Here is a 287,414-nt window from a genome sequence, read left to right on the forward strand (position 1 = left end):
TTTTTGCAAATAGCTTATATTTCCTTTTCAGTTATTTTCATGGTATATACTCCCAGAAGAGAGATTATTGGGTCAAAGGCTAGAAACACTTTTATGGCTTTTGTCGCAAGGTGCCAGACTGGTCTCCAGGAAGACTACTGGTTCGTAATTCTCCGGTCTTTTTATTCCTATTTTTGTAGCCTCCTAATGAATTCCTGCAGGTTGTTCCAAATCTTCTGGGCCTGCCTGCGGCATCCAGCCACCCTCACCCTCCAGAGGTGATTTTACAGGCGTGTGTCCCTGAGTTTCCTCAACTTCCTGCTATTTTCACCCTGCCTCCCCTCTGAGGCCAATCTCTGAGGAAGAGGTGCCAAATTTCCTCTCCAAACAAACCTCACTGCCTGCATGGTTGACCTTGTTCCTTCCCGTCTCTTCAAAACCATGCTGCACCTGCCTTTCCACTCTTCCATCATCTGTCCCTCCTGCTTTTTCTCCAAAGCCTGCAAATATCCCCATCTCCCTTTTCCTAAAAGCCACAAGCAATTTTTCCTTCTCTCCCGAACTATTCTCTTCTTCTGTCACAATCCATCATTCTGAGGGAATGATCTCCACATCACCTTCTCACCTGCCACTTCCTTCTCAGCCTTTTGTTCTTTCACTGATGACCAACGCTCAGCTGAAGCGGCCATCTCAAGGTTACCAATAATTTTCTTAGTCACCCGAGCAAATGATTTTTTGTCAGTCATCATCCCCACCACCTTGTTGACTGTTGTGAAATTATCTCCTGTCTGGGGTTCCGTGGCAGTGCAATTTCCTTAGAGTTCCTTCTCTCCTACCAACGTTATACCTCAAGAAGAATCTGTTGATTCTTGGACCTTTTAGTGAACTTTAAATTATCTCTACATCCCACTCTATGGCAGCCAGAAGAATTGGGTGGAATTGATCCCACATCCAGCTGTAGTGGTAAGCGATGACTGCTCTAAGGCCATGAGTATAAGCCAATTCCTCCTACCACAGTGATAGTTCAAGGGAAAGAAGACCAGAGCAATCAACATGTGACATTTACATGTGACCTATGGTGATTGGGTGAGAGCAAAGCTCAAGACTTGTTTCGTAGCTGAGGGAAGCCAGTTCTTTCTCTCCTCTTGGGTATAAATGATAAAGCATATAAATCTGATTGCTAATTGCTGTTGGCCACCATCTTACAACCTTGAGGCAATCTAGTACGAAGATGAAGTCAAAACACAGACTAGATCAGAGTTGAGAGAACTGAAGCCCGGTGGATCCAGATCCCTGATTGTGTGCGGTGGTCAGAAGCTAGGATTTTTCAGTTACGTGAGTCAATAAATTCCTTGGATTGTTTAAATCATAATGCTTAGGGCTTTCTGTTACTTGCAGTTGAAACTTGTAACCATTATAGCCCTCTTCGCTATTCTCCCTTTGTACTTTTTTATCTCATTGCTTTCACCCATCCTAGCAGCTTCCATGATCACATCTTTGTGGATGATTCCTCTACACCCCTAGCTAACCCCTGTCTCCTCATCTCCAACTCCAGCATGGCCAGCTTTTTGATAAGTAGTTGTATGTGTCTAGGAAGCTGTCATCTTAGCATTTAACACCAACATTTTCACCATTACCCAAGCCAAACCAACTTTACTTCTCTGCTTCCCCATGTCTGATTATTCAGTTGTCCAACTTTGAAACTTCAGGGTCATCCATATGCTCCTGTCCTTTTCCTACCACAATCAACTGTTATGGTCACTTTTGCCTTTGGTCGCGTCCTCGCCTTCATTACTTCTCTCTCAAGTTGACTATCTTCCCGGGTGATGTTCCTGCCTCCTGGCTCTCCCACCTTCTGACCCCCCTACACAACACCTTTATCAGAAACATCTCCCTAAAACATCAAAGCAATCAAACATTTTCAATGATTTCTTAATGCTTCAGATTTAGTCCAAACTTTCCATCCTAAATCTGTAAGTCTTCCACTGCAGGGTCTTTCCTGATCTTTCTGATCTTATAATCCCATTACTTTCTCATTGGTTCCCAAGCTACTGCCAAAGTGAGCTATTTATTATTTCTTTCACATCCTGCTGGTCCCACCTGGATCACCTTTCCTTCATATTTCACCCAATGAAATACTGCTTATTCTTTAAGACTCGTCTCAAAACACATCTCACTAGGGTATAGTCTGATTTCCCTGAATAGGTAAGTATTTCTTTTTTTGAACCCCTACAATGTGTCACTTTTGTGGCACTCATCCAATTAGACAAGTAGATTTTTACTCTTGTATCTCTTAAGCACAAGGCATAGGGTCTTGAAAATAGAAGTTGCTTAAATAAATACTCATTACATTAGCTTGAATCAAGGGTAACCTTATGGAGAGGAGATGCTGTAAGAAGGTGACTGAGAAGAGGTCTTATTCTTTTACCTGTAGATTCATTGAAACGTCCTGTTTTCTTTTTGTTTATTGTATTCCAGCTAGCGAGTTATCAAGTAAACCAATATTTATTTAGTGCTAACTATTTGTGAGTTAACACTTGAATCTGGGTAGCAAGCTTAGAAATCTTGCACCCTGGGGTGCTTCAGAACCCTGATTCTCAGAGCATGGTCCATATGGATGTTCCTGGAAGCTGAGGGCTGATCTACCTTCCTACATTATCAATATGTAGGGCAAACCCTGAGGTGTATAGCTAGTAATGCTAGCGGGGGAAACAACAACAACAACAACAACAACAACAATGGACTAGGAGTCCATAGACCTGAGTTCTGGGCCTAGATCTTTCACTAATCTAGCTGTGTGACCTTGAACAAGTCTTTTGACCTCTCTGGGACTCCTTTGCCTGTGAAACAATAGAGTTAGGCTTCAGTGTTTCTCGAAATGCGGGCCTCAGAGCACTTGCATCAGATTCACCTAAGTGACTATTTTAAGAATGAAACTGGACCACTTTCTTACACCATACACAAAAATATATTCAACATGAATGAAAGACCTAAATGTGAGACAGGAAACCATCAAAATACTAGAGGAGAAAACAGGCAAAATCTCTTTGACCTTGGCCAGAGCAACTTCTTACTAGACATGTCTCCAGAGGCAAGGGAAACAAAAACAAAATGAAGTATTGGGACCTCATCAAGATAAAAAGCTTCTACACAGCAAAGGAAACAACCAACAAGACTAAAATGCAATGGATAAAATGGGAGAAGATGTTTGCAAATGACATATTGGATAAAGCATTAGTATTCGCAATCTATAAAGAATTTCTCAAACTCAACACCCAAACACCAAATAATCCAGGGAAGAAATGGACAAAAGACATGAACAGACACCTGTTCATCCAGATGGCACAGACACATGAAAAGATCAACATCACTCGTCATCAAGCAAATACGAATCAAAACCACAATGAGATACTACCTCATACCTGTCAGAATAAACAACTCAGGAAACAGCAGATGTTGACAAGGATGTGAAGAAAGGGGAACACTTTTGCACTGCTGGTAGGAATGCAAACTGGTGCAGCCACTCTGGAAAACAGTATGGAGATTCCTCAAAAATTAAAAATAGAACTACCCTACGACCCAGCAATTGCACTTCTAGCATTTATCCAAAGGACACAAAAATGCTGACTTGAAGGGGCACAATGCATCCCAATGTTTATAGCAGCACTATCAACAATAGCCAAATTATGGAAAGAGCCCAAATGTCCATCAACTGACGAATGGATAAAGAAGATGTGGTATATTATACAATGGAATATTACTGGGCAATCAAAAAATGAAATCTTGCCATTTGCAACAATGTGGGTAGAACTAGAATGTATTGTGCTAAGCGAAATAAGTCAGAGAAAGACAAATATCATATGATTTCCCTCATACGTGGAATTTAAGAAACAAAACAGATAACATAGGGAAGAGGAAGGAAAAATAAGATAAAAACAGAGAGGGAGACAAACCATAAGAGACTCTTAAATACAGAGAACAAACTGAGGATTGCTGGAGGGGTGTTGGGTGGGGTGATGGGCTAAATGGGTGATGGGCATTAAGGAGGGCACTTGTTGGGATGAGCACTGGGTGTTATATATAAGTAATGAATCACTAAATTCTTCTCCTGAAACCATTATTATACTATATGTTAACTGACTTGGATTTAGATTAAAAAAAAAAATTCCCGAGACTCAAACTAGTACTATTGAAAATGAATCTTTGGAGAGAAGGCCTAGGGGTCTGCATTTGAGCAAGCTCCCCCGGTGGTTCTTGTTCCTACTCAAGTTAAAAACCTCTAGAGTTTTGCAATCACAAGGTTTCTTCTGATCTAAGATGTGGGGGTTACCGGATTAAGTAATAATTTAAATTATTTTGCAGTGATAAGTAAAATGGATGAGTGAGTAATCCAGAGGCCTGCTTGCGCTAACAAAGTGTCTGTGGAACAAAAGGTTAGAACACCCATTCCGCGGCCTGCTACCTAGGCCACAGCCCCGCGGCCATGCTGCGCCTGCATGCCCGTCTGCTTGCTCACCTCCTTTCTCCTCCCTCCTTGCGTCTCTCCCTTTCTTTTCTCCTTTTCCTTTCTTCCCTTCTCTTCCCTTCCCCTCCCCCATCTTCCCTCCCTCCACTCTCCCTCCCACCCTCCCTCCTTTCTCTCTCTCTCCCTTCCTTCCTTCTTCCTTTTCTTTTTCATTTTTATTTCCCATTCTTTCCAAAATCCCATTGGCATCTGGGTAAACACATCATTAGCACTACATTCATTTGCACTTACCTAATACACTTTTTTTTTGATGAAGTCTTTCCGGCTCCCTCAATCAGATGTGAACATTTCCTGCTCAGAACTCTCAAAGCACTTTGAACCTGTCTTATGCCATTAATCATACTTTGCCATGTGGTGTTTCTAGGTCTACTTTATCGTATGCCCCTGAGCAAAAGGCTGCTTTATTCATTTGTATTCCCCCCTTCTATCGTGCCTAGTGTGGGGACTCGCACATGTTGATAATATTTTGCATGTATGTAGTATATCCTGGTTTAATAAGGATTTTCACAGACATTAGTGAATAACAGACACTGAATAAGAATTTTTTGAATGGATCAATGAATGAATTCCTCTATTTTCCTTATCCTGGCACTGAGCTGGTCTTATCTCCTGTCTAAGAGGCAGGCTTGTGCCGTGGCAAGGCCACTGAGCTTGGAATTAGAGGCCTGAGTTTGAAAGCTTTCTCTATCTCTTAATAGCTGGGTAGTTCGGGCAAGTTGTTTAACCTCTCTGAACTATGATTTTATCTGTAAAGTACATATATGACTACCTTATTTTCAGGGTTGGGGATGATGAACTACAATTACTTGTGAAAACATCTGGTACATAGCAGATAATTTAAAAATACTGGTTAAATGAAATTCTTTCCTTCTCCTAACCCTTCACTTGTATTAGAATGTCCCTTAGGACAAACACAAGCTTTTCTAAATCTTTCCCTCCTGATTTGTATGCTGGGTCTTGGTGCCCTGCGTACAAAGATGTGCAGAATACATTTTGTGGGCTCTTAAAAATAGTCAATGTGATAAGGTGAAATACATATGGGAAACACACAAACTGAAATGAACAGACTGTATTTGTCAGGATTCTTTGCTGCAAGGTCTATAAGCCCAACTCAAACAAGCTTAAAGGAAAAAAAAAAAAAGAATTTATCGACTCCCATAAATGAAATGTTCTAGAGTGGGTCTGGGTTTAAGCACTGCTGCATCCAGGGGTTAAAATACCGAAGTTGGCATGCTATCTCCTTTTCTCCAGCTTCGGGCCCTGCTTCTGTGGCTTCCTTCTGAGGCCGGATCTGTCTAGTTGGTGGGAAGGATGACTCCTTCTTATGAGCCAAAAGGACTCACAACCTATCTTTGCATCTGCATGCAGATCCCATGGAAGGATTCTTATTGACCCTACTTGGGTCCTGTACCCACATATGGACCAGACAGTGGGTCCAAAGGATATAGTGCTATAGTTGACTCGACCAGAGTCATATGCCCACCCCTGTGGCCCATGGTGAAGGATGCAGTGGTTGACCAACCGCAGGAATGAGGGAGACACAGTCCGTCTAAAGGAAGGGATGTCGGCAGACAAAACTTGTTTCGTGAACAAGTAGAAAATACATCCTTTCCCATAAGGTGCTTGATGCTTAAAACTGCCTGCTTTGTGTTATTCAAGAGGCCCAGCTTCATTCACTGTTATTGGGAAAAATAAAACCATTTTGAGTGTCTCTAAGCCCCAGGCTCAGGGCCAAGGTCTGGGGTAAAGCAGTGTTAAAATAAAAAACAAATGGGGGTGCCTGGGTGGCTCAGTCGGTTGAGCGCCGACTTCGGCTCAGGTCACGATCTCGAGGTCCGTGAGTTCGAGCCCCGCATCGGGCCCCTGTGCTGACAGCTCAGAGCCCGGAGCCTGTTTCAATTCTGTGTCTCCCTCTCTCTGACCCTCCCCCATTCATGCTCTGTCTCTCTCTGTCTCAAAAAAATAAATAAACGTTAAAAAAAAAAATTAAAAAAAAAAAAAGTGCAAAAAATTTGTAAACAAGAAAGGGGCTCCTGGGTGGCTCAGTCGGTTGAACTTTGGACTTTGGCTCAGGTTGTGAACTTGCAGTTCCTGAGTTTGAGCCCCACATCAGGCTCCCTGCTGTCAGTGCAGAGGCCGCTTCAGATCCCCTGTCCCCTGCCTCTCTCTGCCCCTCCCTCTTTGGTGCTCTCTCTGTCTCAAAAATAAATAAACACTAAAAAAATTCAATAAGAAAAATAACTTAAGGTGATGGTTAGCTGTTTAATATGTAATTAAAGAATAATTGTTGAAAACAAGTAATTTAAATGGCTGTAAATAAAATGAATGTTCATACTAAGTTAAACTAAATAATGAATATTCATTAAATATCTAAATTATTTCCAAAGATGATAAACATTAAATGCTAAATATAAGTTTATCTACTTTTAGCTTGAAAATTTCTTTTACATAGAGACAAAAGCTATTGGGGCCCATTAATAAACATGTTTTGTGCCACATTGAAAAATTTACTCTGAAGAAAATATACTCCCACAGATTATGAAATGTATTTATAAATTTGCCAGTCCACAATTGCTTACTTCTTAGTGTTCACTAGGAACTAAGGGTTCTCATAATTAAGAGTTCTAATAATATAAGTAATTAAAACCACTAGAGATAAGGGTGAAAGAAAATGACTATATAGGCAAATAGGTAAGGTAAATAGAATATGTTTTGTTTATTTGTTTGTTTTGTTTTGGGTAAGGAAAGATATGGAGGACATAGGAATTTTTTTTTTTTAAACAGAGTACTTTTGTCCTAAAGTAAAATGTTTGTTCTAGAATAAGAAGGGAAAAGACAGGGGAAAAGCTGAATGAATATAGAAAGTTATAGATGGTTTATGGAAAAAGAACATTGAGAAAGGAATTTTAGGTGTAGTCAAATAGGATTGGAAAAGATTTGAGTTAAAAAGAAAAGGAGAATTTTAATATCTAAAGTACACTGGTAGGGGCACCAGGGTGGCTCCGTCTCTTGATTTCGGCTCAGGTCATGATCTCCCGGTTGGTGAGTTTGAGCCCCGCAGCAGGCTCCACCGTGCTGACAGTGTGGAGCCTGCTGGGAAATCCTCTTTCTCTCCCCCTCTCTCTCTGCCCCTCCATCCCTCCAAAATAAATAAATAAATAAACTGTAAAAAAAAAAAAAAAAAGTACGCTGGTGAAAAATCAGCATTGATTTTCTCTTTGTTAAAATCACAAACTTTTCGATTGTCTGCTCTTAATAAAAAAAAATTGTAAGCGAAGTTTGTTCACCTTTAATGTCATCTGCCTAGAAAACAAAGACTATGTTTTGTCTTTATCAGGTTTTCGATTACTTAAGAAAAATTAGTCTTCTCTATCAAAAGAACTGTTTTTTACAACCATGTAACTTTTTGTGTATGTTAAATTGCATGGGAAGCATTGTCAAATAGGAAGTGATGCCAAACTTTCTTTAGATATATATTTGTATGAAAAAAAATTTTAACCTTTTTTAAAAATTTTATTTATGGGGGGAGGGGCAGAGAGAAAGGGAGAGAGAAAGCCCCAAGCAGGGTCTATGCCATCAGCATGGAACACAACTTGGGGCTCAATCCCATGACCCACGAGATCATGACCTACCTGAGCCAAAATCAAGAGTTGGATGCTTAACCAACTGAGCCACCCAGGCACCCCTATATTAGTATGAAATTCTTAAAAATCTGACATATCCTAGTATAATGTTTTTAATGATAACTCCAGCTACTATCTTAAAATATTGTACATCACAAAAACAACCAAATTTAGTTGCCAATTACATCCTTTTGGTGTGTGTGTGTATATGTGAACTCTCATCAGATCTTTCACCACGGCCATTTTTAAGTCTTTTGCCATATACAGACAGCTTTTCTCTGAGGCTTTTGCAAAGTGTTCCTGCAAAAACGCTTCATGTTCAAAAAGATCCATGGAAAAGCCCCTGATGAGTATTCTAAAAGGTAGGTTTTTGATAACTTTAAGATCATAACACTAAACTTGGTAAGAATTTCTAAAACTTTTATGGAAAACAGATTGATTCATAAAGCTGCTGACCCAAGATGAGGCAAAAATGAGAATTAATTGTATAACATTGAATGAACTGATGAACATGATTATAATTTTTATGACTTCGTTCAAAACATTCTAGTTCTTTTTTTTTAAATATAATTTATTGTCAAATTGGCTCACATACAGTGTGTAAAGTGTGCTCTTGGTTTTTGGAGTAGAGTCCTGTGGTGCATCGCTTATATACAACACCTAGTGCTCATCCCGACAAGTGCCCTCCTCAGGTATTATGCTAGTTCTTTAATATAGTGTTTTCCGAGTTAAAGGACATTTTTCCTCCTCTCTTTAAGCTGTCTATACCTTACAGCAATTTGATAAAGTGTATTTTTGCAATGAAGGTTGAAACATTTCTGTTTTTCTCCTTCTCTGATCCCTCCAGAATTCTGAAACTCTTTTTAAATATTCTTTTTTTAATGACAGTATATGTATTTGCATAACTTCAGTAAGAATCTATTCTCCTTGTTACAAGACACAATTGGACAAGTCCTTGGCTTGGCTTCCAAGCCTTGCGAAGCTTTTGAAAGTCCAATCTGAGATTCCTTATGAAAAGTTCCAGCAAAGCAGATTTAAAAGAGCCTCTATGTTCAATCACTATTCTTGCTGCACTTAAGTAAATAATCAGGCCAAATTTATTGAAACTAGAGTTCATTTGCAAACAAATTAGCCTTACTATGGCTATCATTGGTAGAAATGGGGATGATTATAGAGAGAAAAATTATGTTTCAGTAATGTGCCTTTGTGGATATCAGATTTGATTGCTGCTAATTGTCTTTGAGGTTTTGTTTTCTAGCTATAAGCTGGACAGGATTATGAATTCTTCCAGTTTCCTCTAATATTTGGCTAGAACTCTCCAAACAAACATTTCCAATCTTCTCCCATTCTTTGGACTTGGAATCACTATGAAACTAACATCGCCCTTTTCCAAAGCCATGCAAGCTGAAGCTGGACAATTTGATGTAAACTTCAGGGAAACCACTGCAACAGCTCACGTGTGGACAATCTTCATGCCTGTGGCTGTGTGGCCACTCAGAAAGATCACCAGAGACATTCACACTGCAAACCAGAAAAATTTGTCGGATTGCCGCTGCCTGCCCTCGCTCCACCGGAAGATGCTTAGAACCCGACATCTAGACATCTTCTCAACTGGCTGTGATCCAAACTCAGAAGCTGAATTTATAATTTTCCCAAACTATTAACCTTTGTTTTTCTTATGTTTCTGTAGAAATGCCTCTCATTAAGTCACCTGATTGCTCACATCATGTAGAGGTCTAACTTAATTGGAAGGTCACCAACAATAGCACCTCCTGAAAGGAAACACCCTCATGTTCATGCTGTCCTGAGTAGTCATGAGGATGCGTGTTTACTAGCATATCGTTTTGTGCTTATGTAAATAACTTAAAAAAAATTATAACCTGTTTGCGTTATATAACTGGTTAAACCTTGGCTCTTTTGGGGAATCTCTACTCTGGGGAATTTCTCAATCCTTGGCTGTTATTCTTACAGTCATCATCTTAACCTCTCTGGCGCGTGATATACTCGTGAGGGTTTTAGATGCCTGCCGGCAGCCACTCAAATGCCAAACGGTATCCATCAGATTCAGAGAACGGGACGAAATCAAAAATAACCACAAATAATGAAGACAGTGACTACATGGCCCTCTGTCCTGACAACTCAGTGGGAACACTGAAGGTGTAACTCTTCGATCTGGCTATATCAGCAGTGGTAAGCAAGAACAGCATTCCATGGGTTGGTCAGCTGCCTGAGAGCGTGACCAAAAGGGAAGAAATGTTAAAATAAAAATTGAATGCAGACCAGCTTTGAAAATTCCCTAAGCAGACAACACCAGTCATACAAACTGGGCTTAATTTAGTTTATTTTGCAAGACGAGCTTGACCTGGGTCATTTCTTGCTTATGCCTCTGAAAATTATAAGCAAAATTTAAATTGTTTCCCAAGGTTGATGTGAGGTAATAACCACTGACCAACTCCCTATCATGTAAGAAAATTCTAATATTATAATTAATCGCTGTGAAGAATAAGCAGTCACTGCTTTCTCACCATATATGCTGCTTTATAATGATATTCCCCTGAGCCCCATTCCATGTTTTGGTTTGAGCGCTCCCAGTTTGCAAAGTGACTTTTTGGTATGTGCACAACCAACTTTTACTAATCACTACTTTGGTGATTCGTTGGTTTTAATTCTATTTTTTTTTTCCTCCTGAATTTTGACAACAGTGATGAAAAGCACCAGCTTTCTCTCACAGAGCTTCCAGTCCAGTGAGGTCCCCCAAACCTCTCTCTGCAAGGACTACTGCAGCTCCTAAGTGTTCTCTGCTCCATACGACCCTTGGCTTCCAGGAATGATTTCCAGAAGATTCCAGTTACGGTGCACTATCTGGGAGAAGTATCACATTGTCCTGTTATCGTCCATTTCGAACGATCAGTTTGTTGGCTGAAATAGCATCTCTCTTGGCAGAGATCACAGGATCAGAGACAGTGAGATGTGAGGCCAGCTCCCTCCAGAAGCTTGTGCTCAGTTCTGGAGGATCCCACCACGGGAAGATTGGGGGAGTTTTGCAATTTTTTTGGTTTCATTTTGTATTTATAATTTAAAAAATGTTGAATTGTGGTAAAATACACAAAGCATAAAGTTTAGCATATTAGCCATTTTAAGCATGTAGTTCAGTAGCAATATGGTACATTCCCACAGTGGTGTAACCAATCTCCAGAACTTTTTTGTCTTGCAAAACTGAACCTCTGTAAACATTAAACAACAACTTTCTATTCTCCCTCCCCACCCCACCCCCGCCCCACCTCAGCCCTGGCAACCACCATTCTACTTTGTTTCTATGAATCTGACTACTCATGTAAGGGAAATCGTACAGTATTTGTCCTTTCGGGATTGACTTATTTCACTTAGCATATGTCCTCAAGGGTCTCTCATGTAGCGTGTGTCAGATTTTCCTTCCTTTTTAAGGTTTGTTAACATTCCACTATAACATTATATATGTTTATATGAATATATAATATTCCATGTGTTTATACCACATTTGGTGTGCACTTGGTTGCTTCTACTTTTTGGTTATTGCGAATAATGCTGCCAGAAACATGGTGGGGAAGATCAGCTCTGATGGGAGCCTGAGTGTTCTGGAGTTTGGCAACATTCCCTTGAGGTGGGGCCCAAGCACAGCCCTAGTGGGCAAGCCCTATGTTTGAAGGGGACCTTCAACATCACGTGAGGCCTCAGAGCGCCCTCTTCTGGTGTAGGCTGAGGTAGAGGAAGGGATGGTTTCCTGGGCCTGAAGAAGTGTGTCCAGGTTGGAGGCAGAGAGGATCCAGGAGGAAGGGAAATGCCAAACTTTATCTTCCTCACAACACGTCCAGCCCTGGCCCTGATTTAACACTTTGTTGACCAATCTTTGGAACTCTTGTCGGGTCGTTCGAGATGACTTCCAAACTGTAACATTGAACTAGTTACTTTAGGAGAGCTCTTTACTCATTCTCCTAGACCCACCTCCCTCCTCTTCGGAGCCTCCATCAAGGCACTCCCAGCAGCGGCTGGCCACCCCAGCCCTCTCCTCTGGCAGAGCATGGCCTCCCTCCTCTGCCATCGCCCAGCCACAGTTTCACTTTTGTTTGCCAGAGTTGCCTACGTCAGACTTGATGATTTATCTGTTTATCTGTTATCTACATGAGACTGAGGTTTGGAGCCAACCATACGCCACGTGCTCGGTGCCCTTCCAGGTGTTCGATGTGGCTTTATTGGAAGGTGGAAAAATAGTAGTTTTACGTACTGACGAAACTGGGGGCGGCTTGGTGGTGCCCAGCACGAGGAGACTGTTAGCTGGAGGCTGAGCCAAATAGAAGTAGAGTGTCTAGGGGACTTTGAAATGGCTGCCAAAGACAAGGGAATTGCTTGTTGGAACCAGGCGACCCAGGAGCAGGTTTCACGGTGCGGTAGATCAATACTGTTCTTTCTAAGGAAACAAACAGAATCAATGCCACCTGCCCCAGGTCTCTGAGCAGATCTGAAAGCCATGGAGCTCATGGATGGGGGCTTCATGCTGACTTTGCAGAGTACAACCATGTGTACCCATTTGGGAGACTGGAAGATGCTTTATTGAATTTCATACTTGCATTTGTACTCGGGCCACCGAGGACCCAATACACGAGCATATAGCGACAGAGGAACATACAATTGAAGGGTCGAAAGAGCCCTTTGTTCTTATGGCTGGCATTCTTGCCGCCATTCCCTACTCCTCTACAGCAGACATTGCCCATTGACATCCACATGCTTGCTGAGCAGAGATGTAGAGTCAGAATGTTCTCACTAGTGTTTCAGGCAGCCACAGCCAAACATTCATGGCTGGACTTAATGCAAAAGCTTTCCACCTCCCCTGATTTAATTCAGTCTAACATCATTCCAGTAGGTGTCCCTTCTACAGCTCTCTGGAAGCTGCTCTAGAGGCTTTGTGAGACTATTTGGGTGTTGAATAGCTTGAACTGTTAAACCTCCCATTCAATTAAAACACACTGTTCCTACTGCAGGAAAGGCCTTGGTTAGGTGTTGAGAAGGGGCTTCTTTAAGCAGGACAAAAATCTGCCTTCTTTTAATTCTTCCCATTGACCTTACGCCTGCCTTATGAAGAGCACGCAGTATGGTTCTGCCCTGTTACATGAGAGCCCTTTCACTACCTGCAGATGTCTGTGCCTTCTGTACCTCCTCCCTCTCTCCTTAGTGTTGTTTTTTTGTTTTGTTTTGTTTTGTTGTTGTTGTTGTTGTTGTTAGTTTGTTTTCCCTAGAGGAAATCTAAGTGCTTCTAGCTGTTTCTTACAGAATTTGGTTTTCAGACCCTTCACTCTCTGGTTAACCTCCTGTGGTCATGCCCTAATTTGTCTACTTTCCTCTCAAATTGTGGTGCCCAGAATACACACAGAATACAAGCCAACACAGAGGGACATTTAGGTAAAGGCTTGATCGATGAAAAGGAGTTCGCCAAGTTGACAAGGCACATCAAGGTGTCTCCAAGCACAACTTGTTTGGGGGTGAATCATGTAGACTCTTACATGGACCAACTCCTGTTAATTTTCAGGATTTAACAATTATTCTTACAATTATAAAAGCTCAGATTTCTGAAGATGCTTAAAAAGCATGATCACTCATCTGATGATTCAATTGCCAGGCTACACCATGCCCTACACACAGCGGAGGTCTTGAGTATCTTCTCTAAGAGAAAACTGTGATCTTTGAAGGCAGGCCATTCCATTTTTTTGACTCCTCTGTTCAAGAGTTCCTCCTTTTCAGTTGGAACCTGCCTCCTTGTCCTGTTAGTCATTTTTCAGAGTTATTGAGGGTTTCATTTGCTCAGCAATATTCTAGTCATTGTGTGCACATGGGTGTACGTGTGCCAGTGGACCTGAGTGCTCCAGGGGTGGGGGGGGCAGTCAAGGCCAAAGGACAAGGACAAGTAAACTTAGATTTTTCTCTCCAAGGAAACGCCACTCTTGTGGGGGTAGCGGAAGACACACACCCAGAAATCACAAAAACCAAGGCTAACAAGCATGGGCTAAATATTGTGGATGTACAAAGGAAATGTTACTTCCAACGAAGAGAGCAGAGATGCCTTGTTCTTGTGTCTACACAACAGCCAGAGTTATCTCTTCAAAAACCGAATCAGATGGCATTACTGTCCTGCTCAAAACCATCCATGGCTTCCTGTCATGCTCAGAAGTCAGGCTGAGGTCCTCACAGTGACCTGTAGGACCCGGCATGGCTGGGCACCAGGCCACCTTTCACTGCCCATGTGACCTCTTCCACTTTTCTGCTCTGGTCACACTGACCTCCTTGCTGTCCCTTAAACCCCCGGGTTCCTGTCTTAGGGGGCTCTCAGCTGTGTGCATTCCCTCAGGCCTCCCTGTGGCTTGTCTCCTCACTTCATTCAGTCTCTGTTCCATTGCCAGTTGTGCTGAGAGACTTAAAACACACCTCCCGCCATCCTTCCACCCTGCCTTATTTCCTGAATAACATTTATTACTACCCAAAATTATGTTTGTTTATTTATTTGTTAATGTTTATTTATTTATTTTGAGAGAGACAGAGACAGCATGAGTGGGGATGGGCAGAGAGAGAATCCCAAGCAGGCTCTGCGTTGTCAGCACAGAGCCTGACGCAGGGCTCAAACTCATGAACTGTGAGATCAGGACCTGAGCTGCAACCAAGAGTTGGTCCCTTACCTGACTGAGCCACCCAGGTGCCCCATGTTTATTTATTAATTAACAATCTCCTAGTGGAATAGAAGCTATAGGAAGACATGGGTCTGTTTTGTTCCTGTCTTTTCCCTAGTGCAACAAATAGGGCCTGACATGTAACAGGTAGCAAATAAATATTGGTGGAGTGAGCGAATGAGTTAACCTTCTTGATAACTTACTCTAAAAAACTAGCAGCAGTTGATATTAACATCCTGTGTACTTGATTACAGTTTCTAGAAACAAGTACAATCTCTTTGAAAATGAGCCCAAATAGTTTCTCATTTGAAATAGTGTGGTATGTCCTACTTTTCAGGATTTCTCAAAGATTATAACTGTGGCTCTGAGATCTGCAAATTCTTTCAGCTGTCTGGGAGATTTTCCACCTAGGCCTAGGCACCTAGGCAAATTGCATGCACAGAGAATTCACTTCCAGCATGAGGGTTACATTCTCAAGTCAGCATAGAAAGCTAAAAGTGACATATCATTGGAAGTTTCCTTGAATATCCTTGGCATTGCAACAAATCACTGATTCTTTAGTTGTGCACCCAAGGAATTGGTTTGTCTGCATTAGGAGCCCTGCAGTATGAAAAAACATGGATCTCTGAATATCCAAATCACTCTCATCTGGTTTCATGCTTTTCCTATAGGAGGCGTTTGTGAGTGCTTGAGCCAGACTGTCTCTTTTTGAATCACGGTTCCATCACTTACTTATTGCTATATGACTATAGGCAAGTTACTCAACCTGCATTAGTTTCTTCATCTGTAAAATGGCATAATAGGATATCCCATTTCATATAATATGAAATTATAATGCTTATAACTTCATATAACCTCATAGGGTTGTACTGGGGACAAAGTTCATTAATGTATATAAGGTCTTTAGACCGGCAACTTGGCACATAGTAAGTATTCCGGTTAATATCAACAATTATTTTATTGTCTCCCATCTCATGTTCAAACTGGGACATAATCTCAGTGAGTGGAAAGGCAGGCAGAATGTGCTAGACTTTTTGAATTGTAATTGCTTGCTCATTTTCTCTCTGTTTCTCTCTTTCCCCAAATGCCAATATTTGAATTTGTGTGATGTGACCCTGCTGTAAATTGTTTAGGGGCTTTCCTTCTGTTTGGATTCTATACATTCTTGTATTGATTATCATGTGATTTCTAGTTTGTTTGAATACCTTCATAAATACTGGAAAGGTGGGGAAAAAACTAACAAGGAATAGCTCAACTTCCTCGTCTCTGTTACCTGTACATTCCATATTTTCCACTACCAGTGAGTTCAGCCTTTTCTTACTGTTCTCCTCCAAACAGAGCTATTGTGTCCTTTTGGCTCCTTTTAGCTCTTCCTGGACAACTGGCTCCTTCTCTAGCTTCAGCTTTTTGAACACTATTCTTACAGATTCATGTTCTTTCCTTTCTTTTAGCACTGAGAAAGTAAAAAAAAAGTGAGGAAGAAAGGCAACACTGCAGAAAATTCATGAAAAATAGCCAGCCAGTTTTTTTTTTTTTTTTTAATGTGAAGAACAGAAAAAAGAGAGGAGGCCTGAGGAATTGGCATGAGGAGGAAGAAGCATTTGCTGTTACATACAGCGGAAGCTGCTGTCATACCCCATGTGATAAATTCCCAGAGGCCAGAGCTGTGGGAGCCATGCAGGGCTCCCGGAGCAGCCTGCCTGGGATGTAAGCTAACCATGAGGGTGTGTAAGCAAGATTTGGCCACATCTGGTCAGTTCAGTTATTACAGGTATTTGTTTTCCTTCTAAGCCCTGGGACAGAATTCCTTGTTTCTGACCTCATATTGAGAATAGTGAGGGAAGAGCTTAGTAAGCACCAGGTAATATTATTAATATTATCCTTTGACCCAATACTTGACCCATTCATTCATTCATTCATTCAACAAATATTTACTGAGCACTTATGTTCCAGGCAGAGTGCAAAACATTGAGGATAGAAAGAGGAAGCAGACCAGTCTCTTCCCTTAAGTCACTTATGTCTAGTGAGCAAGAGAGGTACAAACAGGTAACGCTCACAGAGTGGTGTAAGTGCAGTGTACCCAGTTGGGTGCCCCAGAAGCAGTCCCCGGCGGGGATCCCTGGAAGTACCAGGAGAGGAGTGAGCAGCTGAGACAGGGAAGGAAAGGAAGCCAGGACAGGGTGTGTTGATGAGCAGGTTATGGCTGCGAATGATTGGGGCTCAGTCACTTTGGGATTTCTCAGAGCTGGTGCAGAAGCTGTTTCAGTGTCATCCCATCTGAGGGTGAGAATCTGGAGTATTTGTCCATTAACTCCCCCCTTCTGGCTCGCTTTGCCCTCTGGCAGAGCACATATGTGGCCATAGGCAGCAGGAAGCCATGGGCGTATAAGAGATGATCGTGGCAAGAGGTGGTAGGCAGGGTTCTGACAGCGTCAGGGCACTGCACCGTAAGCTGCACTTGTAGGAGGAAGTTCAGGTCATACCCAAGCCCCAGCAAGGAACTCTCAGCTCAACCTCGTTGGGTCCAAGAAGTCTTCCTGGAAGAGGAGACAGTTGAGCAGTGTCCTAAGGCCAGAGCTGTTTGGCGATGGCACGGGCAGAGAGAGCCTGATGTCTGATTCCACTAAAAATTTCAGATTGAGAGTTCTGGCTAAGGTAAAAAAAAAAATTCCTATTTATCACCCTACCCATGGGGTTTGGAGGTTGAGAGCACAATAAGAACTCAGATGGCTGACATCCTCACAGTGCCGTCCTCTCCCAAACTGGACAGTGAGAGAGAGAAGAGCAAGCAGTGAGCTTGTGTTTGCTTTTTGTAAGGAAAGCCCGAAGGCTTTTCTGGGTTTGCCCCAAACGTACCCTAGGTTTCCGTCTATTTGTAATTGGTTGCTTCCTCAGAACATCCTTCCAGAGTTGCCATTCCACAGCCCTGCCCAGCCCCCAGACGCTCGCTGCACTCACTCCTTCCTCAGCACCACCTCCCAGTTAGACCAAGGATGTGGCCATCAGCTGCCCAGAATTGCTCTCCCCACCTTCAGCTTGCCCTGAGCAGAGTTCAGATTGCACATTTCCCGACATTCAGAGAGACCCATTAATATTTAGCATGTTACATTTCCAAAGCACTTTGCTAACATGAATTGATCTTTTCAGCACCCCCTTGTGAGACAGCTCAGTACTGCTGGCCCTACTGGGGACCTCAGGCTTTGGGAAGCGAAGCTACTCAGGCTAGGGCCATGGTTGATGAGTGATGGATCCAGATTAGAATCAAAGGTCGATGACACCAGTTGTCTCAGCCTCCAGACAGAACTCCAGAGTGGCCCCAACACCCCCTCCCTGCCCAGGATGTCCTGGAACAAACCCAGCCTTCTGAAGGTTTAAATAGAATGGGGTTGTCGTCTTTAAGAGTAGATTGCTTACAAACCAGCTACTGCTTATGGAGCCCTTTTTATGTGCCCAAAGCTGGGTGCATATCATTTAGTTCCCACACCCCCTGTCCACCTCCTGTGATGTCACTACTATTATTATCACTGTGTGCATCTCCAAACTGGGGCACAGAAAGATTAAGTAACTTGCTTAAAGTTGCACAGCTAGTAATTGCTAAAGTTAGGATTTAAACCCAGGATATTCCACTTCAGAAATCTTTAACTACGACGAACCAGCCTGAGGGTGGGTAATAGGGACCTAGTTAAGGAGAATTACTCTTTGAGAAGTTCTGCTTACTCCCAGGCAATTCATCATATGCTTTGCAAGATTATTTCTGGAGGTAAAGGAATTGGGGGCAGGAGGTTGTCAGCTAAAGTGTTCTCGAGGAACGGGAGTGTGAGCTGAATTTGTTGGTCACTTGATTTTGTCTGGTTTTACCCTTGGCTTTCTACTCCCAGCCTTAAAGGACAGAGAAAATCAGTTCATCCAATGAAGTAGTGTGGGACCCGTGTGCCATCCACCGTGCTTGATTAAGGTACTCACTCTCGTGGGATAGAGACAAACTTTAATTATGATTTGGTGGGGAGCATTATGACCAAGGACTATGAGAGCTCACTGGGGGAGGATGCAGAAGTGACTTGGTCCAGAGAAGTTTTGTGGAGGTGATGTGAGTTGGATCCTGATGGAGGTGGAGGAAGGAGAGAATGGGCATTTCCGGCAGAGTGGCCAGCATGCGCAAAGGGAGGGAGGTGTGAAATAATGTGGATGTTTGGAGAGTAACAAGAAGTTCTCTCTGCCCAGAGTTGGGCTTCTTAAGTGGGCCAGTTTCGAGCCCTGCTGCCCTAGATAAAGGATTGGATTTTGAATTCTAGGATATCCCTGAGAATGCAATTCTTTGTGACATGCCTAGCCAAATCCTTGATGTTCTGTTGTTGAATAGAAAAGATTATTTGTGTAACAAATACTATCAAGTTTTTACTATATATGTAAGGCACTGTCCTGGGTGCTATCAATAAGGAATTACAGTTTTTTTGAGTGATATGGGGCAATGGGAAAATAGTCTGGGACTGGGAAGGAAATAGAAGAAGGGATGCTTTGCCTCTACCACTGTCTTAAGGGAAAAAAGAATTAGCTTTGAAATTAAAAAAATCTATTTGTTCCCTACTCATCTCTGTCTCTTATGAGCACAACTTTGTGTAACGCATATGCCCCTCTCCTTGTTTAGCCCAAACCATTTCCCATCCCTTTTATGACTTAATCCTCACTACCCAATGAGGTAGTAGCTTTGTTGGGTCTCCATTTTGCAGATGAGGAAACTGAGGTACAGTGAATCATCTAAGGTTTATATTGTATAACGTTAGAAATTCTAAGGGCCAGAATTTACTAGACTATTCCTCAGTTATAGCTCTAAGTAGTCAACTTGTTCTCAAATCAGAATGAGCATGCTGTCACCAAGCCCTTCTCTCCAAGTGGGCACTATGGCATTGGATAGTTTAGCCATACAAACCTTGAGATCAGGGGGCAGATAGAATAGCCCTGGTGCTGGAAAGCTAATTGTGAGGTTGTGTGTGCGTGTGTGTGTGTGCGTGTGCGTGTGTGCACGCGCTGGCACAGCCACAGTTGGATAATAGCATCAGATGCTGTGACATCACAGCCTAGAGAGGCAACCAAAACAACAACTGCTGCCATCCGTACCTTTTGTAAGGTGGCTTTGATCAGAGCTGAAGAGTTGAGGGAGAGTTTTCTGGGCTCCTAACTTAGGCTTTGGGGGTTTGGAGTCCCTGCTGCACATCAGTGTTTGCTATTCTGCTCTTCTTCATGAATGAAGTGGGAGCTGTCTGTTGACACCATGTCCTCCTATTTACCTAAAAAGTCTCATCCTTGCTCCACTTGATGCTTAATATCCATACAATTCTAGATAGTAGTAGCATTTACTGATACTAGTCATGAGGGCAAGATCCAAGTACCCAAAACCCCAGTAACATTCGGGTCCTTCTGTACTTATTGGCTGAAAGTCACCAAAGGAAAGAATTCAGACGTTAGGAGGTACCAATCAGGCCCACGTTTCCAAGGGATAGACTAATTTACTCCCTCTCTCCTGAGAACATTTTCTCTTCTATCTTTCATATCATATGAGTAATTATGGTATTCTCTTGGGAGGATATTGAAACTCCAGGGAGACTGTGAAATGTCCCCCCAGCAGAATTTTTCTCACATATGCGTTGTTCAAACTGTCCAAATGGACTGCTCGGCTGGAGATGACCATGCCCTAAATGTTGAGCAGACAGGCAACAGGGGATCGCTGGGTCTGAGAACCAGATATCCGAGGACTTCAAAGGGTCATGCTACTGACACGAGGGACCTGGCATCAGGAACATCTGTATGAGAGGCAGTGTAATTTAGTGGTGGAGAGCTCAGACTCAAGAGCCAGACTGTCTTGGTTTAAACCTCAGATTTGTCACATATTAGCTGCATAGCTTTGGGCCTCAGCTTCCTCCAGTGTAAGATGATGGTGCTGTTCCCCAGAGTTAGATGGAAAAGGAAAGAAGCCTTGGTTCTTTTTGCTGCCACTGGAAAGAATTACAGGACAGTGAAATGAAGGTAAAGCAGAGCCAAGTTTTATTCAAGTACACTTCAAGGGAGGAGTGGGCCAGTCAGGAGAGACAGAGGCCCCTAGGAACTCCGAGGTGTGGGCTTATATCAATATTTTGGGGGGGGGGGGGTCCTAGGGTGGCAACATCTGAGTGACAGGCCTGGATTATGTAATAATTAGCCAACCATGCATGTCCTTTCCCAAGATGCACTCAAAATACCCGCAGGGTGTAGGAAACCACAACATTATTTCTATTCTAGAGACAGAGGTCAAATAAGAACAAGGCTGCTGTTTCTGCACAAGTGCAAGGAGCCCAACAAACTTAACTCTTCCTCTGCCGAGGTGCTGTAACCCCAACCAACTGCTAGAGGGGTGGAATGGGGTGGTCCCTGGGCTGCCCCTAGGTTGGGGCCCGCCATCAGGACATCTAAGGTCCATTGTCCTGTCACTCATGCCTAGCTTCCTGCCTAACAGTAATAATAGAAGGTACCTTGTAGGGTTGTGTGAAGATTGACTCACACCGGACGCGTAAAGGGCTTAGCACATCTGGCACACGTTAAGCACTTGTTATATATTAAGTGCTGTTATTTACTGAAGGGACAATCCTTTTCTCCTCTCCGGGTGTTTCCTTCTCTTCCTTAGGTCCTTGACCTTTTCCCTAGTTTGCATTTCTGAAGCCAGCTGCTCTGGTATCCTCCCACTCCTGGTCCTGGACGCAAAGGAGAAACAGCTTGCACACAGGCATTTTTTTTTCTGTATTGTTTACGGTATCACCTTAAACCAATACACCACAGTGCATTTTAATCCAAGAGCTAAGGGCCCTTTAAACCAGCCATTCCTTATTTATTCTGTTCGTAAAAAAATCAAGACCCTTTGGTTTCATGTTCCTTTATTGTATTTTGTGAGGCACTGAGCACATATTGGATACTATGTAAATGTGTAACAGTCTAACAATAGTAACAGACACATGAGAAACTGAAGGAAGCAAAGTCACCATTTTGAATTTAGCCTTTTATTGATGGGCTGAGTGATTTGGGAGAGACAATGTGGCTCCAAGGCTAAAGAGCCCACAGGGATTCAGAGGGCAAAGGTTTGAATCTCAGTCACAGCAGCAGCTCCAGTGACCCCAGGCAGGCAGCTTTCTTTCTCTCCACCCCAAGTTCTCTCCAAGAGTACTGGGCTTAATGCCACAAAACCAGCTCCCAGGATTGTTAGGCCAGAGATGCTGTATGTGGTTGTGCAGACTACACATACCACAAGGGTGCCAGCTGAGAAAGCAAGTGGGGGCTGAAATGTAGACTACAGGTTCATCAATCTGTACACCCTGGTGATGGGCTATGTGCACCTGTAGGAAGGGGCACCTTTTTTTTTTTTTTTTTTCTAATTTTCACAAAGTTACTATATGGGGTAGAGAGGCCCTGTACGAAGCAATGTGACATTGATAGGGCACAGAGCTTAGCATGTAGAATGGATAAAATTGTTCAACACGCGGTTATTGAACACCTACTACGAACCAGGCCCATTCTAGAGGTTGAGGATATGGAGATGAATGTGAGCAATCTCTGTCCCTGGGTCCTCGCTTCTCTTCACCAGCCCATTGTCCCCTACATTCAATCCATCGGCAAATCCTGTTGACTCAGTCTGCAAAATAGCTGTCCAATCCACCCATTTCGTTTGACTGCCAGCATTTCATTTCATGATTTCTCACCTAGACTATAGCAACAAGTGGGCTCCCACTGCCTCCAAACAAAACCAAGAGTGATTGTATCAACACATGAATCCGCTAACATCATCCCCTTGTTTGAACCTTTTTGTGTTTATAATTTAACCCAGGGTCCTCACTGTGGCCTCAAGGCTATGCATACCTGGTTCCAATGACCTCATCTTGTAGTCTGGATCACTCAACCCACAATTAGTCAGGGTTCTCCAGAGAGTTAGGAACCAATAGGATATCCATCTATCTAACTATATATCATCTGTATTTGTATTTCCTATTTATGGAAATATGTGTACATAAACAGGAGATCTAGATCTCCTACTAATGTTTTTTATGTATATGTACACTTATACGTATATATAGAAGAGATTTATATATTTTTTATATTGTGAGGACTTGGTTCCTATGATTGTAGAGACTGAGAAGTCTCACAATCTGCCCTCAGCAAGCTGGAGACCCAGGAAAGCTACTGGTGTAATTCTAGTCTGAGTCCAAAGGCCTGAGAACCAGGGGAGCTAATGGTGTGAATCCCAGTCCAAGGGCAGGTGAAGACCAACTGACCAAGGCCTCAGTTCAACAGACAGGCAAGGAGGGAATGAATCCTCCCTTCCCCAGATTTTTGTTTTATTCAGGGATTTAGTAGATGGGATGATGCCTGACCACACTAAAGAAGGGAATAATCTACTGAGTCCAACAAATGCTAATTTCACCAGAAACATCCTTGAAGACACAACTGGAAATAATGTTTAATCTAGGCACCCTGTGGCCCAGTCAAGTTGACAAATACAATTAATCATTACACCATCCCAGTAAAACTGACCATTCTGTCCTTCAAACAGCCTACCTCTCTTGTATATAGCCTGATTCCTTTGGTTGGAACACTTTTCCCCTTGACCATCTCTTTCTAACCCTTTGGGGCCCAGTAGAAAGATCGTCTCCTCAGAGAGGTGTCCCTGGAGCACCTTGTTAAAGTAGTGTAGTATTCTCTGTCCACTACCATTCATTGCCAGGATGTTTTGTCACAAAGCAGCCCAGCTCAATTTGTAGAGGTCTTTGTTTATTTTCTGTCTAATCTGCTAGATTGCAAGCTCCTTCACAGTAGGGACCAGGCTTTTTTGTTCTCCACTGTATACCCATCCCTTCAGCATCTTGCTAGTTTCTGGTGCATAGTAATAAATAACAATAAAAATTTGCTAAGTGAAGCTGTTACAAGGGATTCATGTAATAGGGGAGTAATCACCACGATACAATGTAGAGATGCATGAGATGATAAAGGCAGTGATGTGCTGGCAAACTGGCTCTCCAAAAAGGAAAACAAAACAAAACAAAACCCAAAGGCCCTCATTTGTCATTTGCTTATTTCCATGGTGGTGTAAATACTCCCATCACTGCTGATTTCAAGCTTCCAATGCTTTAGAAACTGACTTGGAAAATTCCCGAATATTTAACAGTTGGCTCTTCAAACCTGGTGTGATCTGGGTCTAGTGTTTCACTGGAAGAGAGGTTGGCATGGATGCAATGAATACCCAGGAAAGAGGCAGTATTTCATCTTGGCGGAACTCGGCAAACACTTCCTGGAAGAGGTGACACGTGATCTGTGTTTTGAAGGATGGGTGTTGGCTCAGGCCCTGTGCTTCTAAATTGGCTAACGTAGCCCTGCGCCCAGTAGCCCACATTCAACTGTTCCTGGCTCCCCTGTTTGCCTAAGAGTTATCAGCTGACTCCGTTCAATCCTCAGAAAATCCTTCCATGTGGCTGGTGTTCTGTTGGGTTTGCTGTTAGTCCAACAGAGGAGAATTAGGGTAGAAGTTAGCACAGGGAGAAGGGAAAGGGTTTTCCAAACAGAGGGACAGCTTTTGCAAAGGTGAGTGAGCAAGTGTGATCAGGCAGTCTGGTAAATCTAGATGTATGTGGGAGGGAATGGAAGGAGATTAGCTCCTGACAGGTTTTGTTTGATAGGCTGAGGATTCCCACCCTGGGCTGGAGCAGGTGTCAGAAAGAAAGGGAAAGGGACTGATTGTTTTTCCTGTACAATTCTTATCGCAGCTGGTAATTGTGTTTTTTGTTGTTATTGTTGGTTTTGTTTTTGGCATGTAATCATTTGATTAAAATCTGTCTCTTCCAAGAGAATGTAAACTCCACAAGGGCAGGGACTGTCTTGTTTACTAGTATTTTCTCAGTACCCAGAATAATGCCTGGTGTAGTCAATAAAAAACACCCTTGTTAAGTGATTCAATCACCTGGGGAATCTTTGAAGTTTGCCTATACGCATCTACCCTAAAATAAGATCTGTTGTAAGTCTCCTTTCTTTGAACCTCCCAACCACAATACAGGATAGGGAGGGCGGGGAGTAGTGCGGCTGGCATTCTCATTTTATAAAAGCTACGGAAGGGATTCACCTCCATACCTCTTCCCAAATTCAATCAAGTGGATCCTCTAGGGGATATTACCAAAAGTGTGACATGATTAAATTTTCCATTTGCATAACTGGGCCAGACAGCAGTAGGGAGGACTAGAGGTGCTGAGGTGCTGAGACCAGTAAGGAAGCCAATGCAAGAAATAATGCAGGTCTGAGTTAAATCCCTGGCAGTGGTCGTGAGGAGAGAGCAGAGTCAAGAGATACTTGGGAGATAGACTCTACAAAATTTGGTGACCGTGTGGGCATGGGTGGAAGAGGAAGCAAGAGAAGGAGAAATGTAGGTTGGAAGTTGGAGTGAATATTAGTCAATAGGGGATGGGTGGTTTGCTTCACAAATTGCTACATTTGAGATGCCTGTGGGACATGGATGAAATGCGGTTGTTTATGATGTTGGGAAGCTCAGGTTTCTCGGCCTGCACCTTTCACTTCATTGCCAGGAACTCTGGAGAACACTACTAATAGTTAAGAGATGGTTTAGAAAAAGAATTCTTGAAGGAGACTGAGAAGGATGGCATGAGAGGAAGAAAGAAAATCCAGAGAGTGACATAGAAAATAAATGATGAAGAATGTCCAACAGCCTCAAATGGCGTCTAAAGGTTAAGTTAGAAGACCTGGAAATTCCTCACGTGAGTTTGGCAATTAAGATAATGATGGCCACATTGCCATTTTCTTCGGGAGCAGAACCTACACGGCAGAGCACGAAGGAGGAAGTGGAGACGACGGATTATATTGCCTTTTTCAAAAAAACTTGGCCGTTAACGGAAAAGGCGGGATGGTGTAAGAGCGGGACGGGAGGACGTCTGAGCACGTTTATAGCTAAAGCGAAGCCCAGAGGGTTGAGCAGACGGAAGCGCAAACCCCTTCTCGCCCTTGCAGTTCTGCCAGCCCTCCCCCCACGTGACCGGGAGGCAGCCTGCGCAGCCCCGGCCTGGAGGGACTACAGCCCCCAGAAGGCCCCGCGGCGCGGGTGGGGGGAGGAGTCGAGGCCTGGCGCGCGCCCCAGCGGCGCGAGCGGAAGAGCAAGAGCTTCGAGGAGGTGGCGGAAGCGGAGAGCGACGGCGCGCCCGGTAACGAGCAGCCCCACGTCCCTGTCCTTTCCTGCCTCTACACCCTTAGCTGGGGCCGGTCGCTCCCACTTCTCCCCACACACTTTGGACAAGACTTCCTTTCTCTTTTTGTTAGTTACCGGTATTTTTTTTCCCCTCACGTGACTCACGGGGCGGGTCTCCGTCTGGGGCGGAGGTTACTGGGAAGCTGCCGCCCTTCGACCCCTGCGGGCCCTGGGTTGCAGGGATCCTCCCGAGGCCCTTTTGCTGTCCTAGAGGCTGAGCGCCCGCTTTGGGGCCTCTTCCCAAATACTCTCTGCGGAGAGGACATTCCTTTCCCGGGTTTCAACAGGTACTGAGCGGGTCCGTGGCGATCCCCCCAGGGGTCAACGGGGCTGTGGGCCTCAGAGGCCGCCCCGAGAAGACCCCGGGGCTGCTGGCGATTTCCGGGCTGCGAGCATTTTGAGGGAGTCCGCTCGGCTGTCCAGGAGCCCCGGGCTATGGGCATGCGCTGGGAGTGAGCTGTCTGAACGGGAGGATGTACTTCCTGGTTTGTTGGGCGGCCCTCGGAAACCCCCAAGACCGATTATTAAAAGTTTTCTTTACTCAATAAAGCCGCCTCTCAGAGTTGAGAAAGGAAAGAAGCACAGGGTTTGGAGACTAATGTCCTGAGACGAGTCTCAGGTCTGTCACTTTCTGGACTTGTGATCTTTTGTAACCCGTTTTCCGCAGCCTCGGTTTCTAGATCTGAAAAATGGGGCTACTAGTCTTTGGCCTGCCTGCCTTCCAGTGTTGTGGGCGTCAGCGGATAATATGTGATACGTGGGAGAAAGCATGTATCAGATATAACTTTATCCTCCTGTCTCCAGTCTAGGTCAGTTGAATTTTAAAACCACGTTCATGTCTTTGAAACTCGATTATAAACATGACCATGCTCTTTGTGAAAAGCAAATGATTTAATAAATAAGGGGAAGTGACTTTGGAAACGAATACAAGCCATGCAAACGTTAAGCCATGTACCTCTTGAAGAGGTGACTTGAAGGCCCTGTCACCTGTGGAGTCCGTTTTAAACTTCATCTGCAAATTAAGGTCTCCCAGAGTTAGGACACTTCCCTACCCCCAACACACTCGCCTGTCAACCCATTTTGCTCAGTTACAACCTTCCTTCACCACAAAAGTACAAGGATCTCAGCACTTTCTGTTCATCAGTTGTGCTAAACTGATGCCTGTCTCCAGCAGGTCTTGTATTTTTTTACCCCCTTTAAGATACTTCTGGTGCTAAGTCTAGCTCTAATTCTAACACAGTTCCACTAACCTTGTGTGCATAGTAGCTGAAATACTGGGGTCATCTTCATCTGTCCTAGGTATGTATGCTAGAAGTCTGTTTCCTCATAGTTAGAATTCAGAATATAAATAGCCCATATTCCAGTCTTCTGGCAGTTAAGATCTGAGACTCTAAGCAGGTAGCTTTTTTGTCTTATTTTTCCCCTTGTAGAGAATGGGATTTTACAATCAATATAAGGGTTTGGAGGTGCAGTAATAAGGTAATCCTAACTTGTATTTATACTGATATCGTCGGTTGGAAAATGCTTAAATGTGGTTCAAAAAAACAGGATGGCGGTACAGAGAATTAGTCCAATGTACAAAGTTGAACAAATTGCGTTCAAATCCTGGTGTTGTGACTTACTTTATGACTTTTGGCAAATTAGTTGACCCCCCTGAGCCTGATGACTAGTTTCTAGGATAGATACAATAACATTTATCTTGCAAGGTGTTCATAAGGATTAAATGAGATGTTAATATAAGAAACTTAGTAGTGCATAGAGTAAGTGCTCATTGCTTTGTTGCTATTGTAATTGTTGACTATGATGATCAAAAAATGATAATTTAGATAATGTATTTTCTTGAGATTCTTTTTTTTCCCCAAAATACTGTAAATAGAAGTTCTCATTCTGCAGTGTGTTTCTTAGCAATTGTATTTTATATAAAGATTATATTAGGCTATTTTTCACTTTTAGAGGTTTCTAAAATGCTATTGTGAAAAGATTGTTGTTTGGGATGTGCTTTGGTGCTTCATTTGTAACCTGTCGTAAGGATGCTGTTTTCTGTCTGCACATTGTAGCTTGTAGTAGAACAATTATCTGTGTTTATGACTTAGTTATTGACTATTGACTAGGACATAGTTTTATAGAGCCATTTTTTGGTCCTTCCCCTCATTCCTGCCTTTTTTTTTTCTTTTTTCTTTTTTTTTTTTTTTAAGTCAGACTGTTTGACTCTAAAAGTTAGTTAGCTTAGTGGGTAGGTTCCAGAGAGCTTGGTGACCTCATTTTTTATTAAGGTAAAACTCTTAGTGACATTGGTGTACACATTTGCAAGGAGTGAGAGTTGAGAGAAACCAAGAAGGATAGTCTAATAGAGAAAATTGATCTGTTGGTCAAAGCAAAATCTTAGGGTTAAGAATTGAAATATTTATTTTTAATTCCTACAAATGAGTTTTGACTACAAGATACCTGCAGACTCAGATTTTTAGGAAATGTTTCCTTTACTCTGTTTTAATGTGGTATCCTCTGGCTCTGCCCTGGTAATTTCATTCTTCCAGTTATGAATCTGCAAGATAACTATTTTTTCACTATAGACTTTTATACAAAGCTATGACAATAGTCATTTCCATTAAAAATTACTTTGTATGCTATAATGTATTATTTTTTCCTTTGTTTTAAATGCTTGTGTTCTTAAAGAACAAGAATCTTTGCTGTTTTGCTTAAAGAAGTTTTGGAAGGTAAACTCATTCTCAGCTTTAGCATCTAAGTGTACGTAGTGGATATGCTCAGTAATGACTGTGCTGAATAGTTCTGAGTAAGAACATTTTGTTGATTGTCGTATGTCCCTAAGGCATGCTGTTGAGAAACTATATGGTATTGTGGAAATAACCTAAGCTTTGGAGTCAAATCAAAGTTTGAATTCAGGCTCCACCACTTAATAGGTTATGACTTTGGTTCATATTATCATTCTGAGTTCATTTTCTTATCTGTAAAACAGGGATAATAATAACCAATCTCGCATGACTGAAAAGATTAGAGATTTTTTGAACTAGGCACATACTAACTAGGCTTAGCAAAAGGTAGATTATGTTAGCATTACTTTAAAAAATTTTATTATTATATTTTTATGATAATCATTGATTTTGGTCAAACATTTATAATTCATTCCTCTAATACTTCACATGATCAGTGTATTTTGTTTTGTTTTGTTTCTGTTAGCCAAGGTTAAGGTTGTTGACTGTAACCATCAACCCATGAAACACAGCAAAGCTAATTGGCCAAGATTTTCCAATCTGTGACCCTGTCCTCATTAGCTCCATAGATTAACCATTCACAAAATAGCTCGCCAGAATGAATGATAAAACTGGTATATTGTCGATTCAGTACTTATGTACTCATTAGACATAATAGAGTTAAGTGAGCTAGTGCCAGAATAAAAGTATAGATTTTTAATGATAAACCTGTTTAAATATAAGACTAGCCCTCACACTCTGTATAAAATTGGGGACCTACAGGGTGATCTTTGACAATCATTAACCTGAATTATAATTTAGACATTTCTTCCTTGTTGAACTGTATTTGTTGCAGACTTCCCACTTATAGAAGTGGAAAGAAATGGAACTAGGCTATTGGTAGCTTGAAAGAGAACCCTACTTCTATGCCACCCATCAGAAAATGTGGTCTTAGCTAGTGGAGAAAACATTTAGAGTTCCTTGTTGATGAGCCCAGCAGGATGGATGAAGTCTGGGTAAGTCATAAGAGTTTATTGAATTACGGAAAAATTCCAGTTGACAGAGCTTTAGATAGAAGAGAAGTTATAGGGTGTTGCTCAGCAAGCTGTAAGCCTGCATTTGAAGAGGGTTTTCTACTCTCTCAATAAAACATAGACCAGTTGCTTCCAGTCTGTGGTGTGCATTTTTCACTTGTCTCGTGCTAGCTTTCTATATAGCTTTCCATTCTTCAGAATCACTCTTCAGTTTTATTAACATTTGTTGTCCCTCTTCTATCTTTTTTTTTTTTTTTTTTTTTTTTATGTCAAACATGGTTGTTTCCAGACTAGGGATAAAAATAGAGAAGCACTGTTGGAAACAGCAGGTCTGGTGTCTAGTATTGTGAGATTCCCAAATAACACTGTTAACCTGTTAATATAATGGTATAGATTTCTGACAGCTCCTGACCATTTACTTGGTACAGAGGCAAAAACAGAGGCAAAAACAGAGGCAAAAGGTATGTGGCACTCCTTAATAGATTTCCTTCTTAGGAAAGAATACATGTAGTGTTAATACTGGCTTGCAGTTGGGCTGTTTCAAGTTTTTTTTTTTTTTTGCCATGGAATACCAGAAGAGTATTAAAGAAGAGAAGCACTTGGATATAAATCCTAAACTCTCAAATTTATATCAGTAGTCCAGTATATGTTTTCTTATCATCTATAAAATAGGGATAATAATACCATTCCTGCTAGTTTGTCAAGATTAGAGGGAAAAGGTAACAGAAATGTCTTGGAAATGGGGTAGGTAGCTGTGGGGAAGAAACTGACCAAAAGGCAGAGTCCATGAGAGTAACACAAACACCTATCCACGCACACACACACAGACATATGCACTGGAGGGAAACAGAAGAACACACATGATAGGCAGAGAATGAGGGTCTTCTAGAGACGGGAAGTCAGAAACACTGAGAGAGACAGTCTGAGGCAGAGTTAGAAAGAAGAATAATCAGAGATGTAGAGAGAAGGGCCACCTTAGAAACGATAGATGCAGAGAGGGAGACAGAATGCTGGAGGGATCTGGGAGGGCATGACCAGGAGATGGAGAGCTTATTGAGGTAGTTGTTTTCTGTTACCTGAGGAGACCTTCTAAATATTTGTAATTAGCAAGGAAAGGGAAGAAAAGTAGATATTAATAGCAAACAAGTAACATGTTTATGCAGTTTTTATTCTACTGAAAATTCTCCTTAAATTCTAAATTTATTTTGTATATTTGGCATGCTGACACCAGAATAGCTTCTGTTACAGATCTATTAACCTCTTGCTTGACTCTCTTCATAGTGTATTTTAAACACATTTTTAAAAAATTAAATAAAACTATTGTTTTCTTTTGGAGTGCTTGGGTGGCTCAGTCAGTTAAGCATCCAACTCTTGGGGCACCTGGGTGGCTCAGTCGGTTAAGCGGCCGACTTCGGCTCAGGTCATGATCTCGCGGTCCGTGAGTTCGAGCCCCGCGTCGGGCTCTGGGCTGATGGCTCAGAGCCTGGAGCCTGTTTCAGATTCTGTGTCTCCCTCTCTCTCTGCCCCTCCTCAGTTCATGCTCTGTCTCTCCCTGTCTCAAAAATAAATAAATGTTAAAAAAATTAAAAAAAAAAAAGCATCCAACTCTTGATTTTGGCCCAGGTCATAATCTCATGGTTTGTGATATCAAGCCCCACATTGGGCTCCATGTGCTGTCAGCACAGAGCCTGCTTGGGATTCTCTCTCTCCATCCCTCCCCTGCTCCTGCTGCTCTTTCTCTCTCTCTCTCAAAATAAATAAAAAACATTTTTTTCTGAGGCACCTGGGTGGCTCAGTCTGTTAAGCGTCTGACTTGGGCTGAGGTTATGATCTCAGAGTTCCTGAGTTCAAACCCCACGTCGGGCTCTGTGCTGACAGCTCAGAGCCTGGAGCCTGCTTCAGATTCTGTGTCACCCTCTCTCCCTGCTCCTCCCCTGCTCAGGCTGTGTCTCTCCCAGAAAAATAAACGTTAAAAAAAATTAAAAATTTTTTAAAATGTTGTTTTTAATTAAAAAAATTTTTTTTAATGTTTATTTTTGAGAGAGAGAGAGAGAAAGAGACCGAGTGCAAAGCAGGTGAGGGGCAGAGAGAGAGAGGGAGACATTGAATCCAAAGCAGCCTCTAGGCTCTGAGCTGTCAGCACAGAGCTGGTCTGGGGACTGGAACTCGCAAACCTGGAGATCATGACCAGAGCCCAAGTCGGATGCTTAACTGACTGAGCCACCCAGGTGCCCCTCCCCCCCAAAATTTTTTTTCTTAATAAATCTGGTACATGGTTGCTGTAGAAAACTTGGGAAATAAAGAATTAAAACAACAAAAAACAGCCTTATAAGCACATAACGAAGGCCACATTTTTCATATGTTTTTTTAGTCTTTTTTTCTAGGCATCTGCAAAGCTCTTCTACTTTCCTAAAGAAATCAAAAAGCTTTTTATGAGTCCAAATGATTTTATAAATTAACTGTGGTGGAATTAACTTTATGTACCAGTTTTGGCACTTAAATACTTCTGTAAACTATTTGTATACTTGTTTTTATTTCCTCCCATTCTAGATTAGATTAATAACTATATGTTATTTACCTTTGTGTTTTAAACATTTAGCAAAGTGTTCTACATATGTCAGGTACTCAGAATATATTTGACATGAATTGTTGAGTTCCCAAGTGGAAACTGTCTTATTTAAACAGGTCTGTCCAATTTCTCATTGGCAGATTAGACCTTCTTCAGTGTTGAGAAAAGCTTGATATTAGAGTGTATGTGTGCACGTACGTGTATAGGTTTCATATGAATGGAGCTACTGAACTAGGGAAGGGCGCTTTTTCTGGTTAGCTTTTTGTGTAGCAAGCCACTCCAAAACTTAGCGGTGTAAAATACCCATTTTATTATGCTGTGGATTTTGTCTGAATTCAGACAAGGTAGTGAGGAGATGGCTTACCTGACCTTTAGGTGGAAAGACTTATAATTAAAAGCTGGTGGTGACCTGCCGGCTCCTGGAGGTGTCAGCATTCATGTCTGGGGGCTAATGTGGCTGTCCCACAGAACACCTGCCTACAGTTTCTCCACATAGACCAGTGGAGCTCCTTGAGAGCAAGGTGGTGACTGTTTCCTAAGAATGAGCATCCTAAAAGAACCACGCAGAAACTGTATTGCCTTTTGGGACCTACTCGTGGAAGTTACATAGTGACATAAACTTGTCAGAGTCAAAAATAGCAGTTACACTGAACCCACTTCTCACGGGAGAAGTGTCAAAGTCACATTGTAAGAAAGACTGGGGACAGGAGATAGGTGCCATCTTTGGGAAAGACAGTCTGTCACAAGCACTTAATTGAACTGAAAAATAGTAAGTTACAAATGAGTTAATACAATTATCACATTTTGAATTTCAGTTCATAAATTTCCTGTTGAGTCTTAGTAAGGATTTCCCCCGCTGTTGATAGCATTTTTATTCATTTATTTTAAATACTTATACTAAACTTGTAAAAACTTTTAAACTCAGAGCTATTTTAAGTTACTTTTTTGGCTTTTGAAATCTGAACAAGATCTTACTTCTTTTTTTAACCCAGTCTTCAAGTTGGTCAGTATCTGTATTTGGGCTTTTTCACATCCCTTTTTAAATTTCAAGTATTGTTTTGTAAATAATATGGTACATGTTCACTGTTGAATATGTGGAATATCAGGAAAGAAACAAAATCCATGCATAATTCCACCTCTTAGATGTAACCAGTTTCAGGTCCATAATTTCTTATCCATGTTTCCTAAATTCAAACTGTTACGAGAATGGGAAGTCTTTAAGAAGTTTGTGGCAAACTGTTGGCAGCAAAATTCAGTCTGCACTGATGTCAGGCTACTTGTAGTCTTTATTTTACATAGTATAGTGATTTATACTTTTCCCATACAAATATTAATGTGTTTAATTAGAGTTTTGCCCGAAGCCCTAGTTGGAATATTTTGTAACATATGGAATATATACCATATTAACCTTTGTAAAATATAAAAAAAGTTCGTGAATTGTGAAGCCTCTCTGGCCCCAGGTGTTTTGGGTAAGGGATGTTGGACTGGAATTAAAAAAACTAGTCCCAGGGAAAGATGAATTTATAGCCTATTTAGTGGTCCTAAATTTTTTTATCCTATGAATCTTTTCAGAACTTTTGTGCTTTCATTTCACATTTTCATTTTAGGAGACTACCCAGAAGGAAAATTAGTAGTCTTGATTTGTTTATGTGGTGTGTAATTCTCTACAACTATCCCAAATAACAGTTTCAATCTCAGTGTGACCATCTTTCAATACATTCAGAATTTCCATTGACCTTTTAGGCCTCTTGACTCTTCTAGTGTAAGAACCAATGATTTATTAAGTACTGGAGTCAACAAGCCCCAGGAGCCATGTAGCTCTTGGTTTCTGCGACCATTGTTGTTAATGTGACGTTGCTTTTCTTTCACTTATTGCTGTAGTGTTTCTTTTTTGTACTGTGCTTCTTGTTTATTTCCTTGGGTAGCCTGAAACTTTTCTTTGCTTCTGACACTTGAGTTCAATGTCAAGGAATTTATCTTTGACTTCATAATGTCATATAGTTTTAATTTTTAAGTATTTCTTATTATAAATTCAATATGTGCTCATTATAGAGGATTTGGAAAATATATCCATATTTTCACCATCTGGAAGTAACTATTAACATTTAAGATTATTTCCTTCCTATGTATGCCTATTAATGTAATACAGATGCACTTAAATTGGGATCTCTTGCTATTGTATATAAATTTTGTATCCTGATTTTTTTAAAGAAAGGTAACATGTTTATGAGTAGTGTCTGGCAGTTTCTGGAACTAGCATGAATTATATTCTGGGCAGTGATCTTTAAATTTGTATTCACTTTGAGTGGGAACCTAGGAAATGGGTTCAAATTCTGGCTTTCCCATTGCCAATCTGAATACCAGGGCAAGTATTTCCCTGAATACCAGGGAAAGTCGTATGATGAAAACAGTGAGAATGGTTGTCCTGGCAGCTTTGTGGGCTAACCTCTAGTTGAGAGTGGCTGGCGAGTATTTCAATACAGCAGTAGTGGGGTAATGTGGAAACAGAAAACATGATAGCTCGTGGAGGAAGAACAGTAAATATGGGGTTGGAAAATTTGAAAGAATCAGAATATCTCAAAGTTTTGAGCCGGACCTAGCAGGCAGGTATATTGTAGTGTCATTGATAGTGACATTGGGAAAAGAGCTCAGATAGGCCTAGGGAGAAAGATAATGAGTTCAAGTGCTAATATAAATTTTAGGTTTTAGATCATTTGAGTGCTAGTTAAAAAAAATCTGGTGCTTTAAAACTAAAGAACATAGGGGCGCCTGGGTGGCTCGGTCGGTTAAGCGTCCGACTTCGGCTCAGGTCATGATCTCATGGTCCGTGAGTTCGAGCCCCGCGTCGGGCTCTGTGCTGACAGCTCAGAGCCTGGAGCCTGTTTCAGATTCTGTGTCTCCTTCTCTCTCTGCCCCTCCCCCGTTCGTGCTCTGTCTCTCTCTGTCTCAAAAATAAATAAAACGTTAAAAAAACCAAAAACAAACAAAAAAACCCAAAAAACTAAAGAACATAAAAATGAAAGGTCTCACTTTTAAAGTATTTGTTTTTGAGGCCATACATTTATTTTAGCAAATAAGTATTCTTTGGAATTTGTCTTTTGAAACTGCTTTCAGAAACAGTAGAGTCAATACAAGAAAACCAGTCTCGTTGCTTGATGATCATATCCTTTGTTTTCAAGAGAGTATTTTCTAGCTTGATCACTCATCTTAATTACTTATTTCTAAGTGATATTTGACAGTTTCTAAAAATGATTCTGCAGAGGCATAATACTTATTACCATGGTGGATATTTAAATGACTGTCATGTGGTTGCTGAAGACAACTTAAAAAGTCTTAAGCTGTGATAGCATCCTTAGAATAAAGTACTAGTGTATATTGGGTTAGGAGGGTGGGTTCTGGACAGCCTAGGTTTGATCTCTTTGATACACTAGTTATATGTTTTGAGCAAGTTACTTAACATGTCTGGGTCTCGGTTTCCTCATTTTTAAAATGGATATGGCACAGTACTTCCTGCTTCATAGGATTGTTGTGAGGATTAGCTCTTAGACTTAGAACTGTGCCTAATAAATATTAAGAGCTCAGTAAATATTAGCTATTTATTACCCTCACAATAACTACTGCCATTGCTACCACCACTACTTTATTTAATATGTGCGTTTTAAAAATCACTTGTATTCCTGTTTAATTATGTCACATACAAGTGGAATGATAGGCAGCTGGAGATAAAACTAGAGCTCAAAGATCTGACACATAGAGATGTTATTTTAGAATGTTGGCCTAGAACCCAGTGGGAGAAGAGTGGAAAAGACCAACAATAGAGTATTGAGGAATACTCACAATAAAGGAGAGGCAGGAGAATGTTTAGAGAAACAGAACGAGGAGTGTGCCTTAGCCTAGCGGTTATACTAATTAGGATTAGATTTGGTTGCAACCAAATAGCAGAGATTTCAACATCATAGAAGTGTATTTCGCCCAACGTCAGGAATTCCCAAAGTAGTCTAGGACTGGTATGGTCTGTCTGTCATGGTGTCATGTTGCACTTCTCTGCATGGATTCTGTTCTTTCTGAAGTCACTTTATAGTCTAAGATAGTTACTGGAGCTCCAGCTGTTTCATTCACATTCCATCCATCAGAAAGGAGGAAGAAAAGAACACATTTCCTTCCCCTTAAGGATACTTACTGAAAGTTACACGTACCACTTTTGCTCATATTCTATTGGTGAAAATTAGTCACATAGCGACACCTTTCTGCTGGAGAGATGGGTAAATGTAGACTATTCTGAGTGGTCAGTGCCTGGGAATAAAGAACAGGAACAATCAGGATAATCCAAGTGTGGCTAGATGAAGAATACAAGGTAGACAACAGAATTAATTGTCTTTAGGACAGTTTGTCATTATTGGTAATCCTTGATAGAGTTTCTGTACTTATAAAAATTATGAATATAAAACCACTCTTGTCAGATTGCGTTAACAGTACTTTGTTTTTAGGGTATAATCCTTTACAAATCCTTGTTTGTTTGTTTGTTTTTTAAGTTTATTTATTTTGAGAGAGAGCATGCACTCATGCCAGAGTGGGGGACGGGGGCAGGGGGAGAGAGAGAGAGAGAGAGAGAGAAAGAGAAAGAGAGACAGAATCAAAAGCAGGCTCCAGGTTCACTGCAGAGCTTGATCTCACCACTGTGAGAACACAGCCTGAGCCGAAATCAAGGGTTGGACACTTAACTGACTGAGCCACCCGGGTGCCCCACAGATCCTTGTTTAATTAGGATTATCAGTCTCTCATAAGGAAAAAATTATGTGTATGTACGTATATGTATGCTTGTGTGTGTACAAACATACATATACATAATGTGTGTGTTTTATGTATCTCCTCTTAACATTGGCATTGGCCAAAATTACTCCACGTTGCCACAGTGTGCCTTAAAATGGTGGTAAATAAGCCTCTGATACCTCTCTTTTGTTGTCTTTAGCCCCTAATTTTACTTAGCTTTCCATCCACTCTCCAATTTGGTTGTTTTGGGCAATGTTTTAATTCGTCTCTGTCCTTTTATGTTACTACTCTCTCTCACTGCTGTTAATCGTACTTCCCCAAATAGATAAATGAGCAAATTTAATTAAATGTGTTATTTGCACTCTCCTGATCATTAATGAATTTGTAAGTAAGATCAGACCTACAATCTTCCTGGTATTACAATTACTGAATTTTGTCCACTCAAGTGGTAATTATTTGCCTTAAAATTTTTTTATTTTTAAAGCTTCTATATTTTGTATGTTTGTGTTCTTTCAGTACTAGGAAAAAATGTGAAGGTCTCCCAACAAAAAGGGAGACCTTTTTCCTTAGGATTTTTTTTTTTTTTTTTTTTTACTCCTTTCAATTGAAAATATTTTATTTATATATTTTTTTAAATGATGAACAATACATTTAAGAAATTCGTCAGTTGCTGTTTTTTGTATTTTATCAACAGACATATAGTTTAAAATAGACAAGCTTTAAAAGTCAAATAGTAAAAACTGAATTTATAACAAAACATAGTGAATCCCCATGCTTTCTAGTTTCTTCCCTAAAGGTAACCACTTTCAGCTCTTCTTCTGGCATTTATGTATCCATATTTCCAAATAATATATGTGTAGTGCTGTCTTTTGAGTCACCAATTTTTTCATTATATGTTAAGTTTCTATTAAGATAGAGAAAGTTTTACTGTTCTTTTTAAAAAAAAAATTTTAATGTTTATTTTTGAGAGAGAGAGAGAGAGAGAGAGAGGGAGAGAGAGAGGCAGAGTGTGAGTGGGGAGGGGCAGAGAAAGAGGGAGACACAGAATCCGAAGCAGGCTCCAGGCTCTGAGCTGTCAGTACAGAGCCTGATGCAGGACTCGAACCCATGAACTGCAAGATCATGACCTAAACTAAAGTCGCTGTTTAAGTGACTGAGACACCCACATGCCTCTGTACTGTTTTTCAACCACCATCACCACTGCTATTCCTTCTCTACCTTCCCAATTTAGTTATATTACAATGTCTGGTTAAATGAAATAGTTAATCTTACGTTTACGTTACTGTGCCTGTGCAAATTTTATTTGCTGATAGTGTCTTGAAATAGTAGCCTCTCAGTGCAGTTTTCCATAAGGTCAGTCACAGTAATGTGTTCTAATTTTCTTCCTTTTTTGGCAACTTCTCTGCTAGAGACCTTCGTTGTCCTCCTATCTACACCTAATATCTGGGCCTGCTTCACAGCTCATTTCTGGGGAAGATTTCCCTTTGTTATTCTTAGACTTTTCTTTCCTTTTCAATTAGATTCCCAGTATTGTAAGTCTTAACCTTCCTTATTCCTCATTTACCCTCTTGCTTAGGTAGAGCACATCCTCTGGTAGTTGTGTTGGATTTGAAAGATGCTACTGTGGCAGAGAACATGGGGACGACAGCCTTCAACATGCCTGGCTCTGTCTTAGAGCTTCAGTCTGGATTGGTTGCCTTCTACTTCTGGTGCAGTTAGCATCCTGGAATCCCATTCACCAATATTCCTTCACTTCTTTTTTGTATTGAATATCCTGTTTTCCATATCCATGCCTTTCTTTGTTGGGATTTATTTCTTCATTTGGTGTCAGGGTGATGATACCACTATCTAGAATATCTGATCAGGCAAATCTTGAACAAAGCAGAGTGTTAATCATACATAGTGGTTTTTGGGAGTGTGGAGTTCAGGGATTGGAAGATTTTAAGAGGTGGAAGTAGGTTAACATCATCTGTAGATGCATGGTTACTTGGGTGACATTGTAGTTCATTTGTTGGCCCTCAGGTGGGGGTGTTTATTGGAGTGAATCTGTCCCTGATTGTTTGGCTTAAAAGAGTGCCTTTTGGGTTAAGTTGTCCTTATCAATTGAATGGATTTGAAACTGATTCTCTTGGCAGTTTACCCTGGCTAGGAACAATCCGTCTTTTCCTAAATTTGTTAGAACTTTAAATTCTTAGTCCTCTGGTGATTTTCTAAGAAAGTGTATTTATTATATGGGAGGTAATTTTTAAGCCTTTCCATGTCAGAGTGTCTTTTCTTTCTGTCCTTACATTTGGTAAATCTAGTTTGTGTGAGTGTAAAATTCTAGATTGAGAATATTTTTCTGTGGAATTTTGAAGGCATAATTATTTCTCCTTGTCCTCTGTTGCTATTGAGAAGTCCTCAGCAAATTTGAGTCCTCTTCTTTTGTTTGGACCTACTCATTGGAAACTTGTTCAATCTCTGCTTTGTCCCCAGTATTCCGAAATTTAATAGTGATGTGCCTTGGTGTAGGTCTTTGCCTGTTTGTATGTAGTACTGGGTATTTGTAGGTATTTGTAGGTCCTTCTAATTTACAACAATTTACCTTTTCTTTTCTTTTTTTTTTTTGCAGCTAGTGTGTGGGAATGGGAGTGGGGAAGGGTAGATCTTAGCTTTCAACCATGTGCACTTCATCACAGGTTTTAAAGACCTCTGCACTTCCAGTTAGCCCCTAAACCAGAGATCATCCCTTTTTACATTCTGCAGAGATAACCTCAAGTCTTTTTTCAGGGAGCAGAAGAGATCTAAGGATCTAACTGCTCCTCAGACAGCTTTCACTCAGTGCCCTTTCTCCATTTCACTTCCAATTCCAGAGGCGGTGCTGTCCGTTCCTGATCCTTGTGTAGGTTTCTGGCTATAAATTGGTTTGGGTCTCAGCATTCTCTACTGTTGGATTGGGATTGGACTCCCCAGGATCTGCTGTAAATATTTGCATATGTTCCAGCTTCCAAAGTTTTGTTACTTTTTTCTCCTTTTTCCACCCTTGTTGTTTTATATCTTTAAAAAAAACAACAAAAAACACTTTACTATCTAGGCTGTATTAGAGGGCATCATCTTCATTTATTATGGGGTGGTCCTTTCCCTTAATTCCCTGACTTTGGTTGTGACTATTCCTGACTGGTTTATAAAGTAACAGCATTCTTCTCCGAGGAAGATGCAGGTGCCCCCTTTCTTGGCAATGAGGAGGTCAAGTGCCCATCTGTTCTGGAGGGCAACTCCTGCCAGGGAACTTATTTGGCCCTGCAAGGACACTAGGGAGTCAGCCACTCGTTCCATGTCTTCATTGAGTTCTCGGGACAGTTTATGATATAGTTCCACAGAAGAGCCTGTGCCTCCTACCCCCGTGGCCAGTCCCTATCCCTGTGGCTATTCTTGTCCCTAGGAGGACGGGTAGTAACACCGCTCATTTATACTGGGCCTTAAGACTGAAGGTTTATGAATGGGGTCCAGATTAGAGGCAGTCAGTAAGAGGAAGGTGAGTGCGAACAGGAACCTCTCGATGTTTTCCCAGCTTTCTGGGGCAACCTCTGCCAATCTGATGGCAAGGAGTAAGGACGGTCTATTTATTTTATTGGACTGGCGATTCCTCAAGCTTCTGCCGTTTGTAGACCAGCCAGCTTCCTGGGTGTGGTTTGAGTAGGGCTGAAGATCCTAAAAATGTAGGACTCTCCAGAAGGTCACTTTGAGCGGTTTTGTCAGACTTGGGTCAGTCTTCCAAGTCTGGGGCTCCTCAGGTTTGGCCTTCTTGACTCTGGAGTGGTGGTCCCATGGAGTGATGTCCGTGACCTTGAGGCAGTAGGGAGGTCACAGTAACGGTATGAGGCTCAGTCCACTGTGGTTTGAGAGGGTCTTTTTTCCAATCTTTGACCCAGACCAAGTCCCCTGGTGAGAAGGGGTGTACAGGGGATCCTAGAGAGATTGGGGCCCTATCTGTGGTATATCGTTGTAACTCATTTAGGGTAGCCTCTAAAGCTTGAAGTTCTCTTATTCCCTTATCCCCTATTTGGTGTAGGTCCTCTGGGAGGCTCTCTAGACATGGAAGGGCCTTCCATATATTAGTTCAAAAGGGGAGAAACCTTGAGTTTCTGGTGTGCAATGGACACGCAGGAGGTCCAGGGGCAATAGGTTGGGCCATGAGAGGTCTGTTTCCTGACAGAACTTGGCTAAGGTTCCATTGAGGGTGCGATTCATCCGCTCTACTTTCCCTGAGCTTTGAGGCCAGTAAGCAGTCCAGGTGATGTTGAGGGAGTTGGTTAAAGTTTGTATAATGTCCACCATGAACGCAGGGCTGTTATCACTGTGGATTGTGGCTGGTAAGCCAAACCGGGGGACAGTTTCTTTCAGGAGGACTCTAGCTACTTCCTGGCTCCGTTCCGTCCTGGTTGGGAAGGCTTTGACCCATCCAGAGTGTGTACAGACTATCACTAGGAGGTATCTAAGTCCTTGGCTTGGCTGGACATCTGTGAAGTCTATTTCAAGGTCCTCAAAGTGGGTAGCTCCTATTTGGACTCCTGGTGGGAGTCGCGGCATAGATCAGGCATTATTCTTGGCACAAGTCACACATTGTTTGCTTATTGTCTGACACAACACGGGCAGCAGACTGATGTAATATTGTTTTTTGAGGAGGGCCTCTAATGCAGTTTTTCCTAGATGGGTGAGTTGATGGTATTTGCTGACTAGATGCCCTCCCATTGTTGCTGGGACGAAGATGCGTCCATCTGGCAGTTTCCACCATCCTTTCTTGGCCTGGGTGGCCCCTTTGACCTCAACCCATTTATTTTCTTTTTTAGTGTATCTGGGTGGAGGGCTGGAGTTGTCAGACACCATAGGGCCATAGTAAGGGCCATATGTCATGGCCATAGTAAGGGAGGGAGCTGTGTCTACCTCCTTATTTTCCAATGTCCTTTCTCCTTGCAGTAGACACGTTGATCCCTTGCTGAGGAGGCTCTGGGCTTCCCCCCTTTTGGCAGCTGGACCTTCCTTGTCCTTTTGTTGTCCTTTTCCTTCAGAGCAGCAGCAAGGAGGCTGACCTTTTTTCTCATCTTTTTTTCGGCTTCTCTCTCAGCAGTGACCTTCCTGTTCATGTAGACCTTGTTAGCAACCTCGATCAACTGGGTGATGTTCATTCCAGTGAAGCCCTCGAGTTTTTGGAGCTTCCTTCTGATATCTGGGGCAGCTTGGGCCACAAAAAGAGGTGTTTACCATCTGTTGGCTTTCTTGTGCCTCGGGATCAAACGGGGTATAAATGCGGTAAGCCTTGCATAGCCTCTCATAATAATCCCTGGGGATTCCCCTTGCTGCTGGATGATTGATGGTATCTTGGTCATATTCATGGTCTTCTTAGCCCCTGCTCAGATACCCCAGAGGGGAGCCTCTTCGTACCTGCGGTTGTGGACTTGTCCTTCTTCTGTAGTGAAGTCCCATGTAGGACGTTCTTCAGATGTGGCTGTCCTAGCTCAGGTGCCAGGATCGACAACCCTGCCTGGTGTACGTTCTTCAAGGTATTGCTGAGCTCCTCTCATAATTCTCCGTCTTTCTTCAGTGTTAAAGTGTGGAGCAGCTGTTGGCAGTCTTACCAAGTTGATCAGTGGGTCTGAAAGAGGGACTCCATTAGGTTTGTGGTTTTTTGGAATATGATGGTGTGTTAAGTTTCCAGTTGAGATCAGTAGTGGGAAAGGCTGGTAATGCATCATGGAGCTGCCAGGCTGGAGGGTTTTGTTTTCGTTGTGTCTCTCAGGTTCCCGCGTCTCTCGTACTGGTATCTGGAGAGCGCCTATGCCTGGCCAAGGGCACAATCTGGCCGCTGGTTCTGGGGGAGAGAGGATGTGCCGAGTCTGGAGGTGGTGGGAGACCGAAGGTGGCAGAGTATCGGGAACCAGGGGGTTAGGTGCTGATGGTCTCAGGGGAGCATATGGCAGGGGCAAGACTGGTTCTTTTGCCGGATCACTGGTGAGAATTTGTGGAAGTGGGGACTTCTGTACCCTAGCCTGTCCCTGTTCATTGCACGTAAATCACGCCCAAGGGGGAAGGGTTTGGGCAGTCTCTAACTAGGAGTCGATATATGGGAACTGATCTGGGTGACCTGGGTCTCTGGTGACAACACGCCAGACACAGCAGACTGTTGGGACATCTAAGGTTCCCTGTGAGGGCCATCCTACACCAAAAGTGGGCTGTTCCAAATCACATAGGGGCCTTAACTTGCCGGGTCGTCTTAATTCCATTGTCTCCCAAAAACTCCTTCTTGAAGTTCTTGATCATAGTCTCAAGAACTGTGGGTGTGCTCTGTCCCGACTTCATAATGTTCCCATGAGACGGAGTCACAAAGACAGACAGAGGGATAGGGGTGCCCCCTGAAATGAGGAGACCAGTCAGATGCCCGTCTGTCCATGTCCCAAAGGAACTTAGGTGAAGTGGTCTCAGCTTTGTGACTTACAATCGGAAACTATTCTGATGCCGCCATAGACTGTATGGTGTTCACTACGGAATCTGACGGACCCACTCAGACTCCGTGGGCTTTTGGGGATCTTAAGGGTGCCTGCCCGTGGAGCCACACATTAAGTCCTAACTGAAGGACCAGATTGGGCTGCACATTCACTCACACACTCAGACCAGAGGTTAATACATTCCCTCCCTGGGAATCCCTACCTGTGAAACCTCTGAACGGTCTCTGGGAGGTGATCAGGCTCCCCTTCCAACCTGATGGGTGGGTCTGACTGGGTCAGGAGCGCCAGGCCTTACAGATGTCTGACATTGGGTCCAGATCCTCACCTACCAAGTCTCCTCGAGTCTGGTGGGAACAGCGGAGCGGGGCTGGCCTGAGGTGACCAAGCAGGAGAGTGCCGAATATCAGGCAGGGCGCGCCTTCTCCGTTGAGATTACTCACCGCCTCGTCATTTTCCCCAACCGGTGGCAACAATGGGCCAGTGCAGTTGGGTTTCCCGGTCAGGGAACCAAATGTTAGAGAACCTGGTCTGGATCACCCAATGGAAGAACCAAGCGGCGCTCAGAGATCTTGGAAGGCAGGAGGTTTATTTCACACAGGCAGGCTCAGAGGAGATCATTCCCCAGAGGTCTGAGACCCGAGCGCAAGAATGGGGGACAATTTATAGTCTGTTACTTCCACATTAGTAATAATTTGGTGCACGCTGCAAGTGGGGTAGGAGGAAGAACCCGGAAGGGGAGTCTTCGGGCGGGGACTGGAATTCCCCTATCAGTCCTGTCTGGCCATCTTATAACATAATTTTTCCCTATCAGAATGATACTACATGATCATTATAATTTTAATAAATGAAAGGCAAGTAACAATATGGTGCTCAAAAACAATAATTAAATATGGGTCTGCAAAGAGGGTATTGTTATAGAAAATGAAGAATGCCATGCCTTCCTTGATTGCAGGCTATCCTTTTAATTTCTATAAGTAATTTTTAGAAAAAACATAAAAATGATTCATCTTCATTATAAGAAAGCTAGCAAATACTGGTAAGTATGAGGAAGAAAATAAAAATCACTTTGATTCCTCAACCCAGTGCTAACCACTATTAACCATTTAGTGTATATTTTCTAGTCTTTCCTGTGCATTTACGTGTATTTGTGTGAGGATGTTTAAATGGAACATATTACATGTATTATTTTGCTTCTCTCCCCATTTTTTCCCACCATAAATGTGTATATCTGTTACGTCAAGAGAATTTTTTGTGTAGAATCTAGAGTCCATATTAACATCTAACAGCTGCTATTCATTTGACTGCAGATTATGTGCCAGGTACTGTGCTAACATCTTTTTCTTTTTTGAGGGGTGTTTAATTTATGTTGACATTATTTCAGACTGCAGAAAACTTACAAGAATCTACAAAAAATTTACTCAGATACCTCAAACATTAACACTTTACTACTTTTCCTTTTTCTCTCCCTCTCCCTTCCTCCCTTTCTCCTCTTTTTTTCCTACTTTTCCTCCCCTCCTCTTATTTATCCTCCTTCTCCCTCCCTCCCTCCCTCCCTCTCTCTCTCTCTCTCTCTCTCTTTCCATATACATACTATCTATTTCTTGAACTGTTTGACAATAAGGTGCTGACCTATTTCCCTGTATACCTAAATACTTGAGAGTGCATTTTCTAAAAATAAGGTTATTCTTTTATGTAACCAAAGTATAGTTGTGAAAATCAGGAAATTAACATTGATTTAATATTATTGTGTAATCTGCAGACTTGTTCAAATTTCAGCCCTTGTCCCAATAATGTGCTTTCATGGCAAAAGAAAATTCTAGATCATGGAGTGCATTCAGTTGTCGTATCTCTTTAGTTTCCTTTAATCTGGAGCATTTCCTTAGTTTGTATTTTTTTTCATGATATTGACATTTTTGAAGCGTGCAGGCCAGTTATTTTGTAGAATGCCCCTAATTTGGGTTTATCTGATGTTTTCTCATGATTGGATTCAGACTATCAATTTTTGGCAGGAGTACTGTAGAAATAATGTTATGCTTCTCAGGACATCATGTCAGGTGGTGTAGGATGTTGAATTACTGGTAATGTGATCTTAGATCACTTCATTAAAAATCCATCCTTGCTGATTTATACCTTTAAAAAAAAAAGATTTTTTTTTAAAGTGTTTTAAATGGTACTGTCTGCCAGGTTTTCCCGTGTAGTTACTATTTTTCCTTTTGTAGTTTTGTTGGTAAAATACACATAATATAAAATTTACCAGATTAGCCATTTTTAGGTATATAGTTCAGTGGGGTTAAGTATTCACATTTTGTTTCTAATTTTGAAATACCTTTGAGAAAACACTTTGAGACTTTATAGATGTTACTTCTTGAACTTTTTTAAAAATTTTTTTTTAACATTTATTTATTTTTGAGAGTGAGAGAGCATGAGCGGGGGAGGGGCAGAGAGAGAGGGAGACACAGAATCAGAAGCAGGCTCCAGGTTCTGAGCTGTCGGCCCAGAGCCTGATGCGGGGCTCGAACTCACGGACTGCGAGATCATGACCTGAGCCGAAGTCGGACGCTCAACCGACTGAGCCACCCAGGCACCCCACTTCTTGAACTTTTACTCACCAATTTTAGTATTGATTGGTGATTTCTGCCTGAATCATTTTCATGATGGTTCCAAAATAGTAGATTTAGAAATTCAACATACAGAATATGTAAATCTACCATATCTTCTACACTTATTTGTAATAATACTTTATTTCATAATTATTTATTTTGATGCTGTTCCTCTTTTGGCCTTGCTGTCCCTTCAAGCCGATTCCTGTCTCCCTTTGGCTTACGCTACTCATTCTTTGAGCACTGCCTCACTTTTTACTGCAACAAAATGTAGGCTCATCTTGCACTTTCCCAGCCTGAGCCCTGGAATGAGTTATTTCTTTAAGGAGCTCTGGTTGCTTTTGGTAGAGAATAGTTTTAAAAGCCGGGATCTGGACCCTAGATGCCCTCGTTGCTCTAGGCCCTCTCAGCAGGCACATGGAAACAGTTGTATTGTGGTGTAAGTGTGTGTCCGTCCACACACACTCAGTACATCTTCATCTGTCTACTGAAAGCAGTGAGTTTATACTGATAACCTCTGATTCCAACCCAGTACTACAGGGTTTATCCTGTCCTTCCTTTATTCTGTATTTAGAACTCCCTCTTCCAACAGGGAAAAATCTAGCCCTGTTAATCATATTTTTACTTATTGGCTCAATCTTAGAATAAACTTAAGAATTGCTAACTCATACCACTATTTAAAAGACACCTAAGCAGAGTTCAGTATTTGTTGATAGGTTTTTCTTTAGCCTAAAGGTATATACTCTAAATCTCCAGTGTCCCAATAGGGTAGCCACTACACATGAATTGTTTTGTAAGTGTAAAGTATACACTGGATTTTGTAAATTTAGTATAAAATAAGGAAGGTCAAAGATCTTATTAGTATTTTAGTAATATTTTTATGTTGATTATATACTGAAATATTTTAGATATATTGGATAAGATATATTAATAAAGTTAATTCCACCTATTTTATTGAAATGTGGCTATCAGAAATACTAAATTACATATGTGATTCTCATGTTTCTGTTGGACAGTGCTGATCTAAAAACCATGCTTAAAAGTTACTTGGATTTGTTTTCTCTCCCTAGCATTCTTCCCATCCTCACCTGGTTATGTTAGTCATTTGAAATACAATTCAGTTTTTTTTTAATTTTTTAATCTTTATTTATTTTTGAGAGACAGAGACAGAGCATGAGTGGGGGAGGGGCAGAGAGAGAGAGGGAGACACAGAATCTGAAGCAGGCTCCAGGCTCTGAGCTGTTAGCACAGAGCCGAATGTGGGGCTTGAACTCACGAAACGTGAGATCATGACCTGAGCCGAAGTCAGACGCTTAACCGACTGAGCCACCCAGGCGCCCCTGAGATACAGTTCTGAGTTTATTTTTATTCTGAGTTTTTCTCCCCATCCTAATTGATCTTCCTTATTTTGGAATATGTGAAACGTTAACATGGTTCCAAAAGTAAGAATTGTACAAAAAAAATGTATACTCAGAGCAGTGTTCCCCCCCTTTTTTTTTCCCCCTTTCCACCGTTTTCTACCCCACTCTGTAGATAACCAGTTTCATCATTTTCTGAATTATCCTTACTGTGTGTTTTCCCTTCGGGAATGATGAGATACATGTATATTTTCTGATTTCTTCTTTTTTACACAGAAGATATATACTATAGAAAACTTTTGTGCTTGGTTTTTTCATTTAACACAACATATTTTGGAACCCATTCCATATCAATTTATAGACTCACCCTCTCTCCGTCTGTCTTTTCCTCCCTCTGACAGTTGTGTATCACTACTGTGTTGTGAGGATGTTAACCATTCTTTTATGATGTTTCCAATATTTTGCATTTACAAACAGTGCTGCAGTGGCTAACCTGGTCATATATATTTTTGTATGTTGGAAATATATCTTTGGGTGAATTCCTAAAATGGTATGTTTGGGTCAAAAGTTTAGAAGCACGTGTAAATTTCTTAAATACTGCTGTATCCCCTTTTGTGGAGGTTGTATAAATTTGAATTCTTACCAGCAGTATGTGAGAGTGTTTGTTTTCCCATAACCATCAGAGTGTTGTTATACTTCTTAATTTTTGCTAACCTTAAAGGTAAGAAGTGGTATCTCCATATAGTTTTAATGTTTATTTCTTTTGTTAGTAGTGAGGTTGAGCATCTGTTCATATGTATAAAGGTCATTTAAATATCTTTTTTTGTGTTTGTTAATTGTTTTGTATCTTTTTATTTATTTCTCTATTAGATTTTTTTTCTCCCTCAATTTTTCTGAGTTCTTTTTTTTTAGGGATACTAGCTATTTTAAGTTCTATATGTTACAGGTATTTTCTCCCAGTTTGTCAGTTGTTTTTTGGTTATGTGTGTGTGTGTGTGCGCGTGTGCATGTGTGTGTCTGTTTCTAGGCTTTTATCTAGTTTAATTTTTCAGTCTTTTGTTGCATCTGAATTTTGGGTTGTAATTGGAATACCTTTCTCTTTCCCCAAGGTAGAGAAGAATTTACACGTTTTAGTTGTTACATTTGGATCCCTGCTTCGTTTAGAGTTTTTTTTTTTTTTTAGTGAATATTATACAAATTTAAAAATCTTCCAAATTTTTTCTTTAAAAAGTACAGTTTTGCCCCAGTGTTTTGAGATGTCATGTTTAGCATACATTAAGTTTCCATTGAGTTTATTTCTGGACTTTCTACTCTTGCACTGATCTGTCTATTCCTGTACCATTATCACGCTGTTTTAATTATAGAGGCTTTGTAGTATATCAAGGGATAGCTTTTAACATTTTTAATGTGTCATGTTACATCTTTATTTTTCTGTTGAACTTTAGTGTCAGCTGTCTATCTCTAGAAGAAAGTTTGTTCAAAATGGGATTTTTATTGGGATTACGTTAAATTCATAAATTACTTGAGGGAGAACTGACGTCTTTATGATGTTGAGTTATGTTGAGTTTTTTTTTATCTGAGAACAAGGAAACAAGCTTTCCATTTGTTCACATCTACTCAGGAATGTTTCAAAGTTTTTATATTGGTTTTGTACACTTGTTAAATTTTTCCATTTTTAAAAAACTCAATATATTTGTAGATCTTTATATCAGTTTTTATAGAGCTACATTATTCTTTCTAATGACTATTTTTGTATAGCTTAGATATACCATAATTTAACCTTACCCATATAGGTGGACGTTAAAGTTGTTTATAATTTTTCACTATTATTTTTTTAAATTTTTTTTTTTTAACGTTTATTTATTTTTGAGACAGAGAGAGACACAGCATGAACGGGGGAGGGGCAGAGAGAGAGGGAGACACAGAATCGGAAGCAAGCTCCAGGCTCTGAGCCATCAGCCCAGAGCCCAACGCGGGGCTCGAACTCGCAGACCGCGAGATCGTGACCTGAGCTGAAGTTGGACGCTTAACCGACTGAGCCACCCAGGCGCCCTAATTTTTCACTATTATAAATAGTTTTGGGAGAAGTATTATGGTAGAGGTCAGTTATTACCTTATGATAAAGTATTTGAAGGATTGCCTGGTCCTAAGCCCCTTTGATATGTAAAAGATTCTGAAATATTGTTAAAATGCTTTATACGTTATTAAAAGGTATACCTCCATCAACAATGTGTGAATTCTGTCTACATTTACCAAAATAGGACCTTATTGCTCTTTCTTTAAGTCTGTCAGTTTGATGGGCAAACAAAAGTACTGTGTATTTATATATTTATTTTGCATTTCTTTGGTAACTGATATGATTTATTTTTTCTTTGCTAGCTGATGAGGTTTATTTTTTATCCATCCATCCAACCATCTGGCATATTCTTATTGAGCATCCACCATATGCCATCCTGTAAGTTAGAACTGTAGTTATGACTAGAAGTTGAGCATCTTTTTGTGGTTTTCATCATTTGTATTATTCTGGTTTTTTTCTTAAAAAAAAATTTTTTTTTTTAACATTTATTCATTTTTGAGAGAGAGACATAGCCTGAGCAGGAGAGGGGCAGAGAGAGAGGGAGACACAGAATCTGAAGCAGGCTCCAGGCTCTGAGCTGTCAGCACAGAGCCCGATGTGGGGCTTGAGCTCATGGACCGTGAGGTCATGACCTGAGCTGCAGTTGGACACTTAACCGACTAAGCCACCCAGGTGCCCCACTTTCTCTCTTTTTTTTTAAAGGCAATTGATATGCATTTCTGCCCCCTCAGACTAGTTCTCACAGGACTGAGAATGAGAAAAGATGACATTTTCTTATTCTGTTTGGTTGATGAACTACTAAAAAGTATTTTCATCTGTTTGTTTTTATTTTCATTGCACATTCAAATGTGTTAAACTCTTAGCATTCACGAAATGAGATAATGAAAGTTAAGTGCATAGACTAGTGTCAAAGAAGTAATTATATATTTTTATAAAAATAACTTTTATTATTTTCCAGGTGAGACTGCTGTTTATCAGAAGGAAACTTTTGTACCATTTGCCTTCAGATAAAATCTGTCTGCATGTTCTAGAGTTTTATTATTCAAAAAATAAATGTCATTTATTTGGTAAGTCAGTTGACTATACTTGTGCGTATTTTATAGAACTATTGTTTATTTACTCTAAATATTTATTTGCTTATATTTTGTTTCTTTTAGTGTCATTTTAATTGTAACTCATTTAAAACAAGTTTGAGGGTGGCAATTTCCTGAAGGACTGAGGGTCTCTTAAAGATTTTCTTCTATTCACTGTTGTTCTTAATTTTGGTGTTTGCTGTAGAGAGAACAGGGGCTGGTTAAATATTAGAATTAGTTCTCAAAGCTGGGATACTGGTTTTGCTTTGTTTAGTCTCTTCCACTGTAGGAACAGAGAATTGACATCCTTTCAAGCTCTAGAACTTCCCTCTCGTTCATATATGGAGCAGTGAAGAAGCTATGTTATTATAGAGGTATGAAGAACTGACTCAGGAAGATTATATCTTCAGTAAAGCATAAAGAAGCAGAGTGAATAATGCTATGAAAGAAATTAGAAATGAAAAATAATGAGATAGCTAGTGAAACTGATTTTAATTATTTCATATTACTCTATAGGTGTTCTTTTTCAATTAAATTTTTTTCCAAGAAGACTTAGTAAGTTGATATAACCACCGTTCTGTAAGACTTTCTTAGTCACATCCTCTTACGGTCTTTTCAGTCTGTTCCAGCTTCTGTTTCTAATGTTTTGCCAGTGTTAATTGGGTGGCTGATATGTAGGGTGAAGGCTTTAGTGGCAATAAGAGGGTCAGTCATAGCAAATGTTAGAAGATAATTGTACTTGGGTGCTGCTGAAGCATGTGGCAAAAAATTGGAAACCAATGAAATGATACTGGTGACTTGAAGAATTTTCTTTTAAATGGTTTTACACAAAAATAATAAGTAAATATTGACGTTCAGAGCTTAAAGTATTCTCAAATGGAATCTAAGGATGAGGACTATAGCTACAGAAAAAAGGGGAAAGAAGATTCTCCTTTGATATCTTTTTTGGTGGTGTCTTTGCTTTTGTTAGCATCAGAAAGCGTACTTCTGATATTCCTACAGGGGGTATATGGCTGTTATGAGCAGAGGCATGAGATTTCATTGTGCATGAGTCTGAAATGGCCCCAGTCTTAGAGCAGACCAAAATGAGTTTTAATCTTGGTTATTTAAAATCTCCTTGTACCTGTCTTATTAGGAGTATTATTTTTTTTAAGAAGAAACTAATTTGCAACTGGCTATAAAGAGTGACATTGTGTCCGGGAAAATGTTGTACTAACACACTGCGCTGTCCCACAAGAGTACTTCTCAAGTCCCTGAACGCAGTGCTGACAATCTGTGAGGGCCTGTGAATCGTTGGGCAGCAGTTGGGGAAGACGGCCAGCAGAGTGAGGTGGTTGTGTGTAAGTTACAGAGGAGGTGGGAGGGGAAGAAATGAGAGAAGAGCAGGGCAACTCTGGTTCTGTGGGCAGTTGGAATGGAAGCTATTCTTGTTGGTGCTACTGAAACGATTGTGAAGTGAACAGCCAGAGGTTGTGTGTGAGGCGGAGGGGTTTGGTGGAGTAGAAAATTGTGTATTTCACTTTTCCTTTCAAGGTGTCAGTGTTGCATTCTGTCATCAAAACTGTAAGGCTGTGGGGTGTCTGGGTGGCTCAGTTGGGTGACTGACTTTGGCTCAGGTCATGATCTCACAGCCTGTGAGTTCGAGCCCAGCGTCGGGCTCTGTGCTGGCAGCTCAGAGCCTGGAACCTGCTTCGGATTGTGTGTCTCCCTCTCTCTCTACCCCTCCCCTGCTCACGCTCTGTGTCTCTCTGTCTCTCAATAATAAATAAACGTTAAAAAAAATAAAAAAAAAAAACTGTAAGGCTGCATGTTCTGTTGATGAGAGTGTGGATTGGATAGATTTAAAAATTTTGAAGAGACTAGAAATATCACTTCCTACCAGGAAATGAGACTATAAAAGTCAGGGTGATAGGGATGGGGCTTATCTTTTCCAGGAATTATTGTAATGGTAGGAAGGCCAGTTACCATATCGAGATCCCCAAATGACTGGGCCTTTATCTCAGACGAATATATATCCTGTTATTTATTTATATATTAGACCTTACATACACGTACCATCAACTAGTGCTGTTTAGAACCACTTGGCCAGCCATGGCAGTCTTCATCAGACATCAGTACATGGGTTTCTGAATATTTCTGGGTTGTGGAATAGACTTTAATGTGGGGCGAGTTATGGTTCACTATGGTTCAGCCTTTGGCTCTAGCTAGACTAGTTTCTGTAAGTGTCTCCAAAATATCACTTTCTGACTTACTGCGTCTTCATATTGTTCAGTCTTCTTGCAATGTCTCCCTTCAATTCTCTTTCTCTATACCAGCTTATAAAGGCCTAACTCCAGTTCCACCTATTTTATTACATCTTCAACCATTCTAGGCCCTTACTGATATCTCTCTGGGTTTTTATCACTTACTGCTTTTCTCTTTACTTAGCTATCATATATTATTCTAAAACATTTTTTTTTTTTTCTTGAGAGTGTGTGCTCGTGTGTGAGCAGGGAAGGGGAAAAGGAAGAGGGAGAGAGAGAATCTTAGGCAGGCTCCATGCCCAGCACAGAGTCTGATGGGGGCTCAGTCTCACCACTGTGAGATCATGCATGGCCCGAGCTGAAACAAAGAGTCAGATGCTTAACTGACTGAGTCTCCCAGGTGCCCCTAAAATGATAATTTGAAAAAAATATTTTATCTTCCCAATTAGATGGAGACAACTTAAAGGGGAGGCTACATTATTCATGTGGTTCAAACCATGTTATATTATTGTAGTCTTTATAATCTGTACTGTCCCAACATAGTATCTGTATCAGTACAGTATCTGCACTTAAAAAATATTTGACTCCAAGAAAATGCCATTACCTATTGTTAGCTTTTACCAGTCTTTAACATTTATCTCTCTTTTTGTATCATAAGAAAAATAGATTAGAATTGCAGTTTTAGTACCTGAGTCATGTTTGTTCAGTACATCGTACTTCTTGGAAAAGCCTTCTGTAGTGCTCTCTACAGGCTTCCTGATTTTTAAAGGAACATTGCTCTGAAGAGATTATATTCTAAGTTAATTACAGTATTTATTCTTGAATCTCTAATTAGTAAGCTTTCAATCTGCATATAAGAGAAGCTCTTATTTGTTAATTATCTAATGTTTTCTTTGCCTACTTTGAAGTGTAACTTGGTTTAGTTTCTCAGTTTCTCACCAGCCACATTTGGCCTTCACGCTTGCTAGCATAGCTTCAAGGAGGGGGAGAGAGACACAGATTTGTAACTATATCTCTAACATAGGGATTCCACCTCCTTTACAATTGTTCTATTGCTATTGCACTTTTTTTGTCTTTTTAAGCTTTTCTCTGCTGTTTTACCCCATTTTTTAGGAGGCCTATATTCTAGTCTAGTACACTAGTTCAGGGACTTTGGAATCCTAACCAACGCTTGGAAGCTTTGCGATTTTAAGCAATTTAAGTTTCAGATTTCTCATCTGCAAAATTAAGATACCTAGCTACCTCTTAGTTTGTAGTTGGGATCAAATGAGATAATATAGAGGCACCTGGGTGGCTCAGTTGGTTAAGCGTCTGACTCTTGATTTCGGCTCAGATCGAGCCCCACATCGGGCTTTGCATTGATAGTGTGGAGCCTGCTTGGGATTCTTTGTCTTTCCCTCTCTCTCTGCCCTTCCCCTGCTCTTCTCTCTTGCTCTCTTAAAATAAATAAATAATTAAAAAAATGAGATAACATATATAACACTCAGCACAGATTAAGTCTGGTTGCTTCTACTTTGAAAATTTACTGTGTGGTTTATTAGCTTTAGTCTGTGAATCCTAAAGGGAAAGAAAGATCAAGTTTAATGCATGTCATGTTTGAGGTACAGCCCTCAAAGCGTTGTCAATTTCAACTCTGTTGTCAACTGTAGGATATTAGGGATGAAATCCAGATAGATCAGTAGAGGAACTAATTTCTAATAAGTCTAGAAATAACAGACCAACTTCCAGATGTCTGGTAAGGGACATACGTTTTAGGAGGGAGTTTTTCCTTCTCTCTCCCCCCTGCCACCAGGTATATGTGTGGAATAAGAAGCAGAGCTTTCTCTCCACCTTTCTATTACATGTTATATTGCTGTTGTGTTGTTATATTACAACTTTGGTCTATATTACTGCCTTTTGAGTTGGTCAGTAATAGGTGCACTAACATTAAACTGGGAATAGTTAAGTAGGTGAACTACCGGGATACCATGTTAGTGGAGTGTGAAAGAGGCTAAGCTACGGACTGTTTCCCAGCCTATAAAGCGTGAAATCAGTTGGTGCCGATGCATGGTGACTGTAGTCACTGGAGTGTAAAATAACTTGAGGACATGAATTGTGTTTAGTTGTGAGAAAAACCTTTTCATGCCATAATTTGTTTATGTATTTTGGCACCCCCAGGATCCTGCTGGAATCATGCATCCTATATCTTTCATTGTCTTAATACTCAGATTTCTCATGGAATGTTTCTTCATTTATGCAAACCATATTCTTGTCCAATTGCATGCAGAGATGCAGAGGCTGTAAATCTCCAGATTTATACTAAAGACTAATACTAAAATACTGTAACTATTATATTCTGTTAAAGATGACATCTGAAAATACCATCTTCTATAGGGATTTGGTGTACCAGTTTCTTCTGTTTGGAAACTCAGATTTGAAGTGCACTCTACATTCTGCTTTGAAGCTTCCTCCAGTCTAAGAATTGTGTTACCAGTTTCACTGGTTGCTATTCCCATGTTCACATGTGTCTCTGGAGAAAGGGAAGTATGTAGAGAAGGATAATGTTTTCAAATGGTTGGGGGAGTTGGTAGGAAGAAGTATAGCGATTATTCTTATGGGGAATAGAAGAGAGGGAGTTTCTCTCCTGACACCTGGTGAGGTTCTTCACCATATGGTTTTGAGGGTGAGGCAAGGTGAATGAGGAAGTTTCAGAGACTATAGTGAATTATTATTGTCAGCACTTTTAAGTCTGGAAGGTTATTGGAAATAGGCATGCCATGAAAGCATTAAAGTTCTTTCATTCTTACCCTTGTTGGTTTTACTGTTTTACTTCAGCGGTCTTTGAACTCTGGTTGCTTTGTATTTATACATTCTAAGCAAATTGTGAATATTTATGAAATTAATACATTATTGTGAGACACCATCCTGCTGAATGTCAAGCAGTGAATTGTAGCAGTTAAATGCAGGGACTTTGAAGTCTTAACTGACACTCAAAACTGTGTGATCTTAAGTTACTTAAGCTTCAGATTTCTCATCTGTAAAATTGGGATAATAATAACTACTTCATAGTATTATAGTTGGAATCAAGTGAGATCTTTCATACACACACACATATATATAAATGAAACACTTAGCATAGTCCTTGTCACATGGCAAACACTCATTAAGTGGTAGCTGGGTTTTTCTTCCTCTGCTACTACTTTTGGTACTACTCTACCACTTCTTTGGTTTTGCTTGTAGGGCCTAAACTTTCATGCAACAGAAAACATAATTAGATACGGTTCATAGCAGCAGATTGTGAAGAATATGTCATTGTTCTCTTAGACATGGCTTAATAGATCTTAACCAAATAGAAGCTCTATAAAAAGACTTTTTTCATGAAAGGAAAGGATCGTTATTATGTTGACTTAAGATAGCTTTGCAAATGAATGTAAAAAATTATTTTAAAATATATTTGGTTAATGCAAATAAAACAACCTATGAACTTAGGGAGTTTATAGGAATAAAATAAGAGTTCAAAGTATTGTCATTTCTTATTATTCACTTAAAACAAGCCATCTTTTCTGAGGAAGTGCCTTTTTCAAAATTAGTAAGAGAAATGTGTGTCTGGTGTTAAGAATAGTTGTAATAGAGATCTTGCCCAGTGTATGAGGCACATTTTTGTGGGAATGGGATGGAAAGTCTTTCTCATCATCTTATACTAATAGAATCTATCTATTATCTATCATCTATACTAATATCCATTGGTATGGATAATGTATTTGGTTTTGGTCTGCATTATGTGATTATTTTTGCAGCACAATTAACTTCCTGATTAAAGTTTGTCCAGCTGGTATATCCAGAACTTATACTGACTGAAAAACTGGGTAAGGCAACTATGATGGTGATAAAACTACTAGTTTTAGTTGATAGGAGACCTGGGTTCTTGTCTCAGTTCCTACTCAAATAACTGTAAGTCTCAGATAAATTCCTCAACCAATTCCTTATCTCTCTGTCTTCCTTCCTTCCTTCTTCCTTCCTTCTTCCTTTCTTCCTTTTCCTTCAAAAAATTTCTTTTCATGTTTATTTATTTTGAGAGAGACAGAGAGCAAATAGGGGAGTGACAGAGAGAGACAGGGAGAGAGAGAATCCCAAGCAAGCTCTGAACTGTTGGCACAGAGCCTGACACTGGGCTGGGTCACATGAACCGTGAGATCATGAACTGAGCAGATGAAGAGTTGGATGCTTAACCGACTGAGCCACTCAGGCACACCAGTTTTCTCATCTTTGAAATGAGGTGATACCACATGATTTTCAAACGTCTTTTTCAGCTCTAAGCTTTTGGCTATGTATGGAGGTGGCTTGGCAATCAGGAAATAGAGCAATGACACATTTTGGCCACCAGACAGACGGTAAAGTCCAGTCAGTCAACTTGTGCTATGTATTTGACAAGAATGTAGCATCCTTGCAAACGAGGTCACATTACTCTTCTATCCATTTAGTTTAAATAAGTTATGGAGCTTCTTGCTTTTCTGATTCTAGTTGGGTTGAATATCTTTCTGCTTTTGTTATTTTCAACCTTCTAGATAGGACTGGGACAAGTACATAAAGAAGGGAGAAGAGTAGAGGTTTATAGTTGTCAGGGATTCATTTAATTTTGTTCTCCAAGATAGCGAGTGGCTCTCGGATGACCTGTGGGCAGTTTTCATGGGAGGCGCAAGAGTGTGGGTGACCAAATTTTAATTTGTGGTCACCTTCCCCCAAAATACACCTGGCACACACACAAATGACACTCAACCCTATTTATCCCCACTCTCTCTGAAATCATAAAAATGAAAATGAAATGTCTGAAAAATAGAATGAGCACAGCACTTTTAATTAAAACCTAGATTCCAGCCGTTCTTTGTCACTTAATATCTATTTAGCCATGGCCATCACAACCTCGGATCCTTAGTTTCCTTATTTGGAAAATTAAGATCTTGAATTCTGACTTACGCAATCCTTTTCGGTAATGTAATTCTGAGATTCTGTAAAGAAGATTCTTTAATGTTTATGTGAAGGGCAGTGATATTTTTGATACAGCATTATAATTAAGTAGTATCTTGTAAAAATAGTCTATAATTTTTTTTTTTTTTTTTTTGGCAAGGAACAGAAGTATAGGTGCTGTTAAGGCATAAATATTAAAGTATTAAAGTTAGCTACCATAAGAGCAAGAAGAACAACACTCTACTGAGACATTTTTATAACCCCACAAACAAATAAAAACAAATTCTCTAGAGTGCAGACTCAGGGTGCAACAAGTCAATCGAAAGGGGCCATACTAGGCGCCAGGCCAACCTGATTTGGGGTATAGTTGCTTGAAAAAAGAGGACATCTATATCACAGAGGGAAACTATATCAAAAAGCTGGAGTCAGAGTCCATTTCTTCCAGTCACACAAGTGGAAATAACTTTGATACTTATATGTCCAGTTATATGAGTCTGAGTTGCTGTCTGAGAGCACTGGATAATGTGGAAGGAACAAAGGGGGCATGGGGCCCAAATAGACTAGTTCAGATGAGTGTCTAGAAGGCGACAGAGCAAATGGATACAGGAGTGTGCTTGAAAACAGGCAAGGATTAGTACTTACACAAGAGAGTGAAGCCAGCAAGGCAGACCGGATAGAAAGAGAATTTTAGGATTATGAGCAAAAGCCAAAATTTTAACTTGTCCAGGGTTTAAGCACCATCCTTGGTGTTGGTAGACAGGGTCTGCTTGGTCTATCCACAGCTCCACACATTTGAGGCTAGTGATTATGTCACTGACAAACTCTACATGGTTTGTATGGTTCTGATGGCTTTACATTCAGCTGGATACACATATTCACAGATCTGCTCACTAATACTGCGGAATTCATTACACAGAACTGGCTAGTAAAAAATTTGGCAGGCAAACTAGCTTTCAGAGTGCTCTTAGGAATGGAGCCCAGCTGTTCCCTTTGGGCTTTGAGCTGTTGGAATTCATTGGGTTAGCAGCTAGAAAGAATGAAACTGTAACATTTTTAGCCTAGTTCATGACAGCAAAGCAGAGGTGTTAGAATTTCTGTTCTAGAGGTTTACACTGCAAGTAACTTAACCTGATTGTGTGTCTTAATGTTACTGGGCTTCTGACCGCTGAAATATGGCTTGGATCGATGGTGGTTTGGAGAAAGTAGAAAGAGGGCTATCCATCATTCGGAGGCTCCATAGAAGCTGCCTGATAATGCTGCTTTCACCAAGCAGCCATCTGTCCATCCATCCATCAGTAGGATGAAATGAGATTTAGCGGAACAGGCAGCCGTAACTCTGAGACACTTTCTGACCAACAATTGCAGCCCTGGCCTGAGTCTGACCACAAAGCACAGCACTGGGGTTTGGCGGGATGTGGCAGCAAGTGCAGTCTCATTCCCGTCAGTGCAAAGCCTAGAATGTGTTCAGTATGAGGCCAGAGCCCAGCCATACTTCACATACAAAATTTGATAAACTTGGGATGACCAGCAAATAGTAATTTTCATCTCCGTACTGTTTTATAAGTTGAACAGTCCTTTTGATGGAGAGTTTTTTGTTTGACTTGGAGAGGAAACAGAGTTAAGACCTGATTTCATTTTGCTGGAATCCCACCACAGTGTAACCTTTAACCTGTATCTTATCTTGGTGGAATGCTCTGTAACTGCTAATGAATCAGGACGACCACCTTTCGAGAACACTGGGTGCTTCTGGCAATTCCCAGTTTGTCATGGTAATGAGGGAGAAGTCTAAATTAAATTGAAGGATAATTCAATGATTTTATTTCATACAAATTCTTTTTCCTATTAAGCTGAAATTTGTACCTAGGTTATTAGGTAGCAGAAATTGAATTTTCTTACTCTTACTTCTCTCTGCATTAGTGGTGTTGATATGAAGAAAAGAAAAGAAAATATGGACAGGAAAATGGGTAAAAGACTAGAAGCAAGAAGCTGGATTGCCCATAAAATGGATAGTCAGGTTCTGAGTAATTGAATATTAACTGTTGTCTTCTTGATTCCCCTGCTTTTCCAGGGCACTGAGCCTTCTAAGAGCCTCTTGGTCGGTACAGATCTTCCTTGACTTATGATGGGGTTATGTCCCAATAAACCCATCCTGAGTTGAAAATATCGAAAGTTGAAAATATGTTTAATATACGTTACTTACTGAACATCATAGCTTAGTATGGCCTGATTTAAATGTCCCTATTTGTATTAGCCTGTAGTTGGGCAAATCGTTTAACACAAAGCCTATTTTATAATGAAGTGTTGAACATAATAAGGTGTTGAATATCTCATGTAATTTATTGAATACTGTACCGAAAGGGAAAACAGAGTGGTTGTTTGGGTGCAGGGTGGTTGCAAGTATACCAGTTGTTTATCCGTGTGATGGCGTGGTTGGTTGGGAGCTGTGGCTCACTACTCCTGCCCGGCATCACTAGAAAGTATTGTACCGCGTTGTGCTAGCCCAGAAAAGATCAAAATGCAAAGTATGGTTTCTACTCGGTGCATATGTGTTTGCACTGTTGTAAAGTTGAAAAATTGTTAAGTCCATCAAACCATTGTAAGGCAGGGACTGTGGGTATAGCTGTGTGCTCATGTTGCCTGTCCTGGTACCTTTCCTACCATGGCCAGCTTCCTTGCCTGTTTTCTTGCAGTGGTCACTTCAGACCTCAGTTCCTGCTCTTTGTTCTGAAGCCTTGCTTTTCATTTCAGATTGGGGGAGGGGTCAGGGGAGTCTAATGTACCGGAGATGCCTCGGAAATGAGAGCCTTGGATGAATTCCTGGGCCTATTGATCCACCGGCAGTTTATGCATCCTGACATTCATAATCTCAGTAGGCTGCTGATGTTCCTGATTAATGGGCCCAGGGGCTGTCCATCCGTCACTTCACATTAATTACTGAAGAGGTGTTTTTCCAGTGATTTACCTGACAGCGGGCTGTGATAAATACCTCTAAGCAGAGTGGGCAGTGATTAATCATGGGGCCACACCCCTCCCCCCACTTTCCCTTCCCCCTAACCACAGGCCAGCACTGGGACCTGACCAAAGAGTGCCCCCTCCCCATAAGCTATCTATCTCCATAATTGCTTGTGGATGCATATTTATTGGGGCAATGGACCTGGCAGATAGCATTCTAGAATTTTTGCCAAAGATGATGAAAAATAAATCTTCCCAGTAGGAAGAGTAACTAATATGTTTTTACATGGGGCAGAAAAGTATATATGAGCTGCCTTTATGTTGCAGCTCATATATGTTTAAAGAAATCTAATAGAAATATTGCCCACCTACTCTGCATGTGCTCAACACTGTGGTAGTTGCTCTGTGAGCTTTAAAGGGAGGAGAAAGTACAGTTTTGATTTTCGTGATTTTCATAGTCTATTTAGGGAGAATCTGTGAACACATGAGAAATTAGAGAACATTTCAAGGCACTAATATAATCTTTGGAGAATTGGGATAGAACTCCAGGGTTTCAGTTCTTACTTTGGCCTTAGAAAATGAAATTTAATAAAATACTTGAATATTGAGTATTTTCCATGTGTTGGGCACTTCATTCAACCCTGGAACTACGGAGGTGAGTGTGATGCAGCACAGAGCTTGGGGAGCAAAGTCTAGTGCCCTGGGCTTCAGTTTCTCAAGCTTTAAAATAAGCTTTTCTGGGAAGTTAAGTATTTTAAATTAATTTACAATTAATTAATTTAAATTTAAAATGATTTAAAATTACTTTAACTTCCACATTAATTTTTTTCTTGGAATATTTATTGAGTACTTGTGTTCCTGGAGATAGAAGAAGCAGGTGAAAAATAGCATTTGCTCTCAGGAACCTCTGTTACAGAGGTGACAGTCATAAGTGAAACATGTAAAGAAGAATATAAGGTAGTATATAATGTCATGAATACCATAGGTATGAATGCACATGAATTCACAGATAGGTGAAGTCAATGTGTCTTCAAATAGTTCAACGGAAACACTGGACTTGAGATAAGCCTTTTGAAGGAATAGTAACTAGGAGGTACTTTTAAACTGAGGCAGTTCAAAGAGAGCATTTGAGAAATTGGTGTGAACAGATCATGAGGCTATCCAGTGTAGAATGGAGGATGTGTGTCTGAGGTAATAGAAATATGATTAGAACGGTAGAGTGACACCATATTGTGTAGAACCTTGAATGCCAGTTAAGATGAATTTATATCTTGTAAACTCTAGTGAGTCACTAAGGTTTTGAGCAAGGGATTTTGAAAAAAAAAAAAAAAAAAAAAAAGGTGTGTTTTAGTAAAAAAAGTATTATATATTGATGTGCATAACATTGTTTGGAATTATCAGAGTATCTTAGAATATTCTCTGTGTCCTCTTTTCTAAAGTTGTTCGGAACAAAACTGTCCAGATGAAAAATATAGTTCAGTGGGGCACCTGGGTGTCTCAGTCAGTTAAGCATCTGACTTCGGCTCAGGTCATGATCTCACAGCTCCCATGAGTTTGAGCCCCACATCAAGCTCTCTGCTGACAGCTCAGATCCTGGAGCCTGATTCCTGTTCTGTGTTTCCCTCTCTCTCTGCCCCTCCCCCGCTCACGTTCTGTCTCTCCTTCAAAAAATACATAAACATTAAAAAAAATTTAAAAATATATATAGTTCAGTATATCTCCCTGAGTGCAATGCATAGATTGTCTGGTTTGGTTATACATAGAGAGTCGATAATAGAGTTGACAAAGGAGACTAAGTTTTACAGTCTTTAGTCATGCTAAGTTGAGTAAGTCAGTGGTAGTTTTAAGAAATGACTGTAGAATTAAATTAGGAAAGACTGTAGCCTCAAGTTTTAAGAAACAAATTGATCTTTAGTCTTACTAATATAACTTCATTAAGGTTGTGCTAATTACTCACTGACTTCTTAAAGCCAAGAATAGAAATTAAAGAGCCAGTGCTGTCATCTATATTTTGGTATGAATTTCTAGGGGATGTGATTTTTTTTTTCTTTAATAAAATTAAGATATAATTTTACATGCCATAAGAAAATTTACTTTTCTTAGAGTATATTGTATGAATTTTGACAAAAGCATGTAGTCCTGTAACTCCCACACAATTAAGATACAGAAGAGTTCCATCATTCTAAATATATGATGGAAGAATTCCATCGTGCCCTTTTGTAATCAACCCCTCATCTGAACTCGAGCTTTTGGCACCTATTGGTATATTTTCTGTCCCTCAAGTTTTGCTTTTTTCAGAATGTCTTATAAACGGAATTGTATTTCCCTAGTAATAAATGATGTTGAGCATTTTGTGGTGTGCCTATTTGCCGTTTTTATATCTTCTTTGGTGAAGTATTGTTCAAATTGTTATAGGATATTGAGTTTTGTGTGTCTGTTGTGTATTCTGGATAAAGGTCTTTATCAGATAGTCATTTTGCAAATATTTTCTCCCAGTCAGTGATTTGTCTTTTCATTCTCTTCACAGTGTCTTTGAAGAACAGAAGTTAAATTTGCTGAAGTCCAGTTTATTGATTTAAACATTTTTTTCTTATTTATGGATCGTATTTTTGGTGTTGTATCTAATAAATCTTTGCTTAACCCAAAGTCAAAAAGATTATCTCCTATGTTTTCTTCTAGTAGTGTTACAATTTTAGGTTTTATATTTAGGTCTGTGATTCATTTTGAGTTAGTTTTGTATGTGGTGTGAGGTATGGATAGAAATTATCTTCTTGTTATCAGTAGGAAAATTTTAATTGTTTTAGCACCATTTATTGGACAGACTCTCCTTTTACCATTGAATTTCCTTTGTACCTTTGTTGAAAATCAATTGATCATATACGTGTGGGTCTGTTTCTGGATTCCCCCCTCCCCCCCATTCTGTTGGTCTGTATATTTACCCTTTCTCCAATACCACACTGGTTTAATTACTGTACTTTATCGTAAGTTTGACATAGGTGGTGTAAGTTGCCTTAACTTTGTTCTTTTTCAAAATTATTTGGGCTATTCTAGTGTCTTTGCCTCTCTGTATTTGTTTTAGAATGAGCTTGTTAATTTCTATAAAATTCCTTCTGAGATTCTGATTGAAATGTAAAGATAGTTTGGAGAGAATTGACATCTTAATATTGAGTTTTCCTATTCATGAACTTTATTTAGATATTCTTTGCTTTCTTTTATCAATGTCTTACAGTTTTCAGCATAGATTCTACATATATTTTGTTAGATTTATACTTAAGTATTTCATGTTTTTGAGTGCTGTTGTAAATGGTACTCTTTACATTTTTAATTTTTATTTGTTCATTGATAGCATATAGAATTACTACTTGTATCCTGTTACTTTGCTAAACTCACTTATTAGTTCTAGTAACATTGTTGTAAATTCTGTAGGATTTTAATTGTAGAAGGTTATGTCTGCAAAGACAGTTTTCTTTCTTTCCAGTCTGGAAAGACTTCTTCTTCTTCTTTTTTTTCCTTGCCTTATTGCATTGGCTAGAACCTTCAATTTCGCTGTTGAGTAGAAGTGGTGAGAATGATCATCCTTACCTATTTTAAAAAAAAATTTTTTTTTTAACGTTTATTTACTTTTGAGACAGAGAGAGACAGAGCATGAATGGGGGAGGGTGAGAGAGAGAGAGGGAGACACAGAATCTGAAACAGGCTCCAGGCTCTGAGCTGTCAGCACAGAGCCCGACGCGGGGCTCGAACTCACGAACCGCGAGATCATGACCTGAGCCGAAGTCAGACGCTTAGCCGACTGAACCACCCAGGTGCCCCCTTTACCTAGTTTTTGATTTTAAGAGGAAAGCAGTTGATTTTTCACCATCAAGTGTGATGCAAGGTAGATGTTTTAATCAGCTATTCATTTTTGGTTTTTTTGTGGATATCCTTTATCAAGGTGAGGAAATTCACTTTTTTGTTCCTAGCTTGCTGACGGTTTTATTAGTCTGTTGTTATGGGAAGAGGAGTTTTATTAGCCTGTTGTTATGTCTTGTTATAACAAAAACGTTACGGCATTTTTGGTGGTTTGGTTCAGTCTCAGTTTTGAGTAGATACTTTCCCCTGATCTCAGGAGTGGGGCTTTTTCAGTAACCTTGCCTCGATTTGAGGGGTAGAGGTGTTTTTGTTTTGTTCACTTCTTGTTTTGTTTATTTTACCTACCTGCAGTGGGCCTTCACCTGCTGCCTCAGGGCAACAGGATTTGCTTCCTTTCCCCAGCCTTACTTAATTTCTTTCATGTAGGGGAGATAGGCAAGAAGGATCTAGGTACTTTTCCCCCATGAACTCTTATTTCTTTCTCCCAAGTCTGCACCACAAGGCTGGATTTAGACTTCTCTGTCTCTTGCTTAGTCCTTAGTCTTTCTTTTGAGCCTCTGAAGTCTGTGGGAAAGATTCTGTGAGGGGGTGAGAGTTCACCTCGTTTCTGTGTTTGCTAAGGGTTCTGTCTTCTCGCAGTCCACATTTGGCCTTTAGCAATTTTTAAAACATTTTAACTGAGTTCTTCATACTGGCTTTTATGGTGTCCATTGTTTACTACAGCTAAGGAAGGATTCATGTTCCATCTCTTCTTGAGGACCCTGTCTTCTCTCCTTAGATTTTGGGTTAGTTGCTTGTCCCAACTTGCTTCTCTGATCTTGCTTCTCTGATGAGCTCAAGAAAATTTGTGATTGTGCACATTTTCCACCTTTGTTTGTTTGTGTTAAGATGGAAATGACATTCTCCATCTTTCTACATCATAATCAGTGTCCAGAAGTTCTGTTTATTTAAGGATGTGATTTTGACATGGGATTCTTTTGTTGATCAGAATACCATTTAAATCTGTCCTTTTCAATTTCTACCCCCCAAATTGTTATTTTTGTTTCTTCTTTCATTCATTCATTTTACCCAAACAAAAAAATTGTTTTTGATTCTGTGCTATATGTCCAGGCACTGTACTAAGTGTGGGGGGATACAGTGATGGACAAGGAGACGTAATTCCTTCTATAATGAACATACAGTGCAGTGGTAAAGACCAGACAACTAAAGAAGTAATTGTAATCAAATATAAGAGCTGTAACAGGAGTGGTGTATGGCAAAGGTCTAATCTAAAATGATTAAGTAAAGCTCTCAAGGAAACAATGAATAGAGGCCTAAAGATTACGTAGAAATTAGGCAAAGTTGGTTAGGCTGCAGGGAAGTAGACTAGGTAGAGGGAAGAGATTGTGTAGAGACTAAGATGAACCCTGCCCCCACCCCCCAAGCGAATAGTGTGGAGAGTTCAAGAATCTCGAAAGAAGTTTGATGTGGCTGTATGGCATATAAGGACAGAAGTGACAAAAGTTAAGAGAAACTCATTGGGAGCCAGGTTAAAGTGTCTTGTAAAGGGGCATTTGGGTGGCTTAGCCTGTTAAGCGTCCAACTCTTGTTTCAGTGCAGCTCACGATCTCTTGGTTCTTGGGATCAAGCCCCACTTAGTGCTCTGTGCTACAGTGTGGAGCCTGCTTGGGATTCTCTCTCTGCCCCTCTCCCATGTTCATACGCATATGTGCGCGCTCTCTCCCTCTCAGATATTAAAAGTCTTATAAGCCATGTTTAAAAATTGATTTTATCATAAGAATGATGGGGGGGGGCATCTGAGTGGCTCAGTTGGTTAAGCATCTGACTTCAGCTCAGATCATCATCTCACAGCTTGTGGGTTCAAGTCCTGCATCGGGCTCTGTGCTCACAGCTCAGAGCCTGGAACCTGCTTCGGATTCTGCGTCTCCATCGCTCTCTGGACCCCTTCCCTGCTCACGTTCTGTGTCTCTCTCAAAAATAAACATTAAAGTTTTTTTTTTTTTTATTAAAAAAAAATGATGGGAAGTCATTGAAAGGTTTTAGGGAGGGGGATGCCTGAGCAGCTAATTGTAAGGGTCATTCTTGATGCAAGGTGAAGAATGAATGGAAAGGAAGCAACACAGAGAGACTGGTTAAATGGGTTTTTATAATAGTCTAGGCATTTGTGTGAGTGAGTTTAACCTAGAGTATCTTCAGGGATGGGGAAAACCAGACAGATGAAAGAGATACTCAGGTGTAAAGATCAGTGGAACTTGTCAAGTGATTGAATATAGATAGAGAAGACTTTTGAGGTATATCCAGTAAAAGTCTTGGTATGTTTCTGCAGGACCTTCAGATTTTCTTTTTCCCTAAGAGAGAAAGCAGGAAGAAAAGATACTTGGTTTACTTTAATAAATACCACCATTCATGGCCCATGATTCAAAATTCATTGAGGTTGTGGGTGGAAGTCAGTCAGAAAAGAAGAAAAGGAGAAAAGGAAACAATGTGTAAGCTGTGGTGAATAAAGTTAGTTCTTTTCCCCCCGATTGTTTTTGAGAATTGAGAAAACCAGAAGACAGTTTGATTTCTTCACTGTTAATGTTTAGCCTGTTGGCACATAAACAAATAAAATCTGCAAACTGGCTTCCTTGCTCTTTTGGAACAAAAATAGTGTATAATCGATCTTCTGAAAGAGCTGTTCCATGCAGAGAGAAATTTACTATATTTAATCACGTAATTTCCTTGTTTTTCCCAGATGTTTTTACTCAACATTTAGTGTGGTAAATACTACAAAAACCTTTAGAACTAGCATTAGAGAGGTCAAGTCTTCCAAGACTCCAGTGTCACCAAGGTAGTGACCTTTACTACCAACAGTTGTGGCAAATTTTATACAGAACACGGTGGATGCCAACAGTGTTTTCATGGTATTGGAGCAGCAAAGTCTTAAGTTTTAGAAAAGGGAAAGTTAGTGATAAACAGCCCCTGTATGATTCAAGATTTCACTGGTTAGGATAGGAAGGTATGTGTAGAGCTCATGAAGGTAAACAATTTTCCTTATTTTACTTCTCAGAATGATGAAGTTAAAAATAATATGGTGTGTTATCACAATGTTAATAGGCAGTGGGATTCAGAAAATTCAGAGCTGTTTTGATGAGGATATGCTATGGGGTGCAGAGTTTTGAGCAGTTATTTCAGTGCTTGAATATCAGTCAAAGCAAGGTTTCAATTCTAGCTCCAATACTTACTAGCTAGATGTGCAACCTTAAGTCTTAGTGGCTTTATTTGTGAAATGGTAATAGTTGTACATACCTCAAGAACTTGTTTATGATTGTTAAATGAGATAATGTATATCAACACTTAGCATAGTACTTCATTCATTGACTTCTTTTGTGCAGCACAAATTTAAATTATGTTGCCATGTATAGTTCTTTAAACCCAACATATTAGAAGGTTTTTGTAATCTCAGAAACATTCATAGTCTTAGTGCTTTTTAGTGTTTCTCATAATTGGAATAATCCGTATGTTAACTGTAAAAATGAGTAATACTTACAAAATAGAGGGCATCATTTCTTTGATGGTGGCAGTAGTACATTGTGGTATGCAGGAATGAACTGGGTTTGGAGGATAGGCCTTTAACCTGGCTCTGGTTTAATTTTGCTCTCACTGTTAGTTTGCATATAAGATCTCTTTCTGTAAATAGAAATGTGCATGTGTCATATACAAGTTAAGAAAGGTGAAAGGTCTGTTTAGTAGGAAATTAGCTAATGAATTGAATTTAAAAATAGCACAATGATAAAGAATTCTTAACTTTCATTGAGAGTACACATACTTTCACGTATTCAGAGTCTCAAATTAAGGAGAAACATCCAGATTAGTACTACTTTGTGTTAGGAACATTTATTGTTCTATGCATTTATTTACCTATCATTTATTGAATGCCATCCATTGCCAGGAATGGTGCTGGGCACTGAGGATCTAACATTGATAAGGCTTTTCTTGCTTTCAAGGAGCTCAAAGTATCATTGAGAGTCAGGTGCGCTAATAATAGTTTGGTATGGCAGCAGGGAGCAGAAAATACCTACCCCACATTTACTCAGGGAATGTTTATTGAAATTTGCAACGTGCAGCAGGCATTCAGAGAGATCATTTAGGGCTGCATCTTAAAAAGAACAGTCATCCTTGGCAAGTAGATCTTCAAAGGGTAATGGAGAGTCTTGGATTTGGACTCCCTGTAGAATAGGCACAGTGTAATTTCAGACAAGGCTAGACCCCTGACAACTTCCTGGTCAGCTTTGTCGACCCACTGGTGCTCCTCTGACTTTTCACTTCCATGACTCAATTTTGTTTTTTGGAGCAGCTTTTGAAATAGTGAAAGGAGGTAGTTAAGGCTTCTGATCTCCTAGACATCAGCTAATCGATGCAGTTATCCCTAATGATTTTTTTTTTCCCCAGGGACTTGTCAAAGATATTAAAGTGGAGGGTACTAAACACACTGGGTTTTTTATATTGTCATAAGGCAGCAAAGCATATTGCCAAGAGAGTTAGGAGCACACACACTGGAGTCAGATAATCTACATTAGAATCAGCCACATTCTAGTTCTTTGGCCTTCGATATATTAATTAACATCCCCTTGGCTAGGTTTTCTCATCTGTAAATTTGGATTTGTAATAATACTGCTTTGTAAGGTTTTTGGGAGGGTTGAGTGAGGATGTTACTATTATGCATATCGTCAAATAAGCAAATAATATCTGATCAGGGGCCAAAATAGGCATCATAAAGTTCACATATTAAAGTTCGTACACTTTGCTCAAATAAGAGGCATCTCCGATCCTTACTTACAGCTTTTATTCTTATTTTGTATATACTTTGAACAATGGAATTTACAGCACTCATTATATTGAAAGAAAGAAAAATGCTTAGAGTGGCAAGAAGTGACAGGTGGAGAAGAGACAGAAACAATAAAAACAGGTGTACTGTACTAAAAAACAGTTATCTGGAGGTCACAATATAGTTGTGTTGTGTGTGGGCTGAGAACAGCCTTTCACAATGAATAAGGCCTTTCTGTGTTACTTTATGTATACACGGCCAGTTTAGCAGTTTAGATAATGCTTTCCATTAATGAATCTGTTTCCTGTATACCTTTGAGTAAGGTCTATGTAAGGTGCCCTGAATGAGTGTCTACTTGGTTGGAAACTTACTTTTTCAGTCCAGGTGTGTTAAAAGAAGGTGTAGAGTAATCGCTTCAACTATAGGTACTAATGTCACAAATTACTGTCTTTATTCTGTTAATTTGAAATGTAACCTATATTTTGTAAGCCCGGTATTCAAACCAGAAGTGAGAATAAACCTTCAAGTGGATGTAGGAATTATTTTGTGTTTTCAAGTATAAAATATGTCATTGTATTAACTAGTGCAAGTGCATTTACGGAAGGATGCGTTAAGAAAACTACAGCAGCAGCAGTTGTGGTTCATTAGCAGATTTTATAGTTTTTAAATATGAAATCATTTCTCTGCTGTCCAAGTATAATTTTTTATGTTATTATATCACACACAAGTGCCTCTGTGTTGTGTTTAGGTCAAGCATATTTTAAAGTGAATCTCTTTTGCAGAAGGACATTTCTTGGTTTTTCATTTGTGGAAATGTGCTCAACCATGGAAATAGAGGACCTTAAAGGTGTGGAAAGATTAGGTATAGTCCCAATTTTATTATTTTGCTAAACACCTGTAAGGTGGTATAACCTTCTGATGTTTTACTCATGTTTTACTTTCCGTTTTAGCTTGCTCTACAACAAAAAATCCCCATCATTTGACATAGAGAATGTTTTCTGTGTCTGCTGTGAAAATTTCTGACATGATTATGCTGTTTAGAATAGTATTCTACAAATTCAGTCAGTAAAACAACTTAGTGAATAAATTGATTTTAAGTTATAAGAATCTAAATTTTTTTCATTAAGGTAAAATAAAATAGATTAAAAAAAATAAGATCAGTGCAAATAGTAAAGATATTAATATGGGACTTTTTGTCAGTCTCATCTATGTATGTGAATCTGTACTGTGTCATGATGTGAAAGGTCTTGAACTGGAGTACAGGAAAAAATTTGAAGAAAACTGGCTTAGCAAGTCTAACAGGAATCTGTGCTCATAGCAGATAAGTCTCATTCACAACGCTTTTTAAAAACTTTTAGGTCTAGAAAAATATGCAGCAGTATGTTAATAGTGACTATTTAAGGTGAGGATACAGCTTTTTTATTTGTAGGTTTATTTTATAATGCTTTTGCATTAAGGAAAATACAAAAAAACACCTTACTTTTTTAGTTAGCTTTATACTTTATTAAATATTTTCTTAAAATGAGATTTTCTTCTATCACAGACCTTTGAGCCATCTATTATCTTCAAAAAAGTAACCTGTTTAAAGAAATCCCCCTTTTTTTTTCTTTTACTTAGAGACTTCATTCTGCAGATAGTAGCCCAGAGTGACCTAGATAAAGAACTTTGTAATCTAGTTTTGTTATCAGAACACTGAACACTCTATAAAAGTTTATAAATGAATACTAACTGCTACATTCCCAAAATCATCATCCAGTACTGCAAAGTTATATATGCTCATTGCTGAAAAAGTAGAATTTATATGTTTGTGACTGAATTCAAATGACTGAAGAACTGATTTTGTACAGACTTGAATGAATCCTGAACTTTGCTAAGGTACAGGTAACTTTTTTTGTTTTTACTTCATTGCTGAACTTTTATTTATTTTTAAATTTTATTTAAATCCAAGTTAGTTAACATACAGTGTAATAATGATTTCAGGAGTAGAATTAAGTGATTCATCACTTACCTATAACACCCAGTGTTCATCCCAACAAGTGTTCTTCTTAATGCCCATCGCCTTTCTGGTCCATCCCCCACCCAGCACCCTTCCAGCATCCCTCAGTTTGTTCCCTGTATTTAAGAGTCTCTTATGGTTTGTGTCCCTCTCTCTTTTTATCTTATTTTTCCTTCCCTTCCCCTATGTTCATCTGTTTTGTTCTTAAATGCCACAAGAGTGAAGTATTTTATCTTTCTCTGGCTTATTTCGCTTAGCATAATACACTCTGGTTCCATCCATGTTGTTGCAAATAATAAGATTTCATTCTTTTTCATCATCAATTCATATTCCATTGTGTGTGTGTGTTTGTGTGTGTGTGTGTATAATGTATATATATAGTACATATATATACATAATATGTGTATATAAGTATAATATATATGTATTATATTTTTATACCACTTCTTTATCCATTTGTCAGTTGATGGACATTTGGGCTCTTTCCATAATTTGGCTATTGTTGATAGTGCTGCTGTAAACATTGGGGTGCATGTGCCCCTTTGAATCAGCATTTTTGTATCCCTTGGATAAATTCTAGTAGTGCAGTTGCTGGGTTGTGGGGTAGTTCTATTTTCAATTTTTTGAGGAACCTCCATACTGTTTTCCAGAGTGGCTGCACCAGTTTGCATTACCATCAATGGTGCAAAAGTGTTCCCCTTTCTCCACATCCTCACCAACATCTGTTGTTTCCTGAGTTGTTAATTTTAGCCATTCTGACAGGTGTGAGGTGGTATCTCACTGTGGTTTTGATTTGTATTTCCCTGATGATGAGTGATGTTGAGCATTTTTTCATGTGTCGGCTGGCCATCTGGATGTCTTCTTTCAAAAACTGTTTATGTCTTTTGCCTATTTCTTCCCTGAATTATTTGTTTTTTGGGTGTTGAATTTGATTAGTTCTTTATAGATTTGGTACAAGTAACTTTTAGGAAAGATGTTGAATATGTGAACTTGATCTTTGTAGAAATACCGAGGCTCAAGGTATCTTAACTATCCTGAGGTGAATAATTGAGCACTTCAGAATATCACATTCTACTTAACACTACCCTTGTGTTTCTAACAATGACAGAAGAAGTATTGATAGATTTTCTAATCTTATAGTTGCTAATTTTTTGCTCCAGAATTTGAAAATTATTGTAAATGTGGCTTTACTACAATTGACTACCCATCCTGCTCACCATAATTGGTTTCTCCTTTCCTGTTGTTGGATCATTGTTTCTTACCTTGTATTTGTGTTCCCTAACCCATTCCAGAAGGTATTTATCTCTTCAACTCAACTGAAACCTTTGCAGTGTCACCAACAACCTCTTTCCTGCCAAGTCCAGTTGAAGATTCTCAGTTCTTCCTACTTGACCTTTCAGCATTTAATACAGATGACTGTTCTTGCCTTTTAAAATATTTTCTTCGCTTGGTTTCTGGGATACTACATGCTTCTGTTCTTCCTGTTTTCTTCTTCATTCTCCTTTGCTGGCCACATCTCCTCTTCCTGACATCTAAAGGTTGTAGATGGTTCAATCCCTCTGGCCTCTTTCTCTGTTACCGCCTAGGTAGTCTTACTCTGTTCCTTGGCTTGAATCTTTATGATGATGACTCCTAAAATTTTATCTCCCAATTCTTGCACCTCCCTGAGCTTTAGACTTGTATTTCTGATTGCTTCCTTAGCAACTGCACAAGATGTCCAACAAGTGTTCAAATTTAAAATGCCCAAATCACAACTCTTGATTCCTCTTTTCCTGTTTCCTTCCCCCAGTCTTCCCTATCTTAGTAAATGTAACTGTCTTCATCCAGGTTGATGAGACCAAAACTCTCCCAAGTGACTCCTCTTCCCTTCACGTCCCATATAGTTATCCCACCAAGTTTTTGTTAGCTTTGCCTTCAGTGTATATCATTAATCTGGCTACTCTTGTGACCTCCTCTTGAAGTAGACATGCTGCATACCTCATAGTTCTTAGACTTCTTTTAAAAAAATTTTTTTTCAATGTTTATTTTTGAGAGCGAGCGAGAGAGAACGAGAACGAGCAGGGGAGGAGCAGAGAGAGAGGGAGACACAGAATCTGAAACAGGCTCCAGGCTCTGAGCTGTTAGTACACAGCCCAACGCGGGGCTCGAACTCACAAACCGTGAGATCATGACCTGAGCCAAAGCCAGACGCTCAACCGACTGACCCACCCAGTTGCCCAGGTTCTTAGACTTCTTTACAGATTTTCCTTCTTCTGCTCTTACCGTTTGTAGGCAGTTGGCTCACATTTTTGCCAGAATGATCTTTAGCAAAGTTAAGTCAGGTCATGTCCTCTTGCTGAAACCTTCTAGTGATTTCTCAAAATATTCAAAATAAATTCCACATTCCCTTGGCCTGCAGGCCCATACTTGTTCTGGCCCTTAGCTGTCTCATAGTGCCCCTTCTTAACCCTGTTGTTACCAAACCTGTTTTCCTGTTATTCCTTGAATGTTTCAGGCTTGTCTTGCCGTAGAGCTTTTTGCACTTGCTCTTCTTTTTCCTAACATTCTCTTTTCCCCGGGTAATTTGTGTGACTCAGTTCACCTCAGGTATTGACTCCTCAGAGTGGTACCCCCTGCTTTACCGTATAGTTTTCTCTTCTAAAATAGCAACATACCCCATCACTCTGTGTCTCTGTCCCTGCTTCATATTACTTCATCACATTTATCGCTATCAGACATTATGTGTTGAAATGTTTATTTTTTGTCTCCATCATTACAGTGTAAGGTCCATGAGGCCAAAGACTTTGCTTTGTTTCATTGTTGTGTTCTCAGTGCCTACGATGGGACTCGGTACATAATAGTGTTCAGTAAATGTTTGTGGAATGAATAAATGAATGGAGCCCCAATTCATTTGGGGAGGTTAGGGGTGTATCATCTGTTGAGAAGTCTCACTTGTCATGATTGAACCAGGTATTTATTTAGAGTCAGATGTAGTGCTGTAGCATTGTAGATACAAAGATAAAAAGATACTAACCCTACACTGAAGGAACTTACTGTTCAGAAGAGAGCCAGATATGCAAACACAAAACTGTAAAGCAATATGATAATTGTTTTAATGAAGGTATATGTAAAGGTATATAGTGGGAACTTACGGATAGTACCAGAGCATATCAGGGAGAGTCAGTGACAAAGTTACAGAGGAGGTAACCTTTAAGGTGAGAGTTGAAGGACAGGTAGGAGGCCATCAGGCAAGCATCTAACAGAGATGTAAGTCACAGAGGTGTGGGAAGGCAGCTGGGCATGATTCTGGTACTGCTAGGAGTTGGAACTGATGAAATAACAAAGTCTGAAATTAGGAGTGGCTGGAGATGAAATTCGGCACATAGGTAGTTTTAGGGGTGGCAGGAGAGTTAGATCACCTAGGGCCAAATACGCTATGCAAGATACTTTAAAGTTTGTGATAAAGAACCACTGAGGAATTTTGAACAAGGAAATGACCAAGTCTAATTTGTGTTTTAGAAAATTACTGGAAGCAGCGTAGAAGTAGAATGAACAGGGCTTGGTAATTGATTGAAATGTCAGGAATAATGACTTCCAGGTTGCTGGTGTGAACAACTGGGTTGACAGTGATACCATTCCCCCAGCTGTGAAACTGGGGAGGGAAGAGCAGTGAATCTGAGAGGATGGCTAGAATTTAAAAGTACAGTATATAATAATTTTAGTGCTCAGGAGTCTGTTAGTTTACTTGTGTCACTTAATATATTTTGTATATTACATTTAATTATGAACGTTATTAAACTTCTAAGATATTTTTTATTTCTTACAAATGGACATATATGATGCTGAACTGAAGGATGTTGGCATCTCTTATGATTCAAAATGTAGGCCCTTGACAGTTTTAAACATACATGAAAAAATGCTCTTAAATTTGAGTTGAGGATAACTTTTACTACAGTTATGTTTTTTAATCAGTTTTATTTTCTGATTTATGAAATATAAGTAGACTTTACTTATTTTGATGCTTTTTTTTTTATCATCATGAACTTACAAAACATTAAAGTGTTTTTGTCTGTGTCAGAGATAAGCTTATCTACACATTTATATTTTAGTTGATTTCTTGGTTTAGTATATTTCCTTGTTGTTGAAAGTGGAAAATTCTGGAACAGGCAAGATATAAGAGGAAAAGCACACTGTGTTTGTTCTTGTGGTGTTAAGGATATGGCAAAATCTTAGCCGAGTGCTATCACATTACATATGTATCATAGACCACAAATGGGAGCCACATATGTAATTTTAAATTCTCTGATAGTGGCATTTAAGACTACAAAAACAGATGAAATTAACGTTTTTTATTTAACCCATTGTATTCAAAATAGTATCACTTCAACATATATAAATTTAAAAATATTAATGAGACATTTTATTTTTGTTTGTCTATTTATTTATATTTTTGGTGTACCGGGTCTTTGAAATCCAGGGTTTATTTTACATGCACAGCACATCTCAGTTTAGTCTGGTCACTTTTCAAATGCTCAATAGCTATGCTATTGCTCAATCGCTGGTGGCTATGTATTGAATGGTGTTGTTCTAGATCATTCCTAGACCAAAAGGTAGAAGTTACTCAGCATTTTGCAACATTTGAGGGTATCTTTCCAACATCAAGTAATTTATGTACTATGTGTTTTATTTATTATACTGTCAGGTATATTAAAGAGGCCGCTCTTTTCTCCATGCATCATTTTCCTACTTACAGTACTTTTGTCCAATAAAGGTCTGTTTATCAATTTTCATTGCCTTTTCTTTCTCCTACAGCAATTTATGGTACTGACCTCTTATACAAAAATGATAGCATATCGTTAAATTTTAGGGATTTTGTTTTTAATTACAAAAAATACTACATTTATTGTAACAAACTTCAAACAATACAGAGTATATGTATAAAAAGATAGTTAAGTAATCCCTAATTCTTTTTCATCTTTCATTTTCTATTCTCTGAGGTGTAAACCACTGTTTTCAAAGGACGATATCCTATCTGTTCTTAGGAATATACATTTATGAGAAATTCTTAAAGTGAGGAAACTGATACTTGGGAAATACCTCTTAAAGTGGACCTATTTAAAATGAAGACTAAAGCTTCTTAGTAATAAATAAAAGATTTGTTTGGGACAATTTTCTGAAATAAAAACATTTATTTTACCACATATTTAGTAAAATTTGGGTTTTAATTATGGCTGTGCTAATTCTCAATTAAGAAGGAATGATACATTGGTACAATTTTTCCACTAAAATTGTGTGATAGTCTGATAGCATCCTTCACTTTGTTTGACTTTCTTAGTATTTATCATACAGACTAGACTAGTGCATCAGTTTTAGGAAAACTATTGAGAGCTTTAGCAGTTTCTCAAGGGATTTTTCGTAATCCTTTGACGTTTCCTTTCTTGTTTTTTATTCTGTCATCATCCTTGATGCATTCCGTTTTTCAGTTGTTACTGGTTTGATTCAGCCAGATCTACATTCCCCAAGGGTTTTGCTGTGGAATGAGTACTTCCTTCAGCATTATTTTCATAGACTTCCTGAAATCCTACACTCTTTTCAAGATTTGTATTTTCACTTTACAATTGAGTTGCATTGTGTTTAGTTTGTATTTTTGGGTGTTTAAAACATTAGACTGTTAGTAAGAGGTAGATAGGCAAAACCAGGATACATAGTTGCAGTAGTCGTTAGTGTTAAGTAGAAATGGATCTTATAGGTGGTCAAGGCACATTTGAATATTATTTTATTATAAGGGCTTTTGATTCTCTCTGCAAACTTGTAACTTAAGGAACTGAACTGCCTGTTTAAATAATAGCTTTTATTGAGACTTTACCATGACTGGAAAATTTGTATTCATGTATCATTTTATTTAACCTGTTCAGTGTGCCTATGAAATAAGCCTGTTATTATAATACCTCATTTTATGCTTTGAGTAAACTGAGGCTTACAATGGTAACTTTTGCCCCAGTAAAGTTATTTGTCTAATAAGGTAAGGGCTAATCAAGTGTGGAGCTGGGATTCTAACCCAGGAAACCAGCCCATATTGACTGCTCACTCATGTACACGCACACACACACACACACACACACACACACACACACACGTGCAAAAAAAAAAAAAAAAGAGGATTGAATTGTAATTTTCTTTTTTTTTTATTTTTAAAAATTTTTTTTTTCAACGTTTTTTATTTATTTTTGGGACAGAGAGAGACAGAGCATGAACGGGGGAGGGGCAGAGAGAGAGGGAGACACAGAATCGGAAACAGGCTCCAGGCTCCGAGCCATCAGCCCAGAGCCTGACGCGGGGCTCGAACTCATGGACCGTGAGATCGTGACCTGGCTGAAGTCGGACGCTTAACCGACTGCGCCACCCAGGCGCCCCTGTAATTTTCTTTTTTTAACTTAGTATTATGTTTTGGATATAGATTCATTGTATGGATGGGCCATAATTTCAAGGAATTACCCCTGTTTAGATTGTTTGCAGTTTTTGTTTATTTTTTATTTTGCTAATGTTGCTGTTCTTGATAACTAAGAAGCTTAGATTATAATAACCGTGTGGGAAATAGAGGAGAGGAGGCATTGGGCCTGGGAGAGATGAGCTAGAAACTGGGTTCACTTCCTAAAGCCTTAACTTCACAGAGTTGTATCCCACTCAGAGGATGTACTAGGAAAAAAATTACTCAGTGTTACAGAAAGAAAATAAGGAAGCTTGTCTATTTTCACCTGGGTTCTGAGTGAAGGGAAAAAGTGTTCTGAGATTTTGTAGCTACTGTTTTACCTCCATGTGGTTTGTGTTTCATACATAGAATTTTACTGAACAGTCCAGAAAAATCCAACTCTTAAAAATAGACATTAATGTAGAACCAGTTCATAAAAGAACACTTACAGTCTGGCTGAATGAAATTCCCACAGATAAAGCCCCACTGAGGTTGAGCTCACCACCCACCCAAAATTACCAAAAGAAGAAGAAGAAGAAGAAGAAGAAGAATCATGCCAAGACACATCAGAATTAAATCCTCAAGAATTTCAGAAAGTAGAACTATTACATAATAAATATTTAATATTATAATAAAAATTGAAGTATAAAACTAATACAAAAGTAAATGCCACAATTGTAATAATAAACATTAAAAAATAAAATGGAAATGTTAAAAATGATTAAAGGTAAAAAGAAAACAAGTATCAGAACAGTATCAACACAACTATTAAAAAAGCATAAGACCAGGGAGATCAGGGGAGGGTGGGGATAAATAGGACTTATATAATAAAACCTTAGTCATTAAAATGTAAAAACTGATAGGATAGGATAAAATGCAGAATATGCAAATTTGAAGAGAAAACTAGTGATGTGGAAGGTGAATCTGAAGGTATTGCCCTGAATGAATAGAATTGGTAAAAGACTCAGAGATAAAATACTCAAATTCAAGAAGCACAGTGGTGTTCTAGTAGAAAAATAATACTAAACACGCACTTAAAACACATAGTAGACACTTGAACACCAGGTACCTAAGAGAATATCAAGAGAATCACCAGAGAAGAAAGAGATTACCTACAAAGCAATGACAGACTGACAACAGATTTCCTAACAGTAACAACAGAAGTCAAATCTATTAAAGGATGGGAGCAGTGGAAAGATATTTTCAGACAAAAACTACAAGTACATATGGAAGATAGTGTGAAATGAAAACACCTGTACAGTTGTTTAGGAGACAGATACAAATAATAGTTAACTTTAGGTATTGAGAGAAGCACTCATGTTAAAATGCTAACAGACTAGAAATAAGAGTATGGAGCCTTTTGAGCAGTAGGGAAACAAACAAACAAACAACTTGGTCAATCTTAAAGTAGGGAAATAAGAAAACTACAAAAGTAGGATAAATGGAAAGGAAGCACAAAATAAAAAGGTAGAAGTACTTCCAGATATATCTATAATTGTAATAAATATAAATGCACTAAATTTGACAATTAAAAGACTGACATTGACAGAATAGGTAAAGAATACACAGTTCAGTTGTATGCTGTTTGCAAGAGATGCGTCTAAAGCATGGTAACAAGTTGAAAGTAAAAGGACAAGAAATGAAAGCTGCCATAGTTAAATTACTTTTAGACAACATAGACTCTAGCACCCCGGCCCCCAAATTCAGCAAGAGAAGAGATTGCTGCATAATGGTGAAGAGTAACAGTTTATCAGGAAAATAGAATAATTTTCAATTTAAGTATCAGGTAACATCAAAAAATGATATAAAAGTATAAAAATTAATATACAGACTCAAACCAATAATTCCACAAATATAGGTATTTCACAAATACACTCCAATGATTAATTAAGCAAACAGACAATAAGATATGATTTGAACAATACTTTAATAAACATGATTTAATGAACACACACACATGTAACACCCATGATTAATTAAGCAGACAAACAATAAGTAAGGTTATCATTTGAGTATGTGTGTAATCACTGTTAACATTACAAAAAGGAGACAATCAGACATTATAGCTCTCTGATGTGATGTAATAGGAAGCGCATAGTTGGATTTAGACATATTCTTGCTATAAAAAAAATTAAACCCAAATCCTATCAAGCCTCTAGATCACCACTTTTTAGGAAGTACAGAGACTATTTATAAGAGTTTATTGGACAATACTACAAGAATGCAGTCAGCAAACTCCACAGAATGTGAGAAATTCTATAGGACAAATAACCAAGTTTCTTTAACAAATGAATGGCAAGATAGGAAAACATAAACAGTTTGATTAACATCTATAAATTAAAAGACCAGTGTGTAGATCTTTTGGGATCCTGATTTTAACAAATCAAGTGTTCAAAAAAAAAACAAAAAACAAAAAACAAAAACAGTTGGCCTCAGAAGTTGAGCACTGGATATATAATGATTTAAGGAATTATTTCTCTCTCTTTTTTTAAGTTGTGTATGGTTTTGTTAAAAAAAAAAGTCAGTCTTCTAAAGACAGATACTGAGGTACTTAAGGATAGAATGAAATAATATTTGGGACTTTAAAATAATCCAGTGAGGGTGGGAATATATGCACAGATAACATGAAGAAACAGTGGCTCTGATTTGAAGCTGAGTAATGGGTATTTGAGAGTCATTATAAATATTTTCTAATACGTGCTTGAAAATTTTTGTCATGCAACAGTAATAACAGCAACAACAAAAACTTTAGAATATAGCTAATTAAGTCACTAGCTCAGGAAGTTAATCAAAAAAAAATGGCATTATCCTAAAGAAAATTGAAGAGATTGAGATGAGAGATGAAGGCAGAAATTAATGATATGGAAATGATACAGAGAAGATCCTCTTCCTGTTTATTAACATACATTAGTTGTGCCTTGCCTTCTTCCCAAAGGATTTTGAGATCCCAAAAGGGATAGAGAAATAAATGTTACCAGACATCTGGGATGGATTAATCATTCATTGTATTTGTACACCAGACTTAATTCTGTGTTTTCTGGAAAAGAGCAGAAAGGGACATATTTGCTATACCTGATAAAGGGACTGTGTAACTTTGAGAGACATGCTGTTTTCCCTTCTATTTTATACATGGGAGATGGGATAAGATGGTAATTACTTTAAACTTTGGTTTGCAAAAGTTAGAAAATGTTTTGCAAGTGGACATTTCCTGTATCCACCAGCTGTGAAAATCAAGATTTTTAACTTAGAAAATCTAATCTTAGCTTTTGTAGTGAGTGAAGATACATAGTTTACTTTTGCTTTCAGAAAAATGCTGAGGATTTACCGGTAAACGTGAGGGAACTTGCAGAGTTGGAAGATCATTTTGCAACAATTATACTAAAGATTGGGTCAGATTAGACTTGTTAGTGGATGCTAAATCTAGGGGAAATTTTGATGAGGAGTAGGATATTTGTATGCTCTTGAAGTGTTACTCCACAGACTGCTTTTAGTTGCAAGGGAGAAAATACACAGTAATTATACAGTAGAGAAATTGGACAGTACCTTGACCAGGTACTCAAAGCTAAAGTCACCATTGAAGGACAGATGGGAATCATGTGCCTCCAGATGTGAGGCTCTGAGAAGGACACATGACCATCTATGTACTATTCTGGCCGAGAATGTATAACCTCAATCCAATCATGAGGAAACACCAGATAAACCCTAACTGGGGGGTGTTCTGTTAAAAAAAGGGTGGGAGAAGGAACAGTGTTCCAAATTGTCAATGTCCTAAAAGACAATGAAAGTCTGTGAAAGCATTCTAGAAGGTAGGAGGCTAAAGAGACGTAACTAAATGCAGTACCTGATTGTAAACCGGATCCAGTATTGGAGACGGAAATATACTAAAAGGTCTTTAGTGGGTCAGCTGACAAAATTGGGATATGTATGTTTGATTTGATAAAAGTATCCATGTTAAATTTGCTGACATGATAACTGTATTAAAATTATCAAAGAAAATATGCCAATTTATAGGAAATATACTCTGAAGTATTTAGGGATAAAGGGCCATGATGTCTGTAATTTGCCCTCAAAAAGTTTAGAACAAATATTTGTGTGTGTGTGTGTGTGTGTGTGTGTGTGTGTGTAAAGAGTGGAAACGTGTACGATTGCAAATGATAAAACAAATGGAGTAAAAATAACATAAATCTGGGTAAAGGATTGCAGGGTGCTGTTTGTAGTATTTTTGCTTTTGTAACTTACCTGTAAATTTGAAATTATTTCCAAGTAAAAAGACCAGATATATGCTGTTGTTATGATGCATTCTAATGAACAAAGTGGTAGTGCTTAATTTGTTCTTGAAGAATGAACAGTTAACATGCCCATTAGGCAGTTTCTCTCAAATATCCTCTGTCTCTAGTGAGCCATTGGTAAGTACTGGATCAAATCAGTTCATGGTTGAATTATCCAGTGAGTGCCTTAAGTGCCAGTATTCTCTATTGTTGATTGAAGAAGGATCCATATGTTTTATATACCGAATGTGGGCCAACAGCATTAAAATTCTGTTATAAAAATTGTAAAAGCTTGATTTGTTCTATGCTAGTTTACCTATCATGAAGATGGGACAGAGAGGTACTTAGAGGAAGTTACTGATTATTTTCTCTCAAGAAATATTTGAAACTTTAGAAGCAGTTGGACAGGTTCTCACAAATGATCCTAGTCTTCAGAAGTATAGGATAGAAAAAAATGATTTGGCCTAAAATATTTGAAAGGTGTATATTAGCAGTTAACTGCCCACCATCATAAAGGAATCTTAAGTTTTTATCTCCTTCAGAAAATATAATTTTCTACAATATAATTGCATGCTGATGACCATTCCAGAATAAATTGCAAAGTACACCCCAAATAACCTGCCTGTTAAGAAGAAAACCGGACCAATAAAAAGCATTTAGAACATTGTAAAAAAGTTAAAACCATATTAAAGAGCGAAAGAAAACATCAAGTGCTATTAGTAAATATCTGGGTGGGAATTTTTTAATCTAAGACAGATTTAAAAACTTGTGTATGCCAGGCATCCCTTCTCCCCTTGTTAAAGGCCTTTCTTGCCTACAGTTGCAAAAAAAAGTTCACAAAAAACATAACAGGGCTTTAAACTGATTTGATATTATCTTAAAGGTCCACAAGATGGGGATGCTCCTCTTTTTTTCTATGTCTGTGAGAAATTATGAAAGAATTGTTCTAGCCAGTGGTGTATTGGAGAATCTCATACTGGTCTGAGAGCTGATTGTTAAAGTTTTAGGAATTTTGCAAACTGGTAACACAGCCATCATTAAGAATTAAATTACATAGCTTATTATTAAATAAATGGCATTAAAAAAGGTAATCAATATTTAAAATTCACTTCCTAATTATTTTACTATGATTTATGTTCTTGAAGTTATTTATGAATATCGAACCTTTAGGTTGAGCTACTGTATCATGGCGTGTTACTGCGTGTCTTTCCCCAATTCCATTTTCAGTGAAGTTACATCGATAGCTTGGAATTAGCTACGGTAGGAATATTTACATCACAGAGTTAAGCAAATGCCATAAATTGGGGCTTGATTTATTGTTTATTGCTTGTCTATATGTAAAGTGATGGAGAAAATGCTAATAATGCAAACTTAAAGTGTCAGGTCTTTATCTATTACATTGTACATAGCTCAAAAATTGAGAATATATTTTGCATTTCAGAAATGATTATTCACTTCAGCAAAGAAGTTACTCACATTGTTGACATCATTGATGCGAGTGAAAATATCAACCAGTCCTCTGAATTACAGTGGAAAGCTGGTTGCTAAACATTTACCAGCACGTTGCTGGTCATAGCCTAATTGAGTTTGGTGTTCCGGTAAGAAGTGGGTGGTATAAATTTCTTATACTGTTTTCAGCTTTAGGAAATCGTATCATGACATGTGGGCATTAACTTAAAAAAGGAAAATTATGTTTTAAAAGTCATTAGCAGTAGCACATAATAATTTTAAATTTGAAGCCTTTGATACATATCTATTGTGGAAGAGAAAAATAGAATCATAGAATTTCAAGTCTGAAGAATACTTAAATCCTGACTTACCTACAGATAGAAATTCTTTCTCTAGTGTATCAGTCAGTCATCCAGACTGTAGAGACAGAGCTCATTACCTGATTAATAGTGTTGGAAAGTTCTATATATGGAGCTAAACTTTGTTTTTCTTTAATTTCTACCAATTGGTTCTGGTACTGACTTCTGGAGAAGCATAGAATCATAGAAGAGAACATTTATCTCTTCTGTAGAGCAACCAGCTCTTCAGGTTTAAAGGTAGTTTGGATGTTTCCAGTTAGACCTCTTTAGCCAAGAAGTAACCTTTAATTCCTTTAACCATATTTTGTGTGGTATATTTTCTGAGCTGGACAATCTAAGATTGTGTTGCTTTTGTAAACATCCACATCAGTACCTTTTGAGGTTTATTGACTTTACAGATGAAATTTAGTTCTTTTTTTGTGCAATTACACACAAATCAGTTGTTCTGTGGTGTTTGATTTTTTAATCAAAGCAGATCTTTGTATTTATTCGTATTACTTCAGCACAGCATTCCAGATTGGAGAAATGATACTAAATTGTAATTTTATCATTTGGGGCATTTATTAACCATACTGATTTTATATCAGTTGCAGATTTGATAAGCACTCATTGTTTATTGTTTATATTCAAATTATTGTTTAAAATGTTGAATTTCAAAGGCCTGTGGGGACACAGATTATCTTTAAATAATCCTCTCTAAATTCATTTCTGCCTATTACTACTTTTTGCTGCAAGTCCACCTTCTAGTTCTATTAAGTAGCCCACATTTTCCATCTTATAATGCAAGAGTTCATCATGACATATGTTGTCAGATGCTTTGTTAACTGAGATCAAGATACACTGTCTATGGGCTCCCAGTGAAATACACGTTAGTACTTCTGTCTTTGTAAAGTAGGCATTTTTGAAAAATCCTGGCATGTCTAAATGTTAAGGGCCTATTCGTCCACAATTGGAAAGCTAGAAAGAAAATCTACCATGAGTTGTAGGTTAGATGATAATTAAGACCTCAAAAGAGAAAAGGAATGAGAGGATTTATGGGAACATTTGATGCTCAGGGCCACGGTAAATACCTGGGCTGAAAAGAAAACAGCCTGTGCCATGAGAGCAGAGCTTCTTCACTGAGAAGGTATTCTGGAGCAGGTGAGAATTGAGGGACCTGGAAATAGTTTCTCTAGTATTATCTATTTTCTTTGTAATGTGTGTGGTGAAATCTTAACAGTGAATGCTTCTGAGTGTATATGGGTGTTTCTTTGTGATGGACCTCCTTATTCTTTTTGCTATGGATACAGTAATACTTCATGGTATAATTTTGAAGATTAAAAACTCAATATGAAGTCATCTAGCTCATTTTCTTGTATTTTGTTGATGGTAGATAAAGCCTTATTTAACCATTTGTTAAGTTTTTTCCTTTTTTAAATTTCCATTGGCAAATTGTGGTGAGTTGCTCAAGAAGTTACTAAATGTGAGTTGTCGCATCACATTTCTTGGTCTCCAGTCTTTTTCATCCTGTCCAGACCCATTTTATTGCTGCTGGAAGAAAAATTTATGACAGGTCATTTGATTAAATAGTATTAGAATAATGATGTTCTTTTTCCCACTACCTATTCTCCCAAAAATCATAGTTCAAGAGCAACAGGTTCTAGAAGTTAGTCCCGGATTAGTTGTCTCATTTTCTAGCCTCCATTCAAGTTACTTTTAAAAATCATATTTATGTGGATACATTTATGTTAAACAAATGTGTTTTTAGAGGTCCTCCTTGAATATACTCTTCAGTGTAAATTCTGAGCCCCAGGAATAGGGAGATAGTAGTGTTTCATGAGTACTTAATAGCTGGCAGTCACTTTTCTGATAATCTTTTAATTTAGCCAAGTCAGGGCTACTTGTTAAAAAAGTAGAGAGGACTTCAGATGTAGAAGTAAAGGGTTTGGGGCATATGAAGAAAGAGAGTTACATGAATAAAATTCATGAGCTCATGAGTTATTTTGGAATTTACTTTCCTTAGTGGCATAACTTATTAGATTAATTATTTTATGGCAGGTTTTACTTTGTTTTAACTTGAGGGTTTCTATAGGATGGGTTAGTAGGCCCTCTACCTAGTCTTTAAAGAATCTCTTGGTTCAGCATGTTGTACTTCATTTTTGGTGATTGATTTATTCTGTCTTCTTGCAGATTGAGGTGGTGCCATGCAGCAAGCAGCAGAGAGATGCAGAGTTCGAGCCAGAAGGCCTGACATGGCACTTTATATACCGAAAGCTCGAAGGGGTATAGTGCTGCTTAAGTCAGGTGATGAAGAAAAAAGCTGTGGTCCACCTAACTCTGTGGTGAAAGAAGAACAAAAAGAAGATGGTCTCTTCCAAAAGGAGATCTTTAGAGGCAAATCTGAGACTCAGACACTAAGCATTAATCCTGATGATAAGGAACACAACCATAGGGAAGGAAAGAAGTTTTCAACAAAATTAAGAAAAGACACATGCCTTCAAGAAAGAAAGAAAGATAGGGTTTGTGTTAGGAGGGGACCCACAGAATCTAAAGAAGCATTATCCCAAGGACATCAGCAAAGTGTCCCAAATCCTGCGATGCTACCTAGTGCACCTTTACAAAGACACGTTAAACCAAAGAAGGTGGAGTGTTTGGAGGTCGAAACCACAAATGTGATAGGACCTGGGAAGTTGCTTCTATCTCAGTCTTGTTCAGAAGTGGGTGAGGCCCAGGTTCTAAAAAAACCATTCCAAAATACGGAATTCTGTGATTTCAGTAGGCACAAAGTAAGTGGCAAAACGTTCAAAGGCAGAGATTTGGAAAACAGAATTGAAACTGATGTCAAGGTGGTGGAGATACTATCCCAGTTTCCTGGAGTTTTTAATTCTGTATTGAAACCTGAGAGTAAGACCGTGCCAATAAAACTAAGTTCTGATTCTGAAACTGTACCAGAAAGTATGCAAACATCGTGTGGAATGTTGACTCTCAGCAATGGAGGCATCACTGCCATTTCTGTTCCTGGAAGTGCGGACGGTGTCACTGATCAAACTTGTGTAGACTTTGAAGCTGAGAATGTTGGTGATACAGCCAACAGTACAGATATCATCTTGGCTCAGAGAGGTATAGATTCCATTCCTGAGACTTTGGGTCACATCTCTCATAAAATGACCATAGTCAGCAAATTAGAGAGTATGAATGGCATTTTTGATCCAACACTGATTAGAGAGTATGAGAAGAATGACAGTACTGCTGATGACTTGTGTATAATGTATGAACCTTCTGATACAGCTCTCCTTGCTCATGAAACAGATATAGATAATGGGCTGAAGAGTGTAGGTGACATTACCCATAAGGCATGTAAGATGGACATTACAGATGTCCTGTCTGATCAGATAACTGTGGGCAGCCCTTGTGTAGCTGCAGTTAGAACAGCTGGTGAGGCCTGTAGCCACACAAATAGTTTCTCAAAATATTTAGAAATGAGTGCAGATACAGCCCCTCTTCATGTAGCTGGGAGTGGGAATGACATAGAAAATTTCAGCAGCCTGACTGCTTGCTCAGATATTTATGCTGAGAGTATTTCATCTAGTTTCACAGAGTCAACAGGAAAGTTGATAGAGAGCTTGTCAGATTGTGCTTCCTCCTTACCTATAAAGAAGATTGCTGGTAGTAATTGTAGCACTTTTTTGGACTGTGAACTCAGTATGTTAAATGGGACAAAAGTACTTTCAGACAGTGCCTTGGGCATTGATCTAGATTGTACGGGTGATATAACAGAGGCATTGCATGAACTAAAAACTGCCGAAGAGTTCGAAACAAAAGAGGAAGATAACTCAGAGAATATAGAATTTGGTGTATCCTTTCCTGATACGGAATCTGTATCTATGGAAACATCTATGGAACCGAAAGCAACGGAAACGTCTCATGTGGAGGGAAGTACTGCTACTGAGGACAGCTGGGAGTCTCTGTTTAATGATGATGGTGACTGCTTGGATCCACGTCTTCTACAAGAGGTCTGTTCAGTGGAAGTTACTCGATGCTTACATAATTTATAGATTCATAGAGCCTGGTGTTTGGGGGGGTAATTTTGATGGACATTTGTGCACATTCATACATTCACTCATGTTACATTCAATGTAAGGGTTCCTGCAATAAACAAATAGGACTGTAGATTGAGAAAAGAATGTCTGATAGATCTTTACAAAGTAAAACATACCAAATTGAGTATCTATTATAACTAAGTTGTGAGAGATCTTACTGAATAGATTAAAGATGAGTTTAATGGATTCTGACTGTCTGTTGAGGAAATAAAGAGGGAGACTTCTTCAAAAGGGATTTTCTGCATTGACAAGATGTATTTTACCCAGGCCTATCTGAGGGGAGGAGAGTAATTTATTATTCACATTTATCGTATTTTTCTAGGAAATGTTGGGATGTTGTCAGACACTGGAGGGAAGGAAGTAGAGAAGGGAAGGGTAAAATAAGGAAAGGTATGATCGTTTCTTAAGTAGTTTATGCTGAGTTACAGAATAAATGATTGTTGAGTACATGTAAAGTATGAGTAAATAATGACATGCTGGCTAGTCAAGAGTTCATAAATACAACATGTTGGATTAGAAGTCATTTTAGAAATTATTTAGTTTCATCTTTTTATTTTCCTAATTTAGACATTCACTCTACCCAGTATTTAAATTCCTTGCCATAAATAAGAATCATTGGTGTTAAATAGTAAAACCACTTCCCCTTTCATTCCTTATAGGGGTGTCTGGAAGGAGAAAAAATAATTTCCCAATGAAATCACCAATTTTATAAATGAGGAAATTGAAGCTTAGTGGTCAGACCTTTAGGAAAGGCAGAATCAGGGTTTCCATTTATTTCTCTCTTAATCCAATGTTCATGTTCTTTCTACCAGACCATGTTGTTACCTATAACATAGTTTTGTTTGATTCCAGAGAACCTTTTAAATATGAAGTGATTGGTTCTTTTGTTTCTCAGAATTAAACCCTAAGTACAGAAAAACGGTCCCATGCATGTGAAGACACATGTGAGAATGAAGAGGGTGTAGCCCATTGGACAGAGCTGACTTTCCAATACCAAGCAGTTCCTCTTCATTCTTAGGTGTTGGCACGTGCACATGTACCACAGGTAGCACTTCTTATGGTCAAGTCAGGAAGCACTATGTCCTAAATTATTCCTTAGAAAGAAATACAGAACAGAAAATAACTACAAGTGGCATCCATGAACCCCTTGAAATTGCATACAAAATTTTATATGTATGTGCAGTTTTTCATCAGATTCTCAAAGGCAGGGCTTCCCAAAGTACGAGTATCACCTGGAACTTGTTAGAAATGTAAACTCTTTATTTAGCCCAGTAGTGTGTATATTTGTGTTTTTCAGGTGACTCTGATGCATACAAAGTGAGAACCATTGCTGAAAAGGTAGTAACATACACTTGAATGTTTATCAGAATGTGAGTGTGATAACTAGAGATGGCTGTCCACACATAACTAGAAGAAAAACAGAAGTTTTAGACACAAATTTGGTTAATAAATACTAGTAATGTGGGAAGTGAGGTGGAATATAGAGAAGTTATTAAGGGTCCAAACACTGGGGGCTCCTGTGGGGCTCAGTTGGTTAAGCATCTGACTCTTGATTTCAGCTCAAGTCATGATCTCACAGTTTGTGTGTTTGAGCCCCGCATTGGGCTCCTCACTGACAGTGTGGAGCCTCCTTGGGATTCTCTCTTTCTCTCTCTCTCTCTCTCTCTCTCTCTCTCTCTCTGCCCCTCCACTTCTTGTGCTCTCTCTCTCTCTCTTTCTCAAAATAAATAAATAAAAATAAAAACAAAAAGGATTCAAGCATTGGAAGGTCTCCATGTTCAAAGAGATTATCTGAGGGAGCAGAGAGCACACATGTGCACAGGAGAGAAGGAATAGCTTCCTACAAAAGAAAGGTATGGCAAGAGCCCTTTACACATAATGAGGCTCAGTAAATAAATATTTATTGAATGGATGTAGATGATAGGGCAGAGTTGGAGCTCTGTGCTTTTTTAGGGTGGACACCAGGGGCTTTCAAAACTTGATTGCTGCTGGAACTTGGATTCTGTATGGTAGCTTAGGGATACAGCTTTTATAACGGGGCAAGAGGGTTCAGGTGTGCAAGTCTGTTTTTCAGATCTTAACACTGTTTGGAATAGGTGCAGAAGAAAGTAGGCAACCACTCAGTGTTTTGAGGAGCATCGTAATATAGCCAAAGACGATACTTGTATGACCTAAAGCTTGGAATGGCTAGAGAAAGGAGTATGTAGTGTTTTAAGCTGGACAGCCAGTGCCTGGGTGTTGTGTTTGGATATCACACACTGGGTCGGTGTTTGGTAGGGAGTGAGGTCTGCGTTGAGGGATACGGGTTGATGAGAGCAAGAAGGAAGGAGGTAGATTGAGAATGCTGGTAGCAGATCCAACTCCAAACTATGATCTCCTGTGTTTTGAGTTTTAGGAGATGTAATAATAATGTTATTAAAAGATGTCACAAATTCAATAATGTTAATAGCCTTTTAGTGACTATTACTCTTAATTTATTATTTATATTGCTCTAAACATACTTTATTAAAGGTCAAATCAGAGTGTCTGTCTCTTGAAAACTTTCCAACCAATAATTTTTGGCTCTTTTCCCAGTGGGCCTGTTTCTTTGTTGACAGTGGCTACACATGGAGGTATGTCTAATACTTCTAATAGTCAGGGAGGTATGCTGTAGAGCAGGGTGTGACAGCCATTGGCATGTGAAGCAGTTTCCTGTGACGTTTGAACTTCTAAAACTGCCTGAGTGGGTAGAAAGCATAGATGGGTCATTACTGAACTCCTGGAACTACAATTCTTGATGAGTCTCTAAAGATCATGGTTTGGAATGCTCAGAAATTTACATTGGTAATTGATTTTTAAAAAAATGTTGGGATGACTTCTTTTAACCCTTTGAGATCTTGGTATAAGAACACAAGAATTACTGTTGTCTGGATAAAACTTTCATAGCTCCTGCTGCCTCCCGTACTGATCTGCAGATCTGTTGTTTCGTAGGAGGGTTAACCCAGCAACATAATATAGATATTGGTAGACTGTGGCATCTGGTCCCTTCACTGGCCATTTCTGGCCTTAATTTGACACTGGTCATTTCTGGCCTTGGTTTAGGTAGGAGTCTCCTTTTGTTACAGAAGGCTACTAACAATATATAACCATGGAAAAAAGAAGAGTAAAGGGACACCACCCATTCCCAGACTATCTTCTTTTGTGTGTAGACTCACGTTTATACACTCCTTCTCTCTATAGACTTTTGCAAAGATGCGGTCTGTGTTTAAGTAGGGAACCTAAAAGCGAAAGGAAAAATTCATAATCCAACCACTAAAAGCAAATTATATGAAGTACAAAGGGAGGAAAGTCCTTCATATTCCACCCCCTAGGGACTTCATTAATAGTTGGTAGTTCATCACTTTGCAGTTAAATGCAAAGTTTAAGTACCTAGAGTTTGATAAACTATAGGTTGTAAATAGCTAGATATAATTATCACTACCATTTTAAAGGCACTGGGTTACATGCCAGCTTTTTTCTCAGCTTTATCTGAAGTTTCTTATATTTGGAGAGACAGCATTTAACCATGTGATTATCACATAATAATCTAAAGAATAATTAATATAAAACACCCATATATGAGATGTCCTAAATTGATTGTCTGATGGGTGATCTAGACAATGGCTTCAACAAAGGATTAGACCCTTGAGGGCTAACCTGGTTGACACTGGTTCATGTTGCTGAAGCCATAGAATTAAACAAGATTTGAAGCCCCACTTCAGAGATTGTTCTTATGTTCCTAATTTATATTTTTCTATTTTTTTAAAATTGATAGACTCTCTTTTTTTGAGCAGTTTTAGGTTTTCAGAAAAAAATGGAGTGAAAAAAGTACAAGGTTCCCATATACTTTATACTTCCTCACTATTTTAGTTTTTATTTTCACAGTATCTTTTATTAGTTGCAAATCATTTTGACAGACTTATGTTTAATATTTTTATTAAAACGTCTGAATTAAGGGCACTTGGGTGGCTCAGTTGGTTAAGCATCCGACTCTTGAATCCAGCCCAGGTCATGATCTCATGGTCTATGAGATCGGGCCCTGCATCAAGCTCTGTGCTAACAGCACAGAGCCTCCTTGGGATTCTCTCTCTGCCTCTCCCTGGCTTGTGCTCATACTCTCTTTCTCTCTCAAAGTAAATAAATGAACATTAAAAAAAATAAAACGTCTGAATTAACATGTTCTTGACTGCCTAAGTGAGGATTCCAGATGCTGTATTTTCGAGTGCAGGCACTTGGGACATCCAGTGAATAATCTGGTTGAATTATATATTCCGTTTATTGTTCAGTCCACTAGTGGATGATGACTAGATCTCTGGTTCATACAGAAAGAGGGGACATTAAGACAATACCATTGCTAACAGTTTGTTTATTTCTAAACCAAACAACTCCTAAAATGAAAAATCTCCCTTCTGAGCTCCATTGGGTTTGTTGCATAGTATTTTTTTCCTCTGAATCTGCATTCACATCAACAGCATTTTAATTCCCGATGCTTTTTCAAAACTAATGAGAGGTAAACAGTTCCTAGGCCTCTGTTGTCAGTACAAGGAGGGATTCTTGTCTGAAGCTTCAGAGATTCCTGGTGTGCCCTACTCTGTCCTTGGCAGTGCTTTCATGTTAGTGAGCTCCATGAGATGCCATATGTGGGGTATAGTTGGGGCAGATGGGGTAGGAATAGTGATACGACTCCTCCTAATGTTTGTTCCATTTAGTTCATTCCCTGTTGAGCGACGATAGCAGGGAGGGGAAATGGTAGGGTTGGCAAAGAGAACTAGAGTGAAAAGAAACACTTAATAACTGTATCCCAAAATTGAAAATTTATTTGTGTTAAAAGTTTGGTTAAGGATAGAAACATACTTTTAGGAGAATTAAACTCATCTGTGCTTTGATTTAATATAATCATTTGTATCAAAAATTGCTTGTAAGGCATGCTAGATACTCTGTTGCTGGGCTTTGGGAAGGAGTGCTAGAGGAAAAAAGGGACCCATCTATAGGCCTGGCTGCTGAAGTGAGTAGCCAGCAGTCAAAATATATTTAAATTCAGACTGTTTTGTTATGAATTTGGGGTTGGGGTGTAGGGAGGTATAAATTTGCAATAATGCCTAGATTTGGGACAGAGGGAATTTAAGTGCTAGTCAGCAACCTGTGCAGAAGATCTTTTGTATGAATTGACCAAAAACTGAGATTGTTGAGGAAAAGCCAAGAGGATGCCCAGGCATACTGGATACTAGGCTTAATGCACAAACACTGTGCTTCTGATCCTTCAGATGATGGGTCATACTATTATATTGCCTGCCCAGAACAAGACTGACTCATTTCTTAAAGCAGTGGTTCTGAGTCTGAAGTTTGAAGGTCAGAAGTACATATGTATTACCTGGTAGGGACAGATAAGCCAGGACTAATACTCTCTAAAGTAATAAGCAAAGTAAACATTTTATTTGGGAGAATTGGTATGGGTATGATGTAGGATCTTAGGTAGCTAAAGGGAACATAAGGAAAAGTAGATCAGGGACTAGAGAAATCAAACAACAAGTGGAATGGCAATAAATGCTAACTTTATCTATTTTACAATTTTTCCTGGGCCTTGTGGACAGCCATTGTCACTGAGGTTAGCTGTCACCGGTAGTTTGGGAAGGTTCAAACCTCTAGCAGTTTCCTATTCCTGGGTAGTCTGGTCTTAGATCATTCTAGTTCATCAGTGACATCTCTCAATCTAGTCATTTCAGTGATGCTGGGAAAAGGAGGAGATACAGATGTCTCCCTACCTTCTCAGTGTTTCCCTTGACTATAAATTTAATGTTTTCAGGGGACTGTATAGCGTCTTCTTAAGAGCTCCAACATCAGTCTGCCATGTTAACCTCTGTACTATCAGAACAGGAACCAGGCCCATATTGGTTCAGGATGTTCACTTGGTTTCTGCCCATATATTCCTATGTCCTACATCACCATCTATGGGAGGGAACTAGAGTTCTCAGATTTACCCTCTGGCCCTGAGGTCAGTAAACGATCATCTGAACCAATTGCTGGGGCACTATACATGTCTCATTACGGTAGCTTTTTTCTTATTTCCTTTTGCCCTTTTCCTTTTCTGCTTCCTTGTTCACTTCCTCCCTTTCTTCTCTTTAATTATGCCTTAATCCAAAGCTATGGACATGGCTTTCTCCCACCGATGATAATCAGAGGTATTGAGATATTACTTAACACCTATTCTAGAGAAGTCTTTAGATGGCACCTTAGATGGGGAGGACATTTGAGCCATTCTTGTTAGAAATTTAATGAAGCCAAAGTTTGCCTTTATGGCTTTGGTTTCTTGGTAAGTCAGTAGGGGCACAGCCTAGATACATTAGAAGTCTTATTTGCGGGTATGGAATTTCATCGGAGACATTATCTGTTCTTATACTTACTGTGTAAAATGTTAGAGTTTCAAAGTCTAAATTTATCCTTCTATTGAAAAGAACTCAAGCCCAAAATAGTATAAAAGAGGGCTAGAAGCTGTAATTTATACAGCATAGCATATAAATATTTATGCTATAATACTATAATGGTAGTATCTTTTTAGGAAACTCCTTATGGATGTTTTTGAACTTGGGTCATGAGAAATTTGAAAAAACTTGAAATACTTTTTATTTTTTTGAATAAATAGTGTTATTTCCCTGTTTGCCAAAGATAAGTCAGATGAGTAAAACATTTTAATTCTAGCTTTTGGTTTATTCATAGTACTATAGAGCACCATGAAAAATTTCTTGGCTATTACTCTGTTTTCTGTGATCCTAGAATACCTTAAATAGAATTAGATCCAGATAATTCAAAATCTTACTTTTTGTTTATAGCTTAAGCCTATTCTCCAGCCAAATCTTTTATCAAGGTTTATAGTAAATAATGACATTTTAAATTGATTTTGTTCAACAGAAAGTGAATTAGAAGCAGTTAAGTAGCCACAAGATATAAGTGGAAGAGAAAAACAAAAACAAAGAACTTGAATAACCTAACCTATGTAATTGAGAATTGACTATGTGGATTAATTCTTTTTTTTTTTTTTTTAAGTTTTTTTATTTATTTTAAGAGAGTAAGTGGGGGAGGGGCAGAGAGGGAGAGAGAGAGAGAATCCCAAGCAGGCTCCACACTCTCAGCACAGAGCTGTGGGTACTTTTAATTAAACACAATAAACCACCTTAAACTATAGTTATATCTATAACAAATTTAAATATGGGGTATCAAGTTACAGGGACAAGGACAACAAAGACTTTACCACAAGTTGGTTGTATAACGTGATTACATTATTTACAGAATTAATCCATGCAGTCAATTCTAAAGGCACCTAGGTGGCTCAGTCGGTTAGGCATCTAACTCTGGACTTCAGCTCAGGTCATGATCTCACAGTTGGTGGATTCGAGCCCCTTGTCACGCTCTGTGCTGACAGCACTGCTTGGGATTCTCTCTCTCCCTCTCCCCCACTTGCACTGTCTCTCTTCATTGATTTTAAAAAGCCATCGATTGTGAAATACGTCATCATTTTATGTATCACTAAACTTTCACACAACCCTTACCCTTTAGAATTTTTATTTTACAAAGAACTCTGTTAGACTTAATTAGATGCAAATTTTTATCCTATATCATTTCTTACATAAAGAGAATGTAGGTGAAAGAAATTGGCTAAAGTTTTCCTAAAACTCATGTTTATAGTGCAACTCTTTGTAATGATTCCTTGATTCAGTCATTGATAGGACGCCTTTCCATCCTGTATCATGTTCTGTGCCATCAAGAACTTTGATGGTGCAACATTTCTTAAAAGTACATAAAAGAAGCAAAAATCATTGTTGCTGGATTCTTTTTTTTTTTTTTTTAATTTTTTTTTTAACGTTTATTTATTTTTGAGACAGAGACAGACAGAGAATGAACGGGGGAGGGCCAGAGAGAGAGGAAGACACAGAATCCGAAGCAGGCTCCAGGCTCTGAGCCATCAGCCCAGAGCCCGACGCAGGGCTCGAACTCACGGACCGTGAGATCGTGACCTGAGCTGAAGTCGGACACTCAACCGACTGAGCCACCCAGGCGCCCCTTGTTGCTGGATTCTTAAGCCTTGTTTGCATTTATTTAGAGCACTTATATCCAGATTTTCTTCCACACTGCTGACCACCCTTTCTGCTGGTTTTGGTACTGGTACTTTGATGCTTTTGCATATGCAGGCAAGCGTTTTCTACAATATGCATGATTATAAGATGCATCCTGATGTCAGAAGTGTTAAAGTGTGAAAAAAATAGGTGTCTTAGAATTGATGAAATGTGGTATATAGTAAAACCTTGGATTGTGAGTAACTTGTTCTGTGAGTGTTCCACAAGATGAGCAAACATTTCTAATAAATTTTAACTTGATAAAACGAGCGATGTCTTGCAGTACGAGTAGTATGTGATGCCGAACATCACATGATCACAATCAAGCCATTTGTTCTTGAAATTTGCTTTGATATATAAGTGCTTTGGATTATAAGCATGTTTCCGGAACAAATTATGCTCGCAAACCAAGGTTTTACTGTGTATCCAACTGCCAAGTGTTACGACGTAGTAGTATAGGGAAGGGAGAGACCACTAAACTGGAGTCAATAAGGAAAGCTTTAAGAGGAGATAAAGATTGAAGCTAGGTCTTAAAGGAGAGGAAGGACCCAAAACAGACCAGGCATTCTAGGATGTGAAAATAGCCTGTAAAAAATATAGAATGTTCCCATACTTCGGTGCTGAATTTGTCACTATCAGAAGTTGAGATGATCTGTTTTGAAATTTTTCTTTTATAATTTATTTTCATTTATTTATTTTTATTTCTTTTTTTTTTTTTTTTTTTTTAATATTTCTTCATTTTTGAGAGACAGAGCATGAGCCAAGAGAGGAGCAGAGAGAGGAGACACAGGGTCTGAAGCAGGCTTCAGGCTCCCAGCTGTCAGCACAGAGCCTGATGAGGGGTTCCCTCAAACCCACAAACTGTGAGATCATGACTTGAGCTGAAGTTGGTCACTTAACCGACTGCACCACCCAGGCGCCCCTATAATTTATTTATTTGGATTTTCTGCATAATTTATGTAAGCAGAGAAATTAAAATTTATTGGTAAAGGGAAAGAAAAGAGTGTCAATTTTTTTTTCAAATTTCAGAATGCCATCCAGAATCCTTTAAAAAATATATGTTGCGTAAATCAAATCCTTATTGGTGAGGGTTCTGTATAGAGTTAGTCCTGTTAATCATGCATTTGGACAAAGTAATTAACTTGAGGCATGTGCATTTTATTCGTTCCACAAATATTTATTGAATGCCAAGTTTGTGCATGATAATATGTGCAATAGGGGACTATCAGGATAAATATGATATGTCCCTTATAGTTGGACTATAGAATCCAGATGTTGATGAGGCAACTGGAACTCCAGCCTTTCTCTCCAGCCTTATACCGTGTAGTAGTTGGCCAAGGCTGCCATACTCCAGTGCCCTAAACCAACTGTAGCATAACCCGTGCAATGCTAGGGGTTAATGGTACAGATGAAGGTGTCAGCAGGGTTAGTTTCTTCTGAGGCCTCTCCTTGGTCTGTAGCTGGCCTTCTTGTCCCTTTGTCTTCACATGGTCTTCCTTCTGTGTCTGTGACCACTGTCCCTCTTACAAAGACACCACTTATTTTAGAGCCCACCCTAATGACGTTACTTTAACTTTGTTAACCTCTAAAAGCCTTATCTTCAAATACAGTCCTATTCTAAGGGTCTAGTTGTTAGCACTTTAACATATGAATTTGGGCAAGACAGTTAAGCCCATAACACGCCCCCCAAGTCCTGACATTATTCATTGTACCCACACAGGACTATTTGGTGAATAGTACACTCCTTGTGTGCCTTTGCACACTTATACTGATGGCAACTTTGTCTGCCTTGTCTGTGTTTTAATTACTTGGGCAGTGAAGAAGAGTTAGCAAAGTTCTCTTCTACCTTCTGATAACACTTTTTTCATCTTAAAATTTTATTACATATTGAATTTGAAGTTCTTTTTCTAATGTATGTTTAAACATTCATTAAATGTTTGTTGGAGGGGCAGTTAGGTGGTCAGGGTAAGTTTGGAGGAAGAGGCAGGTCCAGCTGTAACATAAAGTGTCATGTAACAAGTATTACAGAAGTAGTGCAGCGGAGATAAATGCTGTAGAAATGTAGAGGAAGGGGCAGATTATACATGCTTTCGGATGTGTAAGGGAGGAATCATAGAAGAGGTGGTATTTGAGTATGTCCTTGGAGAATGGTGTCATATTTTGAGACATGCAGACCAACAGATGTCAGCCAGCACTTGCAAAATAATATGACCAAAGCAATAGACAGGAGGAAGTAAGATCTGTTTAGGCATAGTGAGTATTACTCTTTGGTTGGAATGTAGCATATTAGATTGTGTATTAGTTTACTATTGCTGTAATAAATTACCACAAACTAGTGTCTTTTTTTTAACATTTATGTATTTTTGAGAGAGTTTGCACGTGCATGTGTGCGCACAGGAGGGGCAGAGAGAGGGAGACAGAGGATCTTATAAGGCTCCTCCTCACTGGGCTCGAACTCACAAACTAAATTCCAAACCTTGAGATCATGACCTGAGCCAAAATCAAGAGTTGGTCGCTTAACCGACTGAGCCACTCAGGTGCCCCAACACAAACTAGTATCTTAAAACAACACAAATCTATTATCTTACAGTTCTGGACGTTGGAAGTCCAAAGTGGGTCTCCCTGGGCTAATTAATTAAGGTGTTGGCAGGGTTGTATTCCTTTCCAGAGGCCATAGGGGAGTACCTGTTCTCTTGCCTTTTTTAACTTCTGGAGGCTGCCCACATTCTTTGGCCCACATTTAAAGCCAGCAAAGGTCAGTTGAGTCTTTCTAATATCTCATCTCTCTGACTCACTGTCTCTTCTCTGGGCTCTTCCTGCTTTTAAGGACCCCTGTGATTATAACTCGGTCCACCCAGATAATCCAAGATAATCTCCCTAATTTAAAGTCATCTGATTAACAACCTTAATTCTCTCTGCTGCCTTAATTCTCCTTTGGCATGTATCATAATCACAAATTAAGGGAATTAGGACACGGATGTCCTTGAGAGGACATTATCCAGCCTACCACAGGTAGGTTGGGGCCAAATTATGGGAGCTTTAAGTACAGCCACTGAAGAGTTTTGATCAAAGGAATGGCATGATGAAAGCAGTGTTTTGGAAAGTTTAATCTATGCTCTGTATGCTATCTAGAATATACCACTAGAAAAATCAACCCTGGGGGCACCTGGGTTTCAGCTCAGGTCACGATCTCACAGTTTCCTGGGTTCAAGCCCCATGTCAGTCTCTGTGCTGGGAGTGTGGAGCCTGCTTGGGATTCTCTTTCTCCTCTCTCTCTGACCCTCCCCCACTTGTGCTGTCCCTGTCTCTCAAAATAAATAAATCTACTTTTTAAAGAGAAAGAAAAGAAAAATCAACCCTGAATTTTCAGCTTTGTCATTGATCCTCCCTTCCTCACTCCTTCCTTTTCCCTTTCACCCTTCCCTTCCTTCTTCTTAGAATAGCTTATATCCACAAATGCTTAATCAGACAGAATTCATTGTCCTGAACACGAATACAGCACTGTTTCTGATTGTGTTCACTGTAAGACCTTTTCACCATGTTATGGAAGGAATACTATGCTACCAGTCAGGAGACGTGAGTTATGACTCAAACTCTGTCAGTAATTTGATTTGTAATCTTAGGGATATCCTTTAGTCTCTCTGTGATGCAGTCCTCCCTCTTTGTAATCAGGATGATAATAGCCTGTCTGACATGCTCATCTGACAGAGATATAAATATGAATTTATTCCAAAATAACGTAGCATATTTTTATTTTTTTGTCACAAGTAGTTGGCTTGTGACTTTAGAACTTTTTGTTTTTCTTTTTGTATATTGAAGAACCAAGGATCAAACAAAAAACAACAAAAAATAAAAAGCTCAGTGATCCATGCCTAATTGACCTTCTACTCTCCTCACCCTTTTTCTCTACAGATAGATACCAGGGCAACTAAGTCATAGTCGGTCAGGTACTATTTTATAGACCTGTTTTCAAGACTGGACTGCTAGGCAATAAGAGTCTTAAAACCCTCACTTTGAGGAAGATAATTTTAATTTAGCTGAATGGTTTTGTGGAAGCTGGTTATGCATATGAAGGAATAACTCAGATTTATGTTATGCTTTATAAATAAACAAGACAGACCACTGGTAAAAATCCTAAAATGTTTGTGATTCATAACTCAAAATTGTTTGCTCTGAGCTGTTTGCAAACTCTCCGTTGGTCTAATAGATCAGAATGCATCAAATTCAAAACCTCTTCTTTCTATTGTTGCTCTATCAAAGTTTACATAGCCATCAAAAAGAAAAAAATATATATGCAGGTTTTACAATATGAAGGCTTCACATTGACAGTATAGTTGGTATTGCTTCAGTACACGTGACTCTTAGAGTAAATGTTTCACTTGTCTATAATAGAAATATGACGTAAGCTATAAATATGAACCTTACTATAATTAAAAATTTTCTAGTAGTCACGTGCAGAAAAGTAAAAAGAAAGAGTTGAAATTAATAATATGTTTTTAATCAGGGATATCATGTCAACACGTCATCAATATAAGAAATTATTAATGGGATATTTTACTTTTTTGTATTAAGTCTTTGAAATTTGATGTATATTTTATACATAAAACCCATCCAGTTTGGAGTAGCCACAGTTTTCAAGCACTCAGTGGCTACGTGTGGCTGGCAGCTACTGTGTTGGACAGTGTGGGTCTTCTGCGGATGTATCTACATAATTCATGCATGAAATTTTAGAGCCTTTCCTTAAAGCTGTCTATATCGCCTTGTCTAATCCCCTCACTTCCCTTCACAGTCTTGCTCTGATCCTCATTTCATTCCATATTGTTCTCCCTTAGACGTTTCCTTCTTCGTTGAAACATATTCCTCTCTCTTGTACTCTGTCACGTCTCCCTATCCTGTTTTGCTGAGATACTCAAGAAAGAAAGTGCTGTTAACATTATGACCTCCTACCGACCACCATACCCCCTCAAAATATGTGTTACCAGTAGATCTCACCAGTGTCAGTACCATGGGGAAATGAAATTAAGTTCTTCCTTCTCTTTGGCAAAGTCAGGAATCCCTGATAACAGTGGTGTCTGATAGGAAAAACTAGTCAGGAGTATATAACTTGTAGGCTTTAGATCTATTATTACAAAATACAGAATAAGAATCGTATGTTTTGCTATTACTAACACTTTGCATTTAACCAGTCCCAGAAGCCAAAACAGTTAATAGTTACCTCAGAAATGGGATATAAGTGTATAGTTCAATTTTGCTGACTAGGTTAGAGCAAAGGACCATAATCAGATGTTCCTGCTAGACCATCTTGCCTCTTTTCCTTCCTCTTTGTAATCATTTCTTAGAATTTATAATTCCTGGGTGTTTTGTAGTCATGCATTATTTACCTCTCACAACGCATTATATAGCCCCAGTTTATAAATGCACAGCCATGCAGTGATTTTGTTTTTTGCTAAGTAACTCAAAAAGTCAATGCCAGAAATCCAAAAATGAAACTAAGAAAATTCCATTTTTAATTGCATTTAAATACTATTTAAGAATAAATTTAACAAAAGAAGTATATAAGACATGTATTCCAAAAACTACAAAACACTGTTGGAAGGTCTGAATAAATGGAAAGTATCCCATATTCATCTTTTCTTAATATTGTTGAGGTACTTCTCAAATTGACCTACATATTCAACAAATCCCAGCTGTCCTTTTTTTTTTTTCTTTCTTTTGGCAGAAATTGACAAGCTGATCTTCAAATTTATATGGAAATCCAAGGGACCCAGAATAGCCAAAATGATTTTGAAAAGGAAGGACAAAATAGGAACACTCAAACTTTCTGATTTCAAAGACCTATTATAAAACTACAGTAATCAAGACACGGTGGCACTGGCATAAGGATGGACTTGGAAATGTTTGCAGACCTTCCTGGTGTCTGGGGCTCTGAGTTATTTTAAAATGATAGACCAGCCCACTTTAGGCTTTGAAGATTTTTAAGTTCAGCTGATTTCTTGGTGCCCACTTCTTTCCATGCTGTGCCAGAGGCAAAACGGTTTCTGTGTCCTGTTTTTCTTTGGAGGAACTTGTTACTCTGTGGCTTTCTGGGTATTTTTGGTTGTCTTGCATACTCAGCTGTCTGGTGAATTCAAGATTAGTTATGATTTTATAGATTACTTAATCTTTTTCTCATTGTTATGGTGGAAGGAATATTCTCTTCTTGCTTTCTGTATCCTAAACAGAGTGGAAGTAACATGGTGCTTATCGTGTAATAGATTCAGCACTTAGTTAAAATTTGCATAAGTAGGTTGAATTCATTGGATACTTAGGTATCATATAAGTATTATGCTTAGTGTGCTGAGCACTTACAAATCATCTCATTTGATCCACACATCTATCTGTGAGGTATAGGTGCTGTTGTTATTCCTAGTTTTTTGGTTTTTTTGTTTTTTGTTTTGTTTTTTTAGATGAAACTACAGCTTCATGGAGAAAAGGAACTAGAGGCACAACAATACATATTTTTGTTGATTTTACCTAAGTCACCTTCCGTCTCTCCTCCCTCCCAAATAAAATTCTTGAGTCTTTTTTCATTTCTGCAAGGAAAGGAGAGGTGTCCTTGGCATTGCAAGTTCTCATTTCCTCATTTGATGGGCAGTGAGGCGCAGTATAAATGAAGGAAAGGCTTTGAAGGGATCTAGTTGGACTTTTGATTAACAGAGAGAAGACACCCTCAGGTCTGAAGGCTTTGGGTGGTCAGAACTAGCAACTAGGTTTTGTAACAGGTGAATGACAAAATGACTGTTACAGCTTTGCTGCCACTTTACATTTTCCCCCCTTCCCTTCTGCCTCTGGTGTGCAGTAGATAATAGCCTTCGGTTTTCTTATGGGATAGTAGAATTTTAAGTATTTTCCATTACTGTTAAATTTTTGTACTAATCTGCTATGTGGGAATTCCTGTAGGTAGCCATCATGCTAGAGACCCTATAATTCTACCACTTAACATTTGTCTTAACAAATTTCCTTTGTAGGCTACAATCAGCAAAAGGTGGACTAACAAAATGTTTTCATTTTTTTTAATTTCTGTTTTGTTTTGTTCACTTCCATAAAAGAAACTATGAGATGAGCCTGATCAATAAGCCCAGATAAAACCAATGTTATTAATTCATCTCTTCAGCTATTTTCTGAAATTCGTTTTCCAAGATGTACCATTTGTAACTCACCACATTAATCATTCTACATTTTCTCACACTCTGGTTGATAGATGCAAGTGAAGCTTCATGTATTGCCTATCTTTGTTGGAATTTCAGCATCTTTTAAAATATTCCACACGTTAATATAAACTGGATGATAGACCCCTGGCCATTATTGTATTCGTGAACAGCATTAGTGCAGAGACCGTGCTAAAGGTTAAAGAATTGGAATATGGAGACAAGGAGGAGTATTTATATATGATAGTATATTTTATAATGTTCTAGCTTGATGTAACAGCTACTTATATGCTGCTTCTTCCCTAGTTATCAGGGAATATGAAGAATAGAGAAAGCATCCAAGAACCTAGATTTGATTATTACAACCATGAAGTTTCTGATATTGACCTCAGTGATTGTGAATTTCCACATGTCATAGAAATTTATGACTTCCCCCAAGAATTTCGTACTGAAGACCTCCTGCGGGTTTTCTGCAGTTATCAGTAAGTACTTGCGAATGGTTGGGCATGTTTGGGAAGGTGGGATGAAGTTTTCTTAAAATGTCTTCTGAAAAATCATCTCTTTAGTTTGCATTACTTGTTGTTTACTTTAGCATCAGTTTTGTTTATTGTCTTTATCAAGTTGGTTAGAAATCTTCTGTATCAAGCCAGTCTTCTGAGTTCTTTAAAAATGCCAAAGTCGTTCTAGACCCCATGTTAGCATTTAAGAATGTCCTCAGTGATGACTTCTGAACGTCTTCATGGTGCATTTAGTCCATTTATATTTATTATAACTATTGATATATTTGGATGTATGCCTGCCATCTTTTTTTGTGTTTACATGTTTCATCTTTTTTTCTTCTTTCTTGCCTTCTTTTGGATTGATGAGGTATTTTTTTCTCATTCTGTTTTGTTTGGAAATGATACTTTGTTTCTATTCTTTGGTGGTTACTTTAGAAATTACAAAATGCATGCTTAACCTATCAGTGGCTAAAGTTAATATTTTTACACTCTTTCCAAACATGATAAGAGCTTTTAACTCCATTTCCCAATTCTATTTCCTCCCTTTCGCCACCCCCAACTAATATGCTATTGTGACTATTCTCTTAATTTTATTTTTAAACTCCATTTGATGTTACTATTTTATATATTTAGCATTCAGATTTATCCACGTTCTGTGTTCTTTATCTATACGTCTTGCATCTCGTATATCTTCCATCTTAAATATTTTTCTTCCTGCATGGAACATATTTCCTTAGTATTTAATTTAGTAACAAATTGCTGTTAACAAACTCAGTTAGATTTTTTGTTGTTTTTTAATGGCATTGTTTCAACTTCAATTTTCAGACATTTTTGCTAGGTGTAGAATTTTAGGTTGACAGTCATTTTTCTCTCAGAAACATGTAGATTTATTCTACTGTTTCCTGTCTTTCTCTGTGGAGAATAAGAAGCCAGCTAAAAGTTCACAACTGTTGCTTCTGAATGTAATCTGTCTTTTCTCTTTGGATGCTCTTAGGGATTTCTCTTTGTCTTTGGTATTGTGCGTTGTAGTGTGATGGGGCTTTGCTTTTTTGTTTGGTTGGGTTGGTTTTTTTGTTCTTTTGGTTTTTTTTGTTTTTAATTCTTGAGATTATTTGAGCTTCTTAAATCAGTAAGTATTTTTCATTGGTTTTGGAGAACACCCACATTATCTCTTCAGATAGAGATAATGGCCTCTGTGCCAGTCTCTCTTTTACTTTCTCTAAGATGCCAAGAAAATATATATTCAACCTTCTCATTTAATCCTCATGTTACCTCCTTTATGTTTTCCATGTTTGTCTCTGTTATATTCTAAGTAGTTTCTTTAGCTCTTATTTCCAGTTCACTAATTTTTTCTTTAGCTGTGTTTAATTTTCTGTTAATTCTGTCCATTGAATGTTTAAATTTCATTTTATGTTTTTCTTTTTTTCAAAATTATCCATTTCTCTTTAAAATCTGCATGGTCATTTTTTAGTTTCTTTTATTCTAAAATATTTTCAAGATTTAAAAAAATTTCTTCAAGTATATTAAACATAAACCTGTGGTCTGTGTCTGGTAATTCCTTTACCTGATGTCTTTTTAGTTCTGCTTCTGCAAATTCTCACTTGTAGTGCCTTGGCTTTTTTGGAGGCTTAGTTAATTTTCTTACTGTGAGCCAACTCTTTTCCTTGGAATTTTATTTATGGGAATTGGAGTCTACAGTAGAAGAAGAGGATTTCTCCTGAAAGGATATGCATTTTCTTCTTCTAAGCACCAAGGGCCCTAACAATTCAGCAGCACTATAAATTAAATTATTGATTTGAGGTTATTCTGACCACTGAGATAGAAATAGTCAAGTGGAGAATGGTAAAAAATGATTGTTATATGTCTCAACTAGTTTATTTTAACAACACATATAAACACTTGCCAGTCTTTGATGTGGTGCCAAAGCCTTTTATTTCTTTTAAGTTATTGGTCTATTGATAAAAGAGTTCCTAAATGTTATCTCATAATATATCAACTGAAGTAGAACAAGAACTTTAATGTACCTTTAGAGTCATCTGAGTGCATATTCCTAATAGGTTAAAATGTTTGTCTTTTATAGCTGTTTGCCCAAGCGTAATTGGTAATTGTTCTTGGATTTTTTTAGTGACTTCACCATTCTCTAGTCTTCCAAAGCATTCAGTTAAGTTTTTATAGACACAACAATTCTTCTTTTTGACACTCATATTTCGTTGTTTAAATTTTATTAAATTATGTAGTGAAAATATAAATAAAAACTGATATAAGTGGGTTTGAAAACAGTTGCACTAACTCTAGTTATGTATATAGTTTATACATATATAGGGCAAGGTAAAAGAATCAGAAGTGTACCTCTGTATCTTTAGCTTATAAGAAGAAAATAAGTTTCAGGAATAAAGAAACAATCCAGAAAGAAAGTTATTAAGAAAAAGATCTTTAGGATCTTGAAGAAGTCAATACCAACAAGGATTATACTTTAACATTCTAATCCTGAGAATTAAAAATAAACTAAGTCCATTGTCCGATGCTGCAAATTTAAAATTTGTAGCATCGGACAACGGACTTAGTTCATTTTTAATTTAATTTAAAATTAATTTAAATTTAAAATGTGGGCGCCTGGGTGGCTCAGTCCATTAAGTGTCCGACTCTTGATCTCGGCTCAGGTCATAATCTCGTGGTTGTGAGATCGAGTCCCATGTCCGGTACCGCACTGGGTATGGAGTCTGCTTAAGATTCTCTCTCCTCCCTCTGCCCCTCTCCTACTCGTGCGTGCTCATGCTCTCTCTCTCTCTCTGAAAAAATACTCAATTCATATGTATCTTGAATTTTTAAGATTCTGTATCAGTTAAGGTTTAGCTCCCCACTTTTTCTTAAAGGGTCAGATAGGAAATATTTTAGGCAACTCTGCCATCATTGCACAAAAGCAGCCACAGACAATACAGATGAGCATGATTGTATTCAGTGAAATTCTGTGTACAAAAACAAGAACCCTATTTTTTTTTTACAAAGTTCTAGAACAGATAGAACTAGCTAGCAGCCATGTACCTCACCTAAATTTGAATGGGGGGCGGGTATCAGTTCTATAACTAAAAGAAATAAGGGGGTGACTGGATCATGGAGGACATTTAATCTTCCTATACACCGTATGCTAAATTTATAGGTTTGCTCAGTCTAATTCATTAACATTATATTAAGACCCTGTATCAGGGCCTGTTGCACATAAAGTGCCTAATAGATTTTAAAAAGCAGTCAGTGAGATTAAATCCCAAATTAGAACTACCTTAGATTGTTATTAGTAATGATGATTTTTAAAACCAAGGATTAGTTTTGTTGATGTCTAGAATTTCCTGAAGGCTAGTTAATTCTTATGAGTTATTAATTTCCCTTTGCTATATTTCTTCCTAATCTTACCTGCAAGTCCATTTTCTCTCAAACCTAAAAACAGTCCCAAAAGAGGAGAAGCATTTTAAAGGATTATAAAATTCCAGTCTAAAAGGCTCTCCAGAACCCATCTAAGGTCTTTTTCTAACCTTTTTGTAAACTATTATTATATAGACTCTTCTGCTATTGAACTTTTTTAGTCTCCAACCCCTGTGGTCATTTTATGCCATGGTCAAACTTACCCTTACATTCGGGAAATTCTCTAACTTACCTTGAAAGCCTCCTTCATTCCTTTTTTCCTCAAAGGAATTTTTTTTCTTGTCTGAAGGAAGATATTTTAGCTGTTGTCTTTTTCCTTTCTTTTTTTTTTTTTTTTTAATTTTTTTTTTTTAACGTTTATTTATTTTTGAGAGAGAGAGAGACAGAGCATGAACGGGGGAGGGCCAGAGAGAGAGGGAGACACAGAATCGGAAGCAGGCTCCAGGCTCCGAGCCATCAACCCAGAGCCCGACGCGGGGCTCGAACCCACGGACCGCGAGATCGTGATCTGGGCTGAAGTCGGACGCTCAACCGACTGAGCCACCCCGGCGCCCCTTTTTCCTTTCTTTATAGTGCTTTATAAAAATAAAGTCAAGGTCATGGTACAAAAGCCTATAATAACGTCTTGAGAGTCAAATACCTGAATCAACTTTGTATTTTAGTCACTATCTTTATCAATATTAATAATCTTCCTGATGAATATTGCTATTAGTCATAAAAAATAATGAGCAACATTCATTTATTAAATGCCCGTAAGTGCTCAACACCGTGCTCTTCGTCTTGTCATAGATGATCTCATTTCCATTTTTACAATAACTGGAAGGTACTATGCCCATTCTACAGATGAGCAGATCTAGCTTCAAGAGAAGTTAAATCTGCCCAAGGTCTCAACATGGCAGAACCCTGAGTCCTTATGCATCTGACCCTTAACCCTGTACCCTTTCTATAGAACCGTTGAACCTATGAGCCGTTTTAAGTTCCTAGCTGAGAAAAATAATGTCATCATTTTGATAGTCATTATGCTCACTAATAGCTCTGCTCCAAAATAAAGGCGTTTTTTAGTATTTCGTGGTCTTTCTTTTGATTCTGTCTAATCCTGTCTGATGTTTCTCTGAGCTTGATTTCTTCTATCCTGAATTTTTCTGACTTTGCCACAATTCTTTCCTTTTTTCCCCTTCGTACTTTCTTTTACAACTAGAAAGATTAGTCAGCCTCTCTGATTAGAGTTGTCTTTTTTTCTCTATTACTTACTTTTTTTTGTCTTTGGGGTTTTTTGTTTGTTTCTTGCTTTGAATGACCTGTTTCCCTCTCCCTCTCTGTCTCTCCGTGAGTCTACATTTGCATTAAATCCAGGTGACCTTCCCTGCCTCCCTCCTCTTCCAGTATTCTTCTACCCCTCCTCTACTTTCTCTTTTCACCTCTTGTTCTGTGCCCACAAGAACATCTCTTGTAAATAGTGCGATAAATACTTTACCTCCCCAAGGGACATGTGAGGATTAATTAGTTGATGTCTATAAAATGGCTGGGAACATAAAATACTCCCAGGTAGTTCTTTATGATGGTATTATTGCTTTTAAAATTCAGTGGCTTCTTCTGTCCTCCAAGCTGTTTTTTGTGTCATTATCCCCATTCCACCTGTGCTCGTTGAGTGTTTATCTCATCATGAAATGCTTTATGAGACTCTATTTGAAAGCTGTTTCATAAAAGTAAATTTTATTTTAAGAAATAAAATTGTGTTCTTTTGTTGCAGAAAGAAAGGATTTGATATTAAATGGGTGGATGATACACACGCCCTAGGAGTATTCTCCAGTCCAATTACAGGTACTCGCCCAGTGGATTGTGGTAGTCTTTTCTCATTGTCCCTTTTCTCCTGCTACTTGTTCTTATTTCCCTTGTATTGTAGCCAACTGGCATTTTATTCAGCCGGTTATAGGTGAATGGCAGAAACCGGTTTTTGAGGCATAGTGCTTTGGTACCCATGTGCTCCCTCTCTTCCTTTTCACCTTAATCCAGTGGTGTTTGGAATGAGAGCCAACTCCTTCCAAGGTTACATGCTGTATAATGGTCAGTTCGGATAGTACATAAGCAGACTGTAAGTAGAAATTTAAGAAACCAGTGTGACTGAATCTTAAAATTTTTGTGATGTTTTTCCCTCAGACAAATGAATTCGAAATAGCCCTTTAACCTTTCCAGTGAGAAATCTCTCACTGGAAGTAATAACTCTCACTACATAATACCTACTTTCTGAATATATGAGGGGGCCTTTTGAATTACATCATTAGCCTCATGATTGATGTGATGCAGAAGCATTCAGAGAAATGAGAGATGTTGGATCCTGTCCGAACCACTTAGAATAGGGATCTGCAGACTTACTCTCTAAAGGACCACATAGTAAATATTTAGGGTGTAAGGTCTCTGTCACTACTTAATTCTGTTGTAATAAGAAAGCATCCCTAAACAGTATTCAAATGAATAGGAATGGCTCTGTTTCAGTAAAATGTTACAAAAATAGGTGGTTGGCTGGATTTGGTCGCAAAACCATAGTTTGCTGATGATCCCTGATCTAAAATAATCACTTGCCAACTTGTTAATGGATTTTCTAAAGCTTGCCGTGGGGAAAAAAAAAAAAAAAAGCATAACATCTAGACATCTAGGAAATAACTTTCTGAGAACTAGCCTTAAATTTTCCTTTGTATCACTCTTCTTCATGTCGTCTACTTCCTTACATGTATTCTTCTTTGCAGCTCGTGATGCTCTGGGTAGTAAACATACCATGGTGAAAATCAGGCCATTGTCACAGGCCACAAGAGCAGCCAAGGCCAAAGCTAGAGCTTATGCCGGTGAGCCTATAATCTCAGGGGCTTTTCTTGTTGGTAGTGTATTATTATTTTCTCCAGCACTTACTCCTCATCTAGAATTCTAAAGACCTATCACTTTTATTTTTTAGTGTTTAAGGTAGTATGTTCTTAAAGAGAAAATAGAAAAGGTTATGTTGGAAATCTGGCATTTGAGCAGCCACTTGGAGAGAGTGGGAGATCTGGCCGAGCAACGCAGCAACCGTTTTTTTGTTGTTGTTGACATCCTTATCTGGTTTACCTCACTGTTGAGCTGTTTGAGTCACTGTAGAAGTTGTATTAATACAGATAATGAAGCCAGGATTGTTTGTGCTTTGCCATTTTAGTTTCCTCTGATGATCATCTATTGGCCCATATTAATTACTGCTGATGCAGCCCTTGTTAGTCTATTTTATATGTTAATTATGGAGTTAAATCACTTGGCACTAGAGTGCCTTCTCTTCCTTACTTCCTCCTGCCCCCTCTGTTTCTCCCATTCAGAGTTCCTCCAGCCAGCAAAGGAGCGTCCTGAGACTTCAGCAGCCCTAGCCAGAAGGTTAGTCATCAGTGCCCTTGGGGTTCGAAGTAAACAGAGCAAAACAGAAAGGGAAGCAGAGCTCAAGAAACTGCAGGAGGCCCGAGGTGAGTTGAAGTGATGGTGTTCTTCTCTAGTTCTCTAGAGCTCACTATAAGACATGTGGTAAAAAAAAAAAAAAAAGGAACGGAGCCCTTTCCCTTTTGTCATTTCCATTTCCTGGAAGCCTCCCAAGTGTATTAAAATTGTTTTCATGCCTTATATTTAGGTTGGAGACATTTCAGGATTTCTCTTCCTGTTCCATACACCAGGCATCCTAATCCATGTTTCTACTGTGGTTTTCTAAGAGATAGGTTCGGTCTTCTCAGCTCATCATCCATGGCTTTCGCTCTAGTTGTTGCTCCAAACTCTGAGCAAACTTTTCCTGTAAAGACATAGTAGTCTTTCAGACAGAAAACATTTGCTGTGGTTTTATGGGACCTTGATTGCCATGATATTATCTAATGGTTTAGATTGTAGGTAGAAGACAAATTAAGGAAAAGCCATCGACTGACACGGATGATGATAACTGTAGGAGGTATTTTTTCCTTTAAAGGCAGCTCTGAGTGGCTTCCTTCGAGTACATATGGATTAACCTATCTTCTGATTATTTTGCAGTACCTACGAGTTCTTAGAAAATATTTCCACTGATCCACAGCAGGGTTTTTCTTTCCCTGTAGTTTGGAGTTGAGGTTAAAATCTCTCTCTTCCCTCCTTACAGGCTGTTGACTTAAATGTAAAGGCCTGGGATTCTGGCTTTACACTTAAGTACTTTTTATCAACCTTCCAGGCTTTAAACAGTCTCATTGCCTTAGCCCATGATCTGTGGGATCTGTGAAGGCAATTTATTCTGAAAATTCCACTTACCAAAAAGTAACTTCATTTTTCCATTAAACGAATTGAAGTTTCAAACTCCTTGTTTATTGCCGGTCTAACAAGGCCATTAATACTTCCTGTCCACTCTGCTTTGGTGATAGCAGGCGGCTTGCGGACTCTCAGCTGCACTGGCCAGATAACCAGTGACAGAGTGTGTCATGGCAGGTGCTAGAGTTTCAGAGTTGAACCCAACTAATTTTTTGAAACCTTAATGATTATAATGAGGCAGTTTTGATTTTTCCAATGCATGTTCACTCAAGGGCCTTTTACGGACTATAGATAGTTTTTATACACGGCAATAACAGAACTAGAGTAAAGCAGAATGTGCAATGTCCTTAACCCTTTATTAATGGTTATCTCTGAGGAAAGTGTTTTCTCTGTGATAACCACAATTATCTCAGAAAATCGCAAGAGGGTAATAACTGTGGTATCTATAAGGGAAGATGTGGCTCTTTTTGCAGTGTATTATGTTTCCCTACCCTACGCATGTAATATTACCTGTATTTCCACAGGTACTGCAGCAGTAGTCTTGCACAGATGTCATCTTGAGTATTCCCCTCTGTTTTTCTGTAAGCCCATTAGCATGTAGCTTCATTTGAAGTGTTTGTTTTAAATGTCCCCTTATACAGAGGGCATTTCAGTGATGCAGTTAAAAATGAGACTATTGGCTGAGTACCCTGTTACTTAACTTTTTTAAAGAAGGCCTTTATTTGTGAATAGAGACTCACTGTGATAAGTTCCTCTCATCCATTGGTTCTGAGGCTGTACAGATTATAGAAGATTCTTCCTTTATTATGCTTCAGAGCTCTCCCATTCTTCATATCTGAGAAAACGCATATGGAAAATTCCTGATATATCTCTTTCTGACTTCTTTATGCATTAAGCAGATATTCTTGTACCTGCCTGCATGGAGCCCAAGACTTCTCACTTAAAGATTTTTTCTCTCTGGAAATGAAAAGTACTGTTTAGGTATTCAACAGAACAGATATTTTTGCTCCAGACCTTTTTCCACTGGAGGGGGGAGGGATCAGTACAGCTTGGTGGATAACATAGTAGATTCTGGAATCAGACTGCCTACGTCTACCCATAAGCTCTACAATTTACTGGCTGTGTGACCTTGAGCAGATTACTTATTCTCTGGAGGCCTCTGTTTCCTCATCCATAAAATGGACATGAAGTGAGATAATCCACAGAAGATGCTTAGTAATCTTCAGAACCTATAGAAATGCACTCTGTCCTGTTTCTATAGGTCTGTAATAAGTATGTGATATATGTTAGCTGCTGCTGTTTTTAGTAATAGTAGTAATATTATGAGTCTAGCACAGATTTCAGTGCACATTTTTTGTCATTACTTTTTTTATTTTAAATTTTCTGTAACACTCCAAAAACAACATTTGACATTCACTAAGCACCTGCCCTGTATAAATTATGCATTATGCTCCTACTTGGGAGAATTAGAGAGACGGCAAAATTTTGTTCCTCTACTTAAGACTTAGTCTAGTGAGGATATCTACCTTGAGTAAAGAAGAAAATAATTTTTTCAGCAGTTGTATAGTTAATATACAGTGCTAAATTAGTTTCAGGTGTACAACATAGTCATTCAACAATTCTATACATTACTCAGTGCTCATCAAGATATATGTACTCTTAACCTGCATCACCTATTTCACATCCCTCCCACCCACCTCCCCTCCGGTAACCATCAGTTTGTTCTCTATAGTTCTCTATAGTTAGGAGTTTTTTGGTTTGTCTTGGTTTTTTCCTTTGTTCATTTGTTTCTTAAATTCCACATGAGTGAAAAATCATATTTTTTTATGCTTAACATTTCATAATCATATTGCTTAGCATTACACTCCCTAGCTCTATCCATGTTGTTGCAAATGGCAAGATTTCATTCTTTTTTAATGTCTGTATAATACTCCAGTGTGTGTGTGTGTGTGTGTGTGTATGTATCACCTCTTCTTTATCTGTTCATCTATCAGTGGGCATTTGGGCTGCTTCCATAATGTGGCTATTGTAAATAATGCTACGATAAACATAGGGGCACATGTGTCCTTTCAAATTAGTATTTTTGTATTCTTTGGATAAATACCCAGTTATGCGATTACTGGGTCATATGGTAGTTCTGTTTTTTATGTTTTGAGAAACCTCCACACTGTTTTGCTTAGTGACTGCACCAGCTTGCATTCCCACCAGCAGTGCCCGAGGATTCCTGTTTCTCCACATTTTCATCAGCACTCGTTTCTTAGTTATTTGTTCCAATAGTTAGCAGCTTTCACTGTCAAAAAATTCTTCCTTAGGTCTAACTTATATCTGTACAACAGTTTAAGCCAGTTTCCTCTTCTCTTTTCCTTGTTAGAAATAGGGAATATATGTGGACACCATTCTGTTCTAATTTTTAAAGATCAAAGGCAGATTATTTAGGAATAAGGGAATTTGGGCTGTAATAGGGTTTTTGCCATTAACATTAGCTGTGTTGCCATGGGCATGTCTCTTACACCTTTCTGTGCGCCAGTTTCCAACAAAGCAAAACTAATACCTAATTTACCCTGGAGAATTTTTTGAGCATAACCTAAGGTAACGTGTAAAAATGTTTAGAAAGGTGCTTTACAAGTTCAGGATACTATTATTTATGTGACTCTTAGAAAATTAATATTCATTATAATGAGACAGTAATGACACCTATGTAATTTGTACTGTTGCTCCCCATCCATTATCCATGACAAAAGTGCTAATCAGTTACGGCACTCTTTTTTGTGACTTTTGACTTGCCCATTGCCAATTGATCAGAATTTAGCATGGAAATTGAAATCTGTGTACCATCCTGATATAGTTCTCATAAGCAGTACTATAGAATAGCTAGGATTCCTCTACCCACCCACTTGAAGAGTTCTCCTGTCTGGCATAGTGTCTGGTTCATAAAACAATACTCAATGTGCATTGACTGAAAACATGAGTGACATTGGTCACTTTTTCTTCATAAATCTTATTTCATTCATGATTCTACTCTGAACTCTTTCAAATCCTTTATGTTTTTCTTTATAAAGCCCAGAGTTGAACACTTCCTATGAAAACCTTGTAATTAATGAATTTGGGATTTGGGATTTTGAGGTTTAAATACTTCCTGCTAAGTTTCCTCACCCTACTTTGGTCTTCTTACCCTTCTAATGAGAAGTCTGTGTCTTAGTCCTTAATGAAAAATTAGATTCAGAAAACAAAGCTACTCTGGGAAGAAATCAAGAAAAAAGAAGTACCCAAATCATTTTAAGCAAATCATGTGTATATCTGGAGGATAAGAGCTTTTTAAAAGTTCATAGTCTTAGAACATGGAGAAGAGGTTTGTCAGTCTGACAGAGTGCATAACAGATCAGAGCTGCACTAAGAGTGGGAAATCAAAGCATAGATCATCCTCCATCCTTTGTATTTGACTTAATCATGTTTTAAACCAGTGATTCACATGAAATAATAAAACTACATTTTAAAGACCAGATTCAGGAGTATATGTAAAATTTCCCCATGTTTCACTTATCAAAACACTTGATTCCCACCTAAAATTGGAGATAGAAGATATCATTACATCTCAGAATAAGCTACTCTCTCATTTTCAAAGCTTGCTATAATTCTATTTCTTATTTCCATTTACTCTTGGGGGTAGGTGCTTAATTGACTGGTTCTAAAAGGCATCTTTTGGGTCACAGGCCTGAAAGGCAGAGTAAGTAAACAATCATTTGATCCCCTAGTTTGCTTAATTAAAGTCACTGAGAACTTAAAAGTAAAATCATCCCTATAGAATACTTAGTCAACTGTAATAAAAAAATTTAATTACAACTGCTACCTTTTGAAATTCTTTTTAGGCACTCCATTATTCTGCCTTCAATGGCTCTGCTGCATTGCTGACTCATAATCTAGGTCGTGTGGCATTTTCTTGGTGTCTTTTCTTTCCTAATGTGAAATTCCCTTCATTTCCAACCACATTTCTCTTTTCATCTTAATGTGATCTTTTTCTCTGAGATGCAGTATTTACCCGTATTTTTGCTGTCACTTGCTGTTTAATATTCTTATATCACAGGCCAGTATTAGATGAAAATGTTAATTAACCCTAGGATTAACTGACCAGTTTACCAACTATTGCTAAATAAAGAACACATAGTTCTTTGTGTTGACACTTAATACATTGATGAACATTCTACTCTCCAGAGTTAAATGCTCCCCTTAAACACTTATGTGGCCCAGACTGTCTTTCCTGGTATATTAATGATTATATAAATAGTTGGTAAGCCTAAAATCTAAAACCTTGCTAAAATTAAGAGGTTACTTATATTATTTCACCTTAATCTATCAGGTCTGTCAATCCATAAAAGAAGGCAATTAGATTAGTTTGACCAGACTTGTGCTTCAAGTCTGCGTGTTGATTATTCCTCTATAGGGAGTTTTGTGATGATTTTTCTCCATTATTTTCTTAGGCGTAGAAGTAGATTTTGAACGTTTTAATTTACATTCCTTTTCTTTGTTTTCTTTTGAGATGACACTGTATTGGCTCTTTTTTAATCTTTATCCCTTTCCATTCCCTGAGTGGTAAGTGGTGATTCAGTCAACTAGTTTAATAAAATCATTTATGCAATTTATTTATTATACTGGGAAATGAAAGTCTTTAGGGACAGCTTACATGCACACTTTAAGTTAATCATGTCATACAAATTCTTCTATTCTGCCTTTAGTTCCTTGCCCTTATGGCTGCTGTTGGGCTTTCTCTTAGTTTACTGTTTTCTGATTGTTAAAAGTAAAGTTAATAGGAGCTCTTCTCATGCAGTCTGTCAAGTTAATACAGGAGGTCCTTGCAGGCAGTCTATCAGATATTATCTGCTTTCCGTTCTTTCTCTCTCTCTCTCTCTCTCTCTCACTTTCTTTCTTTTTTTTTTTTTTTTTTTTTGAGAGCAAGCACGGGAGGGGCGGAGAGAGGCGGGGAGAGAGAGAATCTCAAGCAAGCTCCACACCCAGTGTGAAACGACGTGGGGCTCCATCTCACGACCATGAAATCATGATCTGAGCTGAAATCTAGAGTTGGATGCTTAACCAACAGAGCCACCCAGGCACCCCTCCTTTCTCTTTTTTGTTTTTCATTTTCCCCTTTTCTTTGTAGATATTTTCATATGTCAGGACAGTAGAAAGTATGCTGGTTTAAGAATTAAAGGCCTGAGTTCCAGCTTTAGTTTTTCACTGATTATGTAACCTTAGCCAAGTCACTTAACTAACCCCTCCAAGCTTCCATTTCCTCTTTAAAAAGTATTTCTCTATTCAGATTCTGAATTACTAAATGTATGCCTCACATTGTTACTATTTCTTTGTGCTTCTCAGTCTGTCTCCCAGCCTTCACTGGCTAACCACCAGAGTTTCCTCATATATTATTTTACATGTATTTGGCAGTAGAGATCCATAATCTTTTATTATAAAACATTAGGGTGGGAAATGTTTCAGTATTCTGAACTGTATTCAATTTTAGAAAGATAATATCGTTATCTTAATATATATTTCATAACACCAAAATCAGACACACTGACAGTATTTCTGCCACCAAGTGTATGATTGTTCCATTAAATGGCATATGTAAGACCATAAGCAGCCTTTTATCTTTTCAGGTTATATTTACTACCAAATGAATTTTGGCCCTAAACTTTAAAAAAAAAAACAAGTTTAAAAAAAACCAACTTTTCCGAAGTGCTTTGAGTTTAGAGTTGCGAATTGTGGTGAGTGGTTTATTTTTCTACTACACCTGGATTTCTTTTGTTAAACTTCCCAGATAGCCACTCTGATTTAAATTTCTGAGCTTATTGAAAAGTTTGAGTTCTGGTAGTTCACTTTTCTGGTTTCTTCAGTTTTCTAGGAATCCAGAACCAATTTTTGATTGCTTTCATCCAACATTGCTTTTGCCTTTAGATCCCCTTCTAATAACTTTACCCTGTTTATGAGAATCAGAACCACAGTGCTTTCCTAAGAAACCCTGGAATCCTTTAGACAAGCCAATTATCCTTAGTGCGGTCTCCCTGGAGAATCCCAATCCCAATTGAAGCCTGTCTTAAAGCCAAGTCACAAGGCACTGAATTAATTAGCCTTCAGTTTGGAATTTGCTGACCCTCTTTTTTTTTTTTTTTGGTCTGTTATAACTTTACTGTTATATTCAGATAATGCCACAAGGTGGTGCCCAAATAGCAGTGAATTTCTCTATCTCACATTTCCAAATGCCAGTCAGCTTCCTGACCAAGTTCTTTGCCCTTAAAGTACAGTCAAATATATTCAGTAAAGGAATTTTGTAAGGGATTCTGCTGATTTGGAAAGGTATGTCAAAACAGCAAGTGTTAACTCTAAACTCACCTTGATTTCTGTAGTAATTCCCCTGGTTCATGACTTGCAAACTCTTTTACAGACTTTATTTGAAATAATAGCCCTTGAGAGGAAGCACTTAGGCTTATCATCTATATTTTATGGTAAATGACTAGCCATGAAATTAGAACTGGTATTGTGGCACCTAATGAAGTGCTCGGGTCACCAAATCATGTGTGGTCTGTATCATCTCAGGTCTTAGTCAAAGTATTAAATGGAAACCCAGCTTCTCTGTTAAAAATTGAAGATGGATTGCCCAGATTTCTGATTTTTTTTTGTTTTGTTTTGTTTCTAGAAATAATTCTTTATTTCCCTCCATTATATGTGGTTGTTTTCCCATGTTGGAATTGTGTATTGCAGAAGGTAGGCTCTTGAAAATGCTCTAAAAATACTGAAATTTGATTTGCCTCTGAAAATTTTTTTTCTGTAAGACTGTAGTAGGGAGATCCAGCTAGAGCCCAGTGGCCACCATTTCCATTTGAGCAAGAAGACAGAAGAAGAATATTCAAACCTATTCTTCATCCCTATTGAAATATTTTTAAAGATCAGTGAAGTGGGAAGAACAGGCAATTATATTGAAGCACTAACACAGTTGAGAAATAGAATGAAAATAAAAACATTATCAGCAAGACTGGAGTCTGGTGCTGCTAGGTTCTGACTTACTCCACATACTTTTTATTTCTGTTAGCCTCAGATCTTTCTTTTTATTATATAGTACTAATAACATTGCTTCCACTTATAACGCACTTGGAAAGTTAAAGATATTAACTCTTGGAGTCAGGTAAGAGAAGACCAGGAAATTCTCCTGTCTCATGACTGAAGTTTGCTTATAATTTGGATTAAAGGAAAGTCACTGGTTATATGGAGCGTACTTCCACTTTTCATACTGTCCTTACTTACAGAGAGAAAGCGACTGGAAGCCAAGCAACGGGAAGATGTCTGGGAAGGCAGAGACCAGTCTGCAGTTTGAACATCACTTAAGGAAATGGATAGTTCCATGAATTCAGAAATTATTTCCATAGTCTTCGGATAGGAGGATCCTTCTAGAGTTCTGTGTACATGCAGAAGTGCGTGTTCGTGAAAGAACGAGATAAAGCCATTGAGGCGAGCACTGACTGGGTCTAGAAAGAAGGTGGACTCCTGTCTGTCTTTGCTTCTAATTGCAGTCATTTGGAATTGCCATACTGTGTTGGGCATAGAAAGGAGCCATCAGCTAGGAAGCTGACTTGTGGCAATTTGGATATGACTTCCAAGAGTCCTCTGGGCGTGGCAAGCCCCACTGTTACCATGGCTCACGTATCTAAGATGTCTGAAGCAGATACAAAACAGAGGATTCAAACCTGCCATGATGGGCCATTCCGGCCCTGAAAAGGTAGGGTGTTCTTTCGGGGCTCGCAGAGCTAAGGGGTGGCGGAGGGAACAGTGTTTGAAGTACTTGGTACTCACCGAATCCACACTGTCAATTCTAGAACTCTGGAGCTGGTGAGCTGCAGCAGATGTAGGCGTTTGAGCTCCAGAGTTTGTACTGAGCCGGGCGCCTGGGGCTGCTCCAGCTGCACAGCAGCCAAGGGCATGCCTGCTTCAGCCCTCTAGAAAGCCAGCCTTGGGAGCCGTGTGCTAGTCCCTGCTGAAAGTACTACCGTGTTGTGAGAGGGAGACATTAAAGCTCAGTCTATGACCTACATCACTGCTATTTGTCACTTTTGTCATTCCCACAAAAAAACTGGGGAACAGCTCTCCTCGTATCTTCATCCCTATAAAGTTGTGCCTGGGTTCAGTGGATCTGTTGGCTTTATTGAGCCACACTGAGTAGACTGCTGGTCCTCTATCTCTCTGCCTGAGTATACTACAAAAATGCCTCTCTCGGGATGGGTATGTGGTAGCTCCCCTCCCCTTCTTGCCCTCCCTGGACATGCCCACCCGAGCCTCTTGCCTTCTCCCATTTCTGTCAAACCTGACATTCTGCAGAAGGCTTCTGGCACACAGCATGTTCTTGGTATCATCTTCTCAGCCTGTGCCAGAGGCACCTGGCAAGCAACACCAGATGATCCATTACAGTGAAGAGTTGCCAGAATAAAACAAACACCTCTGGGCAGTGAGGAATTTCCTAAAGGACACTGACGAGTCTGAGCCGCCAATTCAGGCTTTATCCATCTCATTCCTGCGCTCATTGTTTTTGGAAGGAAGTTCTGCACTGAAGAACTGGGAGTGCTAGACTTTAATAGGTTGAGCTAGCAAGACATAGTGTCCCATCGTGCTTTCATTGAGGGCGGCAGCCTCATATTTGTATGTGGTGCCCATGACAGTGATGGATTATTAGCACTGCCTAGAACATGGTAGAGTGGGGGCTCTGTTCAAATGTTCCTCAGATGACACTGGCCTTGGGTCTTAGCCCTGACCCAACTATCCCTTCTGCTATTCTGGTCTTGGAGGCTTCTTGCAGCTCCTCAGCATTGTTTTTCTCATTCTTGGTCAGTTCTGAAAGTGTCCCTTGTTCCTATTCAGGGCCTCCCTTTCAAGTTTAGGGGATTAAATAAAACCTTCTCTTGATCCTGTGTCCTAGTATCTGGTCCAGTGCACTTCTCTGACTTGTAGCCACAGGGCTTGTGCTCTCTGTCTTCACACAACAGACTTCTTTAAGATAGACAGGTCTGTTCGAACAGCATGGCTACACTGGAAAGGAAAGGCAGGGAATCGTAGCCAGGCTTCATACTGAATGGTACACTTCTGAGGTACACCTTTGCTCTGTTTTGATTCTTCAAGGCTAAGAGTGACCTTGGGCAGTAAAAAAGATGATTGTCCCTATTACTTGTCTTCCCTTTTCTAATAGCATTTTGGCTTTTAAGGGCGTTGGTAACGTAGAGCTGCATGTTTATTACCCAGTTTTCTTAATTACTCCTAGCTTTTAAGGTACTGTTGTCATTCTAATGCTGTCTACTCAGTGGCTAGTAGCGTATGCTTTTTTCCAGCTTGCGATCAGCCACCTCTGACTTTCAGACTTATCCTTATAGTTAGACCCAGAGAAGGGATTTGTGTTTAGCCGGTACCTAAAGCTGTGAAGTGTTGCTGCTTCCACCATTAGTAGAGAACGTGCTGTTCTTTTCTTGAGAGAGAGACAGAGAGCGAGCATGCGCAAGGGAGGGAGGGGCAGAGAGATAGGGGGACAGAACTTCCTTCCAAGGAAGGAAGGATCCAAAGTGGGCTCTGTGCTGACAGCAGAGAGCCTGATGTGGGGCTCGAACTCACAAACTGTGAGATCGTGACCTGAGTCGAAGTTGGACAAGCCACCCAGGCGCCCTGAGAGTGTGCTTTTTAGGTATATTTTCCATTGATGTGTACGGGTGGAGGTAAGAGGACCTGCCACGGCCCAGCGTGGACTACACTGAGCTTGTGCAGATGGGAACCACATCCTTGGCCCCATCCATATGCCTTCACAAGCTGAGCCAACTGGAAAGCACCCTGTAGCTGCCCCTGGCTCCTTTGTTACATATTTCAGAAGACTATGAATGTACTCTGCTAGGTGTTTTTGTTGCTTCATACATGTTAAATGACTAAATCCCAGTGTCACCTGGTATCTGTAGTAGAAATGTACATCCCCTTTGAGTCCTAACATGCTCCCCATAGAGTGAAGGTCTTGGTGGAATAGAAATAAATTAGGCTTCTAATTAGTAAGCCGAGGTTCCTGGCACTTCAGCTTCTCAGACTACAGAATGCCGGGGTGAAAGTCTTCTGACATTTTTGGTTCTGTCTGGAATTTGGTGGTTGGTATTCTGTTAACATTCCTCATCTAGTTACAAGCCATGCCAGCCACCAGTCTTCCCACGTCCTTCCCTTTCAACTCGGTGGTGTAACAGCACAACCCTTGTATAGCTTTTTCCAAGAATTAGAACGGGCTGCACCTATCAAGTGTGTGATGTGGCCAGCAAGACTGAGACCGGAGCCAGTGGCTGGCTGCCTGGCCCGCTTCTTCTGGCCCTCTCGGCAACTGGATGCAGGAAGAAGCGGTGGGTACCTCCCTGCCTGAGTCTAGTCATCAGCCGCCACACGCTCCCCCACGAGCTGCACATTCTTTCACAGACCATTAGCTGCATGTGCGAGTATAATGTTTTTACTGTTTGGGAGAGGCTTGCTGGATCCAACAGGAAATCAGTCCTTCCCTTGTTTACCTAAACTGCCATGCCAAGATATAATGCTCCCTTTGCCTGATGAAGGAGTGGAGAAGGTAGAAGAGAAGGGGGAAGAAAGCACTTCTTTGTATTCAGAGAGGATAGCTCAAGATCATGTCCCTTTTTACCCCGTAAGGAGGGAGGGGATAGCTCACATGCCGTGGGGAGGGGTGTACTGTTGTAAATCTGCCCCATCTGCTACTGTTCATTTCAGCTTTGCAGCCTCAGTTGTAAAAGTTTACGGTCCTTGGGCTTTTCCTTCTTGCCTCCTCCCTTTTGTCCCTTAACCTTTCCAGCCCACGTTTCAGCCCTGAGCCTGGGGAGAGAATTGGGAAGCAGACTATAGTCTGCTAACATCAAAGGCTGATATCAGAGAAGTGTGGTGGGACTGTTGTGAGTAGTATGTGTGCCCCACATGTACTAGTTACCAGCTCAGCAAGAGTGGAAAAGGTTAGATTTCATGGGCTGGGGACCCCAAAGAGTTATATAGCCAGTCTTGTCTTTGTAGCTGTCCATACTGAGCAACCTTTATTGGCACTAGGGCATCAGACCTGTAAGGATCATCTCTTAACGTGTATCTAACTTATTCCATGCAAAGTTCACTCCAGAAACTTGGTTGAGACCTGAAGTTGAGGCAAGTCCTGAGATGCACAGTGATCTTGAGGGAGATTGGATTGCCTGCCAGGTGTATGGCATATTTTCTCCTTGGCAGAGGCCCTGGCAGGGGCCGGGGTCCATGTTATCGCAGCAGCCTTTCTGCTTGGACTTCTCTTGCTGCTCTGTAGGAAGACCCTATCTGGCCACTTCTGCAAGTCCTGCCCCTTCTCAAGCACTCAGTAATTGGTGGTGTTGGCCCATCAGGAGATAAGGGGATGCCTGAGGCCTAAGCTTCCAGGATATTAGAAACACCCATATGTGCAGTAGGATAAAGCTAAAGGCACTAGAGCAGACTCTTAGAATGACAGGTGAGTTGTAAATGAGCGCAGATCAAACAAGGGATTCAATTCATCAACTTCTCTGCCAGTTGTGACTTTGACACAAGTTGTGTTGCTTTGAGCTTCTCGCAGAGCTAATCCTGCCTCCTGTGTATTTCTGTCCTTCGTCTTCTACTCCAAGACTTTTGCAAAGCACCGTTTAAATGGGGGGTTGGGTCACAGCCCATCTCTAAGGAACTGATTGCTCTTGAGCCAAGAACACTGGGGCAAGATCCGGGAAAGATGGGGTCTCCTTGTGGAAGAGCAGCTCATCTGAACAAAGCCTAGAGGCCACAGACCGTAGACCAAAGGCCTTTACGGGACAGGCCCAGAGTCATCCTGAGGGAGCAGTACCATTTTCGTTTGATGATCTTGCCATCGAAGGGCTTCCTGAGCAGTTCTTGGTGCCACTTGGCACTGGCCCCTTTCCTTCTGAGTTAGGGCTCTGTGAAGGGCATGGCTCCAATAAGCTGAGGTATCTGGTGTGTGGGCAGCAGCCGGAAGTGTGCAGTGATGGCCTCAAATGAGGTTGTTCCTGAGACGCTGCTCCTGCTCCAGGGAGAGCTCTGCATTAGCTCGGTAAGAATCTCCTGTGGACCAAAGAAGAACAGGTAAGTAGCCAACCCTACCGTGCTCTCATTCCCTCCCTAACAGCTTCACTCACTCACACACACACACACACACACACACACACACACACACACACACACACACATATTCTGCCCTGCTCACCCTTTACATTAGGTCACTCATGGGCACAAACACCAATCCATTTTGTAGAAAGAGACCCTGACGTGTAGTTTCATGGACATAAGAAAGGATAGGCTACTGAGTGGAAAGGGTTGTGCTGGTTATTCTTTTTTGCCCGTCCTCCATCCCCAGATTCCTTCTCTACCCTTTTTGTATTTTTTTGTGCTCTACAGAATTGGCCCCTGGAAACTGCCTCACCCTGGCCCCAAGCCTCTGGTCTCTGATTTAGGTCAGTGGGGAGCAAGAGCAGGAGATCAGCAGATGGCAGGTGGGAGAGGCTGGGGTATTTCTTCTCTGTTCTGTGGTGATGGCCTCATCAGCTCCCCCTGACCCCAAGCTCGAGCTTTCTCCTGGCTCCTTCCGGTGCCCCTTCAAGCCAAAAGGTGTTAACAGTTTTCCACTGTTGCTATCCTCTCATTTCCTTAGTCCTATTCACATCTAATTCTTTCGTCCTATTCACACACTATATAAATAGTCCTTTCATGAAATACCTTTGTACTCTTACCTGGTTTGCCCTAGCTTTCTGCAGGGACCCTCACAGTGGCCAGAACAGCACTATTTTTCTTTCCTCCCTCACCGCCTGGACCCCCAGCAGCCTGCTCTCCACTGTGCAGTCTGAGGTTCCAGTTCCGATGTCTCTCACGTCCCTGTCTCCTTTAATGGCAGCAAAATCAACCCAGTCACACAATTTCAAATACTTGGACTATTTCCTCTTACTGTCTTCCATCTGTTGCTAGACTCACCTTTTGAAACATAAATCTGATCTTTTTGCTCCCCTTGACTGAAATTTGTCAGTGGTTCCCAGAAGCCCACAGGATAGTCGTCCTCTTAGCAAGAACCATCATAACCCTGCCCGCAAAGAGCTTTAGCGGGTTTGAAGTATATAGCTCCATTTTAAAACAAAGAAAACGTTTTTGTGGTTGAGATTTTCCTTCAGTCTTACAGCTCTACAGAAAGTGGTGGACTTAGACTTAATTTTTTTTAATGTTTATTCATTTTTGAAAGAGAGCCCAAGCAGGGGTGGGGTGGAGAGAGGGGGGGACACAGAATTTGAAGCAGGCTCCAGGCTCTGAGCTGTCAGCACAGAGCCCGACACGGAGCTCGAACTCACAAACCGTGAGATCATGACCTGAGCCAAAGTCAGGCGCTCAACCGACTGAGCCACCCAGGCGCCCCTTGACTTGGATTTAGATCCCGATGAAGCCTTGTCCCCAAATCCAACGAGGCCAAATCCTATGCTCTTTCTCCAGTTCTTCCTTTCTTCCCTGACTTCTGCCCCTCCTTTTGAAACCCAGCTCAAATGTCACTTTCTCTGGGAAAACTTGTTCACCCCCAGGTCGTTGCTTTCTCTCCATGCTTGCTCAGCATTGGTTCATACTGATTTGGAGTACTCAGTATTAGGGTTATCCATTTGCATGCCTGCTTACCCTGTTCACCACTGAGCTCCACATTTTACTTCTATTTATTTTCCTAGTGCCTGGCATAGTGTTCAACACAGAAGTGGGTCTTAAATGTTTGCTGACTGAATAAACCAGTCTTGCCCCACCTTACCCCATATGTGCAAAGGTGTGAATGCAAACACCCCATAGCAAATATAGGCATTTCATAACTTGAAGATGGATTGCTACTTTCCTTTACAGACCAGGGGAGCAACCACCTCCTCACTCTGTCCCCCACTGAATCATTGCGTCTTCCTCTGTCCAATTCTACCAAAGTTGCAAGTGTGCTGAGCCCTATTCCCTGTGGCCTATGCTGTGCTCACAGCTGGGGACAGCAACCCAGCTGGCGGACTTCCACTTTTGCCCGTGAGGCATTCAGCTTAAGGTGGGGACAGCTAAGAAAGACCATGTGAATGGGGGAGTGAACAATAACGGGCCTGGCAAAGAGAAATCTTGACTTGAAGTAAGAGAAAAGACCCCCGGATAGATGGGGGACGGAGTTTATAATCCACGCCACCTTAAGGACAAAGAGGGACACAGAAGTAGTTACTGGGTGAGGCTGCCGGTGGGACCAGCTGGATCTAGAAATTTACCTGGGAAGATGTCAAAGGAAACTCCTCTCTATTCCATCCCTGACCTTCTGCACGCCCAGTCCAGTCACACACAGACATGCATGCAGCCTCCCCTGGCTCCGAGCCCACAGATGCTGGCCCCACACAGGCTCGCACTTACCTGTGTGGCAGTTGTGCAGCCAGACCCGGTGCCCGTCATACTTGCAGCGGCACCGCATCATGTTGTTAGAGAAATCAGACTCTGCCACCTCGTATTTGGGGTTCACAACCACCTGGAGTGAGAGAGGGGGACAGTTGAAAGCAGGTGATGTGGCTTCTGAAGTTGGGAGGCTGGAATAATCCTTTATATTTCCTGTCATCTCACAAAGGGTATTTCTGTTCTTCACTTCATTCGTCCTTACAGTCACCCAGAAGGCCGGCACTCTTGTTCCTATTTGACATTGTCCATTAAATCAAGACTCAAACCTAGGATCCTCTGGATCCTCATTCAGTGTTCTTTCCCCATAGCAGAGCTCCTTCAAGTGCCAGGCCTGTCGGAGACCCTATTTGTGAGACTCTCTTCCTTCATTTGACCTCAGGAAACTTCTGGAATATGTGCAGGAAATGGAGTTCCTGTGGGGAATCCCCAAACCCCCTTACCTGGAAGATATAATTCCCAGGGCCCACATCTGTGATGTCCACCCACTGGCAATCAATGTCATGCCGGTAGGTGTCCCAGCAGCCGACAGTCACTCCCTGCTCCCCAAAGTTGGCACACGCATAGCGCTTCTGCAGTCCTGTGGGGAATGGCGCTGACGGTTAGTGAGGCAGTGATAGGTGCTCAGGACCAAGCATTCTGCTCAAGTTACTGTTTAATCCTCACGACATTCGTACCATTCAAGTGCAATCAGATTAGGGACCTGCGATTCCGTTACATAACTTGCATGACTATCAGAGCCAGATTTCCTACTAACCATGAACCCAGCTCTAGCAAACCTCCATCCATGGCAGATTATTTCTTTGGATGCTCTAGTGGAAATTCCTGTTGGCCTAGGAAATACGGTTGGAAGGTTCCAGCCCTACATGCTAAGGATACATCGTCCAACCCTTTGAAGAGCCAGTGTTTGCCATGCTGTCCTTAAGGGCTGGGAACTGTGGGTATGCAAGTAGGAATCTGACGATCTGTGCCCTCAAAGAACTTAGCCCAAGTGAAATAGCCCTGCAACTACTATCCAAAATAGTGTTAAGTATTTAGAAGCGGTACGAAGTGCGTCGGGAATGCAGAGGCAGTGGACCTTCCACCTAAGATGTCAGAAGGTAAGAAACCGATCTTTCTGAATTGCCTGGAGTGCTGACTGTTGCCAGGCCAGAGTCTCCAGGTGTCTGAGGTGGCTTCATCTGAGGGCAGAAGGGAGCCTCACCCTGAAGGGGCTGAGGAGTAGAACACAAGGAGGAGATGCTGACAGGAAACCATATACCTGTGGGGCAATTTGTGTCCTCCAGGCAGAAGCTGGCCTTGTGCCCCTCAGCCACCTTGGAGCCATTGAGAGTGAGTAGGTCATAGTGGGTGAAGACCTCAATGCTGTGGTAGTGCCTGCGGAAGGGAAAGAGCTGTGAGCTTGAGAACAAGAGGAGAGGGTCCTCTCTGGAGGAGCTGGCAGGTCAGTGCCCTTCTCCCTTTCCAACCCAAGATTAGTGGGACCCAGGGTCTACTTTCCCGTCATCCCCGCCAGGCAGCAAGGCACAGCTGCCCCCACCCTCTAGGGCGTTAACCCAGGTGAGGAGGGTAAGTGCTGCCCTGGTAGCCTCCGGGAGGCTGGTGCCTGGCTACCAGGCCTGATCGGAGGCGGCAGGAAGGGACACTTCGAGGGACCAGCCTAGGAGCCCAGCCGCTGAGGAGCGGGGCTCACTCTCCTCCCTGTGAGCCTGGGACCAAATTGCTACCATTGTTTCCAATCCAGTTCTAATGACAACTGTGTTCATGCTGCAGGGAAAGGTGCTCATTATCTCAGCAAGGCCAAGTCCCAAAGTCGCTGCCCCTTCCACTCAGCTTTCCCCACCCTGCTGTGTCCTGAACAAGAAAATACCATTTTTCCATTCTGCCTTTGTTACAGGCATCGTCTGTCCTGTGTGGGCTGGAGACTCCTGACAGGAAAGAATGCCCATTGTCTCCTTTTAGTAGTGTTCACACTTTTCTTTGGGGGCCTTGCTCTGCTGTGGCAGAAACCAGCAAACTTCTTCTGCAGAGCTAGCATCCTGGATGGGATGTCTATTTTGGGTCTCCAGGTTTCTAGGAGTGCCCACCTTATGTGGTTTTCAAAGACAAGGCCCAAAGTCCAATGTAGAGAAATTGTCCAATATTCCAACAGAGACCAGCTCAGCTGGCAATGATTGCTCCCCTGGCCGTTCCTGGGGAAACGCACCCTTTGAGCGCCATCAACTGGGGTACATCCAGGACAGGCAAGGGAGTGACCGGCTGGCAGGGCCGGTAGATGCTCCTGGGGCTCCCTAGTGGCTCCTGGAGGCAAAGCCAGTAAGGTGTCTAGGAAGGAAGGCTCTTAACCCAGAGTGCACACCCCTCCGGGAAAGTGAGTGGGGTCAGGGAAAGACCAGACTGGTTTGGTTCCTGGACTCTGCTTTTTGTCCCTCCAGAGCCAAGGCAGGAGCAGGCGCTAACCTGTGGCACTGGTGCCAAATCCAGCTGTGGCGGCCTGTCTTGGGACGGAAGTCAGCCCGGCCCAGGTTGTAGATCTGTGAGGAGAAGCGCAAGAGGCGCCGGTGCCCGTAGGGCCAGTCCATGAGGTCGGCAGACTGGGACAGGCAGTTCTCTTCGTGGGCACAGTACAGCTGGCTGAGCGGGCGGTCCTCCAAGTAAGCCGTCTCCTGCACCAGCTGGGCATTCATCACAAGGTCCGGAGCACCTGGGGCCACAGGAGGCACAACGCCGTGCGAAAGGTAGGAAGGTGGCCAATTTGCTCTTGGGCATAGGGAGACAGGCATGCCCCCAAACCAAGCTCTTGGAGGAGCTACCAGAAAAGTGGAGCTCTACCCAGAAGAGTAGGGAGGTTTAGGAGTTAAGACTGGGGAGTTCTAGCAATAGAGGAACGATCTATTGCCTTGGCCTGGGAAGCAGGTACAGTGTCACTGTTAAGCATGATGGCTTTGGAGCCAGGCTGCCTGGGTTCAAATCCTGCTTAATTTCTGACTGCACCATTAAGCAGCTCTGTGACTTGCTTCACCTTTTGTCTCTCATCTTCCTCATCCATGAGAGAGGGATAATAATAACGCCAATCGTGCCAGTACCTGGAACGTGCTTAGGTCATTGTTGGGTAAGCACGCAGTGGATGTAAGCTAGTCTTTCTTTTGTCAGGTGCTTCTCAGCTCCCGGGGGCCTTTGTGTAGCCTGGCTCACAGTCCCTCCTCAGCCCCGCTGCCTCCAGCTTGGCGTCCTCAGCTCAGTCACTCCCTCTGGGTCTCAGTTCCTTCAAGGAACTGGCAGGGAGGGTCGGAAAGGTTCATCTCTGGGCCTGCTCCTGAGCTCTGCCATTCTGGTCCATTCTGCTGAAGTTCTAGGCCTGTGCCTCCTCCAGAGCTCCTGTTCTAACAGGATTGCTATCCTGGGTATTCATACCAGGCCATCCCGCGCTCTCTCCTCAGAGGCATCGTGGACATTTCTGGTGCTTCTCTGTGCATAAAAGTCCCCGTTGCTGGAAAGGCTGCTCAGTGCCTCTCCTGTTCCCTTCCTGTCACAGGGGCTCTTACCCACCCCACCCCCCGCCCTTGGAAACCACATGTTCCCTGTACAGAAATGTGGAGAGCTGCAGCTTTTACCATGTAACATCAAGAGAGAAAAGTTGCCCATTCTCAATGCTTGCTCTTGCAAAAGCTGGGTTACAGTTTAGATTTTTGGTAGAGGCATCCCCTGGCGGAGCCTAGGTGCTGAGGCTGGTGAGACGGGGCTGCTGGTTTATTTCAGTGTGTGTGTGGGGGGGGGGGGGACGGAGGGTGACAGCAGGAACTGGCTGGGTTGCCAGATGATGCCTGTACTGTCACTAAATGCTCCTGAAATTCCTGTGGTGTGTTTTGGAGAAAGCCAGGCTATGCCCACTGACAGACCCTCGTGCTCCTGAGGGAAAGAAGGAGAGCTTTCAGAGAGACTGAGAAGGAGAGAGGGTAAAGGGGAAAAAAGGAGTGAGAAAAACCATGGAGGAGAGATAGGGATGGTCCCACAGGCAGCAGGTCGCCTGTCTGTGCTCAGCTGTTGTGAAGTGTCCAAAGCATTCACCAGGCAGTAGACCAGGGAGGGGGTGCAGGGTTCCCAGGATGGGGACACACTGGGGAGCAGGCCCCCAACGTGCTGTGAGCCTTAGTGCTGGGATGGCCCACTCTGGTGCCACATGATTGCAGGCGAGGGTGCACTGGACAGAGAGGAAGCCCCAGGGCTCACTGACAAAGGTCAAGGCTGTCTTGGCATGCAAGTTTGGCCGGGAAGAAAGTCAAGTAGTTGCACGCGTTGGTGCCAGCTTGAGCCTTTGGACTGGCCACAGTTATCTTGGCATCGGCCTGGTTGGCAGATGTCAAACAGATGCTGCCGCCCTGAGAATCTGGGTGTGGGGGACGGACCGATGCCTCAGAACGGGCTTGGGCCTGTTGGGCAAACCCCACAGCTCGGGAGGACACACAGCAGAGCCTTAGGCCGTGCACGCTCCTCACAGTTGGCATTCCCCGTACAACAGCTTTCAGACTCTTCTTACTACAAGCTGCACCACGAAATACATTTTACGCCGTGGCCCAGCGCACACGTACATAATCCCAGGATGACTGCCCTTACTAAGTGTGACACATTCTCTCGTTTTCTATCCTGTTTCATTTTTTTTTTTAACGGTCACGACAGGAAAATTGAAAATCACTGTTGGGTATCCTGGGGTTGTCTCATATTCTCTGTTTTAATCCTCACAGTAACTCCACGAGCTGGGCAGGGCTGGATCCTCACGTGACAGGGGACTTGGCCACACACAGCCGGTAATGGCAGAGCCGGTGCTCCAAGTCCCGCCCTCCTACCCCCCACCCTTCCAGGGTTGGGGCTGGGACCAGCTCTTGGGCCCTCCCGGAGCATGGGCTCACCAAACAGTCCCACCGGCGCTGTGAATGTTACTCACTGTCTGTGCAGGAAACTCCGGCCGAGAAGCGCCCCGCACCGTGGGAGCAGTGCACCGGCCCGTGCCGCGAGCACTGCTGCAGGGCAAGCTCTGTGCCTGAGCAGCGCACGCCGCTCATCACCACCTCTCCGGCCCCCGGCGTCCCCTGCCAGTACCAGGTGTCCTGAGAAAACAGCCAGCAGCCCCCGGTTGAGGCCGAGAGGTGCTTTGGGAGCCTCTCCTCTCTGATGCTCGTGCTCTAGAGCCCTGTCGGACCACCCCTGCCCAGCTGTGTCTGGCCTCGGCTCAGAAGTCTTCAGGGATGGGACGCTTCCTGCTACTGTGCACCCCTCCGAGAGCAGAAGTTTCTTCCGTTGCACTGAGGCAGGAAGATTCTTCCGCCACTGGCCTTGCCCCCACCCTGTTCCACATGGCTGCCCTTAGCTATTGGAGAGGGGGGCCCTGTCCCCTGTCCCACTCAGGTGGCCTGCCCCGTTTCTCCAACTGTGCCTCGTGTCGCCCTGGGCGGTCGGCTGTGGGTAGGGTTGGCCCCAGTTCTCTAAGTGAGGAATACCCGGCAGCCCCACCGGCCAGGCGGGCCCAATGGAGGACGAGGTAGCATCGCAGCCGTGCCCCGGCCTTGTGATTTTCTTTCCTTGGCATCTCTCGAATCTCTCTGAATTTCCCCCAGGACGGCCACTAGCCTGGGCCACACCAGCGTGACTTCTCGGCTGGGCTACTGCCACGTTAGGTTTCCTGTATCCATGCTGATCTCCACCCCAACAGTGTGCCACACAGCACAGAAGAGATTTTTGAGAAACGTGCACTGCAGACTTCACGGTTTGCCTGCCACCTCCCTCACATATCACACCACTGGCCCTTGATAGCCCCACTCCGGCCCTGGTCCCTGATTTCCCCAATGGGGGCAAGCCTCTGTGGGCCACAGGGTCTCTGTGTGGGCTGTTTATCCCCACCCCACCTTCTCCCGGTAACTTCCAGTCATCTTTCCTACAGACAACATACAAAAGTATGTGTCTGTTGTGTGAATGTTTTCTGGCGACCGCCTTCCTCACTTTACTGACTGTCCCATGAAGCAGGGGCTACGTCTTGTTCTCCACACTGTCCCTGGCGCCCGGCATTCCATCGGCCCCCCAGTTTCACTCAAAAATTCATCACTGAATGAATGCAGGAAGGGTTAGCACTTGTAGCACAGGACGTTGGGAAGCACAACAGGAACCTACCTTGATTGCATGGCTGGCAAAACCCAGGCCGAGCTGTCGGCAGGCCACCATGGCTTCGCTGAGCCCCCAGTGATCGCTGCACACGGCCCCCCAGCGCTGGACTCCGTTCACCTCTACCTGCACCTCCACCACACCCTCCTCAGGGCTGCGCCCACCGGCCAGGCGCACCTGCAAGGGTCACAGGTGTGTGAGGAGTACAGTGGCCTCGGGAGGAGAGGGCTCAGGACAGCCAGCCTGGATCTGCCTGGCCTAGCTCGCTGTGCAGCCCTGGGCACGACACTCCTCTGGGTTCATCTCCTCTGTTCCTTGGGGACGTTTTGCTAGTGTCTGATGTCCCTGCCCACAAGGGACACCTGACTCCAGGTGCCTCACCTACTCTGGTTTTTGTGCTCCTCTTACCTGAAATTCTACCATTAATGATGGCTTTGCCAATGGCAAAGGGCTTTCATCTCTATTGTCCCATTCACAATAACCCTGTGAGATAATTAACCCCAATTTACAGAAGAAAGCCATGATCAGAGACACGAGCGAGTGACTTGTCCACCATCCACGTCTGCAGGGCCCTTGAACTCTGACCTTCCCACGCAGCCTTGCCAGTGCCTCTCCCAGCACTGACAGTCCTGCGGCCCTCTGTCCTAGCCACCTTCGTTCGCAGCCTCACCGGGGGCCTGAGAGGCTGTGGTGGGACAGCGTATCTGCCTCAAGGGTGCCCGCCACCATTGGACATCTCTGAGGGGATGTGGGCCAGGCCAGGGGACTTCGAGGAGAGGGCTTTACAGACTGGCTCTGAGAAAGTGCCCACTGGTCTGATGTATCCTGGGGCTCTCTCTCAGGGCTTCCCATCCCCCCAGCCTGAGGTCATGCCCAAGTCTGAGCTCACCTGATTCTGGAAGCCCATGTTAGGGACGTTGCACCTGACGGCGGCATCATTCTCGTGTTGACAACCATTCTGGGACCCTTCCAGGGAGGGGCAGTCACTGAGGGTCCGCTCATACCCCCGGCAGCGCACCTCACTCAGGTGGATGGGCCCCAGTCCTACGGGGGAGAGGGAGAGGTGCTGTGCAAGGCCCCATCTCTGTAACCCCACACCTGTGGGTTTACAGGTTTCCCCTCCATAGACAGGGAGACAGACCTTCCTGTCCTGGGCCCTGGACACCAAGGATGGAGCCACGGCACATCCAAATCCTCCCGCCCCACCCCAGGCCTCCTCACCTACCTTGGCCCAGCTGCGCCCCAAAGAGGGCCTCCCGAGCAGAGCCAAAGCCAAGCTGACGACACACAATGCTGGCGGAGATGAGGTTCCATCCGTGGTCACAGACTGTACCCCACTGGTGGTTCCTGAGCACCTCCACCCGGCCTTCACCCACCTGGGCCCCAGAGCGGAGGCGCACCTTCGGCTCCTGCTGCGAGAAAACTAGCTTCAGGGAAGGCTGAGGAGGGGGCAGCAGGCAGGGGCTGAGCCATGGCGGGGGGGCCTGGGCCGGGCCCCTTCAAGCTGGGCGAGCCCATGATAGGGAGTTCCAGTCCCACCTCTGACAGCTCAGAGATACTACCTCCATTAAGCCATTTTTCTCAAGTGCTCTTTCTTCATGACAAAGAACCACCACACTGGCGGTAGTAGTAACAAGGGAACCTTAGGAGTTGGGGTTCTTGGGCTTCTCAAGCCTTCCTGATCTCTGGGGCAGGGGGCGGGGGGTTGTTCCTTCCTTTTGTCCAGCCCTGGCTTCTTCCCTGTTCTTTGGGGCTGAACTAGGTCGATGCTTCCCAAAGGGGTGTATGAGATGATTTGAGAGCTGCGCGGGGGCATGGCATTAATTAAGCTGACTCACAGTGGGGAAGTTACTCCTCCGGTCCCTCCTGTTTCATGGAGGAGGCCATCCCACTGTGGGGCCGCCATGTCTGTAACACCTCACCGGCACTTAGGCGTTGCTTTTTATAACAAAGGGCCAGGCTCAGGTTCAATACCTTAGGGCCTCAAATGGGTGTTAGCTACGATGTAATTACTGTTTTTATGGTTGCCTTCTATTCATGACAAGTGATGTCAGCTTTCCATTTATGGTCGGGTTATAAATGGTTCCTTTTAAATAAATCCCAAGTTTCTACCATGCTGTGTCCTCCTCCCAGTCTGCACCAATGCCTCCTCGGTGGGGGCGGGCCTCCCCTCCCCTCCCCTCCCCTCTGGCCTGTCCTGGAGAGCCCCTCCCCACCGGCTCCTGCTCAAACCCAGCCCAACCCACCTCTGCCCAGGATTCCTTGCGCCCAGGCTTTGCCTTCGCAGGGCGGAAGCGGGGCCCTGCCACACAGCTGACCACAGCGTGCATGCCACCCGGGCAGGCTGGCCGCAGCTTGCCCCGTGCTGGAGCCACCTGCACCTGGCAGTTGGCCATGTGGGGCTCTGTCCCCAGGCAGTTGACCTGGTGGATCCAGAAGGAATTCTTCTGTGTCAGGCTCTTCAGCCTGGAAGACAAGGGAGACTGAGGGTGGGGAGGGGTTGAGGGAGCTCAGGAGTCAGGGAGGCCAAGGCACTGCGGAGGAAAGGGACACGCCCTCCCCTTCATGCCACACCCCTCTGCACCCTCCCCTAAGGATGCTGCTCCTCACCTAGACTTGGGGTCCTTCATCTTCAAATTCCAGATTTTCCTAGGTGGGAGAAAACAGGTGGGGATGGAGTGGGTGCAGGAGACCCCCTGGGCCCTGGCTCCTCAGAGCTGTTCTTGAGTTTGCACTGGAACTCTGTCTGTAAACTTGGCTGCATTATGTCAATGCTGAGCTTCAGCCCTGGCACGGGGTCTCTGCGCAGACACCGATGATCTCCATTTCCCAGGGAGAAAAGCGGGGCCCAGCAAGGTACCTCGGCTAGTCCCCAATGGGGGTTTCTTCGGCACTGGACCGCCCCTGAGTGGGCAGCCCCCAGCTCACCCTCTCCCCACATGCAGATGAAGGGGAGCCTTGAGGGAGCGCCCTGAGAAAAGGGGAGAGGTCCTGGGGGGCGGGTGCAAGCTGGAGACCTTGGTGGTGGGGGCTGCCCACTCAGAGGCTATAATCAGGGCTGCCCTCCTCCTCATGGGTGCTGGGCCAGTCAGCCAGGCCCAGAGGTGCAATTACCAGGCAGTAGGGAGTCAGGGGCCCTCATCCCAGTCATCCCCAGGGACGGAGCCACGTGCGCCTGGTCTTTGGGAGCAGGCCCAGGTAAGACAGAGACACAGGACAGAGCCACCAAACCAACTGGGGGTGTGCAAGGGGGCGACCACTCGGATGCAGGGTGGGGGCTTTTGCCCTTGACAAGAAACACATCTAGTTTTCACTAGCACAGAGCTGGTACCATTTAGAGGCTGATGCAATCTTGTGACAGTTCTGTCACGTTTTTGACAGAGTATTTTTATGTTTCCTCTCCCAAATGCTGCCCCACCCCATGTCCTGCTCACACGCAAAGCAGTCAAAGCCTGGCTCAGATCAAAGTGGAGGAAATTCCCTGTGGACTGGCTCATCGAGGCCCCGGGGGCCCTACAGAGGGCCCACAGCGTGGAGTTGGCAGAGCGGAGACCAGAGCTCAAGCTGTGTATACTTGTGGGCACCACCGTAAGTATCTTCAGTCAAGCCCAGTTTTTAAGCAGGGACACAGGTTTGCGTTCAGTTGTTTTCATCTGGGAAGCTTTCTGTACTACGGTCAATTCTTTTCATACGATTAGCAAGTAGAGTGTTTTTCTGTTCCGAGGTTCTTCCCAGGTTCTTCAAGTTCATTCTCACACTCCCTCTCATTATTCTGAGAGGCCCGGAAGTCCAGCCGGGACTGTTTCCCTCCCAGCCCCACACCCACGGCCATGTCCTGCCACAGACGCCACCCTGCCCAACTCCCTGAACTCTGCAAGGTCCCACATGTCACAGCCATGCGCACGTACTCATACGTGTCTCTCTCACGCACAGACGCACACACATATGCTCACACGTGGGTGCACGCACTCGGCCACTGCCCCACAGCCCCCTGACCCCCTCAGCTCTCCGTCCAACTGTCCTCCTACCTGTAGTAGTGACTGTTGACAGGTGCCTCGCTGGGGAAGCCCAGCATCCCACACACCACCTTGCTGTTGTTCCTGGTCCAGCCCTGGTCACACACCTGCCGCCAGTGTCCCTCGTACCTCACCTCCACTGCTCCTTCGGTCACCAGACTATGCCGCTTGGTGCTGGCGAGAATGGGCTTGAGCCGCACCTCCTCCAGCCGCCGGCCCTGCAGGGTACAGAGTCACTGTGGGCCCCAGGATTTCTGTGCCCACTGAGCCTGCTACAAGGTCTTCACATGGGAGAGCCGGGGCTCAGAGCACTTAGAGATCACTCCATCCAGTCTCTCAATGGACAGACCAGGAAACAGAGGCCCAGAGATGAGGTCATCTGTCGAAGCCACATAGTGAGCACAAGAGAACCTTGGTTTATCTACGGTCCTCTCCTCAACTCCAGAGAGAACCAGGCAGGTCTGTGCTCCCCCTGGGATCAGGGTCAGGCCCCTTGGAGTTTGGGAGGCTTCCACTGGGCACAGAGGGGCCTTCTCTGTGTTACCCTGGGGAGAGCTGAGGATGGGCATGGACCAGCTGTTTGAGACTCCCAGCAGGATCTTTGGCCCATGGGACCCCCGCCCTGGCCCTGGGGTGACTCAGACCATAGGGACCACCCCACCCTGGCCTGCTGCATTTGTGGGCCAGGGCCAGCTGTCCTTAGACTGGGGCTTCCTGGCAGTGGAGGGTAGGAGCCAGGACCTGCCCTGCCTGCTCCTGTTGTTTGGCTTGAGCTGTTTTTAGCTCGAGGTTGTTTGTGCCGGGAAGAGGCAGCAATTGTGGCCGGGCCTTGTGGGTGAGGCAGCCCCTCACCCCTGCTGCCTCCCTTGTGGGGAGTAGCTTCAGCGATCCCCAATAGGCCCAGCCTGAACCCCCAGCCTGCCCTGCTGTAAGTTGGGCCCTCTGTCTATGCACCTGTTCTGGGCCGCCAACATGATGTGGGGTTCCAGGGACGCTTGTCAGCCCACTCTGCTGCTTTTCCCTTCCCTCTTCCTACGGGTTCATCACCCATCCCGTGACCCAACACTTGGCTCCGGCCAGGGCCTGAATAGCCTCCTCACCTGGGGTCCAAGGGCATTGGAGACCCTCTCAGAAAGATAGCCACGCTGGCGCTGGGGGTGACACACCACCCCAATGTCCTCCGAGTGACTGCAGTCACTGACACCCCAGCCGTTGGACATGCACTGGTCCAGGGAGCTCTCTGTGCCCATACAGCGCACATTGTCCAGCCAGATGGGTCCTGTGGGAAGGAGACGGGTGATGCTTAGGGACAGAGAAGCAAGTCACAGGTTGTGCCTCCCTCATAGGACCCCACAGTTATCAACTGTCTTCTTCCAGAGCCTGAGTAGAAGTGGGGAAGAGGAGTTGGTTCTCCTGGGATCTTGGTATCTACAGCCCTACTTGCTGCCTCCTTTTGGCAGCAGGTCCTGTAGAATCTGTTTTTGGAAAATGCCAGGTAGGTTTAGTGATTAGATCTATCCACCCATTCATCCATCCATTTGTTCACTCAACATTTGCTGAGCACCTACTGTGTGCCAGTCACTCTGTAAGAATGGAGTAGGGTGGTGGTGGTGGTGACCTCACTGTAGGTGAGAGCGGGAGGGTTGGAGCAAGGGTCTCGTGCAGCCAGGGCACTCAGGAAATACCTCATGGACGAGGTCATTTGAGCTGGGTATTAAAGGATGGGTAGGAGTCTGTTGAAGCCTCAGGATGCTCAGCCTTTGAGAGAAACCCACTATCATCTCCTTGTCTTCCTGCTGGGCAGCACCAGGCACTCACCCTCCCCTTGGCCATACTTGGCACTGTGGGCCCAGGTCAAGGCTGTTTCAAAGCCCAGTTGGCGGCAGGCCACCGTGGCCTCCTGGAGAGCGAAGTCATCGTCACACACAGTGCCCCACTGGCCCTGGTACAGCACCTCCAGGCGGCCCTCCTCTGGCCTGCTCCCTGGGCCCACCAGCCGTAGCTTTGTGGTGCCCAGTGACTGTAGCCTGCAAGGAGGGGCCTGGAGCAGGAGCAGGAGCAGCATGAGCAGGGAGAGGGCAGCTGGTAGGGACCACATCGTGGTGACTTCAAGGGCAGCTGGGGCCAAGGCACCTGAGGAATGAGTAAACGTGACAGTGATCACCACCTCTACCCCTGACAGTGATCACCACCTCTACCCCTGACCTAGGCCTCTTCTGCTGGCTGTCAGGGACAAAAGACGGCAGGGCCCCTCCAAGTGTGTGTGCGCATATGTACATGTGTGTGTTGTGGCATCGGTGGAGTCTGGGCTCTGAGATTAGGCAACTTGGTCTAAACCCACTGTTCACTGTCCATGTGACCTTGAGGAAGTTTAACCTTACTGAGTCTCAATTTCCTCATCTGTAAAGTGGGGATAATAATCCTTGTCTCAGTGTTGAGAGTGTTAAACACTGTAGGTGAAGTGCTTAGCACAAACCTACCACACAGCACTCAGTAACTAGCTGTTCTCGATACAGTCCTATATGTTGGTAGAAGGGGTGGCCTACCCTTTGAGTCATAGGGGAGTCCCCAGGGTGCCCTCAGGTCCAGAATAGCTACCCCAGGGGCACGACTCTTGCACCCTGGCCACCCTCACCATGGAAGGCACATGGAATGCTAGAGGGGAAACAGTCATTTGAGGGGGATCCAGGCCTCTACCACTCATTTGCTGTATGGCTTGAGCAGGTGTCTCAAATTCTCCAGGTCCTAATTCCTTATTACTAAAGTGACAAAACTAAGCCAAAAATTGTCTAATACTTCCTCTAGCTAAGATAGTATATGATATCCTCAATCTCGGGGTCCATCTAGACACGTGATTCACTGATTCAACAAACATTTTTGGAATACTTGCCTCAGGCCAATTATTAGGCCAGATGCCAGGACACAGAAGAGAAGACCTCAAACACTTACCCCCTGCTCTCATGAAGCTCAGAGAAGGGGAAGCAGGGAAGGCTCTCAGAGAGGGGATACTTAATCAGGGCCTTGTTGGCTGAATAAGAGTTCTCCCTCTGTGGGGAAAGGGGTATTGCAGGTAGACAGAAGAGGGGGTAAAAGAGGAAAGAGGGCAAGAGCAGAAAGCGTCCTCTCTTTCCCCAGTACTGTAGTATTGGAGGCCTGGAGGGGGCAAGAGTGGAGGCACAGGCTGGGGCCAGATAAGCAAGGGCCTTGGGCACCACGAGAGGATTGCTCTTCATTCTGTAGGAAGTGAAGGGCCACGGGAGGGTTTGAGGCAGTGAGCACACACCAGAGACAGGGTTCCTGTAGTCACGTCAGGTGCTCTTTGGGTCCCTAGAGGGGGCTGAGGTTAAGGGCTGGCCTTCTCCCCCTCATACATTAGCAGCCTAGGTCCCGGGAACAGGGTAGGAGAGGAGCAAAGGGGAAAGTGTAGAGCTGGTTAGGGCTGCCAGAGTGTCCACAGCCACCAGTGCTGAGGCTCCTCCACTGCCAGGCTCTGCAGCTGGTGAGGGGTTGAGGCTGGCCTGGAACAGGGTGGAGAACGTTGGGTCCTTGACTCCCTGTTCAGTGCTTGAGTCTTGAGAGAGCTCGTTCTGGGGAGACCCCCTCTTCCACGGCCACCGCTGCCACTAGGAGACTGCATAGCCGGTCAGTCTCAGCAGGGAGGGCCTCACAGGGCCCGCGCCACTCCTGTCCCCACAGACTGGTAGTCTGGCTGGGAGTCAGTCCTTGCTCCTTCCTGCACACAACCCCTCCCCCTTCAGCCACTGATCCTCCTGCTTTGGTGAGCCCAGAGCTGGGTGGAGGGGGCTCCTAGGAGTGTACTAGATGGGCTCAGGAAGGATGCTCCGTGGGGACGGTGCCCCCAGTGCCCAGATAAGTGCCAGCTACGTATGTAGGTGACACCAGGAAATATCACGGCCGCATGGATGACACTGCACAGCGTGTACACGTACAGACCAGGAGTCAGACCACCTGGGTTCACATTCTACTTCCAACAATTAGTTTCTGGGTCGTCTCGGGCAAGTGATTTAATTTCTCAGTGCCACAGTTTTGCTTCTGTAAAATGGGGATCGTAAATAGCACCTACCTGGTGGGATTCTTGTACAGATTAAATGAATGATGAATACATGTTAAACCCTCAGAAGAGAAGCTCTCCATTGACAGGTAACTATTATCAACAGTAACTGTAACAGCCACTATAGAACCATTGGTCTGGCTTGGTTGCAGCCCCTCTTGGATAAAGGAATGGAGGCTACACCCTAAGTCATCAGCAAGTCCCCGGTACCCTTCTTTGTGACATTCTCCAGATGTGCCCCTTTTCCCTCGGAGCCCAGGTTCTCCTTGTTCCCCTCCCTGGGGCGGGGTATTATCTCCTCTCCATCCTCACCACTAAGTCTCTTCCCACCGGGATCCCTCCTGCACTTCCTTTCCAGACTTAAACACTGTTTTCTTCATGTGACTCCCCACTCTGGGGCCTGTGGGGCTCCTGACCCACTGTCACCATGAGCAGCCTGCTCTCTGCTGCTTGGGGTGTGCCATTGCCTCCTCTGAGCACCCCTAAGGAGGAGGTGGACAGCTAGGGACTGAGCCAAACCCAAGTCACTGTGGGTAGGGACCTTCCACAGATGGTGAGAGGGTGAGAAGGACTGGGTTCAGGGCCCTCCAGCTGTTAGGACCCACTGGGGCGGACCTGAGAGATGACCCCGCCCCCTGCCCTTGCCCCCATCCCCTGGGAGCCCTCGCTCTGCCACCAAATGGCTATGTGACTTGAGTTAGGGGCTTCCCTCTCTCTGGGACTCAGATGCAACACCTATAAAATGAGGGTGTAGCACCAGGGGTCCTGCTAGTGATGGGCCAATGGGTGGGCCAGGCAGGTCTGCTGTGTGGCTTGTGGCTGATGTCCCACAGCACCGTGGAGAGCTTACTGGAGGCTGAGCATAGTCCAGGGCCGGTAGGCTCCCTCCTCACCAAGGGGCCTGCCTGGAGGTGGGGACAGGCTTCTGCTGCAGGACCCAGGGATGGGGGCGGGGCGAGGCTTGCTGCCAGGAGAGCTCCCAGGGGGGTAGATGGGGCCGAAGCAGGAACTGAGAGTCCCTCCTCCCAGCCTTCCCGCCACTGCAGGGCCCCCTGTAGTTTCTGCTCACCCCAAACTTGCCTTCTCACCATTCTCCAAACATACGCTTCCATTCTCTGCTTCCACATCCCAAGCCTCTGCTCTCACTGCCCGTTCTATTTGGAATACGCTTCCCTCTGTCCCTGATTGTTCAGTTCCGACACCCAGCTCAAATGCTGCCCCTCCACAGAGCCCTCCCGGGCCCTCACCTTCCTAGCACTCTAGGTGTTTGCTCCCTATCTCCACAGCCAGCCTCCACAGTGTCTCCCCGGAACTCTTCCTCCAGTGCCCAGCACAGGGAACAGGACCAGGCTGGGAAACCTCCGTCAGAGAAGGAAACAGCCTCAAAAGTGGCAGTTCTTTTCGCAAGCGAAGGAGAAGGGCACAGGGTAGGAAGGTGGTGGTAGTGGTGGCAGGCGGTTAATAATAATAATTAATTATTAGAGTACATTTAAAACTATCCATGGAATACTTGTCTCTACTTTATAGATGCGAAGCTGAGGCCCAGAGAAGCTAAATAACTTGCTCAGCTGGGATTCAAACCCAGGAAGCCAGGCTCTAGAAGCCAGGCTCTCAGCCACAAGAGAGATGGACGCCGGAGGAGGAGGGGAAGGAGGAAGGGAGGCAGGGAGATGAATGAAATTCCACCCTGGTGCTGGCTGATTGATGGCCCAGCCGTGGTGTGAGGGCACCGGGGTTGGTGCCAGCACTGAGTGCAACCAAGTGACAGATCCAGGACCTTGCCAGCTTGAAGCAGAGAGGCACCTGCTCCAGGTGCTACCAGGGGACTCTGGCACCTGGCCTGACCTGGCCCCTCTAGGATGGGCTGGAAATGCTCAAGGGTGTTCTGGAGAGAGCATGGGGTGGGTGCTGCCCTCATGGGCACCAGCCTCAGGGTCACTTGAAGCCCTTCTCTCTGGCTTTTGGGGATGGGGTCCCTCCCTGGGATCACTGATTACAGTGACCTGAAGCAGTGCCAGCAAATGGCTCTGAGCTCTACCATCCAGGCACAGGGCGTGTGGCAGTCAAAGCCCTCTGCCCACCCTCATCCTCTGCCTCCCCACCCCCTAGCATAGCCAGCTCTGGTTTATTTAGTTGAAGAGATTCGCTCCACCCTGCCTCTTTGTCCCCCAAGTCACAGGAATGACATGGGAACCCACCTTGCCCCTTCCCCTGCCTCCTTCCTGGGTGAGAGGGCAGAGAAATGGTTACACTCAGCGTGTTCACAAACAAGACACGCAAGCACCCCAGGCCAGGGCGCACCACCCCGGGCGGGCCTTGGGCCAAGCTCCCTAATTTGGTCACTTCCACTGGAAGCAGGTTGGTGAGCTACTAGGGGGCTAGGCCAACTGTCCATGGGACCCCTATCCCTCCTGACCCCAGCCTTCAGGTACCCTCAGAAGCTTGAAGCCCCACAGAGAGACAGAAGTGGGACAGACAGGACGGCAAGAGACAGACCCGGGGCCAGGGGCCAGGCGCAGGGTGGGGGGACGGGCGGGGGGCGGGGGGGGGGCTCACCAGCTGGAGCACGGACGGTCGGGCTGGGGCTGGGGCCGGACTCCGCGGCCGAGCAGCGCTTACGGGCCTCCCTGGGCGCCCTGGGGCCTTTTTATCCGGCTGCTGCCCGCGGGCGCCCCCCACCCGGCCGCCCGCGGAGGAGGCCCCACAGGCCCCGCCCCCGGGCGGCCCTGTCGACGCGGGAGCCCGGCCCTGTCGGCCCCTTGGCCCTGAGCCCCCCGCCCCCCGCCGGGCCGCGGGCCAACGCGCAGCGGGCGTTCACACGCCTCTGGCCCGGGAAGTCCTGGGGTCATGAAATTGCAGGGGGCAGCGGGGCGGGAGGGCTCAACTGTTTCCCCTGGAGGAAGCTGGCGCGCTGCAGCAGGAGAGACTGTGGGAGAATCAGAGTCCCTGCGAGAGACCGGCGGCGCGGCACCAGCGCGCTGCGTTTGCCTGGGGGTGCCTGTGGCCTCGGGAGCCCCAGTCCCAGGCGCAGTTCCCTCCTCTGCCAAGCCGAGTGACATGCCTGCCCCCCAGAATCCCCCCATTTAGTGAGTCGCTGGAGGTGTCAGTGCCCAGAGCACAGTATCCTTCACAAGGGAGTGCCTCACTGTCATAGGGACCACTAGACTCCCTTGGTCGGGGGCAGCTAGCGAGGGAGAGGGGCGCTCAATTCAAGGGAGCTCCGGATGGTGTGGTGTCTGGAGTAACAGGTCCACTCCTTTGCCCTGGTCCCTTTAGATTTATTGAGTATTTCGTGGACACTAGGTCTCTGTTCTGCCCATTGTACAGTTGTGAACGCTGAGCCCCAAGAGACACAACCTGCTCCCCCCCAGTTATAAACAGTAATTGGGAGAACTTAAATCCTCCTCTACAACTCCTTACAGAGTTGAATGAGGCAAGTCCTGGCCCTTGACAGGCCCATAGCTGGAGGGTAAGTGGTGTGTGTGTGTGTGTGTGTGTGTGTGTGTGCGCGCGCGCGCGCGCGCGCGCGCCCCCCATGGGGAGCAGGGAACTATAGAATAAGACAAAAGTAAAAAAGGCTGAAAGAGGGGAGTTCTATCACCTTAATTGAGCTCCCAGGCACCTGAATCCCAGCCTCTTTCCTCCAAATTCTTTCCCTTAGTCCTGGTCCTTCCCGGTGCCTCAGTGCCACCCATCTATAAAATGGGCAGAGAGTTCCAGCCTCCTAGCTTCCTCCCTAGGTCCAGATCAGTACAGCCTGGTACCCCCCTTCCCCCAACCTTGTCTGAGTGTCCTTCCAAAGCCTCATTCAGCAGATCTTTATCGATTTTCTCCTCCTTGCTAGATAGGGTGCTGGGGTGCTAGACACTGCTGGGGTGGGAGGGGGCTTCCCCTTCTGGTAGGGGAGGCAGACCTGTAAACAAACACCACCACAAGGCAGAATGTGATAAGGGCTAGGATAACAAGGTGGACCTTTCTCATCCCTGGGTGACAGCCAGGTCACACTGACCTGGCTGCTAGAGGACTACTGTCCACCCCTGGCCGCCCACGTCCCAGATGTCCCCCCAGTGCCCCTGCCCCGCCCCAACAGGGCCCAAAGCATTCCCTGCATGAATCAACAGGAAAGAATGCTCCCAGCTTTGGGTCAGTGGCAGCAGCAGCCCAGCCCCACCCCTGGGGACAATGAGGCAGCTGTGGGCTGGGGTGCCAGGTATGCCTCAGCCCCCTCCTCATGCCCAGCCACCTCTCATGCTGAGCCAGGAACAACACAGAGGGATCGGAAAACGTGGGCTCCACCTGCTGCCAATCACCCGCCCAGGCCTGGCTGCCCAGAACTAAAAATACCCTGGAGGCCCTGCGGCTGGCGGGGGCTAGAGCCCAGGGAGTGAATGGATGTGTTGCCCGGAAGTCCAGTCCGTTGACCTACAAGACTCTGGGCAGAAGCTGAGGCTAAGGAGCAGTAAAAGGAGGAATCTCCCAGGGGGGGTCACTGTGAGGCTCTCTTATTGACAAGTAACAGGCTTGGTCCCAGGCCCAGCCCTATGGCTTACTGGTGGTGGGATTTTCACAGCTGAGTGGCTATCTCCTCTCCCTTAAATTCGATTGCTGTGGGGGTCAAATGGGACAATTCAGTTCATCTCAATAAACTTTGACTTGATGGAGACTGCCTGCTTCCTCCTTCGTGCCTGACTGTACTCACAGCCTCAGCCAGAGCCAAGAACCTCTTGATATACAGGTCTGTGTCTGCCTCAACTCTGGGAGCCCTGGAATTTCTTATATATCTCTAAACCTAGATTCTGTCACATGGCTCAGTGCATAGCAAGCACTCACTATATGCTGGCAGATTGAGTAAGTGGGCCTGCCTCGTGCTGGTCCTTGAGCTAGACCGGGCAGTGTGTGTGTGGGCGGGGGCACAAACAAGCAGATATGATCCCTGTCCTCACGGAATTTGCAGGGTGGGGGGCGGGGAGACAATCAACCAACAGATGAGACATTGTCATCATCAGAGCAACTAACAGGTGCAGAGCAGTTACTCTGTCATCTCACTGAATCCTCTTAAAATCCCTATGGACAACACTTTCATCACCCTCCTTTACAGATGATGAAACTGGGCACAGAGAGGTTAAGTGATTTGGCCAGAACCACACAGTCCTTATCTGCAGAGGGTAGCAAGTGGTAAATTGTAGCAGACATACAGTTAGCTCTGTGCCCTGGGTACCGAGTGGGGAAGTTTGAGGATTGAAGGCTTCATGGAAGAAGTGCCTTGGCTGATTGTGGGTCTGTCTCTATCACTCTGCAAATTCACTAAGTAGAGAGGTAGGAAAGTGGGATAGTCATGAGTAAAGCTTTGGAAGCCATGGAGCACTGGATGTCAGAAGTTACCCCATCTGCCCTCCCCCAGGCCCCCAGGGCCCAGGGCATAAGCATCACCATCTGCCCACCCCTCCCAGGGTGAGGAGCTGAGAGGCTGAACAGTAGCTAAGAGGAGTCTCTTCCCCACGGGGTATTCCTCAAACCCACCCAAATAAGGGCCTGTGCTTTCCTGCCAAAAGGGAAGGCCAAAATCTCCTGCAGAGAGCTGTGACCTGGGATGTTCCCAGCAGCCCGGGGGGAACCTGACGAGGGTACCCAGGGCCATGGCTGCTGGACAAGCTTTCCTCCTCAGTGGCCCTCGAGACTCGGTCTGGCCCCACCTCCTTTGACACTCAGTATGGCAGAAACTGTACAGTTTGGGAATTGCGGGACCTGAATTCTTGTTCTGACTGTCTGAACTGTGTGGCCTCAGGCAAGTCCTTTCGCCCAGTCCAGGGTACAGCCTTCTGCATCCATTTGTGCTGCCTTTGTACCCTGGCCCTCTGACATCCAAGGGCCAAACTGCTCTCCTCTCTTCCTGCATCTTGGCTGTCCCTGACTTCAGTGACTCCTGAGCAGACTGATCTTGTCGTGCCTTAGCTCAAGAATCCTCAGTGGCTCACTGTTGCCCACAGGATATGGAGAATCCACTTTTCTTCCTCCTTTTCCCTCTCCTCCTTTCCCCTTTTGACTTCATTTTTTATATTCTACCTGTCTTTAGGCCTCGCTGTATCCCAGCTCCTCTACTAATTTGCCTATGAAAGTTTACATGAACGCTCTCCAAGTATCAGGTGCTGGGAGAGTCTTAGAGCTGAAGCAGATACAGTCTGTGCCCTCGGTTGTGCACTAACCTGGTGGGAGCTGACTCACAGACATGGTGATGATGGACTGGGATGCAGAAGGCAGGACACATGGAAGGGCACTGACCATTTCGACACAGGACAGACTTTTCCTTTGCTGAGGGCTGTTTAACCAGGTGCAGGGCTTTTGTTCCAAGGGAAGAGGTGAGAGCTGAGATTTTGAGAAGCTTGGGGGTGGGGAAGTGAGGAGGTGGATCTAGCAGGGGTGGGCTGCCAAGAGAGAGGCTGGCCTGGGAGATGGTTCCTGGAGAGAGAGAGTGATGAGCTGGCTGCTATGGGGAGAGGAAATTTGGAGGAAGACAGAGCTGATTAAAGAGATATTTTATGAAGTTTTGCTTTGTGATATGCAATGTCACCTTCCCCCACACTGTTCCTCTGAAAGCTTCAGAAAAATTGTTACTACTTGATAACATTTGGAGTTGGGCAGGCCCACCTCAGCATTTGCAGGGCCTGGGCATGAGTCAAAGGGGGCCTCTTATCACATGTCTCGGAGTTAAAAATCAAACTAACTCCTCATTAAATAAAACATGATCTATCTTCCTGCTTTGACAAATAACACTTTTGGAAAGATCTTGAATCCAGATCTTTCTACCCCCTAGAGTTTGGTGTGGAACATATTATTATGGGAAGCATCTACCCCTGTCCCTGAGCCCCGATGTGGCCCACCCCCTTCCTCTCCCACCTCTGCTCCATCCCACACAGCAAGGGACCCTCTGCTGTGACGGGAACACGCACACACCAGGCTCTGTCCAGACCTCCACAGCCATTGCCCTTTGGCCGCCCTGAGCCACGGTGCACAGCCTAGAGGTTTGGTCTGCACTCTGGAGGAAGGGCTGCTGGAAGCAGCCTTGGCCTCTTGGACAGCGAATTTCTGGAGCATGGGTTTGGAAATGGGGTGGGGGCTCCGGTGGGCACATCCCCTTGGCCCTGGAAACTCTGTGTCCTGTCTGGAGGTGTGTGATTCGACAAGAGCCACACGGATGCCCTCTGATACGTGGAGGACCAGAGCAGGGAGTGCTTGCCCAGGTCTGAGGACAGCTGTGTGTATGGGTGGGGACCAGGAGGTTCCACATGGAAATGGGAATGTGGCTTAGAGGTGGGCCTCAGGGTGGACGTGGGATGTCTAGTCACTCTTTGTGGTGTTTAGAGAGCTGTGGGTTATGCAGCCCCAGAGCCAGGTGGGGCCTCACCTTGGCAGGTGGGGGGCACTGAGGCCTTCTGAGCAGGGGCAGGGGTGGGGGGCACTGATTAGAGCCAGGCTGTAGGAATCTTGATCTTTGCTGGTGCCCTCTCGAGCTGGTATTTAACACTTCACAGATTCATACCTTTGCTGGGGGCGGGGGTGGTGGTGGAGGGTCTGGGAAGGGGTATTCTGGGAGCGGACAGGGAGGATCTTAAATAATCTGTAAGCTGTGGAAAGAAAGAGAACCCGACTTAGACTCTCCACTTTCTGCCTTTGTCTCTGGGATCCCCAGCTCAAATTTGCTGCCAAGAGTTTACCACTCCCCTCTGCCCCCTAGCCTGTTTCGACTCCTGCCTCTGTCTCTCACTATATTAGCCCTCTTCTCATAGCGAAGCCCTCACCTGAGAAGGGTCACCACCAGTGTTCTCCCCATCATCAGGTCCCTCCCCTCTCCAGGACCTCCTGCACCCTGTTCACCCTTCTCCCTTTCTCTCCCCACCTCCCGCTCTCAGCCACGTGTGTCTGTCCAAACTACCCCCACCCCCCCCACCCCCCACCAGCCCTTCCCCGGTCCCCTCTCATTGCCCCTCTTCCCTGCATACCCTCACTTGGCCTGTTCCAGCAGCTAACACGGGCACAGCGCCTGGACGTGTTTCTGTTCAGGTAAATTAAAGTCATAAGTTCTGGGGGAAATGAGACGGAATGAAGACTCAGAGCTGCGGCCCTGAAGCCTCCCAGGCCCCTTCAGAATCTCACAGAAGCTGGGCTGCCCTTCTCACCCGCCTGTAATTGAACCCCTTTTTTTCCTCAGGCAACACCAGACGAGTTAAATTAAAAAACATTTCTTATTCCACGCCGTTTTCCTGGATCTTTAGAAACAATGAATACAGTCACTGCATTACTTCCCCCAGTGTCTTGTGGCAGATGAGGGCAACAGGGCCTCAGTGGGGTGGCCTGGAAACCTCGAGGCCTGCACAACATCTCTGCTAGCCCAGGGTCTCGCATCTCCTTAGCTTCTTTAGGAAGATCATTGACCATTTGGGGGCAGAGCCAAAACGAAGGCTAGGTGCCACTTCTAGCCCCGGATCAACCACTCGTGAATTACTTTGGAATTAACTGAGGCAGTCAGTGGGAAATATGAGTTCAGGAACAGAGCTATTGATTAAAGAGAGGTACACTGACCTGAACAGTTTTGTATTCTCTTGCATCCGGTTTGTTGATTTAGAACTTTACAAATATTTTCAAGGTTTTTTGTGAGGAATGGTCCTCTCCCTCTGGCTAGAATGTAAGATCCTTCAAGGCTGGGACTGACAGACTCCAAAGGATTAATTTTCATGTAACCGATGTTCATCTTCCAGGAATGAGGGGAGGCAGCAAGGAGATGTCTGGGTGGAGAATTCCCTTGACCTGGCCTGCCAGAGGAGGTGATGGTGGGAACCTGCCAGGATAGAGGTCAAGGGAAATCCCTGGATGAAGCAGGAGCTGAGCCGAGACCAGGGCCAGAGGCCTGGAGGTGAGATGGGGAGACATTGGCATCAAAGACCACACCAGAAGTGAGGATTGGGGCTGCAGGGGAGAAGGACAAGCCCCACTGGAAGACAGGGCTTATTGATGGGCCTATTCAGACAACAGTAGACAGAGCAAGAGGCTGGTCTGGCAATCTCACACTTTAGCCCAGCAGTTCTTTGTGGTCCGAGACCAGCAGCACCAGCATCTCCTGGGAACCTGTTAGAAATGCCAGTTTTCAGGCCCCACCTCAGACCAGAAACTCTGGGGATGAGGCCCCAGCATCTGTGTTTCAACCTGTCTTCCAGATAATTCTAATGCCTGTTAATATTCAAGAACCGCCTCTCTAGACTATATGCTTGGAAAATGTTTGCAGTGACAGAGTCTAGAGCCCTGTGGTGGATGCCTTTTTCCTTAGAGTCACTGATGTGCCTGGTGGGCTCAGCCCTCTTGGGGTCCTCTCGTATTATGAGGACACTCCTCCACATATGATGGGCTGAGCCCTGGGGGGTCACAGTCTTCTACATCCTTTCACAGTAGGGTGGGAGGGCCATATCTTCTGTCCTATGCAGAGTTCTACAAGGACCTCTGCATCCCCAAGGAGAACATCACTGGGGTGGTGGTGGAGGGTTTCCTCATTACTGTCCTCAGGGGCCCTACCCATGTGGGCCAGGAATAGGTGGTCAGGCCAACATCTAGATTCTGGTAGGATCTTCCTGGATGACAGGAATTTCACTGTCATTTCCATACCACAAACATCTATGCCATTGTGACCATCAGCCTGAAATCTGAGATCTTCCGGGAGACCAGTTGGCCAACAGGTGTCATTGATGCCCATCAGCTCCGGGCAGGCGGAAGGGACCTAGAGCTTGTGCCAGAGGCCCCCTCCTTCCTCCCGGAGCTGGTCCTGGCTTTCATAATTCATAGTATATCTTGAGTTAGGAACAATTCTTCCTCCTAGACCAGTCTGGACACGCCAGTGGCTAAAAAAAAGTTAAGAAGCTGCAAGGTTGTTAATTTGTTCACAAGGGAAACTGCCCAGAAAGGACAAGAAAAGCTTCACTTCCTAACCATTAACTGAAAATCACTTTTCTTAGGACAGCTTGACCTCTAAAGTGTGACTGAACTACCCAGGAAAAAATGTAGATAAGCTATGTCTCCTTTTAGCATTGAGTGCCAGTAAACAAAGTGGGAGAGCAGGAATATTCCACCAAGATATCAGCAGAAACTTAACTTCTTAGGGGAAATAATTTCCTTTCCTAATTACCAATTAATGAGCATAAGCTTCTGCCCACCAGCACTCTGAATTGCTGTCGCTGTGGTGAGGTGGTGTGATGGGAACTTGGTGTAACGCCTCGTGCCTTTGGCAGGGATTAGTGAACCAGAGCTAATACGTGAATGCATCTCATTCAAGTTGGGGTGTTATCTTGTACTAAATATCGGGCACGGGTCCATCATATTTGTACAGAGAACACTTTGCTAGGCTTGTTGAGGATGCAGAGAGTTAAAAACCCAGTTCCTACCCTCAATGTAAGTCACATAAGTTATGAATTATATTTATATCATTATATGAATTACATCAGCCAGTGGAATCTGTTTGTATAGACAAGATCATTCATTTATTTGTTTGCTCCACAAGTGTTTATTGAGCACCTATTATTTATGTAGCCACTTTGGGAAACCTAGAAAAGTAAACATAACCCAAATTTCCCAGGCTCTGCATGCTACTGGGGTCATACCAACGGTAAAAGTCACATTTTCTAGATTCTTGTCTCTATTATTTAGGTAGCACTTCCAGCATTTGTTCTTATTTACAGGCAGTTCTTGTCCCTGCCCCCAAACACATTCTCACCCAGTCTGCAACTAGAAATTTCCAGCAGGTGGTCAACATGTGCTCATAATAAACCAGGCTATAAACTAGGGTTAGACTGCAGCATCTTCCTTAATCTTCCACTCCAGCTTTGCACTCTCCCCACCCCGCCATTGATGTCCATTACCTGAGAACTTCTTTGAAAACTTTTCAGGTATTTGTGGCTAGTTCTCACTGGGAAAAATGCTGAGCTCCAAGCCAGAGGGGCTAGCCCTTGATGCTTCTAAAGTTGACACCTTTCAAGGCCCAGAATGGTGCTACCTTCCCTCAAGAGTGAGGAGAATGCCCCCCCCTCACTCCCCACCACCCGTCTCCCATGTTTCTGTGCTGTGTCACCTGAACTCTGGTATGTTTCACTGGCCTATGGCCTACCTTTTCACCAGTAACACACTGTGCTGATTATTATAGCTTTATAGTAAGTCTTATATCAGAGAGTATGAGTCCTCCAACTTTGTTCTTTTTTAAAATTGCTTTGGTTTATTCTAGTTCCTTTGCCTTTCTATGTACATTTTAGAATCAGCTTGCCAATTTCTGCAAAAAAGGCTGCTAGAATTTTAATTGGAATTGCACTGAATTTATACATCAGTTTGAGAAGTGATATTTTAAGATTGCCTTCTAATACATGACCACAATATAGTTCTCTGCTTTTCTTTGATTTCTTTAATTAACAATTTGTAGTTTTTGGCCTACCGATCTCGCATATGACATATGGTTGTTGGATTTATGCCTAAGTATTCCACATTTTGCTGATATTACAAATGGCACATAAAGATTTTAAATTTTCAACTGATCATCACTACTATATAAAAATTAATATCATTTTAAAATTAAACCATTTTTAACACATTGACCTTGTATCCTGTGAAATTGCTAAACTCAATTCTAATACCTTATATATTCCTTGGCATTTTCTACATAGAAAAATACGTCATCTGTGAATAGAGAGAGTTTTATTTCATCCTTTACAATCTGTATGCCTTTTCTTTCTTTTTCTGGTCCTATTGCATTTTGTTGGAACTCCAGTATAAAGATGAAGAGAAGGGTAAGTATGAATATTTTTGTCTTATTTCCAATCTTACGGGAAAAGCATTCAGTTTTTTACCCTTTCACCATTAAATATGATGTTACCTGTAGGTCCAATTCATCTGTGTTGTCAGAGTTACGTGTGTAGTGTTGTTCACAGTATTCTCTTACCCTTTTGATGTCTGCAGGGTGTTATAATCCTGCTTTATTCCTGCTATTGGTAATTTGTGTATTCCCTATCTTTTTCTTTGTCTTTTTCTTGCTAGAAGATTGTCAATTTTATTGATCTTTTGAAAGAATCAACTTTTTGTTTCATTGATTTTCTTTATAGTTTTTCTGTTTTCATTTTCTGCTCTTATCCATATTATTTCCTTCCTCTGATTTGTGTTTACTTTGTTCTTTTCCTAGGTTCTTGAGGTATATTATTGATTTGAGACTTTTCCTCTTTTCTAATGTAAGCATTGGTACTACAAATTTTCCTCTTAGCACTGCTTTATTTCTGTCTCATGAGTTTTGTTATATTTTCATTTTTATTTAGTTCAAGGTATTTTTTTCACTTGAGAAAGTGACCCATGAATCCATGAATTTTTTAGAAGTGTGTTGTTTAATTTCCAAGTATTTGGTGATTTTCCAGTTATATTTTTGTTATTGATTTCTATTTGTTTCTATTATGGTCAGATAACACTCTGTATGATTTAATTTTTTAAAAATTTGTTGAGGTCTGTTTTGTGGCCCAGGATATGGTATATCTTGGTATGTGTTCCGAGGACACTTGAAAAGAATGTGTGTCCTGCTGTTATTAGGTAGAGTGTTCTATAAATGTCAATTAGATTCTGTTGGCTGATGGTGGTGTTGAATTCTATATCCTACTGATTTTCTGTCTGGTTGTTCTATCAATTGTCAAAAAAGGAGTGTGGAAGTCACCAACTATAATTGTAGATTTATCTGTTTTTTTTCTTTTAGGTTTTCCTTAACATATATGAAGCTCTGTTGTTTGTACATACATACTTAGGATTGGTCTTTTTGGTGAATTGGCCCTTTTATTATTATATAATGTCCCTCTCTGTTTCTGGTCATTATCTTTGCTCTACACTGTACCTTATCTGTTATTAATATAGCTACCCCTGCTTTCTTTTGATTAATTCTTGAGTGATATCTTTTTTTCCTACCCTTTCCTTCCAACTACCTATATCATTATATTTGAAATGAGTTTCTTGTAGACAAAATAAGTTGAGTCATATTTTTAAAGCCATTCTGTCAATCTCTGCCTTTTAATTGGTGTATTTATACCATTTACATTTAATGCAATTATTGATTTATCAGTGCATAAGTCTGTTGTTCTGTTCTGTTTTTTGGGGGTTTTGTTTTTGTTTTTGTTTTTGTTTTGTTTTATGTTTGATCTGGGGTTTTTTGTTTGTTTTTCCCTTTTCTGTTCCCTGCTTTCCTGTTGCTACCTGAACATTTTTTTAGAACTCCATTTTGATTAATCTGTAGTGTTTTTGAAAGTATCTCTTTGTGTAGCATTTTTTAGTGTTGCTTGAGATATTACATTAAACATATCTAATTTTTAAGTCTACTGGTATTTCCATTTTCCCAGTTAGAGTGAACTGTAGAAACCTTATCTCCCTTTATGTCTCTTTCCCCTTTTCCACTTACAATACAGTTGTCTTAAATATTTCCTTTATATAAATTTACAACCATAGCAGACAGTGTTATAACTTTTGCTTCAACTGTCAAACATAATTTAGGAAACTCAAGAACAGAAGAAAATAGGTATTTACCCATCTTTTTATTTTTGTTTTTCCTTCTTCCCTCCTGATGTTTCAAATGCTTTCTTTTTTATCATTTCCCTGTTTAGAAAATTGTTAGCTGTTCTTTTAGGATAGACCTCCTGACAACAGATTCTTAGTTTTTCTTCATCTGAGAAGGCCTTGACTAACCCCTTAATTCATGAAGAATTTTTCTTGCTGGATATAAAATTCTATCTTGACAGTTCTTTTCTTTCATTTCTTTTCTTTCTTGAAAATATGCCATTTATTTCTGGCCTCCTTAGTTTCTGATGATAAATCTACTGTCATTCAAACTATTTTTCCCTTATAAGTAAAGTCATTTTTCTTTCACTGCTTTCAAGATTTTTCTGTTTTAGTTTTCAGAAGTTTGACTACGATGTGCCTCAGCATGAGTTTGTTTGGGTTTATCCCATTTGGAGTTTGTTCATTTTCTTGAATTTATAGGTTTACGCATTCTGCTAAGTTTGGAACATTACTTCTTCAAGTACTTTTTCAGTCCTGCCCTCATTTTCCTCCTCTTCTAAGATTCCAGTGACATGAATGATGTATATTAGATCTTATGTTATAGTCCTGCAGTTCCCTGAGGCTTTGTTCACTCCTCTTCTTTCTTTAATTCTATTTTCTTTATTGTTTTTCAGATTAGGTCATTTCTATTTTTCTATCCTTGAATACACTGATTCTTTCCTCTGTCCTCTCCATTTTGCTCTTGAGTTAACCCATTGAGATTTTAAATTTTGTTTATTGTATTTTTCTGTTCTAAAATTTTCTTTTGGCTTTCTTTATATTTTCTTTCTTTCTTCTTCTCTTTTTTCTGAAACTTTTTAAACATGCACATACTCAGTATAGATGCAAGTCCCAGGTCCCTATTCAACCTTCTTTTATTCCACCCTACATGCGGGTGGGGATTAGATGTCTTGTTACAACCAGGTAAGGGTGGAAATCTAGACTCTCTACTTGGCTTTTGCTAGTGTGTGTGTGTTTCTCAGGTTGTGGGGGAATGATGCCACAGTTCTTTTTTTTTCTATGGTACTTGCTGCAGTAGAGCAGTCATTGTCTAAAAGTTTTCTGTCTAGATAGGCTTCCTGATCCTTCGGCTAGAGAGAGTAGGCTTTTGCTGGGGCCTTTGTGGTCTGTGTCTGTTGGTGCTGCCATTTTGCAGGCTTCTTCAGTAACAAGTCTGGGATGTTTGAGGCAAAACACAAAACAAAACAATAACAACAACAACAACAAAAAACCTCAGGGAACTCACCATCATGTTGTTCCTTGGGTCCCAAGGTCCTTAGCTAGTTTGCTTCTTCTCTCCACCTTTCACAGTCTTTTTATGTGTAGGGCATTTATTTACCACCTCTTTCTCTGATTTCTATATTGTGGAGGTTGCCTATGGGGATGTGGAATGGTGCAGAAAACGCATCTGCTATATTCTCTTGCAGTGAGTATGGAATCTTTGATCTATAGTATATTTTACTCTGTGACACACCCCTGAATATTGTGCCAAAGTTGCTCCTAACCTGATTCTAACTTTACTGGCCTCTTAGTCAACCAGACTTCTTCTAGTGTTGACTCTCCCATGGCATACAACCTGCTTTTTGATGCAAGGTGGGGGTAGGCATGGACTGGATTCCATTCCCAGATACCAGCTGTGGCAGGTTGAATAGTGGCCCCAAATGCAATATGTCCAAGTCCTAACTCCCAGAATCTATGAGGGTGAACTTATTTGGAAAAAGGGTCTTTGCAGATGCAATTAAGGACATAGAAATGAGAGCATCTTAGATTTAGGGTAGCCCCGAATCCAATGACTAATATCTTTATAAGAGAAAGGAGAGGGAGATTTGAGACACATGAACACAGGAAAGAAGTCCAGGTAAAAATGAAATTGGAGACTGAAATTATATGGCTACAAGTCAGGAAACTTCTGGAACTAACAGAATCTGGAAGAAGCAAGGAAAGACTCTCCCCTGGAGCCTTCAGAGGGATCATGGCCTTACCAACACCTTGATGTCAGACCTCTTTTGAGAGAATGTATTTCTGTTGTTTTAAGTCACATAGTTTGTAGCAATTTGTTATGGCAACTTCAGGAAACCATAACACCAACCACAGGTGGAAACTTTTGCTGTAAGAGGACCAAACACTGCAAAGATGGAGCAGCTGCCCCATTGCTGAGTCAATGGCTGAACTTGGCCATACCTACAGGATTTGTACCCACTCACTATGGCCTTGACCTGCATGGTGCCTACACTCAGGCTAGCTCTGGGGTGGCTTGCTTGCCCCCACCCTGCCCCGGTAGAAGACACAGGATACAGCCTTTTATCTCTCACCCCTTGGACCTTTCCTAGTAGGACCCTTTTGGGTCACATGGTTAGCTTGTGTCGCTTAGAAACAATAGACACAAACTTTGGCTAATTTAAAAAAATAACGGAATTTATTGCAAGGATACAGGAAAAGCTGAACAATCCAGGCTGGTAACAGGCTAATAGTGCAGGGGACCTGGTTATTAGCCAGAACTAAAGGGCAGTTGATTACAATTGCTGCCAGTGAAATGGTCTCAGCTCATGTCGCTCCAGTAGAAATTCAAACAGAGAAGGTCTGACTGGAGCAGATAATGCTAAGGGGCAAAAGGGTGGAGGTGGAAAGGGGGAAGTTTGGCAGTGCAACCAAGATATCAAGGAATGTGGGGGCCTAGGTCCTCTAAGGGAACATGAGGTGCTGGTACCACAAAGGGGAAATGACGCTGGGTAAACAGAAACCCCAGCTGCCTAGGCAAGGGACAAGAGCTGGTTCACTGTTCCTCCTCTCTCCCGATTCCCCACCCCCAACCTCTACCTCTTCCTGCTTAGTTCCTCAGAAGGAGTAGGGAGAAACCACAGATGGTGCTTTACAACTTTAGAGTATACCTCGAGTCAGCCATGAGTGATAATTAGACTGTGATTGTTCTTTTTAAGCACTTCATTTAATCAATTTACAATCGCCTATGCTGTCTCCAGGTATTGATTATGGAGTCCTGCGTCTTGGAAGTCTTAAAGTACCCTCCTGGGATGTTACCCCTGACATTGTGATTCTCATAGGCGTGTGAACACCCTGTGCTCAAGTCGACCTTTCCATGTGGTTGCTTGAGACACTTTTTCATCTTAATTGTTTCTGAAGACAGGACAGAATAGCAGCTCCTTCTATCTCTGATCTGAATCTAAGTGGGAAGGAGATGCCCAGTTAATGGGGCATGCAGCTATTCCCAGGTGGGAAGGATGGGGTTGACTGCGCCAGATGCCCTCTCAGAGAAGACACAGCTACAGCCTAGAGATTGACCGTGAACCCTTGTGAGGATGATAATTGAAGAGAGATGACCCTGGACAGACACCAAGCCATCCCATCCACCCATATTCATCATGGCAAGCAATAGGGGCTAAGGACTGGCCTGGGGCCTCACTAAGCAGAAGGGCCTTGAGAAGGGTCTAGGCAGTGTGGAAAAGGGAAGAGGGGCTGGTCAGGAGGAAGGAGGCAGGTTGCAGTGGTTTCAACTTGGCCGCACATTAAAAAAGACTCAAGCCTCCATACTACCCCAGACCTATTGCATCAAAATCTCTGAGGTGGTGGTGGTTATGCGTATTTCTGGGCATCTATATTTTTAGATTCCCAGGTGACCTTGCACGGTGAAGGTTGAGGATCACTGAGTTAGAGCAAGGCCCTCAATCTGAGATCCTTGGTGGGCTTTGGGGGCATCTGTGATGTTCCCCCAACTTGCATGCAAAATTGTCTGTATATATGTTTTTCTAGGGACAGGAGCCCATTGCTTCCATCAGATTTGCAAAGTGGACGGTGACCCTCCAAAGGACACAAAGCACTGAAATAAAGGGGATAGGTAGCCTGTGCCAGGGACGAGAGGGGATTCAAGCTATGGTGACTCCGATGCTGGTGGCCCCTTAAAGCAAATCCAGTCACAACTCTGCAAAGCTTCCCTCCCACCCTTAGCTCAGCAGCCAGGTGACCAGCCACCAGCCCTGCTGGGAACCTTCCCTGTCAGCTGCATAAAATCAGCTGCAAAAAGAAAGGAGTAAGACTTGGCAGTGGACGTGAGGTAACTAGGGACTTCCCTCAAGCTCATCTCACCCAAAACTAGGGCAGCAGGAACCAGTTCCAAACCCTGTAAGGCAGCGGTTCTCAAAGTGTGTTCCCCAGACCAGCAGCTTCAACATCACCTGGGAACTTACTAGAAATGTCAGTTATCAGGCTCCACCCCAGACCTTCTGAATCAGGAATTCCGGCTGGCCCACCATTCAGTCTCAACAAACGCCCTGCTGAATGACTCCCATGCACCCGAAGGCGAGAATACTGCCATCAGGGAGTGAGCGCCTGGTCATTTGATGATGGATGTGTTGTGGGTTAGCCCAGCGCCTGGGTGAGGCTGAGCCGGCAGGGTGAAAGCCGTCAGAACCCACAGCTGAGCACCCTCAGCAGCTGCTGAAAGGTGGAAGGCTTCAGGGGCCTGTAGCTGGGTCAGAGGAAGGGCTAGGCTGCCATTTGCTGAATTAGAGAACACGGAGGCTGGGACCAGGACAGGTTTTATGTCCTGTTTCAGACATTCGGAGGCCTCTGCACAGCTAGTTCTAGCCATCAGCTACGAGGTGTCCTCTTGACTTGTGGAGAAGACACAGCAAGCTTTACATCACGCAGGGAACTTGTGAAGAAAAGAGGGGAGAAGGCACCCGAGTCCTTCAGAATCCCCTTGCTGGTCACAGTAGCGGTACCGAAGTGGCCCCGGATTAGGACATGTGCAGGCTGCTGGCTGTAGCACTGCCTGGAGCAAGGGACCCGACAGGAGGGGGATGTACGAGTGTTTGGGGAGCATGAAGGCCGGAGGGGAGGCTTGCAGCAGGCGTCATCTGAGGGGGTCTCACGGAGGAGCAAGCTGTGGTGGGGTTTGAGGAGCAGGTAGTTATCCAGAGGGATACAAACTGGGCGGGAAGGCGTCTCCAACAGCCTCCTGCGTGGCACTTAGCGGAGACTCCCAGCTGGTTCAAGCAGCTTGGCCACCAGCCTTGCAGGGTGACCGGGCAGGGCAGCTTCTCTTTCGGGGGGCGGGGTGAGGCTGCAGGCATGTAGTGTGGGGTAGCCCTTTGGCTCTCCTGTGGGATTAACACCATTCTTTTACTTTATTTATTTATTTTTTATTTTAATTAATTAATTAACTTCTTTATTTATTTTGCAGGGGGGCAGGGAGGGACAGAGAGAGAGGGAAAGAGAATCCCAAGCAGGCTCAGAGCTATCAGCGCAGAGCCCTATGCAGGGCTTGATCTCGTGAACCATGAGATCATGACCTGAGCCGAAAGCAAGAGTGGGACGCTTAACCAACTGAGCCACCCAGGTGCCCCAACGCCCTTCTTAACAACCACCTCTCTGTCTCACGCACTCACTCACTCACACTTAATGCCGCTGCTTCCTCTAGGACCTTCACATGTCAAGGGACTCAGACTTCCCTGGGCAGTTTTCAAAAGTGATCTGAACTGCCCAAATCATCCTTCTCAAATTCATTTGGAATTCAAAGCAAGTAGGGAAAACTGGCATTAGTTAAATATGTAATTGATGTCCATTAAGTCTGGAATATTGGTTTTAGTTCAAATTTATGACATGGTTGTATTTTTTATAGCTGCACATATATTGCATATAGGCCATTGGTTCCCTTCATGTAATAAAGTGTTCAGTACATTTATGCCCATTTTATAGGACTTGGAGCATAGCTGGAATATCATAAGTGATTATGGAGACATACAGTATTTGCTTTTATGACATTGTTGGGGGTATAAATTTGCTGTTAAGTCACCACTGATCAGACCAGTAGCCACCAATTACAACCCTGGGCCTCTGGGAAAATGTGGGCTGCTTTACAACGATACATTTTATTATGCAGTTTTCAGGTACCTGTGAGGCAAAATGGAGTCTGTTTGTACATTTACGAGTTGAGGGAGGGTTGAATGTCCCCTCCCTGCGTGTGGCCAAGCCCAGAAAAAAACCTCCATGACTTAAAACATGAGTTTGGAGATTGTGAGCCCAAGGGGGCGTGAGTGACAGATGTCTGCAGGTGAGATCGGGACCCCGGGCTTCCTCTGGCTCGTTGGTCAGCCTCCAAGAGCCCTTGACCTGACTCCTTACACCAGCGATGAGGAGTTCGAGAATTTCTGGTCCACAATCAATAATACGGATGCTGAAGTCAGTCTGGATTCAGTGGTGAAAACTAGGCTAGACCTGGCCCTTCTTCCAGGGTAGGCCTCACATCCCAGAAATCAGTTCTGCATAACTTTAGATTTCCAGAAAGATGAAGCAGGGCTCACTGTTTTAATCAACACCAGAGCTGGGAGAGAGTTTAGGGAACTGGGGTCCAGCATCCTTCCTCGAAGTTTAAAAAAACTATAACAACCGAGCAACAAAAAACTGACTTTCCGAAAACATGCCGTGTGCCAGGCCCTCACTAAGGGTTGTACAGGTGTCGCCTCATTGGACACTCAGGACAGTCCCACAACGGAGGCGCTGTTATCACCCCCACTTACAGATGAGGAAAGTGAGGCCAGCAAAGTCGAGGGGCTTGTCCATGGCCAGCCAGCCAAAAAGTGGCTCAGCCTTGAAGTAGGCCTCCTGGTTCAAAGCCTAATCTCCCAACCATCTGCTCTGGAGATCTCCCTGCCATGGAGCTGGGGGGTAGAGGGTTAGATTCTGGAGGTCCAAATTTAGGGAAGTGAGGAAGAACAGAGGTACAGGGGCGGTCCAGAGAGAAAGTTCAAATTTACTCACCACTTTCGCCAGAGGGGAGTTCTCTCCTGTGGATCAGATCTGTTCCCTGGCCCTTATGTCCAAGAACTGTTCTCCCGCCATCACCCGCCACCAGACCCTGCTTAGCTGGGCAGCACAGATTTTGCACGGCTACAAAGTAACTTTTCTACCATATTTCAAGAGAGGTTCTCTCTTCCAGCATGGCTGGGAGGTAGGCATACTCGGGGCCTAAGCCTTTATTTAGACCTGACCACCTCACAATTGAAACACCCTTGTCAAACCTGCAAGCATCAATACCAGTAAATTGAGGTTCAGAGAAGTTAAGAAGCCTGCCAACAGGCACACAGCTAAGTCCAGGCTAAGACTCAGTTCTCCTGTGATGAAGGCCAGTCTTTCCTTGCTGATGCTCTTGTTCCCCTGCGTCCACCTGAAGCCCCCGCCTGAGGTGCTCTTGACCTTATGCACACCTGGTGTTTTGGGGAATGACCCACCATAGAATTCATCACAGGACTTCGTTTCTGTTTCGGCTCATTGGGTTTCCCTCTCTACCTTGGCAGGAGGTCAGTGGTTGCCGGGGGTTATGGTGGGGGGAGAGTAAATCTACAAAGGGGCAGCATGAGTTTTGGGGGCGATGGAACCGTCCTGCGTCCTGACTGTGGTGGATGTGAATCTATCCACGTGTTACTGTGCACCCAAAATAAAATCAAAATGGAAAATCAAAGGATCCTTCTGTGCTGGAACACATCTAGCTCTGACTGTACTAGAAAGAGGGACTTCACGGGGAAGAAGGGGGTTCTGGGGTCCATTCTGCGGGACCCCACCTTTAGCTCTCCAAACCAGCAGGACAGCCCTGCTCCAGACCCCAGTCTGTCAGCGGGTCTATTGGTGGCACTTCCCTTGACTCTCTAAGGAGTGTCCACACCAACTGTCCGCCTCCTTCCCCCATGGGGTTGGGCTGGTGGGACTGGCAGGCTCCAGGGCTCTCTCTGGGCTCCTTTGGGACTGGCCAAGAGGCTCCAAAGCCCTTTTCCCTCTGGATATTGGGAGCAGCGGATGGCTGTGGGGGACAGAGATGTGACCTCCATGTGGTTATTCCTTTGAGTTATGCTCCCTCCCTAGGGTCTCAGAGAAAGAAAGGCCACCCTCGGCTCCCATGCCCCAAATCACACACATACTCAGAACAACGTACAGTCACTCCACCTGCCACTGGGAAAAGTCCCCCCCAAATGGAATTAGCCTGAATTGGCCAACTGAGCCAGGAGCCCAGGGCACGTGGGCATGGATGCAGGGAAGAGACCCAGGGCGGTGGTGCAAATGTTGGCACTGCCCTCCGGCCCTGTCTGGGCCAGGTCGCGATTCTGAGCTGGAGTTCTGTGGATGGTCCGAGCACCAGAGGGTCATATCGGGAGGCACATGAAGAAAGGGCCAGGGTGGTGACTTTAACCAGTTGTGGTTCCCAGAGGGGAGTTCTCTGAGCAGCAGCTCGTGGCATGAGCAGCTGGCAAGCCCTTGGCACTGAGCCGGGCCATCTCAGGCAGGACTGGGCTGCCAGCCTCAGCTGCCAGTACTTTTCCTCGCTTACTCATCAGACTCAAAAACAACTCCACCCGCTTGCGGTGAGCGCTGCCCTGCATTTTTCACCTTCGGGCTATCATTCTGAGGAAGGAATATCAGCCCAGGAGGAAAGTTTTGGCCAGGTTCAAAGGGAAGGGCTTGGGGAATGGAAAGTCCTTTGAAACCTTGCTCGGATGGTGACTGTCTGACCCAGATGTTCCCTTTTCAAAAGTATGCTCGGAGCTCAAAGCCCAGGGTGTCTTGTAGATATGGGTGTGACGGAGTCTCGGGGAAAACAGACCAACCGAAGCCCAGCCACAGCCTCACTCAGAGAAACCTCAAGCCTGAGTGTCAGGCCAGACTCCAAAGGGCGGCCTGGCTGTGGGCACTTCCTGCGGGGGCTTCTGGGGCCACCTGCAGAGGGAAGGCCGGAGCCCATGCATCGCCCCTGGCTGGTCCTCTAGTGGGGCCAGCTCCTCTCTGAGCACGAGGCCGTCTCCTTTTCACCTTTTGCTGGGTGTCTTAGTCCCCCAGATGTGGATGATGAGGCCCAGGAGGTGACCACAGGCAACACTGCTGTCGGGGTGGGACAGGGAGGCACGGGAGGCAGGAGGGGGGTCTAATTCTGCCGGACACAGTGCGGGCAGGCACCTCAGCGTCAGCGCACCTGGGAGCAAGGGAACTGGGAGCTCACACCCCAGCAGGCATTGCGAGGGCCGCTGATTCCTTCCCTGCTGGTACTTGGGGGGAGCAGGCTGTGGTGCTGGCGGTGGGAGGTCCGGCCACCACACCAGAGTGAGTGGTAAAGGCTGAGGGACACAGTGTGGCCGCTCCTCTGGGCTACATTTCTGCACCTGCTCTACACAGGCAGGTCTTCCCAGACTCGGCACTCCTACGGTCAAAAAGGGCCAACGCAAAGTTTTACCCGTGCCTCCCACACACTGCCACCTCTCTAGGACCTCGCCTTCCAGAGATGAGTGGGTTTGACTCGGCAAGGGCAGTATCTGGTGGAGGCGGAAGCCTTGCCCACCCCCCCCCCCCCCGCCCCCGCCCCCTGCCCCGAGGGCGTTTCCCAGGACAGGATTTTCCCTGGGGGTGAGGGATGCTCCTTTCTCACCCACATCTGCAGGGAGGAGTTAGTTCCTCCGGGTCTGTTCCCGCTTCCCCCAGAGGAACAAGTGTGGAGACTGAAGGGGATGAGGCCGCAAGCCAGCCTTTTCCGGTTCCTATCTCTAGGATGGGGTTGTCCAGCCCTGAGTTACTGAGGCACCACTGCCATCCGAGGCTTGGGTCTCGCCCCAAACCCAGCCACCAGGGCCCCAGCAGTTCCCTGGACCCCTAAGCATCACATCAAAGCAAGCCTTAGCTGAGTTTTCACACTGCCCCCCTGGCCTCCTGAATTCTGCCCTTCGTGCCGTGGACCCACGGCTGCCACAAAGACGGCCCCACGTGGTTGCTCAGCCCAGTGCCATTCTTGGACATTCAGCTTTGTGGTGCCCCAGCTGTGCCTCTGCAAACCACATGGTCCCTTTGCCAGCCGGTCACCGGTAGGTTCTACGAAACAAGAAGGCAAGAGGAGGAGGGAACTGGGACTTGCTCCTTCCGGATTTGCTTCTGGTTCCTGTGAACCTCTCCCAAATGAAAGTTCTGCATCCTGGCAGCAGAAGTTAGTTCCAGTTTCTAGACTTCCTGGCACACTTCTAGAATGAACCTCCCTGTGCCTGCTCAGACACATCAGTCGGGCAACAGATATCTGGCCCCCAGCTCGTCCTGACCCAGCCCCCTTTCCAGGCTCCCACATTCTGGTGACCCTGGCTGTCCCTTCGCTCCTGCCCTGGGGGCGATGCCTGCATCTGTAGTTAGTCACTCACTCTGTTTCCTCATCCAATACGGCTTTAACCAATTCTCTAGATTCAATCCTCTCTGCTAAAATAACTTCTGTGGTTTCTGTTTTCCCCACCAGGCACTGACTGATGCAGACCCCACAGCTGCCAAACAGAATGCACGAGGAACTTGTAATTCTATATCTGTTTTTTATCCACCAAAGGCGTGGGTGGTTGCCAGTGTAGCCAGTTACCACACTGTGATGGGGCTGTTCCAGCCCAAAGCAAAAACCCTGATGCCTGGGTTGGCCTGCATAACCTGATCCTGAGCAGAGTTAGGGTTTCCCTTCTTCTTCTTCTTCTTCTTCTTCTTCTTCTTCTTCTTCTTCTTCTTCTTCTTTTAATGTTTATTTATTTCTGAGAGAGACAGAGAGAGAGAGAGCGGGGGAGGGGCAGAGAGAATGAGGAAGACACAGAATCTGAAGCAGGGTCCAGGCTCCAAGCTGTCAGCACAGAACCCAATGCGGGGCTTGAACCCACAAACTGTGAGATCATGTCCTGAGCCGAAGTCAGACACTCAACCGACTGAGCCACCCAGATGCCCCTACGGTTTCCCTTCTGTCGTTAGAAGTAGTGAGCCCTCTTTGCAGGGTTCCTTGAGATCCTCGAGGTGGGGCTATGGGGAGAAGCCCATGATGGGAACGTTGGTCTGGCCTCAGGTCTCCTTATGCTTGAGACTCCTCTGCTCCCCAAATGTCTGTGACACCCCTTGGGGCTCCCGACGTCCATGGCTCCCTCACAGGATGCCACCCTCCCTTGGTGCCCACTGTTGGTCATTAGGGGCGGTACCCTCAGTGTGGTGGCATCCCCACAGGGCCCAGCCTGGGGTGAGGGGGACATGCCAGCTCACAGCACAGCTTGGGTTGAGTCTTCCCCCACTCAGTGACAACGTCACCCAGTCTCGGAGCTAGAATAGGACCTGGCGTTCCACTACTCCCACTCTGCCATTTTACTGATGGAAAAACCAAGACCTGGAGAGGCTCAGCAGCTTGTCCTAGGTCTCACAGCTTATTAGAGGCAAATTTTGGCTAAGGCCAAGTTCTCTGCCTCTGGAGAGCTCCCAGCTCTTCTGAAATTTCCCCCCAAATTACTCAGTCTACAAGTCTCTGTAGGCAGCTGTGGTCAGCTTGTTTCTGTCCAATACCCTTCTCTCTTAGACTTCCCAAGAAGTTAGTGTTTTCCGTCTAGTTCTCTGTTTCCTCTGATTTAGCCCTGAGTTTTCTCCAAGCTTCCCTGTCCCCTTAAGCTCTTCCATATTCTCTACTTGTGGTCTAGCTGCTCTGATTCTCTGCTGATCCTAACTGCCCTCTCTTATCCAATCTCAAAGCCTTTCTGTCCTTCTTAGCTGGGCTGGGGGCTCTCACTTTCCCATTACCAACTGACCCTTAGTTATTACTCCTGGCTGTTGGATTATGTAAGCAGTGGCTCAGTGTGGAGTATGTCCCTGTCATCACAGGCCAGTCCCTGCCCCACAGGCATTCGTGTAGCTGTTTTTCACTAAAGCACTGTTCTCCAATTGCAGGGTTTTTGGGACTTGGAGGCATCACCTTTCACGATAGAGAAGCAATTGTTCTGTTGATCAACCTGGGGTGCTCCCCAAGGCATTGCACTCTGGCGAGCTTGCTAGTGTAGCACGAAGGAAAACCATCATTTCCCCTTGAGGATTGAAGCAAACGAAGTTCTTAGAAATCATATCTAAAGCCTTTACCCCCCGGGCATAGCATAATAGAGCCTCAACTTACGTTTGTGCTAGGAGACTGTTTATCCTAGTTCAGGGCTCTCAAGTCTGATTTAAATCCAAATCACGATGGAAGCTGTTTAAAAATAAGTTCCTCCTCATCCTCCCCCCCCCCAACAACCCTAATCCCAGCTTTCAAAACAGTCCCTGGGAAGGGAGGGGATGGTCTAAGGATCTCCACATTTTAAACACTCTCTACATGATTCTAATAGTCAGCTAAATTGAGAAGCACTGCCTAGATAGAACAGAGGCTGCTGCAAGGTTGTTAATAGATACTGGTAGGAAAAAAGGGTGCAGAGAAGGGTCTGAAGAGCATGGAGAATGAGGTTATGCAGTTCAGCGTTTTGAGGCTGAACATTTATCCTAGAACAGGCTGTATGGACACAGATTCTAGGTTCAGTTTTATGTATGGCAGTTCTTCTTGGTCAGGAGTATCTCTTTCGGGGTCATGTGGCCTCTGGTACACAGACAGAGAAATCAAGAGGCCTGGTCACTCTGACATCTTCCCCTGCCAGGGACCAGGATGGCATGCCTTTGGGGGCTTCTAGGCAAAGCTTATATCTTCAATATTTCCCACCATGGCCCCACATAGTGAAAGTTATTGAATAGCATTGGTAAATGTCACTCTGGAAAAACCTTTAGGTTTTTATTCTTTGTGAGTCTGATGAAAAGAAAAACACATTTTAAAAACATGTGACTGACATCCCTTTGCCTCTATCATTTCCAAAACCCTATCTATCTATATCTATACCTATACCTATATCTGTGTCTGTGTCTATATCTATATCTATATCTATATCTATATCATCTATATCATCTATCTGTATCTAATCTATCATCTATCATAAAACAATTTAGCAGCTTTATAAACCAACCAATAACTGAAGGTGGTTTGCATTGGAAACCCAAGTGGCAACGTTGGGTGTGCGTTCACTCTGTCTCTCCTGGGAAGGGCCCTCCCAGACCAGTAGCCATGCTCCTGCTGGGTGACCTCCCCCTAGTCTGACTTGTTTGAATCAAGGGTCATTCCAAATAGGCCCAATCTTATTTTCTATTCCAACAAACAGGAATCAGAACTGAGAAAATGGAACCAGTGTATGAAGTGAATACTCATGAACACTAGAGTGCATTTTCTGCCAAGTGGATGGGAGAACAGAGACAATTGCCTATAGAAGAAATAAGGAGATGCCAGAGGGGAGCAGAGATGGGAGATGGTGAGGGCCCTAGTGACCTCCCAGTTTACAACCACTCCCAGTTTACAACCCTATGGAGGTGTGGTGCACTCAGGCTCTTGGCTGCCATTAGATACTACCATGTTCTTGTAATGCACGCCCCCCCTTTCTTTTTTTGTACATAAGCCCATGCCTATTTTCTGTTGCTTGCACCACTGGGTCCTAACTCATGAACAGGTAATAGGGTCACCAATCCAGGGATTGATAGGTTGCTAAAGCAGCATATGAACACCGTTGGAGGTAATATGCATAGTAATGGAATGCATTTGTTATTGAGACCTGCTTTATGTCAGACACAAGATAAGTATTTTCTACTCACCAACTTTTAAAAATTTTACAACCCTAGAAGGCAAGTGTTATTATCTAATTTTACAGAAAGGAGAGTTGAAGCTCAAGGAGAAGAGTTAACTTTTTCAACTCACATAATGAGTGGTAGAACTGAGATTCAAAACCATGTCTGACTAGAAAATCGAGCTTCTTTCAACTCACCATCCTGCTTTTTCATGTCATGTAAGACTGACGAGAATGCGGACACTGGCCAGCTGTTCATATTAGGTGTAGCTGGTATCTGGAGGGCAAAAGCCAGGAAGGCAGAGGCTACAGCCCAACTCATGGCCAGAGGGTCCAGTGGGTCAGACAGTTTCAGGCAGAGGTTGTCCAGGACCCTGGAGAGCTCCTAAGGAGCAAGGAAAACTAAATCCTCCTGCTTGGCAGCCCAACCCCTACCCTGAACCTCTGGATGCTGAAGGCTGTTCACTGGCATGCAGGGAGGGTTTCCTCCCTGGGATCCCAGGGATTATCTTCGACCATCCTCTGTACCCTCCTTCCCCACCACAAATTTTTCTCTGCATCAGCTTTTGGGCAAGAATGCTGACTTAGGGTGCCCAAGTCTCCATGTCCAAAGAGTTGAAAATAACTTAAAACATCTCTTTCAAGCCAGCCCACCTTTTCATAGATGAAGTGATTGACAAATGTGATCTGTTAATCATGCCAAGCTTCCTTTGGCAACGTAAGACCAAACTGGCTGCTTTGCATAATAAAAGGTTAAAATTATGAGCCATACAGAGAACAAATAAAGCTTGATCATTCAGGCTCGAAATTTGTGACTGAACATCCTTGCACTTGCCTTTCACATTCACTCCATCGTCACATGTCTGCCCTCAACTACGGCTGTTTATTTTTAATCCACGTTTCCCAAAAATAGATATTAATAATTTTCTTGCAGCTTCTCTGGCAGCACCCTTTGCATCGACCAAAGCAACAATATTTCTTCAACCATATGCATTTGGGGTTTTCTTTGACACTGTAAATGGATCTTTTGCTTGGTTTTTAAGTTGGTTTTTTGTGGGAAGCATTGGCTGGTTCCAACTTCCTTAATACGTTCTTCATGACTGCATTTGTGATGACGTTAATGAAATCGTTCTGAATATCAGTGGGCAGATAATGAGCCCAGAGGCAGTGACAAGGGTGAAGGCTCAGATGGAGGGTGGGGTGGGGTGAGTGAGGGGAAGTGGGAGCCAAGCCTTCTTTCTGGTTTTGAAAGGAAGGTAGAGATAAATTTAACACCCCCCCCCCACGCCCCCAGGGTCTGACTTATCTCTTCTCCTCCTAATTGGAGAAATTTTGGTGGGGAGTATTTCGGAGTATGATAGTTCTGCCCTCAGTGTGTGCAGGAGAATCATACCCAGGAATCTACTCTCCCCTCTCATGTTCTCCATCTGGAAAAATTAGGATATTCCTTTCCCTACTTAGAGAAAGGCCCTGGGGGTAGAGTCTCAATGCTGTTGGACGCATTTAGCTTTGGACCCCATTTATTGCTCTCCTTACATTCCCCTGTGTTGGCCTGGCACTCTATACCCTACCACCCCTTCAACACCAGAACAGCTCCTGGCCTCCTGACCCACTCTTCCTGTTCCAAGCAGATGTTGGCCTGAGCTCCTATCTCTGCCTTGGGGCCTCTGGCCATTTCCTTGTGTGGGGAGGGTGGAGGAGGCACTTAGGGTCTAGCATAGGACCCCCTCAATCTGTTCACTGAGTTTACGGGTCACCACAAGCTGTCCATCCCAGGCTGAGCCAGCTGTTTAAGGAATGGAAAAAGAGAATCAAAGGCCTCAAAGGGGCCATTTTGGAAGGGTCCGAGGTAAGAGGCAGTGCTGAGCCATTGCCCCAGGCCACTGCACACCGCCATGCAGGTGATGCATCACACAACTGTAGTGGCTCCCTTCATGACATGTACATTGCAGGTTTGTAAATGAATTATGACCTTTTCCTGGCAATCAGGTATCTTGTGATAACAAAATCAATATATCACAACAGTTTTTTTTTTTTTTTTTTTTAACAACTGGAAGCAAAATGAGTTGTGCAAGAGAACTTTTGTCTGCTTTGCACAAAGATGCTGTGTAGACTGGAGTGGCCCTCTCTTTGGAAACCCCACAGATTTTGAGGTACTTTCTGCATCTCACATAGAGTAAATCTCATTCTGTCGGTTGTGCCTGGCCTGGAAACATGAGACTAAAGTGGTTTCCAAACCTTCCATTCAAGATGGGAAGAGTGAGAGCCAGAGACCAGGCTGCTCCGTTAACTGGTTGATTCTCAAACTGATCATTATAGACTGTGGTGGCTGTAAAGCCCATTGATCTTAACCTCTCAGGGGCATTGGGAGGGTGTGAAAATGACGCACACGTGCTTTGGAATCTTGGATGTGGTATTAAGAACTCTGACCTCATAATATACACAGGGCTGAAGCCAGGTCCAATTCACTCCCCATCTTTGCAAATAGCAGTTAGTTCCATTTCATCCTTCTAGACATTCCAGAGCTGCTGGAATAACAGTCTGCTCTTCAGAAAGGCTGTTTAATAGCTGTGGCCCTGCCTGGCCCCTCTGGCTCTTCCCTCAAGAAAACAAACAGGAAGGCGATGCTGGCAGTAAACAGAGTGGACCAGGGGCCAACCAGATGGCTGGAGAGGGGCGCTGGTGCAGCCAGATGTGGCTGTTACTCTAGGCAACAGATGACCTGGCTGAGCAGCCTCGTCAGTGGGTCCCCCAGGGAGGTCACTGTGAGGCCAGGAGCCGTGGCTTCGCCTCACAGAGGGCTCAGAGAGCACCTTCCTTCTCCGGCCTTAGCTCCCCAGCTGTTCAATGGAGAGGCCACAAGAGAGGATTTCTGCGGCCCTTGCCAACTCTAATAGGTGCGGTTCTGGGCAGCTCACTTCCTGACATGGCCCATAGGTGCCAGGAAAGGAGATGGTCCACATGTGGGTTTGTGTCCACCTTGGCCTGGTCCCTGGAGCCTGGAGCTCTCAGGCCACCCCAGACAGTTCTGTTGGAAGAAAACGCATTCCTGTCCCATCTGGGGGCTGCATGCCTCAGCCCAGCTCCTCAGCCCCAGCATCCAGACAGCTGGTCTCCCAGCTGGAGCACACAAAGGTGCCAGAGCAGCAGAACCATTCTTGCAATTCATTTTAGAGAGAGGCTTAGAGGTTATGTGAGTTTTTTTTTTTTTTTTCCCCTGGAGAAGCTGTTCCCTGCAGCCAAATATCTCAGCTCAGGGGAGTACAAAGCTGATAAAAATAGATTTTAGCCAGGGCAGCAGAAATGGGAAGAGGGGACAAAGGCCCAAACCGTCTTCATCCCAAAAATTCAGCACAGGCCATGTGCTCCCCCCTGGGGGAAGGGACAACTGGTTCCTGGGAGGGAATCACTTCCTGCCATTTCCTATCTCCTGAAACACCGTGTGACACCACCCGGGCCAGTGTCCTCACTCAGGGAGGGACAGCAGGGAGAAGAAGCTCAGGAGGGAGACTTCTATCATCATTTAAAAGAATGGTAACTTGGTTGTTAAGCAAATCACACCTAGCCAGGAATAATAATAGTAAGCATGGTAATAATAGCAACAGTAGCTAACATTTATTGAGTGCTGGCTATATCCTGGGGACTGCTAAATGTATTATTTCATTTACTTTTCATAGCAAAAGGATAAGATAGTCACTGTTAGCTTCATTTCCCAGTCGAGAGACTGAAACTGAAAGAGAGAAACTCGCCTAAAGCCACCCAGCTGGTCCTTAGCAATGCCAGCATTCAAACTCGGGCCTGTCCAACCATAAAACCCATGTGTTTCGCCATGAGCCAGTGTGGGAGGTAGATCTGCCTATGGGGCTTGCGGATCCCAAGCAGCAAGGGATGAAAAGTTGACCGACCAGGGGCCCTGGGGAGGAGGACTCAGTGATAGGTGTTGGTGGTTCAGACAGATGTCTAGCATTCAGGACGACGTCCCACAAGAAATAACTTGGGGTATGGGCCTGGCAGATGGGCCTTGGCTACCCAGAGTCTGGGAAGCTGGGGGAACCTTGGGCAGGTGCTCTATGTTTGGGTGCCCAGAAAGAAGGCGAAGCAGGAGAACCAGCAAGCAGAGTCAGTCCTGGGGAGGCATGCCAGGAGAAAGAGACCCCACCACATACTAGGATATTCTTCTGAAGCCTTCAGAAGCTTCTACAAACCAGGTCTGCTCAATCAGCCTCTCTTGGGAGTTGGTTTTGCACAAGTTCCTTGGGTGATTCTGATTCAGATGCTCTAGGATGATACTTTGAGATACTCTAGCTCAGGAGAAGTGATGCAAACAGACAGGCCCCTGTCTCAGAGAAAATGGTCTGCAGGGCAAGTAATCAAGTCTGGAGCTTACACACCAGGACAATGGGGGCCGGTCACCAGGATAGACACGGGGCTTCCAGGAGGAGCTTGGAGGAAATAGGTGAGTGAGGTCCTCAGATCCTTCCACGTGGGGCTGATGGGGCAAAAGTTAGGATTTGGGCTTGAAGTGATGGGGATGGGAGAGATCTTGTCATCCCTCAGCTTGAAACTTTGTAGGCATTTTCTACACCTATAAAATAAGCCCCAATTCCTTCCATGGCTGTCAAGACCATGAGACTGAGTCCTTGGCTGTCTCACTGGCTTCATCCCCTCCAGCCTCCTTGTCCTTATCACACCATATCCACATTGCTCTTCTTCCAGTTCTCCTAACATTCTACTCCTTCCACCTCTGAGCCTCTGAACACACTGGTCCCTTTGCTGGATGAGCTTCCTTTCATTTGTGACTGTCTCCTTTTCTTTTTTCTTTTTTTTTAAAGTGTTTTATTATTTATATTTGAAAGAGAGACACACACACAACCTGAGTGGGGGGAAGGGCAGAGAGAGAGGGAGACACAGAATCTGAAGCAGGCTCCAGGCTCTGAGCTGTCAGCACAGAGCCCCACATGGGGCTCGAACTCATGGACCGTGAGATCATGACCCGAGCCGAAGTCGGACACTTAACCGACTGAGCCACTCAGGTGCCCCTACTGTCTCCTTTTCTGAAGGAAAATGAGGGACTTTCCTTAGAAAGGCTTTGGATATCTTATGTAAGATGGATGCCGCACCCTCTACCCCCATTATTTCTCATCCCCCCTTGCTGAGCTGTCTCATGGCTCTCACCAACATTTGTGATGTCTTGCCTCTTGTCCCTCACCCTCTCCCAGTGGACTATCAGCTGTATGAGGTTGGGAGGTGTGTCAACCTTGTTTACCTGTATATCCTCAGTACCTGTTTCTTTGCTGATACCTGATTAGTATTCGGGGTAGTGGGAGATGTGGAGAAACTGTAGAGCTTAAGAAAAATCTCTCTGGAAACTTTCTACATGTTTTCCTTAACATTAATTTCATCTTTGATCACAGGAAAGTAGGGAGAAGTCACATCATCTTCTAGATTTATTGTCCAGGTATGAAAGAGATGAGGTGGGGGAGAGGATGTATGTTCTCGGTGTTTAAAAAGGTAAAATAAATAAATACAACACCCATTGACAGGTTACCCTTCTTGGAGGTTTTGCTTGAAATGCTACCTCCCTCAGGAAGCCCTTCCTGATCATCACCTGCTTCAGCCAGTTAGACTCGACTGCTCTCTTCCCTGTGTTTTTGCTCACCTCTGGTATGTTTTCTGTGTTGCTTATTACATTCTGCTTGGATTGTGCTATTGTTGTGTATGTACATCTTACGTGTTATGAGTGCATGTCTCAACTCATCAAGATGCTTTGGATTGCAAACAGCAGAAACTCAACACAAACTAGCTTAACCCATGAGGAATTTATTGACTCATATAACCAGGAATAAAGAGGTATTTGCTAGCATCAGACAAGGCTGATGGATCCAGGGCACAACTATGATGAGAACTCATCTCTCTCTGTCTCTCTCTCCACCCCCCCTTCTCCATCCTTCCCTCCTTTCCTATCTCTCTTTTTTTCTCCCTCCTCCTCCCTCCCCCCAATCACTGCTTCTCTTGGCTCTTCTCTCTGCACAGGGACCTCACTCTCTTTCACTGAAGAATTTTATCCTTGCAGTAGGAAATAATATTGCTGTCAACTCCAGGCTTATGACATCATTGGTCACTCTCTATGGAGGATGAAACCTTTCTCTCACCGTCCTTATTGCAAATCCCATGGAAGAGTCCTGATTGGCCCTGCTTGGGTCACATGCCCAGGCAAATGGGTGGCCCTTTGACCCATCACTGTGAATGGAGAAGAAGATTGATGAGGACTTGGTTGCATGCTTGTCCTCTCAGCCAGGACACAAGCCACTGTGATTGGTGGTTTCATTGGAATCACATGATTAGAGAGGGAGAGAAGTAGTTTGCTACAGGAAAGGGGCACAGACAAGAGATGCTGGGAAGATAAAAGAAGTTTACTGACGTATATATAAAGGCTTCTATTTCTGAAGTGTCTATATATTAGACTTGGTGCAAGACCTTTTCTATATGTTATTTCTAATCTTTTTAATAGCCAGTTGAGGTAGGTATTATGCAGAAATTTAAAGATGAGGAAACTAAGTTCAGAGAAGTAAAGTAACTTGCCCAAGCCACAGGATTCAGACACAGGTATGTTTTTCCCCAAGGCCCAAGCTTGACTCATGGTACTATTATTCCTAGTGATATTATCTAGGAATGAAGTGATAGATGATCTCACATATTCCCACGTGTGAATTATATCAGTCAAGGTAGGCTTGGGTAAGATACAATAACAAACAGGCTCCAAATCTCAGTGGTTTAAAACAGTTCTATTTCTTACTCAGTCAACGTGTCCATTATGGGACAATAAGAGTGTTGTGCTCATCATCGTGGCCTGGGGAGCCCAGATGATGGAATACCCACCATCTCAAATGTTGCCAGTCACTGTGCCAGAGGGAAAAGGAACTTTGGAGGGTCTAGGAACTTCTACTCCTAACTCATTGGCCAGAAGGAGGCAAACAACCTTATCTAACTACAGGGGCCCTGCAAATGGAAATCTATCACGGAACCCAGAAAGAAAAAAGCTGGAAAGATTTAGAGGACAACATTAATGAATTTTTAAAAATAATTCTGGGGCGCCTGGGTGGCTCAGTCAGTTAAGCGTCCGACTTCAGCTCAGGTCACGATCTCGCAGTCCGTGGGTTCAAGCCCCGTGTCAGGCTCTGGGCTAATGGCTCAGAGCCTGGAGCCTGCTTCCGATTCTGTGTCTCCCTCTCTCTCTGCCCCTCCCCCATTCATGCTCTGTCTCTCTCTGTCTCAAAAATAAATAAACGTTAAAAAAAGTAAAAAAAAATCTGTAATTTTTCTGTGGTATGTAAAAGAGTGATTTTTTAAAAATGTAATAATATAATTTTAGATTGGGGTATTATTAAAGGTTGTATTATAAAGTTTATTTTAATCACTCTTTAATTATATCCATAATGTTTAAAAATGAATTTGTGCATTTTCCCATTGAGTAAGTGATAAATAATGTTTAATTTGCTTTAAGTTAATTATGCAAAAAGGTGATTTGTTGACAAAACTGTAATTTCATGTTTCATTTAGAGACCAAATATATTTTAAAATGCAAGTTGTAATTATAAGTTGCAGCATAAAAAGCTGTAAGCTTTTGTTACTGAAATTTTTGTGTTTTGAAAAATCAACTTGCTGTTTTTAAATGTAAAGGGTTCACTTCCATTGCATATTGAGACTAAAGAGAAAGCTCGAAACTGTTGTCTGTAAGCGCTTTTCAAAAACACATTACAGGAGTGGATCATCATTATTCTTAATAAATAAAAAAAGCCAAATTGGCTATAATTGCCACGGTGTGTTTGCTCTTTTTAACAATGGTTTATGGAGTACTGGGAAATTTTTGAGAATTATTCTGTTTTTTATGTTCCTCATTAACTTGATATCATATTTCCATCTCAATGTTCCTTATGCTTCTTGTCTTAAACCAATGGTCCATACTGGGTGTAAATTAAGCTGATTATGACTAAACATAGAAAGAATTTAATACTGCATGATGGTGAAAGCCACCAGGATGGTTCTCGGTGGTCAGCTATGTGATGAGCCAACGAGCTGGGGATTGAGTCATGGGCAAGCTTCCCTGATCTCAGCTGACTCAGGGGTGCACTCTCCTGGCATGCCTTCAGAGCACTCATGCCATCCCATTTAAAAAAGCAAATATTTTATTTTTGACTTGGTCAAGAAATGGGAACATAATATCATTGCCTTTAAGCTCCTAGTTCCCTTACACTATCTTCATGAGTCCTTGGGCTTACAATCAACCCTTGGGAAATGCTTCGCTCCAGCTTCCACCAGACCATAGGGCTTGGGGGCCCATCCCGGAACTCAATCAGCTTTGCATGCAGCAGTCTTGAGGGGCCAGCCTGGTGTATTGCCCACAGCATAGACGCTTGATATTTGTAGATCAGAAGGAGCAAAGAGAGAAAGGAGGAAAAGGTCAGTGTTCTCTTCTTAAGTATCTTCTGCATATCTCCTGCTTCCCATTTTACAAAGGGGTGGACAGCATTGCCCAGGTCTGCAGCACATCCACGTGGCCAGGGACCGAGAAGGGCTGCTGGGCAGAAGGACGCAGCTGGGGCTGGAAAGAGAGGCAGACATCCCCCAGTAACCCATGTGTGAACTCCCGGGCCATGCCGTCCCCCCGCCATAAAGAGCCGAGATAATGAAGATAGAACAAGTTCAGAGAAGGGCGGCAGAAGCCATCCAGGAGACATGACTTACGGGAGGAGAGTTTAATTGGTTTAGCCTAAAAAGCCCATTACGCTCTCTGGTGGACACGGTGATGCTATAAATATCTGCAAGGTGACAACAGGAGACAGGATGGAGTCTGTCTCGCCGGCACTAATGTGAAGACCGAAGCTTGGAGGGAGTGCAGAGCCTGCTGACGGTTTGATCCCACTTTGGACTTGAAGGCTTTCTCTCGCTCAGAAAGAATCCTTTGTTCAAACGAAAGCATACATGGAATTCTGTAACATGAAACAGATTGACAGCTGGACCTCTCGAGTAGCAGTGGAGAAGGGGGCCCAGAGCCCCTCTCTGTCCCCCATCCTGGAGGCACCTCCCCAGGAACCCCACATCCCCACCCCCAGGGCTTGGTTGGGAAACCTCTATGCTGGGTATTCCGAAGCCTTCTAGCTCAGGGAAAGGGCACACGAAGAAGGGGGGATGGGATGCAACTCGAAACAGGGCCTGTGGCAGGGTGGTGGGGGGAGGTTTGAGATGAGATCCCAGCAGCTGAAATAGTCCCAGTCAAGTCCCTGGAGAACTGGGTTCATTCCATGGTGAGCCTTCCTTGCTGACAGCTGCAGCCTCAGGGGCAAGAGCTGGAGGGAACGGGGGCCTCGTGTGCATGCCTGTGGGGTCTCGCAGGCTTGGTACAGGAGCTCAGCTATCAGGGAGAACCTCAGGGTATACAGGCAGTAGGGAGTTAGGGGTGAGGCAAAGGGTGGCATCCTCTGGGCTTAGGGATGCCCAGAGAAGGCAGAATGACAGGGGTCAGGAGCTGGGCCCAGAGGGGAGGTCTGAGCTGCAATCCCAGAGCCCTACGAATCTGCTGCGTGACCTAGGGGTGGTTGGGTAAGACCAGTCAGTGGAGGGGAGGGATAAGTCATGGGCTGTCAGGTCAGACAGCCAGGATGTGGGGGCCAGCTGGGAGGGCCTGGGAAAACCCCTGAACTTCTCCATGCCTTGGCATCCTAGTCTGTGAATTGGGACAGTAGTTCATATGCCTGCTGTTGAGGATTCCATCAAGTGTTCCCATGTAAAGAGCTTAGCAGAGTGCCTGGGGCATTCAAATGTTAGCTCTGCTTATTTTTATTTTGTCAATCACTTGGCTTCCAAGGTTTTTCGCAGCTCAGTGCTGAGATTAGGGTTTTCTATAGGAAAAGGAATGGGTCATGCAGAGGAGAGCAGAGAAGAGGGCAAAAACAGTGCAGTTTTGAGCATTCCAGGGTGGGCCGTGGCTTCTATTCCTGTATAAACCATCCATGTGCCCATTCAACACACTTTTCTGGAGCATCTATCTACCACAGGCCAGGTACCGCTAAGGGTTGGGGCTCCCGTGGCTCTGGCTTGGTCCCTGTCCTTGTGGAGCTGGTGACTGAGTGGGGCAATGAGTGACTAAAACCCAAAGTGGTCTGTGCTTTGACAGGGGGACGGAGGAAGCAGAGGGGCACCGGGCAGGGGCTCCTGACCTGGCCCTGGTGAGAGGGGACAGGAAGGCTCAACAGAACATGTGAGGTTCAGGTGGAGAGGTGATGGGCACCTGGGAGCTGGAGAAGGGCAGGGAGGAGATGGGGAAGAGAAGGCAGGGCTGGGGGTGAGGATCTAGGAAGAGCAGTACACATCCAGGAGCCCCACGCCCTTGGAGAGTATGAGAGGTAAGCGGAGGGGTGGGCTAGACCTTGTGGGTCATGTTAAGCTGTGCGGTTTTTATCCTGGAGGCCATGGGAGCCACGGAGGAGGTTAAGCAGGGGAGTGACACGATCATTTTGGTGTTTTAGGAAGAACCTGATACTTTTTTGAGAAGGGATTGGAGGGGCAAGGCTGTGGACAGGGGGCTGTTGGAATCATCCAGATGAAAGAGTGAGCGAGAGCAGGACAGAATTGAGAGATGTCTAAGGGGTGATGGAGTGGCTGCAGGGGGGTGGGGAGAGGGAGAAGCCCAAGGTTCTAGCCTGGGGGGCCCATGGCATTCTTGGAGACAGAGCTTGAGGGATGAGAGAATTGGGGTGGAGGATACAGTCCTTCCTTTTATGCCCTAGATAAGATGCCTGGGCCTCTAGCATTAGCTCTGGAAGGGTCGAGGTTACGCACCCCCTCAGGGCCTAGAAGGGAGGCTGTCCCCAAAAGAATTAGCCACTGTGCTTCTGACCTGCACCCGGGCACATGTGGGCCTTAAACAACTTGATAAGGTGGGCAGAGCTATTATCATTGCCGCCATTTTACAGATGGGAAAACAGAGGCCCACAGAAGCAAGCTCATTTGCTTAAGTTCGCAGTCTGTTCCGGTCCTCAGAGTCCTTTCCAGTCCTGATCTGCTGATTCTCAGGGTGAGCAGCTCTCCCGGGAGCTGGGGCAGGAGGTCTTGCCCAGAAGGGCCCATGAGTGGTCCTTGGTTGGGGGATCCATAAGTTCTCTAAAAACATGTGCTGAAAAGAATGGGCAGATGGCTTTTTCTGGGGAAAAGGGTCTATGGCTTTTTTTTTTTTTTTTTTAGTATCGTTCATGTTCAATGTTATGTTAGTTTCAGGTGAAGGGTCTTTTGCTTTTAACTGATTCTCAAAGGGGCCCATGACCCCCTAATTGCAAAGACCTAGAGATTACTGGGGAGGCAACCTGGGACCAGCTGCTTCTGTTTGCATGATCTGGGGTGAGAGCAAGGAAGCTGGCAGTCTCAGTTGTCACCAGGTAGTAGGAACATAATCTGATGACCCGTGGTCCGCAAATATGTATTAAGATAAACTGGCAGGCCCCTGTCGGAGGCTGGGAACCCAAAGGAGAGTGATCTTTGCCTCCATTCCCCAATGTCGCTCTGTGTGCATCCTCGGGGCAGTCGGTGACAGGGGACCTGGCACCCTCCTCCCTAGCCTTGCAGCTTGGGGAGCAAAATCCTAAAGGGACAAAAGTGGGGACATGTAGGAGACAGAAAAGGAATGAGATTAGAGCCCTGACTGATCCAGGCAGCTCCCCAAGAAGCCTTTTCTGGGGTCTGTGCTCTGAGACTCTATGTGTGCATGTGTCTCATAGACTCTGGACTCAGTCTACTCTGGGGAAGTGGCAGGGTTCTTAGGTCACATGTGGGGCCCTAAAGCTGGAAGGAATTCCTGGAAGGGACCCTCACACTTGGAGGCACATTCTGGCAGGTCCCAGCAGTCAGGGGTGGGGGTGGGGGCAAGTTCGCTTGGGTTGCTTGGGAAAGTAACAGGGGTGAGGGAAGGGAAGAAGGTAAGGAGTGTGGTCCAGCAGCAGAGAGAGGCCCTTGTGGCGGGGGGGGTGGGGGGGGGCCTGCAGGCAAGTGACCCCAGTGGACTTTCTTCCAGTAAAGGTGAGAGAAGCCCCCACCCCGGACCACATTCAAACCTCCGTCTATGCACCTGTATGTAAGACAGGCATTGACCAGTGCCTTAGGATCAATGCACGACTGTCTCCCCACCCCCGTGCTTCTTCTTTTTTTAAATGTTTATTTATTTTGAGGGAGACAGAGAGAGTGCAAGCGGGAGAGGGGCAGAGAGAGAGGGAGAGAGAGAATCCCAAGCAGGCTCCACGCTGTCAGAGCCTAAAGTGGGGCTCAATCTCTCAAACCTTGAGATCATGACCTGAGCCAAGATCAGGAATTGGATGGTTAACCAACTGGGCCACCCTGATGCCGCCCTTTCCTCACACCTTCTTCCTCCCTGACTTCCCTATTAACGTTTCCTAATTTGCCAAAGAGGAAATGAGGCACAGAGAGGTCAATTAACACATCCAGGCTCATACAGCCAGGAAGTGGTTCAGCTGGGAATCCGACCGAAGTCTCTCTGACGTAGTCCAGTCTTCATCATGGCGTTTGCCTTCTGGAGCAGTGTTAGCCCTGCCCCCCTCCTTTCTCCCCCTCTTTCCCATTCCCCACCCCACTCCACCCCTGACTCTTTGCCATCCTGTAGGGCTCTTAGGGCCTCCTACTGTAAGTCAGGCCTGCACGCCACAGAGGCTGCTGCACGGCACACGGCCCATTACCAGCACTCTCCTGCCCTCTTATGGCCGCCCCTGAACGAGCTTCTGCTACCAGGCTCCCTCAGACGTCGGAGTCCAGCATAGAAAAGCTGGGCCTTGGGTAGCTAACCTCCGCGGAGCTTGCCAGTGACCCTGATAAGGATATCCCGGGTCTTGACTCCTAGAGAGAGACAGAGGGCTCAAATCCACCCTCAGAGAGGGGAGCTGGCAGAGTTCTTTCTTCAAGAGACCCCCCCTGGGGGTAACCCTTGGACCCTCTTTACACCGGGGAACAGAGCTCCGTGTGTCATACTATGCTCAGAAACACGGCTCTCTGCTGCCTGGAAAGCAAAGCAAACACCCAGGGATGGGGAAGCACGTCTATGCTCCGGTGTCTCTGCTCAATCCTCCCAATTTCCTTCCTCGTGCTCTGTGCTCTATTTAACCCTCTGGACCCGGCCAACCCCAGATCTCTGCTCAGTCAGTCCCTTCACCTGGAAATGCCGGTTCCTGCCACCAGCACCTCCAGTCCCACCTGGGAAATCTTAACCTTCACTGTGCTCCCCAGACGTGGACACCTGTGCCCTCTGCTCCCTACTTACAAGACGCGATTAATTCGTGTTGAAATCAACCTAAAAGCCCACTACTCATACCTAGGAGTATAATTCCTCAGCTGGAGCCATGGTGTACCTGGGATTTTGCTTTTGGTTTTTTTTTTTTTTTTTTTATCTTTACACAATCACTTTCTTTTGTTGCTACCTAATGCATATAATAGTTATTTAGTGGCTGATGATTCATCATTTCCATTCATTGACCAGGTAGTAACTGACACCCGCCTTGAAAACAGATCATTTCTCTTTCTTTGCCTCTTTCCCTCTCCCCAGTGTGGTCTCCGAGTCTTTGTCTCCCTAATTGTGATGTGAAGATACTCTTTCACAAATCACTGGGCTGTGCGAAGACCCGATGATGTACAGCACCCGGTGCCACCTTCAGCTTGTAGTATGTGCTCAGTAAAGGTCACTTTTATTTAAAGAAGGAAGGGAACACATCCAGGTTGTAGGAGTGCTGGGCTGAAAGTCAGAAAAATCTCCAGGGATGAGGTCACCGGCGACCTGTCCCCGAAGGGTGGCACTGGCTTTGCTGCAGGATGCAGAGAGAAGAGCCTCCTCGCCTGGGGCAGCCCCTGTGACACATGGGATGCCCTGGGCATGTCATGGGACTTTTCCCAAGAAATAGCATCAAAACAGCTTCTCTTTGAAAGGCAGGACACTACGCGGTTTATAAAGTCTTTTCATTTTGCTCTAGCTCATTTTATCTGTATAATAACATTCTTAGGAGATGGCATTCATGATTCCCACTTCATAGGCAAGGAAAATGAGGCTCAAAGACCTTAGCGTGCCCCAGATCACACAGCTACTAAGCGGCCAAGTGGGGACCCTGGGGCAGATGTGTCTGTCCCTCTTTGCCCGCCCCAAGCTGATGACTGCACAGCGTACGTTTAAGTGCTCTGAGCGGGAAGCCGGTTTGGTGATGAGGGTTATGAATTATTTGCTAAAACCTCAGGCCAAGTACCAGGCTTTCTGCGGTTTTGAGTCAGTGTAAATGCCTTCTTTCCAGCAAAGGACCTCTGTGAGCCGGGCTACCTCAGCCGGGAACTCACGGCTGGGGCCCTGGGGTATGTCCACCTTCGTCATTTGTGGAGTCCACATTGTCAAGCCCTTTCTTGGCTTTCGTACTAATTGTCAGTTAAAGGTCTGTGTTTCCCTCTGCGAGGATCTTGCCCAACCTCTTAGGCTGCCCCTGTCTCTGTAACTTACTCAGACTTTGGGAAGCCCTCATATAGAGACAGGAGGGCCCACCGTGTGCCGGGTACGTCCCTTCCATTCTCTCGGTAAATCCTCAAGGTGAGCCTAGGAAGTGATCACGTTTACATTTTCAGATGAGAAGCGGAATGTGTGCCCTGCTCGAGGCTACACGTGAGGAAAAGGAGGAGCTGGCTTGGGAACTCGTGTGGCCGATTGCTTTTCTCCGGGTATACCAGGGAAGAGTTCTCGGAAGCCAGTAACATTCTGGGCAGGAATTTAAGCTGCATTTAATTGGGGCTAAAGTAGACACTGCTCCGAGTGTTCAGGGACACTTGGGAGCATTAAAATCCGTTGCTAGAATTCCAAGGACAAAGACCTTGCAAAGCCGCTGACAAACAGCTTTAGAATTAAAGGGGCTTTAGAATTCAATTAAATTCAACCAACTTTTATTGCTATCGCTGCAGGACAGGTGTGGTGCCAGGTGCTTTAGGGAAGCAACGATGAAGAAGGCGGGCTTTGCCTTTATGGAGTCTCGGGATGGGGCCCCGGGCATTTCTGGAACCACCGCATTGTGTGGCTCCATGCCACAGGGGTGGGAGATGGTGATGCTTGTCAAACATGTTTGGGAAGCATTGCGTTCTGGATCCTTCTCTTACAGCTCACCCCCATTAGCGTTTTCAAAGGCTTGAGAAGGAAGGACACCAGTTTAACTTTCTTTAGTCCACAGTGTCTCAAACTTATTTGACAATGGCACCCCCTCTTTCAATGCCTTATTGCCCCCGGTGGGTTGTTTATTCACATCCTTGGAATATTCCACGGAGCTCACGTTGGGACACGGTGGCCTGGGGCAACTCCATGGTGGGGCTGGGAGGCTAATGAACACATTCTCTTCTTTTAGAACAAACTAGAAGGATCTCTGTTTGAGGCTATTGGTATTTGTCACTCTTTGCTCTCCTCCAGAAGACGTGTCTGCAAATGCCTGGCTTTAGCTTTGGTTGCTTTCTTAAAGGGGTCTCTCTTGAAATTGAGGGATTACTCAGGCCTTTGAGACTTTAGCTAACGGGATCCTTTGGGTCAGCAGACGGGTGTTTGGGGAACATGAGAACGGTCACGGCTTTCATTATATATGCAAAAGCACAATTTCCAACAGGGGATTGACGCAGCCTGCATTTTAATAGGCAGAAGATACTGGAAAACAACAGAGGAGGGGCCGTTTGCCTCCAGCTTGGGGTGCGGGTTGTCAACAGGGTTCTGCTTTCATCGATACTGAGGCCACCCTGGCCCTGGCCAGACTCCAGGCATTTATTTGCAGGATGAAAATGGGTGGGCAGCTGTTTGCAGCATGTCAACATCCAAGCTTTGGCCTTATAACAGTGGCCTCTTCTCAGAGGCGACATGTAGCCGAGCTGTTTACCCAGCAGATCCAGGGCAAAGAGGTGACTTAGATCCCCAGGGCTGTAACAATATTAAATGGCCTCATGGGTGTGGTGACATTTTTTCCCTTGGTTGGGAAATAGCCTGGCACCACGATTAAGAAGATGCTCTCCGGTGTCATAAGGCTTGGCCCTGCCTTGGGCCTGTCATGTGTTCTCTCTGAGCCTTGAGTTCTTCGTCCAACAGGGATAATTCCTACTTTGGAACGTCTAGCACTTAAATTTGAAGGCTCCAAGGGTCTGCCATTACGATTAGATTGTCAAAAGGACAGACTGTATGTGAAAACATTTTATAACCAGCGTAAAGCACGGTACAAATAGAAAGGGTTAGAGCCAGACTCTACCGAAGGCTCGTGATTTGTCAGGGTCTGTTCTAAATGGGTTACGTGCATTATCTCATTTAAGCCTCAACCCTAAGAGGTTGGATACTATGATTCCCCACACTTTACAGATGAGGAAACTGAGACCCAGAGAGGTTAAGTAACTAGTTTATGGTTACATGTCATGGAACTGGGGTTCTTGCCCTGTTGTCTCTCTACAGAGCCCTGAACTTGAGTCCCTGAATCTCTGCGAGGGCAGAAGTGTTCTGTGGAGGGTGTCGGGGGCTCTGAATATTCTGAAGGAGGGCACAGGATTCTAGGGGCTCCAGATTCCTTCCTAGGGTCTTTGATGTCCGGTGCTCCAGAGTGAGGAGTAGAGAATGAGGAGGGCCCTTCTTACTCTAGTCCTTGCAGAAGACAGTGCACTATTTCTGGTGATGAGGTTGGAGTCATCCTGAAAATGCCACCCCTACTGCCATTGTGACAGGAACATTTATCCAGCCCTTTGCTTCATTTTACCCTCACAACTGTGAAGGAGGGAAAAGTGAACACCTCATTTTATAGCAGGAGAAACTGAGGCATAGAAAAAAATTGTGAAGTCATGCAGCCAGCAAGCTTCAGAGCAGAGGCCCTAAGGCATGACATCTGGCCCTAGGGCCTGTGCACAGAAGCACCATTCCATATAATGCTGTGTTTCAGACCCACCGGAGGCCAGAGGGGAAAGACTCAGGTCAGTCCCTAGGCCAGGCCTGGAGAGAACCAGCTAGGCCCTTTACGTGTTTGTATTTTATCAATCCTCATAATTAAGGTCTTACTGTCCTGTGTTTACAGATGAAGAAATGCGAGCTTTGAATGCTGAGACTTCTCTGGGGCCACCCAGCTGGGAAGGAGCGTCAAGTCTGCCTGCTCCAAAGGCCCTCTTGTCCCTCTACATCTTGGTCATCCTTAGGAGCCCTCTGATCTCTGAGGCTCTGATTCCTGGAAAGATCCAGGTACACCAGGTCTCAGGGGGCACCCTGGGGACCAGACCTCTCACATCTACTTTATGCCTCTTTCCTCAGCAGCCAAGGCCAGGGGCAGGTGATCTACAAAGGGAAAGGTGGGGGGTGACCATGAAAGGGGAAATGTGTTGATGAGGTGACCCCAATCACCTGTCTTACACCTGTGATGGCTGCACCCACAATAGTCTCAGCAGAGAACCTTGGTTTCTCTCTCCTCTTGTCTTCTGGATTTTCGCCGTGCAGAGCTGTGACTAGCTCTTCCCCACCCCCTGGAATCACATGGCAGCAACACAGAAGGCACGGGGCCAGGTTCTTCAGCAGGAACCAGGCACAGATCTGAGGCCTGGCTGGAAAGGCCAGGCTGCAGGCTCTGTGCTGAGAAGAGCTGACGGGGTGGAGGTGCTGAGCCGGGGCAGAGCGGGGAAGCAGGGAGAAGGCATCCGTGTCTCCACTTGCTCCTTTCATCACTTATTCTTAAGTGCCTACTGTGTGACAGGCACTGCGGTTGGTGCTGGGAGTTAAAAACAGAGGTTTTGAGTCGGTCCGACTGGATTCCAACTCCAGCTCCATCCCTGGGCCACTTAACCTCCTTGCAAATCAGCATCCTCATGTCCAAAATGAAGACAGCAGCAGTACCCAGCTCACCGAGCTGTAATGAGGATTAGACGAGGTCATGTGCATTAAATGCTTAGAACAGTGCGTGGCACATAGTAAGAGCTGAATAAATGGTAGCTATTAGTGCTATTATTATCTCTGTCCTTGGGAGTTCACAGTCTGGTGAGACACAAGACATAAAAAAAAAAAACAAAAACCACACACACACACACACACACACACACACACACACCAGATAATTTCCTAACGACTCGGCCAGGAAGTGATGCTGAGGTTCACCTAGGAGTGGTGTCAGAATTTCCTGCTCCCTGCTCTCTCTGAGATGCACTGAGGTCATGCTGTTTGCTTTGTGCCAGAGGTGGGTCCCTCCACAAGCGATCCCTCCGTCCTGAGCCCTGAGGGTGTGAGGGGTCCAGGACCGGGGCTCTCACCACCTTGCTTCAGTTTCACCTTTTGAAAGGAGAAGAAAAACTGTGTTGGGATTGGAAAGAGCTTCTGAGGCTTCTTCACAATTCCGCATTGCAGATAAGAGACAATGAGATGGAAAATCCAAATGGCCAAAATGGATATATAAGAGCAAGAAGTTTAACAGCCTGATGACAAGCAGCACATGAAATGATAATCCTCTGGCAGATGATAAGCATTTCAGAAGCAACAAAGCAGAACAGGATTGGAGGGGTGAAGTTGGGGACTGTCACTCGCCACCCTAGTGGAATTCCTCTGGGCGGGGTTCTGTCTAGACTTGGCAGAGGCTTCATCTTTCCATTGTGTTGCACCTGGAAGAATCACCCAGAGGTGGAACTCAGTTCTCAAGCATCACCTGCTTTATTATTTTCACAGTCTTAAGGACAATATTTCCCCAGGGGCAGAGGGGCTGAGACTTTCCACTGGCCCTGGAAATCTCAGGAGCTAGCTCTAAGAAGATAAACTAAACAAATAATTTATTTTTCATTTTGGGGTAAATCGCAATCAGTATGGAAAATCTACTTCCTTCTAGAAGGTCAAGTATGCTGGTCTCAGAATGAGATGGGAGAGAAGCCAAATGCAATTCTTAGGTCTACCTGTTGGTGGGACTGTTCCTTCCCTGGGGTGGCTGCTATCGGCTCCAGGCACGATCTAGATCCTACAGTAATCTAAGCTAAGACTGAGGATAAGAGTGGGATGGGGAAGCAGAATGGGAGAAAGGGAATCCACAGAGGAGGGCTGTATGGGTGAGCTAGCATCATCCCTGCTGATAATCTTGGGTGATCTTGTCTTGGGTGTAGGGAGCTGAATTGAGCCCCTACTCTCAAAGACATGTTCATGTCTTAATTGCCAGAACTTACGAATGTGACATTATTTGGAAAAGGGTCTTTGTAGTTGTGATCACATTAAGGATCTTGAGATGAGATCATCCTGGATTATCTGGGTGGACCCCAAACCCTGTAAGAGACAGAAGAGGAGAAGAAGAAGACAGAAGCAGGGATCGGAATCATGCAACCACAAGAACACGTGGAGCCAGCTGAAGCTGGAAGAGGCAAGGAGTCTCTCCTACAGCCTTTGGAGGGGGTCCAGTCCTGCTTGATTTTGACCCAGTGATACTGATTTTGGATGTCTGGCCTTCAGAACTACGAGAAAATAAATTTCTGTTTTAGGACCCCAAGTTTGTGTTCATTTGTTACAGAAGCCCTAGGAAACTGATAGGAGGGGTTCAGAACTAGGTGGTGAAGACATTGGTGGAAGACCGGAATCCATAAAGATTGGGGCTCTCAGAGCACAGGCTGGGGCTGTTGTGGGGAAGAAGGGAATAAAAATCAAGAGCCTCTCACCTTCCTCAGGTGGTATGTGCTCAGGCCAGGGGTGAGATCATCCTAGACTATCTGGGTGGAGCCTCTTCGGCACGACGTGGGTTGTCAGGTGGTGACTTCCTGCCTCTCCATCCTTCCAGTTACGTTTATCTGGCTTGTCCTGGTCACAAGGGAGGGATTTGCCCAGGCAACTTAAGGTTGTATAAGTACACGAGATAGCAAGGGTTCGGCCTCCGCCTCTGGCAACTCACCCTGGAACCTAGGGCTTCAGCCAGAGATCTCAGTAGCCTCAGGGCTAGGGGCTGTTGGAGTCTCTGGGGCACTGCGGACACCATAGCCCCCTGTCAAGGTGGCGGGAAGGGGCCTTCTGACCCTCATGGACTGGATTCCTGCTCACACCTGCTCGGTCTTCTCACCCCCATCCTCAAGTCCCTTCTTAAGGCTTTGGTACTTACTGCTCTTGGCCTGCTGGGCCAGCCTCCGAAGATAACAGCATGAATGAACAATACTGAGCAAATACTAAAGAGAAATTGTGCACACAGCCAATCTCAGCCTGGCAGCTTTTTTTTTTTTTTTTCCTTTGGGGACACGTGTGTTTGTGGTTGTGATATTATATTGCACACATTAATATAGTCATATTTTCTGCTAGTAAAATTGTTCCTGGCTCATATAATGGGATTAAATATATCAGTATTTCATGGTGTTCCGCAAAAAGCCCTTAACTTCCAGGTGCTCAGCCACATGGACAAGTTTGAGAACCACTGATCTATAATAAAGGGTAAAATCATCGAACACATAAGTAAGCAGGATGTTTGAAAGAAGCCATTTGTCACTAATTCATCAGTATTTGGGGAGGTGGAAACTATCACAGGTCCGGGCAAACTGATAAATGTAAGGTATTTAAAATTTTCAAAAAGTATCTCATTAGACTTCATGTCTAATAGGGTTAATATGAGACACTCCTGAAGACCTCTTTTGGCCTTCAGAGCAAAACCAGAAAATCAGCTTCATTTCATTAGCCAAACATAGCCCCATTACTCCCTGGCTGCACTTTGATTCATCTGTCTCCGCCTGTCCATGCAAAGGGACATATCACAGAGGTTGGCCTTAGGCTCCAGAGTCCATACACCCCACTTCTTGGTCAGTTGCCTTGGGAAGTACCCTCTGGGGAAGGGACTCTCCTGGGATCAGGACCATTGTCTCCCTGACCTAAATTACATCCTACTGAGCTGTCAAATAACACCCAGAAAAGGGACCCGGGGTCCCTGCGGAGTCTCTGCAGTTATTTACAGGGAGACATTCTGCAAAGGCCTGGACGTTGCTTGGCCTCCTGCCAGAAAACATTGTTCTACCCGTGAACTCAGCAGTGAACTAGCCATAGTGGAGTGTGGCCTGCGTCTTGGTCACTGGATATCCCCAAATCAGAGACAGCTGGAAAAGTTTCCAGAAGACCAAGAGGGTGATGATTTGGGATGAGAAGACAGAGAAAGAAAAAGAATGATTAGACTGTACAAATAATAAAATTCTTTTGGGGTGCCTGGGTGGCTCAGTCGGTTAAGTACCTGACTCTTGATTTCAGCTCAGGTCACGATCTCACCGTCCGTGAGATTGAGCCCGGCCCTGCATTGGGCTCTGCACTGACAGTATGGAGCCTACTTGGGATTCTCTCTCTCCCTCTTTATCTGCCTCTCCCCTGCTCGTACTCTCTTGCTCTCTCTCTCTCTCTCTCTCAAAATAAATAAATGAACAAACATTTTTTAAAAATAATAAAATTCTTTTAATAATATTATCATAAGATGAGGATGAGAAAGAAGAAACTGGTTAAAAGGGAACTGGTAGGCAAGGGATACACTCTGGACCTGGAAGAAATGACTTTAAATCAGACAAAAAAAAAAAAAAATACTGCCTTGTAAAATGGAGTATCTTACAAGAAAACTTATGCAGAAAACATAGCTAGAGAAAAAAAGATTCAGCAAAATCCCTCTTTCATGGATCCACTACAGGCTCTTAAAGACAATTATGAGATTGGGGGCATGGTGTTCCTTTAGTAATAATTAATTCAGCCCCTGCCATGTGTCAGGCTCTGTGCTAGACCCCAAGGAAACAGCATGCTGAAAATACACGCTGTCTGCTCTTTGAGGAACGAATCCTTAGGTGGGAATCCAGAAAGAAAGGTGGTAATTACGGGATCGGCTGTAATGGTGGGAAAGGTCACCATGGGATACCTAGAACCTGAGCAAGAGGCATTCCTCTAGACGGAGAAGGAGGGGACAGGGCGGACACCGCTGCAGTCACTGGTAACTATGGAAGGAACCCTGGCTCACTGAGCCCTGGGCCTCGCACTGGGCCAAGCCCTGCCCCTTGGAGAGGAGCACTCGGGAGCACAAATGGTTTTGAAAGCGTTTTAATGACTGGTCCCATCCATAATGCAGCTGCTGCAGCCCCAGAAGCTCAGACGACGGGTAGCATGATGGAGTCTACCCTATTATAAATATTTGATCTTCTGAAACAGTATTACCGTAAATATTATTTGCTGTCCTGAAAAGCTTCAAGCTCATAGTTTTAATTTCCCACATTAGGAGTCTAATGAAGAGGATTTCAAAGTGCCCTCTCTGGGGACAGAGTTTACTGGCAGGTTCCATGCTAGGTCCCGGGGGGAGGTTAAGTTGGGATCAGGTGGTGCCTGTTCTCAGAGCTGGAGATGCGTGAGCCGGAGTGAGAAGCGCAGCAGGCGTAGATGAGCAAGCCCCTGTTAGGGGCTGCCCCAGGAGACTCTCATTCTGAGGGTCCTGGAGAGAGCAGCAGGGACAACCTCCACCTGTGGTCCCCCCAGAGGCAGTCACGCATCACTGCCGGGGTCTGGAGCCAGCTCTGCTTCTGATTCGCTGGGTGGCCTCAGGCTGGATCACAGTTGCCTCACCTGCAAAGTGCAGATGAAGGTTCTACCTTTAGGGTGATTGCGCGGGAGGGGACGTGTGCTAGCGCAGTGCTCTGCGCGTAGTAAGCGCTCAGGACAGGCTGGCTCAGGACATGTGTGGGTACAGTTAGCACCTCCAAGAGCCCCTGCTGCTGCTGCTGCTGCTGCCACTGCCGATGGACACCCCGTGACCTCAGGTTGGATCCAGCCCCCTGAGCCCGCCCCTTAAGGCCCTCTGTAAACTCACTTATCGGCTCCCCCAGGCCCCAACCAGCGTGCAGTTGCCCATCATGGTCACCTTCCACGTGGTAGCCTCATCCTTCCTGTCCTTCCTCTTGCTGCTCTCCCTCAGCTTCTTTGGCCTGGCTTAACCCTTTGGGTGGTCATGCTTTAGCTGTTCTTGCCTCCTCCGGGAAGGCTCCCTGACACCCAGGCACACCGGCTACTGTCCCCCAGGCTCCCCCAGACCCTGTCCTGATGACAGGAGTTTGCCAACTGCCTGCTTGTTCACACAGCCCTGAGCACCTGGTGAGGAGGGAGGCTCGCTCTTCTTTCCATACCCAAAGCTTGGCAGAGAGCTTGGTTCATGGTGTTCAGTGACTCTTTGTTGAATGAATGAATGAATTACACAGAGATTTACAGTTTCTAAAGGACTTTCAGCCTGATGCACTATTTATTCTGCCAAAGTCCCTGGGAGCATTATAAGGCTCAGAGAGGTTAAGTGACTTGTCCAGAGTCACTCAGCAAGTTTGGAGCTTGAAGCAGCATGGCTATCTCTACCCTCGGCCCCAGGGCAACTCTGAGTGATTAGGGAGCATTCCAGGGCCAGGGCCATCCAAGGTTGAGTCAGGGTATCTCTTTCTGACTGGCTAAGAGTTGAGGGCTTCTACAGAAGCGTGAGTCCTGGGCCTCCCGAATTCCAGGTCACGGTGGAGTGAGGTGGGCAGAGAGGGGTTCTTCCCGGGGCTGGAAGCTACCAAAAGTCCCCAGGGTCACTGCATCACATAATAGCACCCTTGAACTTCCTAGGCATTCTCTTTCAAGTGCTTACAGCCCCACCTACAGAAGAGGAAACTGAGGCGCAGAGATGTTCTGTCACCTGCTCAAGGTCATACAGCTGGTAAGTGGCAGAACTTGGCAAGGAGTCCAAGCCCTTAACTACCGCTCATTTCCCTGGGTCTTTGACACAGAGATCATGCCAGGGCCTAAAACAAATCTAGCCCCCAGGATGGCTGGTGCCGATGATTTAAAAAGCCCAACAGTGCTTAATCTTCCTGCCGGGCTCCCTCATTTTAGTAAATGTGGAGATTTAAGAGCTCATAAAACTGAGCTATAATAGTGCCCTGCCAAGAGCTCTGCACAGGGCTTTCTATCCTAGGCTGCGCCCGGCCTGGCGGTCCTCGCCTTGTCCCGAGTCACCCTGGGAGAGCTCTGCAGCTAACTTAGCAGCCAGGCTCCTCGAATCCTCAAGAGGCCCATCAGGTTGTTTATGTCCTTGCCAGGGCTAGATTGACATGCGGTGTGGCAACACTCACGGTGACTGACTGAATTCATAAATTGTTCAGGATGCTGGCAGCAGCTGCAGCAATGCTGACTGGGCATCAGGGTTCAGCCTGGTCACAAGAGCAAATGACTGTGAGTGGAGCGTCTGCACGGGGACCATCTTCCTGTGTCCATAGCAAGACAGAGGCTGCTCACGCCCGTGGAAGCAACTCTGTGGCTATCGGCAGCCCTCCTCCTAATCTGCCTCAGTGGTGGCTTTCTTCAGATTGGAAGCCCTTTCTGAGGTCTAGGGCTCATGGCACTAACATGTACGTTCCCAGCCATGTCTCCAACGCTTAGCATGGTTCTGTCCTATAGTCAATATCCTGGCAGTGTGTATAGATGGAAGGAAGGAAAGAAGGAAGGAAGGAAGGAAGCAAGAGAGGATTGAAGGAAGGAAGCAAGGAAGGGGTAAATTGATTATTAAAATGTCCCAAATTCTTCATACCTCCCTATATATGCACCTTTTGCAGTGTAATTTCTCGGCTCCTCACATGCAGAGGTGGAGGTTCCCCCACCCTTACTCTGTAATTTGGGGTAGCCTTGTGACTTACTTTAGCCAGTGGAAGTGACAGTGGCCAGTTCTGCACCAAGGCCTCAAGACATCTTGGGCATTTCTGCCTTTTCTTTAGAACTCTATGGGGTGCTTGGGTGGCTCAGTTGATTAAGTGTCCGACTTCAGCTCAGGACACGATCTCACAGTCTGTGAGTTCCAACCCCATGTCAGGCTCTGTGCTGACAGCTCAGAGCCTGGAGCCGGCTTCAGATTCTGTGTCTCCCTCTCTCTCTGCCCCTCCCCTGCTCACACACACTCTCTCTCTCAAAAATAAATAAACATAAAAAAAAAATAACTCTGTTGAGGGGCCAAGTGAATAAGTGGGAGCTAGCTTGTTGGATGCTGAGACACACACAACCCAGTCACCCCATCACCCCAGCCTACAGTCAGCCAACCGCCAGACATGTGCATGAGGGGACTCCAGCTGACCCGCTAGCTGATTGCAGGTGCATGATGGAGCTCAGTCAAGGCCAGCCGAGCCTGGCTTTGACCTGCCCAGCTGACCCACGGTCTCATGAGCAATAATAAATGCTTGTTGCTTTGAAGCCATTTAGCCACGGACCGCTTGTGCAGGGATAGCTGACCCAATGCAGAAACCTGGGAAATGAGCCCCTTCAAGTTCAGTATGGTCCCCATTTCTCTTGTTTCTTCCCCTTTTAATCCTATACCCTCATCACTCCTGTCACAACCTGGCTAGAACCTTCTGTTCCAGGTTTAGACTCTCTTCTTTTAAGTCTACATCTAAGATGCTGGGCAAGCTGCTGCAGTTCAATTCAACTGACAAATTTTATGGAGGACCTGCTGTGTGAAAGACATCATTCCAGCCACTATGGAGACAGAGAAAACAACCTTGGCTCTTGACTTCCATAGACATTCAATAAGAGCAACATTAACAATAGCTGATATCTTTACAGTACCTGGCAATATTCCAAATCTTTCACATATGTCACATATCTGAGCTTGCGATTTGGGGGTGACATGACAGGTTAGATGCAGAATTAGCTCTTACCGAGCACCTACTGCATACACAGCACCAGGATAGAGGATGGGGAAGGAGAAATAAGTGACGCAGGGTCACTGTTAAGATTCCTGCTTCACAGGGCACCTGGCTGGCTCAGTTCAGTGTCTGACTTTGGCTCAGGTCATGATCTCACGGTTTGTGGGTTTGAGCCCTGCATCAGGCTCTGTGCTGACAGCTCGGAGCCTGGAGCCAGCTTCAGATTCTGTGTCTCCATCTCTCTCTGCCCCTCCCCTGCATGTGTGCTCTCTCTCTCTCAAAAATAAATAAACATTAAAAAAAATTGAAAAAAGAAAAGATTCCTACTTCTCTAAGTGCTGGAGTGGTTGAGGCCATCCCCGTTATGCATGCATCCCTTCTTGGTTGAGGAAACAGAGACACAAAGCCAAAGACTGCAAGGAACAAATGCATAAAGTTCCACTTCTATGTTAAAAAAATCAATTTTGCAAATGCAGGTTAGGGGAGCCATGGCTGAGTATCAGTCTTGGTGAACAAAGACCGGATGAGGTTTAGGTTGTCAAAGCTACAGCTGAAAAGCCAATTCAAATCTTAACTTACAGAACGAATCTGAATTCCTTATGGTATCATAGTAAGGGACGTGAGAGCCACTGGGCTGGTCAGGCGACATCTAGATGGCGGCATTCCAGGCTGGGCTCTTCACTCTAAGGAGCAGATTAATGCTAGTGCACACACCCGGTGTGTGGTTGAGGGGAGTGACTAGGACGGAGAAGAGTCCAGAAGCTGGACCTGGAATACTTGAGAGAATTTAGTTTCTTTAGCCTGGAGAAGACAGGGTGAGGGAAAGATGGGAGGGGAGACTCAAATATTTAAAAAGCCTGTTGTGTTGAAAAGGTCTGTTCTTTTTCAATGTTGTCCAAGAGGGTGTGAGGTGAGGAGTTGTGAGAGGACAAATGTCAGTTCGACTTAAGAAATAACTGTCTAGGGGCACCTGGGTGGCTCAGTTGGTTGAACGTCCGACTTTGGCTCAGGTCATGATCTCATGGCTAGTGAGTCTGAGCCGCATGTCAGGCTCTGTGCTGACAGTCAGCTCGGAGCCTGGAGCCTGGAGCCTGTTTTGGATTCTGTGTGTCTCTCTCTCTCTTTCTGCCTCTCCCTGACTCGCTCTCTGTCTCTCGCTCTCAAAAATAAATACACATTTAAAAAATTAAAAAAAAAAACTGTCCAATATCTTGAGCTGCCCATCGACAAACAAGTTCTCTCTGTGGAGATCCACAGTATCCTTTGACTAGTGTTTGTTGGAAACGGGACTCCCGGACATGACGAGAGTTTGGGTCCAGTAACTCCTGAGGGTTCTTCCACCTCTGAGTTCCTGTGACAACTCCCCAAAAGTGGCTTCTAAGCCCCCAGCATTGGACTCTGGTGGCCACTGAGAACACCTGAGAAATGGTCTGTGTCAGGAGAATGCACAGTAGCCTTTCTATAGGAACCTACATAAATATTTTATCTATATAAAGGCTCATATGTACATGTTGGAAAAACATTGCCTGTAATTTATATAGCTCTATGGCATCTACAGAAATGTGACGTGTGATTTATAGTTCTTCTCCGAAGAGGTGGGGGCAAAAGCCCCTCTTTTCATTATGATGAATGGCTGGCTTCTTCCAATTAAAGGGTGCAAGAAAATATGAAGCCACCGTGTCAACCAGAGGAAGCTGGAAAGGAAGGCAGACAAGGGACAGAACTAACAAGACACATGGAGCCAACGGAGTGGTCAGAATAACGGTGTTGCAGCTTGGAACAAATCAGTTGGGTGAAGGGACGTGAAGGGTGCAATGTTCACTGGCTTCCAACGTGCTGCTTCGGGATGATGATGTTGTCGATGATATTAGCAATAATAGGTTAACACGTATTGAGCACTTACTACATGCCAGGGAGTAGGAGTTATAAATATTATCTCATTTAAACCTCACAACAATCCAATGTAGTAGGTGTTCTTGTTACTTCTATTTTACAGAAGAGCAATTAAAGTACAGAGAGCTTAAGTAACTTATTGAAGGTCACACAGCCAGGAAGTGAAAGAGCTTGCCTCTGAACCTAGAATATCTAAGGAGAGCCTGTACTTTCAGCCTCTTCCCAGTCACATCTTGTCAGTCTCTGTAGTGCTAGTGGAGGGCCATCTGTCTGTCTTTCAGTCATCTGCAGTCCCTAGAGTGTGATGGGATGGCGTCGAGAAACATTTCAAGAGCAGTGAGCGATCCCACCACCTCAATATATTGATTCCTCCTCCGGAATGAGACAGGCAAGAAAGATGAGTTCTGCCTGGTGGCATAAATTAGCTCTGCGCCCTTGGGGTTTTGTCTCACCGCGCCGCCTCCTTGCCATTCAGGTGGCGGCCTGCCTGCAGCAGAGTTTCGACTTCAGAGCGATTCACAGCCAGCACAGGGCACATGCCGGGACAACAGCTTCCATGTGGAGCCTGGACAAATGGTAGAGCAGAGCAGAGGGCGATGCAATTTACAAGGAATCTTAGCAACCAGGCAACGGGCAATAAACCAGAAAATCGCCGAGGAAACTCGGCGGAGCATGGGCTAAACGAATTGCAGGATTTGTGAGCCAATTTACACCTGTCAGGGGAGGCGTGAGAGAGGCACTGGGCAGCTCCGAAAGCCGGAGGACCGCAAGCCCGTCACCTCTGGCAGACCTGTCGAAGGACAGTGGGGACACGTGTTCCCAGCTGAGAGACAGCTGAGTGGTGGCCTCTGGGGACGTTACTGAGTGGGTCTCAGGCCTCCCTCCCTGAGAGGAATTTCGGGTGCTTAAGATCACTGTGGAGGCACAGATGTCAGGTGCGAGGGTAAAGATATGAATGCAGTGACTGACCCTCTTTTCTCCCAGGGATTGATAAAAGATAGATGAAGCACTCAACCACAAGTAGTGCCCTCCTTTGGTCTCCATCCCAAGGAGTTAGTCTCTTAGGAAGAAAACGTCATCTCTCAGGGGAGACACCTCATTGCAAGGTGGGAAGCGGACTTGTGGGAATTGGAAAACAAGCGAAAGGGACAGGAGCCCCTTCTCTTCAGGATGACATTGGCACATGTCTGCTCAGAAACACATTCCCATCCCAAGAGACTTCGTTGGGGAGGGGCAAATTCAACTGTCCCTGGGGCCTGTGCAGTGGGGGAGGGACAGGTTTTCATGATATAAATGTATACACCTAAACAAAAGATCTGTAAGCGTGTCTGAAGCAAGATGTGCACCTTGGATCGTGTAGGGCCCAGAGAGGGTCTGGTTGGTGGAAGTCGGGCACATTCCTGTGTCAGCTGAATGAATTATCACACTAACAGTAATGCGCATGATGCAGAATTCGGATTAAGGGATATGATCTCAAATTAAGTTAAAGACAAAGGCTTATCATAAGTCTTTTTTTTTTAATTTTTTTTAAACGTTTATTTATTTTTGAGACAGAGAGAGACAGAGCATGAACAGGGGAGGGGCAGAGAGAGAGGGAGACACAGAATCTGAAACAGGCTCCAGGCTCTGAGCTGTCAGCACAGAGCCCGACGCGGGGCTCGAACTCACGGACCGTGAGATCATGACCTGAGCCGAAGTCGGACGCTTAACCAACCAAGCCACCCAGGCGCCCCTCATAAGTCTTAATAAGGGGACCACCATGCTACCTTGGCAGTGTAATTCTTGCCGATGCTGCTGGGAAGTGAGGAGTGAGATCCTGCAGTGTAAAGAAATGGGCCTCAGTTTGCCCCTCTGTAACCAAAGTTCTTCAGGGCCCTATCCAGCTTTACCTCGCTGGGGTTCGATGCTTAGGGGCTGTAGTGGGGGCTTAGGCACTGACTTGGAAGGGCAAGTGTGATCCTTCACACAACCACGTGGAACACCTCCTTGAAGCTTCTGGATAGCCTCCCTGATGATCCATCTTTCCCTTGCCTCTGGCTTCTCTAGCCTCCACTCCCTAAGGCCTTGCTCCTGCTCAGCAGCACACAGCAAGAGGGTCCTGTGCAGGGCCTATACAGGTTCCTGTCACGATTCCCATGTAGGAGGCCACTTGCGGGGTAGGGGGCGGTTGGAGTTGGGGGAGGGAGCAATGGTGAGAATGGCAGCTACCCGTCCCAGGACACGGCCCCTCAGCCAGCCTTCAGGTCCCGAGCGTGGAGACGGGGAGAGCCCGGCAGGACCGAGATTGCCCTGTCTGCTGGCCTGGCTGGGATGGCACAGAATGATTCACACAATTTAGGCAGCTGAAAGGGTGACGGCGTGATGTGGGCTCTGCAGCAGCACAGAGGTGGGTCTGAGCTCCCCCTCCATCTCCCAGGAGATTTGAGCAAGTTCCTTGCCTTTGAGTGCGTCTGCCTCCTCATGTGTACCGCAGACAGGAAGCTAATGCCTGACACAGAAATCCGAGGAGTATCTGACCTAACACCTGAAGGCACTTAGTGCAGGGCCTCTGGTGTTGTTAGCACACACTCGGTAACAGTTAACTATCTTTAGTGTCGAGGACCCAAATTCCAGGGACAGAGATGCACACGTTCTACAGCTGCCTGTCCTAGAGATTCTAGCCATGGGATGAGCAGGGGGCTCGAGACTCGGGCCTCAGCTGGGGTGCTTGAGACAGGTTGGGACAGCACGTGAGAGTGAAGTCGAATTTCCGGGGCACCTGGGGATCAACCAAATGGTCTCCAGAATCAAGGCCAAAGGAGAAGGGCAAGAAAAGAACCAGATCTTCCCAGAAGGATCTGTCACAGAGTGCATCAGTCAGCTTCTGTGCATAACAAACAACGATAGCATCTCAGTGGCACACAGCAATAAGTACTTACTTTGCTCGTGGGTCTACAAGTTACCTGGGGAAGCTCTGCTTCGTATGGACCCCAGGCTGAAGGGGCAGCAGTTTCCCAAAGCTCTTCTCACAGCCACGGCAGAAGCACAGGGAGCAAGTGGAAGACTGCCAGGCCTCTTAAGGCCTTGGCTCGCAAGTGGTACCCTGTCACTCCTGCCCCTGTTCTATTGGCCAAAGTGAGCCGCATGACGGGAAGGGACAAGCGTGACGTCAAACGATGGGGAAGGGCGTTCGCCCACGTGGAGGCCAGAGTAAGGGTGGATTTGCAGGGAAGGGGCAAAGCACTGTGGTCTCTAGTCTACCACCTAAAGGGTGGGCCCTGATGGGGGGAATTTAGGAGACAGAGAAAGCACCACGGTGACATACACCGAAGTGAGAGACACACACCAATAAGGCCCTTTGCATTTTACTTCAACAGTCGCCAAGTGGGAGGGCACGGCAGTGTCCAGGCTACCGTCCTTGCAAGGAAATAATGTACTGTCACAACAGTAAGAAGTGCATTTGACCAGAGAGGCTTCCCAGGACTTCATACAGGAAAATGACTAAGTGACACCAATATATTATAATTTATTCCTAACATAATCCAATTCCTCTCATTCGAGCCTAATGTACCCAACTGTATCTTATAATATCTCTGAGTGCAGCTGCCTGGAAATACCAGGAAGGGACTTGGAGTTAATGAAGGGAATTATTAATTACTAAGGCAGATGTGACCTTAAAGAGATGACCTACAGGTCAAGATTCTTATTTGTTTATTTATGACCAGTGCTCCTACCAACTTCCAAAGAAATTTGAGATGACTGGAAATTAAAAATATAGGCCCTGGACAGTGGGATTAGAGATGAAATATCCAAAGTCATATGGATGAAGGGAGGAAATGATTAAACCAGAAACCTAGCAGAAGATAGTTACTGCAATTGCGCATTAAATTGAGCTAAAGTGAAAGGGGAGATATGATGAGTTATTGGATGAAAGGAAGTAGAGCCATTTGTCAGGAGAGGCAAACTTTTCCCTGACACTCAATGTGAGCACAAATTTATCACGAGAATCTCAATATAAGGACAGGGAGGCACAAAATACACACTCTCTTCAAAGACCTCTGCGGGAAATGCAGAAACACTCTTCAGATGGTGGTTTATTATACTGACCCTGGATAAAAGCTGAGGTCTTAGTGATGAGCCCTTCTAGATTTCATGTAGCCCCTGCTAATGGCTTACAGATTGTTATAGAGGTAGGCCCAGAAGGCCAGGGTCAAGGCCAGAGGTCAAGGGCTTGAGGGAGATGTGTGGCTTTCCCCCTGGGAGTGGGCTAAGAAAGTGCTCCCCCACTGACGCTCTCTTGCCCTTGTACCCCTGAAAGCGTGAGAGACAAGCAAGGCCGTGTCCTGAGTGGCGGGAGGTAGGGAAAGCCCTTGGTAAAGGACAAAATGTGACAACAGACCACAACACGGAATAAAAGCAGTATTATTTCATTTATGCGGGTAAAACATACACGCAAAGGCAAACGACTGAAAGGAAATCTGCTGGAATGTTCTTGGTGCTAACCTTTGGGTGGTGGAAACTTGGAGGATTCTTTTGTGAATAATTCGCTTTACTCCCCAAATCTTTAGGATTGAGCTTGTGTAACTTTTATAAACAGAAAAGGGGGGGGGGGCGGGGGAGAAGGAGAAAGCTTGCTTTGTAAATCCTGATTCTGGAGGTCCTAGTGGTGGATGGGAACCACCAGCCACAGCCCACGTTTGCTTCAACAGTGCTCTTTCAAGCAGGTGGGCGTCCGCACTTTTAGGAAAAGCATGCTCTCCATTCCTGCTTCTACTTCTCTCACGAGCTACTAAACCTAACCCCGCTTTTCCAACTTGTGTAAACAAATCACATGCAGTAATTCTGCAATGAGGTAAAGAAAGTGATGGAAGACACTGGGAGCTTCAATCTTCTGCAAGTAAGAATGTGTTATTTCACTGGTACAACTTTTCGGGCAGGAAAACTGGCAGTACGTCGCAAAAGTTTTTAAAACGTGCATACTAGGGGCCCCCGGGTGGCTCAGTTGGTTAAGCATCTGACTCTGGATTTTGGTTCAGGTCATGATCTCATGGTTCATGAGATTGAGACCTGTGTTGGGCTGTGGGTGCAGAGTCTGCTTGGGATTCTCTCTGCCCCTCCCCCACTTGCTCTCTCTCTCTCTCTCTCTCTCTCTCAAAATAAATAGACATTTAAAAAATAAAATGTGCTTACTATTGCTATGCTAATTTTGTCTGTGGGAACTTATTCTAGTGAAATAATCATGGCTGCACGTGAAGACTGAGCTGTAAAAGTATTGCTCACAGCATTATCTATATAGTAAAATGTGGAAACATCCTAAATATTCACCATTAGAGATTTAGTTAAATACACTGTGTTCCTAAGGAACGTAGAACAACTACCACAAAGAATAGCTTGGAAAGGCTTTTAATGGCAGGGGATAATGCTTTGCAGGTTCTTGTTCAATGAAAAATGGAGGTTGTAAAAGATCAGGCACAGGACCATTCATTTTGGGGGGAAAAAAGAAAAATGTTGATATCAGTAAGATTATGGATTATTTTGCTTTCTTTTCCCTCCCCCTATTTTGGGCTTATCTATATTTACTAAAATTTCATGTATGTCTTTGGTAATGAGAAAAAAGGGGGAGAAGCACTTTTTTTTAAAAAAAATTTTTTTAATGTTTTTTTAAATTTATTTTTGAGACAGAGAGACAGAGCATAAACGGGGGAGGGTCAGAGAGAGGGAGACACAGAATCCGAAACAGGCTCCAGGCTCTGAGCTGTCAGCACAGAGCCCGACGCGGGGCTCGAACTCACGGGCCACGAGATTGTGACCTGAGCTGAAGTCGGCTGCTCAACCGACTGAGCCACCCAGGCGCCCTGAGAAGCACTTTTAAAGAGCAGTACTGTTTCATAGTTCTATATTCTGGAGGAAAACTAGAAGAATCTCCTTAGTGTCGGGATGCTCTTTAAGAAGCATATTTGGAAGAATTTCGCCACTTCAGGAGAGTAAGTGGCTCTGAACAGAATCAGAGCATCTCTAGGCCATTTGTCTACATGGTCCTTTCCTTTCTGTCCCCCACTCGGTTTGAAGCAATTCGTGTGAGAGCCTGAAACCCCAGCGGGTCCACCCTTCTCTCCTCCCTCTCACCCCAACCGATGTGATGGTAAGGGATCAGCCACAAGATGGTTATGAGGCCCTGTCCCCACCCAGCAGCTTCTGAGCCATCCCCCTACGGTGCGTGAAAAACGATGAGAGGACAGACCAAGAGCAATTGCTGGGCCTGACATCAGGCTGGCTTTTAAAAGATGACACATTCTTTCCCAGATAAACCAGCCTCTAAGAGACAAGGACCCAAAGCACTGCCCTGGGTCTTGTGTATCCACTCCTTGAGATTTATTTGGCTTTTTGCTATTAAGTTCAGCCCTTTGAAGATTCATCTCAGTCCAATTTCTTATGGTGCTGCTCCTCTCTGCAGACAGGCTGCGATGGACAAACCTTTTTCCTCTTGGTCTCCGTAGCTTATAAGCCATGAGGAGTGAAGGGAAATGTCTTCAAGGGAAAAGAATAAATTTGGGCATGTCAGAAGTGTTGCCTGGACTTTGTGCTGTGAGATGAAGGGATGTCTGGTTGAAATAAAGACAGGCAGAAAAAAATGTCATTCGGGTGAAGGCAAGAGATCACAGCCTGCAGGAGTCCTGGCTGTGTGAGACGCAAATGAAGCTGGCAGAGTGCCTCCTCTCTGTGGACGTGGTTCTCAAAGCGTGGCCGAGGGATGCAGGTGGGCCTTGAAGTTTTTCTGTGTTTCACAGAGAGTGAGGAGACAGGGATTTAGTGAGGGTCTTTCAAATGCAGAATGCTTGGAATATGATGTCTCCTCAAGCCTCACCGTGACCGTAGGAAGCTGCTATTTTTATCCACACCCTACAGTCAGTTGAAGAGACCAAGGTACAGAAGGGTTGAGCAACCTGCCTGAAGACATACAGCTGAGAAGTGGAGTCTGAATTCGAGCCCAGCCACGTCTGACTCCCAAGCGTGAGGTCCTTATGTTCCGCCACGCCGTCTCCTTCGGTGTCAATATTTGTAACAGGACGGAGGTAGATGAAAATATTAAGGACAATGACTTTGCTCGGCACTGAGCAGCTCCAACTGTTGCAAGAGGCACTTTTTTTTTTTTAATTTTTACATTTTAATTTTTTTAATATGAAATTTATTGTCAAATTGGTTTCCATAAAACACCCAGTGCTCATCCCAAAAGGGAGGCACTTTTGTTTTTAATGTTGATCTATATTTGAGAGAGAGAGAAAGAGACAGAGCACAAGCAGCAGAGGGACAGAGAGAGAAAGGGAGACACAGAACCCGAAGCAGGCTCCAGAGCCCGACACGGGGCTCGAATTCACGAACCTGGGAGATCATAACCTGAGCCAAAGTCGGACACTTAACCAACTGAGTCACCTAGGCACACCACAAGAGGCACTTGTAAAATTTTAAATGCTTTCTATTTTTGGCATGAATCAGTTGTTTGCTTTTGAGTATGTAAACAAAGGGTTACTTCATACTGTCTTACCAAAGCAGGACCAGTTTCTCACTTATTCTCAGGAGAGATTTAAAAATTTATTTTAGTTTGCCTTTTGTTGTTGTTATTGTTGTCATTTTTTGCAGTGGTCAGCAGAAGAGGGGGATGTAGTCGCTTCATTGACGTGGATAATGGCTAGCACTTTTTAAGAGACTCTGCTCAGCTCAGTGAAGAACATTCCCTTCCTTTTGTGAAGAGTTTGGGGGCATGGATAGAAATTTGAGGCCGCGGTTGCTTTTTAAACACATTTTTATAATTTGCAGTACTTTCAAACTTCTAGGAACATTGCAAGAAGAGTACCAGGAATTTCCTTTAGATGCCTTCTCTGTATACTTTATATACCTGTAAATACATGCTTCCTTTATTACGCCTTTACCCAGATTCCCCCTCTGTTAACATGTTACCCCACTACTCCACTACCTTCTCTGTCTCCATGTATCTACTCATTATCATCATTCTTTTCCTGAACTATTTGTGGACAAGTTGCAGACATGATCCCTCATACCCCTGAGTACCTCAGCGTGTACTTCCCTAAATCAAGGACACTCTCCTCAGTAACAGCCACAAATCCTCCAAATCAGGAGCTAACTGCTGCCACAGGACCATCGGACTCATAGATCTCATCCCGAATTTGCCACTCTTCCAGCAATGGTTCCTTTTCTTGTCTGGCTTAAGACCAATCCAAGATCACACGCTGCTTCTGGTTATCACATTTATTTCCTTTCAATATGGAACAGTTCTTCAGTCTTTTCCTCTCATTCTTGACCTTGACTGTTTATAAAGAGTTTGGATTTCTCATTGGGGTTTTCCAATGTTTCCTCGTGCCCAGACTCAAGCCATGTGTTTTAACAGGGAAAGCACAGAAATGAAGGTGGGGGCGCATCTCATCAGGGGGCTTGTGGTCAATTCTTCACATCACTGGGATGAATCCTCAGTCCTCTATCTGGTCAAGGTGGTGCCTGCCAGATTTCTCTACTGTCAACTCACCACTTCTCCCTCTGCGGTTGACAAGTAGTTTTCAATCACAAAATATGGTTGGGGAAATAGTCTAAGGTTATGCCAATATCTTATTCCTCAGGAAACCTCTACCCAGCCTTAGCATTTGTTCATGACTTTGCCAGCAACCCCTACAATCACTGCCAAACAGTGATAATTGCCATTGTCCCCTCTACTTTTGTTTGACATCTTAAGGTAAAGAAGAGCCACCTCTTCTGATTTACTTGCTTGCTTACCTATCTCTGTCCCTCATCTCTTTCTCCCTGTCTCTGTCTCTCTCTTTCTCCCACCAAAAGTTTACACCGACACTTCCAACCACAGCCCAGGATTCTTTCTTTCTCTGTTCCCTATTTGTAAATCCCTTCTCCAACAGTGAAAATCTTAGCTCCAATCAGCCTCAATATATTTACTTTTCCACTCACTCCCCCTTATGTCTCCCATCTCCCAACGAGGCCAGCAGCCTCTGAGTTTCCAGCCTTGCCTCCACCATCTCAGCCCATAGCAGCCTCCTTGCCCTTCGGCCATGCTCCACCTGCCTGGTCCTGCTGCCTCGCAGCCCCTGCTATACTGCCACCTCCAAGGGAAGACAAAGGAAAGAAAGAGAAAGAAGAGGAAGAAGAGGAATTTGAAACTTTGATTATTTTCTTCAGGGTCTTTCGCTATAGGTTGCTTCCCACTGTGGTTAACACAATCTGGGGCTATCTTCTCTGGGAATCCGCCTCACTCAAAGGCTATGCTAAAAGAACAGTTGGATTTTTATACCAGTGGAATCCCCTCCCCTACACTCTTCCAAGTGATTGGATGGGGGAGAGTCAAGGCATTGGTTGGCCAATAACTGGTGAGATCCTTTCCACCCAGGACTTGAGCTAAAGGTAGCAGTAACTCCAGAAGAGGTACCCAGGCCTTGTACTGAATGGCACACAGAGTCTGGCCCCAGGCAGCCACCTCAGACACCGCACACAGGTAGGTAGGCAGAGAACCAAAGCATGGAGCACAGGAACAGTCCGGCTTTTGTGGGGCCCGAAGCGTATGCAACTCTAAGAATATATTCTTTAAGAAAAAGAATATGGATATTAGTATATAACCCTGTGACCTTTAGATTCCCCTCACTCTTTCCATAACTATTTTATTTAAATTAGCCCAAGTGGCTTTCTGGTTGTTTTTTTTTGTTTTTTTTTGTTTGTTTTTTTTGGGTTTTTTTTGGTTTTTTTTTTTTTTACCAGGAAGCCAACACTCTGAGTAGTAAGGCACTGACAATGAGCACACACTAGCTGTTTTTCCCTCTTTCAATTTTGAAGGCAAACTCAGTTCAACATTTTTGTCCCTGAGAAATGTTCCTCTTAACCAGACCACTGAACTGACAGATAAGGTTTGGGATTTTGCAGTAGTAAATAAAGAAGATTCAGAAGTTATAGCTTTGGCATTGCTATCCCAGATTTTTAGTCTGGTTCACAAAGATGCTTCTAAATCAAGTGTCTGAGTGTCCTTCAGGATTGCTGTTGATTCAAGATTACTGGGGATGCTTTACATCCGGTTCCAAATAGCTTCAGAGTTCAAATCAGAAGAAAGTTTTCAGACTCACTCACTGAAGATACTTTTGCAAGTGGAAAATTAACCTCTTTTGCTGGAGGCGGTGGACTGCACGTGAGCAGAAGGAAAGTGTTAACTAGGGAAGCTCCTGAGGTTTAGCTGACTTGCCAACAGGGGCATTGGGGGTCCCTGCTGCCACTCTCACCTCTGCTTCCTGGCCAACAGGAGGTGATGTCCTACAGTGGGGATCCTTTTGCCCACTCTCTCTTCACCCCCCATGACAATCCAAGAGTTGTAAGTGGGATTTGGGAGACCCTGTAGGAAGGATATCACAGAATTAACATTGCTGGTGTCATAAAGAAGAAGAATCACCTAATGCTAGAGTCGGCGGGGGTGGGGGGGGTGGTGGCCAATTCCAGGCTCAAGTTCTAGTTTTCATTCACTAACTAAGCAAGGTACTTAACTTTCTTGGATACTGGGTCCCTCCTCTGTAAACATGGGTACAAAATTAACACCTAAAGCTCTTTGTAATTGGCAGAGTAATGAATGTCATTACTACAATTCAGTCACAGCTTAACAGGTGTGTATTATGTATCGGGTTCTGTTCTGAGCACTTTACTTACAGTATTTCATTTAACGCTTATATAAGTCAAATGACTCTATGACACGAGACAACTATGTGTAGTCCCATTTCACAGATGAGAAAAATGGGGCACAGAGAGGTTAGATGATTTGCCCAATGTCTTTGACTCATGAATTGTTATTTTTCTTGTAGCTGAAGGAACTGGTGCAGGGAAGAATGAAGTGACTTTCTCAAGGTCATGGCATTGTCTGATGAAGTGCTACTATTTTAGTTTTAGGGGGAAGTTAGCAGCGGGTTCTTTTCCTACTAACAGGGGAAAGCTGAGACTTGGATATTTGCAGGCTTATGAGGTGTGGGCACAACAAGCCCAAGACCCAGTGAAGAGAAGGAAAAGCTTCTTACCTCCTCCGGGCAGGATGGAGCACCGGGATATGGAGAAGAGCTGAGAGCTCTAAGATTCTGTACTTTCTCCTCTGGTATGGACAAGGAGCAGCTCTTCCCTGTGTTTAGCATCAGCAGCACTGACCATGTGGGTGGCCCGTTACCTCAGCTGCCCTGACAGGTGGCTGTGAGAGACTGTCGCTCAGGGGCCCCAGTAACCCACCCATTTTTTTAAAAGTATGAAGTGGAAAGTCAAATGCATTTTTACATTTCAAAATAGTGACTCTTACATTCACATTGCCACTTATAGTTAAATGGCATCAGCTAGCTTTTTATTTAAGACTTACAGGCAGGCTTTAACTAATTTTGGAAACAATTTGGTGAATCCTCCCCCTCAAAGGGAAATATCTCTTATTATAAAGAGATTATAAAGAGATACGCTTAAGGGGTGTTCAGGCCCTCAAAAGGATATCTGCTTGGGGACCTTCCCAACTCAGTTATTTGGCTGTTTAGTGGCAAAGCCAGGACTAAATACTTCTTTGGACTTAAGAGATTAGGCTGTGGAGTCATTTTGACATGAGCCCAACTCCAGATCTATCACTTATGCACTGAAGGAATTTGAGCAAACTACTCATTGTCTCTACATCTGTTTTTCCTCCTAAGGCTGTTATGAGGATTAAATGAGATAATGCATGTAAAGGCTTGGCACTGGCTATGCATGGTGCTGAAGATGAGCTATTCCTGTAGTCTGATGTTCTTCCTAAGGCTCAAGAGTAAAGAACAGCATAGCCTATCTAATTCTTTTGGAGAAGTCTTACTTTTTTCCATCTTTTTTGAAGTATGACTAATGTATAATAAACTGCACATACTTCAAGGGTACAATCTGATGAACTCTGACATATGTATCTACTCATGAAATCATCACCACAATGAAGATAATGAAAATATCCATCACCTCAAGAAGTTTCCTTGTGCCCTTTTCTAATCCCTACCCTCCTCCCTCCTTGTCCCCCAACAAATGAAGATCTGCTTTCTGTAACAATAGATTAGTTTTCACTTTCTAGGATTTTTGTAAATGGAATCCTACTATACACACTTATTTATTTATTTATTTATTTATTTATTTATTTATTGGTCTGCCTTCTCTTACTCAGCATAGTTATTTTGAGATTCATCCATCTTATCTGTTACTGATTTGTTTTGGGGGGATGTCCTTTTCTTCCACACATAGTGGACAAAGTATTTCCCAGTGAGAGACGCAGGTCCATGGAGTGCTTCTTTAAGGTCTCTGTTAGGGTTTCTAGGCACAGACTTGCAGTGGCCTGGGGTTTCTACCACTTGCATTTGGATTACTCAGATGTTCCCGGTGTCCCAGTAGCATGCGAGTGCAGATGGTTCCAAAGCAGTAGGACTGAAAAGGCTCAAACCAGGCCACCTTTTCGCATTACACTTGCCCAGACCCCATCCCCAGGGATTCCTAGGTCTGAGGTGTGGTGTGGTTGAAAACTACTGTTCTGAAAGCAATGCCGCCAATTTCCAAAAGTCACTTGCACAGTGAACACGAAAGCGAAAGGAATTCAGGTAGCACCTAGTGGTAAGAATCACGTTTGTAAAAGAAAATGGGATGTTCTGTGGTGTCTGAAATACAGTGTGAGACATCCATGGGGCCATGATGAACGTGGCACCTACAGGTTTTCTGACCACGCGTGAAAATAAATCTGGTCCCTGGGTTTATTTCAACATCCTAAATGTAAGTGACCAGAGGGCCACCGTGTGTTGTGTGGACCAGGAAATAAACAAGGGTGGTGCCAGGACCTGCCTCCACCTCCGATTCCAGAAAACCACACTCGAGAGGGCACTGAAATCAATACCGAAAATGAGACACTCAAGTTTACCGCAAAGATCTATTTTTGCTCATTCCAAATTGCTCTGTTTCTCTAAGCAGTTATTTTTGTGGCAAAGCCAGCCTCTTCCCTGACTATGTATAGGGACAACTCAGCAACTTAAAAACAAGTGGGAAGAGAAAAGAAATCTGCAAATAGGCTCACACCCCACGGATAAATCTGGGGCAATTCAAAAGGTGGTAGGAGTTGGTGATTTTCCCAAATATCCGGCCTCTTCAAATTCTGGCCTTGGGTTGGAAACCATCAAGAACTAAATATACGTACACGCTGGAAGGTCACTTTCTAGTAAGTGCTCAGTGTTTAAAAATAGGGATTTGAAAGGAAAAGTTTCCTCTGTGATGAGCAGTGGCCGTTCCCCGCGCTATCGTTTGCTCTGCTGTCCAGGGACAGTGTTTAGATGGCAGGTGAGGGGAAGCTTGGATGTATTTTTAATGCTCTCTGGTTTTCTGACCGTTGCCAGGGAGAAGGTGGACAAAAGTGGAGCACCGCAAAAGGAAGGTCACCTCAAACATTGGTTCAGTGAGTCACTGAACAATTATTTACTGGTTCTACCTCCCCAAAATACACTGCATCTGCCCACTTGGCTCCACCCCCCTTGCTGCCCTATTTGCCGAGACAGCCATTATTTTCCACCTCGTCTTAGTGGACTTCCTGTTTTTGCTCCTGGCTCCTCCAGGAGTCCATTCTCCACCCTGCAGCCAGAGAGAGCTTTTTAAAAGTGGAAAGCACACCCTTGATCAATGGAAATGCATAACAAGAGGTCTGGAAGCATAGCTACCAAACTACTCATAGCAGCTATCCTAAGGGAAGGGGTGAAGGGAGAGTCTGTGGTTCGAATTTTATAGAGGGAGCTGTCTTTCTTTCATAATCGTAAGAGGATCTCAAATGTTTAATTTGGTCCCTACAGTCTAGGAGCTCTTAATCTTACGTTAGATTCCCAGACCCTGAAAAATGGAGGCGCTATGCTTGTTCGTTATGGCCCCGAGGGCCAGACACTATGATCACAGAGTGGAAGTCAGTTTGGAAATGAGCATTGAGAGACAGTGTGCTATGGGTGCAGTAGCCCAACCACCTGCTGGTCGGCCAGCATGGGGAACGATGACCAGTGCTGAGTTTTGAGCTCAGTGCCGTCTTCTGGAAATGGTGTCAGGGACTTCAGTGTCCCATGGCCCTGCAGTCCTATGACTTCGTGTGATGCCCTGAAGGCACATTTTTGTAGCCTGACTGCTAAGGGGGGTATTCTTCAGGGGCCTAGTCACCATCTGCTTTCTTTCATCTTTGCCTCCAATTTTGGTCAGTCAAGTACTACCCTAGGAGCTTTGAATTAATCTCTGAGTTCTCGGTGCCAAGGTCTGGACAATGGTCCTTCCGTAAGGAAACAAACACGTAAGATACACATGGAGCCAAATTGAGTACTAAAAGTGGAAAGGGGAAGGGACTCCTGGAAACTTGGCCAAGGAGAAGCAAACAGCGCAAGTGTTCCCAACTAACCTTTGCCTTCAACCCTGGAAGCCACTTCACGGGGAGCTGCCCTCGGCCATGTGCCTGCCCGCGGCCACCTCCCTGGGCTGCCTTCTGATCACCTGGCTCGTTCCCTCAGGCACAGTGCCACTTTTTGATGTAGCTCGTTGTTTGGTTTCTGGAACAGAAGTCATACCGCTGTCCAGAGGGATGACATATCCTTCGAGATGTCATTATTCTTATTTTGGAATAAATAGAGATAGTCTGATTGGACAAGCACTTTACGGAGCCTACCTTGTTCCCTGTAGTCTCTCAGACATTTACAAATTGGTTGAACCATGTTTTTATTTTCTCCACCACCTCAAGGCTGTACCATTTTTCTTTTTAATATACAGACCATGCCTTGCACAGAGTAAGTGCTCAATAAATATTTGTTGAATTGATTTTCCTGTTCGGAGATGTGGCAGAAAGACCCTCTTGCTGTGTGTGCATAATTCTTTTGTGCGGTATCTTTGAATTCCTTTCTCATGGATACCAGTCACACCATTGCACACCAGGTCTGAGCTGAGTATTGCCCGGATCAACAAAAACAAACACAATCCGAGGCTAACTATGGATTGTGGTGACGAAGGGAGCCCAGAAGTGATAAAAAGAGAACAAGCCCAGTCCCACGTGGACAGAGGATGAATATGAGCCACATGCTAGGGTCAAGGTCGAACGTTGAGAGCGTGCGAGATGAGGAACAGATAAAATGAATAAAGCGGGATGATGTGGCAGGTTCAAGCCCAGACAAGGAACAACAAGGGCGTCCAGGTCAGACAGCCTGGGTTTCCGTGCTGGTTCTGGGATGCACGTCACCTTGGTCAACTCAGTTAATTCCATGCACGGAGCTGTATCATCGTCGGTGGAGGGAGCCTGCGCGCAGCCCCCATGAGGACTTAATGAGGGAGCTCATATAAGTGAAAACACTAGAAACTGGGAAGTGCGATTATGAAAGCAGGCAAAATTAGCAAGACTTGAAAACCTCGAACGTTTTTGAAGAATTCTTTGCAAGCATTCCTAGGCTTTCTCATTTCTCTTGCAGCTTCATCAGGGGAACCCGGTATGTCTGAGCTCGGGGAGATCTCAGGGATCATTTGACCCCCTCCCGTCATGTTGCAGAGGAGGAAATGGCCTCACAGGGATTCAGTCACGCGTGTCTAATCAAAGAACACATCAAATGCCATGAAACCAAAGGTTGTCTGAATTGGACTCCTCGGATTTACATTTTTACTTTGTTCTTTACCCCCCTGGTTTACATTTTACTGTCATCCCACATGTCATTTTAAGGACAAATCAAGCTGCTCACGATAGAAAAAAGAGGTCTAACCGTGGAGAGTGTGGCTCAGGAGCTCACTCAGGGGCGAGCAGACGCTGTTGTCTTCCTAAGAGTACTAATTACCTTTGAGTCTCTGCCGTGGGGCGGGCAAGGGTGGGGGGTGGGGGGCAAGCTGTTTCAGAAAGGATGACCTTCTACAGAGTCAGCAGCCCACTGCCAAGCCTGGGGGGGGGGGGGTTGAGGAAGAAGATGAGGGGCTTCTGCTCCCTGGAGTCCAGCACCTGCATTCCCTCCTGTGCAAGTCAGGGTTTCCTTCGATTTTCTCTGGTTTCTTGCGCAGAGCCCCCTCCCCGCCACCCCTGTTTTATCCGATGTCTTTGAGGGAGCCGTGCACCGTCTCTGTGGCAAGAGCTTCCCTGTCTGGGCCCTGGTCTAGCCGACTCCACGCAAGCACAAGCGGTTGGTGATATATATCCATACTCGTGTGCATCTCAGAGAAGTTACACAGCAGAATGATTAAAGAAACAATCAGAGAATGAATAAAACATGTCCTGTGTAGGATTGTTGTTGTTGTTGTTGTTTGTTTGTTTGTTTGTTTTTAAGCCTAAAAGACTAACAATGAGAAATCTGAAGAAAGATGGGTGCACTGTGCTGGGAGTTGTCCGTGGTTAGTGGGTGCAAGGAGGAAGGAAGGGCTGAGAGTACCCGCTAAGGCGAAGGCGGAGACTCAGCCAAGGGAGCCAGAAGCACTTTTTGTCACCTCATTTAGCAGACTGCCAAATGCAGCCGCCTCCTCAATTGTTAGGAGACGTTTCATTCTGCTCCTCCCGCAGCCCCTGTGGCTCAGCCTGACCACTGCCCCCCCGCCCCGGGGCTCCCGCTGGTCCCAAAGTCCTGGCTGTCCAACAGTGGCCGCATGACCTCCCCAGATGTCTCACCCTGCACTTCCTGACCCTGCTCTGTGATGATGTCCCCCGATCCAGGCAAGCCTCTTCCTGGCTCCCCACATCAGTGTCCTTCCTACAAAGGCTGATTATGATGGTACGATGCAAGAGACATCTTCTAAACCACAAAAGGCATCAAATAAATATATGCATGCATGCATTTGTCAAAAACTGACATCCAGTGCTGCTAATGCCCTAAGAAGAGCTAGCTTGGGAAGCCCTTGCCAGCTGCCAGGTTGCTGCTAAAACAAGCCTCAGTTTTCTCCTTTGCAAAATGGGCTTAATCCTCAAAATAGTGCACATCCTTGTTTACTTTACCAGGTTCTTGTGAGGCTCCAAAAGCATAAAGCTAGGGGAGCCTGGGTGGCTCAGTTGGTTAAGTGTCTTGCTTCAGCTCAGGTCATGATCTCACGGTTCAAGAGCTCGAGTCCTGCGAAGAGCTCTGTGCTGGGGCCTGCTTCAGATTCTGTGTCTCTATGTCTCCCCCTCTCTCTACCCCTCCCTGGCTCACGCTCTGTCTCTCTGTCTCTCTCTCTCTCAAAAATAAACAAACATTAAAAAATTTTAAAAGAAAAATCATAAAGCTGCATGAAACCTATACCAAAAAAAAAAAAAAAAAAAAGCCCTGTACTTGCACACAAGGTTACTTGTTCCATAATCAGCAAAGTGCCTTGCTCAAGATAAGTGTTCACTAGACTGGAAAACTATAGTTTGACCATGAAGGAAAATGTTATTATTTTGTGGCATTTCCTACCTCACGTTCTTAGTTGTTGATCTGTCTCCTCTATTAGACACAAAGCTCTGGGAGAGCGGGAATTCTGACCATGTCACTCAGCTGTAGTCCTGATGTCTTGGGAAGTCTGGGCACAGAGATGATGCTCATGAGGTAGTTTTCGAGTGTACGAACAGCAGCTCCCTGGTCCAGAAAGAAGCAATGGAAGGAATAGCTAAAATGGGCTTAATTCCGGTGAACGTGTGCTTGTTTAATTAGAACTTGCTGCTGGTGTAGAAATAAAATATATTTTAGAAACTGGCCAGTTCATCTTAGGGGTGGAGATATGGGTAGAAACACTGGGCATGAAGAACACGTAGAGGAACCATGAATGTTGAGTAGAGAGATTTGTTCTGAATGTCGTCTAATGGGCTGACACCATTTGTGTTGCCCCAGCAGGTAGAACCTGGGCCTGCAGGGAGATGGAGTTCGATTCAGTTACAAATATTTGAAAATGGGCTGGCTCAGGAGATGGTGAGCTTCTTGTCAGGGGAGGTATTCAAGAAGACGTTGAATGAACTTGTGGCATTAATGTTATAGGTGAATGAGCTGCTATGATACTAGACGAAGTAGAAGATGGTCTCCGTGGCCCCAATTAATCCCACCTGTCAGACTCTGGAGGCAAAGACCAAAATAAATAAATCATATAAAATAATAGGGAAAAGGGAAAGAAAGGGAAAGGGGGAAGGGAAAGGAGGGAAAGAAAGAGGGACCTCTGCCATTTTGCTTCTTTGAGAATCTCTTCCATGTCCAATCCCAAGTCCCCCCTGGGGAACCTCAGACCACCCACACCATCTCAGAGGGACCCACGGCTCACGTGCTCCTTCTCCAGCCAGACTTATGCATCTCACTGGGATGTGTGGCCTGAGTCTAGCCTTCTACTCCAGTAACCCCAGTTCTCAGCCACCCCTCTCAGCAGACCCTCCCAGGTACAGTTCTCTACCTGTTCTCCTTAGAACAGGTGTAAGCAAGACAGCTGGATATGGGGGCTTTTCATGCATGACCTCAACATACTCCCATCAAGCAGGGATTGATAGTCCTCTGTTATGAATTCATATGTTGAAGTCCTAACCCACAGTGTGGCTGTATTTGGAGATGGGGCCTATAAGGAAGTGACTGATGTTAAATGAGGTCATGGGGTGGGACCTTGATCCAACAGGATTAGTGTCCTTATAAGAAGAGACACCAGAACGTGTGCACACTCTCTCTTTCTCTCTCTCTCTTCCCCTCTTGCTCCTTCTCTCTCCCTTTCTCTCTCTCTCTCCCTCTTTCTCTTTCTCTCTCTCTGTCTCTGTGGTGTGAGGACACAGCAGGGAGGACACAGCAGGGAGCCCTCTTTGCCAGCAAGAGGGGCTCCACCAGTAAATGCATTGGCTAGAACCTTGATATTGCACTACCCATCTTCCAGAACTATGAGGAAATAAATCTCTGTTGTTTAAGCCATCTAGTCTATGATATTTTGTTATAGCAGACCAAGCAGATTAATGCAGCCTTTTAGAGGTAAAGTAACTTTAAGAAGGATGGATGAATTGAAACTCTATTCTGCCACTTACCAGCTGAGGGGTCTTGGGCATAATCTTTTTGTTTTCTATGAGCTTCACTGCAGCCATTGGTTATTTTTTTTTAACATTGTTATTCAATTTTTGAGACACCGAGAGAAACAGAGCATGAGCAGGGGAGGGGCAGAGAGAGAGAGGGAGACACAGAATCCAAAGCAGGCTCCAGGCTCTGAGCTATCAGCACAGAGCCTGATGTGGGACTCGAACCCACGAACCACGAGATCATGACCTGAGCTAAAGTTGTCTGCTTAACCGACTGAGCCATCCAGACGCCCCTGTAGCCATTGGGAAACATGGATCACAACACCTGTGACAGAGGGCTATTATGAGGATTAAGTGAGAAGTCTTATGTAGGGTATCTGGGACACAGCAGAACTTTATCCTAGATGATGTTAGATTTAAAAGAAGACGCTCTTATCTTGAGACAAGAACATCTATGGTGTGATCACTCGGAAGCAAAAAACAACAGCCATAACAGAAACCACCTGTCTGCACCAGGGCTGCCTCCTCTGGACATTGAACTTGAGGTTCCCACTGTTTTATCAGTTGCCTTTTGGATTGGTCCTCACCCATCAACACCAGCCTCTCCTAGGTCTCTTGACATTCACGTCCAAGAACTTCGCATGTTCTTCTCCATAGAATTTCTGGATCGCAGCTAAGTGAATCCACCCATCTGCTGGAACATTCAAGTTCTTCTGCCCTTCTGGGCCCCGCATAGGTAACAATTCCATGTGCAGAATTTCCAAGTAATGATCATGGCCCCGGGGCCGTAATTCATTCCCTGAGGCCACCCTCTTGAAGGATGGCTGGGGGTACCCCACGGAGGGGCCAACCTACCTGCTTGTCCCATGAGGGTGGGTAGTTTGCTAGATCCAATCAGAGGCAGGGAGAGATTTATAGCCTATCTCAAAACACCCTGACCAACAATATCAATTCCAGACAAACGGCAGGAGAGGGTGTGTGGTGCCGAATTACAGGCCTTGCTTCTGAACAGCAGCTGCCCTGAGTGTTCACCTTGAACACTGCTCAGCGTGCTGTCTCTTCAGAGTGTGCACATCTGGACTCGCAACTAAGCAAGAAGTATACATTTTTCTTGCTGTTGAAGTATGGCTCCCCGGGGACCCAGCGGGTCTGGCCAACACAGATACTTCCCGCATCCTGACCTCAAACAAGCCCACATTCTCCAGGATAACAGAGGGAAAGCTTCCAAGTCTGCAAGCTGCTGTCAGCTAAGAATTCAGGCATCCTTGCTTCGTGCTGAGAGGAGGCTCTTAAACATATCGCTGCCTGGGCTGAGCTTAGTGGAGAAGGGAGTAGAAAATGCGATTACCATGTAACTATAAAATGTTGGAGCCATAAAAAAAGAAGGGAAAGAGGTTACGTGTAAGTAATGGCTGCGTGGATGGCCACAACAAGCCACTTCCAAAAGCACCATCTCACTAAACAGCAGTGATCTGGCTTGCCAAGTGGAAACCGCCTTAAGGCATTTCAAAATTAGTGACATTCTGCCAGCAGCCACACTAACTGACTACACAGAGAATCTGACCACAGTTAACTTCCTAGAGTCTCAGACATCCTTGCATCTGACTTTTAAAAATGTGATGCATCCTGCAGGAAAAATGGTGGGGGTTGATTCATTCTCAACCACGTTGTCATGATCAGGCATGATATGTTACAACTCATTTCTTTCAGATGTAAAGAAACCACGCTGGGGGGAAGAAAGAAAGAAACCGTATTTGAGATTTCTCTGTAATACACATCATCATCCCCCTTATATTCTGAAGTGATTGCCTGAGCAGGAGGGAAATACATTGTTAAAGGAGAAACAGAGGCCACAACAGTGACCAACTAAATGAGAGATAATCCGCTTGCTCTGTGGGGGAACTCACACAAGGGGAGAGATTCACAGAGTGGCTCCAGGGTGGAAAATGGTCCGGGGAGCTGATGTCCTAGAAAAGGGAGTTTCATTGTAGATATGCTAATGGAAGAATAAAGCTCTCAGCCTGGATAGGGTGGAGTAAATCTACCCCGTAAGTCCATATGTGATAAACCCATACTCTGAATCCATAAGTCCATATGTGATGAATCCATGAATCCATACTATCAAATATATGATGATGAATCCATTAGTCTGTGCAAGATGAGTTAAAAGGAATCACTTTTCACGGTTTATTTTATTTTATTTTTTTTAACATTTATTTATTTTTGAGACAGAGAGAGACAGAGCATGAATGGGGGAGGGGCAGAGAGAGAGGGAGACACAGAATCGGAAGCAGGCTCCAGGCTCTGAGCCATCAGCCCAGAGCCCGATGCAGGGCTTGAACTCACAGACCGCAAGATCGTGACCTGAGCTGAAGTCGGACGCTCAACCGACTGAGCCACCCAGGCGCCCCACTTTTCACGGTTTAGGAGGGTCTTCCTTTGGGCACAGCACACTGGGATTGCTCACAGTTCACAGTCCTTTTTTGGTTTTGTCTGGTTGGAACCAGTGGGGGTGAAACACAGCATCCAGTTTCAATATCTCCATGGCAAATGAAGCTGCAGGTGGAAAGTTCTTTTACAGGATGGAGTAGGAATGAGGCAGGAACTGAGGCAAGTACCCTGGAGTCTGCTCTGAACAGCATCACAGCTGCGGTGGTGGGGAAAAGAGGGAGATTTGCAGGACTGTGTACCTGTAGCCCCTGCCTGAGCACACCTTCCAGATGCTTCAGCTCTCCTACCCCTCTCCCAAGGAGTTTTGGCCGTGCCCTTCCAACCCGATGCTACATGGCTCACCCTTCTTCTGCTTCAGGCTCCGGCTCCCACCTCTGCTTGCCCTTCCTTGCTAACCCGGAGAAGACATTCTTCTTACTTAATCCTGTGCTCTTACAAATCCATTCTTTCATTTAGGGTAGACTTCTCCTTAAATTATGTTGTCTTTCTATTTTCTGCCACAAACCATCTTCCACACTAAATGTTTGCTGATGTGAACCAGAAGAGTATCAAGCTCTGGAGATGAGATCAGACAAGGCAGATGCAAGGATGATATTCTCCTCAGTCCCTATGTTCAAAGTGTCCAGGCTAGCCTGGTACTCAACGGGTGTAGGCTAAAGGGGCTCCAGACCCATGCCCTGAGGTGGTACTGAATGGTTAGCTGCGCGATGGAGACGTGAAGACCCCGACTTGAGTCCGTTCTCCCTGCTACTTACTAGCGGTGAGACCCTCAGTAAGAAACGTGTTCACGTTGTGCTTCAGCTTTCTTTATCATAATTAATAATTCAGGAGACAGTTATAGGCTCTCTCTGGGTGTATAGGGTGTTAGAGGAAGTAAAGGAGATTCTGCTTAGCATAGCACCTGCAACATGTTTAGAACCCCATTAGAAGGGAGGCTCTATTTTTCATACAGATGGGATAGCTCTGTATCTTGATTGTGATGGTGTTTACACAAACCCACACATGAGAAATGGCATCAAACCATAGACATACACTGGCCCCGTGTCAGTTTCCTGGTTTGGAGATTGTGCAATAATTACGTAAGAATTTGGGGAAACTAGGTAAAGTTTTGTGCTTTCTTTTGAAATAAAGATCTGCAAAATGAAGTTTTGTACATCCTTGTACTATTTTGCAACTTCCCTGGCAATCTATAGTTATTTCAAGATAAAAAAAAATGCCAAACCAGAAAGGTAAAGAAGAGGTGGGGTGGGAATAGCTATGAATGGAGTTTTATTAGTTATTTGTTTGTCTGTTTTATTTTTTTCCAGCTTTATTGAGGTAAAATTGGCAGATACAATTGTAAGATAACTGAAGTGTACGAAGTGATGATGTGATAGATGTATGCATTATGAAAAGATCCCCCCATGAAGTTAATTAACACATCCATCACCTCACATAGTTTGTTTTTTTTTTTTTTTTTCCTGAGGCGAATCAGTTTTGCAATTTAATTTCCTGAACTACCTTACTCTGTGATTCCATAGCTCTGTCTTCTGACCCTGCTTTCCTTTTCTCCTTTGGCGGTCATCACCATGACCCTTGGTGGAGGGCACGTGACTATCTCCCAGAGAGTTTTGCCCTCATCCTATCTCTGCAGGAGCTGTCTCCGAGCAATGCATCCACGGGCAGACCCCACCCCCGCCCCATGCCCACGAGACAGACACTCCATGTGTTCTGGCTTCTCAGGGAGGCCCCAGGACTGGGGGGAAAGTGATGCAGAGAGAACCCTGTGCCAGGAAGGACTGTCTCGCTGTGTGAGCTGGGCGCTCCCCAGTCCCACAGAGGGTGGCACAGAGGGCCCCAGAGGGTAGCAAGGGTAGATTGCAGGTATTGCCAAGACTCAATGTCTGTGTGCCCCCCACATTCATATGTTGAGACTTAATCCCCAACGTGATGGTATTTGGACATGGAGTCTTTGGGAGGTGGTTAGGTCAGGGGGAGCCTTCATGACTAGAATTAGTGGCCTTATAAAAGAGACCCCCAGAGAGCTCCCTCTCCCCTTCTATCATGTGATGATATACAGTGAAAAGATGGCCTCTTATGAACCAGGAAGTGGGCCCTCACCTGACACCAAATCTTGATCTTCAACTTCCCAGGCTCCAAGACCGTGAGAGATAAATGTTTGTGTAAGCCTCCCGCTCTATGGTAATTTCTTACAGCAGCCAGAGCCGACTAAGACAGGTGCTGTTGTTGGCTGCCACAGGCTCTGGATTGTGGGGTTGGGCCAAGCTCATGACTTCACCCCGGATGGAAATCCTGTTTCTGAAAGATGTGGTAGCTCAAGCCATGGAGTTCAGCTACAGCGAGGATGAGAAAATGTCCCGCGTCTGTTGCAGTCAAGAAGGAAAGCATCAGTTAAGAAGAAGCTAAAACCTGGGGCACCTGGGTGGCTCAGTCGGTTAAGCGTCCGACTTCAGCTCAGGACATGATCTCGCAGTTCGTGAGTTCAAGCCCCGTGTCGGGCTTTGTGCTGACAGCTCAGAGCCTGGAGCCTGCTTTGGATTCTATGTCTCCCTCTCTCTCTGCCCCTCCCCTGCTCTCTCTCTCTCTCTCTCAGCAATAAGTAAACATTAAAAAGGAAAAAAAAGAAGAACTTAAAACTTTGGTAAGTTCTACAGGTGTTAAGAGCTAGGGCTAAAGTCCAGAAATTACAGGCAATCAGGAAAGATGTAGAGGCTCAGGAGGGGAGGGGAGGTAGACAGGCAGGGGCAAGGGTATCGAGGATGTTCAGGTGCAAGTCACGTGTGGTATAAAGTGTTTTAAAATGTTCAGAAAGGGGGGGCGCCTGGGTGGCGCAGTCTGTTAAGCGTCCGACTTCAGCCAGGTCACGATCTCGCGGTCCGTGAGTTCGAGCCCCGCGTCGGGCTCTGGGCTGTCCGTGAGTTCGAGCCCCGCATCAGGCTCTGGGCCGATGGCTCGGAGCCTGGAGCCTGTTTCCGATTCTGTGTCTCCCTCTCTCTCTGCCCCTCCCCCATTCATGCTCTGTCTCTCTCTGTCCCAAAAATAAATTAAAAACGTTGAAAAAAAAAAATTAAAAAAAAAAAAATGTTCAGAAAGGGACACATAGACTCTGTCTGTGGCAACCATAAAATGCAGGGGCTGATGCATTCTGCAGGGAAGACACCTCTAGATTTTGAGAAGGTGGGAAGGATGTGGGAGCGCTGCTGGACGAGGCCCCACTGGCGGTGGGGGGGAAGGTTGGTGGCAGACAAGCATACGGAGGGGCTCTCACCTCCATTTTTTCCTCTTATTTGTCTCCCACAAAGCAGAAGAGAACTGAAGCCTAGACACTTAAGACAAAGAAGGGCAGATAGCACCCAGGCTTTGCAGGAGTAACAAGCAGGTGACCCCAATTCTCCCCTTTCATGGTTGCTGAGCATATACAGAAACACCCACACGGTGCTTGGGTGGGCACGGAACAATGCTTTTGGACTTCAATCTGAGAAATCCACACATGTCCACAACTAGGTCTTTCCAGAGTAAGAATGTATCTTATATTCCTGGGCTCTTGCTGGTCACAACTGATGAGGCAAAAGGAGCAGGCACTTCCAAAATGCAGGCACCACAGTGGCTCACATGGGGGCCAAGCAACATCGGAGAGTCTCTGAACCTGTTTCCCGGCTGTGAAATAGGCTTGGGGTTGCTGGGAGGGTCACCTGGGGCAGGGAGCGGGCTTTGCACGCTGGACACCTCCCCCATTTTAGTTCAAATTGCTATCACAACAGATGGAGAAACAGAGGTCTGCAGCCTGGGGGCATTTTCCTGGGGGAGAAGAAAGGAGCGATGCTCCAGATGCCTGGAATTGCTGGAGAGGAGTTAAAATCGCAACAGAGGGAATAACTGAAACACACACAGGATGAGCTCTGGACAGAACAGCTTCAGGAGGCTCAGGAAGAGCCCAGGAAAGTCTTCAAAGAGCCAAGCGGAAACATGGCAAGTATGTGCATCAGGCCACGGAGGTCTGTGATTAAAGCAGAAAGGAGAGAACAAATAGTAAGAATTAACGACTTGCAGACAAGAAAGGAGGGGGAGGAAAGGCCTCTGCTCTCCCTGCAGTACTTCCTGCCTCAGGTCCCGGAGGGAGGAGGCGAATGAGGCGAGGAGCTTTGAAGGAAGAAACGGGGCAAGTCACAACCACATCCTAATGACATAATGAGAAGGTAATAAGAGCAATTTCCAGATCTGTCAGAGAATGTGGGCAGGACTGCGGCTGCAACACGATTTGGGGGTCCCCTCTAAGATGCTACTGACAGAAGGGGAAAGAAGGGATTTTCATATCAGAAACCTTGCCCAGGGACACAGGAGCCCCAGACACAGAGGAAGGACTCTGGAACTTTCTCCAGGCAACTGGTGTCTCAGCATCCAGAGGGGAGGGGAGCTGGAGAGAGAGCAAAGGCTGGCCAAGCCCACACTCACCTCCTGGGGTGAGCCTGCTAGTCACTTCCCTGCTCCATACCATGTCACATCTTCAAGAGTTTGTATTCGATGCCAGGACTGGTGTTCGAGCAGCACTACCATCAGTGGTGACGGCTGATAGAGGAAACTGAGGCGCAAGCATGTTCCCTGAAGCAGACCAGAGCCTCTAAGAGGATGGTCGTGACAGACCCTGGGCTTGTAAGCACATCAGACCTGACTTCTGATCCCTGCTAACCACGTTTCCTCAGAAATAGACTTGACCCCTCCGTTGCCTTGCCGAGTCTCAGTTTTCCCAACTATCAAATGGGAATGACATTACCTCCCTCAGAGGGTGACGGGGAAAAGCGCCTGAGACAACAGGTGCCGTGCCCGGGGTTATTCCCCAGTACTTCACTCAAGAAAGCCCTTCCTTTCCAGAGCAGGAGCAGGAAGGGCAACCAAGGTCTCTGGAAAGGCAGATAGAGTCTTAGTTCGCAGCTGCCCACAGACATCGATGCAGGCTCAGAAAAGTCACACGATTCCGCTTTGGCCCTCTCCTATCTTTCCAAGCCCGGGGGTGCCTTTTAGAAAGTGGGAGAGGCTAAACCTCTTAAAAGAAATACCAAGAGCCGGCAAATGGTGGGCAGTGGGGGCTTAGCCCCTGGGGTCTACCTTTTGGCTTTGTCGTTGGCCCTGTCTGCTCCTGACCGAGCCCCTGGTTTGCTCCTCTGGGGCCTGGTGGCTTCTTTCCTACTTTTAACTAGTGAAACTAGTTTCACTAGTTTCTTAGAGTCTGCCTTAGACTTAACATTTGCCCACCTCCCTGGTTGGGCCCTTCCCCTTCTGAGCTCTTTCTTCCGTAGCGTCTGGCTTTCGCAGTTCCCGAAGCCTCGGGTCTCAGACTGTCTCTCAAATGTGCAAAGTTCCCCATCTCACTTCAGCCGAGTAGACTGCACTTATTTACACGGAAGGGTGAATGAGGCTTAACTCGGGAATGTATTTGCAGCTGAGAAGCACAGGAGGGATGAGACCTGGAGGGTGGCAGGTGGTGTAAATGCACAGGCACCAGGCTTCTAGGCCAGCACACACCTTCCGTAGCAGCGTGGTTGCCCCTTGTCCAGGAGGACCCCTTCCTTACCCCACAGACACATTCTTTCCAGGTTGTCCGGGGATAGAATGAAGTGCTAGCTATGGGACTCACATGGGCCCCCAGGCTTTGGCAGGCTTCACCTTTTAGCTGAGATCAAGAGTGGATTCCCTGTGGGCTGAGGCCTTGCTGGGTGCTGGACTGGGCCAAGTCCCCCTTCTACCCCTGCCACCCCGGGGCACAGACTTCTCACCTGACAAATGTGACCAAGACCTGCCGGCAATGAGCTCAGCGTTTTATTCATTCGCCTGCTTTGACATGTAGTATTGGAGCTACTGAGATCCCATTAGCTCTCCCCTGACCCTGGAGCTTTAAATTTTCCATTGAATTCATTTTAACCAACATTTATTGGCTGTGTGCAAAGCTCTGGGCTTTCAGCATAGAAAAGAAAACGGTGAATTGGCCCCAGGGGAGCTCACGGTATAACAGGAACAAACCTGTAAGTCCAGGCTTCTAGTACAGGGCTGGACATGGGGCTGGTGAGTGAGCCGCCCGCTGGAGGGGGCAGGGGCCAGGGCAGTGGGTGTGCTGCTGGTCCAGGAGAACTCCAGGGGAGGGGAGATTTGATGTGGGCCTTCTTAGGAAAGGGTCTTCTGCAGACAGAGGGGGACCTCAGGAGTAGAGGCCTGGAGGAGCGAGTGTGGGCAAAGCCTGGGGCAGGTGGTGGAGAGAAGCTGGAAAGGCAGTTGGGGCCAAGCTGGAGAGGTAGTTGGGGCCAGGCCACAAAGGGCATTGGTTAATATACTTGATCCTGAAGTCCAGAAGTGTAAGCGGCATCACAGGGGTCTGTGGTCTCCTGAACCGTATGGACATATCTGAGTGTGCATGCATTTTTTTGAGTGGAAACTATACATTTCATCAGAGTCTCAATGAGATGCATCACTGCTGATATAGACCCTGGGAACCCATCAGAACATTGCTCCCATTTAAAAATATTATTTATTACAGGGGCGCCTGGGTGGCTCAGTCGGTTAAGCATTCGACTTCGGCTCAGGTCATGATCTCACAGTTTGTGAGTTCGAGCCCCGCGTCGGGCTCTGTGCTGACAGCTCTGAGCCTGGAGCCTGCTTTGGATTCTGTGTCTCCCTTTCTCTCTGCTCCTCCCCTGCTCACACTCTGTCTCTCTCTCCTTCAGAAATAAACATTAAATTTTTTTTAATTAAAAAATGAAAATATTATTTATTGCAGAGGTTTTCCAAACATACCAAAAGTAGAGGGAACAATATAAAGGACTCAATATCCTACCTTCAACAAGGTCCAGCTCGTGGTCAGTCTAGTTTCCACTGTACCTCCCTTTTCCCCCTCCTGAATTAATTTGATGCTAATTTCAGACATCACATTGTTTTGATTATAAATATTTAGTATGTGTCTCTAAAAGATAAACACTCTCTTTTTTTAAGTTTATTTATTTTGAGAGAGAGAGAGAGAGAGAGAGAGAGAGAGAATCCCAAGCAGGCTCTGCACTGTGAGTATGGAGCTGATGTGGGACTTGAACCCCACAAACCGTGAGATCATGACCCGAGCTGAAGTCAAGAGTCAGATCCTTAACTGACTGAGCCACCCAGACACCCCAAGACTCTTAAAAAAACAAACACAGCCACAATACTCTTAAGTCATCTAAAATGTTTAACAATATTTCTTTAATATCATCAAATATCCAGTCAGGTGTTCACATTTCTCCCCCCTTCCCTTTTTAAAATAGTTTACTTAATTCATATAAAATTTGTAGATAGCTTTTTAAAGTCCCTTTAATTCAAAGGTTCCCCTTTCACCTCTTTTTATTTCCCCTTGCAATTTTCTGTTGACGAAACCTGGTCATTTGTCCTGTAGAGTCTTCCATAATCTGGATTTTGTGGGCTGCAGGCCAATGGTGTCATGAAACATGTGCCTTTATCCGCATGCTTCCTGTAAATTGGGAGTTAGAGCTAGAGATGTTATCAGATGTAAGTTTGATTCTTTGTTTTTTTTCCAAGACTACTTCAGGAGGTTCAGAAAGCCTGGTTGTCTCCCTTCCTGCCATCACTGAGATTTTAAACCGGGAAGAGAAGAGCTAGGCATTTCAGAAAGGTCTCTCTGTGGAGTGCAGCCTGGGCAGAGGTAGGGAGATTGGAGGCAGGAAGGCCAGTTAGGAGCCTCCTAAACCAGTCGCTGCCTTCCAGCCTCACAGATTATCTCCTGCAAACAAGGGGGCCTTTGTGTTTGCATTTATAAGGCCTACTGGAGCTGCAGGCATCCCTCTAAAGCTACAGACTTGTTTTTGTGACCTGGAGGGACTTGAGAGCCACCTGAGGGCTACGAAGCAACTAAATACAGCAAAATAAATGAGCCACTTTTATGGCGTTGTTTGCTTTCTCTATGTCTGCCTGAAGTTTGCTAGGTGAATTAGATTTCCAATGTGTTGCCTGTCTCAGAAACATAAAATCCCCAGGGGTTAGGAGGTGGGATGGAAATGACTGGAGCACAGGGAGAACCCCCTGCCTGTGAGGTTTGGTGTGTGTGTTTTAAAGGAGAAAAACAGCAGCTGTTTTTTAATGGCAAATGCTTAAACAGTGAAAAAGCCCCAGATTGCAATATCTCATCTTCCCAAAAAGGTACAAGGAACTTAATGTTTGAGAGTGGTTTTAAATTTCTTCAGGGGCCAAAAATATTCTGTTGTCTCTATGCCCATCAGTTACTCTCAGACTCTCTTTGAAATGCAGGGGCAGGAGGTGGGGGTGGGGGGGGGGGGAGGAAAGGAGGGAGGGAGGGAGAGAGGGAGAGAATCTTGTCCCACCTCCTTTTGGAACGGGAACACATAAAAGAATTCAGTAATGTAATTTTTGAATGTAACTAGGCTTATTTTCTGATAGTCTTGAGTCATAAAACCAGACATTAATTTTAGAAAACATTTGGATTCCAAGATGCAATAAAATCATATTGGATGCTGTGAAACATTTTAAAGTGTGCTTTTAAAGGAAAATACACTTTAGATAACTATTAAGGAGTTCAGCTATTCAGAATAAATTATAAAAGGCAAATAAAAATGTACTTCGATTATATTTTGAATTTTGGCACCACACCTTAGAGTTCTGCTGTTGCAACAAGAACTGCGGCTAAACAGAGCAGACCCCACAGGGCCCATCGCCCCCCATAGCCCCCACTCCCCAAATTCTGCAGCTCGATCTAGTACAAGCTAATGTTGATGGCTCCTCAGTGTTCATTTCTGAGTGTTTCAAGGAGACTGATTTTAAGAATGAACAGGTTATTGTGGAATGACCGTGTTGTGCATGGAGGGAGCAGAGAAATAGGAGAGGCCCGGCCCTGATGTGCATACCCAGGTGCTTTTTGGACAATGGTTGAGGAGCGGAAAGGAAGGACTCTGAAGTCTGATGAACCAAGGTTTTAGAACTCGACTACCACTTCCTGGGTGACCTGGGACATGTCACTTACCTTCTCTCTCCTTAGGTTTTTTTAAATCAATAAATATGTAAAATCAGCAAAAAAAAAAATCCTGTTTCTAATACCCAGCAATAAGTGGGGACTAGAAATAATGGCTAGGAAAATTGGCTGTGTGCAAGGGACCAAGTAATTTGTTCAAGAAATGATAAATTTTATTACCAGGACATACAAGAAAGTAAATCAATAACAAAGGAATAAATAGCTATCAATTGTAGCTGAGGGAATATTTTGTAATCTTGTTCTGTTATTCAGTAAAGGTAATATAAGGGATTTCTCTGATTTATAAACATTAAAACTCTGTAGTGTGGTAACTAGCTTCCAAGACGGTGCCCAATGATTCTCTTGGTCTTCATGACCAGAGGAGGAAATATAGCCTCTTTCTACATTGTAACCAGAACTGGCCTTTATGGCCAACAGAATATGGCGGGGAAAAAAATGGTAAGTCACTTCTGACATTGTCATAAAATACAATGTGTCCCCATGCAAATGAATGAAGTTGGATCCTTACCTCACACCATATGCAAAAATTTACTCAAAATGAATCAAAGACCAAATGGAAGAGCTAGAACTATAAAACTCTTAAAACATACAGAAAATCTGTCCAATCTTGGATTAGGCAATGGTTTCTTAAATATGACACCAAAGCACAAAGAACAAAAGAAAAAATAGATAAATTGGATACCATCAAAATGAAAACTTTTTGTGCTTCAAGATCAAAGTCTGATCTGTTGAGATTAAGAAAATGAACACAAAACACACAGAATGGGAGAAGTTTTTATAAATTATATTTGAAAAGGATCTTGTAGGGGTGCCTGGGTGGCTCAATTGGTTAAGCGTCCAACTTCAGCTCAGGTCATAATCTCACAGTTCATGAGTTCGAGCACCACGTTGGGCTCTGTGCTGACAGCTCAGAGCCTGGAGCCTACTTCTGATTCTGTATCTCCACCTCTCTCTGCCCCTCCCCCACTCATGCTCTGTCTGTCTGTCTCTCTCTCTCAAAATAAATAAACTTAAAAAAAAGGATCTTGTACCTAGACTATATAAAGAGTTCTTAACAATTCAATAATAAAAAGTCAAACAACCCAACTAAAAAAAACAAAGGATATGAATAGACATTTCTCCAAAGAAAATATACATGCAGTCAATAAACTCATGAAGAGATGCTCAACACTAGTCATGAGGAAAATGCAAACAGAGAGTTACCATATGACCAAGGAATTCCACTCTTAGACATATATCCAAGAGAAATGTAAATATATGTTGACATAAAAACTTGTACATGAATGTTCATAGCAGCATTATTCATTATAGTGAAAAAGTGGAAACAACCCAAATGTCTACCAATTGATAAATGGACACATAAAATGTGGTATATCCATACAATGAAATGTTATTCAGCAATAAAAAGGAACAAAGTACTGATGCGCCTCCACAAGGACGACCTCTGAAATGTTATGCTAAGTGACAGAAGCCAATCACAAAAGAACACATACTGCATGATTGCACTTACGTGAAATGTCCAGAATAGGCAAATCCACATGATAGAAAGTAGATTACTGGTTGTCTAGAGCTGGGGGGCTTAGGGAGAAATGGGCTTTCTTTCAGAGGTGATGAAAATGTCCTAAAATTGTTTGTGGTGATAGTTGCAAACTCAGTGAATATACAAAAAATATTCACATACCATTCACTCAAGTACTTACCAGCCAGCTTTAAAAATAAAATATTACGAAGAATATTACTCTTGTATGCATTCCCCAATGGAATTCCCCTCTCTCGTCTTGACAGTAATTCTGAATTTTATGTTAATCATTCCCTTACTTTTCTTTCCATCCATTTTTTTCTGAGATTTCTGGCTGTTTGTTTGTTTGTCTGTTTATAGTGACCAGCATGTTTGCAATGGGGAAGATTCTAGACTAGACTAACCAATTTCTCAGGTTTCTGGGTGAGAAATCTAGACAAGAAAAGTATAATCCCTGTCTCTGCCCTCCCATGACCACCCTAAGTATCAGGAATTCTCGGTGCCATGGCTGTATCTTAAAACACATGCCATTAGTCACGGACCATCAAAGATCAAAGGGACTTTAAATATCATCTAGGTCAGAGATGGTAAATAGATGCCATTCCTGTGCTCATGCAGACTTCACTCATCAATCATGGCATTCTTTCACACTGTCCTGTCTTGATAGGAAGCCAAAAAGTTTATTTGTTGTTAAATTATAGCCATTCCTTACAGTCTAAATTAAGCCTTTCTCCTTCAGAAATCAGTACAGAACAATTCAACTCCCACTTTTTCCTGCACTCACTGTTCTAAATATACTTTTCTGGATCTGGTTGGCATGGCTTCCAAGGGACCTTGTAAAGCCATTTGAGGGCAGGGGCCTTAGCCTGCTCTTACATTCCTCAGAGTGTCTAGCCCAACCATGAGATATGGTTGGTGCTTCATTAGTACCCACCCATTCACTAATCTGCTAAAATCATATTCAGCCAAGCCTTGAGGGGGCCTCTGATAATTCAAAAACCAAAAGTCAACTGCTCCAAGATGATGAAATTGGGGAAGCCTCCAAATAATTCACAGTAAACATGGTTCTTGTCCTAAAAACCATTTAATATGATCCTCTTGGCTCTTTACTTCCCAGGTATTTCGAATTTTCCCAGACTGTGACCTTATGGCCCAACTGTCTGCTTCTGGCCTCCTTGCCCCATCAGCACTAGCAGAACCACTGTGACTGGGATGTGTGCCCTGAACCTACCTCTGGCCAGGGCTGCCCTGTCTGCCCTGTCTGCCCTGTCTGCCCTGGGCAATGACCTTGGTTGGCCCAGTCTAACTCTCCTGGGTTAGACCCTTACTGAGTTTGCCTGGCCAAATGGACATCAGGGCACTTTCCTCTCCATGGTCTATGGATTTGTCTGGATAGTGAATTTAGCTTAATTTTCAGAAAGTTTCTTTTCCAAAACTTTAATTTTTGCCATGATTTTTAGGCATCTGAGAAGCAAATCTACAAGATGCAAGACAGCTGAACAAAAATCCAAATATTAAGTCAATCATCTTGTCCAAAGAATTCCAACATGAGCTAAAGCTGTGGGACCAATAAGAGACTGACCCTAAAATACTGCACATTTGGAGGATCAATGGCAGTTTGAAGTAAATCATCTAAAGACTTCTGTCTGTGCAAGCTAAAGCTGATAGCAAGTGGTGGGGCCACCTCAATCCCCTCCCTGTGGTCTCTCCCCCTCCACTGGGCCAGCACAGAGTTGTGGCGGGGGGCTTCCAGAAGCAGCAAGAAGGCAAGCCCCCTATGCAAGCACCCTTCAAGTTTCTGTGTTCCATCTGCTACTGTCGCACTGGCTAAAGACAGTCACGTGGCCAAGCCCAGACTGAGAAGGGGAGGGCACTTCCACGGGGACTGAAGTCAGGGAACAAACTAGCTATTTCTACCATCAACCAACCACAGGAAGGGGATTAACATTTATTAAGCACCTACTATATGTCATGGACTGTGCCAGATGCTTTACCTGTTGTCTTATTTAATCATCGTCGCTCTCTGAAGCACTGGCTCCCTCATTTAGGGAGGAGCAAGCTCACTCGGAGACACTGAATCACTTGCCCATGCAGTTAGCAAATGTGGGAGCAGAGATGTAAACATGTGTAGCCGGGGAGCTAGGTGGAACCTACCCCTCAGAGAGAAACATAAGTTAATCACAGTGAGAACATGCTTGAGACAACACTGAGGTCCACCCAAATCAAACATCTCAATGGAGCTACCAAGTAGATCCTGCTCCTTACCTAAGAGGGCACAGTCTGTCTCTGGGCAGACATTAGTCACTAGCAATGACATCCACTGGTGCCCATGGTTCTCTATCCCTCGCAACGGTAGATGAAGAAAAAAAGGAGGGATAAGGGAAGCAATGTGTTCTTTGGGACCAGTGTTCAGAGCTGATGGCCTCAGCAATGGGGGCATCAGAAGAATACCTCTTCTTTCTCGCCCTCTTCAACGTCAGGCTTTGCTCTCTGAGGACTCACTGGTCAGTCACCAAAACCTCCGCATTTTCACACACAGAATTTTAACAATTTTGAAAGTGCTAGGGTAAAGACGCGACTCGAGATGGGCCACACTCATGGCCAAATTCAGATAGTTCTCATCTGATCTAAAATCTCAGAAAGCCTATCGATGTAGGCCAATCTGTAGTGCTCACCTAGGCACACGCATCTAACCAGTAACAGATCAGAGGACAAAAGACCAGCAGGTCAGGACAAACCAGTGGAACTTCTGTCATTCCCACCTAAGAAGCTCCAGCCTTGAAGGCTGTCAGAAGCTGTGTGGGGCCAAGTCAAGAGTTCATTACCATCTAAGACCAAAAAAAACTTTTAAATGCCGCTTTCAAGTTCAGTGGAAAGGAACTCAGATGGAAGAAGGCAGAGAAGAGCACAGAGCATGATGGTGGCCAGTGACCCAAACAGGCAGGGTCAAGTCCAGTACGTCCTGGGGCTTTGCCTGCACATTTCAAAAGGCTGAGTCAGGTCCTCCCTGATCTTTCAGCAGCTTGCTGACTCCCTGAAGGCTAATTACCACCCAGGGACCAATGCATCCCTCTAGGTAACACAGGAGGCCTGCACACAGCCCCAGTGACCCCTCTTTCTACACACAGTGTGAGGCAGGAGACAAATGCACAACAGGAAAGGGTTGTTCGGTCCCAAACACAGCACCCGACTCGGAGCCAGCCCGACCTAGCTGGAGTTTCCGACTTCACCTGAACCCACCCTCAGTATGTTCACAAACTCAGTGCCCTCTATTATCCCCGGGAGGAAAGGGGTGGTTGTCTGGTTGGTGCCCAGGGTGCCAGCTTGTTTACTCTTCTTCATAGAGAATTATTTCTGGACCTGCCTTCTTTTTCTTGCAAAGTGTCTAGGACAAAGATCCTCTTACAGATCAAGGCAGGACTGTGGATCCTGCTCTAGTTCTGTCTTCTTCCCTCAGGATAAACAGTTTACCCTCAGCTTTTATGAATTCCTTCCTTATTCTTCCTTATTTTATGAATTCCTTCCTTATTCTTTTATGAATTCTTCCTTATCTTAGGAGCTATTTTTAATGGACCCGATGTCTCACGATCTATTGACAAAAACACTATTGATAGTGTCCTGTAACTCCCTTTTAACTTACTGGTAAGTCAAAGTCTTGGCAGAGACTAGATTTGAACTCAGTTCTTGACTTTGATCCTAAGGTTCTTTCCTTTATATGATTCTACTTCCCCCAAGAGGGAGATAGAGGAGAAAGAGGGCATGGGGAGTAGAAGGAGGATGGAGGCCATCAATTCTTCTCTGGTTACAAGACACAGAGACTTAGGTGGGAAAGGTTTTCTTGGAGGGCCACCGGATGGCTCAGAATCCAGTAGGATGTAGGAGAGCAGGGCTTCAAAAAGGACAAGAACCAGAGTGATCTAGGGTCTGGGCAGGAGAAACTAATTAATAGCTTCTTTGGGGCCTTGCCCCTGGAATAAATTTGTTCTAATGATTTCCCTTTTGCTCTGCAATTGTCACAATCCCAGGAGAGAGCCTGACTGGTTGTTCTGGGACCTCATGTGTACCTGTAAGCCAGGAAGACAAGAGACCTGAGATGACACACATGAGGGAGAGACATCTAACTCCAAATGCAATTAGCAAATGAAAAAGAAAGATGCTGAGTGCCCAAACAGCAGATGACCACTACACTAGAATGTTCCAGGTATGGGGAGCTAAGATTCTAGCCACCCCAAACCGAGTTGGGGCTGGGGCAGGCTCTGCAGGTTGACTCTAAGTCATGCCATTGGGATGGCTACCATCTCCTTCTCTCTAGCAGAGATAGGCTGGGCCCCATATACTCCACACCTGGCTGCTGGGAGGGAGCATATCTCCTTCTCTCCAAAAAAAAAAAACTTACAAGATTCAACCACAAGGTTGAAGACCAATCAACAGCTTCTCATTGGTTGTGTAGATACACTGTCTCATAAAGACCACTTATACTGCAGGGGTCTTTATGGTCAAGCGACTTGGGCTGGAAGTCTTAGCACCATTCACCAGCTGTCAGGTGCCAAGAAAATACCCACCTATTCTTTGAGCCTCAATTTGTTCTGCTCTAAAATGGGGGAATAATATTGTGTACTCTGCGTTGTTCTCTCAAATGAGCCAAAAATTGTCAGAAGTTTGTAAGCTGTGAGCTATATCCAGATACAAGGAGGCATTGTTACAATTTTCATTGTTGTCAAGTGAGGCCAGGCTGCTTGGGATAAGCCCCCGGAAAAGCGGCTGCAAGCCATAGGACCTGAGTGGAGGTTTGAGGGTGGGGAATGGGAGTCTGGAGGATGCAATCTTTTGGACTTTCTGATCGCTCTCAACCTCAAGCGTTGGGAATAGCTGAGGCTCTGCTAGTCTCTGTCACACACCCCAAAGCCAAATGGCCTAAGGGCGGGGTTCTAGATTCCACCAGCAATTTTGCAGCTGATTAAGCTCCGTCTCCTTCACTGAGAACCCAACTGCTAAACCCTTTCTGGCAATTAGGATCCTGAGGCTGAGCATTAACAAAGGTGGGGTCCCTCCGGGCAGCCCGTCTTTGCCTTCGCAGGTTGGGATGGCACAAGGATGGGACCCGATGGAGCGCTCCCTGCCTGCCTGCGTCTTGTTGGCTGTCCTTCTTGCAGTTGCGCTCCGAGATGGGCACTTCAATCGTGGCTGCTAATAGCTCCACCTCCCCTGCCCGGGAGGATGCGAATTCCTGTCTTCACTCACATGCCCACTTCAAGCCATCTGCGCGCACTACAGGGGCTTGCCATCTGATGTCTTGATGTTCGAAACCATCCAAATCCTCCGGAACCTCACTGTTTATGCTATTTATGCTCCCGGACCATGAAACAAAAAGAAATCCCTCTCATTTCTTTATTCTAAGTGTTAATACAGGTTCCCGGGATCTAGTCTGTCCCAGTATGGACCTGGTCTTACATCAGGCCTTCTACTAATTTCTCACTGTCTTCCTCATCCTTGTCCCTTAGTGATTATTCCAGACCTTCTCTTCCTAAAACCCTATTCCATCTCATCTCTTTATTGCTTATTCACTTCCAGGAGGCTTGAGATTATGGACTCTTTTATTTTGTGCTGTATTGCCGGCACCTAGTACAGCGCGTGCCCCATTGCAAGAGTCAGTAACTGCTTGTGAAATGAAAGAACGCCTACACGCATGTGCCCTCCAAAGCTGCACCATGTAGCACCCCCAGCCAGAACTGAGCTTTATCAAAAGCAGCATTCAGGGGGGCACCTGGGTGGTTCAGTCAGTTGAGTGTCTGACTGTTGATTTTGGCTCAGGTCATGATCTCACAGCCATGAGATCGAGCCCCGCATCAGGCTCCATGCTGGGCACCAGCTTAAGATTCTGTCTCTCCCTCTCACCCTGCCTCTCCCCTGCTTGTGTGCACCTGCATGCAAGCTCTCTCTCTCTCTCTCTCTCTCTCCTCTCTCAAATAAATAAATGAATCAATCAAGCAACCAAGCAAGCAATAAGTAAGAAGAGCAGCATTCTGGAAAGGGGTTTGCTAACACTTTGGGATTTGGAATCTTGTTTGCCAGAGTCACTTAGGCCATCTTCCAGTACAGATTTATAATTATAATGATATCCACTAAGGTTTTTATTGTAGAATTTCTAAAGACAACAAAAGAATTGTTTGTGACTGTCTGAACCTACACTATGGAATGAGTATTATAGACAGCTTACTGTTAAGTAAACTTAAGTATAATTATATACTGTGAACTACGGATACACAGCGGGCTTCTGATATTAATTTCCAGTCACTCCTCACCAAGGATTGGTGAAAATCCTCAGCCAAGCACAGTTAAGGAAGTGTTTCCATTTTCACCTGGTTTGGATTTATCATCTATGCACTGCTGATCCTCTTACTCAAGCTTCTAGGCTGTTCCTGCCCCACACTGGTCAGTCCTGGGAGACTCCCTTCCTTGTACCAAGATTCCTCGCGTCAAGATCTGTACCTTCCGTTTGCAATTCTACACATTTCAGATTTTATTTATTTATTTATTTATTTATTTATTTTTTAACGTTTATTTATTTTTGGGACAGAGAGAGACAGAGCATGAACAGGGGAGGGGCAGAGAGAGAGGGAGACACAGAATCTGAAACAGGCTTCAGGCTCTGAGCCATCAGCTCAGAGCCCAACGCAGGGCTCGAACTCACGGACCACGAGATCGTGACCTGAGCTGAAGTCGGACGCTTAACCAACTGAGCCACCCAGGCGCCCTTCAGATTTTAAATTAAAAAGGTGAAAGTGGAGAGATTTGGGTCGGGTTCACAGAATATCAGCGCTAGAAGAGGCACTAAACATTATTGGGTCCTGGCACGACATAGTTTTGTATCTCAGGCACCAGACCAATCAGTGCCATGGCCAGGCTTTCCTGGAAAGAATGTGGTGACCATTTGGTGATTTGGCCACAGGAGAGGAATGAGGAGTGATGTGACATGCCCTATATTTGCCTCCTTGCAGAAAGACAGGGATGCCACGTGAGTGAGGGGAGGGAAGGATTCAAGCTGAAAATATCACTGGTAGATTAGGAAAGTGGAGACCTGGTAGCAAAAATAATGTTTGTGACTCAATATCAACTGATATCAAAAAATCGCTTTCAGTCCCACAAGGTTAGTAGCAAAGTGAAAAATAGCAGGAGCGTCTGGTCACAACCTGGAGGGCACAGGGCAAAACAGACCTAAATCCAAAAATTGGCCAAACCTCAACCCAGTTCGGCTGATCTCCAGCTCACGAGTGTTGGCAGGAGCACAGGAGGCAGGCAGTGGACAACAAGACCCCTCCTCCCTTGGGCCAGCGTTATGGGCCAGACATTTAGGAGAATCTTGGCTCTCAACCGATTTCTGCAAACTATCTCATCTTTAGCAGAAGGGAAGTTGCCATTTCATGATGGCAAATCAGACTGGATGAAGGTTCACACATACACAAGGAAACCCCAGGTAAATGAAGGCTTGTGTATCTGATGCGACTATATGCACCTATTAGATATTATGATTATTGTGGATGGAAGGGTTTAGAACAACATGGGAAAATGGTTGTTATGACTTTAAGTGAAACCACAGTTTTGTAAACACAGGATGATCCCAACTAGGGAAAAAACTGCTTCGTTGGAAAAAAAGCTCTCTTTATACCTTGCTGGAGGAAGAAAAGATTCGTGTTATATATCATATGCAGCTATGTTATTATAACTCTTGGAGTTTTCCTCTATCAGGCACCAGAATATTCATAGTATTTGTGCTCAAGAGCTGTAATCACGGATGAATTTTTCTTTGGCTAGTTTTCTTACATCATTCCTTGTTGTTTAATGTAGCAATATTAGAAAAGAAATAAAAGTCAAATAAAATAAAAACATTCATAATTCTATCCTGGATAGATAACATTTTGGTGTTTTCTTTCCAGATACTTTCATATGCAGATAGACATTTAAGTACATTTATTTTATAAAATTAGGATCATACTCTGCATCTGGTGACTATAGCTATCAGCCTCACTGGCTGGTGCCACCCCCACCCTGGGGAAGCTTACTCTCTTCTCTGGGTGGAAGTTTATGGGCACAGTAATTTGAAAACCAACCAAGTCTGCGTGTTGCATCTAAAAAAGATGTTAGGCAAAAAAGCGAGATAATGTGCAAACTTCTCAGTTTCCGCGGTGGCAGCCCTCCCCCCGTAATCTGATGAGCTCTTTGCTTTTGTCCTAGGAAAAACAGTGAAGGGCAGGATGGCTCATCAAATTTCTTGCCCTTGTCAAATGGCGTGTGAACAGGAAAATGTCAAGTGGTCACGCTGGAAGCACGTGGCCAGAACAGTGTCTTCATGGAGAAGGGAGGGGGTGCCCACCAGGGTTTCCTCACCCTCCTGGTGCCCAGATACAGGCACTGACATTATGCCACCCTCTCCGTGATTGAGATGTGTGCCCACTCAGTGGGTAGGGAGGCCCCAAGCTCTCTGATGCTGCTGTGGCAGGCAGGAAGGACACAATAAAGAGGCTGCTGAGGACGGCCTCTTCTCTTTTGTTCCCAACCAGCTGCCAGGAGAGGTGCGAGAAGGGAGATACCCAGTCCCTGGGAGCTGGGAGCCACTTCGGGGTCCTGTAATGGTTTCCTGGGCTGCTGTCACAAAATTTCACAAATTAGACAGCTTAAAACAACAGAAATGTATTCTCCCATGGAATGGAGGCTCAAAGTCTGAAATCAAGGTGCCAGCAGGGCCATGAGTGCTCAGAGGCCACTAGGGGAGGATCCTTCCAGGCCTCTTCTGGGGTCTGGTAGCCCCAGGTGCTCCTCGGTTTGTGGCTGCCTGACTCAGAGCTCCACCTCCCTCTTGCGTCCGCATCTTCTCATAGCACGGTCCCGTGTACGTGTGCGCGTGAGCGTGTGCATGTGTGTGTGAATTTCCCTCTTCTTATAAGGACGCCAGTCATATTGGATTAGGGCCCAACCTAGTGACCTCATCTTCACCTGATGTGTCTGCAAAGTCCCTCTATCCCAGGGAGGTTGCATTTACTGATACTGGGAGTTAGAGCTTCAACACATCCTTGTGGAGGCCAACTGAATTTATCTTTTCACTATTTCAGATACATCTGGAGAGATGACCATATATGACAGACTAAGTATCTAAAAATCCTGCAATTCTGCCTTCCTTACACAGCTCAATAACATGCAGAAAATCTTTTTTGTGTGCCTTCATGACAATTATAGCTTTGGAAAAGTCATTTAACTTGTCTGGGCCTTGGTTTTCTCATTTATTAAGCAAGCTAAAGCAGTGACTTTCTTTTTCTTATTTTTTTTTTTATGTTTATTCATTTTTTTGAGAGAGAGCACAAGCAGGGGAGCGGCAGAGAGAGAGAGGGAGACACAGAATCCGAAGCAGGCTCCAGGCTCTGAGCTGTCAGCACAGAGCCCTATGTGGCACCCAAACTCACGAACCGTGAGATCATGACCTGAGCCGAAGTCAAGACGCTTAACCGGCTGAGCCACCCAGGCGCCTGAAGCAGCGACTTCCAAGGTGTTGGCCAAAATATCCTGGTAGAAATTACGTGTCATTCTGATAACTTTGAACTGATCCAAGAATGCAAATCTGTTCTGTGGTTCCTACAGGTGACTCACAGACATGTTTCGTGGACTTTCCTCCTCACATAGAACTAAAGGCTATTTGCCAGTAACCCACAAAAATTTGGTATTCGTAAACTAAAATTAGTGTTTGTACAGTTTACTAAGGACTCAAATTTGTTTTTCCTCCTCTACTTTGCATAGGAATTTCTCCAATTTTTGGAAGGATTCTTTTCAGTTGGTTTTTCAGCAGTTGTTATGAGCTGTTGTGGCTTTCAGTTGCTATTATTCATACTTTTTATTTATAAATTACTATTGATTTTGTGCCTTCATTATCCATTTTAGTCAGATGACAGGTTTTTGTTTGTCCTGAGTGGATATTTTTCGCCTATAAAATTGCCCACTATCTAGACATTGTATATAAATGAATTGCAACTCAGCAAGCCATGACTCATATATCCGTATTGCTAAAGGAGATATGTACATAATCCCTTACAGTTGGCTGGTATGGTAGAGTGACCAGTCATCCCAATTTGCTCAGGACAGAGGGTTTTCCTGGGATGCAGAGCTTTCAGTGCTAAAACCAGGAAAATCTAGGCAGGCTGGTATGATTGTTCCCCTTTTATTTAGGGACACTTCATTGGTGTCTAGCTTGTCTGTGGATTTATGCTATTCTAACAATTTTTATCTTACACTCCAGGTTAGTAGAGTAAAATTAGTAGGGTTATTTTTGAGACCAGAGGGCATTCATTTATAATCAAGTAGAAAATGTCAGGTTCTTCTCACATAAGTAGGAAATGAGTAACGAATGTTGCATGTTCAACAAGTTCAGTACCACTGATTCATCTGGTTCCTCTGCAATTCTCATCTCCTTCCCCTGAACCCCATCCCCATAATTTACCAAATTCAGAAGAGACATGGAATAGGTGGGGTGTTGGTGGTCTTTGGCTCCGTCCAAGTTGGTATAGTCAAAAAAGTTTACGAAGCTGTGTAAAGGACTCATGATGATGCCCCTCCCTGCTGCAGCCAACACTGGAGTCCACTTTGGCTTGGTTCAAGGTCCTAAACAAATGCAGAGAAAGAATCACAGCTTCATGAAACATTCCTAGAGGTCCTTACTGAGAATTACCTAAAGTATTGTTAATTCTCCCCTACCTTAGGAAGATTTCATCATTGATACAGTCTCCTTTGGATGGTGTCCAATATGGACTTTCTTATTTGGCTCTACTGTATCATGGGGAAAAAGAGGAAGGAGAGCTGCCATTTATTTACTGTTCCTCTTCAGCATGTCAGAACTAGGATTAGAGGCCTTTTGCTTTTGACTTAATGTAATTTAGACCTCACAACAGCTCCATGAAGTATGACTGACCCTACCTTGTATATCAGGAGGCTGTGTTGAAATTCCAGCCCACCTGCCTTCGTCTGAATGAGCTCAAATCCTGGTGTCCACACCACAGCCCACAGACTCTGCGGTCCCCCAAACCCTGGCACTCCACTCACCTGAAGAGAGGTCACTGTCAAATTATGAGAGGGCCAAAGCTTTAAAAAGCCCAAGCAAGCAATCGGGAGGTTGACAACTTAAAAATAAAACCAACAAGTTCTCAGCCTAGAACGGAAGCTCCTCATGGGTCCATCCGTAGACCTCATTGCCCCCAATTTACCCCAAATCCTGGGTGATCCCACCCCCACTGCTCAGGTTGCATTTAGGTCTCTGATGACTCATGGGGCACCGGGGCCACCATGAGCGGTGGCTGAACCATCAATGGAGGCAGGTCACATCTCATCTTTTTTTAACTTGGAATGCTGTTCTAACACAAACATTTTTCTGCCTTACATTCCTAGAGGAGTTGTCCTTAAAAGTGGGTAGCGACCATGTTGTGACCTAATTCCTACTCAGCCATTAGGTTTCTGCCCCCTGGCAGAGGACAGACGCTCAGCATTCCAGACGGGGTTAGTGGTGGGGCTGCTATTTATTTAACTGCTAATCCCACTTATGTGAAATTAATTTACTCTACTATTATAACTCACCCTGCTTCCTGCCCTGGCAGGCTCCTATAATTTACACCTGACTGCGCCATTATGCTCCTGCTTCCTGGACGAAGAGTTGGGTCTTGGGGTGACTCACATTAGGGGGTCGTTTATACAGAAGGGAGGTTTTCTCATTATAGACTGAGAAGAGTTACTATAAAAGCAGTGGTGTTGGGGTTTTTTTTTTTTCCCTCTTAATAACTAGTTCCCCTTTAGGCCATCCCTTCAAGGAAGTTTGTTTACTATTATTAACCTTCTTCCCAACTCTGAATATGGGCTGCTCCAGTTCATGCAGGGTGCAGATGAGTCTCCTCCCCTGCTCCAGGGGAAAGCCAGCCGTTGGGATTTCACCTGCCCCGAACCTTGATGAAATGCAGGTCAGCTGGGGGTCATTACTTACAAGATGTTACAAACACCTTTAACAAAAAATCAGGGGCTGCCAACTGAAGCTCCCCAAATCCGGGTCGCATAGACAGGATCTCACAGATTTCTTGTGGCAGGGGGTGAACAAGAAGGCTTTGGCACTGAGGCTGCTGGTGACAGGGCTTTCTACAGAGACCAGAAGAATCCCTGCTGGCTTCCTGCTGACACCCCCTATGCCAAGCTCCTGGCTGGGGCACACAGCCTGGTGTGATGGTCTGAAAAACTGGTTCTAGCCTCCTGGGATCAATGTTCCATTCCTGGTTCACTTCCATCTCTGAACAGGTCACGTGAGTGCTTCAGGAGAGAGCCAAGAGAAGGGGTGAGGGAAGCCCAAAACTTGCCTTGGATGGTCTCTGCCAACACTGTGAATGTGGCCACTTAAGTTAAGGGACTGGCCATTCTCCAACTTGTGTAAAATCCCCAACATCTTCTCAAACAAACTCCATGTTGTCTGTAGAACAAAGCCTGCCCTCAGCCAGACGTGAAGGTTCCCAATATCTTGAGCCTTCAGCCCCGCCTACTTTCCATCATTGCTCTTCACAGATCCTCTTCCCAGCCAACTGTGTGTTCCCCAGCTTGTTTACGTGCCTTCTCCAGTGGAAACACAGCCACTGTATCTGCCCATTCTCACCCCCCTGCCTTTGCCACACAGCACCCTGGAGGAAGCAGAATGCCCTCCTCATTCTTTTGGCTTAACAAGCCTCCTCGCCCACCAAGTGTAGGGCAATCTCGCTTCAGCTCAAGCCCCTCTGCTGGAGGAAACACTCCCTGAGCCTACCTGTTCACAGGCAGCTGTCTCTCTGTCACATTTCATTGGTGTGCTCTGTGCAGAATCACATCACTCTGGAGATGTTCATGATCCTTTATATGCATGTTCTTTTTCTCCCCCAACTAGACTGTAAATGCTTTGAGACTAGGGATCATTGCTTCACATTCATGTACAGTCCTATACATAAATCAGTCAACAATTAGTGGGACTTGATTACAATATAACCAGTTGTCTACTAGTTGGATCCAGAGTGTAGCTTCTTGCTTAGAACATGACTTTTGGTGTGAGAAAGACCTCAGTTCAAATCTTGACTGTGTCAACTCCCAGCTTTGTGACCTGAGGTAAGCATGTTAATGTCATTGGCTTGTGTCCTCAGTTATGAACGCAGCTAGTGTAACTGACTCCTGGGTTTGTTGTGGCTTTAAGTGAAATAATGCATGTGAAATGCATGGTTGGTGCAGTGCCTGACACATTCAGGACTCAATAAACAGCACCAGTTAGTATTTTCTGTTTTTGGGGGGATCGGTGCCCAGATGCTTCTGCTACAGCAAGATTCAACAAATTGCAAATTAATGGAGATGTTGGTTTTAGCGGAGGCATCCTAGAGAGAATGTTGAAGTGAGTTTAGAAATAAAACAAGGAGAGAAATCAGAGGCTAACTCAATTCTATTTCTACCAAGTTTTCAACAGCTCACAGATGGACTCATTTTTAGCTGATACTCCAGATAGAGCAGAGCTCTTCCCAGAGGCAGGTGAAGATTGACTGTGCCTGACTCTGAAAACCTGTACTTGTCACCTGACCTTGAACGTAACAAACAGCCCCTGAGGAAGGTAGTTCCAATTACAGTCATGGAGTCGGAGGAACTCTTTCAAGGCAGATTGATTTATTGGACCAGAAATACAGCTCAACAGCCCACACACCGATTCTGTCTTTGGCAATCTGCCCTGCCTGCTTCCTTCTCTCTTGCCCTGACATATTGATCTGTGTGTGTGAGTTGGTGTAGTTTATTGTAGAGGGGTGTGTGTGTGTGTGTGTGCTGTCTCAGAATGGAAGCTCTTAACTTGGGGGCCTTCTTTCTGAGGGATCTCCAAACCTGAAACCGAAGGAAATCTCGTTGCAATTCTCCATGTGGTAGCTTTAATTTCAGTCCTTTTCTTCAGGTGGGCCCAGAATGCTCCAGAATGCCTCTCATCCTGTCTGAACACTCTGCTTCTGAGTGAGGCAACATGTCATTTTGTAAGGAAGAAGGAAAACTAGTCATTGTTGTGTGCCTGTGCCATGCAAAATATCACAATCCGCATTCATCAAAAGAAACTGAGACTCAGAAGAGTAAAGAAACTTTCCCAAGTTCAAATGTCAGTAGAGTCAGGATCCAAACCCAGGTGTGTCTGACTGTTGACCTCAGTGATGGCTGAGTCCAGGCTTAGCCCCATTGAGAGACTTCCATATCACAGGATCATTTTAAATGGAAATATTTTGAAATTGAGGGCCACAACTTAAGTTTGTATCATCACTTACATTTTGTACCCAGATCTGGCTGTTTGACCTCTCTTATATTATATGCTGTTGTGTAACGAACTACCACAAACTTAAAACAACACCCATTTATTATCTCACAATTTTTATAGGTCAGAACTCCAGGCAGGTTTAGTTGGATCCTCTGCTTATGGTCTCACAGGGCTGCCATCCAGGCATTGGCCAGGGCTGCACTGTCATCTGGAGACTCAACTGGGGAAGGATCCATTTCCCTGCTCACATGGCTGTTGGCAGCATTAAGTTCCTTCAGACTATAGGACTGAGAGCTTAAGGATTTTGTTGTTGTTGTTGTTAGCTGTTGGCTGGAGGCTGCTCTCAGATCCTAGAGACCACCTCAGTTACTTGCCATGTAGGGATTCCCAATGTGGTCCCTGCTTCCCCACAGCCACCAAGGGAGAGAGAGCTTCCTGCAAGATGGGCATCATTATCTTTTGTGACACAATCACATACATTCCACCACCTTTGTCATATTCTGTTGGTTAGAAGCAAGCCACAGGTCCTGCCCACACTTGGAGGGGTCGCACAAGGGCATGAACACCAGGAAGTAGGGATCGTGGGTAGAGGCAACTTGAGGGTCTGTCCACCACATCCTTCTTGTTCTTTCCCTTCTTTTTTTCCTTTCTTACCTTCTCATCCTAGTCTAGACTCAGAGCTAGGGCTTTGGAAGTTAGTAAGAGCTTTACAGTAATGATGCCAATAAGTAATATCATTTTGTTCCAGGAAAAAAAAGCTAGTTTCCTTTTTAACTTTCTATTCAAGTACAACATACATACAGAAAACTGTAACATCCTAAGTGTAGAGCTCCATGAATTTTTTGGAGACAACATATGCATGTAACCATCACTCAAACCAAACAGCAGACTATTACCAGCACCCCAGAGCCCTCCTCAGTCTCCCTTCCAGTCCCTAACACCCCCAAAGGTGGATCTCTAACAGCACAGATTACTTTTTTCCTTGTTTTTATACATTTAATAAATGGTATCCCACAGCCTGTATCATTTTGTGTCTGGTTTTCTTGACTCAACACAGTATTGGGGCATGTGGTTCTAGGTTGTTCGTTTCTCATTGTTGAATAGGATCCCATTGTGTGGATATAGCACAGTTTACTTATTCAATCTACTGTTGACGGGCATGTAGGTAGTTTCCAGTTTGGAGGTGTTACAAATAGTGCCACTGTGAGTGGCTTAGTGTGGGTCTTTAATGAACACACATACGCAGCACTTCTGTTGGATATATACCAGGGACTGGATTGCTGGATTGGAGGGCACACATATTTTGGTGAGCTATGTTTATATATATAATCCTCCCCTCCCCTCTATGAAGAAGGCATCTCTAGCCCCTTTACGCACAGCAGCATGTGACCAGACCTACACTTCCTGCAGAGGTGCTGGAAGATCAAAGAGGAGGAAAGGCCAACTGGCACTGTGGAGAAAGTGGAGGTCTGGCTCCAGCGCTTTTTCACTATTGACAACGCTCTTTATTACTTTTTCTTAAGAGACCCATTGTTTTGGAAGATTTCTGCCTACCAAGCTACTAAGCAAATGTTGTAGGCTCAGTATCATTTAATTCATCTTCCAGTTCTCTTATTAGTCAAGGACATATCTAACCAGCTACTGAGCTGCTGATCTGACAACCTGCCTAACAGAAGTGATGTAATTTCAGATAAGGCCAAAGATAGTCCAGGTTTGGGTTCACCTCTAGTCTCCTTACAAGAACACAGGGTTTCTATTGGACTATTGAAACACTGACAACACGCTGCCCTTCCCCTTTGTGATGTTAATGGCACTTTAGGGGAGGGAGATCCCCACCCTCCCACTAAGAAAATCTCAGACCCTGACCATGTCTGAAATCCTGATTTATGATCAATAAATATACATCAATGTACAAGTAATTCACAAGTCATTGAGATCCGGCCTGGTTCATCATTTTAAACAAAATGTCAAAGCCCCATCCATTTATTCTGGGCTTGTTCTTAAGCTGAGATAGGTTGGATGAAGCTAATAAGAAACATTTTCCAAACTGCCACCAAGTGGCCAGAAAGACTTCAGGCTATTGCTAACATTTGGGTGTACTTGGTTCTTTCTCATCTGTCTCTCTGTTTTCTGTTCTTCTCCATCTTTCTTTTTTTCTTTTTAATTATTTTTAAAATTTTTTAAATGTTTATTTTTGAGAGAGAGAGAGAGAGTCAGAGTGTGAGTGGGGGAGGGGCAGGGAGAGAGGGAGACACAGAATCTGAAGCAGGTTCCAGGCTCTGAGCTGTCAGCACAGAGCCCGACGTGGGGCCCCAACCCACGAACTGGGAGATCATGACCTGCGCTGAAGTCAGACGCTAAACCAACTGAGCCATTCAGGTGCCCCCCCCCCCCCCCATCTCTGTCTTTCTATCTGCCAGTCTCTCTGTATCTCTGTCGGTATATGTATGATATATATGTTATACATACATCTCTTATACATATACGTAGATGTATACATACACATACATATGTATTAGGGATACCATCACATGCAATTATTATGACTCTTTTAACTAATTCTCTATTTTGGGACATATAAGCTGTTTCTGATATTTTGCCATTGCAAGTAACACTGCGTGAATGTGCTTACGCCTAAACCCTTATGGGCATCTCTGATACCTTCCTTAAGGTAGGTGACAAGAGGTTGAATAACCCACCAAATGGGTTGACTTCCACATGCTCGTTTTTGAATCCAATTATCAAATACAAATTTATGCTGCTGCCAACAATTTATGAGAGTGTCTTCTCTGCCCACACTAGTAATTTTCTATTACAATAATTTTTCTCCATTTTATAGGTAAAACATGATAGTCTAGTTTTAATTGCATTTCATTGATTCCTGGTGAGGTTAAATATTTTTCAGATTTGCTGTCCATTTGCGTTTCTTCTCATTTGCATTTCATATTCCTTTTTATTTCACATTATCCCACCGCCCACAGAATGCTGCCCTATGCTCCGACAAATCTCATCTCTGCTTTTACCATGGAGGTAAGTAATATCTGCGTCCCACAGAAAACCCAGCATTGTCCAATGCTTTGCAGACAGAACATGTGTGAGAAAAATGCACATTCACTAGGCCCGCAGGTGGCTTGGCCAGCCACATCTGTCATCTCTCCGACGAGGACGCCTGAATTCCTCCCAGAGCTATAAACCTCACTTCTCACCCGGACTCCGGACACCATCACCCAGGGGCCATGAGAGCAGGAGGGGCTGGCATGTTACCTAATGACTTAACCAGGTGAGGTTCACATGCACTTCGGGTTTTTACACGATTGTGCCTCAGAGGAAGTGCTCCCTACTGCTCTGGGGAAACGGGCAACTGTAAATCAGGTAACGATATGGCACTGACTTATTTATCCTTGTAAGAGTTTTACATTCTGAAGTCAACAAGGGGCCCATCGCCAGATCCACGGCCAATTTGCAGTCATCACTTAGGGGAAGCTTGATCCCCCTTGCTCAGCCGGAGGGCATGCTGGGGGCTTGTAGGAGCCAAGGTTACCTGTAGTGCCTAGCCAGATCAATCGATCCTGTACCTCGGTCTGAGCCAAATGTTATCTTCCACAGACACAAGGCAGAGACGGGAAGTCACTAAACGGTGGGGAACTTTCCCTCTTTGTGCTAAAATGCTCTTTCTCTCCTTTCCATTTGTCCCCTGAGTTCCTTCTCCTTGAGGGAATGTTTGCCTGGACAGCAGCTGCACCCTGAGAGACGTGATGGTGACTCATTCAAGTAGAAGTAGACATGGTAAAAGAGTATGTGCTAAAAGACATGGATAGACACTCTCCAAAGAAGACATCCAGATGGCCAACTGACACATGAAAGGATGCTCAACGTCATCCATCATCAGGGAAATACAAATCAAAACCACCATGAGATACCCCCTCACACCTGTCAGAATGGCTAATATTAACAACTCAGGCAACAACAGATGTCGGCAAGGATGTGGAGAGAGAGGAACCCTTTTGCACTGCTGGTGGGAATGCAAGCTGGTGCAGCCACTCTGGAAAACAGTATGCAGGTTCCTCAGAAAACTAAAAATAGAACTACCCTATGACCCAGCGATTGCATTACTAGGGACTTATCCAAGGGATACGTGTGTGCTGTTTCGAAGGGACACATGCACCCCCATGTTTATAGCAGCACTATCAACAATAGCCAAAGTATGGAAAGAGCCCAAATGTCCATCGATGGATAAATGGATAAAGAAGATGTGGTATATGTATACAATGGAGTATTACTCGGCAATCAAAAAGAATGAAATCTTGCCATTTGCAACTACGTGGATGGAACTGGAGGGTATTAAGCTAAGTGAAATTAGTCAGAGAAAGACAAATATCATATGACTTCACTCATATGAGGTCCTTAAGAGACAAAACAGATGAACATAGAGAAGGGAAGCAAAAAGAATATAAAAGCAGGGAGGGGGATGAAACATAAGAGACTCTTAAATATGGAGAATAAACAGAGGCTTACTGGAGGGGTTGCGGGAGGGGGGATGGGCTAAATGGGTAAGGGGCACTAAGGAATCTACTCCTGAAATCATTGTTGCACTATATGCTAACTAATTTGGATGCAAATTAAAAAAAAAAAAAGAGTATGTGCTAGCTAGCAATCAAGGCCAAAACTGAACCCAATGTTCCATAATAAATTATGGTATACCCTTAAATGAGAATATTAGGCAGCTATTAAAAATAATGTTTTCAGATAATTTTTATGGCTGAAAAGTGCTCATGATGTGAATTAAAAGGAAATAAAAATGGGGCACCTGGGTGGCTCAGTCAGTTAAGCGTCTAACTCTTGATTTCAGCTCAGGGCATGATCTCGTGGTTCGTGGATTCGAGCCCCGCATCAGGCTCTGCACTGACAGCATGCAGCCTGCTTGGGATTCTGTTTCCCTCTCTGTGCCCCTCCCCTGCTTGCTCTCTATCTCTCTATCTCAAAAATAAATAAACATCAAAAAACATTTTAAGAAAATAAAGATGTAAAACCCACATATTGAATACAGAATATGATCCCTATTATCTACAAGACTATGTGGAAATACCGTAAATTTTTTTTTTACATTTACTTACTTTTGAGAGACTGAGAGAGACAGAGCACAAGTGGGGGAGGGGCAGAGAGAGAATGAGACACAGAATCTGAAGCAGGTTCCAGACCCTGAGCTGTCAGTGCAGAGCTCCATGCGGGGCCCGAACTCACAAACCGTGAGATCATGACCTGAGCCCATGTCTGACACTTAACCGACTGAGCCACCCAGGCACCCCAAGAAAATACTGTAAATGGTAATGGCGATTTTCTCTGCAGGTAAGATTATTTTTGAGTTTTATGTTCTTACTGTATTTTTGAAATTTCCTACATTCCTACAAGCTTTTGTGACTTCTGTTCACCAAAAAATAAAAAACAAAACAATACCCCAATCATTGGTATTTTGAAACACCAAGCTGGATGTGATGTGCCCCAGGCCTCTGGGGATTTGGCAGGTTCCTATTTGTTATTCAGTTCTGCTCTCCTTATGCCCGCAGTTGGGAAGGGGCCAGTGTGCTGAGACCAGGTGAGAGGTAAACAAGGCAGCTGACTTTGCAGAAGATGAAGACGTGGTCTCACCAGAGGTTTCAGCCAGCACTTGCCCTCAGGCCCACACGTTCCTTCTTCCTCACTTCCTTCCTTCTCTACCTCCCTCCCTTTCTTCCAAATGTTTTCCCCTGGGAAAAACATTTTTTGGGCCCTGGGATGAAGTACGTGGGGTTGAGGGCAAGTAAGAAACGGAAATCTCAGAACCCAGACCAGAATCAAATTTTCAACAAGCTCAGAAGTTCAGTTTGTCAACGCCGAACAGGGCGCCGTACTTAGTTTGGCGGCCGTTCTTGTGCGAAAAGCCCAGTGGACCCGAAGATCACTCTGCTCTGTCCTGGTGACACTGCTTCCAGCAGGCTGTTTTCAGTTCTAGGTGCTAAGTTAAACAAAGAACATTGAAGAGACGCCTTTCCTCAGAACACAAAAATGACAATAGGACCTTCATGGATAATATTAGCAGCTGGACCATCACCGTGCCCTGAATGTGTATGGTGTGTGCCAGATACTGGACTAAAGTATGACCTATTGTCCTACCTGATCTTTAGAGCCAATCCTTTACAGATGAAAAATCTGAGTTGAGCGAGATTAAGTAATGAGGTGGTTATATCTATATCTATCTATATTTGTGTCTATATCTCTGCATCTACTAAAACATACAAAATATACAGTAATGTATAGAAAAGACGCAAACCACTTATCTAAAACATTGTTTTTAATAACACAAAACTGGTTCACTCATGAAGACATGGGTACCAGGTTAACAAGTATCAAATGTAACCTGTACGTTTCTCCTAAAATAGTGCCTTGAGCATGAGGGCTTGTCTGCCGCATCCTGGGAAACTGACCCAATGGGGACTTAAAATCTCAAGGGTGGATTCTTTGTTCTGGGTCAGAGTCGGTTCAGGGTCACATGCTCTTGAGGTCTCTGAAGACGACATGGGCTGCATTGCGTCCCGCGGCTCCCATGACGCCTCCTCCTGGGAGGGAGTCTCCCGTGAACCTAAGCGGTGCTCACGACCGTCCCCAGGGAGCAGGCGGGGCCAGAGCTCGTGGGGAAGCCAGCAAGGAAGCAGAGCATGGGCACCTGCAGGGCGGTGCTGGGGACGTGAGCATCAGAACTGGGACGACTATTAAGACAGATTCTGGGCTCGCCTCCAGGCTTCCTGCTCAGAGCTCTGGGCAGGGGGCCCAGTGCACAGTCCAAGCACCTGCCCCCTCAGTCTGGAAAGCCAACGCACTGGATGGAGACCCTCTGGGTGTGAAACTAAAGCGTCAGACTAAAGGTTCAAGGGGCAAGGGGTGGAAGCTCAGACCTCTCTGGGGCATGTCCACAGGGGATGGCAGCCCTGGCAAGGTCAGCGAGGCTTGGAATGGACGCAGGCAAGAATTTTTAGATTAAGAAACGTAATGTTACCAATTCTCACTGGTCTGACATCTGGAGGGGGAATTCAGGGACACGGGTCTTTCACAACCAAAGTTGGCATTTGGAGCGCCGCCTCTGGGGCAAATTTTTAAACTTCGTTTGGAGGAGGTAGGAGCTACCCCGAGGGTGTGGCCAGCTGGCAGAGTCCCCTCCTCCCACCTGTTTCCTGTGCACTGAGAATCCCCAATATGGGGATGGCCTGTTCTCATGGGAGTTCCTTGCTCCCCTCCATCTCTCCCTGCCCCCCTTCTCCCCCGTCAGCAAGCTTCTGCCGTCCAGCCAGCCCCCACAGCCCGCACAGGGAAGAGGGCCCACGTCACTCACCAGGGTGGGCACCGCTGCCACAGAGATACAGGCCCCGGAGAGGACAGCGGTAGCTGGAGTACAGGGGCACGGGGCGGGCGAAGTAGAGCTGGTCCAGGGTCATGGCACAGTGGAATATGTTCTGCGGGAGGCAGGGCCACAGTCGTTGACATAGGAGTGTTATGGTCTTTCGTGCCTTTGCAGGTTTCTTCCCCTCCCCTTCTCCAAGGAAGGTTCTTTTCCTTCCAGCATGTTTTCTTGGAAAGGGGAGGGGAGAGAGAGGACAGTTGCATGTCCTTGGGCTGGGAATGGAGTTTTCCAGAGGCATTTTTCAGGAGGAAAGAAAGGTGAGGAGCACCTTCAGAGTGTGAGAGGGAAAGAAGAGGGAGATGTTAAGTGTTTGCCGAGGACTACAAATCCTCCTCAGTCTGTTTGAAAAATGGAGGATTTGACCTATTTTGGCAGCCGGCTCATGTTTCCTTGGCCAAGACACCCACCTGAGCCTGGGTCCCAGGGGTCCAAGCCCCAGCAGAGTCACAGTGGATGGCAGACAGGGACAGGGTACTCAGGCTTGGTCCTGCTCCCCTGGCTGGGGTCTGAGCAGCTGGGAAGGTGTGGGGGCAGGAGGAGCAAGGGGAAGGGGAAGGTCAAACTTGCAGGGCGGGTCTGGACAAGAAGATCACACCTGCTTGACGTCCCTCCAGCTAACCACGTCAGCATGTCCCAAGCTGGGCTCCTCCTCCCCTACCCCCCAAGTCTGCTCTCTTCCACCTTCCCCACCTCGGTGGGCGACATCACCTTCCCCGCCTGGGCCTCCAGATGGACCCTTCACGTCACCTCCACCCTGACCACATTACACTGAGACTTCTCAGTTCAGCCTGCCCTATGCCTCCCATAACCATCCACTCTGTTCCCTTCCCACCGTCTGGCCTCCTGCACTCTAGATCTGGACCAGCACTGTCCAATAAAAACATAACATGAGCCACATATGCAATTTTTATTTTCTAGGAGCCACATTAAAGTTTAAAAAGAAAATGGTGAAATGAATGTCAATAATATATTTTATTTGACCTAACAGAGCCAAAACATTATCACTTCAACATGTGACCAATACAAATATTATTAATGAGATGTGTTCCATTTTTTTTGTCCTAAGCCTTTGCAGGCTGGTGGGTGTTTTATGTGTACAGCCCGCCTCAGTTTGGCCTCACCCACTGAAACCACCAAGAGCCACGTGAAGCTGGTGGCTGCAGTATGGACCTGGCCTCCTAACTGGTCCCTTTGCCTCCAGTCTCAACAAGGCTTTGATAAATCAGAGAGGAAAGTCCAAGGACCTGCTACCTTAAGAGAGGAGCTCCCTCTGAAGAAAGCCAGATGGGAGAGGTGGCCATGGATGTCCAGACGGGACATCCTGGTGACTTTCTCAGCAGGCACTGCCTCTCCTGTCTGATCTTACTCCTCCCCACTCCCTAGGTCTGACCACTTCTCTGTCCCCTCTCCACCGTGGTCTCTGCACTGTCCTCCCTTCTCAATACGGGCTGGGTGTGGAGAGACAAGATAAAACCAAGTGGGCAGGCCAGGGAGTGGGGGTGCAGGGAGAAGAATGTGATGAGGGATGCCTTATACTCACCCCTCCAGGAAGCCCAAAAATTCTCTCCAGATCAGGCGGTGTGAGGATGTCCCTGCCCACCACGGAGCCCTTGAAGCCAGGGGCGTAGGCCTCGATGCAGTCAAACACTGATTGCAGAACAGCAGAGAAACGAGATGGTGTGAGCAGGAAGAAGAGGAGACACCACGATTGTACAACTTGGCAAATGTATGAAAATTCATTAAACTACACACTTAAAATGGGTCTATTTTTATCATATGCAAATTATATCTCAATAAGCAAAAAATACACAAACAGTCCATGGGCAAGTAAATAATTCATTACAAAGGCCTCTGGGTCCACCCCACTTTCCCACCTGCTCATCCCAGCCCTAAACACAAAGTTACTTGTCTCCCGTGTATATGCAAAGCTTTCTTCACCTCCTTGCTCTGCTCAAGCTGTTTCTTCACTTGGAATGCCCATTGCTGCCTGGCCAACTCCCATTCTTCCTTTAAAACCCAGCTCAAATGTCTCTTCCTTATCTCTCTGGCACATACCTTCCTTCTTCGACTCACAGAGTAAGTTGTATTGTAAGACTGGTTTCTCTATTCATCCCCCCAAATCCCGACTGGACTGTGAGTAACGTTAAGGACAGGAATCGTGTCTTTCAGGCTTTCTTAGCCCAGTGCCGGACCCTAGCAGGCACTCCTTGTGTTGACTTGGGTTCCCTTGGGTTCTTCTCTCCCTTTGGGGGCAGGACCTGGCATTGTTAATCCTGAATGAGCAGATAGGAGGAGAGGGGTCCATTGGGGCTGCACGGCCACCGGTCACTCTGGAGACAGGACGGTCTGGCCCTCTTTACCTTTGTCTGCATAAGCGTTTCTCTCCTGCTCATCCCACACCTTGCCTCCAGCCAGCGTGTAGGGAGTGTACTGTGTGAAGAGCGAGACAACATGGCAGCCGGGGGGAGCCAGGGTAGGGTCCAGCGAGGAAGGGATGCAGAGCTCAATCATAGGCCTGCCACATGGGGGAGGAGAGAGGGTCAGGGGCAAAGAACAGCAGTTGCCCTGAAGGAAGGGCTGGGAGCTTCTCTGAGGTGCCAGGGACATAACGAAGGAAGGCCCGGGGTAACCTGGTGCCAAGGTCGCTGTCTCTTCGAGGCTGTGGTGGTTGCTTGCCTGCACGGGCTCCGTGTCCCCCAGGACAGTCCAGAATGCTCCAGAGGATCTCCCAGTCCCTCACCAGCCTCCCCACCCCCCGCCCCAGGGCCTCTGGTCCCCTTTAGCCTCCTTCCCCAATGGGTGCCTGTCCCCACCTTCCTCCACTACAGCCTGGGCTCTGCCAGGCCTCTCAGGTCTCCGGGGCCCAGCGGGCAGCACAAACAAAGGAGGGAAGGGGCCAGGCCTAGGGCAGCAGGTGCTCAGGTAGCCGGACTTCATCCCCGGTCACCTTTCCCTGAGCAGGCTGGGGAAATCAGAGCTTCCGGGGCTGTGGCCAGCAGACAGAACCCTGAGCAGTTTCCCACCCCCTCCCCTGCTAACAATGCCCCATCTCCTTGGGGCACGTTTTCCCTCTAATCTCCACATCTGACCACCTTCAGGCCACGTGAAATGGCCTTTTCCCTGCATCCCTCATTTACAACGTGTCTTCTGAAACTGGATGTCCAGTAGGCAGCTCCAGAGTAACCTGTCCAAACCCGAATGCCTAAAGCCTGCTCCTCCCCAGCCAGACACACCAGATCCCCCTTCTTCGTAAAGACAAACACCATCGTTTAGCGGCTCCTCTTTCTTGCTCACACCTGACTTTTGTCCAACAGCAGATGCTGCCAGCTTCACCTTCAAATACCCAGTATCTGGCTACTTCTTTTGCTGTTGTTGTTTTTAAAAATTTTTTTAATGTTTTATTAATTTTTGAGAGAGAGACAGAGCATGAGTGGGGGAGGGGCAGAGAAAGAGGGAGACACAGAATCCGAACCAGGCTCCAGGCTCTGAGCTGTCAGCACAGAGCCCGACGCGGGGCTCAAACCCACGAACCATGAGATCATGACCTGAGCCGAAGCTGGACACTTAACTGACTGAGCCACCCAGGTACTGGCTACACCCAGTAGCCATCTGGCTACTTCTTGTCACTTCCACCATCCCTACCCTGGTCTGGGCCACAGTCCTCTGTCTCTTGGATTCTGCAATAGTAACCAATTGCAACAGATGCCTTTTTTTCTCCAAACAGTGGCCAGAGGGGTCTTTCCAAAATGTAAGTCAGGCTCTGCACAAACTTTCCTGGAGTAAAAGCCAGGAGTAGCTTCCAGGGCCCAGCAGGATACAGCAGCCGTAGCTCTGGGACCACCCCCCCACTCTTCCCTTCACTCCCAGGTTCTCTTCCTCTGGCCTCTCTGGTCACATCCCTGTGCCTGCAACACACCACTCCATTCCTGCCCCAGGGCCTTTGCACCTGACTTGCCCTCTACCTGGGTGTTTTCCCTCAGATATTGATAAGATTTTTATTCTCAATTTTTTGGGTCTCTGGTGCCACGCTATCAGAGACGCCTTTCTTTCCTGACCTTCTTATAAAGGCTAGCAAATCCTCCCTTCTTCTGACCTATTTTTCTCCATATTATCAGTGCATGTTTGTTGATTGTCTTGTCTTCCACAACAGAAGGTCAGTGACCTGAGGGCAGAGGCCATGTTGACTCTGCTTGCTGCTCTGTGCCCAGGTTCCTGGACTAAGCCTGTTACAGAGTAGAGGCTCCAAAATATTTATGAATGAATAAATGGGCATTGCCTTTTACCCTTCTCTCAGGGCACTTGTCCTCTTTACCTCATGCCATAAATATTTATGTGCCTGCCTTACGATAAGCTCTGTGTCCGTTTCATGCCCCTGCCTGACCTCCAATTCCCCCAACCTGTACTCAATAGAGTCCCGCCCAGAAAAGGTTTTCAACAGGCTTTGGTGGAAGTTGACAGTATGGAGAGATACTTGCTCTTGTAAGGTCCCTGCCTGTTCCCAGAAGGATGGAGAGACAGCTGGGATGGGAGGTAGGAAATGCTTTTTAGAAGTTTTCTATGAAAGCATCTTATCAGAGACAAGAGAATATGGAGCAGGGGAATCGGGTGAGTGTGTGCCCATTGATGGGGCTGCCAAATCAGAGAAACCCCTTCTCTCCCAGAAAGCATTTTCTGCAATTCTTCTCCAAGGCCAGTGCTGTTTCCTCTGCAGTCCTTTGCTCTCCTGCTAATACGTGACACTTGGCTGAACCATGTCCTACTCTTTACTCCTTACCTGCCCTGGTCCATAGGCTTCTTGTCTAGATGTACTTCCTATCCTTGGACTTAAGTATGGGTTTAGGCAGATTCTGAGACACTGTGAATGTTTAACACCAGGAGGAAGAGGCAATCCTTGCCATGTCTAGACAGACCCCTCACCCACCCCTCACCTGGCCCATGCGTGTAAGATTGTAACAGGGGACACCAAAGCCCAGCGGCCACCCACCTGTGGGAAGGCAGGCCATCCATGGCATCTTCAAAGGCCCGGTGGAGAAGGAGGGTGTCTTCACAGTTCAGGTGGATGGAGCACTGGTGATGGGGCAGTGGCTGGCCCCCGGGAGCATTGGGGGCCGCCAGGAAGTCAGGCAGCCTGTCGACAGCCACTGATGGACCAAAGAGGAGGATGAGGGCCCAAAGGCCCATGTCCTCAGACCCCAGGATCCTCCTTTTCTACCCTTCACCCTGCTCACCCAAGTGATGGACTGGAAAGAAAAAGTATGAAAGAGTGTTTCACCTTCAAACTAGGGGGCAGGCTGGAGGGCAGAGAATAGAGGTGATGATGTAGGCCAGTTCTTTCCAGACTTGGAAATTTCTCACTCAGGTAATGTCAGAAGAGACAGCTCTGCAGTCTGGTGTGCCTCTTACCATTGATCTTGGTAACAGGTGACTGGGTGTCTAGTCGGGAGATCCTGTCCACAAACTCCTCAGGAAGCCATTCCTGGAAGAAGGTTCCATGAAAATGCCTGGGGATGGCTGAGGCCCCAAGGGGCTGCCTTCTTCCTTTGCTAAGGATGGTCCCTCAACCTCTACTGCCAGAAATCCTCTCCATCCTTCAGAGCTCAGCCAAAGCACCTCCTCTGTGAAGTCAGCCTGGATCCCCTCCAGCTTAACACTAACCACTTCTTCCTTTGAGCTCTGCCAGAGCAATGTATATGGCCCACACCAGCTCCTGCTTTGGATATGGCCAGTGGGCTACAGGCCCCTTTTCTCCTCTGGTCTCCAAGCTCTTGTAAATCTTGGTTATTTCAGAATTGTCTTGACAAGATGCTTTTGAACAGATGTTTGTTGAATTTTCTTAGTGGAATTACTCAGAAAAAGTGGTATCTTGTCCCCCCCCCCCCCCCAGGTAGTCCCAAGAATGGTTGGGACCTCCATACTCATATACATATTATCATATCTTCTGGTGACAGGGAAGGTGTGATCAATTGCAAAAATTTCCCCCAATCCTCACCCCTCCCTAGATACACACACCTCTGTAACATCCTCCTACTGTGATTCTGCGCTTGTGACAAGTTCATGTAAGGAAGTAGGATGCAAACAGAAGCCTGAAAAGCACCTGCATGAATGAGTTTGCTCACTTTTGTCCTCTGCCAGGCCCTGAGAACATGCCTGGACTTACATTGGAGGATGAAGGACACATGGAGCAGAGCTAGTCAACCTGGTCATTCCAGCAGAAATTGTCCTGGATTAGCCCCAGCCAGCCAACCTGGGCACATGAGCGAAGCCAGCCAAGATGAACAGGACCCACTAGTTGACCCACAGCTGATGGAAGGTGCATGAGCAAGCCCAGATCGGCTGAACTCAGCCAAGTTCAACTGAATTCTCTAGTTCTGTGTGCTAAATCAGTATTCTTAATATATGCCCACAAGCTGAGCATCCATATGGCCATAGATAATTGACACAGATGCTGGAATTAGCATTGGCTAGAGGGGGAATCAGGGTAGTAGGGTAACTCTGGATTAAAAGTCAGACCCGGGTTCTAGCTCCGGCTCTGCCAATCGCCAGCTGCATGGCCTAGGTCATCTCATTCCTTCGGACCTTCCTTCCCACCCGTGAGGCTTCTTCCCTGTTTGCTACCTGCCTGTTGGGTAAGGAAGAGATGGCTTCCCCCAGTGCAGATACCTGGCACTTACATCTCCCATCCTCATGCAGTCCTGGCTCCCTTGACCAACACCCCCCATGTTGGTGGACAGCTTGCCTCCACCCTCAGGCCTTACCTGTGGTGTCAGCTTCAGGAAGGTGACCTGTGGAGATGCGTTGGACAGCACCACCTTACTCCTCACCTCCGAGCCGTCTTGCAGCACCACTCCTTGGACGCGCCCTTCGCTGCTCACCTGCACTTTGGCCACTGCCTAGAGCCCACCAGAGTGAGGCCCCAGAAACCCCCCAGGAAGAAAAATACAGTTGGATCTTGGAGGATTTCCATTGTCTGTGCTGCTCTGGGGCACTGCCAGCTTCCGCAGCCTGAAGCCACCCTGCTGGGCTCTGCAGCAAAGTGGTGAAGACTTAGCCCACTCACTCTAATGGAAAGGCTCAGCCCAAACGGGGTTAGGGGCCAGAGAATTCAAAGGGGGTGGTCCGAAGAACGGGGGCCTGGTTGACAGCTGCCCAGCCATTAACAGGCTACATAAATTCAGCCCCTTGATTCCAAGCCCCACGTTGTGCCTCAGTTAAAGGAGGACCTTCTGAATTTGACATTTGGTTCTATACTGAGATCCTTGCAAATAATCAGGGTAAGGGGTAGGGGGACATTCACCTTTTCAGTGAAGACACTTGCTCCATGTGCAGTGGCTGAGCTGGTGATGGCATCAGAGAGGGCACCCATGCCACCCTGGACATAGCCCCAGGCCCCTTGCATCCCCTCCAGGCCCCCCATCACGTGATGTAGCAGCACATACCTGAGGACAGACCACTGGGATTTAATCCCAGAGCTTAGGTGCAAATAGACCTTTCTTTCTGGTGCCATTAGCCTCTCCCTCCCCCTGTACTGCCTTTCCCAACAACCTTTGAATGGGCACTGCCTCCATGCCATCAGGTGCCATCAACCCTGCCTCCCAAAGAACTTTCCAGTTCTTGCTCCCTGAGGCCTTTTCCCTGATCCAGGCCTCTCCTCTCATCCCTAAACTGCTGCACTGATGTTCTTCTAGTTGGACCACTTTCTCCCACCCTTTCTTTCCTGCAGGCTTGGAGCCCAATCTCAAAACCTAGCTGAGTCCTGTCACTTCTCTCCTTTGATGCCTTCACTGGCTTGGTGTTGCTCTCAGGGTCATTGCCAGTCTCTGAAAATGACCTCCGGGGCTCCAGCCTCCTCCCTCACCATGCTCCCTGTTGCGGTCCGCACTCCTGCCAAAGCAAACCCCCGCATCATCTGTGCTCAGCCCCCAGTGTCTGCACATGCTGTTCTGGCAGCTTCAAGGCCCCTTCCTCCCTCGTGTTTGTTTACCTAATTCCTCCTGTCCTGAGAGTCTCAGATTAAACATGCCTTCCTCCTGGAGACCTTCTCTGACCCTGGACAGCATTGTTTCCCTGCTTTACCCCCATCCTAACCCTCACAGAACTCCGGTATCATCATCTGCTCTGTGTCTACCTCTCCTATTAGGATTTCAGCTCCATTCACTACCTGGCCCCAGGTCCTGGCACAGGGAAGTGCTCCATCAATATTGACTGAAAGAATTAATGAAGAAACAAATTACTTAAAGGCACACTTCATAAACTGGGCAGTAGCTAGGCCTCCTGGAGACCTACAGAGAAAAGGACAGAAGGCACCAGCTGGAACATCCAAATTGGCTGGTGGATCACAGAGTTGGCCAAAGTATGGCAACCGCTGCCAACCCCCTTCTTCCATGGCCCTGGGGAATTCAGAGCTGGCTTAATGTGTGTTGAAAAACCACTTCCAAGGGTGGTTCTCATCTTTTCAGAGAAAAGCCACGTTGATGCAGCTTCTAGCTGCATCTTGTGATACACCAGAAATGGCCCAACACTTGGCAGTATCCTCTATCCCAAGACACGTACACACACACGCACACGCACACATACAAACGCACACACACACACCCCACATACCCTCCGTTCCTGCTCCTACAAGTGGCCGTTAACTCATCCCATAGGTACAGACTTCACTGTGTCTGCCTGCCCCCTCTTGGATCAGGCTGTCAACACAGCCCCCACCTATAGTGTTCCACCCTCACCAAGGTGTGTGTGTGTGTGTGTGTGTGTGTGTGTGTGTGTGTGTGTCTTGGAACCCACGGAAAGGAACTTTGTGTGTGGGGGGGAGGGCTAATGGGACTTTGTGGGAGGAGAAGAGATAAAAAGAGAGACAGAGAAGGAGTGAAAGGGAGAGAGAGACAAAAGAAGGAGGAAGTGGGGGAGGAGGAGGAGAGTGGGAAGTTGTTCATGTTGAGATATACCAGTGGGAGAGAGGTTTTTCTCACTGAAACAGTAAGGAGTAGTGGCTAAGAAGGAGGATTTTGGAGGGTCAGACAACGTGGGCTGGAAATCAGTTCTGCAACCACTAGCTGTGTGACTTCAGGCAAGACCTGCCCCTTCTCTGAGCCACGGCTCTCAGATGTTGCTCTGAGGGTTAGATGGGAGCTTGGCTTCGTGCCCGGCTCACTCAGAGAGCTCGGTGAGCGGTAACAGCAGCTGTTAGCACTTGTGGGGGATTCACTCTGCTCTCGCTGCACCCCTCACCACCACGCCCCACACTCACCCACTCCCCGGAGTGTGGGGACTTGTCATGGCTCCAATCACAGCATCCGTTGCCAGAGTGGCTTTTAGAGGCTCGGACTCAAACCACTGATCCAGCACCTAGGACAGCAAAATGTCAGGGAGAAGGGCATAGGGACCTGGGGAGGACAGTCCCCCTCAATGTGGGGTCTAGCCTGAGGCTGGGAAGCCCCTCACCTTTGTAATTGGAGCTGTGAGGACCTGGTAATACTGGGGCAGCTGGGCTCCCAGCACACGACCTAAAAGAGAAGACCCATAACGCATAGGCTGAGATAGGCAAGAAAGAGTCAGTCCAATCCGTGATATCTCTGCTCCTACCTCTTTATCTGTAAAATGGGAGTAATATTTCATATCCCAGGAGCTACTGTGAGGACTGAGTGACATATGTAAAGCATTTGCAAGTTCATAGGCACTTAATACATTTTAGCTGTTAGAATTATTTTTGGGAAAATGTTAACTTGTACCTTATTCCCTTACTTCGAACTCTGTAAGGCCCATACCCTGGGAGGCAGCCAGCTTGGCCAGGCCATTGCTCTCAGGCTGATTCACACTACGCCGGAGGCTCACGGGGCAGAAGGGCTCTGAGGACACGGATCGTGATCTTTAGCTGTTGTAGCCCCAGTGCCTAGCTTAGTGTCTGGCACACAGCACTTGCTTAATACATTTCGTCGCGTGAAGCTTCTTGGACTGGTCATCCGAGAGGCAGTGTCTACTTCTGGCATTTGTGATAGATTCTATTGGCTCTGATCGGTCCTTCACTCCTCCCCGAATCCACACACTTTGTCCATCCAACTCTGCAGCGTCTCCCGCTGGAAATCTTTCCAGTTTCACTCCTCCTTTCCTTGGGGTCACCCTTCAAAGTGAACTATTTGCATATAAGCCTTTTCTCAGGCTCTGTTTCTAGGGCGGGCTGGGCAAAAACCTTCTCCCCAGAGTACTCGGACAGCCCCTATTAATTGGTGGCAGGTGGCAGGCTGAAGAAGGTTCAGGCTTTGGTCCAATCATCGGGAAAATGGGCTCGAGTCCCCAAAGGTCACTCATCATACCCAGATGCCTGCACTTTGGACCTACCTGCCTGCAGCAGGGGTTTGAGGGTGGAGAGCGACTTGAGCCTTTGCAGCAGGGAACCCCTCTGGAAGGCCTCCGCGTCCACCGGCGCTGCATCCAGCAGAGGGTCTATGGCTAATGCCAACCGATTCATGAATGCCTCATATTTGGGGAAGGCCTGGAACAGAGAGCCCTGAGTCAAGGCCCCATTGCTTAGAATCCCACAAGGACATTGCCCCACTGCTCTGCCCTCCATGCCGCCCCCATGTGGCCTGCTGCTCCTAGCCAGGCCTCCGTGACTCCTCAGGCAAATTACTCCCAGTTCTGGGTCTGTGTGAGCTGATGTCAGCGCTAGGGGAGGTCGGAGAAATCCTGAGCAGTACATGAGCCAGTAGGGTGGTGGCAGGGACAAGGAGTTATGCTGGCCAAGACCAGTTATCAGCCACAGAAAACTGGCAAGTATCCTAGGATGTGGTTTCTGTGATAAACCGTGAAACCACTTTAAAGTTTCTCTTCTCAGTCCTGTCTTCCCGTGTATTACTGGTAAAAGAAAGATCCCTTCCCCTGTATTCCAGCATGATGACTATTGTTTCCTGGCCTGCAAATCCCCTCCATCTTCTTGTCCTATCCAGAAACAGAAGCCTACTCCCCATCGCCCCACAAGCCCCCCCGAGCCGAGTCCATTTCTCTCTTTCTCTTTTTTTTCAGAATCCATTTCAACAGAGTGGTTAGGACACCCACCCTTCCTTCACTGTGTGGGTGACAGGAGCTGGGATGGAGGCCTCTGCCACCAGGGCCCTGTCTCAATCCTCAGCCCTCACCTTTTAATTTTTTGGTTCATCTATACTCATGAATATATCCATGGAATTTTTTTTTTCAACGTTTTTTATTTATTTTTGGGACAGAGAGAGACAGAGCATGAACGGGGGAGGGGCAGAGAGAGAGGGAGACACAGAATCGGAAACAGGCTCCAGGCTCCGAGCCATCAGCCCAGAGCCTGACGCGGGGCTCGAACTCACGGACCGCGAGATGGTGACCTGGCTGAAGTCGGACGCTTAACCGACTGTGCCACCCAGGCGCCCCTATATCCATGGAATTTTAATAAGGTTACAGAAGGAAAAGTTCTGTGTGGAAGTACATTTGAGAAGTCTTGATAAAAATGACCTTAGCAGCCTTCTCTACAGTAGGCCTTTAATGTGACAACATGAAAAGATAAAACCGGGATTCGGTTTCCTTACTTTCCACCCCAGGATGTGGCCTCTGCCTCCTGTTCCTGTGGTCACTAGCACGCAAGGCCTCAGCCACTGTCCTATAGGCCTGGGGACGTGGCCTTGTCCTGAATCCTCTCTGGTGCATCTGAGATGGTCAGGGTTTAGAGGAGAGGGTGGAGGCAGGCGTCCCCAGCCCACTGCACAAAAGAGAAGCACTTTGAAAGAGCAAGCTCCCCAGGTGATTCTGCTCATCGGCCAGGCTTAGAAACCACTGGCTGAAGAGAGATTCTGTGTGTCTGCAGTTCTCTTGGTTTTACTCAACAATAGAGTACAAAAAGCAACACACATGGATTGTATTAACCTAGGTTCTCCTTACTGTCCTCACTGAGACATGAGTTAATACTATGCCTCAGCTTGTGTCTAGGCTTGGTACAAAAATATGTCCATTTAAAGAATCTATATCTGCAACACCAGTCACACCAGGCCCATAAGATTATTCAATGACTCAAGGGGCACCTGGGTGGCTTAGTCAGTTAAGCATCTGACCTCAGCTCAGGTCATGATCTCACCGTTTGTGAGTTCGAGCCCTGCATTGGGATCTGTGTTCACAGCTCAGAGCCTGGAGCCTGCTTTGGATTCTGTCTCTTCCTCTCTCTCTCTGCCCCTCCCCTCCTCTCTCTCTCAACAATAAATAAACATTAAAAAAAAAGATTATTCAATGACTCATATACATGAAGGTACCCAACAAATTCCTTATAATGCAATCCCAAGGGAAAGCTATGCATTCTCCATCAGACCTATGTCCCTCCTTCCAGCAGACCGGCATGCCATCCTGGACAATTTCTTGCCTTGGGCTGCCTGGGGATTAATGCCAGATCGAATGAATATTATAAATCTCTTGTCCTAAATTCCTGATCCAATTCATTCTATCCATAATTGTCTCTGATCCTCCCTTCATTCCTCTTTTTTGGCTTTCATGGACTTTAATATTGATAACCACCTGGAGTTCTAGTTGTAAGCAGGAAAGATGGAAAGCACCGTAGTAGAAGTACATACCGGTGGATTCCCTTTTGAAATTCAGCCAGCAGAGACCACCTGAACAGTGGCCTCATAGTTTGAGGGTCTCCAGTGTCCACCGGCCTTAATCACTGTCTTCCATTCCCTTCTCTCTGAAGTGCTCGGATCAGAGGCTACCACAGACCGGAGCCCTCCTAGGGCAGGTGGGGTGGCCTGTCCCAGCCCTCGTGGCCTTTGGACGACATGCTCTAGGATGACTCCGAACAGGCCCAATTCCTTTCGGGAGCCACCTCCAGGCTGGCAAGGGAGGAGGAGACCCGTTGCCAGTCCCTTTCCCTACCTGCGCATCTCTCCGCGAGAACTGGGCAATCTGCTTCTGGTTTTCCGCCATGTCTGTGCCCAGAAGAAGGGACCTGGGGACCTTGTTCCCTGTGCCCTCTTCCAGCATTGGGGTGAAGGAGTAGGGGTTCCGAAGATGAAGCCTCAGCCCGTGTTTCTGCAGAACACACATAGCAAAGCAACATTTTAAGGGATCTGTGGCCTCTGCCCTTGACCCTTCTCTGATTGGGTTCGCAACAATTTAGGTCTCTGCAAACAGTTCCCCGAGGCACGTGGCACTGGTTCTTACATTTTCTAATGTAAGTACATAAAAAGCGTGCTTGCCCAGGCACTCTTTGGCAGGCCACGCCATACCACAACATGTCATACCACACCATGCCACACTACATCACACAATCCCACACCACACTATACCACACCACACCAAGCTACCCTGTGCCAAGGACTGTACTAAGGTTTACAATGATCACCTCACAACAACTCTAAGTACATTGTCCTCACTTTACGAATACAACAACAGAGGCACAGGGCAGTGACATAACTTGTCCAAGGTCACCTTGGGAGGTGGATCTGGGTTTCAAAACCACATCTCTGTGACTCCAAAGCTCTGACTCTCAGCACTAGTCTATAACTGCCCCCACTTCAGAAATAAATAATTAAAATTTAGAAAGACACAATAAAGCAATGGTTATGTGAAAATCCATACTTACGAGGTAGATAAATTATTCACATCAAAAAATTTTATTTACTTTGCAGACTCATTTACTCCAGGGTCACTTTAAATGGAAGTTCCCTTGATGCATTTAAAATATGATTTGACTTAACAAATATTTGACTGGCAAACAGAACTTTCCAAGAGCACATCTACTTCTTCAATGGAGGTACAGATAAAACACAAGGGGCCTGAGCTGGCCCCACAAATAAGACTTACTATTCCAACTAAAGACTTCTTTTTTTCTGAAACCACTTTATTGAGGTATGAGTGACATACCAAAAGCTGTACGTATTTAATGTGTTTAACCTGATGAATTCGGCACCTAGAGACTTCTTCCCAGATCCTTGGCCAGCTCCCTCTCCTCTCTGACTGCTCTGTTCACATGTCACCTGAGCAGCAAGGCGTCCCTTACCAGCCCAGCACTTTCTGCCCCCTCGTCTTGCTTTATTTGTCTTTGAAGCACTTACTGCCCCCTGGCTAACTGCATACTTAGTTACTCAGTCTCCCCCAAGTGTAATGTCAGCTCTATGAGCTCAAGGGCATAGTTTCTTTTCTCAGTGCTATATCCTTAGCACCTAGATATAGTGCAATCAATACGTATTCTGTTGACTGAATAAATTGAATGCCATGTTGCAGACCAGGTACATGTCCAGAGACAGAAACAAGATCTGAGTAGAAGTTCTGGAAAACACAAGGAAACCAAAAAAGCCCTCTCCAACAATTACAGCTGACATTTCCCTAAGCCAGAGATATTCCAGATGGTGGGATCGCCATGGGGAGAGCATTCTGTGGAGGGGAGTCCAAAGGTTTGGTAGGGGTTTGGGTTGGAAGACCTCCAGAGTCCTTTCTAACACCAACATGGGGAAATGTGTTTGATCCAAGCTGGAGAAAATTTCAGGTTGGTTTCTCTCAGGTTAGTCTTTCTCACCCAGGAAGCATCCTTAGTTTCTCCTTTTCCTTTCCCCTCATCCCAACAGTCACCAAGTCTCACTGGCTGAGTCTCCAGAAGTTGTCTACTTCTCTCCATCTCCACTGCCCCTCAGCGCAAGCCACCATCTTGTGAGCTACCGCAGCCACCGCCTCACCCATCTCCTTGAGACCACAGCCGCTTCTACCACATTCCACACCACCCAGCAGGCGGACTGACCTTTCATGAAGTCATAAACTCCATCCCTCCACTTCTTCTGCCCATGGCACTCAGAATAAAATGCAGTCCCTCCTTCATAGCCTACAAGGTCCTATGTCAACTGATCCGGACCCCCTCTCCCACACCCTCAGCTGCCCCTCTGCCATCACGGTCTACTTTCTTCTGCCTTGGGCCTGTCCACCTCTACTTCCCTCTGACTGGAACATTCTCTGCTCAGGTGACCACAAGGCTGGTGACTTCTTAGCATCCACATGTCAGTTCAAATGTCACCTCCTCAGGGAAGTTTTCCTGGTTGCCAGTCCAGGCTGGACTTCTGGTCCTTCACTACCATATTGTCTTGTTTCCCTTTCTTTAGGCAACACCTACCTCTACTTGAAGTTCCCTTCCTAAGGCAGAAGCCTTGCTGCCCCCATTCACCACAGTGTCCCCAAGGGCTTCTCCCAGTGTGGGACACAGGGAAGGGGCTCAGAAACGTTTACTGAATGAATGAATCAATAACCCACCCCAGATAAGGGACCCAAGAGTTATTTCAAGTAGAACTAATTGAATATGATTTTTTTTTTTTTTGGTCTGACTCAGGACTTTCTCATCAATTGAACCTTTGCCATTCTTGATGGCTTTAATTATGTGGTGTCAGAATCAGAAGAGGGATGTTGAATCACCATTAGATTGGTTCAGATCGTGCAGTTCTCTTATAAAAACAAAGCCCTTCTTCTGATTTCCCCACAAGTGTTCTCAGCATGCATAGCACCCCGGGTGGAAATCGCTAGGAAGGGACAAGGTGTATATGAGGGACCAGAGGTAAGGGAGATCTAAAGGGTGTGGTTCCCGGGCCCCAGCATAGTCCCGCAGAATCAGCCCTCAAATCAAGGTCCCCCAGGGTCCCATCAGTTTCCCACATTGTTCTGACAGACCTGAAAGTTTAAGAGCCTTGCATCAGGTTTCCAGGGAGCAAAGTGGGAGCACACTGATCTGGTTGAGACCCGGAAGAACAGAGAGGGAGGGGAGGGAGGACAAGGGGTTGCCACTTGAATGAGGTCAAGGCTGGCCCAGGAAGAGCAGGATAAGGCAGCCCCTGGCTGATTCGGGAGAAAAGACCCCCAGAGCAGAACTCTGCCCTCCCAGCCTGGATTCCACTGCTTAATGTGGGGTGGCTATCAAAGCAAACCAGGATAGTGGATAGACCCGGGAGGTGATCCAATCTGATGTTCTTGTTGACAGCTGGGGAAACTAAGATCCAGAACGCAGGCCCCATTGAGGCCCCGAGTGGGTGGGGTAAACCATCCTCTGGCTCAAGGATGGAAGAGACGCAGTGGCACGAAAGGCTAGCCTCACACTTTAGGTGAGGGCTTAGTCTAACCGGGGACAGGCCTGTAGTGGCCAGGTCTGATAGGCAGTGGCCGGCCCGGGTCCCCGGGTCGGCTGCCTTTTCTGCGGCCTCAGTTTTCTCAGCTGCTACATGGGAGTTATAGTGCTAGCTGACAATTATTGAGCACTAACCATGCCCCAGGCACTGCACTAATGATGAGCGAACCTATTAAAACCACCACAATAGCCTCACCATGTAGGTACTATCACCATCCCCACCTTACAGATGAGAAAGACGGGGCGCTGGGAGGCAGCTGATAAAACCATCAAGCAGGGATTCAAAACTGTTAGGTCCCAGGGTGTGTGAGCTCAGCCCTGTCTTCTGCCCAGACCCCACCTGGAGAGCTCCTGCCTGTGACCTTGTCCATTGCAAACTGTAACGTGCAGGATCGCTATCAGGATGCCTGTGGCGGCACATTGGACCTCAAGAACAGGGAGAAGGAGGCAGGTAGACCTGATGCAAATTCTGTCATTTCCCAGTGTGTGAACTTAACCTCCCAGCACCTCGGTTCCCTCGTCATAAAACGGGAACACTAAAACAATTCTTGTCTCACAGGTGCAGCCCAATTGATAGAGCATTAGAGCTTGTAGCCCAGGTTGTGACACTGGTAATTAAACTGTTCTTTATTGTTGTCTGGAAAGAGGACATTCCTAGAACGACTTCAGTTGCCCTGTTGTAGACGCCTTCCAGGTTGCCAGTGTCCTGGTCAATAAGGTGCCCCGGGCTCCGTCCGGGATTAATTCTGTGCATCACGAAGCAGGACTGTTCTGTCCCATGATTTGGGCACCACGCTCCTATTAATGCAGCCTAAGATTAGGGGTCAAGTCATACACTCAATTCGCTTGGGAGTTTCTAGTTAAAGGAACCCTATGACAGAAAACATTTTCAAATGAGTAACTTCTATAAAGAGAACACTCGTGGAAATTTCCATTCTGTCATCCTGAGTTTTCAGAAGTTACATTTTTCAAAAGAAGGGTCTACCCACAGCCCCCATCCGCAGCCACATCTGCCACTATGTATAATGCGTGCATTTGCAGGTTGCCTTCAGCACTAATCTGGTGTGGACTGCGGACCAGAGACCCTTTCCCAGGCCTTGGCTAGATTTCATCCGGTCCTGCCTGGTTGGCCGTGATTTCTCTCTCTAAGTAGGCAACAGTGGTTGAAGATCTTATTATAAATTTCAAACTTTCAATTTAGAGCAAAGTTGATGCTAAAGTGCTCACAGCTTCTTGTATGGATGATACACAGGATCCTTTTCCCTGAGTAGTGGTGACCCAGGCACAAGCAGGGAGAAGCTAAGTGGGCTCCAGAAATGTGGGGACCGAGTTTACAAAAGGCAGTGATCTGCAAGGACAGGAGTAGAGCTGGGTCAGCCTGTGGCCCAAGGTTAAGCTGACTAAGAGGAGTCATCTAGGGGCCAGTCAGCGTTCTCAGGACCCCTCAAAGCAGCCCAGGAGCCAGAGGAGCTGAAAATCCCTGGGGTCCAACTTCCTGCTCAAGAGACTGAGAATAGTAACAGGATCTAAAGATTAATGAGGGAAGAAATCGGGCTCTTGTCAGAGGCCCAGGGGTTCAGGCAGGTACCCAGCGAGGGCCAGGTGACATGCCAGGAGGTGATGGGGCCGGGCAGAGCTGGAACCCCAGTCCCGTGCAAGGCACCAGCCAGTGTTGCATGCAGAAACATGGGCCTGGTGTTCACAAGGCTTGTTCTTCAAAAGATGTCCAAGTTTTATGTGAAATTTCCCATTTTTAAGGCACTGGGTAGGCTAGACAAAACCCATCTGCGGGAATGCACCAAGGAGGGCATGTGGGTAGACAAACCCTTGGATAGAAGAGAGACCCTAGGTGCAGGGAACCACGTGGGTGCAAAATAGGGAGGCTTCACCCCAGGTGGGGAAGCTGGAACCGGCCCTCCCCCACCATCAGGCCATGGGTAGAACTGGGGGGGGGGCACGGGGGGGGGCAGTTCTACCTTCAGCTCCAGGTCGATGTAAATCTGTGGCCTCAGCAGGCTGAGGAGGTAGGATGCTCGGGAGAACTTAAACCCTGAAATGGAATCCGATAAAGACAGTCACCGGTGGTCACCACTGGTCGCCCTCTGCCACCCCCACACCACCTCTCAGGGCTCACCTGGGATGATCTCCTCAGTGACAGCTGCACCTCCAATCACTGGGCGTCTCTCAAAGACTGCCGTGTTCACCCCCAGTCTCTGCAGGTACGCCGCCTGGGGGGTACACAGGGTCTTCCCTTCATCACTGGGGCCTACCTGCCAGCTCAGGGTCCTCGCTACAGGGCCAGCGTGCTACCCCTAGGCTCATGCTGTTCCCGCTTCTGGGGATGCCATTCCCCTTGCTTCCTCTGTAAATTCGCACTTTCCCAGATGTCTTGCAAGATGCAACACGACTGGTCCTGCCCCTCCATGTCCCAGCTGAAGGTGACCTTCCCTCCCGCATGGCCTGGGTAGCTCTGGGAAGTCACACTGCACCCTGCCCAAGCCCGCTCAGGGTGCCCATCTCCTCTAGGTGAGGGCAAGCCTCATGCCTCCTCAGAAGCACAGAGGCAGCGCGTGAGCTTGCCCAGTGAGCACCAAGCTAGACCGCCAAACTCTACTTCCTCTTTTTGCTGGAGCGGCCTCAGCACCTAATCCATCTGGCCTGTTTCCTCCAGTGCAAACACGGGCCTGATGATGGTAACACCCCCTTGGCCTGCTTCACGCACTGATCCCTGACACACAGCACGTGCCCAAGAGAGGAAGCTACAGTTACAGCACAGCTTTATTTGGGGGGCGAGGGGACAAATATTGCAGGGATTTTATTAATTTTTCCTAGCACTTAGTGGGAAATCAATAAGTATCTGTTAAACTGAACTGGACCTGAGTCTACAGACCTGCACTGCTGGTCCTCCCACTACCATCCCTGCCAAGATAACGACAGAAACGGTGTAACTCAGAAAGCTTGTTTTTAAAAGTTTACTTGGCAATGACTCTGTGCCAGACCCTGTGAGTGCATCACCCCATTTAATCCACCTCACAACCCTAGGGGCGGGCGCTATGATTCTCCCCATTTCACAGATGAGGAAACTGAGCCCAAAGGAGGTAGCTTGCCTCAGGCTCACAGAGTAGAGGTGCTGGGAATTGAACCCAGATGGTCTGGACTCAGGATCTATACTCCTGACACATCTCAGTGTGGAAGAAAAAAAGCCACTCTGGCATTGGGAAGCCGCCTGGCCCTTGGCCGTAAACCATACTCTCCCATCACACTTGAGCAGCCTCACAGAATGACAACCTCAGACTGAGACCATGATAAATGGGACAGAACAAGCCCATCTCACAATTTTGTCTGAGTACAAACATAAAACAAGGGCTCTGGGTCACCCACAAGATACCCAACACCGCCCCCTCTCTTGGCCAAAATTAGTGGTTGCTGCTTCCTTACCAGTTATCCTCTCCTCCTACTGGTCCCTCTCCCCATAGATAAGATTTATCGAGATGCTAGTCGCAGGGGCATTCCTGCTCTGACAGTATCCAGTGTAGAGCAAACCCCTCTTTTGCCCCCCAGATCATCCAACCAGAGTTCATATCCTAGAATAGGCTCTTCTTAACCCCCTCCTCCTGAGCTGCCTCCCGCCCCCACCCCCACCCCGAAGCCAGTCACCACCCAACTCCCTGAATGGCAGGGCTGCGTCTGGGTGGGTCTTCGGCTAGAGGGCACTGACACCAACCTCCCTTGGGCTAGGAACCTCCAATAACAAAGAGTCCCCATCTGTGAGGCTTTGTGTGGCTGGTCCTTAAGGCACGTCACTTGCTGGCTTTATGGCAACTCTGAGACTGGGCATTTTTATTCTTTTACGGTGGTTGAGATAGCCTAAATGACTTGCCTTGACCTTCACAGATAGAAAGTGGCAGAGCTGGGGGATGCGCCTGTGTTCATATTAACATTAAAATCAATGTTTTAAATTACTGATCAGTTGAGTTACATAGTACTCCCTATAAAACGTTCAAGTAAAACTAATATGTCAGGGAAAAGGATGAAGATTTCACGCAAGTCTCACGGCCCCCTCTCCCCAGCATTGCGAAGTCCTCCTGTATGGATATTCTAGAGCAGCCTCTGCTTCAGGAGGATGTACCGTGCTTGTCTTGTGAACACCTCTAGCACACACTTTAGCTTTCTAGGGTACAGGGACCAGAGTTTGAGAAGCACAGCCTCAGGATAGCCCTGACCTGGCTCAGCTTTGGACCTAGAAGCCAGTGGTGTTGGGGCAGGGCCCTGCCTCCTCTGCTAGCCTGGCTTCCTCGCTGTCTCCAGGGTATACCTGGGGCTGTGTGGCTGCTGGGTACTTCAGGGTGACACATGGCAGAGACCCGGCTGTGCAGCACAGGGACTATATACACAAGGACCGCCCCCTCATCTGTAGTCAGAGGGCCCCACCCACCAGGCCTCAGCTCCCCAGGCTCTGACATGTCTCCCAGCCTATGTCAGTTACATATGCTCCCACCTCTTCATCATCTTGTTTCTGAAAGCTCCCTGACTCTCCCAAAGTCATGGGGGAAATGCACATATGTTATGGAGAGGATAGGAAAGAGAGCCTCTGATACTCTCCTTAACTACCAAAGAAATCCATTTGACAGCCACCGATCAGTGCCCTGGAGAGGAGGCTAGCCGGCCTCCCCATGTCTCCCGTGGCCCACACCCTGCCTGCTTCCTCACATTCCGGCGACAACCTCATGTCCAGGGGTCATGAAGTGGGGCAGAGGGGGAGGTACTCACAGCCACCAGCCCATTGTGTCCTGCAATGAGACAAGGGAAAGAGGAGGAGAGCAGCAGTGGTCAGCAAGCAGACAGACATATACCTGAGGAACGTGGTCACCCATCCCTGTCCCCATGCTCGTGAAGATCCTGGGGACGTAGCAGAGAGTTGGATGTTGCAACAGCTTGATGCCATAAAACACCTGGTCTGTGGGGAGTCAGAAAACCCTGGTTCTTGTCCTGGCTCGAAAAATGTCCCGTCACCCTGGCCTGGCCAGTGGCTCCACGCTGGAGTGAGGGGTGAGGAGAAATCCACAGTCATCAGACAAAAGCTATCTCACAAAGCCTCGCATTGCTGGGCTTCCCAGCACCTGGGGATGAGCAAGGGACTGGTGAGGGAGAGTCATGGTTTCCGTGGCAGGGACAGAAGGGGAGCGTGGCTGGTATGCTGCTAGGCAGACAAGCCCTCCTTGCCTGGTGTGGAATCACCGGCCGTCCAGGTGCGTGCTGGGCATGTGGATGGCTGCTGTCCAACATGGCTTGTTCTCCCCAAGCGTGGTTCACTGTAGTGCCCCAGAAGGCTTTAGTCACATGACTTTGTCTTTGTCAACCACCAACATTCCTGGGGTAAGATGGGAACAGTTCAAAATGAAGTAACTGAACATAGCTTACGGAGTGCCAGCCGATTGGGTGAACTTTGCTATTTTACATGTTTAAGTTTCTTTCCAAAGATCTTAGGAGGGCTGCCCCTGGGTTAGGAGCCCTAAACTTGACTTGGGATCCCATGTTGCACACCAGGCCCCCCTGGTAGCAAGTGCTTCTCCTGTTTCGAGAAGCTTCAGGACCACCTGAGAACCCCTCCCCAGAGTCAGCTCAGCAGGGCGAAGGCGGGGCCCTGGGACGGATTTCTCATAAGCCCCCAGGTCATTCTGATGTGGCTATCAGAGCCAAGCACAGCCGGTGGGGTGGGAGGGCCTCTTCTTCCCTCACTTTCAGGATAACGCAGAGCTGCTGATGAAGAATCCCTTGTCGGGCAGAGAACAGGCCCTGGTTGTTTTCAAGTAGTGGGGACAGGCCTTGTCTGGAACACTTGGCACACATTCCTCCTTGGTGACAGAAGGTCACTATGAGTCTTCAGGGATGTCAGTAGAAGACTATGTTCTCTGAGCACCAACCTGAACCCGGCGTTCACTCAAATAAAATGTCCAGCCATTAATTTGACAAACATCCATAAATAGGAGGCAGCAATGACCCACATGATGGATTTCTTCATGGCTGAGCTGATTTTGTTTTACATTTTCCACACAGAGACTCCCAGAATTTGAGAAGTCATTGAGCCAACTTCTCTTCCATTAAAGGAACCTCTAAAACAGAGCTTTTCAACTCCCTTTGACCATGAGCCACAGGAGGAAGTACGTTTTACACTGTGACTTGGTACATAACCCACCTAGAAATGTATTTAACAGACAAAAGCTTCATGAACAATATCAACTCATCCACGTGATAAGCATGTGAAGATCCATTTGATTACATTTCATTTGGAAAGACCAGTTAACATACTGTTTTTATATATTTTGAAAAGTTTCTTAATAAGGTTTAAAAAATATGCTGGATGGGATTCATGAATGGGTTGCAACCTGCAGTTTGAAAAGTCCTGCTCTCTAATATATACATCAAATTAAAGGCAGACTGTCCTGGGCTCAACCTGGTTTCTGCTATTTACAGAACATGGCCCTCGGAGAGTCACTCTGACCTGCCATGAGCTTTGGGCTTCTTGCAGTGTTGGAGGGAGAAACACCAATAATATATGTAAAGCACCTGACCCTGGGCAGGCCCACAATAAATGGTAGCTATTTGTCTCTTGAGTAGTGCTGATCATAAATCTCAGAAACTGAATAAAAGCTTCCAGGCAACTCGGTCCAGTTCAGTCATCACACGTTAGCCCATAGGTACACAAACAGACCTCAAATGACAAAGGTCAAGATCCCATCAGCCCAGGACCCTCTTTCCTCCACTAGTCCATCCCCAGTCCTGCCTGGGCCCTCCTGTGGCTTCTGGTGACCTCTCCTTCCCCTGTGAGGGGGTCTTAAGCTACAGGCTCTGATAACCTCCAGCCTGACTCCAGGGATCCATAGATAGCCAGGCACGTGGGGCTCGTGGGGGAAGCTGTTCTGGACTCGGACTTTCAAATGTGGCCTGCAGCCGCCCGCGTCAGGCCCACTCCAAATTCTGGTCAGATGTGCTGACTTCCACTGAATCCTAATCACCAGGGGCAAGGCCAGGAACTGCATTTTAACAAGCTCCTTGGGTCACTCTTAGGCATATTTAGTTAAGTGACTAATCAGGGTCATCTTCAAGGTGGCTCCCGGGTAGTGGTGTGACCTCAGGGAGCAGAGATAACCCTTCTCTCAGAAGATGGCCACTCTGTTCCTTACTTGGTCCCCAAAAGCCCTTAAATGGGGCTTCCCTTTATGCGTAGCAATTAAACAATGTCAAGCAAAAACTCACACCTGAGACTCACACACATGTGGGCAATTCACTCTGGCATCTGGTGACCTGGAGTCAACTGTCCCTGCCAGAAGGCAGGAGGGGTGTGCCGTCACCAAGGGCAGAAAGGGAGTTGGGGGGGGGGGGGGGGGCGCAGTGCCATTTACTGCACCCAGTTAGGTCTACAGCTGGCTTCCCCCAGCCAGGAGGTTTGTGACAGTTGTCAAACACAGCCATTGCTACAATTTAAATTATATAAACTTATGGTGAAATAAATTATAAACAAAGGTAATACATACGCAAAACTTGTCAACTTCCCTACATCATATTACTATGTGTCACAATTACCTATGCTCTTGTGGTTTTTTACCTCTGAGCAGCCGTCAGCAGGCTGCGCTGTGTCACAGTGTCACAGTGGGCTGCTGTGACTCTTTTCCAAATTCACATGCAACCGCGTCACCGTGGTAACTTGAAGAAGGCCATGGTGGGAGTATTTGCACCATGAAAGTCAGTGAACATTACATGTCGTGGCTCCATGTATTGCTTTGTTGATGGTTAGAGTTATGAAAGCAATGGAGAAAACGCTAACAATGCAGATGAAACCCAACCATGTGCTGTGTCCCTGGCTGTTCCATCGTGAAAAAGCACAAAGAATTAAGAAAGTATTCTCCCAGAACGGGAAAAACATGATCTGTTTGAGCGAAGTCTCTCCCGTCATGGAACAAGTGAAGTTCAGATGTACCTTTGTTGCTTTGCTTCGCTTCTACTCTTTGAAGTCAATCAAAAGGTCAAACATTCCCTTGGGCACTAGCCTTATTTGTCAGTAGGAACCAGAAGGTTGCTAAGTGTAGCAAAAATCCCAGAAATTTGGGGAGAGCCAGTTGGCCACCTGGAATTTAGAGTATTGCGGATCTTATTTGTAAAATCGTGTGCTATGCTTCTTTCATTTCAATATTTATACTAAACTTACGTATATATATTTGCACACATTTTTCCCTGGAGAGGCGACCGTTAAAAACATTAACTGGCCATGACTGCTCTTAGAACATACAAAAATGAAGAGATGTCAGAACAGGATGCAGCTTTAAAACTGTGTAACGAACGTCTTCTTTCAATCCTGCCATTGTCTGTCTAAGCCCAGTGGGAGAGAATGCCAGAAGAGGCCCCTAGGGAGTGTGAATGGAAGGATCTGAGCAAAGGCAACCTTCTCCCAGCCCCACGCCCTCACACAGTCACGTGTCAGAATCACTCTGTAGCCTGGGGGTCAGCGAAGTGCAGCAGATGTGCAAGAAAGACAGCAGGGGCTGTTAGCCTCTGCAGACATGCGACTCATTTCTATTTTTCCCTAAGCCCCCTTTATAGAACCTTCCAGTTTCCTTGGGGGATACATGGTCTTACTGGTGAAGTGGTGGCGACCAGAAGTCAGGGCACTTGGTATGACTGGATTTCATGGGTCTGTTATCCCAAGGCTCTTTCTTTCCAATCCTTGTGTACCATACGCTTTCTAAGAATGTGGTGCCAAGGGGCTAATTTTGCAGGAGATACATGGAAACCCCTGCGCTCACCTATTCTTCTCTGGTCATTCTAGAAGGGAACACCAAAGCCCAGAGAGGGCAAGAATATGCCCCAGACCACACAGCAAGTTGATGGCAGAGCCAGCCCCACAACCTTGGTGCCTGCTCGCAGACTAAGTGGGCTTTCCACCCCCGCCCTGCCCCCCGACTCTGTTCTGGCCCAAACCCTGGTCATCCTGTGGACGGAGGAGAGGGAGGGGTGGGGCTTGGGACTGCACCCCCCAAACTCCATTCCCCCACCCCCCGGGCTCTGAGCAGGGCCGCCTTCCTGCCCCTCAGCTCCAGCACATCCTGGTTACCTGCTCCTATCACCACGGCATCGTACTCAGGCTTTAGGCGTCCTCTGGCTTCCCAATGAGCTCCTCTCCAAGCAGGGCAAGAAGAGGCACCTATGACCCGGCTGAGTCCTCGGCCACTTGCAGCCATTTCTGCCCAGTACTAGGCCAGGAATTTGCTTACAATCAGCTTTCTGTGCTGCCTGGGCAGGGGGAGGGGCAGGGAGAGAACAGGAAGAGAGGAGGAGCTGCAGTCCAGCTGCCGTACTTGGCTCTGGGCCAGGACTACTTGGAGGACATGCAGCCTGCAGAGTCCACACAGGGCAGAGTCTCGGGAGGTCACCCGTTCACCGGGCAGAAGTCGTGCCACCTCCAAAACGTAGAGCAGGCACTGTGCGGTTAACTCTAGGGCTCCCATGTGCGGGGGGGCTGTGCCGACCACAGTCCCCAGCCTCTCACGGAAACCCTAGAACCCCCATTTTATGGACCAGGGCCACTGAGGCTCAGAGAAGGGACCGGGGAGGTCATGCAGGCAGAGAGTGTGCTGGCAGGGCCCCCTCCCCAGCACTGTCCTGCTTCTCATTAAGGGGTTTAATGTCTGGGATTTGCTGGGGAACAAGTCCAGAGGACGTGCTGTGAGACTGCTCTAGGGCCACAGCCTTCCGCCTGCAGGATGGTGAGGGGCTCGACACCCACCGCAGGCCCAGGCAACCCCACAGGGTCTCCGTGACCAGAGCCTCAGTACAATGAGGGCCACATCTGTCGCTGGGGTCCCCCCGAGAGCTGCGTGTTCTCTCCCAGACACTTGAGCACCCTGCGCTCAATAGGCCGCCTCAGAAGCTTGTAAGGGATGGGGGTTCACCTTTTTCTTTTGAAGGCCTGGTCATCTGTCTTCTGGCACCTTTCCCATTTCCCCAAATCCTCAAGGATTAAAGATCACATCTGCAAAGATCTTCAGCTAACACCCTTCCTTGCTACCCTCTGGCCTGGCTTGTATCAGGTGCTCCTTTGTTCTCTGCCCATTGGCTAGCAGGCCACCTCTCTACGGTAGGAAAAAAGCACTGTAGGAGTTGAGTGTCTGTACTGCTATGACATCTGTCAGTATTCTAGAAACCCACTATTAGAAATGCATCTTAAGGGGCGCCTGGGTGGCTCAGTCGGTTAAGCGTCCGACTTCGGCTCAGGTCAGGATCTCGCGGTCCGTGAGTTCGAGCCCCGCGTCGGGCTCTGGGCTGGTGGCTCAGAGCCTGGAGCCTGCTTCCGATTCTGTGTCTCCCTCTCTCTCTGCCCCTCCCCCATTCATGCTCTGTCTCTCTCTGTCTCAAAAATAAATAAAGGTTAAAAAAATTAAAAAAAAAAAAAAAGAAATGCATCTTAAAATTGGGAGAATTTGAGGAGAAGGTGCATCTGAGTGGGAGAGCTTTCTGTGGAACCTTCTACTTGTGACTGAGACACCCTGACACTCCAGGTTTACACCATGTGTGAATCTCTGCTGAAATCTGATGCAGGATGTCCACCCCAGTGTTACAATATCGAACATTCAGGGGACTGGTTAAACCAGATGGGTCACATCATGTAGCTGCTCAAAATTAAGGAAAACTATCAGGGGACAAAAGTGGATATCCTACACGGCAGTGGGCTTCTACACTTAGTTTTCCCCTTCGTGCTCTTCTGGGTCTTACACACTTGAGGTTTGAAATCTCCATTCATTAAGTCAAGATATCATGAAGGAATGCAGTCCCAGTCACCTCAGCTGACAATGTCCCTCACTGCCACCTTCTGAGGACGTTAGTGTGAGATGTCCTCCTAGCTCTTTCAGTACCTCTGTCCTCCCCCCCACACCTCCACCTCCACCAGCTATTCCCTTAACAGAAAAGAACAGTCTTCTCTGCATGAATTTCGGCTCAAGACTAGAGACCTGAAGGCCTGGCTGCTGTCAGCATGTCATACAGGGGTCCTGGGTGCCTACTTCTGCCATGGCGCTTCTCTCATCCCTGTGGCGGACGCTCCCCAGTCCCAGGGCTCTGGTGGTCTCTTGTTCTTGTGTGTCTCCTGGGGTGGGAGCTTCTAGGTTAGAGGAAAGGGACTGCACCCCCCGGGGCTGGGGTTCTCAACCCAGGGCACACAGGGGTCGGCTGGCATGTTTTCAAAAACCTATACCTGGGATCCACATGCCCAAGTGACACAAACCTCTGAGCTGGGGCTGGGAAGGAGTCGAGACAGAGCAGGGTGCAAAGGGGCCAGACTGCTGGGCACCAAGGACAGCCCAGGAGCCCAGGCACGTTTGGCTTGAACCACCACCACCAGCATTTATTGAGCACCTGCCACGTGTCCGGCAGCCCTCACGGCCACCCTGAGAGGTAGGGGCTATCGGTGGAGGAAACCTGCCCGGGGTCGTAGGGAGGAAGAGGCACAGCGTGAATCGCAGCCCAGCTAGGGCAGCACCTTTCATCTGGAGAAGGAAATGGCTTCCTGAGGGAGCTCTTTCTCCACTCCAACAGCATGAGGAGGCATCTTCAGACACCTGCAGGCACTGGGGACTTCCTGTCTCCTGGGGATAGGTGGAGAGGCAGCTCTGAAAGCAGCCGTCCCAGTTCTAACCTCGCAGCCACTACTGTTTTAAGGAGACCAAGGGACCCTCTCTGGCCTCCCTCCTCCTCCAGAGACAAGGATTTGGGGGTTTGTTACTTGGAGGGGAGACTAGTGTAAGGGGTTTAAGAGACCCTGGGGACTGTGCTATCCCTAGGTGAGTGCTATATGAGGGGACCAGGATACACACAGACCGCGCCGGAGCACTGTGCCCTGGCCTAGAGCAAGGGGACGCGGGAGGTTTCCCACAGGCGCCGGGCCAGCTCGCCGGCCTGCTGCACCAGCACGTCTGTGGGGATGACCGACAGGTGGAGGGCCAGCAGCTCGTGGCACTTGACAGCCTCAGCGGGATGGCCCTTGCTATAGTAGCGCAGGAGCTTCCTGGAGGAAGACGGGGGACAGGATTCAGGTACGAGGCCGCGGCAGCCCTCCCAGAACCAGGGGCCTCTCCCAGCACGGCACAGGCACTGCCACCTTGCGAGGCCCCAGCACCTGGCTGGCAAGGCCTTCCCGCCCCTCGCTGACCTAACCACAGGAGGATCAGCCCCAGGCTGCACGGTCCACCCCCTGGGGTTCCCCGTGTGGGTCTGGTGATGGCAGTGTCCAAGCTAAGGGATGCCGCAGAGCCAGCGGGGAAGCCCTAGGGCCCCAGCGCGGATGCCGGCAGATGCTGCCGAGAGTGTGGGAACCAGGAGACGGGCAGAAACCTGGGTGTGCTCTGCGCCCACCCCTCTCTCACTGAACACGGGGCTGGGCAGGAAGGAGCTTCTAGGGGGGCATTCCTGAAGGAGGAGCTGCTCCTCTATGGGGGAGTGGCATTATCTGGGCACCCACTCTTCCCAACAGTCTTGTAAACTGGGGTCACCTGTAGTAGTCTCCTCCCAGCACGCCGATGGAGGCCGAGTCATCCGAGAGGACGGGCACTTCTATTATCTGGAGTTTGTACCCCTGAGGAGGAGAAACGTCTTGAATGGGAGGTGGAGGTACGGTGGAAAGAACATGGGCACGAGTCAGACACCATGTTCAAGGACTGGCTCAGCCCTGCTTGGTGAGTGCTTGCTGTTTGGACCTCTTTTTGCATCATTTTCTCATCTGTGCAGTAGGAATAACAGTAACCGCCCAGTGAACACTGGAGGTGACGTATATAAAGTTCCGAGTGTCCTGCCTGGCCCACGTGTGGTAGCCCTCACTTCCATCAATGGGTGCACCTGCGTCAGTGGCCAGCATGGGTGTAGGAAGGCTGTCAGGAAAGCGACCCAAGGAGGTGTCATGCAGGGTCTTGAAGGGCAACACATTATCAAAAGGCCCAACTCCCTGTTTTGGAAGGGACAGAAATCTCCAGGGTAGGATGAGGAGGAGAAGGCAATTAAGACCTGCTGGGCAGCTTGTGTCCCGCTCCTGGTCACGGGGTTCCTTCCAATGCCCACGTGGGCACTGTGGGGCCCATCGTGTGGGTGAGGTGCCCTTGGCGTATTAAGTGGCTGCCCAAGACGGCACAGGTGCAGGCAGCCCCCACAGCCAGCTCTGTCCCCCACACTTCTGCTTCAGTCTGTCACTCTGTCATGCCAGCCACACACACGAAGCCCTGTCTCCCCCCAGAAACCCAGGTAAAGGTTGTACACACATCCTGGACACCGAGTGCAAAGAGGAGCCTGCAGGTCAGGAGAGCTGAGTCTGGGCTCTGGCTTCATCATTTATGATCCTGGTGGCTCTGGCCACGGAGTTTAATCTCCAGGCATCAGTGTCTCGATCTGAAAAATGGGGCCAGTGATACTCGCCCCCAACCATGGCCCATGGGAGGATGTGAGGTTGCCAGAAGAGTGGTGAGGGACCCAGTAAGCACCCTACATTCCGGAAAGCACTGGCCATCGCTCTCAGGCCAGAAGGAATGGCCCCTACAGAGCTGGAACACAAAACAAAGAGAAACAGGAAAGAGAAGAGAGAGCAAGAGAGAGACACCAAGCTCCCATGACCTGTGCTTACACTGTTGAAACAGTGAGTCTAGAGAGAGAAATACGGGAATAGGAGGCCATACTGTCATCTTCACCTCGGGCAGGTTGCTTCACTGCTTTGAACCTCAGTTTATCCGCCTTTACCCTGGGAATGACAGTGTGCCATGCTTCGTTAAGAGCGGCTGTCAGCATGGAAGCACACCTGAGCAGCCCTTCTCAAGGGGCACACACCCATTTGTCCACGTGTTACCTGGACGCTGCCTTGCCTGACGGCCTGAGCTTTTCAGACGGCTGGTGGAGGGGTCACAAGGCGCACATGAGAGTGGGACCTCTGAGACCCGGGTCCCAAAGGCTGTGCTTACCTGTCAGTCCCACTAGGGGCAAGAATTGATGAAAAGACAGAGGGACTGAACAGAGAGCAAAAGAAGAGTATCAGAGTCAGCAGAGAGAAGAGCCTTTCAGGATGGCCGGCCCCAGGCCTGGCCACACCCACCATCTCGTTCTCAAACCACAGGAAGTAGGAGCAGCAGAAGTCCCCCTCTCGGAAGAGCAGCGTGGTGTAGCCCTTCTGCAGGTATCTGCGGGCCCGCCGGATCAGAGACCAGACCTGGGGAAACAGGGAAAGTGCTCGAAGCTGCCCTGCCCACCATGGCCTGCGGGGCCAGCCCCCTCCCCACAGTGGGACTAGGGCTCACTCAGGCTCTTGCCTCTGGAAGAAAAGCACTCAGAGAAGGAGCTCTCGGTAGGCCAGCGGCTGCTCCTTCTCCCCCTTTTCCTTAGTGTCAGGGCGTGACCTGGGTCAGAGCAGGAGCTCAGAAATAAATTATTGGATGGATGGACTAGGACAGATTACCCCTCCAAACACTGTGACAATAAAATGTACATAAAAACACGTGAGGTAACTTTACACCGAAGCCGAAGCAGTTAGTAAACTGATCACCAGACCCTGAAAATCGCCCAAGGGCATTGTTAGTAGAACAGGAAATGAAGGTGTGGCCACCCATTCCACCCCCTCCCCCCCATCCCCTCCAGGGCCTGAAACTCTGGCACAGGTTCTGTGCCAGGAAGGTGCTGGTGAACTGTTGGAACACACTGAGTACCCTGAGTCAGGCATGTCCTCTGCTTCAGGGGTGACGTCCCAACTAGGGTTCACCAAGGAGTTCGACAGAAACACAGTGACCCGATGCTGACATGGGTTACATCCCCCGGGCGATATTCTCTTGCCTCATCCAAGGACTTCTAACGTTGCCTGTGAACTGCCCACGGGAGGGCAGCCTGGACAGCCTGGCTCCCCCATTTCCCAGGGCTGCAAAATGCCTGATGAGCTCTCTCACCAAAAACCTTAGCGGAAGGTGTACATGATTCACTGCAAGCCAGACCACAATGTCATGTCTAATTACATCTGCAAACGAATACATGGATTTGCTATATTTTTCAGGAAAGCAATTTGACAACAGGTATCAATAACCTTAAAAACATTCCTCCCATTTGCCTTAATAATTCCATTTCTGGGAATCCATATTGAGAAAAGAATCAGAGATGAGGACAAAGATGGACGCACAAAGGTGTGCACTGCAGAATTATTTACGACCACGAAAGCCTGGAAACAATCTAAATGCTCAACGTTGGGGAAATGGCTAAGGAAATTATGTTACGTTCACATGATGGACTACTGTGGACTTGTTAAAAATCATGTTTATAAAGAATTAATGACATGAGGAAATGCATCAGATGGAAAGTGAAGTGAAAATGTGGGTAAACACACCGCATACACAGAATATGCAATTAGAACCAAGGACAACGAGCTGCACAGAAAAACAGTGAAAAGAAATGCGGCGAGAGAACTCCAACAACTTCCAGAAAGATGGGTGAAGAGGATGGTACCAGTAAATGCTCAATGAATTGTATCATTTGTGCCATGTACTGTGCTAAACAGTCAACATGCAGCATCTCACGCATCTGGAATCTCTGCAACTCCGGGACGTCAATAGTATCACTAGCCTTTTACAGATGAGGACACAGAACCTCAGACTAAGTAATACCTCAGCCCCACAGCCAGGGAAAGGCAGAGCCGGCACAGGCCTTCTGTTGCCCTCTTTACTTTAACCATTGGCATATACTTTCTATAGACAACTCTAATATATGTTTATATACTATGCTACATGCTATATATATAGTATATAAATATACCTATACTAGTTTGCTATGAAACAGTCAGTTAAGGAGAATGAATACCGGACCCCCCGGGAATGGTTCTTCGGTACAAACCACCTCCTGTTAAATCCTGTATCCAAACTGACTGACCTTGTGTCTCGTCCTCCCACATGAGTTAATTCAGCAAATACTTACTGGAATTTATTTAAGCCAAGCACAATGTTAAGTCCTGGTCATTTCCCCCTTTGAACCCACTGCCCAGATGTGCTTATGCAGCATATTAGAAGACACCCAGGAAGGTGCCCACGTGGCCCCGAGTGCCAGGGCCCTAGAGTGACGAAGACCGGCTGCTAGCCTTAGGAAGCCACAGGCAGCTGGGGGCAGATGCTGACAGAAGAGTACGGTAGGGGTAAGGGGGGCGGGGTGCGCTTGGGGCCTCACGGGAGCCCCAAGGGTGGGGCTTCAGTCCTTCCTGAGCAGGGGGCAGGCCGCACATCTTGTCCGACAGGGGTGAAGAGTACCCGGGCCGGGCAATGCTTACCTTGGTTCTGATGAAGGCGGCCAGCGGTCCCCTGCCCAGTTCTGATGAAGTCCTTTTACTACTGCTGAGGGAAGGGGCCACCATCTGGCCGGTCGTGCGGTCCACATAGATGAAATGCACCAAGCCTGGGAAGTCTTCTAGGTAGGTGGAGGTCAGAGTTAAGGTGCTCATAAAGCCAGGGACCAGGGAAGGTGCTACTCTGTCCTCCACCTAGGATTCTAGCAAGGCTAAGCAGTGGAGTCAGGAGACCAGGCCCGCCAAGCCCTCCTCTCCCCACAGGTTGCCCTGTCAGTCAACCCCTGGTGTCCCTGTTTTCCTGGATCTCTTTACCTCTGAACTCCCCAGCGCTGAGAAATTCTATGATGCAAATAAAATGGATCCCTTGATACTAGCACACTTAACACAGGGAATTCTGGACCTAAGAGCAATAGGGTATTGTTTGTATTTTATCATTTTCATGAGGGATGAGCTTAAATCTTACATGTGGTGAGGCTGGTGTGAGAGCAGAGTTACCTAATGAATGAGCCTAGCTGACTACCCAACCCAAACACCTCGGTGTGGTTTTGTTCATCTCTCCACACATCACCTGTGAAGCTGGAAGGTTCCCACCGGAGAGGGGAACAGCCAACATGGCAGGGTGGTGGCTGGTGGCTAACGAGGGCCTCTGTCATCCCTTTCACCCGCATACCACAGGCAAGAGTCTTGGGAGATTGAAGGCCTGACACTTTAGAGACCTTAATACAGGAAAGACTCCTTATATAAAGTTCCAGGGAAAATTAGTATTTGATAAAACTAGTGTTCCAGAATAAAAGGGTCAAACAGGTCTTGCAGATGGTTTTTTAAACAGGGATAAACACATTTGGCGCAGGCCTCCTCAGAGCCTTCATGTCCCACTGTGTACTGTGACTTCTAAGGAAGACATGGCCTCTCAAACCTCCCTGACCCCAGGACCCCTGCCCACCTGCAACACCCGTTACCACTCCGCTGGCTGGACGTCAACATAAACACTCTCTGAAGCTATGAAGCAACTGTGGGACAGCAGGGGTTTGTGAAGTTTCAGCCTTGGAGTGTTCCTACGGACAAGACACCCATGACAACATCTCCTATCATTTTTCTTTGAAGAAGCTGAGGCGGTGGAACGTATACACTCCTTCTAGAAAGCCAGCAGTCCTTCAGAGTGGCAGGTGGTGGGGACAGGCAGACGTGAGGGGCTTCTTGGGGCTCAGGCATCAGGATATGACACCATGGTGATGTTCCTCCTGCTCTTCACCAACAAAAAGTCCTTCCAGTCCGTCAGCTTTTCTCTGCCGAGGAAGCAGGGGAGGCAGGGTATGGTGCGGGGCCCCAGCTCCCACTCTGGTGACCCAGGCGCCACACCCACACTTACTGCATGAGTGTCTGCACCTGGTCCTGCAGCTGCTGGGGCAGATGCGGGCCTCCCCGGCCCGGGGCCGTGGTCAGGAAGCTGAGACGGTAGATGGCGCAAAGCTGCCGCTTCACCTTCCCACACGCCTGAAGCAGCCTGGACACGGAGAGAGGACACCATGACAGCACGAGGGGCCCTGGAGGGTGGGCCGTCCACAGGTGTGCCGAGGACACACACCTAGGACCGCCCTTCATCCCAGGAGTCGCCCCTGCTCCTGACGGGCAACAGACAGCTGCTGAAGCACACCCTTGCCCTCAGAGGGACAGGGCAGCTCCCCGGTTTTCCGCCAATGTGGTGCCTGTGTACTTGGGTTGAAGCTTCTAGAATCTCCCCCCCGCCCCCCGCCTCTATGGTTTTTTTTTTTTTAATCGAGAAATGAGGGAAGTGCGCCCTTCAGTGCTGGAGCTGGGCACGATGCTGAGCCTCTGTCCCACGTTAAGTTCTCCAGGCTCTCGCCTCCACCTGTAACTCCTCTGCTTCCCAGCCTCCCTCCAGCGTCTAGGACCGGACTCCACTGTCCTGAAGCCCCATCGGCCCTCATAAGCACCTTCCTGAGCATTCTCTGCCTCTTGGCCTGGAGGAAACCGTCCCTCTGTCCACACGACTCCCCCCATCCTCAGAGGCCCCCACTCACTCCCAGGACGATCCGGGTTCGCTCCTGGAGAAGGCCTTGCTCTTGAACTCCAGCCAGGTGCTCTGTAGGAGGACAGAAGACAGATCAGCTTCCTGATAATGTCCCCACAGTGCGGTCCAGGGGAGACTCTTGCGATGTCGAGCTCTGAGAGGGACCCACGCTCCCTGACTGCTCTGTATTTAGGCTCAGAGCACATCTGCCTTCACACAGTCAAAGCTGGCTCTCCAGCAGGTCCCCCCCAGCTCTCTGCACCCCCTAACACACCATTCTATTCACTCAGCAGGCACTTCTTTAAAGAGCAGTATCTGTGTGGCAGGCACTGGGCTCATTGCCTAGCTGGTACAGACATGTAAAGTAATACTCTCAGAGTGACAGGTGAGTGCACCAAAGAGGAGTGGACACAGGGCAGGCGCCGGGGTGCTGAGGTGGGTGAGCTCCTCAAAGGGGGACTCTGCATTCTAACCCAGTGCTGTGATGGCCCGCAGCATGGCGAGATGCTGGGCGGACTCCTCAGAGGTACCTGGGTCTGCCTGGGTCTCAGCTCCGCTCACTTGCTTGGCCTCCTCTGATCCTTCTTCTCATTTCAGACCCACGTGCACTGCAGCCACAGCGCATCTCAGGTCCTCAGACGGACCCAAGCACCACCAGCTGTGTCCCCTGGGTGGTCTATCCCTCCTGAACTTCCTCTAGGCTCCCGGCATAGCCTGTGCTGTTGCTACTGCTTACTTAGCATCGCTAGACCTCATCTCTGACCTGGGCTCTAAGCCTCCTCCCCCGCCCCGCCCAGGGTGGTAGGCTGTGTCCTGCATTTCTGTGTGACCTGATACAATGGGAGGGGTGTCACGGGCAGGTGGCCAGCCCTCACGGAGTCCTAAGGCCAGGCTCTGGTCCCACCAGCTGAGTAACCTCGGCCAAACCATCATCTAGGTGAGCTCCCGTCTCCTCTATACCATGGGAATTACAATTCGTGTTGTGCCAAACTCATGTGAAAATGCTCTGAAAATGCTGCTGTAAGTTTCTGTTATCATTTCGTACTGGGGGAAACAAGGGTTACACACCTACGGCGGGGCAGGGCCAAGGCCTAGAGGCTCCTGAAGGCCCTGCCTCCTCTCCTGGAGGCCGGCATGTCTGGGAATCAGGTCTCACCTGAATCTCTTGCCCCCCACGACTCTTGACAAACTTGTCCATCCTCTGGCGCAGGTCCCCCATGAGGGGGTGGGACCGCAGGGTGCTCCCGGCCTCCTGCCCCTCCTTCAGCTTCTTCTCCAGGAGGGAAAACCCGTCCAGCAGCTGGTACAGGACCAGGGCCAGGGGGGTGTTGGGGCACTAAGGGAAGGAGCACAGGGCAGGATAAATGGGGCAGCCTGTGGGGAAGGCGCCCAGGCTGGGGCATTGCCGAAGCAGGTGGGGGTTGCTCATGCCTTGGTCAGGAGCACCATGTTGATGCCGGGCCACAGGGGCAGGCAGTACATGGTGTGGGGCACCATAGGGCAATAGCTCTCTTTCACGCTGGCATCCAGGAAAATCCTTCTGGGGCTGGAAGGGACCGGGGAGTGAGGGACCAGGGTCTGGAGGGTGTCTTCAGCGATCTGTGGAGAAAAGAGCCGTCGGTGGGGGAGCCGCCTGGCCTCTGCCTCACATACCTACCCATGGTTGCCCATTCGCTGTGCTCCCTGTGAACCATGGGGATAAATAGATCAGCTCCAAGAAATCCAGTTCTTAAAAGTCCCCGAGCTCTGTCACAGCGGCCCCAGCAGCTCTAGGGCTGCTACTGTTTGTCTCCCTGTTTCTTCTGAGCCTTGCTGCCCAGAGTCAGGTCTGGAGGGCAGGCAGGGGCCATGGGCAACAGGATCTGGGGAAGGTGGTAGAAGAGACACTGAAAAGGAAGGAAAAATGGGGGTGGGGGGAGCTCCCTCCCAAGCCTTCACTCGGACAAAAGCATTTCAATAACGCTGTTATCCTACCCACCCTCAGAGCATCTGTCGGCCAGTACCACGGAGGAAAACTGAGGCATAGATGGGCTAAATGAGCAGGACTCCAGCCTTACTAAATGAGTAAGAAAGCCTCTGGTGGGGAAAAAGCAGAAAATTGAGGAGATCAGCAGAGATGCCACAAGCCGTTGTCTATCAGGATGGCACAGCAGTCCTAGCTAGAACAGCAAAATAACTGGAGACAGCACACCAGCTGCGTCGCCGCTCTGCTAAATAAGGAGCACGGGCACGTGGCCGACTTCTTGTTTTTAAGTTTATTTATCTTGAGAGAGAGAGAGAGAATGGGGGAGGGGCAGAGAAAGAGAGCGGGGAGAAAGAGAATCCCAAGTAGGCTCCGCACTGTCAGCGCAGAGCCTGACACGGGGCTCGAACTCACAAACCGTGAGATCACGACCTGAGCCGAAGTCAGATGCTCAACCAACTGAGCCACCCAGGCACCCTGGCATATGATGGACTCTTAAACAATCCTTAAAAACCAGTGCTAAGTAAATGGAAAAACGTTTAAGGAAAAAAGTGTAATGAAGTACATTAGGACTCAGATTTGGTAAATGAAAAAAAAAATATATGCAGTGTGTAAGTAGACATACATACATGATTGCACACATATAAAATCATAGAGAAGATTAGAAGGGAAACACCCCAAAATCATAATAGTACTTAACATCTGGGAGAGGATTCAGAGTGCTTTTTTACTCCTTTTGCATACTTTTGTATTTCCCAATTTTTCTACAATAAGTATATTTACTATCTAATTTTAAAAAAGTATTAAAACTTAAGCTGGACTTTCACTCCCAACCAGTGTGAGGAAGGTGGAATTTCTCAGGAGCTGAGGTCACCCTTCGCCCAGCACCTGCCTGGCCCCTGCCTCTGGGATGAGCTCTGTCCAACCCCCCCATCCCTGCCCCAGGAAAAACTCACCTGGATCTGGGGAGCATCGGTGGGTGGGGTGCCCCCATCCAGCCAGACAGTGCTGCCTACAGGACATAGGTAATAACATAACATGAATAACATGAAAATGTGAATAATGGCCCAGCAGCATGTCAGGAGGGGAGGATGGGGCGGAGTACCTGGCAGGGACAAGAGCACTTAGTATGGGCCGGAGCAGCATGGCCTTGCTCAAGGGACCCAAACCGGAAGTACAGGGTGAATTCTGCAGTCTCAGGGCTAAAGCAGCCTGGGGAAGAGAAAGCTCATCCCAGGGCCGGCTGCTGGGTCCAAGCTCCTGAGGATGGACCTGGCAATGGTGCCAGGTGTGTTCCTCAGCAACCCCCCTCCCAACGTGGGCCCCTTAATCCCCTCCTCCACTCCACCCTCCAGACTCCTTCAGGTCTCTATCACAGCGCCTCTTCACCAGGAGGCGGCAGTCACATTTCCCCAGTTACTCAGTTGGCAAACTCGGAGCACCTACTATGTGTAGGGAAATGAGCTGGATTTCCTTTGCCAGCCTAGCTTACAGAAACTTACTGAACCCACTACCTATCTGAAATATTACATGTTTGTAATAACATCCTTCTCCCTTATACTTCATTGCAAATAACGGTCATCTATAATCATGTTTCTCTAGGGAAGCCTGTTTGCATGTTTTCAAACACCTGATTTACAAATGAATGAGTACAACTCAAGCCATTTGTAAGCGGTGACTTCCAAGCACTTTGAAATGGCATTATTTACAGCTCTGAGGCATAAAAACTAACCACTGAGAAAGAGGCCAGGAGGAGGATTGTGATGAATGAGGGAAGGGAGCAGCAAGAAGAAAGGAGCTTCCATGATCACCCCAAAGCAGTGTTTCTCAATGTGCTCTGGGCTCATGGAGAGCTCAGAGAGCTGAGGGTAGCTAAGGACCCTCAGAAATGTGCAAGCCTATAGGAGGTGGTGCATGACCTCAGGGGTCCCAGGCTCCCTGGAGCCCATCCAAGGACTTAAAGTTAAGAACATCTAACCCACTGGTTTTCAACTGTGGCTGCACATGAGACCTTTTAAAAGTCTTGATGCCCAGGCCACATCCCAGACCAATTAAGTCAGAATCTCTGGCACAGGCAGGCCCAGCTTCAGCAGTTTTTAAAGATCCCTAGGTGAGCCCCCTGTGCAGCAGGGCTGAGAACCACTGTTCTAACTTAAATCTGTGCATAGTACTGGTTCCCACTCTGATGCTCACTGGCTTCTTGGGGGAAATTTCTAGAAGTATTCACACCTGGGGCCCAGTCTGTGGACTATATAGCTTAACTGGTCTGGCTGAAGCTGCCTGCATGA

At 45.0% G+C, this 287,414-nt stretch overlaps 4 protein-coding genes across 33 annotated transcripts in view; 1 reads left to right on the plus strand and 3 right to left on the minus strand.

The window, feature by feature from the left end:
- Positions 1 to 25,937: 25,937 nt before the first annotated feature.
- On the plus strand, positions 25,938 to 119,723 carry R3HCC1L (R3H domain and coiled-coil containing 1 like). 13 transcript variants are annotated; one of them, XM_053909813.1, is made up of 9 exons: positions 25,948 to 26,035; positions 29,644 to 29,803; positions 50,636 to 50,744; positions 86,238 to 88,060; positions 103,767 to 103,942; positions 109,128 to 109,198; positions 110,122 to 110,217; positions 110,713 to 110,853; positions 118,942 to 119,723. In XM_053909813.1, the coding sequence occupies exons 4-9, from the start codon at positions 86,252 to 86,254 to the stop codon at positions 119,007 to 119,009; spliced, it is 2,361 nt and encodes a 786-aa protein (XP_053765788.1). In that variant the 5' UTR covers positions 25,948 to 26,035; positions 29,644 to 29,803; positions 50,636 to 50,744; positions 86,238 to 86,251; the 3' UTR covers positions 119,010 to 119,723. The 13 variants fall into 13 exon arrangements, with proteins under 13 accessions (XP_019314609.2, XP_019314605.2, XP_053765788.1 ...); XM_019459057.2 differs by lacking the exons at positions 25,948 to 26,035; positions 29,644 to 29,803 and adding exons at positions 26,043 to 26,366; positions 49,980 to 50,055; XM_019459055.2 differs by lacking the exon at positions 25,948 to 26,035 and adding an exon at positions 26,376 to 27,378.
- A 2,978-nt stretch (positions 119,724 to 122,701) lies between these two features.
- Positions 122,702 to 138,403, minus strand: LOXL4 (lysyl oxidase like 4). Of its 2 annotated transcripts, none has more exons than XM_019459067.2 (14): positions 138,124 to 138,403; positions 137,406 to 137,584; positions 136,318 to 136,523; positions 134,900 to 134,938; positions 134,536 to 134,755; positions 133,515 to 133,698; positions 133,179 to 133,333; positions 132,299 to 132,466; positions 131,079 to 131,241; positions 128,597 to 128,840; positions 127,398 to 127,513; positions 126,580 to 126,716; positions 126,101 to 126,212; positions 122,702 to 123,769 (listed from the first exon to the last, which is right to left on the minus strand). In XM_019459067.2, the coding sequence occupies exons 1-14, from the start codon at positions 138,401 to 138,403 to the stop codon at positions 123,699 to 123,701; spliced, it is 2,274 nt and encodes a 757-aa protein (XP_019314612.2). In that variant the 3' UTR covers positions 122,702 to 123,698. The 2 variants fall into 2 exon arrangements, with proteins under 2 accessions (XP_019314612.2, XP_019314611.2); XM_019459066.2 differs by having other exon boundaries at positions 133,515 to 133,701.
- Positions 138,404 to 247,565: 109,162 nt separating this feature from the next.
- PYROXD2 (pyridine nucleotide-disulphide oxidoreductase domain 2) lies at positions 247,566 to 275,030 on the minus strand. Of its 8 annotated transcripts, none has more exons than XM_053909817.1 (16): positions 274,740 to 275,028; positions 269,563 to 269,582; positions 266,927 to 267,020; positions 266,769 to 266,842; positions 261,567 to 261,722; positions 259,023 to 259,176; positions 258,129 to 258,190; positions 257,935 to 258,032; positions 255,982 to 256,123; positions 255,443 to 255,577; positions 254,091 to 254,163; positions 253,672 to 253,828; positions 251,048 to 251,202; positions 250,228 to 250,334; positions 248,619 to 248,854; positions 247,566 to 247,848 (listed from the first exon to the last, which is right to left on the minus strand). In XM_053909817.1, the coding sequence occupies exons 1-16, from the start codon at positions 274,762 to 274,764 to the stop codon at positions 247,761 to 247,763; spliced, it is 1,776 nt and encodes a 591-aa protein (XP_053765792.1). In that variant the 5' UTR covers positions 274,765 to 275,028; the 3' UTR covers positions 247,566 to 247,760. The 8 variants fall into 8 exon arrangements, 5 of the variants coding, with proteins under 5 accessions (XP_053765792.1, XP_019314627.2, XP_019314631.2 ...); XM_019459082.2 differs by having other exon boundaries at positions 273,902 to 275,028; XM_019459086.2 differs by having other exon boundaries at positions 248,619 to 248,739; positions 273,902 to 275,027.
- A 1,077-nt stretch (positions 275,031 to 276,107) lies between these two features.
- HPS1 (HPS1 biogenesis of lysosomal organelles complex 3 subunit 1) overlaps positions 276,108 to 287,414 on the minus strand; it is a 24,646-nt gene continuing 13,339 nt past the window's right edge. For 9 of the 10 annotated variants that reach the window (XM_019459069.2, XM_019459076.2, XM_019459074.2 and 6 more), the window contains 10 exons: positions 286,083 to 286,138; positions 284,595 to 284,762; positions 284,320 to 284,499; positions 283,174 to 283,235; positions 282,501 to 282,635; positions 282,352 to 282,417; positions 281,114 to 281,258; positions 278,912 to 279,025; positions 277,332 to 277,414; positions 276,108 to 276,847 (listed from right to left, as the gene is read on the minus strand). In XM_019459069.2, coding sequence (XP_019314614.2) covers positions 276,685 to 276,847; positions 277,332 to 277,414; positions 278,912 to 279,025; positions 281,114 to 281,258; positions 282,352 to 282,417; positions 282,501 to 282,635; positions 283,174 to 283,235; positions 284,320 to 284,499; positions 284,595 to 284,762; positions 286,083 to 286,138 — 1,172 coding nt within the window. In that variant the 3' untranslated portion in view covers positions 276,108 to 276,684. The remainder of the gene's footprint in view (positions 276,848 to 277,331; positions 277,415 to 278,911; positions 279,026 to 281,113; positions 281,259 to 282,351; positions 282,418 to 282,500; positions 282,636 to 283,173; positions 283,236 to 284,319; positions 284,500 to 284,594; positions 284,763 to 286,082; positions 286,139 to 287,414) is intronic. The other variant, XM_019459077.2, reaches the window with a different exon arrangement.

The sequence above is a fragment of the Panthera pardus genome, unplaced genomic scaffold, assembly GCF_024362965.1.
Source record: "Panthera pardus isolate Hobbes unplaced genomic scaffold, ASM2436296v1 HiC_scaffold_22, whole genome shotgun sequence".
Classification (NCBI taxonomy): Eukaryota; Metazoa; Chordata; class Mammalia; order Carnivora; family Felidae; genus Panthera; species Panthera pardus.

What these genes read in the sequence shown, in the direction of transcription:
- LOXL4 (XM_019459066.2), bottom strand. Translation starts at nt 138,403, where the DNA reads ATGTGGTCCCTACCAGCTGCCCTCTCCCTGCTCATGCTGCTCCTGCTC. An exon ending in CAAGTATGGCCAAGGGGAGG is followed by an intron (nt 137,585 to 138,123) that starts GTGAGTGCCTGG and finishes TCCTTCCCACAG; the next exon opens with GACCCATCTGGCTGGACAAT. An exon ending in TTGCCAGCCATGCAATCAAG is followed by an intron (nt 131,242 to 132,298) that starts GTAGGTTCCTGT and finishes CTGTTTTCTCAG; the next exon opens with GACACCTGGTACTGGCAGGG.
- PYROXD2 (XM_019459082.2), bottom strand. Translation starts at nt 274,028, where the DNA reads ATGGCTGCAAGTGGCCGAGGACTCAGCCGGGTCATAGGTGCCTCTTCT. An exon ending in CACTGAGGAGATCATCCCAG is followed by an intron (nt 266,843 to 266,926) that starts GTGAGCCCTGAG and finishes ATTCCATTTCAG; the next exon opens with GGTTTAAGTTCTCCCGAGCA. An exon ending in GATGGCCTGCCTTCCCACAG is followed by an intron (nt 251,203 to 253,671) that starts GTGGGTGGCCGC and finishes CCCATGTGGCAG; the next exon opens with GCCTATGATTGAGCTCTGCA.
- R3HCC1L (XM_019459064.2), top strand. Translation starts at nt 86,252, where the DNA reads ATGCAGCAAGCAGCAGAGAGATGCAGAGTTCGAGCCAGAAGGCCTGAC. An exon ending in ATCCACGTCTTCTACAAGAG is followed by an intron (nt 88,061 to 103,766) that starts GTCTGTTCAGTG and finishes CTTCTTCCCTAG; the next exon opens with TTATCAGGGAATATGAAGAA. An exon ending in GAAACTGCAGGAGGCCCGAG is followed by an intron (nt 110,854 to 118,941) that starts GTGAGTTGAAGT and finishes CCTTACTTACAG; the next exon opens with AGAGAAAGCGACTGGAAGCC.